The following is a 288358-nucleotide window of genomic DNA, read 5'->3' as shown; positions in this document are numbered from 1 at the left end:
GGAAGGGACAGAGCCAGGAAATTAACTGTACAACCATGAATGTGAAAGCCTATACCGTTTACGGCTATCAGATGCCAGATAAGTGAGTGGGAACCCCTTCACTACTGTTTGCATGGAGTAGATGTTTAGGAAATATAAAGAGAAAAAGAAAATTCTTGATTTGTGTCTTAAAAATCAGTATTATTACTAATTGGGTACGTGGGACCTCTGATGTTGCTGGAACTAAAAAAAAAAAAAAAAATCAGGAGATCATTTATTTTAGGGAAAACACTAACTATATGGATAAAATTCTTCTGGGTAAAAAAATGCAAAGAACGCCAGTGATGCCGGCAGCCAAAACAGACTACCTCTATTGTGGCTGTGATTGAGATATTAGAATTTGCTCTTTCTTCAGCTATATAGAAGGTACTTGAAACAATCCTGAAATGGAATTTAATTCTCTCACAAAACGCATGCAGTAAGCCCACTTTTTTTTTTTTTAAGATTTTATTTATTTATTGGACAGAGAGAGAGATCACGAGTAGGCAGAGAGGCAGGCAGAGAGAGGAGGAAGCAGGCTCCCCGCTGAGCAGAGAGACCGATGCACGGCTCCATCCCAGCACCCTGGGATCATGACCTGAGCCAAAGGCAGAGGCTTAACCCACTGAGCTACCCAGGTGCCCCAGTAAGCCCACTTTTTAAAATTTAGGTGATGACCAGTAATCTCATGAATGTGAAAATGCCAGTGGGGGTGGGGCAACCATTCTGGTCTCAAACAAGTTTTTTTTTTTTTTTTTTTAAAGATTTTATTTATTTATTTGACAGAGAGGGAGATCCCAAGTAGGAAGAGAGACAGGCAGAGAGAGAGAGAGAGGGAAGCAGGCTCCCTGCAGAGCAGAGAGCCCAATGCAGAACTGGATCCCAGGACCCTGAGATCATGAGCTGAGTCAAAGGCAGAGGCTTAACCCGCTGAGCCACCCAGACGCCCCTCAAACGAGCTTTAAATATTAAGCAGAAGCTCTTCAGCAGTAAAAAGAAATGAGCTATCCACTCACAAGAAGACTTGGGGGAGCCTTTAATGCATATTGCTAAGGAAAGACACCAATCTGAAAAGGAAACTACGTACTGTATGAGTCCTACTGTAGGATATTCTGGAAATGGTAAACCTATGGAAATAGTAAAAGGATTAATGGTTGCCCCGGTTGCCGGGAGAGAGGGATACATCGGCTGAGCACAGAGGATTTTTAGGGCAAGGAAGCCATTGTGTGTGACACTATAAAGGTGGATACATGTCACATGTATCCACATGATACACATGTCACATGTATACATGACATTTGTGACGACTCCTAGATGGTGCCATACAAAGAGTAACATAATATAAACTCTGGATTTCAGTTAATAACAATGTATTTATACAGGCTCATCAGTGACAACCAATGGACCACACTAATGCAAGATGTTAATAATGGGGAAACTGCAGAAGAGGGCAAGAAGTCGAGGGGAACTCCATACTTTCTGCTCAACATCTCTATAAACCTAAAACTGTTCCAAAAAAAAAAAAAAAAGAAGAAGTAACAGACTTTTTTTTTTTTTTTTCTTAAGCAAGAAGAGAATCACACTGTTTTTCAGCATCCTAGCATCTCCGTAGATGATAGTGCCCTTGTCGGAAAAAAAAAAATTTGATAATCCTCTCAGTGCGTAATACTAACTCAGTGCTCAGGTTGTGACAACCAAGGAATATACGAAAGGTCAATTTAAACGTCTCAGTGGGTTGGAAAGACAAAGCAGACTTTGTGCCACAATAGAACTCATCCCATGGAACCATGGAGATGGCAGGAGATAAAACAATACCCTTTATCGCCAGCAGATTAACTAGCAAGGACATGTTCCTTCTATTTATCCTATAGGCTCCTAAGGACAATGGGCCTTTTGTCCTTACACCTGTTGAAAGGGGAAGGAGCCCCTAACAGAGACCTAGTGGGGTTTATGTGAGGCCATGCAGTTCGGATTTCTTACCTTCGTCTCTGATGGTACATCTCATTTCATAATATGCCTTCCAGCAGGGGAACTTGGAGACAGAGCCTTCAGCGTTCGAAGGGAAAAAGCAGGTCCGAGTTTTATTTGAGAAGAATGATGGAATATAGAAATCCATGGAGGAGGGCAGGATAACAAAGTAGTGGCATGTTCTGGCTCTCAGCCAGACACCAGACACGAGCTCCGGGAGGGTCCCGCTTCTTCCCTCTCCTCAGCTTTTAGCACCAGGCACAGCGTCAAGGCTCAACAGAGGTGAAGACTGCTGGATCAACAAACCTCCAGGACTTTGCTAGGGAAAAGGAAACAGCAAAATAATTCATCAAGATTGACAGCTGATTTTTCCAGCTGTTTCACGAAGTTTCCAGATAAACATGTCTGGGAACACATGTGTGCTGATGAATTTTTTCATTCTAAATTCTGGCTTGTAATGGGATCTGTTGATTTTACTGCCTTCTTGGGGGTAGGGGGGAACATTCCAATTTTCTTTAGGGCAACCAAACTTCCTCTTAATTTTTGGTGTGTGAAGTTTGATTTTAATACTTCCTTTTGGCTCAAAGGGATGGTCTGAGGCCCGAGCCCAGCCAGTTAGTGTTATTTCCCCTTGGCCTCAGTGAAATTCAGAGAAAGATGTATAACTCAAGCTGAACCCATGAGAATCCCACCTGGGATTTTGCTGCTTGATTTGGAAAGAAGTGCTGTTTTGGTTTTCTTTTCTTTTGGTTTGGTTTTTTGCTATACTTGAGAAATGGATAAAATGCAAGTCTAGGGATGCTAGTCAACTTCTTAGCCACCACTTGGGAAAAATACTCTTGGAAAGAAAAGCCAAAATAGAAGAGAACTTAACTGAAAGATAGAGAAAGAAGAAGTCCTGGTAAAAATATTTGAGCAACTTGAACCAGCCAAGCCTAAACTCAACCCATTTCCTAGACCCATCAATGAGATGGGCCACTAAATTCCCAGGATTTCAACCACCCTATAACCAATTCTATAGATAGATAGATAGAGAGATGATAGATAGATAGATAGATAATCTCCAAATATATGACCACTGAATTCATTTTTCATACTTAATGAAAAGTTCTGAGCCACTTCCATTCATACATCCATATCCTTCATATTAAAATCTATTAGGAAAATTCTAACTGGGATGTGTTCTGTCCAGAGCCATGCCACATCTTTGAGGCTCTTCACCCCTCCAGATGGACAAGGATAATATCTGAAATGAAGAGACCTTGAATTTCTATGTCCAAATTCCAACAAAAGGCAGAATTCTCCTTTGTCAAACATCTCACTTCACCACAAACTTTAAACCTTTTTGTGGCTTAGGAAAAGTTGGCACATGGCAGAGCCCTGCTGAACAGATTGAGACATCAGAGAATGGGCCCTTGGCCATGCCTGGCACATGTTCTGAAGACATGGCCCCATGCCACCTTCCCCCTCACATTCAATGTGCCATTAACACTAGGAGTGGGCTCAAGAGCTAGGGCAACTTGGACTCGAAACATAACCTTGAAATTCATGGATGGATTTGAAGGATGAAAAAAAAGGCTCTGTAGCTCTTCAGCCGACTCTAGCCATTAGAATAAGAACTCTCATCAATTGAGTAAGCTGTAGCACACATAGTGCTAAGGACTCTTCTTGCATTATCCCTTTGAACCCTCATCACAACCCTATGTTGTAGATCCTATTGTAATCCTCATTTTAACAGTCGAAGAAATTTGACCTAGGAAACTTAGTGAACCTTCCCTGGATCACTGAGCAGCATTCAGACCTAAGCAGTAGGCAGGCTCTCCATCATAGCACAACGTTGCTTGCTAAGAATGAAAACAGCACCAGGATCATGGCTATAGAATGGTGGCAATGACTGTTATGATGGAAGGAGGCTTAAGCATCATGTAGCCTGACAGAAAACCTGAGGCTGAGGGAGATCAGTGACTTCCCCAAAGCCACATAGCAAAGATAAAGAACCAGACACTGAAATCTAGCCTTGAAGCCCCGGTTCCTTTTCACTGCATGCCTTGTTATTTTCAGATACGTATACAATGCCACACACATCAAGTTATTCAACACGCACTGCTATTATAGATACACAAGTTATTCTAAAATACGTGCATACCACTCGGCAAATGACAACCATCCTGAGACTATCTGTATCTTTCCTTAGGACTCCTGGATCTCTCCACAACTCCCCACAACAAGAAGTTAAAGGGCTGTCCCCTGTGGCCAATTCCCAATCTGATTAGTCGATCCCGTCCCTCAGTTAAATATTTTTAGTATGAACTCTCCTCAACACAAAAGCCCGCACACATACTCTTCTCCCTCTGGATAATGGGAAATTAATGAATGGATCGCTGGCTGCATCTCCGTCATTTGGGATAACAATGTCGTCTCAAGTATAAGAGGCAGATGAAAGCTAATCAGGCCAACTGTATACAGGACAGCCAAGGAGAAAGTTCTGCCCCAGCATTCAGAGACTCTGAGTCCTTCCAGGTGTGGGTTAAAATGTTCTCTCCCTACAGAGAGGAAGTTCAGAGTGTATGAATTGTCAGAGGCAAGAAGGGTCTTGCCCCCACCTCTCTCACCTTTCTTCTTTCTTTCTAGAATGGCAGAGCCATTCCTCAAGTCATGAGAACCCTACGGACAACAAGTGGAAATACAAGGAAAGCTTGCCTGCTGCAGAGACAGCTAACCCAGTGCCTTTGGAAGACAATGGGAGGTAAGCCATTCTTTTCCGACTTTTCTCAGCTGCAGAAATGGAGGAACGAATTGCTAGTGGAAGGGAAGCCCTGATGCATAGAATACCCAGCGTGAGTCAACCCACCCTGTGCTACCATCTGAAAACCATCTAGACAATGACCTGTCTTCATGAGATGAGGGTTTGCAGAGAATTGACTCAAGCTCTTTGAATATCTGTTCTCCTGTTAAGCCTCACCAGGATTTACATATCACCAAAGAATCCTTAATTATGAATTATTAGGTATATTCATCAAGAACATCCTTTTATGGACCAGAGGTCTGTTTCATGGCATGAGGTCTGAAGTAAGAGATGAACCCTGCTCAAAAGCAAATATAGGAAAGGCCTGAAAATGCCTTAGCCCCCTTTCCTTCACCTTATTCTCTGGATGTTGGCGTACTTATTCCAGGCCTCTCCTCTGGACTATATTAGCATTCCACAGCACCTTATGATTTCCTTTTTTGTAGCAGTTATTGCATTTATAATTATTTTCTTAAAGCTTGTGTTCCTCTCTAAGCCCTAATACGCATGAGAAATGAGTGTGCATTACTCTAACATTTCCCCAGTACGTAGAAGGCTGTGTTGTTTGACAGTGGATATTCACTGATGGAAGAACATTGCACAATGTTGACATGAAATCCTAGCTATTTACGGAGTGGGCCCTTTAACCCTCATTTGAATATATGGGAAAGGCACTTAAAAAGACCTAAAGTCATCCATGAATACGTCAAGTTCTTTAGCTTCACCAACTCACAAAACACTTTCCAGTTCATCTTCTCTTCCTGTTTATTTAAGTGCATTCTCTCTTACACTGTGATTTAAGGAAACTTCCATTCCATGTTATTTTAATTAGTGCATAACTGAGTTTTTCTCAGACTACAGTTCACAGACCAATAAGAGTTGGCTTCCTGTTCCTTGGGGTTCTGTGAATTTCCTATGAGATTTGTAAGGAGATGTAAGCATATGCTGATTCATGCAGATGAACATTTAAAAACTGAATGGAGGGGGGCATCTGGCTGGCTCAGTGGGTTAAAGCCTCTGCCTTCGGCTCAGGTCATGATCTCAGGGTCCTGAGATCGAGCCCCACATCGGGCTCTTTGCTTAATGGGGAGCCTGCTTCGCCCCCCTTCTCTGCCTGCCTCTCTGCCTACTTGTGATTTCTGTCAAATAAAAAAAATCTTAAAAAAAAAAAACTGATTGGGGCCATATGATTTCAATATCTGCAGGCTTTAAAATATATCTTATGTTCTCTGCCCATTTCTTGATTGGATTATTTGTTCTTTGGGTGTTGAGTTTGCTAAGTTCTTGAGGAAGTAGAGATGCAACATGGGGGGTTAAGGGGGTAGGAGAAGAATAAATGAAACAAGATGGGATTGGGAGGGAGACAAACCATAAGTGACTCTTAATCTCACAAAACAAACTGAGGGTTGCTGGGGGGGGGGGTTAGGAGAAGGGGGGTGGGGTTATGGACATTGGGGAGGGTATGTGCTATGGTGAGTGCTGTGAAGTGTGTAAACCTGGCGATTCACAGACCTGTACCCCTGGGGATAAAAATATATGTTTATTAAAAAAAATAAATTAAAAAATATATATATTTTAAATTCCCTAACACCCCTTCCTTCAGCAAATGGAGTCCAATTTCCCTTCCCTTAAAATGCAGGCAGGACTTAGTGACTTGCTTCTAGTGAATGATGTGAGACAAAGTTCCCTTGCATGACTTCAGGGGTTAAATGAGAAAAGGTGATACGGCGTCCACCTGGCTCTCTGTCTTGGGACAAGCGTATGGGAGGCTCCTATAAGAAATCTGGCTTTTGTGATACTGCCACCCTATTGTGACCAAATGGAGAGACTTTCTAGAGACAGCTAGTGGAGCCCCAACTATTCAAGTCCCCCTAGTCCCGCTAGCAGCCAGGTGAGTGACAAAGACTTGGAGAGGACCCCAGCCTCAGCCACCAGCTGACTATGACCTCATGACAGGCCCAGAGCCAGAACTACCCAGCTGAGCCTCCTGGGTTCCTGGCCCAAAGAAAGCAGCAGAGACAGGTGATTATTGCTGTCTTAAGTCACCCAGTTTGGGGCGTCCGTCACAAAGTAGTAGACAAGGACTCTGCTGTCCTGACTTGCAGCTGAGTTTGTGACCGCATTGCAACCACATATTCATTAAAGGCCAATGAGAAGAGAATACAGGCAGACTTAATAAATGCATGTCAAGTGAGGGATAAAGTTTTGCAGGAGTTCGAATAGAGAACAGTGACAAGTAAATAGCTCATCACCACCAGCTTGGTGTTTCTAGCAAGCTGAACTCAAAGGAATCTTTGTTCCGTCCATACCCTCCTCAAATTGCAAGCAGTTAGCGGGTTTCAGCAAACAACTTCAAGGACATTTAACAAATGCAGTCCGTTTTCATTGTTTTGGTTTTGTTTGGCTTTTTTTTTTTTTTTTTCTGATTCTCTCGGACATTATAATTCCTTATATCGAGTTTTATGTAATCATTTTAGTAACATTATAATAAAATACTTAAGTCAGCACGAGCGAAACACAATTATTGTTTCTTTAATAGGAATCTTAAGTTTGAGAATCAGGGAGGAACTTGAGATAGGCCTCTGTAACTATAACACACGACGACCTCGTTTACTGTTTAATGAAGGACTACCTACGACTCTTTCCCCTAGAGTATTTTTCTTAATTCTCCATATACATAAAAATTCAATTCCAAGCCTCCGTGTATCTGCCTGTAGGTCTCCCGCTTGTTGAAGTCTTGCATTCAAAACCCCTCTTGATGACAATGATGGTTTCGGTCTATGTATTCTTAGTACACATGGCCTGACTTCTCGATTAGCAATCATGTATTCCTCCTGCTCGTTCGTTTCAGCGAGAGGACGGCTATCTGTCTTTGCATTGCCCTTGACCACCCCTACTTAACCTTAACCTTAAATTACATTTTCAGTCAGACCATTATAAACGTAACTTTCAGATCTGGTGAACATTCATTTGTTTTTAGATTATGCTTAAACCAAACTACAGGAGCTTTACTTAGAGCTTATGTTAATACACGTAAATGTGTATTTCTGTTTTATGTGGGTGAGTAGTAGCTATAAGGCATGGCTTTCTGTTACATGCTGTGAAAAATGTCCAGAAGTAGTTTGACTTCTTAAATAGAAACGTAGATCATTAATGATCATAATAACAATATATCAATCATTTATTCCACTCTTGCAGTACTTACATGGTATGGTATTAAACACTTCGTATATATTATTTTGTTTAATCCACAGAACTGGCTTAATGGTTTAGTAAAACTGTCGTTTTACAGATGCTCAGAAGGATGATCATGTGTTCTTAGATAACATCACTGGAAATAGAGGAGCTAAGATTTGAATCCACTAGACTGGCCTTTCTCAACTCAGAGTTCTCTTGAGTTCTAAATTCTCTTGACTCGTCATACTTTCTTGTTTGCGCTATTTCAGTAAAGCTAAGTCGTCATCAGTTGTAAGGGGTTCCACTATCTGTATGCCAGGACAAGAAAGACAGTTAACGCTATAGCATGAAGCTTTAATACCAGAAATTTTACTTCATATTCACTTGAAAATGCTCTATGTAATAAACAGATCTAGTTAGACATCCATTGTTCCCTAACATTATTGTTTTACATAGAGACATTATTGTTTTACAGAGAGACCAGAAAGCAAAAACAAATAAATGCAAGGAGGTGTTTTTCTAAAGTTGAGCTCTTCTGAACAGTTTTGGAGATGAAGGTCATTGGTGTTTGTATTTTTCTGCGTTGTCATAGTCCATGTCGATGAGAAGACTGAAGATGTAGCATTTCTTAAAAGAATGCTCCATCACTGGATCTGGATTTTCCTTCCAAACTGCTCTCGTCTTTTTTCCTGAACTTCGATATGTATGTGCAGGCAAAGCTAATGCCCCTCATTTAAATATTTAAAAATGCACATCTTAGAGTCAATGGAATATGACATTATGTTTCCTGCAGACCATGTTAAAAAATCAACCATCCACAAATTCAAGTGTTTTATGATATTTTAGTTATCCTAGGCATCTAGGTCTAATCCCAGATGTTAGCTTGCTATGGGTCATTAGTATACATTTATGTTGCCTTACTTAGATTTCTCCATTTATTGAATGCTTATGACACATCAAGTACTGATTTAGGTCCTTTGCATGTGTTAATTCACCAAGGAAGCAGCATATTGTCCCATTGTATCAATAAGAAAACTGAGATTTAGAGTTTAAATAATTTTTTCAGTCCCATTGCTTCCTAATTGGCAAAGCCAAGATTTGACTTCAATCTCTTGGACACCAACATCCATTCTGCTAAGTACTTTGCTATATTACCATCCACATAAACACACACATTGGCAGTGTTAGAATTGGTAACTGTTATTAATGATCCTTATTATGTGCTATGTACACTATTTTTACTTCCCTTAGCCTTCCCTTTGCCTGCACTGTGTATATAAAGTACCATGAATATGGGTTTTTATTGACTCCTCTCCCCAAAGCCAAATATTAACAGTAACCCTTCAGGGACTGATCTGGATGTAATGGGCCAATATTTCTTGCAGCCCGACAATGCATCACTCCTATGGCTGTCTTGCTTTAAAGGTTTCTAGGGGAATTGTCTATAAAAATGACCACAGAATTGGCCATATCACAGGACTCTTACAAGCCATAGGTCCAGGCATGCCTATTTTACCACTGATCAGAAAATTTCATCCTGGCAACCATTCTATAGGAAATTAATGCTGCTGCCTTCCCATGTTTATGGCCCACCATATGAAAGGAAAGAATATGTATCATTGTTGTATGTAGTGCCTAAAGCTAAAGGTTTTCTCATTTAGCTGCTGCCCAGTAGAGCCATGCTTAGGTAATTACATTGCTTTTAAAAAGAAGGAAAATAATCTCAGAGGCACTCTGATCTCATTTTATAAGCTGGAGGTCAGTGGCACAAATATTGAGCAACACTCCTAAACTTTATGCCCTGCAAGTAACTAATCTAAGAATTACTTAGAAAATAAAGTGAAGCAGCTTTTATTAAATGTCAGGTCATGGATTTAGGGAACATTCATTTAAAGATTCCTCCCGTGGTACCCTGAGACAGTGCCTTTTAACAAATCAGTCCAGGTGTTTGGAAACAAGAGGATCCCTGTAATTTCTAGAACTCAAGAGCCATGCTTTGTTGGAGAAAAGTCATTTTCATCTGAAAAAGTTTGCAAGACACCATGAACTACTGCACTGGGCGAGATGTTCATGTCCTTCTTCCCACCTTCTCCTGTCTCAGAATCTGGTGCCACCATCTTCCCAGCTCCCCATCATCTTCTCAGCAATCAGCTCTTGACTTGCCTAAACAACTCTTACTTGGTGCCTACCTGCCCCAGACAACTCTTACTGGGCCCCTATCTGAAGTCCAACCTTGAGTTCTATTTCTTCCTGCTCAGTAAATCCTTAATCTGCCCACTTCCTTCTAACCCAGCTGTCATTCCTTCCAGCCCCCACCACGCCCCACCTGGACAGCTGCCTCGGCCTCAGCTTAATCTCTCTCAATAAGCCTGTCTGCCTCTAGTCCTGCTGTTGACGGGGAAACACAAAGTCTAACCTCTTCACTCCCTGGGTTAAACTCTTTGATGGCTTCCTGTGGCTCTTGAGATGAAGCTCCTAGTTTGTCATATCGCTTACAAGGCCCCTCATGATGAGGTCCCCGAGGACTTCTCTCTCCTCCCCTCCCCCACCCCCATTTCTCTACTTTGGACAAATGGAACAACTTTCAACAACCCGCTTGTCCCACCTGCCGCCCCTCACACATGTGATTTCTCTGCCTTGAAATAGCCTGTGCTTTCAAGTCCAAAGTTAGAGTTTACACCCTCTTAGGGTGACTTTGTCTATGGGCAGGCTAGTGCCATGCCCTCCGCCCTCTGCTCTCGTACCTCATGATTATCCTCTCCTTGAGTTAATTCTATAATTACCCCCTTACTTTCCTTTTTCACCAACTGTGACTTCCTTGAGAGCAGAAACAGTTTCTTGTTCACCGTCCTACATCAGGGCAGTGGTGGAAACCACTGCTGTACTGTGTATAGCCGTCATGGTACAAAGGACAATGGGAAGCAGGGTACAGATGCTCTTTTTAAAAACTTAAATATTGTTCCACATTTTTAATGTTTATCCTCTCTTTATAACAAGTGGTGTTTGTTTTCTCTGTTACGGACCTTGGATGCACAGAAGTGGATTAACTGTGATCTTTGTTCCATGACACAGTCATCACGAGCCCATGCGTGATGGGGCTTATATTTATTTGGCTTATATATTTATTTGGCTCCTTTATATCATAACACGCATCTCCAAATTCACTCTGCAAAGCAAAATCACAGTAGCTGACATTTACCCAGATGTAAACTCATTCTGTTCCGTACCCTTCCACCTGACCGGCCATGCTATCATTACCATTCTCTCGCTTTCTATTTGAATAGTTTAATTGGCTCTGTGTTTCTAAACTTTACTAATGCTGGTTGTTTTTAACTTTACAAAAAGGATACCATGCAGACACTCTATTTGGGGACTTTTTCCACTTAATGTCATGTCACTGAGAGTCACGTTTATTGTACTGCTATATCGTGCCACAGTTGATTTGGTTGGACTGCTCTGTTATGTTCCTTCAATGAATCTGCTACAATGTCAGCATCCGTTCGCCCAATGACAGGCACCTGGGTTATCACCCCATTTTTGCCATTCTGCACAGCCGTGCTCTGAGTACCTGAGGGCCTGTCACCTATTGGACACTGAAAGCATTTCACTGGAGTAAAACTTCTGGGCCGTAGAGTATGGGAATCTTTAGGAGATAAGGCTGAACTAGAATACAATGAGCTAGCACCAATTTATAGTCCTATCAGTGTGTATGAAACCCAGTGCACCCGAATCCTCTCCAGTACTTGGTATTATCAACCTTTTTCATCTTGGTCTCTTGAATACCAGTAATATGCTATCTCACATAATCTTGATTAGCATTTGCAATTATTAATAATATTAAGCATTTCTTCATGCACCTATTATACATATGTATTTTCTCTGAAAATGCTTATTCTTCTTTTTTGCCCATTTTTCTGTTGGATTGTTAGTGTTATTTGTATTGATTTCTGGGCATCTTAACATATCTGATACCAATTCTTTGTAGATTTTGTGTGCCTACTGTAGAATATCTTATTGAAGTTGGTAACTTATCTTTATAATATCTTTAAGGTTTCCTGATGAATAAAGGTTGATAATGTAGCATACACATGACATTCAAAGGCACCAAAGTAGATTTCTGCATAACATGAAAATTACCTACTCTCTTACCTGATAAAATAGGCTGTGGTGGAGGAGCTCTCTGGGAACTAGAGCTCTCTGGGAACCAGAACCTACTATTATCTACATTTCCATAAGGGCCTAGGCACTCAGCCAGCACTTGCTGGAATGAACTGAAATACTTTGTGGCAACAGGTACATTAATAAGAACATTTACCCTCTGAGTTGTTTAAACAGATGGCTTGTTTTAGAAGACAAAAAAAAAAAAAAGTAAAAGAAAATGAGAATGGGATTGATCTCCAGTTGATCCTCATGGTTGTGGGGAATCGGCATTTTGGGCAGGCTGTCTCAGGTGGTCCCATTCCTCCTTTTCTAAGACTGTATTTTTGGATGCCTTGGTATTTTGGGTATAGGTAATTTTTACTGACTCATCTGAAGGAGAGTTTTGCGTATACTGCAAAAATTCTCTTTGAAGCTAAAGGAAGGAAAGAAATAAAAATTAAATGCTCCTCCTTCTTAAAATGCCCTTTATGACTTAAAAATCTCCCCACCCCCATAAACAGATCTACCTATCTCTTTTTCTTTTTCATTCCTTAGCTCTCACACAGGACAAAGCAAGGCATATCAATGTGGCCACTTTGATATGAAAGCATAATGTAAAATGTTAATTTTTTTTAAGATTTTATTCATTTATTTGACAGAGATCACAAGTAGGCAGAGAGGCAGGCAGAAAGGGGGCGTGGGGAAGCAGGCTCCCTGCTGAGCAGAGAGCCCAATGCAGGGCTTGATCCCAGGACCCTGAGATCATGACCTGAGCCGAAGGCAGAGGCTTAACCCACTGAGCCACTTAGGCGCCCCTAAAATGTTAATTTTTAAACTGCTTCTTTTCACCTAAAATGTGGAGTCAACCAACCTGTCTAAGGCTCTTCCTGTGCCTCCTACCCACCCTATACCTATCACTCCCCTCCACCTCCCATGAGGGCTAAGGCAGTGGTAGAAATAATTAGGACCTGCATGACTCAGTGAACAAATCTGTTTTATACGTTACCTGGCAATGTTTCTCAATATGAAAATTCAGTAGTATATTTTTTAAATTTTAAAATATTTTATAGTATATTTCATAAGGCAGAAGAGTACATATTCACATATACATAGGATGGGGAGTCCCATGACACACACCTCTATGTACCCATCATCCAGGCTGAGTAACAGAACTTCGCCCGTCCTACTGCAACTCCCCACATCTTTCCTCTCTCTCCTCACGGATTTATGTATGGAAAATACTTTTTGCATAACTATTATGTGTCAAGCACTGTTCTAGTCATTGAAAAACACTAAAATAAAATTTAAAAAAAGGAAACTGACAAAAAGCGCTGACTTACAGAGCTTACATTTTATAAAAGGAAAGTACTATTTTGAATTTTGCATTCCTCATTCCCTTTCCCGCCTTGTAGTTTTACTATATGTATGTGAATCTCTAAACAATATATTAGTTACTTTATTATCTTCTAAACTTTGCTTTTTTTTATTTAACAATTTTGTTCATGAAATGCTAGTTCATTCATTTTCACTATTTGTGGGTTTTTATTATGTGATTATACTTCCCATTTTCCTGTTTGTGGATATTTGGGTTGCCTTTAGATTTTTGCTTTTGCAAACAAAGCTCCTTAGAAATGTTATCCTACAACATGTTTTTGTGTCTGGATTCTTTTGCTTAAAATTATGTTTATGAGATTAATTTTCATCTTGTGTAGCAAAATTCATTACTGTTCATTGCTGTGTAGTTTTCTACTGTATGTACCTACCCAATTTATTTATAATTCTATATTTTAACATTTAAGCTATTTCTAGTATTTGTTTAGTGGCATGTTTGCATGTTTTTAAAAGCATGTATTTGTGTTGAGTATAGCTGAACCCTAAGATATGCATATGCCCAATTTTAGTAGATTCTGCCAATTGATTATATCCAAAATTAGCCAACTCGCATTCCCACCAGTAACCATTGTGGTGACTGTGTATCACACTCTATTTTTAATTTCCATTTACCTGATGATGAGTGAAGATGAACGCTTTTACAGAAGATTGTGGGTTGGCTCATATATTTTATCAAGTAGCAGTTTAACACTTTTGCTCAATTTATCTATTTCTCATTGATTTGAAAAAAGTATATACACAAATATTCCCAAATATGTAAAAGATAGGACTACTTATATATCATTAAACAGAAGTGGCAGTAATAGCCAAAATTGTTTCACTCCCAATCTTAGAGATAAAAATTTAACATTTTGCTTAAATATGACACTATAGGTTTCAAAAAGTGATTTATCATATTTTAAAAAATCTATTCTCATGGGAAAAATTGACTTGTAAGTTTACTTTTCTAACATACCCTTGTCAGTTTTTGGTATTAAGATTATGCTGGCCTCAAAAATACCTTAGAAAATGATACCTCTCTATTCTGGATATTTTCTTCTGCCCCATCTGCCCCTTTACTAATTCTCTCTTCTAGCCTTAAGTATCTAATATTCTATTAAATCCATTGACTTGGGTTCTTAAATTCAGCTACTGTATTTTAAAATTCTTTAATTTACAATTAATCCTTTTGTATAATATCGAGTTTTCCACCAAAATTCTCCGCCTCATTATTTAATACTTTAACATGTTAATCTTGGTTACTTTAGTATCCATGTCTGATAGCAAAAATACCTGGATATCTTATGGGTCTGTTTCTACTATTTCTTATTTTCTATTAATTATTAGTCCGTTCTTGTCTTTGTGTCTCATTATTTTTGTTTGAGTGCTAAACACTGATACTGAAAACTGGAAATTACTTGAGGCTCTCATCTGTCCCTTTAATAGCAGCAAATTCCTTAAGGAGACAACCAGTTCAGGTTATAGGCCCACCTTTTGTGGATTCCACCCTCCCTCCAATCCTAGAATTTCAAGTTCTTACTGTATCGGTATTGTCTTGTTAATGCTTTCAAAGACATTTTGTCAAGGAGTGCCTCAGTGGCTCAGTCTGTTAAGCATCTGCCTTTGGTTCAGGTCATGGTCCTGGGACCCTGGGATTGAGCTCTGCAGTGGCCTCCCTGCTCAGTGGGGAGCTTTTTCTCCCTCTCCCTCTGTCTTTCACCTCCACTCATGCTCATTCTCACTTTCTCTCTCTCATAGATGGATAAAGTATTTTAAAAAAAAAAGAAGAAATTTTGTCAAGCTTGTCTAATTATTATCAGAGGAGGGATTGTTTAAAATAAGGTAATATGGAGGCGTCTGGGTGGCTCAGTGGGTTAAAGCCTCTGCCTTCAGCTCACGTCATGATCCCAGGGTCTTGGGATCGAGCCCCACATCAGGCTCTCTGCTCAACAGGGAGCCTGCTTCCCTTTCTCTCTCTGCCTGCCTCTCTGCCTACTTGTGATCTCTCTCTCTGTGTCAAATAAGTAAATAAAATCTTTAAAATAAAATAAAATAAGATAATATGCTGTTGCTAAAAGTAACAATATCTTATTTCATTTAATTTGCATTTCCATATTTCACCTTAGTTGTTGAACACTTCCAGAAGCTGTGTTACTAGTGTTTTAACTTATGCAAATTTTTCTATTTAGTGATTAGTTTCTTCTTAATCTATAGAAATTCTTTATGTCACCTAGATTTTTATTTTTGTTTTACATGTATTTTAAATTATTTCTAATTATAATTTGTCTACTTATTTTGATGAACTCATGTATTTTTTAATGTGGACATATTCATCAATCTTTTCTCTTTGTGTCTTTTATATTATTTAAGAAATCCTTCTCCATCTGAATGTCATAAAAATATTCTCTTGTATTTTTTCCTAATCATATTAAGGTTTGTTCTTTTAACTTCTATCTTTAATCTATCTGCTATTCATGTTAGTATTTGGAGTGAAGTAGGGATTCAATTTTACTTTTTTCATATGGGTAGGAGTTCACCCCAGGACCATTTACTGGGACAAAACACTTTAATTCCAGAACAACTTGTTTCAGTGAACTATGCTGCAAGTATGGGAGGTCCCTGTTATCTTAGTATTCATTATCTGTGTCCCTGAAAGAACCAATCTCTTTAAAAGCTAGCCTTCCCTCAAACCCTCTGACTTAATTTTAGTTTCTCTCCTCTTGTTGTGTCAACAGTATCTGTTAGTCAGTTATCTCATAGGTTGTTAGCTGTTTTTAAAATCCCCAAAATGTAGTACAAAAATGAAAATGGATGGTAAGGTAAAATTACAAATCTTGCAAAAGATGTGGGATTTTATAAACTGAGCATGATTGCTTTAATCATCCCCAGAGGCATGACAGATAGGGATACGGCACAATCAGTAACAAAAGAACAGAACATAAGTGAGGTAATACTGTGGATGCTTTGAAAGAAAATGACTTTAACATCAAAACTTAGGGAGCAATCCTTTAGAAAAATGTATAAAGATCATGTATGTTACTGCAAACTGATCTTTATGAGTTTGATGCAAAAGTAAAATTAACATTGTCTTCTAGATCAATTTTTTTGAAGTAGAGTTGACATATACTATTAGTTTCAGGTGTACAATGTAGTGATTAGACAATTCCATACATGATAAAATGCTCACCACAATAAGTGTAGTTGCCATCTTTCACCATAGAAAGTTACTACAATATTATTAACTATATTTCTGATGCTGTATTTTCCATTTATAATTGGAAGTTTTTACCTCTGAATCCCCTTTAGCTTTTTTGCTTATGCCCTCATCCCCTTTATCCTCTTGGGAATCACCAGGTTTTTCTCTGTATTTATGAGTCTGCTTCTGTTTTCCTTGTTCGATTTTTTTAAGACTCCAAATAAAATCATATGGTATATTTCTTTCTGTAATTGTAATATTCCACTTTATATAGATAATATATATAATCTTCTTTATCCATCTATCTATTGATAGACACTGGATTGCTTCCATCTCTTGGGTATTATAATGTTGTGATGAACATAAGGTTTCATATATCTTTTTGAATTAATGTTTTCATTTCTCTCTCTCTCTCTCTCTTTTTTTTTTTTTTTTTTTTTTTTTGTCAATACCCAGAAATAAAATTATTGGATCATATGGTATTTCTATTTTTTACTTTCTGAGGAATCTCCATACTGTTTTCCATAGCAGCTACACCAATTTATCTTCCAAGCAGCAGCACACAAGTGTTCTCTTTTTTCCACATCTTCATCAACACTTCTTATTTCTTGCCTTTTGATACTAGCCATTCCGACTTCTGTGAGGTGATAGCTCATTGTGGTTTTGATTTGCAGTGCCCTGAAGATTAATGAGGTTAAACATCTTTTCATGTGTCTGGTTGCCATCTGTATGTCTTCTTTGGAAAAATGTGTATTCAGATCTGCCCATTTTTAAATAAGATTATTACTATTATTTTTGATGTGGGATTATATGAATTTTTTATGTATCTTGGTTATTAACCTCTTATTAAATATATCATTTACAAATATCTTCTCAGTAACTTGCCTTTTTGTTTTGGTGATGATTTCCTTTGCTCTGCACAAGCTTTTTAATGTGATATAGTTCCAACTGTTTATTTTTGCTATTATTTCCCTTGCCTGAGGAGATGAGTCCAGAAAAATATTGTTAAGGCTGATGTCCACAAGTTTACTATGTTCTCTTTTATGATTTTTATGGTTTCAGGTCTTTGATCCATTTTGAGTTTATTTTTGTGTATGGCATAAGAAAGTGGTCCATTTTTATTCTTTTGCACATAATTGTCTAATATAGCTCAATTTTTAAAGAATCACACACACAAATGCACACATAAATAACAGAACTTGATGCTTGCTTGTGGTTCTAAGACTATGTCATAATTGGAATTATGACCTAAATTATCTTAAACATAAAATAAGATTGTTTCATAAGTTATATTGTACTTTTGTTTGTTTATAAGAGATACACCTTATCTGTGATTTGGGCAAACAGTAGTTTCAGGTGTATGACATAGTAATTTGATAATTCTATACACTACACTATGCTCGCCATAATAAGTGTAGTTACCATCTGACATAATTTCAGTAATATTGACTATATTCTCTATGATGTACTTTCAATCCTTGAGTTATATTTTTCAAGATGAAATTCCAATCGAAACTTTTTCACTATTACTTATTATAAAACTTTGGTAACTCAGGATTATGAACAATAAACTAGATGGGGAGAGTAGGAGGTCTTCAAACACGTCACTGACACAAACCCAATTCTGATGGACTTATTTCATAGAGCAAGTGTAAATGATTATCAGAGCCAGTACTAGGGTCAGATGACTGAGGTGCCTAAGGCAAAGTATTCAAATATTTACACTTTGGACCAACCACTGCAAACGCTGATCTGAAATCTATTGCTATACTTTAGTTTCGCCTATTCTAGGACTTGAAAAAAAAAATCACACAGTATGTTCTCTTTTGTGTTTGCTTTCTTTCACTCAGTTGCTTTTGAGATTAATCCATGTTGTGTGTATGCATAGTTTATTTCTTTTTATAGCTAAATATTCCATTTTATACATTTTCATTTTATATATACATCTTTTTATATTTTATACGAAATGTTTTATATAACATTTTATAAATACACCCAGTATGCTTAGCCATTCATGTTTCGATGGGCATTTGAGTTGTTTCCAGTTATTGCCTACTAAGAATAAAGCTGTTGTGACATTCATGTCCAATTCTTTTTGTGGGCATATATTTCCATTTCTCTTGGATAAATGCCTGACAGTGAATTACTGGATTATATGGTATTTGTTTAACTTCATAAAAAACTGTCAAAATGTTTTCCCAAAAAGTTGTACCATTTTACACAACTTTCTGCAACATATAAGAGCTTCTGGGACTCCATATGCTCACCAATACTGGATATTATTAGTAATTTTAATTTTAGCTATCCTATTATGAAGTAGCGTCACACTGCACTTTAATGTACAGTCCCCTAAAGACTCATATGATATTAAGTATCTTCTCATGCGTGTATTAACCATTTATCTCCTTTTCTAAAGTGCCTTTTGGGGACGCCTGGGTGGCTCAGTTGGTTAAGCAGCTGCCTTCGGCTCAGGTCATGATCCCGGCGTCCTGGGATCGAGTCCCACATCGGGCTCCTTGCTCCGCGGGGAGCCTGCTTCTCCCTCTGACTCTGCCTTCCACTCTGTCTGCCTGTGCTCGCTCTCGCTCGCTCTCTCTCTGACAAATAAATAAATAAAATCTTTAAAATAATTAAATAAATAAATAAATAAATAAAGTGCCTTTTGGAGTCTTTAGTCAATTTTTAATTGAATCGCTTGTCATTTAATTATTGAATTTAAGAGGACTTTATATACTCTGAATTAAATATTTTACATACAAAAGCTCTGTCAGATTCAGGTATTGATAATATTATCCCCCAGTCTGTGGCTTGCCTTTTGGTTTTCCTTTGATAAACAAGTTTTAATTTTGATAAAGTCCAAATTATCTTTTTCTTCATATATGTCTAGTCTAAGAGATCTTTGCCCATCCTAAAGTTGCAAAATTTTTCTCCTGTATTTTATTTTAGAAGTATTATAGTTTGGCTTTTACATTTAAACCTAAAGTCTATTTTTAATTAATTTTGATTTATGGCATGAGTAGATATCAGTATTCATTTTTTAATATGAACATTGAGTTGTTCTCACATCATTTATTAAAAACAACTTCTCTTTTCCATTTAATTACTTCAGAACTTTCCAAAATTCAATTGGCTATAGGTGAGAGTGTCAGTTTCTAGGATCTCTTCTGTTCCACTGCCCAATACGTCAATACTTTTGTCAATGCCACATTGTTGTGATTGCTAGAGTTTTATAATAAGCTTTAAAATCAGATAGTGTAACTCTTCCAACTTTGTTCCTTTTCAAAATTGTTTTGGCTACTATAGATCATCTGTGTTTCTGTATAAATTCTAGAATCAGCTTGTCAATTTCTATAAAAGCATTTGCTGGGATTTTGACTAGGATGCCATTGAATCCATAAACAAATTTGATGTAACTGACACCTTAGCAATACTGAGCCTACCAATCAATGAACATGATCTAGCTCTCTCAGTAGTGTTTGTATTTTTCAGTATGGTTTTGTTGAACATCTTTAATTAGGTTTATTCCTAGGTTTCACAACTGTTTTTGATGTTTTTAATTTACTTTATTAAAATAACTTTTTTTTATTTTGAAAGAGTTTTAGATGCACAGGAAACATGTAAATCTAGAACAGTGAATGTCTATAAACACCACATCCAGTTTCCTCTATTATTAGCCTCTTATTTTATGATTAGCCTCTTATTTTAGTATAGGACATTTGTCACAATTATGAAGCAGGAGTGATGTTATTATTAACTACAACTAATACTTTATTCAGACTTGCTTCATTTTTATCTAGGGTCCATTTTCTCTTCCAGGATCTCATCCAGGATACCATATTACATTTAGTTGTCATGTCTCTTTAGACACCTCTTGGCTGATAGTGTCTGTTTACTTTTTCTTTTTTTCATGATATTATGTTTTCTTTCTCCGAAGTGATAAGTAATTTGGATATTCACATGCAAACAAGAGAGGCTGGACCCCTACTTCACACCATGTACATAATTAACAGAAACTGCATTATTGACCTAAATACCAGCTAAAACCATCAAATTCTTAAGAGGAAAACGTTGAGATAAATATTCACAACCTAGGATTTGGACATGGATTCTTAGATATGATACAGCAACAAAAGAAAAAAGTAGATAAACTGGACTTCCTTAAAATTAAAAATCTTTGTGCATCAAAGGGCATTAGGAAAAAAAAGACAACTTAAAGAAGAGGGTAAAATACTTGCAAATCATGTATCTCATAAGGGTGTAGTATCCAAAATATATAAAGAGATTTTATAAGTCAACAACAAAAAGACCAAGAAACCAATTTTAAAACAGACAAAGTATTTGAACATTTTCCCAAAGAAGATATAACCAAAGAAGAAATGGCCAAGAAGTACATAAAAAGATGTTCCACACCATTAGTCATGAGGGAAATGCAAACAAAATTCACAGTGAGGCACCACTTCACAATCACTATAATGGCTATAATAAAAACATAGAAAATGACAACAGTTGGGAAGGATGTGGAGGAATTGACACCTTCATCCATTATGGGTGGGAATTTAAAGTGGTTCAGCTAATTTGGAAAACAGGATGGCAGTTTCTCAAAAAGTTAAATGTAGAATTTATTATATGATCAACAATTCCGCTCCAAGGTATATACTCTGAAGAATTGAAATCAAGTACTCAAACAATGTCAAGTAGCCGCATATCCATAGCGGCACTACCCACAATTGTCAAAATGTGGAAATAGCTCAAATGTCCATCAGCAGACTGATGGATAAACAAAATGTGGTATGTACATTCAATGGAATGTTATTCAGCCTTAGAAGAAGGAAATCAACATGCTACAACATAGACCACCTGGAAAACTTCCTGCTGAGTGAAAAAGGCCAGACACAAAAGGTCACATGTTGCATGATTCCACTTATATGGAAAAATCCATAGAGACAGATTCGTGGTTATCAGAGGGCAGGGTTTAGGAAGGTGGGGAGCAACTGTTTGACAGGTATGTTTTCCTTTCAGGTGATAAAAATGTTTTGGAACTTGACAGAAGTTGAACAACACTGTAAATGTACTAAATGGCTATGAATTTTTCACTTTTTATGCTATGTAAATTACACCTCAGTAAAAAAAAAAAAAAAGAGAGAGAGAGAGAGAGACTTGAAAAAAATGTTAGGAATAGGTCTCTATTTCATCACGGCTAGGTCTCTAGCTACTTTGAGAGTATCTGGCATGCAGTAGGTGCTCCATAAATATTGCTGACTAAATGAAAAACAACACCTATTTTTTTTTGCCCAGAAATCGCCTCTCATAGCTGTAGCTGGAAAAAAAATATGTCGGAATGTGCCACCAAAAAGACCTTCTGAACTCATATATATAGCTATAGTAGAAATTCACCAGCAACATCGTCTTAAAAATATAGAAGATAAGCCCAGACTCTGGTAAACAACATTTCCTACCCTCTGTCATCCTTACTTTATCTATAAAGCTGAAATGGCTGACTATGGCTAAGTGTGACCTCTGATATCCCCTGCCTCCTTCTCCAGTACCCCAACAAAAGTAAACTTTATTCACTGTGTTTACCCAGCTACATACTATAAAAAACCAGTATGTGCAGCCGGCCTAAGATTTTATGTAAGCCACTGTGAGTGTGGCAGATTAGCTTTGCCAAGAATGACACGAACAAAATAAGGCAGAAGACAGCAAGATAGGTATTCAAAATATGTAAAGATAAATACAGCAGGAGCCTTAATTTGCCTCTATTGTTTTTATTGTTGTTATTCAGCATTTATGGTGTATCAGGCACTCTAAATCATATTTTTAACATGTTATATAACTGAATTTTCACCCCAGTCTTATTTTCAGATGTGGAAACTCGGGCTCATAGAAGTGATGTAAGTGCCCTAGGGTCACGCAAGAAGGAGCAGAGCAAGCATTTGAACTTGGACACCCGGGACTGAGGATTGGCTGCTTTCTGGTTTTTGCCACTGTGCTTCTCCACAAAGTGGAGTTCATGTTAACTCACAGTCCCACTGCTTGTGTACGACTAGTTCTCTTTTTTGTTATCACTTAAGATTTTATTTATTTATTTTAGAGATAGAGTGAGGGGAGGAGCAGAGGAAGAGAGACAAGCAGACTCTGCACTGAGCCTATAGCCCAATGTGGGGCTGGATCCTATGACCCTCAGATCAGGACCTGAGCCGAAATCAGGAGTCGGGCGATTAACCGACTGAGACACGCTACTGGTTTTTTTTTGATCAGAGCAGGAAAAGATTTCAAGTTTAAACTCTGATTACATTAGCAGAGGTCACGTGACACACTCCAGGCCAAGGGTCAGCGTACTATGATTAGATACTATCACTTCCCAAAAGAAAGGATGGACTGTCTAGGGCATCCAAAACAGGCAAAGCATTCCCGCATTTCATACAAACTTCAGGTCATAGTTTAAAAGACATCTGCCAAATAACATCATCCATTAAAAAAATAATATGAAAAGCATATACGAAAGAACTCAATCTCTTGGTCAGTACGAGTGTAAGGAAGGGGCTCAGATCGGTAAGTAGGCAGTGTGATGTGATGGGCTGAGAGTCAGGATTTGTTGGTTCTAAGCCCTGCCCTGCCTCTCTCTTACTCTCTCCATCCTCAGATAAACCCCATCTGAGCCTTCATTTTCTACTTATAAAAGCAGCATTTGTCGCAAATAGTTCTCAAAGACCCAACTCTAGTTAGTTATGATTTTCTTGTTCTAATCTCGAATTTTGGAAAAACATTCCTAGGTAGCCATGTACAGGACAAGAGAAGCATTCCATTGCTGTTTTCAATCCAAATACCTCTTTTCTAATCTTTGTTTGGCCTTGCAGTACTGGTTTTTCTTCTGGGACTATAAATCCTCTAGTTTCAAGGTCTGATTTTCCCAGGGAATCTCAGGGAATGTGTACATTCTGTGCAATGCCCAGCTTAACCCAGCCAGAACTTTACAGAGGGGAAAATGAAAGAGTGAGTCATTACTCAGAGAATGGAACCTATAAAATGGAAACCAGAATAAAAATATATTTTCTAGCTTTTCCTGGGTCAATTTAAAAATAATAGAAATTTGGTGAGCATCCGTTTCATTTTATTGGTGTAGATGGGAGTTTCCTAACCTTTTACAATCCATGTCCCCTTATGATAATCCTAAATATCCCACAGCATACCCCGGAATTTCTGAAGTGCACCCTTGACTGGGGCACAGTGCTTACCTCTCCCTCCCTCTCCCCATGAAGAGTCACTCAAACCCAGAATACAGACTCCATCTTCTATGCGTGACCACGGGGCAACATTGAACAAGGTTGACTAGATTGACTAGGTTGACTTTCCCATGGTCATATTGTAAAAATTGTAAGTTGTCTTTTCAATCTCCAACTATTAAGCTACAATATAAACTATGCTTTGATAACCTTCCCTTCCTCTTCATCATCCTGCCCACAGAGAGGAGCTTCTGATATGCACCCCCTAGGAGGAAATATCCCCTCATGGAGGACCACAGCTAGTACACACTTACTCATAATTCTCACTTACAGCCGACTCTACTTTCTCCTTGATATGTTATCTTAGTCTAACTTTCTCAAGGGCATTTCTGAACCTCAGTTCCCTTACGTGTAAAAGACACACAGGGAAACTGAATAAGGTTGTTGTGAAAATTCCTGGGATCATTTATGGAAAATGCTTGGGACAGTGCCTAGAAGGAAGGAAGTGCTCGGTGAATGCTGGATGATATCGACCAGGCTGCTGGGTATAATCATAGGGCATGTGTGTTCCACTGTCCCACAGGTTGAAAATCACCCTAAAATCTGAAAGGTGGCCCCTGCACTTGCAATATATAGGAGATGACCGATGGATAATAGAGAGGTAGAGATATACATGTAGCTGGATTGTATAATATGTAACACGTTATCGATCTATGGCTATTGCCAGTGAACCCTGTACATTGCCCAAGCATAGGGTCTCTGATTTCTCAAGCCTCTCCTGCTCCCGCTGTACAACATCAGCAGCAGAGCCAGGACGTCCCGGCCGGCCAAGTATGTAGTATCAGGCCAGCAGGAGCAAATCCAAGTGATCTTCCAAGCCAACTCTCAGAAAGGAACAGTATTTGTGACCCAGAACAGAGGAAAGGCTAGAACTGAAGCTTCGAATAGGGCCATGTGAGGTCTCTCGCAGGCTTTCCAGGCTCCCACAGAAAAGGTTTATGTCTTTTTAAATATTGGTTGTTTAGACTGAGATTACACTGAGGGCAACATGCTGCTACTATTGTACAGACTGATGCCCAGAGAAAAGTTCTAGGTCTGTCTGTTTGGACGTGAAGCAAACGCCTCCCCTGCAGCCTGTGGGCTGTAAGTGTTTCGTAACTGGGGGACGCTCCAGTTCATGCCAGAGACGTGTGACCAAGAAAACAATATGAAAAGATGGAACAAATTGAAGAGGCAGAGTCTGGAGCACTTTCAATTCGTCACAGGCTCCCTAACCATGTGTTTTGTGGCATGAAACACTCAAAGCAGAATGTGACATTAAAGAAAATAAAGGGGGGGGGCTGTCTGTGACCAAATCATATTAGCATGGAGGATTCTAATTGGGCTTCCTAGCTAGAGAAAATCAAATACCTAGTGGGAAGATCATTTCCCAGATGCATTATCCTATGTCCCAATTAACCCCATGTGAAATGACACCACTCACTTCTCCTTCCCATTCTAATTTATTGCTACCCAATAATTGGCAAGATCGGCCTTTCTCAGCAGGAAACACCAAAGCCATTCAGTCCCATTTCAAAGGGCATTTATGGCTTGCCTACTGTGCGCTAGGTAAAGGGATAGGACAAAAATAAAGAGAAGTAGATCCCTTCCCAAGGAGCACACTGTCTCAACAGAAAATGAGCAGAAAAGGAACGGACTGCAAAATGAAATCTGGATACTCTATCGATGATACTGTTACCACAGTCCTGCCGGAGTGATGGGCAAAAAGAAAAAGAAAAAAAAATGCCAATCACTGATTTATACTTTTATCACATTTAGACTGAAGAACCTGATGACACTGAGAAATTTTGGGTAAAAGGAAACTCTTTTGTTCAGAGGAAAGCTATCTGAAACATTTCCAAGGGAAGTGTTAATCAGTTCTTTTTAAAGAAATTGTGTTTTTCGCTTGCCAAGTCACAATTTACATCTATGGAGGAAAATCATTTTGCCTCAGTCGTTGTACCCATGATTAATTAGTTGATGAGTTGGAAAATCGTGCTTTAGTGGGTTTTAATTTATTTAGTGAGCTCAGTTTATTTGGGAGGAAATGTGTCCAGACAAAACTTTTTTTTTTTTTTTTCAAAATGTTTCCCTCAGTCTTATTCTCTGACCACCCAATCCTTTCATCCTTCAAAGGCAATCACCATTTTCAAGTGAGAATAGCAAAAATGGTTGAATTTGGACCTGAGTAAATGAAATGTTATCCTCTTGGTTTAATATGCCTACTACATTTTAAATAATGACCTAGTTGAAAGGGAAAGATTGGAAATTTAAAAATAAAGCTACCAATTCCAGATTTGGATTAGGAACTGAAAAACATAGTTATTTCATGCCCCTCAGGACATTCACTGATTTGGTCTGTTCTATAGACTATCTGTTGTTCTCAATTATTACTCCCAAATGGTTCTAAGAAGACTCTAAACAGTTCATTCCCATGTTCTCGGAGCTCACCTCCTTTTGCCAGAATGGAAAAGGAAAACCTAGTTCCTTCCCTGTGAACTAACCATACTTTATGATCTGGAGATCAGAATAAACTTCAGGAAACCAAACCATCAGCTAGCCACTTTAAATAAAAAACGATTACCAGAGGGGCCTGGGTGGGGCTCAGTGGGTTAAGCCTCTGCCTTCAGCTCAGGTCATGATCTCAGGGTCCTGGCGTCGAGTCCCACATCGGGCTCTCAGCTCAGCAGAGAGCCTGCTCCCCCCACTTTCCACCACCCCGCCACCTGCCTACTTGTGATCTCTCTCTCTCTCTGTCAAATAAATAAATAAAATATTTTTAAAAAATGATTACCATTTATGAAGTACCTCCTCTACACCAGGGAGTCTTACTCATTTAGTCCTCATGAGAGTGACCTTATCCCCATTTTACAGATAAAAAAATACATGAACTTGCACAAAGGCAGATGGCCAATAAATGGCAGAAAAGTATGGAAAACCACATTTGCTAGCTTTGTGGGAAAACAATTGAGTAGGTAAAAGCAACAGGATTTAGTTCTGGGTCTTTTTCATCCCAAAGCCTGTCCTCTGAAGGAAATCAACACCGCAAGTGCGGTGAGCCCCTTCGAGATGCCACTTACTATAAAATACTTGCTTAGAAGCACACTCTTTTGTTCTAAGGCATTGAAGACTCCCCACTAACACCAATAGGGTGTCCGTGCCAGGGATTATGCTTCTAATACTGGAAACAGAGATGGCCCTGTGGCTTGTAATCTATCAAAAAATGAAATAATCATAGACCAATGCCTGGCTCTGCACACACACCTACCCACATCAGGGCTGGGCTACATTCATTCCTTTATACATTTAACACATATTCATCAAGTCTTACAATTTGAGCATCTGAGGCTGTGTTTACTCACCTGAAAAATAAGGGCAGTAACTTCCTTGCCTATTTCTCCATGCTGCTGCAAAGACTGCCTTAAGGAATGTGTGGAGTCCTCTGGATGACTGTAACCTGCCCCACTACCATACATTTATTACCGGGAAGCAATTCCACATAGAGATTGAGTACTTCCAAAGTTTAAACCCCTCTGCTGGGTGACCTCGGGCAAAGTGTGCCCTTGCTGTAAACCCCATGCCTTAAGTGAACCTGAACGAACGCTTGTTCCTTAATCACTACAGGGCCTGAAGAACAGTGGCAGCATGAAGTGCCTGGGCTCTGGACACAAATCTAGTACCCAAAAATGTCATTCCTGAGATAAAAACCCGCCAAGATACGATGAAAACAGCATATATTTGGGCACACAGTACACTAAATCCTGGCTCCGCCGCTCACAGTGACATCACACCCGTCAGAACGGCTAGTGTGAAAAAGAAGAGAAATAACAAGCGTTGGTGAGGATGTAGAGAAAAGAGGCCCCTTGGACACTGTTGGTGGGAATATACATTAGCGCAGCCAACTAGAGACAACAGCATACAGGTTCCTCAAAAAATTAAAAATACATCTACCATATGATCCCTTTAGTCCACTTCTGGATATTCAGCTGAAGAAACGGAAACACTAATTTGAAAAAAAGTCACGCACCCCTATGCTCACTGCAGTATTATTTACAATAGCCAAGATGTGGAAAGAACCTAATTGTCCAAGGGATGAATGGGTAAGGAAGATAAAGGGATGAATGGATAAAGAGAATGGATAAAGAAGACATACACACACACACACACACAGGAATACTATTCAGCCATAAAAAGGAAGGAAATCTTGCTATTTCTGACGACACGGATGGAACCTGAGGCTATTATGCTTAGTGAAATAAGTCAGACAAAGAAAGACAAATACCATATGATGCCACTTACGTAATCTAAAAAAAAAGAAATTCATAGATATCTAACTAACAGATTGGTCATTATATGAGGGGAAGGGAATTGGTGGGGTTGGAAAAAGGACAAAGGAGTCTGTCTGATGACCGATAGTAACTAGATTTACTGTGGCGATCACTTTGCAGAATATGCAAATAACAAATTACTATGTTATACACCTGAAACTCATTGTATAACTAATATATTTTTTTAAAGGCACAAGAGTGCTGGATGAGTTGATAGGACATTTTCATTAGAAATCTGTGTATGCGGATTTGTCTTGCTCACTTTGTTACTTTGAATCTGTTGTATGGATACCTCAGCTGAAATTGAGACAGAAGGAGTTCTGTTCTAGAATCTTGTAGTAACAGTTATTACTGTTATTCGCATCATCACTGCCCGGGAACAAAGTCAAACGGAGCTCCTGGTAGCAAACTCTGTTTGCTTCTATTTCCATGCTAAGGTCACTGATTCAGGTGATCAGAAAGAAGCAAATTTATTCTATGTACCTATCTTAGCTTATCTTCTCTGTCCTACAAGTATATCCAAGGCAAGAGGTGGAGCACTATTTTCCCCATTGTTGATTCAGCCATTTTTTGCAATGTTGGCTCTGGGGGGGATCATGTGACATTTTCAAGTTCTGACTTTGTCCATGGGAACAGAATTTAGCACTAGGATCCACTGTCATAACTACTTATTTCAACTTGTTGTGAACTCGCTTTTGCATATATCCAACAGCAAACTTGTTTTAAGGATGTTTTAGGTAGGGGATATACACATACTCCCATGAAGGCCATTTTTGCCAACTGAACTACCTTAGCCCCTAGCTTCTTTCAGGTTTGCTCATGTTTTTAACCTTAAAGACTATAAGATTTCCACTAAGGAAAAGGAAGGCTCCACTTAAAAGGAAAATTATAATGTCTGTTTTTTGTTTTTTGTTTTTTGTTTTTTTAACTCATCTCTTTTTCCTTCTGGAAGCATTCCTCTGCTGTAATAAAGCTGTAGTACATTAAATAGATATTGATGTGCATCATACCAAGGGGGCAGTTTCTGAGCCACATTTTTATATGTACTCTTACTTTAGAGTCACATAAGATCTGCCTTCTGACAAGTTCAAAGCACTAAGAAAATGTGACCTCATTAATGCGCTTCACATCTCAGAGTCAAGGAGGGACAGAAATCATTTTTCTCCCATTCTGCAGGTGATGAACCTGAGGCTCAGAGAGGTTTTGATGGAAACAGGCGCAACTGCTAGTAAGAAGAAACCTCACACATTGCTTCTTTTGCTGACCTACTCACGCTTTCACTTGGGTGATGGTAGATACTCTTCAAAACAAGACGACAGAAAAATACCTTGTAAGTAAATGCACTGAACATTTTTTAAAAAATTGTTAACATTTCAAACCTGTGACTTGGTAATGATATTTCCCAGGTTAGAAGCAGAATTTCCGTACTGGAACCTTAGGGATCATAAAATGCATTCATTTTATATTGGGGAAAATGAAACCCAGAGGGAATAAAAGATAATACAAGCTATCCAGCTAATTGGAGACAGAAAGACCAGGTCTCCTGACATTTTGTGACCTTTTCCCCAGACTCGGAATGGCATGTATACTCCTGCCTTTGGTGTCAAGCGTGAACCTCAGTGCTTGATCACACTGCCCTTGTGTGCCGTGTTTGCTCACAGCCTTGGTGCAGTGTTGACTCATAGTACCTCATTCTAAACACATGGCTCGAGACGGTCATCAGCCACCACTCAGACTTGACACCAGAAATTAAACCTGTTTACCAGCCATGATATCAAATGCCAAATAAAATTTTTAAAGCTACTTACTGATAGGCATATGATATATATACCAGGTGGAGTCTATGTAGCATATAATTACCATCTCACAACCCTCTGGGGTGGGCACCACTGAAGATCCAGAAACTTTAGTCCAGAGAGGCTAAATAAGCTACTCCGGGTCCCACAGCGATCCGGTGGCAGATAAAAGATTGACATCTAGACCTGAATAAAATCCCTAAGTGTATTTAGACAGATACACATATACACATGGATTTCACTTAAAGCTTCTTTAAAGATTTTTTATTTAGTTATTTATTTGACAGAGATCACAAGTAGGCAGGCAGGCAGAGAGAGAGGGGAAGCAGGCTCCCCGCTGAGCAGAGACCCCGATGCAGGGCTCAATCCCAGGACGCCGGGAACATGACCCAAGCTGAAGGTAGAGGCTTTAACCCACTGAGCAACCCAGGCACCCGTTAAAGTTTCTTTATATCCCCCCTCACTCCCTTTTAATTTTTTTAATAAAAACTGTATATATTTAAGGTATACAGCATACAGCATGATGAGTTGATGTACATAATGATATTATTACTACAACAAGAAAATATGTACAGTTTTTTTGTGTTACAAATGCACGTGCGTCTACTCTCTCGGCAGATCTCTGTTGTTCAGTACAGTATTAAGTAGAGCGTCATGACCATATATTAGATCTCCAGATTTACTCGTCCTGCTTCACTGAAGATTTATACCCTTTGGCCAACATCTCCCCATTTCTTCTGCACCTTCCAGCCCCTAATAACCACTCTTCTACTCTCTGCTTCTGTGTTTTACCATTTTTTTTTTTTAAGATTCCACATATAAGAGAGAGCACGTAATATTTGTCTTTCTCTATCTTGCTTATTTCACTTAGCATAAAGCCTCCACCATCCACCCATAGTGCTAGAAATGGCAGCATTTCCTTCTCTCCCATCACTGAATAATATCCCATTGTACATATATATAATACACCCCACCTTCCTCATCCACTCATTCACCCATGGACACCTGGGTTCTTTCCAGATCTTGGCTAGTGTGAATAATGCTATACAGCACCTAAGAGTCTACAGATCTCTTTGAAATCCCAATTTTATATATATACATAATATGTATTTAATATATATACCCAGAAGTGATATTTCTAGATAATATGGTAGACTTATCTTTAATTTTTTGAGGTATTTGCATAGTATTCTGGAGCAGCTATGCCAGTCTCTCACCAATAGTGCACAAGGGTTTCCTTTTCCCCACATCCTTGCCAACACTTGTTATTTTTGTCTTTTTGGTGACAGCCATTCTAACAGGTATGAGGCGATATCTCATTGTGGTTCTGATTTGCATTTCCCAGATGGTTAGTGATGTCGAGCCCCTTCTTATATATCTGTGGACCATTTGTATGCCTTCTTTTAAGGGACATCTATTTAGGTCCTCCACCCATTTTTTTGATTGAGTGATTTGTTTTCTCATTGTTTGCGTTGTTATATATTTGGGATATCGACTCCTTATCCTACATATGCTTCACAGCTATGTCCTCCATTCCGTAGGCTCTCTCCTCACTCTGTTAACTGGATCCTTTGCTGTACGGAAGCTTTTAACTTTGATGCAGTCCCTTTGTCTGTTACTTCTTCAGTTGCCTGTACTTTTGGGGTCATATCCAAAAAGTCATTGCCCAGAGCATTGTCAAGGATTTTACTGCCTGTGTTTCCTTCTAGCAGTTTTGTGGTTTCAAGTCTAACATTTAAGTTTCTAGTCCAGTTTGAGTTGATCCTCATGTACCAACTGAGATAATGGTCCAGTTTCATTCTTCTGTATCATCTCTCTCTCCTTTGAATACAGTTTTTGATATCATCATCATCCTATTTTTTTCCCCTTCAATTATCTTTACTTTGGTTAGGTGGGTTTCTTTACCCTTGCTGAAATGAACAGTAAGATCAGATGCTCCAAATTCAGGGAATTAGAAATGCAAAGAAATTCCCTACCTACAATTGTCTACCAGTTATTAACTAGTTGCAGGTTAGAAATGGCCTTTTCCTGAAAAGCATATTTGGTAGAACACATCAACTCCCTTTCTCTGGAGATTTGTTGTATTCCTCCTTCACGTCCCACACTCTCACCGCATCCATTTCCAAACCCCTTACACAACTTCCTCTGCTTTCCTGTCCGCAAATGAACATGAACAAATTCAGCCCTGCTGTGTCTGGCATTTTAAATGGAGCTGGGGCCGGGCCAAAATAAAGTACTCCAGCATTTTCTAGCAATTCACCAGCAAGAAGATTAAGAAAGATTTATAGCAATTTTCAGTTATATCTAAATGCCACCAGGGTAGCTTAAGAGTCCAAGCATAAATTCTAGAACCTTTGCCTTTATCTTGGTAAATCAAAAGGAGAAGCAAAAACAAAAGCAAAATAAAGGCCCGGGAGAAGTGAAAGTTACACTGCCCTTATGGTTCTTCAGCTGTCTCTACATGAGTGAATGGTTCACCCATGTCTGTAAGGGTAAAGTTCAAAGAAGATCACAACAAAACGGCCTTTTCTGGACATAGAAGTCAAATCAGCTGAGGTAATCTTTCCTTATCACACATGATGCGGCTCGCCTCCAGTGACCCAGCTTGGCTTCTCGATTAGAACCTGGGAATCCCCATTAATGCTTTGCAGCATTAGCACATGGCCTTAAGCCAACCAACTCACAAAATGGATCCAGTTTTTAAACACCCTTGGACCCTCTCTGTAGCTTCTATTTGAAGAAGGAGATAAATGGCCTCCAATGATCCTCTTGAAAAACCAAACTACATTTATCTTCCTGGTAAAGAAGATGAAAACAAACACCCTTAGTGTCCGTATCCTGAGAGTGGAAGGATTCTAGTCCCTCCCGCAGAAGCCAAACTCTTGGCCTGCATCTGGACTGTATTTCGCCAGTTTCAGATGCCTGGTTGTACCTGGTTTCTAAGAAAGATAAACGGATTCCAGGCCCCCAAGAGGGTTGGCCATGACTGCTTTTGCTTTGCCAGTGTAAAATGTCAGCTACCGAGAAGGGTCCGTCCTATCTGAGGGCATACGTTTCATCAGTAAACACTTTCTTCTGCACCTCGTTAATACGGAGAGGGATTTAATGTAAATGGAATCATGCAACCCTCTGCGGCACTAGGAGACACAGCTGCACCTCCTGGTGTCGTGCTGAAGTCCCCTTGTTTGGTCTCCATCAAAACCATGCAGCAGCAATGTGTTGGGAAGAAAAGGTAAACAGTTGTGGGTTTCATCATTTACATACAGCTGTGGTGGGTGAGCGCGGGTAGGAGGATGTGGGTAGGCGGATGCCATCTGAGATTCTTGGGTTCCGCTACGCCGGCTGCCATCACTCTAGATGCACTGGGTCCATGCAGACAAGCTGCGAGGGAAGTCGGATCCATAGGGACAGCTGACCCAAGTAACCAAAGCAGTTTATAGTACGGGCCCTAGGAATCCTTCACAGACGTGCTATTATCACTTTGGAGAGAAAGAGACAGATCCCTTTGGTCCCCCTTCCGTGACGCCAGAACATTTGTCATAGGATGTGGCTTTGCAGGTGGCTGTTGGATGGTATTTCACCGGGCACCGATGACAGACAGAACATACCAGACCAGGACATTTTAAAAGCAAGGCCTGATGTCTAACTGTATGCAGTTTATATGCCTGCATTTCCATCTGCTCTATCTTCGTTTTTTCTGCCTTTTCTTTCTATACCGGAATATCCCTCCTACCTGCTCATACCCTTGCTGATTATAAGGGTTCTGTTCTTGGGGTTGTATCCTACATGACTTGTTCTTGTGGTTGTATGCTCCATGACTTAGGCACACTACCCTTGTACCTGGAGTAAGGTATGAGCTTAATATATGCCTACTGAACTCACGTTTAGTTCATGGTCTACCTCTTCTCCCTTCCTTTCCTTTCCATTCTCACCCTATGACCTGTCCATGATCTGCTGTCACCCACCATGGCGTTTACATAAGAAGTGGTTCACATGCATTTGATGGAGGGGTGGAGGGGCCACTTGGTGATGCTGGTAGCAGAAACAGTGCCCAATGCTCTACAGACAGGCCCCCTTCGGTATACCAAGTGTTCTTGTATGTAGGTATTTATTTGACTTTTGGAACACAATTATAGCACACAGGCAGCGGGCTGACCCGCACTTCCGTGTTATCCGATTGAATCTTCTCAACAACACGACGAAGTGAAGACCTCCACTCTTACCATGCCAAAAGTGATGAAAACGAGGCTCAGGGAGGGGAATCACTTGCCCTCCATTCCCGGAGATCATGCAGAGGGGGACTGGGAGTTGCACTGCTGCAAATACCACTCCAGATACTGGATACTTAACTCTGTTCAACAAGGAAGCCATCGTTTCATTCCATAACAAACAACAAAGTACTGGCTAGACCTCTTCTTTGAGACACCCCTCCCCCCCACACACACACACATACAAATCTCATGTGACTGAAGACAGAGGCACAGAAGGAAGAAGGCAGAGGGAAAGGGGAACAGATAGCAAGTCTCAGTGCAGGGCTGACATTGGCTCATGGAGGCATATACTCTTCTCTGGGCCATTTCATTCCCACTTGAGTTGCTTCCCCACACTTCCAGCTGCTTCTTGAAGAAAACAGCACAGGAAATGCAAGCGTATGACGTGAAGCCTAAGTGCGGAGGCCAAAGCTGCTAGGGGCTGTAGGAAAGAGTCCTCTCTGAAGGACTTCTGCTCATCTGCAGGCTGTGCTTATTTCTGCCCGTGCTGGCCAACTGGTGAGCAGATAATCGAGAGCTGCCTCCCCTCAGCTTCTGCGAGGGCAGTGGAACTCTCTCTGTGCGGTGGAGACAGGCTGAATGAATAACAAGGGTTGGCCTCCGAGGTCAGCCCGGTATGCAGCCGGCTAGGATGCCGTCTCCTCGGAGAGCCCATTTCTTGGAACCTGGACCATTTTCTGCCTTCAGGAGAGGGCTCCAGTTCATTCCGGCTAATAGCTCATTTATCACTGACTGCTTGACAGGGATTATATCAGAACAGATAGTGGGATGGAAGAGCTGGCTTGGAACTAAGAGGGAAAGAAGGAGAGACGGGAAGGTGGGAAGGGGCCACATACCTGTCCGTACCTGGCTTGGCCTCAAAGGCCTGCCTGGAATTCAAAGTTCAGGTTTCTCAGGCCTCTGTCTGGGAGAAATCTCAAAAAATACATGTTCCTGAACTTAGGTGAGGAAAACTTCTGGCCACAGTGAAATTTTATAACTTTATCAGCGAGGGGACTGAGACTAGTTCTCTGGTACGAATGCTTTGTTCTTCTTTTTAATGAAGAAGAAGAAATAAAGCACAAAATCCATTAAAGATGGATTCCATTTCAGTGTGAAAATAGGAGATAGCTGTTAATTATTTTGTATTTGTTATTTTTGTTCAGAAATAAACAGAGAACACAACTTTCTTCCCTTATGCCTCCCTCTGCCTGCTCCCACCCCCCCCTCAGGTCTGTGGCCTTTCCCATGTTCCCTTCAGAGCATGACTATTAGAACTGCCTCGTACAGTCTGACCTTATTGCCGGATAAAAATCAATCTTTTGTATTTCCCTGCATCCCCGATGGCCTTGCTACATAATGCATAGGAAGGAAAGTCACTTTGAAAAAAGGGCAGTGAGCCTCCTTGTGCTGGGCCGGGTTCTTCTGTTACTATTAAATTAAACCATTGATCCAATTACTGCCACTCAAATTTCTATGTGGAGGCCGAGGGGGCTGCACGTGCCAAGGGGAGAAATGGCCCCTGAAGCCTCCCACTTCCCCTGTTCCTTCCTACAGTCTAGTGCAAGAGAAGGCAGGCCGCAGTGGGAAAGGACTAGGTCATCACCGAGCAGGGGGCCTTGAGGTCAGAGGGGTATCCCTAGGCTGCAAGACGACAGATGGTTCTGGACATTTATACTGGCTTGCTTCCAGAAAGCTAAATAGTTTGAGAGGTAGAAGGGGAGAGAGTGGAAGGGAAAGGAACCAGTTCTACTTCAACCCATTCATGACACTACTGCAGAGTGCTTTTTTTCCAAAAAGCACACCTGATCAGCCCCTCCCCTGCTGGGAACATTCAAGGCTCCCCCTGACTTCTGAATGTTCAGAATGTGGTCCCAGCCAGGCATTTCTGATCTGGCCATTCTTGCAATTCTGCATACCCTCGTGGTGCGGGACTGACTGTGCTTTTTCTTATCTCTTTCTCTTGGCAAAAGGAGTCTCTTCACCTTGAACTCCCCTGACTTCTCTGCCTCTTTTGGTTAACTCCTGTTTATCCCTTGTGTCTGAGCTCTGGTATGGCCTCCGCTGGGCTGCTTGCCCAGATCCCGCCAGCACCCTTGTATCAACAACTGGAAAACTTTCTCTAAAGGTCCAGAGAGTGTATGTTTGAGGCCACTCTTTTCTACCATAGGAGCATGAAAGTCTATACAAATCGGCAAGTCTCCGTTCCAGTAGAACTTGACTGGCCGAAACAGAGGGTGAGCTAGGTTTGGCCCATGGGTTAGAGTCATCTGCCACCCCTAAACCACATTCCCATAGTTTCTGGAGCATCAGTCAATCAAGAGCCTAGTCAGAGACCATGAGCACCTTGGGAATAAGGATAAAGTCTTTTGTCTCTGTGTGTCCAGGCCCTGACACAGGGCCTGAGGTATGTGTGCTGGGGGCGGGGTGGGGGGGACATCTGTACATAAAGGGGCAGAGAAGGCTCAGTCAACCAACCTTCTAGGACCACTTCACTCTTCTACTGTAAGTCCTTTCTCTACAGTGTTCTCTGAAGCACTTTAGTTGTCTTTGGATCACGCTGGGGGTGGGCCACAGGGAGAAGAGATGAGTTAGTATGAAGCTTGTCTTGTTGTGTCCTCTGAAGGGGAAACAAGGACACAGGAAATGTCTTTCTTTCCAATCTGTAGGCCCTGAATAACTGGCTCTTCGGAAGATTCCAGATTGTAACTGGCCAGCCTTCCAGCTCCCAGAACGCGGGCGGGATCTGCTGAGCGTCATCCTCTGGGCGTGCCCACGGGGGCCATCAGCAGGGCGACCCCTCGAATCGCTTGCTGTGACACATTTCTGTCCATCGCATCCTGCTACATTTCCAGCAAGCTGGGGCAGCTCCTAGGCAAGAATTTCTGGCTGTTTGTCTAAAGCTGTGACAACTTAGCTGTGGCGTTTGGACAGCCCTGGGTATGTCCAGGGACTGTGTGGGGAGGGAGGGAATTCCCTCCCCCCCACCCCAGTAGTTCACAACCAAATGGATTTTTAAATGTTCTAATTCTTCAACAACCACAGCAATCACCACAAGAACAAAATCCGTATCCTGCAGCCGTTGGGAGAGGTAGAGGGACAGAGAAGAGGGCTTGGCAAAAAGACAGTAAACCTTTGTTCTTCCTTCCTGCCGGGTCCGCAGCCCTTCCTTCTAGTGTGAGCACCTCTGTTTTCACGTAGAGGATCTCCCCTCTCTCTCTCAGTCCATACAGTCTGGATGATATAAGCCCGAGCACGAGGATTTAGGGGTGGAGGCAAGACTCAGGCTTTGCCAGGCTGTGTGTTCTATCTCCTTGGCCATAGAGATGATTTCTGAGCCATGGGCCTCTGACTTAGGTCAGGCCAAACAGAACCACCTCTGGTACTTCTGATGGAAATCCCTGGAAATCACTTTAGGTGATCCGAGAGGCTAATCCATAAGTCAGGAGCCGAGGGCATTCCCTTTGTCAACAGAGAGGACTATGGAGCTGAGAGAGAGTTGTAATGACTTTGTTCCAGCTTAACATCTGCCTGAACTTTTTAGGATCCTGAGCCAATAAACTCCCATTTTTACGCAAATCAAAGTCAGGTTTCCAGCTCTTGTGACTAAAAGAATCCTGACTAATGGAAGGAGTGTTTACACACTCAGACAAAGCACCTAGGACAGAATGTTACAATTTACAGAGGACTGGGATTCCCCATCCTAGGAAAGGGATTTTCTGCTGTCAGTTAGGCTGGTACTTCCTCCTGACACCTTCTGATATGATAAGCAAACATGTCGGTGATGACCCACTTTCTTGCACCAGGTTGGGGGAGGGGTGCGGATTTTTAGAGCCAGTTGAGTCCATATATTTCAATGCAGTAGGGTTGGCCTCCGCTGACGGGACAGCATCCATGGCTCAGTGGTGGCCATTTCCCTCTAGTGTGAGTGAATAGAGGAGCTGGGAAATACCTCGGTCCATCTGGTCCGGCTCCCTCACATGATAAAGGAGGACCCCGAGAATGCTGACTGAAGCTGACCCCACATTAGAATTCAAGTGTTCCCATTCTCACGCCTTCAATCCATGGGTTCCCTGGCCCAACTGCTATAACCTGCTTCTCCACTGATATAGGGACAGGATGATTTCCTTGAAGAGTGAGCCTGTAAGGCTCTGCTTAAAGTAAAAGTGCCTTATATACTATAAAGTATGATTCGTTCATTCCACAAATTGTTGGAGGCCTACCCTGTGCTCGGTACACATGGAACAGTTAAAAAAACATGAACCCAGGCTCCTACAAATCTTCTCTATTGGCACGAGAAGGCAATAAACATCACAGAAAACTATCTGGGAAGTCAGAGGGAGTAAGTGTTTGGGAAAAAAAATAAAACCAGGAAGAAGCCCCAGGGATACGGACATAACCTGAGGAGATGGGCATCTGACTGAGGAGGTAACAGCTGAGCAACAGCCACCTCAGGGAGAAGAAAGGTTCAATCCTGCAAATGGCAGACGTGACCTCCATGCAGGGGAGACAGCTGCCTGAGCCCGGGAGGTGGAAGGTGTAGAGCAAATCTTCCTTCTATGAAGTCATGGTCTCTTCACATGCATTCTACCTCCTACAACTGCTTGGCCAGCAAGTAAGCCGTGCTCAGATACGTAACTGTTTGCACTTGGCCAGGTCACGAAGACGACCTCTCTGTGGAGAGAAATGTAGCAATACCTCATTTATATCTTTCCACCCAGGATTTCTCTGCTGGGTACTTCTCCTAAGAAAATCCTATCATTCGGGATCTGTGCAGTGACTTGGCTACAAAAATGGTCATTTATCTTCTGCATTATTTATAACGGTTCAACATTTGAAACATCCTAAACATCCATCTGTGTGGAATTGGCAATTAATTATGGTATTTCCACCAGAAATTCCAGGAATGGCTCAGTTTGGGCTGACTTGGTTCATGGACCTATCCTTGAACCAGCTGCTATGAGCAGGAAGACAGAAATCACTGTTTAGTAAGGAGCAGTTCTATGCAGCCATAAAAAATTGCATTGTACACACCCAGCCATATTTGTGGAAATAGTATGCACTTTAAATGGGTGCATTTAAAGATACGTATCTTTAACAAAAACAAAAAGGTGTATTTATTAACACAACAGATTTTTATTTGCAGAAGAAAGGAATCACAAAATGGCTGTATGCGACATTAGCTAACAAAGGCCATATATGAGCAAAAGTAAAGTCTAGCAGAATATGCATCAAAAGAGTAAAGCATATTCTGAGTAAATCATCATCATATAGATGATTCTTACTATCTTTTTCTTAAGTAATTTTTTACTAGGAAAATTAAAACATGTTTCTGATTTCAAAAAATCATAGATTTTGGAATGGAATACAAAGTAAAACAAGTCTATCTCCTCCAAATAACCACTGTTTTATAGGCTCTTGGGTCCTCTTCCAAAAATGTTTTTTTGCGTAAGCAAGCACATGTGTGGGTGTGTGTGTAAATAAGGCCTTTGAGAACACAAAGAGAAGCAAACTAAATCCACTGTTTTACACCTTGCTTTCCCTACCCCCTTGATATATCTTAAAGATCTTTCACTCTCAGCATTTAGAAATAAATTTGTGCAGCTTTTCAAATGTTATTCCATTATTGGGATGTCCCAGGATTCATTTAATCAATCCCCTTAAAAGTGAACATGTAGATGCTCTTAACTCTTGCAAATCTCAAATGCTGGCATTGTCTTTCTTTAACGAGACTCATTTGGGCACACATATAAATATTTTTCTGATACCTGAAAATGGAATTGCTAGGTCAAAGGATATATACATTATTATCTGCGAGGCACATTCCTGGATTTAATATTTTATAAAATTGCATGTTACATAAGCATTTTCTTTTTTTTAATGGCATTGGGGAGTCAACAGTTCTTTCAAAAACCTTCATTAAGGTCTACTATTGTTTGTTTGACCCTAAGGAGGAAGGGGCCCTGTGCTGAACTTACTATGGTATGATGCCCAAAGGACATGTTCTGATTCAGTTGCCAAAGCTGAGAGGCCAATGGCTGGAATCCCAAACAACAGCCCCAATGTATAGTCCATTTTATCATGCCAGAAAATCTCAGGGCTCCTTCCCAGCGTCGTACACCCTTCTACAAAGCAGCCGGCAAAGACACGCCGTTGGCCAAAGGAAGTGGGAATATATCTCTGATATCTTTGGCATCAGAATACCCTGAGAGAGGCAAAATGGTCAAAACCCCATAAAACTTTCATAGCCTATTAAGAGTGGCACGGCAGGCTTGGCAGAGGCTAAGAACAGAAGAGGTAAACTTGCCCTAAAAAGAAAATAATGGTCGCACTAAAATTCCATAGAGTTTATTGTTCGGATGGAACAGCTTAAAGTGATTATAGAATCTGATTGCCAAGCAGGGTACGTAAGTCAGGGCCAAAGCAACGTAAAGTGACAGTTCTCACCGCAGCTGGCGTCTGGGCAGAAATCTGTTAATTGCGTGTTCGGGGATAACATCAGAAAAGGGCATGAAAACGACTGTCTAAACAGGGTGATATGAAAGCATACATGGCACGTCTCCTCAAAGGACAGAAGGGCAGATGTTGGCAACTTTGTTCAAATAGCAGGAGATGAGTTTGCTTAGAACACCCAGACATGGGATGAAAATAACGTGATCCAACTCATTGTTCTTGACTCGCTGGTGCACTTCTTAGACTGATAGCCTTTCCTGGCTTGTTTTAAAACATATTGTTTGGCTTCACGATTCCACCTCTAAAAATTGTTTGACTGGTGGCATGTGTGCCTCGACATCAAAAACTAATCTCTGAAGATTCATTTACATGGAAATAACTCAGATATTGGATAAACTACATTTAGGACCTAAGGAGTAGGAGAGCAGGAAAGGTTTTAGTACAACTTACAGAATGAAGAGCTTCAGGTCAGTGTATGTTTTCTGCACTGCCCTACACAAGAGTCCCTGGGTATGGGTAAGTGTAAAGTAATTAAAATTAAATAAAATTTTAAAAATAATAAAAATTTAAAAATAAAAATAAATAAAAACTCAGTTCTTCAGTCACATTAGTCACATGGCAAGTGCTCAATACTCCTGTGTGGCTATTGGCTTCCATACTGGGCCGTACACGTCCAGAGTATTTCTTCCTTTAATTAATTAATTAATTATATTAACATATAATGTATTATTAGCCCCAGGGGTACAGGTCTGTGAGTCGCCAGGTTTACACACTTCACAGCACTCACCATAGCACACACCCTCCCCAAAGTCAATAACCCCACCACCCTTTCCCTAACCCCCTTCCCCTGGCAACCCTCAGTTTGTTTTGTGAGATTAAGAGTCTCTTATGGTTTGTCTCCCTCCCAATCCCATCTTGTTTCATTTATTCTTTTCCTACCCCAAGCCCCTCACGTTGCATCTCCACTTCCTTCCTTCATTTTTAACTCATCACATTTTTATTAGGTTCAGTTAGCCACCACATAGTACATCATTAGTTTTTGATACAGTGTTCAGTGATTCATTTATTGTCTATAACACCCAGTGCTCATCACAATACGTGAATATCTCTTTCATCATAGAAAGTTCTGTGGGACAGCACTGGATAAGACCTTAGAAATAATTCTCAGACCATGTTTGGCCTACCCAAGTTCCATTGTTTCCACCCATCTTTCTGAATGCTGCACAGGTCAATTCCTTCTTATATTCTCGCTTTGCATGTCACCTGGTGAAACGCTATGAACAGCAGAATAGCAGAAGTGATATGAACACAGTATGTGGCATTTTTTAATGACAGCCGCAGGAAACAAATAACCAAATACCTGTTATAGCTTGTAAAGAGTAGAAGTCCAAGATGAAGGTATCGATAGGGTTGGTTCCTTCTGAGGGCTGAGAAGGAAGGATTTGTTCTGGGTTTCTTTCCTTGACTCATGAGTGGCCATATTCTTCCTACATCCATTCACATTATTTTCTCTCTATGCATGTCTCTGTATCCATATTTCCCCCACTTTTAAGGACTCAAGTCATAGGGTATGACTGAAATCATGTGAAGATTGTGTTTCTCTGATTGACTTAGTGATCTCGTTTTAGCTTTGGTATCTCTGTAAAGACCTCCATCTCCACATATGGTCATATTCTAAGGTACTGGGGTTAGAGTTCCAACATATGGATCTTGGGTAACATGACCTTTAAGGTAATACATTATCTTTAACAATATTTGTAGCTATAAATGAAGTTTGTGGTGGGCAGAGCCTCATATTGGGATGGTGTGACCTGAAGTCAGTCCTCATATTTCTGACTCTGTGACCTTGAACAAGTCTCGTCACCTCCCTATACTGGTTTCCTCATTTTTAAAATGGTGTCCCTCCTTATGCGCTTTATTTGAATTACATTTTATCTCATTCTATCATCCTGTGTTTACTAACGTACTGAGAGCTATGCAGAAATAAAACAACTTAATTTGACAATCATTTAACACACACCTAAGAGCCAAGCACTTTGTTAGGTGATGAGGACAGACCTGGGTTTGGAACAGCACTTGGATTTCAAGAAGCTCTCAACCTATTGGACTCTAGATGTGAGATTTCAAACTGGCAAATAAGAGAACGTAGGAACTGGATGTATATTGGCTTTCCTTTTTTAAAAAATTAACTAATTTTTAAATTTAGATTCAATTAATTGACATATAGTGTATTATTAGTCTCAGAGGTAGAGTTGAGTGATTCATCAGTTGCATGGAACACCCAGTGCTCACTACATCATGTGCCCTCCTTAATGTCCATCACCCAGTTACTCAATCCCCCCACATCCTTCCTCACCAGCAATTCTCAGTTTGTTTCCTATGATTAAGAGTCTCTCATGATTTGTATCCCTCTCTGATTTCATCTTGTTTTTCCCTCCCTTTCCCTATGACCCTTTGTTTCTTAAATTCCACATATGAGTGAAATCATGTAGTTGTATTTCTCTGATTGACCTATTTCACTTAAGCTCCCCTTCTTACTATAAACTCAGTGCATGAATTTGGAAGGATTCGAAGCCTTCTGAGATCAGAAACATGAAAATGTCACTGAACTGGACACGTGAGAAGGGGACTAGAATGTGTTGAAGACAGGTAATGGGTCACATATTCTACTTCCATCTTTCTCTAAGAGTCACAATTATTCCAGGCAGAATTTGTCTGAGAAAAACCAAATCCAAGGGCAAAAGGCAAGAAAGAAAAATCCAACTCCTCAGCAGTGGCATTATGAGGAACTTTGTTGAGAATGTGTATCTTCACATCTCAGCACAGGGAACCTCCTATGTCCAAGTAGCTCTGAAAAATATTTTTCTGAAACCTCCATTCATGAACATGAATGTGATGTGTACCCTGAATACATCAGAATACCTGATGCTTTACTGCGGCTTTATACTCTATGAGTCAAGGTTTTTGTTTTTTTTTTTTTTTTAAAGATTTTATTTATTTATTTGACAGACAGAGATCACAAGTAGGCAGAGAGGCGGACAGAGAGAGAGAGGAGGAAGCAGGCTCCCTGCTGAGCAGAGAGCCCGATGCGGGACTCGATCCCAGGACCCTGAGATCATGACCTGAGCCGAAGGCAGCGGCTTAACCCACTGAGCCACCCAGGTGCCCTATGAGTCAAGGTTTTAAGGCAAATTCTAAGTATATAAAGGCACATAAAAGTAGACCTACCATTGGAGGAGCTGAAGATTAGATCTGGAGTTGGAAGGGCTGAAATCTACCTTGGACACTTCTAATGACTGCTGAACAGAAGATAAGTGATCTATGTCTCAGTTACAGACCTGAGGGTACACTGGACCCATTAAAGGATCGTTGAGGAAATAATCATGGCAACAATAATGCTAATGCAGTAGGCTAGCACTCCACTCTGACTTAGGTGGCGTCATGGTTCCAGCCAGCTTCCTTCAAGACCAACCATTTAGCTTGCACTAGCTTGTAAGTACTGATCATCTTAGCATCTGCATTCCTTCTTGGAGTTGCTGGGCCACCTCCTCCCCTTGAACTGAGTAAATAAACATGACAGTGAACCCTTCAATGAATGCCCACCCATGATTATTGTGAAGGCTTTGGATCAGTCTCTGCTAAAAGTGAAGACAGATTTAAGGGGCCTTTGCCATTTACTGGAAACTCATATTGAATGGGAAGATGTATGGGGGCCAGTGATTCTAGAATAATAAATAAAAAAGACATGAGAGGCTAGTCCAAACCCACATGAAACCGCCTGACAGGTTACAGCGCAAATCTAAACACACAACCTTCTATAATAGCAAACGTAGAGAAAAACCACCAAGCTCTTGCCATCCCAGCCCATCCATTTATAAACACTCTTCCAGCCAAGGTTCAGTTTTAGCTCACTCTCGTGCTAAGGTCTACGGTTTTCTGGAAGCAAAAACAAAACAAAACAAAATTTGTCTTTTATTGATGCATAGACATGGATAAACATGAGTGTACGGACAGACAAAGAAAGCTAGCGTCATTTCTTCACTGCCTAGGAACAACCTGGACTCAGAAGCTTTGAGTAGCATCATCGAATGGACTAGAAATAGGGCCCAGTATGGCTCTGGATAGGAGAGAAATACAATACTCATCCTCCTCTTCTTTGTTTCTATCTTAATTTTTCCACTTTTTATTTTGGGGTTGCATATTCAAACAGATAACTGCTTACAGTCATATGCTATCTATCCTCAATGAAAGGTTGAAAAACATACAAAGCACATCCTTCACAGTTGCATTTGCCAATAATTTCTGGATCTGTTTGGGGCTGATCTCACCCTCAGCCTCCCTCTAGCACCCATCAAAATAATGGATGGGTTAACTTCTCTCTAGTGACACTGACAGAAGTAGTAATGTGCTGTGGTAGGGATTTTTGGCTTCTCTCTGATTAATAGGTGTTCTGGATGCACAGCCCTTGCACTGTTTTCTTTAGATTAAGGGGGAAATGTGATACATAGGGCTAGAGTCTGAGAAGGAGGAAGAGAGCTTTTCAGATCATGGTGGGAAGAGTCACCCCAGTTCACTTTCCTCTTACGTGTTCACCTAACAGTACGATGGGGCTGTCGAGAGCTTGGGCTTTGGGTCACACTAGGCTGGACCCAATTATCATGTGGCAAAGAAGGAACACTATTCAGCCTCTTCCCGGGCTCTGTTCCCTCACTAAAGGATAAGAGCAATTTTAATTAATTAATTAATTAATTCCACAGGGGTGGAATGAGGTTCGAAAGCTGCTGCCAGGGTGATTATTAGGATCTTCGGTGTGCTTGATCAGTTCCCACTATGAGCTCCTCAATCCAGCTGTGGTTGACTGGACAGGAAAAGGAAGGCAGAGAAGACTTTCCAACTATTCCAGGATGGAGTGGGCATGTTTAGGCTGTAACTCTGGCGTGACTGAGAAAACACCTGGGTGCCTAGACACAAAAATAATCATGGACTCACTCTCCTGGATTGAACTGATAATGGTGTTTACAAATTTAGGGCCAGACTTTCTAAAGGGAACATGATAAGCTCTGGCGAAACCCTATTCTCCATTCCCAAATGGTCAGATAGGATCATGACAGTTAGGTGGTTCTCAAAGCCTGGTACCTGCAGCCACAGCACCCAGGAACATTTCAGAAATGCAAATTCCTAGGCCTTGTGCCTAGCCTAATAAATCAGAAATTATGGGGAATTTGTGTTTTTAACAAGTGTAGGTAACTGTGATGTCAGTTAGAGAACATCATCTTCTCTCCATGTGTGGATCTTTTTCACCAATAGCCTCAACTTAAAAAAAAAAAAAAAAAAGGCAAACACACACACACACACACACACACACACACACACACCCTCACTTTGGTAACCCTGTACTTGGTGGGATGAGATTGAGCCATCCTTGGAAGGAAGCTTGAGCATAGGTCTAAGTAAGCAGGGTTTTATACATCTGCATCCTGGAAGAGATCGGATCTTAAAACAAGCTAGCAAATCTAATCCATCATCCTATTGAGAAAGACCTTCTAGATTTGGCAGCTAAATGCAGGTCAACCAACTTAATCATGTGGTTACTCACCTGATGGTATGCCTACCCTATGAGAGATTAGAACTCAGAATTAGTAGCAGATAGGCGTTAAGTCCCTGCAAGCACTGTAGCCAAGAATACAAGATCCTACTATAAAGGTTGCAGATCTGCTTCCTCTCAAGGTCTGAGATAAGCAGCCTGTTCAATCTGCGCAGCATCATGAACAAACCTGCCCCAAAGGTTTGATTGACAGGATACCGAAGAAGAAGCTTGGCTGCAATGGACGTGGTTTTCACATCCTTGACCTCAGTCCCCCCATTTCCCTTTGAGTAGCAGCCATAGACTCAGAGTTGCCTCACTTCTAGATCCAGGGTTAGGGCCTCATTTGAAGGAAATGCAGGGTAATCCTCTCCCCCTTACCATAGTGATTGACTAGGTTTCCCAGCCTGGCCAGTTAGAACAGGCATTGCTCTGGCCACAAGGATCAAGAAAGTCTACACAAGGGGATACAGAAGCTCCTTGTTATTGGTGTCTGGGGTGGGGAGCCATTCGCCTCCACGAGGGACAGCGACCTGCAGACAAGGCTGACACACAGGGCCATGAATGTCGGTTGCCATTGACATCGCTATTATCCTTCCTGTTCTCACCTGCTCAGTTCTGGAAGAGAACAAAGGTTTCTGAACGGGGCAGCCCAGAAGGAAGGAATAACTTGCAGCAGAGACCAGAGAACTTGAGCAGAGAAATACTCAAGAATTTCCAAAGAAAAGAATCAAGAAGAAAAATAATGTAGGCAGGAAATGACTATCTATAGGCCTTGGAGTGAAAAATATAAAAATAAAACACCTTGACATGTTAAGTGCAAAGTAAGTTCCTCCAGTCCCCCAAAAGGAAAGGACTGGTGAGGCTTCAGGAGGATATGAAGCTCTTGAGGGGAGTTCTGCCTAATCTAGACAAGGAGCAGAAGGAATGATCCATCTAGGTAGGTGCAGAGATCCCATAACAAATGGAAACATGATGAGTGTTCAGGACTGGAGAAATAAGCCAGAGTGACTAGAATAGAGTGATCGAGAAGAAACATGGCGGTTGCCTGGGTGGCTCAGTCGGTTAACTGTTGCACTCTTGATTGTAGCCCAGGGCATGGTCATGGCGGTCATGAGATAGAGCTTCACCTCACCTCAGGTTCCTTGCTCAGCAAGGAGTCTGTTTGAGAGTCTCTCCCTCTCCTTCTCCCTCTGCCCCTCCCCCCACTCATACTCAAATAAGTAAATAAATAATAAAATCTTTAAAAAAATAAAAGAAGAGGGGCACCTGGGTGGTGGCTCAGTGAGTTAAGCCTCTGCCTTTGGCTCAGGTCATGATCTCAGGGTCCTGGAATCAAGCCCCGTGTGAGGCTCTCTGCTCAGGAGGAAGCCTGCTTCTCCCTCCCCTCTGCCTCGCGCTCTGCCTACTTGTGATCTCTCTCTCCCTGTCTAATAGATAAATAAAATCTTTAAAAAATAAATAAATAAAAGAAGAAACCTGGTCCAAGACATTCAGGTTGATAGACATTAAAATGATCATGGAACTGTTTGCTGTCCTGGATTGAAGGGACCTAGAGGAGGGTCAGATAGAGGCTCCAGGTCTTTTAGGCCATGGGAAGAGTTGTGATCTTTATCTGAGGAGTACTGGGGAGCTGTCAGTGGAAGGGCGCCTGTGGTATCATGACCGTTTTGCAGGGAGAAACATCAAATGCCTCATTCTCAGTTACAGCCTATTAGAAAAGGCGTGAAGACCTCACAGCATGCCCTCCTCTTAGCAGAATGCTAGGGTTCCTGCCACAGTTATAAGGATCCCATCCGCCAGGTGAGGAAAGTAGGAGACAGCTTAGCTTGCATGTGTGAGAAGCCCAGAAGAGAACTGGGCTCTCCAAACTGTGACGCTAGTCGTCCCTCGCTCCCAGATCCTGACAGGGTAAAGAGCAGTTCCCTGTTTGATGGTTAACACTTTCCAACCTGGAGTTTTCTCTGGAGACACTAGTGCCCAAGCCCACGGCTAGCTCACCAACCCACTGGTGTGTCATCTAAAGTAATCTACTACTCCCAATGACAAACTTCCTCAATTGTTAAAAATCTTTCATTTATCTTGACATATTCATGTTTCTGAAGCTAAGGTAGGTCTTAGAATCACTATATACATTTTATATAGGTTTTCTCTCTGTTTCTCTGCCCCTGTAAGAAAGCTGATCTTATGGGATGCTCTATAACATCTTCATGTATCAAGGAAAAGTCATAGATTTGATGGTCTTTTTTTTTTCCTTTTTTTAAAAGATTTTGCTTGTTTGTTTATTTGAGAGAGAGCAAGCAAGAGTCAGGAGGGGTGGAGCAGAGATAGAGGGAGAAGCAGACTCCCAGCTTACCAGGGAGCCCGATACGGGGCTCAATCCCAGGACTGTGGGATCATAACCCGAGGCAAAGGCAGATGCTTAAACAACTGAGCCACCCAGGTGCCCCTGATGTTCCTTCTTGTAACTCTTCTTAGGTTAGTAACACATTATTCTTTGTGTTTTTCTCGCTGGAGAATAATTACTCATTTAGTTTTTTGTTTGTTTGTTTGTTTTGTTTTTTTCTTATACTAAGCAATGAGTTGCTTTAAGGACAGAAACTGTTTAATTTAACTTAGTACATTTCCTGCCCCCTCCCACAAATAGTAGCTACTAGGACCTGGCACATTGTAGGAGTCAATATTTGTTGCATTGGTGGATGAACCAATCATTGAATAAACAAAAAATATCATATCAATGATTCAAGGATATCCCTAAAGGTCCCTTCGGGGTGGGGGAGGATTTTTTTTTTTTTTTAATTTGCAATTGGGGCTGAATTTTTGGCTGTTTAAAATGGACCAGGCTCTGGACTAAGAGCTTTATATACAATGTTTCATTTAATTTCCAAACGAACCCTCAACTGATAGTATGTTCTCTCCACTTAACTAGCATATATACAGAGATCGGCAATTATTGGCCCAAAAGTAACCTGCTTGGACAAAGTCACCATTTTGTAGCTCTGGCCTACTTGATCCCATAGACTGACCTCCTGACCAGTGCACTGACACTTTTTAAACATGCCTTTTCTAGACTTAAATGTTGCAATTAAGGAACAGAGTCCTCTAAAATGCTAGTGCTTGCACCCTTCTCCAGTGCTTTGACAGCAACAACGGCATCCAGAGCTGCTGACTCAGCAATACTCCAGGGTAAGGGATGGATAACCTCCAATTCCTTTGCTGCATGAAAACCCAGTTCAGGGAAAGATACACATGCTAACAGAACTGTCTGCATATATTTTTTTTCTATCTAGGGGATTTTCTTCTATCTTTTTTCAAGTGGGTGAGGTTTATCTTCATAATTCAAGTTTGAATGCAGAAATGCATTCTTGCTAGATCAGACACCTCTCTTTCTTTGGAAAGGAAAGTGGAAAGAATTACAAGATACCATTATGACATGATGGCACAAAATATTCAGCCTAGATTAAATTGGGTGGGGAGGTACCATTGTATATTTAGATATGTCAAATCACATTCCCTAAAACACGCTGTGTTAGGAGCTGCTAGTTATTCTCCTAACACTCCCCCCTTTCTCTGTAGCAAGAGACCTCTGTTTTTCAGCCGGGTATCTGGCTGCCCAGTGTATCAGAGTCGGGGCAATCGGTCTAAATTCTAGCCAGGGCTCTGTAAATGGAAGGATCATGTGACGGCTCTAGCAAGCTCTAGCAAGAAAAGTCTGCGGCTGTGCTTCCTTACCTCTACCTTTTTCTTTCCCTTTTTCACAATGGCTGGAATTTTAATGTGTTTGCCTCTACACTGGAGCATGAGACGACCTTGAAACAGAGGCCCATACACAGTGGGTCATTTAGATTCAGAAAGCCTGGGTCCCTGTGATCTTCATGGAATAAGAACGCCAGCCTCATACAAACCTTGTCAGAGGGCCCAGCTATCTTTCTCTTAAGGGATGGGTATTTTATGTAACAGCCACTAAGAATCCTAATGGAAATGGCAGTCATTTCGGGAGTGGGGGGGGGGGGTGTCGGTAAGGAGTTAGAGGAGCAACAGATAGGTAAAACACCACACACACGCACACGCACACACACACACACACACATACACACACACAGGTTAACTGCTGGATAATGGATAGACAGAATGCCATAAGGACTAGAAAAACCACTGAACAAATAAAACTTGATGATAAATGGCTCAACCAGAAGTGACCTTTGGAGGCAACCTTGTGTTGGCCCTTCAAAATCTGTCTAGAACAACTCACCTCCTCTACCTGAGAAAAAAAGCAAGGATGGGGGCCAGGGAGTCTTGCAAAAGGACTCTTGTTTGCCCTACCCCATTCATTCTCTACATGGACACTTTCAACCTGGGGATCTCATTACAAGTGCAGATGCTGCTTCAGAAGGCCTGGGTGGGGCCCAAGGCTTTGCTTTCTCTCATGTCCCCAGGTGATGTCCATGCTACTGGTCTACCTACAGACAAAGCTTTGAGTAAGAAGGCTCTACACAACTGCCAAAGAGATCTCTTTAAAACCTAAATCAGATTGATCATACCAGTCTCCAGCTTAAAACCATCCAATGGCTTTCCATGGCAATTCCAGTAAAACCAGAGTCCTTCTGGCATCTTCGAGACCTACCATAATCTGGCCCCTGCCCAGATAGCTGGCTGAGTTTCCACACATTTCTTGCCTCGTCTACTCTCCTTCAGCCACCCTGGACTTACTTCTGTCTCTCAAATATGCCATTCTTACCCCAGCACCTTGTTTCATGTTTTTAATGACACTTAACCAGTATCTGGAATGCTAACTTATTCCAAACCTGCAAAATATAAGCTTCCAGAATTTAACCTGTAGCATGTACCACCGTATTCTCAGCACCTAGCATGGTGCCTACTAAAACACTGGTGCTTAATACAAATGAACACTAGAAGCTAAAGGTTGGTCATTAAAGTAGTGAACGTGATTGATCCCGGAGCACAAAATTCTGATAGGCAAGAGAAATGGGGCAACTGAGTGATACCGTTCTCGACAGCACACACACACACACACACACACACACACACACACACACACAGAGAGCCAAGCATCCTAGGAGAATTGGCTCCTATTTAAGCCACATTCCTATAGCAAATAGCACCAGAACCAAATGCCTAGCGTCCCAGCAGATGGTAGATCACAGCAATGGCGGACAACAAAAGCCCATAATGACAAGCGCCAATTGGGTCTGCGTTGGTGTCGGTGTAAGAGCCAGCCTTTAGGCTCCAGGGAAAAATGCTTTTGTGATAGTGATGACTTCCATGGCAGAGGACACTGAGCCCGGTGTCCTCAACTAAGACAAATCTCTGAACGTGACACTATTTCCCAGCAAAGGCCACCAGAAGAATGAATGTGCCCATCTCTGTCTCCCGTCATCTGCTTGCAATGCTGAAAAGTCCAAACAAACATGTACACTCCAGAAAGGCTAAGCAACTCCTGCCACAGAAAATGGCCATCATGTGTTTCCTTTCAACTCACCCCTGATTCCCTCCCCAAGGGTGGAAATAAAACATCTTGAAGGTCTGAGAACATTCAAAATAAGCCATCACTTAGAAGTAATGGCCGCTCATGCTATGCACATAAATAAAATCCATACTAAACTTAAACACATTTATAAGGTCTTTGTAAAGACTGCCCTTTCCCTATAAATGTCCAAAAAGATTAATTAAGAACAGGATGACTCATCCATCTAGATTGATTAAACGTATATTTAAGGGTCAGCCTGGAAACAATGCCTAGATGTATTAACACACAATTTGCCCACAGTGATTAGTCTATTTGTTTTACTTGCTGACAATATTTCTAGAATTAAGTCATTGTTAATCTATGACTGAAAGGAAAGACAGGACTGCCTTCTCCCTGTCCTAGAAGCCATCTTCTTTCACCTCCCATCACTAGCATTCCCCTCCCAAATTTGCAGGCTCCTTTATATCTTGGAAAGGGATTCAAATGCCAGAGTGTAGAGGGAATGCTCCCAAAAGTCCCGTCTCAGGCTCAGCCCACTACTTCCCCTCTGAACATTGCTAGCCCTCTGAACAATGTCTCGGCCCTCTTGGAATGTCTTCTTTCTTACCCATTTCTTTTGCATCAGGTCACAGTCTCCAAAAACCTTTTGGGAGGTAACATACTTTTTGCAAAAATAAAACACTAATTCTCTGCTGCTACAATAGGTGCCAACCACATGCAGGGGAGTACACTACTCATGTTGTACTTCTTATCTCCATTAATGTTTGCGAAAGCCTGCAAGGAGTTGGAGATCTAAGTAGTCATAGCCCCCCAGGTAAATAAAACCGGGAACTGCAATTTTTAGCTATGTTCACCAACCTAGAAGTGAGGAGAGGAGGCTTCGCAGCCTGGTACACAGGAATAACAAGCCGGTGCTCTTGGCTCTTGGACCGTGTTATTTCACAAATGTGTTGAATCTGTCCGTTATGCTTTTCTGGAATAGGACTCCCAGCCCCCCGTGTGAGTAGCTGAGGGCTGAGAATAAACTTTTTTGCTGAATTCCGTCATCATCTATGTCCCTGGTAGCGAGTCAAGTCCCTCATGTGCCCCAGACACATTTGTTGATAGAACGCAAATTATGTTGATAATGTTCCTTTGGCTGTTCTCTGGCACTTATCTAAGCCATGTTTATTAATATAATGGCTGGGGGGTTTTGTAAGAGCCAGTCATACTTTTAGACTGACCACACAATTCTAAAGAGTCTACCAGATGAGCTGTAAAGAAAACAAGGCACTACTCTCAGTGAAAGGGTAAGATGGCAGGTTCTAATTGTCCTCATCAAAGTGGTCCAAGATTGGGTTTGGTGGAATCACCATACTGCCACTGTTCCAGACAGGTTAATTACCTTCCCCAACCCTCAGATCCTTTGTCTGCCAACGGGGTTGATTACCCTATAAGGTGGTTGTGAATATCAAGTGAGATAATGAAAGCAGAGCAAGAAGCACAGTGACTGTTAAAAACTCAATGAGAACCACTGTGGTTACCAATCCTTACCTTAGGCTCTATGATGATCACCGCTAGCCATTTGGTTCAGATTGTCTATGCAGTGGACACTGTTCTGAGCACCTTATATACCTTAACTCATTTAATGCTCACAGTAGTTCTCTAAGAAATGACCACTGTATTCCCATTTTACAGATGGGTATGCTGAGGTTCAGAGATGTACACTGATTTGTCCAAGGTCACATTGCCAGTCATTCTCCACTGGAAGCAGGCACTTTAGCTCCAGGGTACAGTCTCTATCTCTCTCTCTTTTTATAATTTAAATTCAATGAGCCAACACATAGGATATCGTTAGTTTTTGATATAATATTCAATGATTCATTAGTTGGATATAACACCCAGTACACAGAGCCTAGTCTCTTAACTATGACACTGCATGGCAAGGAATGACACAGCCCCAAATTCAGTGCTGTCCTACATGGACTCCTGAAACAGAAGAGGTGGGTTAATATGGCCTCCAGGATCCCACTGTCCACTCTCCCTCCCTCTCCCTACAACACTGGTTTTTTTTTGTTTGTTTGTTTGTTTGTTTTTTTGGTTTTTTGGTTTTGGGTTTTTTTTTTTTTTTTAAGCCAATGTGTAGCCAAGTAGGAAAGGGAGGGAAGGTTTTTCCACCACAGCTCATTCTCAAGTGGGGCCTCTCAACGATTTTTAAGATAAAATGATAATGCCATGGTTGTTAAGACAACAAGGAAAAATAATAGAGAAGCACTATAAAAGTAAATGTGTTACACACAACAGACAACAAAAGTGGTTCAGACCCTGCCTTTCTCCAATTCAGCCCATCCCCTGGACTCGCTGCCCCCATATGAAAGCCTACTGTCCTATCCCTAGCTCCTGGACACCTGTAATCACCAGCTCCAACTGGCCTCTCTCATTCCAGCCCGCTCATCCCTACTCCACTACCAGACTTTAGCTCACACCTCACCTCCTCCAGAAGTCTTCCTGGACCCCCTTGCCAGCCCACTCCATCAGAACTAACTGGCCCCCTGGGATTTCTTTTCTTTTCTTTTTTTAGCATGAGAGAGAAAGAGCAGCACATGAGTAGGAGGAGGGGCAGAGGGAGAACCAGGCCCTCCACTGAGCAGGGAGCCCAACTCAGGTCTCAATCCCAGGACTCTAGGGACTCCGGGATCATGACCCAAACCAAAGGCAGACACCTATCAAACTGAGTCACCCAGGCACACCCCTCTAGGATTTCTGTAGCCTGTGCCACAGTTTCCTAAGTACAGTGGCCTACAAGCTCCATGAGGGCAGACAGGATCCAGCAGGTTTTCTGCTATATCCTCAGATGCTAGATCCTGCCTGATATATAATTAGACACCTAGTACACATACGTTGAATGTACAGTACCTTTGAGAACTACATAGCATGCCAGTTCTTTAAAGCTTCAGAATTATGTAATAAAATGCTTAAAGATCAGGCTTCTTATGACCTGGGAGGGATATAAACTATTGCAGAAAAGTATGAGCCAGTCTATTTTCTTAGGCTACTCAATAATTTGGAAACCTGGAGAAGGCTTCACAGTATCTATTACTGCAATATTCTTCCTAAAGGGACCCTCTCATCATTTCAACTCATTCCACTTCATTTGGTTCCCTGCAAAGGTAATGCTCAGGAGCTTAATGATAATTATGACATTTCCCCTTAGGTTTCTCTTTTTTCGAATTTAATAATCTCCGCTTCTTAAACTTTTCCCTGTAAAAATTTCCATTGCTTTCCCACTTCCCCAGGTATTTATATCTTCTTACCAACAAATCTCATAAAGGAAGCTTGAGGTTCATATTCTTGCTTTTGTTCTCTGAGGACTTGAAGACTTAAATAAATAAATAAATAAATAAAAGGACACTCAAGAAATCTATCCACAAGACGCAGAGTAAGATATGAGTTAGTTCATGGTGATTTGAGCTCAGTCTACCTTTTCTGTTGAGGCCGTGTGTTGAAACATGCTTCACTTTGTATGAAGTTTCAGAGTCCGATGATGTGAGGTCCATGTTTTAGTATAAGTATAGTGCATAAAGACATTAGAAACCACTCCACATTTTTCAGAATGGCCCCAGTTCAAATACGCAAACCTGTTTTTCCATGAGTAGAACTCGCAAGGGCTGTATCGATTCCTCATCTGGAGTTCAAAAATATGGTCAGCCTATCTATGGCATCTATTCTCTAAAATATTGATAGCAGCCTGCCTCTGTAGTTGCTGCTACGTTAGTCATTCATTGATGCTTTCTCTTTTGATCATTAAAACCTCTTTGTGAGGCAGATGATACTTTTGTCCCCATTTTATAGATGAGGGAATTGAGGCTCAGGGAATCACCCACCAGTAGGGGGCAGGGCAGGAGTCCAACAGGCCTATTGGACAGTGTACATTAAGCTCTAGGCACACTGCTTAAAGCTCTAACTTGGGAGTTTTGTTTGTTTTTTGGTAAATGACCTGAACCAGCATTATGCACACAGCAGCTTCATAACAATTCTTCGATTTTGACATGAGGAAGCAGGAACTTTCATACTTAGCTAACAAAACTGTAAATTGGTTCAACCACTTTGGAGATCGCTCTGGCAACACCCAGGAGTGTTGAAGATGTGCATTTCTAGGGTTGTGAGTCCCTGGGCAATATGCCAGATACAACTGGTCAGCTGACCCTTTTCCACAGCCCGCCCCTCCCCCATCCAGAAATCCTCCTCTAATTGGCTGACAGATGAAGCACATGGTCCTGTTCTGGTAATGGGGTAAATGTGAAAACCACTGAGGGGGCTTCTAGGAAATCTTCTTCCAGGAGTCAGACTGATGAGTCTGCTTTATTTGACCTCTGCTCCTTTGTCTCACTCTGACTGGAACTTGACACAATGCCTGGTGTTGCTACAACTATTCTGCAGCCATGAAAGAGCAAATCTGAGGCAAAAAGTGCATCCTCTAAGGATGTCAGGGCAGAGAAATGGAACAATGCTGGATCCCTTGGCAGGCAACCCTGGATCTCAATGGCCACGGCAGCCTGGAAGGCCTATGTCCGGGCCCGCTCTTTGGTTAGAAAGAGCAGTCTCCTGTGGCCTTAACTCACTGTCAGTTGGGTTTCCTTTGACAGCTGTCTCAAGATACTCCCACATATGTGCACAAGGTGACCTACACAGAAGTCTGCAATAGAACTTACAAACAAAATTACAAACAAAGCTCAATGTCCATCAAATGGGAAAAGGATAAATAACTTGCAGCACATTCATGCAGTGAAACACCACATTCCAATGAAAAAAAAGCAAACTAGATCTACACATATCAACACAGACAATTCCTAAAACCGAAGCATAAGGTGAAAAAGAAAAATTGCTGGATGACATGCATCCAGTACAATATCCCTTCCGTAGTTTGAAAGTACAGAATAATTCTATGTATTTTATGGATCTGTGTGCATCTACACACAGTAGAAAGTATAAAAACATGAATATGAAGGAAACACACCGACTTCAGGGACAGAGGAGGGGATGAAACTAGAAGGCACTTCAACTGAACCTTTGGTGTTTTAGTCCATAAAATTCACCTGAATCAAATAGAGCCCAAACTCTGAACATCTGTTAAATTTGGGGGGTAGATCCATGGATATTTGCTAAATAGTTCTTTGAATTTTCTACGGATTTTAAGTGCTTTGCACTTTTTTAAGAAGTTGGCTAAAAAAAGGAAAGAGACTGTTTCAAAAAATGGTTGGGCATTTACATAGAAGGACTCTGCCAAACATGAGGTGGCACATGAAGCAACGTGCATCATTATCGTCATCACCATGGGCCAGAAAGGCTGTATTGAGAACTTCCCATGAACCGTGAAAAAAGAGTAGAAGGAGAAGATTAAATTAGGTGGTGGAGATGAAGTTGTGTTATGGAACTATACTGTGTCTCTTCAAAATTCCTAGGTTGAAATCCTCACCCCCAATGTTACTGTATTTGGAGACAGGAAGACTGTGATTGAGGTTAAGTGATTAAGAAGTGATTGAGATTAAATGAGGTCCTAAGAGTGGGACCCCAATCCAATAAGACTAATGTCCCTATGAGAAGAGAAAGAGACACCAGGAGCAGACCGACACTGAAAAAAAAAAAAAGCCATGTGGATGGCACAGAGCAAAGGTAGCCATCTGCAAGCCAAGGAGAGAGGCCTCTGGAGAAACCAGACCTGCCGACACCTTGATCATGACTTCTAGCCTCCGGAACTGGGAGAAAGTAAGTTGTTGTTGTTTAAGTCACCTGGTCTGTGGTTTTCTGACAGCCTGAGCAGACTAATATGGCCAGTAGGTCTAGAACTATGGTTCTCAATAGTGAATGGCACTGCATAATGTGGGACATTTGAGAAATAGCAGGTGGGGTGGGTAATTCTGGTGGTCACCAAGCCTGAGGAACACAAGAGCCATTTCATGTGCAGGGACAGTTGAAAAGCAAAAACTTCTTTCAGGGCCCAACTCAGTTCTCACAATACACAAGATAATTCTGCATCCCCTAGGCCTTTAAAATATCCCACAGAACATTTATGTCGAGGAGATCCCTGAATAGAATTATCTAAATTATCTAAAACTACATAACAATGTCAAAAATTTTATTTTGCCAGGTAGTATTACATGCTGAGTTTTCCAGGAAAGTGACTAACTTCTTGATAGATTATGGGAGGATTGCTTTCTTCAGAACTTTGCCAAAAGGTACTCGCCACCATTTTGGAAAATCACTGGCAGTCATGCTAATGATGTTTGAATTGCCCACACAACAGCTCCTCATCAGTGTCCATTCACAGCTGTTGTGTTATGCCAAGAGTCAGCAAACTACTGTTAACTGGTCAAATCCAGGCCACTGCCTATTTCTGTAAATAAGGTTTTGTTAGAAGAGAATCACGCTCATTTGTTTATGAATTGTCTGTCACTGCTTTTGTAGTACAATAGCAGAGTTGAAAATGGCCCACAAAGTCTAAAATATTTACTATCCCACCCTTTCTAGAAATGTTTGCCAATGGCACAGACAAACCTGGTTCTGTGTCCAGAATAACATTTAATACTTCAGTATCTAATATGAATTCTAGAATATCTAGAATATCTAGTTGAATTCTAGAATATTTAACAATTGAAAGATGCATGACTTCATTATGTTACTTTCCCTGTAAGTTCTATTAATTATAGTTCATGCATTAGGTAGGCTCTTTTGCAATAGTGTAGATATCTATGTGTCTGTGAAATACATTTCAGAAAATAAATGGAATTCACTTCACTAAAGAGGGGCTAATATTTCTAAATATTTTTGGCAAGTTAAGAACACCTACTCTAAACCTTAGAACAAAGACCATAAAGAACAAAGAGCTATGTGACCGTGAAGAAAATTGAAAACAGGTGTCAGGCAGAACAGGCACTGACTATAAGCTCCATGAAAGAAGCGACTGGGTTTATTTACACATCATTTACCTCAGGAACTGATACACAGGAGGTGCCCAACACTAGAGTGAGTGATTCGATGAATGGAAGGAGGAAAGACACATATGAATGGCTCGAGAGAGAAGAACTGGAGTAGTGATCTTCCTGTCTCAAGGGTTCATCAAGTAGAAGCTCAGTCATTTGCTGGGCAATTTATACAAGGGATTCCTTCATACAAAGGGTAACTGAGTGGACTAGAGAACTCTTTGGTTCTCTAAACCTCCATTTCTAAAGTTGAGCACTAACACATGGAAATCTCATTACCCGGAAAAGCAAAGGCCTTGTTCCAATTTTGGACTTAACTGATCTAAGGCTGCCAACAGCTGCCTACTTAAATGACATCATCTCTGAACCAGTACCATGAGGAGAGATAGACAGGGAGTACAGTGTGGCAGTTAAATGTAGAAGGCTCTGAAATCAAACAGATTTGGAGCGGAAGGCAAACTGTTGGCTAAGATGGACCACAACATTCCTCCCATCCTTGAATGCATATCCTTTTGCACTATGATGTTGCAGAGCTGTCCTTCAGGACGTGAAGTCTATAGCCCCACCCTTGGTGTATATAGGGTCTCACCTGATGACTTGGTCTGAGTAGCAGAATGCCGCAAAAAAGACACAGTGTGATTTCTGAGCCTAGATCTCAAGAGGCCTTGTAGTTTCTGCCTTAACCCTTTGGAAAGGTGTGGTCCCATGTGATAAAATCTGGGTGAGAACAAGGATTGGCAGGGTAATGCCAATGGGCCAATCCCACTCCACCACCTGTTTTTGTAAATAAAGTTTTATTGAAACACAGCCATGTCCATTTGTTTATGTATGGTCTCTCACTGGTTTACACTACAACAGTAGAGTTGAGCAGTTACATTAGCAACTGGAAGCCCTTTGAAGCGAAAAATACTATCTGACTCTTCACAGAAAATATTTGCTGAACCTTTGGCTGTGAAGGATCTGCTACAGGATGAAGACTATGTAGAACAGAATAGTACTGTCCCGACTGAGGTCTCCTTAGAACAAGTAGCTCCCAGTTAAGCTACCCAAGGAGTACAACCAGGTGAATGACTGCAGGGGAGATCAGCAGAAGAACAGTCCTGCTGAACGCAGCCCAAATCGCACAGCCATAGACTTGTGAACCAATATAGTGGGGGTTGTTTTAAGCCACTGCTAAGTTTTGGGCTGGTTTGTGGTACAGCAAGAAATCAGTGAGAGTGGCAGCTATGGCTATGCTACTGAATGTAGGTGGCAGATTGTTTGTTTCCAGGTCATAGTTTGGGGGTCTTGATGGAATGCTGGGGGTGGGGCTTCTAACTACCAGTATCTAGATCTGTCTGGGGGCTTTCTGCAAAGTCCTGGCAAGAACTCTGGCCAAGCTGGGAAGTTAACACTCCATCGGCACCCCACCACCCCTAACGAGCGATGGACAGAAACTAGTGTGAGAATATGCTCTCGTTCCCTTGCCTTCTGGAAGAGAAAACTCTGAGATTATGTTCTACATTGTTTTCCTGGAATTTCCCTGAAGGGTAACACTCTCATCTCCCCCGGCATAAGATCACACTTGTTATTTGCAGCTGTCCTTTTTGTGACTCTTTCTCCCATGACGTAACTGGTATCTCCTGAACATCCCCAAGACGCTATTTTCCCTCAAATCCTTGCCACAGATTCTGCTTCCATTCGGAATACAAACCACAAGACACAGTGTAACCTTAGACACTTCTTTATCTCCCTGAACCTTAAGTTGCCTTATCTGTAAAATGAGAAGGACAGGATCATTTATGTCGTGGGAGGTGGTCATGAGGACTATTTTGAAATCACGTAGGTTAAAGCTCCCAGTAGTGCTCTTAGTAGGGGAGAGGCACCTCAGTGAGCCCCACCTCCTCTCTTCATGGGCCCTGGTGATTGGCCAAGCCCATGCACAGAGCTCCAGTGATTGGCCAAAACCCTCTAATAATCCAGGCTGCTACGGAAGGTCTGTGAAAAACTACGAGAGGCAGAGCACGCCTCAATTCAACCACAGTGTGTGGGCACTGATTCTGGCTTAGAGTCACGTCCCAGTTCAGAAGCCTGAGCCCCCTGCCTCCATATCTGGAGGACATCGTGGCTCCTGAATATTGAGTTGGCTCACTGGGCTGGAGCCTGCTGCGTGCCTGACCCCAGGAACCTATCCCCGACAGGAAGGAGAAGTGTAGTCAAGGAAGTGTAGCAGACCTGACTCCAGACAATTAGAAAAACATCACCATGCCTCACAGTGGAAGGTGAGCATGACTTCAACTGTAGCCTTAAAAAGAAATGGGGTGGGGAAGGATGTTTTTCCTTTCTGCCTTAAAGAGAGATGCTGGTCTACCTAACACCCTCCACTCCTCCTAACAGCCTATAAATACACACCCAATCCTGGAGAAAAAATTAAAAGCACACTTCCCGCCTCATGGACTAGGAAACACGTTCCATTTGCTCTGTCTATTCTCTTTGAAAGGTTGACTCCTTAATTCTCCTCCCTCAAGATCTGCCAAAGTCAAGACATTCGGGGATTGTTTAGGAGAGAACTGGGGTGTGGAACAAGCTCAGGATACTTGGCTGGTCCTCACGTCCATCATGGAAGGGGTCCATCACGCCCTGCGCAAGACAGCACTGGTAGTGACAGCCAAGTTCTGGATCACAGCCAGGCCAGGAATAATGGCAAAGCTATAATTACCCTGCAGGACTTTGGATGGAAGTGACTATTTTAGAACCTGAAAACATCTCAGCAGCAACTCAGAGTCACATTTGGGAAAGCCCCTTTTGACCACTGTTGTCTTCTTGTCATGCAATAGGATGTCAGTGTCGGAGACATTTCCTACCAGAAAACCATCAAGGGATCTGTGTAGCACTTGGGGAAGCCGAAACAGGCACCATGGCTTCTAAGCCTCGACTCTAAGTGAAAATGCTACCATTTTGTCTTTTGGATGTCTGTTTTTTCTTCCTAGTATTTGTTGGGTCAACATGGTTAGCACAGGTTGTGGCCATGCACTCTCAAGTCAGGGGGGCAGAAAGTCCGTGCAATGTATCTTTGCACAACCTACACATCTAATTCAAGGCCTTGTAATAATTAGATGCTTGGGGATAAATGTGTTAAAAAAATGGGATGTGCTTGGGTGTGGAGCCAGAGATCTCCCTGTGGCTACACAGCTTATGTTATATAGCCTTTCAGAGCCTCTGTTTCCTTTTCTGTTATTTCCAGGGTGGGCTTTCTGCCTCCCTCCCAGGACTTTGAGAAATGTGAAAGGAGAGAAAGCACAACAACAGCACCTATCCTGAAAGCATCTTTTGAGGGTCTTCAACCTATAAAAGAAAGAAAAGAGACAATGGGAAAAAAGAATGGGAAGTCAAACATAGGCTATTAGTTGAGCATAGGTTCTAGAATTAGACCACTTGGGTTCAAATATTAGCTTTGCTATGTCCTTGAAGTATGACCATGGACAGTTCATTGTTCCCTGCCTCCTTTTTCCTAACTGTACTACAGTGCAAGGACCCACCTCCATAGACTTCCACAGCTTATGCAAATGCAGCAAAAAATCTGGAATGCAGTAGCCCCCGGTAGAACACTGTTGCTCCCATCAGTATCATAATCATTTGTAAACTCTTATTATTGGAAGCCAGTGTTTTTTCCTACCTAGGAATGTGGGTTGTCAATCATGAAGCAGGTGCTTGGTACCCTTGGTAGATCCTTGGTAAGATGACTGTAGGATGTTACAATGTCTCTGATCAGTACACCTGTATGAGCTTCATGTCATGACTCTGATGGGTCCCATTCAGCTGCACAAAGCTTCCTGACAGAAATCTGTTATACAGTTTGGTTACAGTATCAATGTATATGAAGGCTCTACTAAAAATAATAAATTGATCTGGAAATGAACTTCTCCAGACCATCCATGTTTTCATCCACTTCTGTCTTAAATCATTTTTCAGTAGGATACAAAGAGGTGGCTTTAAAGCTAGCTATACCTCAGACTGCCCACAACCTTGTGTTAATGATAGCAATAAATAATGATAATATGATAGCGGATAATGTTTACTGCTTACTCATGCAATGGGCATTACCGACAGTTAAATACCTGCCCTTTTATTTGACTCTCATCAGCTTTCCCTCTATTACCTCATTTGGAACAAGGAGGACGGGCACACTTAACTATCCCCATTTTACAGATCAGATGACCCGAAGCTCATTGAGGTTAACTCACACGCTCAGGATCACCCATTGGTAATGAGCCACCTGGGGATTTGAACCCCACCCTGTGAGAAACAGGAGTCTCAAGTTTTATATCTGTTGAAGCCCACATGTTTGGTGTGCCTTGACTGGCAGGGCATGGAGTAAGGAGATGGGATTTGTGGAGAGCAGACTTCATGCGAGGTTTTCTTCCTGTCCCAGGAAAGTTGTAAAGATGGTGGGAAGTGCTGAGAAGGCTTTAGATTGATAATAACTCACTTCCTTGTTCTGTCACAGTTAGGACACATTGTGACAGGCAGAAAGGCAAAGTACACCCAGTGACAAGGCGGCAACTAGAACCCCACCTCTCCCGGTGGGTAGGGATTTTCCCTTCACAAAGGGTTTTCCCCATGTCCTGTCATTGGTGACTTTAAACTACCCAGTAGAGGCAGAATGAACATAAACATTATGGGAGTCACAAGCTATGGAAGGACCAGCTAGAAAGAAAAGGATTTGGGAACCCTAAAATATGTAAAAATTATATATGGACGATTATTCAACTGTGGCAGTGGCAATGAGCCTCAGTTCCCCATCAGCCATATGATCCCAAGGAGCAACAACTATATACTTACCACCATTCTGGACCCATACAACCATGCTATTTTTCACTTTCAGTATAGTAGTCACTGAATTACATGAGATATTCAACATACTAGGCTTTGTGTTAGATGACTTTGCCCAACCATCCATTCATGTAGGTGTTCCGGACATGTTTAAGGCAGGCTGGGCTACGCTAGGATGTTGGGTAGGTTAGGTGTATTTGGGTACATTTTTGACTGCGGATGTTTTTAACTTAGGATGGGTCAATCAGGATGTAATCCCATTATAAATCTACGAAGGTCTGTATATTCCAGACTCACTTGCCAAAACAGGCATTTGCTCAACACTAGTTACTCTCTCCACTAGCATAGATACTTGGGAGTTGGCAAGGTCAGTAGGGAGGTGATTTACACTGGACGCAGAATGCATCTAGGAAAGAGAGCCTATATGTTGGGGTAGTCCTTTTCAGAGTACTGACCAAGGGTCCAAGAGCTGTCCCAACAAAGAACTGAGTTGGGCAAGGGTTCCTGCCTTTATTCATTAGGCATGGCTAGGGTGTGCATGGTCGGGAGGGGCGAGAGATAGCCAAGAACACTTTGGGCCACATTAGGGAGAGCTTGGGTTTTGTCCTCTAGGTGCGAGAGAGCCAATGAAGAAATTCCAAAATGGAAGTGGCAGAATCAAGGTTTGTTTTCAAAAGACTGGTCTGGCAGCGGCGTGGCAAAGAGAGAGAAGGCTCTTCTGCTACGCTGTTTGAAGCCCACAGTCCTAGCCCTTCGGGCAGCAACAAAGACCTTTTTGAAAGTGGGGACTTCTACTGAATGTCGATCAGGAATAACCATGCCTGCCATTTGTATAGACCCTTTTGCTTCTAACAACAATCTGAGGAGGGGCGCCAGTAGAATTATCCCATCCACAGATGGGGAAGCATCTCCAAGTAACAACAGAAGCACTGAAATATTCCCAGCTAGAGCAAATGCCTTCTAGCTCTGCCCTATTTAAGACTGAGATTCGATTTGTTTGGTTAAGAAAAGGAAGCATGTTTAAAACTCTAAAAGAAAAAAAAAAAAACGCAACTGATGAATTATTGAACTCTACATCTGAAACTAATGATATATTACATGCTGGTTAATCGAATTTAAATAAATTTTTTAAAAACACACACACAAAACACAAAAACTCTTGATGCCCATAAGTAGAAATCAGTGTTAAATAATAATCTAAGAACTATTGGTTTCAAAAACAAAAAGAATGAGTAACTAGCACAAAGACGCACCCTGCATACCTGAGAAGCAGAAGCGGCTGGCTAGGGATCCACTTTGCAAAATTAAGAAGCACTTGATGGGAACAATGATAGTTTCATGCATCTCATATGCATAGCTTCTACATCCGTACAGATACAGAATTTCAGCTGGCCTCATTATGCACATTACAACCTTTATCGGGCCGTGCTGGATTTAGCTTAAAAACGATTCTGAAATGACTGTCATTACATATGTTCTTTGAATTACATGAGAACATCCTTCATTCTCAGCACACACACCTCTTTTTCACTTCCTTTAAAGTACACATATCCCCACAGTTTAGGGAGAGAGAGAATCAAATATCATTAACATGCAGCATAACTAACACCTTGAACTTCAGGTGTCATCAGGAAAAGCCAAAAAAACAACTGAGTCAGGTCTGGAAGATGATTCTGAATAATCAAGAGAAATTCCCAGTGGAAAAAAATAAAAACAACCAGACAGGCTCTTAACCGTCTTGGGCAACTTCCAGAATGAAGGAGCAGTGTCTTTGGATTCAGTCACTTATTTTCCCTAAGCCTCAATTACTTCATTGTAAAATGGCCCACAAGACCCCAATTCTGGCCTGTGGCTCTTGTCTCCGACCATACCTCCTGCCATTCTTTCCCTTTGTCACTCATCCTCCGCCACGAGGGCAGCCTATGGGTCTCCTGGACATGCCAAACACATTCCTGCCTCAGGACCTTTGCACTTGCACTTCTCTGCCTAGAAATAGTACTTCCTTTAGAACTTTGTGGGCTCACTCTCTCCTCTCTTCCGTGTCTCTACTCAAACGGCCCTTCTGTAGGAAGTCTTCCTTTGGTCCCTCAGTAGCACCTGCCCACCCCTTTACCCTATGATCTTCCCTGACTACTTTTTCTTCATAGCGTTTATCTCTACCTGACATTATTTATTTTCTTGTTTATTGTCCCCAACCCTAACGAGAATGTAAGATCCATGAGTGCTGGAATTATGTTATCTTCCTCTTTCCCAATTTTGCAAAGAGTATCAGCAAATAAGTAGAAGCCCAATATGTATTTATAGAGAGTAAGGAGGGAGAGAGGAAGGAAAGGAAATCTCAGTGTTCCTTTTTTTTCATCTGAAATTCCAAATAAGCACCATGGTGTTAAGTTATTTCCATTAGCTGGTTTACACTGGACAATTAATTGACTAAAATGAGAAATAAGAGGGGCACCTGGATGGCTTGGTGGGTTAAGCGTCTGCTTTCAGCTCAGGTCATGATCTCGGGGTCCTGGGATCGAGCCCCACATCAGGCACTCTGCTCAGCAGGGAGCCTGCTTCCCTTCCTCTCTCTTTGCCTGCCTCTCTGCCTCCTTGTGATCTCTGTCAAATAAATAAGTAAAATCTTTTAAAAAATGAGAAATCAGGGTTAGCCCCTTTTTTAAAAATTGAGAAATTTTTAATTGTGATAACTACACATAACATCTACCCTCTTACGGACCGAGCAGCTTCAAACAGAGTGCCCCAGCTCAGCCTTCCTGATGATCTGCTTCTAAATCAGTGTAAGACTCCCCTCCCCCATCCAAAAAAATTGTACTAGATTCTTAAATATTTACATTAAATAGATTAACGTTTTTAAAACAGAAGGAAAAATCAATGCTGTATACTTGTGCTACCGCAAGATAACTGTAGAACTTACCCCCACAAAATGAATATATAGCTCATCCCAAGGAGTGTGATCTGGTAATGGAACATCATTTAAAGCAATATAATTAACATCTTCCCAACTTGTCCGTGTATCTAAGGGACATTAAAACCTTGTCTAGTGATTATGTCAAGCATCTACATTTAAAACTCTTCATGTACATGAGACTTAGTCAAGTGACCCCACTGTGCTAGGCTAAGAGATTCATCCCTAATTAAGAGATGGGGAAACTGAGCCTCAGAAAAGTTATCCCTTGCTCAAGGTCAACACAGCGAGTAGCAAAACTGGTACTCACATCAGGTCTTCTAACAGCAAGTTCTGAGTCTTTCCACCATCCCAGGCTGCCAAATGATATTCCTAAATCTAACAGCTCTCTTTTCCCATCTCCTTTTATTATCTACTTTGCTATTCAAAGTCATTCTATACTGAAATTTCTTCCTTCAGCGCTCATATAAAAGGGTGGATTTTTTTTTTTTTTTTTTGAGCTCAGCCCATGAATTTTCCAGTCTAGCTTCTTAACAATAAAAAACACCTTCCCTCACAAAGTGGCCCTACATGCCACCTGGCAGCTCAGACCTCACTTTAGGAAACACAACTTAATTTAATGGGGTGCTAGGAAGCAAGCTTGGGATGCATCCAGAATTTTAATATAGTGTTTCGGACCAGATGGCATTCACTTGCTCCGAAACTTATCCTTCTGTTATCGTGAGACTGCTTTTTTCAATTACTACAGCAATAACTAAAGAGGTGAAGGTCACGGTTTTGATCCGTGGAGGGGTCAGTTCCTTTTATTCAGGCTCTAAGATGTTATTGCTGTGACTGGCCCCATTCCATGGGCAGCCCCATTTCAAGTTACAGAGTGGAACTGGGTGGATGAATCCGTGCAAATCCATTATGAGGGAGCCCAGCGGCAAGTAGTCAGCCCTGCACGTTTTCCACCAATAGCCACTGTGAAGTTTCTGGAATATATCTGAGTACATGCTAGATGTCCAACATGGTGTAGGACACAAGGAATGGTTACAAAGTAAGCTTTAGTCCTAATTCAGTGTCAATCAACTACATATTGAGTCCCTACTCTTTTCCTGGTACTATGATATGTGCTATGCATTTGGCAAAAATCAGGGCAGACATTGTGGAGTTTACAAATTAGAAACTACAGCATATTCCTATGGTAATTCCTATTGTAATACGCTAATGTCATCTGGTGAAATTACTACATACAAAGGACTCCAGTAGCTACAAAGCTAAAACACCATTCTTGTCCTTAGGATTCCACATATAATATAAAAAATAACAGGCAAACTCTTAAAAGGTTTATGTATATATACACATACACAGATGTGTGTGTATGTATAAAATATTTAAAAGAATTGATTGACTTTCTCTGACATGAAGGTAGAAATGCACCATAATGTTAGCTACCGTTAATATTAAGCACATCTCTTCACACTGTCTTTTTGTTAGAAAGGCAGAATTTATCCCCGCAGCCTTGCTTGGTGTCCGGTGTCTAAGAGGCAGCTTCCATTTTACCTGGGTTTATACTGCATGGGATGTACTGTTTAGGGGAGTTGGACAGAAATATGTTTCAGAATGGAATTTTTTAAAAAGGTATCAATTATAAGCTAATGGGGAGAATCTAGGTCACAAGAAATTGGGTTGCTGTAAGATTTTTCTTCAAGAGTTTTAAACTTCCCCACAACATAATTTTTGTGGGAAAACGATAACCCAACATTGGGACATAAGGCGACCACAGATCCGAAATGGGTGGCCCTATTGCTTGGAGGTTAGCATATGTGTATAGATGTTAAAATCATGAACTTGGGAATTAGAGGCCTGGATTTGAATCTGCACTCTGAAGTAGACTAACTGGGTATTCCTGAATGGGTTGGGTCATCTCTTAGATCCATAGAAATGTTCACTATAAAAGGGGGATAACCAAGATTACCTCCAGAAATGGTTGCAAAGACAAAGTAATGTAGATAAATAAAGTACTTAGCCCAGGGCCTGGCTTATATTAAGAGCATGACAGCCATGATGACATTTGTATCAATGACGATGATGATGATGACAACGACAATATTGATGATGAAGCAGAAGACAACCAAGATGGAGAGGATGATAACCATGACACTGATGAGCTCAGTGATTCTTTCTGTTTCCCACCTAACCTGTACTTTTACCCACGGTGCTATCCTGAAGGCCAATTTTAGATACATACCAGATTGAAAAATAATAGAACTCTGTATCGTTGTAGGCCAAAACTCTTTGAATTTTGTTTCTCCTTCTACAGACAAACTTGAAATTACTCCTCCAGAGTCCGTAGGCCAGGTCATTCTGTGAGAAGGAGCCTGTACTCCTAAGATGGTTGTTTGCTTTCACAAAGCCGACAGGCCCAGACGCGGCTCCAAACTTGGGTTAATATCTTGGCCTCACCAGTACCATACTTGTAACCAATGGAGCTAACTAGGCTGACATGAAGAAAGAATAAATCCCAAACTAGTCCCTGAGTTATTTTCTTTGGCTCTACAATAGAACTGACTGCAAACAAATATTTTTATTACTGAGCTCCTTTTCTGTCCTCAGTGACTCTTCCTTTGGAATAATTTTCTTCAGATTTCAGTGACTCCTCGGGAGAAGGCCTGGGAAGAAGCTACCTAACATGCGTTTCCTGAGACTTAAGAATAACCACTCCATTTCATTGTGAACATCTAATCAGCACAAAATTCATGTCCTAGAAAACCAAATTAATCAGGACAACATGGAAATCTAAAAGGAGAAAGGAAAACAGTGAAGTTACAACTTTACTTTGCAACTACACCTTTTTTGCAGTGTGAAAAAAAATACATGACCCTGTATATGACAAACAGACATCTCCAAGAGACTCCTTATTTTTTCCACATTCTCTCTCTACCTAAGACGTTTTAATGCCCTTAGGTGGTAGAATTTTGGCACACTGGATGAAAAGAAGGCTGTGAATCGCATGCAACTCAAAATATGCTGGGAAGAGTCAGAACGACATATGAACATTTGACGCTACAAAGACTCGGCTTCTGTCTTGGCAAGGAGATATACTTAACCTGCAGCCAGTCCGATCTGGTATACACGTCTTAATATCCTCACTCAGCCATGGGGCTTTCGACACCCTAATAAATTTTAAATGGAGTCAAGACTGAATCTTCTGATAAGTATCTCATCATATGACATTTTTATTTAGGAATTAGAACACTAAGGATTAACTTAAAATTACGTCAATCGAATATCCTTATTGAGAACTTTATTCCTCAGGTCTAAGCCATTTTTAATTTTATTTTTAAATATTTTATTTATTTATTTGACAGTCAGAGATCACAAGTAGGCAGAGAGGCAGGCATCAAGAGAGGAGGAAGCAGGCTCCCCACTGATAGAGAGCCCTATGTGGGGCTCTATCCCAGGACCCTGAGATCATGACCTGATATGAAGGCAGAGGCTTAATCCACTGAGCCACCCAGGCACCCCACCATTTTGTATTTTAAACATGGTTTCATTTTTTTAAGAGCTGGAAATTATAGGTTTCAGTGCAAATAATGAAAATTCTGAGACATAGAAAGTGAGTCCTTTGAGGGAAATTTAGTAAATGACCTCCCCTTAGCCACTCTGATGGGAAAAGTGATAAAAGTTTAATTTTAAAATAATTTAATTTGTTAAAATAACAATTATCACTTGTTGCGTACTTTTGATGCCTGGCACTGTTGTGCTAAGCACTCCACAGGCATATCTCATTTAATTAACATACCTCTTTGAACTTGATAAAAGCTATGAAGTGAAAAGAAAAAATTGTTGAGCTACTAACTTGAAATGGCATCATGGGAAAATAACATCCAAACCTTCCAAATACTATTAAAAAAAAAAAAAAAAAAAATTTATTTAGCACCCCCTAGTGTGAAGAATGGGAAAAGCACTTCCCAGTCAAAACTGCTTTTCTATTTCATTCATTCATCATCCATCCATTCTGTGAATATAAGAATATGTGAATATTCTCAATATGTGAATATTCTCATATTCTCAACATACTCTCAACATATTCTCAATATGTGAATATGGTTTCCTTGTTGTATGCCAAGACACTGTGATGGTGCTGGTGTTGAGTAAGAGATAAAACAGACCTGTAGATGAAGGCATGGATGCAAACAACCAGGGTCTTGTTACACAAAGGAATAGGGGGTCCCTCTCGGATGAGTATAAAGTTGGCCGCAGAGCTCCCTGGGCAGGGATAGCATGTGTGAAGGTGCCGAGGGCCACAGATGTTTGGTGTTTTGGGGAACTCTACTGTGGCTGGACTATAGTGAGGGAGATGCACAAGATTAGGCGGGAGAGAGGAATAAGAAGGACTCAATGAAGATGGACGCGGCTGGGATTTTTTGTTCTAAGTGTGGAGGAAACAGGTCAGAAGCTGAGGCTTGGATGGGAGCTGGTGAGATCCCCGTGCAGTAAAGACCTGTGGGACCTCTCTGTGAACGAGGCTCCAGAGGAGTGAGAGAGGGTCTTACCCTTACTGGGGATAAGGAGGCTTTGTAGGAACTGCCACAGGAGATGCTAGTAAGTTGGGTTGAGTCAGTGGTTCTCAAATGGAGGAGACACTGCCCCCAAGGGATATCTGGCAATGTCTGGGCACATTTTGGATTATGACCAAGCAGGGGCTCCCACTGGCATGCAGCATGTCGAGAACAGGGATACTGCTAACAATCCTATGGTGCGCAGGACAGCTTGCCACAGCAAAGAATTTTCCGGCTCCAAATGCCACTAGCAACCCTGGGGTAGAGGTTTAGCAAAAGTGAGAGAGATAAGCAGGTAAATTTTAAAAACCTTTAAACTGTGGAATATCTGGAACTTAGTGATGGATGAATACAGAGTGGTGAGGGAGAGGGACATGTCAGGTGTGACTCCCCAGAACCCCTGCTTGAACAAATACGGGTTGTCATTTACTAAGATGGAAAGGCCCATGGGAAGAGCCAGACTGAAACAGGGAAGAAATAAATAACTCACTTTTGACTATGTCAAGTTTAAGGTGCCTGGGAGATAGCCAAGAGAAGCTGTGAAGCAAGTTGACTTTCTGAATTTTTTATTCTAATCATAATCATTATAGTAATTAAATTATGGAGCAGTTATAATGTGCCAGGCTTCATTCTAAGGACTTTTTGTACATTATTGTATTAATCCTACTGACGGTAAGGGTCAACATTCATTCTCTGAACCTTCTTGAAATATATTTAAGTTTCCAAATTACGAGCAACAGATATTATTCTAGTCTTCAGAAATTTTCCCTCAGCATAGGAAACACATTGCTGAAAGCTAACAGTAAATATTATGCCTTCCCTAATAAAACAGAATGTGTCAGTAAGATAAAACATCCTAACCACTGTGGCATCCAAGATATTCAAAATTATATTTGTCCTTACTCCGAAAGCTTTTATCATCCTTATTTTAGAAAACCCTGAAAGCATTTATCCTCTTTATTGTCTTTGGTTTGGATAAAACAACAAAATTTTACCCCCCAAAGGGCGCCATCATTAGGAAATAGAACCATGATCTCTAGAAGGAGTTTAACATTCCAGGAGAGCCTTCTGCCATTTAATACTCTTTCAAAGCCATCTGGCCCTCCATTTTCCTGGCCAAACGATACAACGTCTTCAAAACACATTTCCAACATTAGCAGATGCAGCTAACTCCAGTCAGGAAGCCCGAAGGAATGGAACCTCCTCCATTCTGAGTTACGTGATATGTAAGTCACTCTGTGACTTACCCATGTGATACCCAGGATGGATGTGTGGGAGCAGTTTTGCTTATTTAGTCTGAGAGAAAGAATCTTAAATAGCAAAGCTATGAAAGCTCATATTGTTCAGCGAGCCCCACTGCAGTCGTGAGGTGCAGCCAGACCTCGCTAAAAATGGGACTCCAGTTAGGAATTTGTTAGCAAGGCCAACTTCTGGTAGGGAGTATTTGTAATTGGCCCCAGGGCTAAAGTTTCAACTCACATTAAAGTAGAAAACAAAGTACTTTGTTCAGGTGAGAAGGAACTGCTCCGCTCAGAATCACGGAATACAAAGGATTCACGACTCTCCTATGTCTGGTGTCATTCTTTCTCTCCTATGTCTTGTGTCATTCTTTGAGACATTTTTCTCCAGTTCCCTCCTTGCTTCTATCTCTCTTCCACCCAGAACCTGCCAGTTGTGTGTCAGGTGGAAACAGCGCTGGGGAGCCTGCATCCTTCCTGTCATGACCGAAGGTGCTCCTCCATCTATGGGGACACATAAGACCTCAGATTTCATACCCCCATCTGTTTTCTGGTTTGTTGGGTTCTGGGTTTCTCCATACCTTCAGAAAGAAATCTAGAATTTCTAAGTTCGGTAGTTGGCTCGGGCATATTGAAAATCTCTGTCTTAAAGTCAACACCGTTTCCTGTGCCTCATTACACAACTTCCTCAGCTGTTCTAAAAGTGGCTTCGAGATTTTTTTTTCCCCCCCTAGGGAAAGAGGAGGGTCAGGAAGCTGAGTAGCAAGATAAAAAAGCACAGTTCTGGGAGTTCTGGTCCTAGCTGCAGTCCCACCACCAAAACTGGCCCATGGGCCGAACAATTTCATACCACCTAGTGAGTCCCCCTCACTGTCTTACGTCAACACACAAGAGCAGCCTGATCAGAGAAATGATTCCTCCTTATCTCCGTAGTTCCCGAAACAGTATTTTACATTAAAGACTGTATAACCAATAGAATGTTTTTCTATCAAAACTTCAACATAGGGGCGCCTGGGTGGCTCAGTGGGTTAAGCCTCTGCCTTTGGCTCAGGTCCTGATCTCAGGGTCTTGGGATCAAGCCCCACATCAGGCTCTCTGCTCAGAACAGAACCTGCTTCCCCGACTCTCTCTCTCTGCCTGCCTCTCTGCCTACCTGTCTGTCAAATAAATAAATAAAATCTTAAAAAAAAAAAAATCCTTCAAGGTAGGGTGCTTTACTCCCTTGCAACATGTTCTTTACTTTCCCACGCATCTTTCTGGAAGAGACTCTCCCTTTTTCGGTGGGGGTGAGGGGGAAAGGAGGAGGCATCCTATGGTATTTGCAATTCCCCCAGAATACATAATTGATTAAATTCTTAATATGCAAGTCTACCATTGAGGAATATAAAACACTAATTCACTAAAAAGATGAAATTCTACTGGTATTACAACGAAGCATCACAAGCTGCCTCCGGGACACCCGTATCCCACTGTATGGCTGGAAACTAGCTTGAACTGCGTAGAGAATGAACACTAACCTTGACTTGAGCTCCTGCTCTGAACCAGAAACTGTGCCAGATATTTACACCTGGTAGTTAGCTCATTCAGTTACTAATGTATAATGAACTCTTAAGCATGGTTACACCAGTGGTGGCTAATTATCTTTAATCATTCAGTAATAAACGCTTATTTAAGAAATGTAGGCAAAGTGAAAATAAGCTGGAGGGTTGGAGGGGAGCAGTCCTAATCCCAGCCCCAACAGTGATCACTGTTCAGTAACTTCCTCATAATAATTTTTATAAGGTTTGGCTTCAAAAAAAAAAAGTTTGTAATGATATAATATGCATAATTACAATACACATGCTCTCTACAGAACCATGCATTATTGCAATAATAAAATACATACAATGATTTAAAAAAAATTTTTTTTTCAGTTAACACTAAAACTTCTTTTTGACATGCTATGGTCTCATTCTTTTTAAACAGCTGTATTTTATTACATCTACGGCTCTATCGTATCAGTCTTAATAACTGTGAGGTTGAGCATGACATTTGAAGCAACTTAGAAAGGTCAGGGGGTAAAAAAAAAAACCTCACAATGTCCTATTAACTTAAAAAGAAGAAATCCACATTAAGCTATGCAAAGGAATCAAAACCTTTAAAAATACATTAGTATTCTTTCATTCTTTCATTTAAAAATTATTTCAGAGGGCATGCATGATTCAGAATTTCACTAAGCATTTTATAAGGCATTTAAATTAATAAATATGACCGAAATATGTTCTCATGTCCTCCCTCCCCCCCGCAAAATAACTCTACTAAAACCTAAATTTCCTGAGTTCTGTATGTACTTTTTTTTAATAAAAGATTTTATTTATTTATTTGACAGACAGAGATCACAAGTAGGCAGAGAGGCAGACAGAGATAGGAGGAAGCAGGCTCCCAGCTGAGCAGAGAGCCCGATGGGGGGCTCGATCCCAGAACCCTGGGATCATGACCCAGGCAGAAGCTTTAACCCACTAAGCTACCCAGGCACCCCTGTATGTACTTTTAAAAGATCATTAAAAATGTATGGCAGAGAGAGGAAGAGAGTAAAACTACTATATCTAATAAGGAGTTATCCTGTCCCACTGGCAACATCCTCTGGTGGAAACAGTCATTTGACTTAATGAATTCATTTCCTAGGGCTGCCATAATGAAATACTACAGACTAGGGGGCTTAAACAACAGAACTTGATTTTGTTACAGTTCTGGAGGCTAGGAGTCTAAGATCGAGGTTTGGTGGGGTTCAGCTCTCCCCTTGTCTAGCTGATGGCTCCCTTCTCGCTGTGTCCTCACATGGTCTTTCCTCCTGGGGCACTTATCTGAGTCCAAATTCCCTCTTCTTATAAGGAAATCAGTTCCATTGGACGAGGGCCCACCCATATGACTTCATTTTACCTTAATTACCTCTTTAAAAGCCCTGCCTCCAAATACAGTCATATTCTGAGTTCCTGAGGGGGAGGACTTCGACATGAGAATTTGGGGGGCAGGAGGGGGTAACACTGAGCAAGAGTAGCAACAAGATCTCTCTTTTTCATTCCTATGAGGATATCTGATTAATAAAGAATCATCCTTCTTAGTATGAGAGAGAGAGAGAGAGAAAGAAGAAAAGAAAAACAGATGCAACTCCTCTCCAACACCCCCCACTCTACACCACCACCAAGAAAAACATTTTGTGAGCTTATTTTCTTTATTCAAAGTCTCATATCACATCTGCATTGGGCATGTTTTCAAATCTTGGGCAAGATCTCAGAACAGCAACGGGCACAACTTTTGCACTAAATTCCTTTAAGAAATAGCCACAGACTTGCTGCAATTTCAAAAAAAAAAAAAAAAAAGAAGGAGAAGAAGAAGATGATGATGATGAAGAAGAGGAAGAGGAGGAAGAAGAAAAAGGAGAAAGAAAAAGAATAAAAATGTTAATGCTTTTGCCATTGTTAACATACCCTGGAGACTAGTTTCCTGGTACCTGATGCCACAGAATCACTGTTCTCTGTTCTTCCACGGTCCCCTAACTGCTTGGCCCAACTGGGACCCATATCAAAAATAAACCCTATCTTCTTCTTGGAACCCGATCATAGAATTTCCTACCAAATCCAAACCCCTAAAAGCATCCCCCTTTCGAAAGGATCCTAAATTTAAAAAAATAAATAAAACACTTAACTTTGGAAAGATTTTGTTAAATACCAACCACCTACACCGAAACGTAAGAAAGAAGCAGATTTTAAGTGGAAACAGTCCAAGGAAGGCTCTTCTTTGAAGACATAGCCACTGGCTCTTTTGTTCTTTTATTTTTGCAGGAGACACGGTGAGGGATTTTGTATCCCCTTCCATATCTTTTTGTGAAATCTAATCCTGTTTTGCTAGAGGTTTCCTTCCCTGTTCAGTTTGCCATGCCAAGGGGGGGGGGGGGTGGTGAAAGTTGCATTTTAACCCGGCATAGGGCTTTCTCAAGTTTATTAACACGGTGCTGCTGAGGCGAGTCAGTCCCCCAGTGCCTGCCCTGGCTCCCAGACGAAGTATCCACTTTCCCTATGATATGTTACTGTAAATAGAATACCAAAAGATTATTATATTTTGGACTAGGTGACTGATTCTGAATTTCCTGACTCTACTAAAATGAAAATAAAAGACCACACAATACTGTAACAGGAACACATCTGGACAGACCACTTTTCCTTTCTTACGAATGCTGAGAGTACGGGTAATGTAAGATTCTTGGGTATTTTCTTGCACAGTGAACTTCAACAGGCAAATGCAGACCCAGATCACCTGCACAGATAAGGGAGGGCTTCCCCTTCAGTTAGGAACCTACCATCTGTGGATTATTCCGTGGGACAGACAGGATGACGCTGGACTCCTTGAATCTTCTTTCCTATTAAGATGTAAGAAGAGGACCACCACTGACCAGACCAAATGTGTCAATTCAAGCTAATTAACTTCTGCTTCTCCATGACCAAATTGCAATCCTAAGATGTTCCCTTTGCAGGAATATACGGGCACAAGAGGAAACACTGGAGAGTAGATGGATTCAGGAAAATACCTAGAAAAATCACTAATGAGCAATTACCTGCCCATACACTTAGCACAAGAGCAGTGGGAATCATTTGTTAGCTTTCTGCTTTTTACATGTCTGTGTCTTCTACTCTAAGTTCCAGGAAGGCAGGGATTGATTGAAGGAGTAAAGAACTGAATGAAAGGATGAAAAAAAGCACCCCAGGTCCAGGATTTGAATTTAGAAGGCTTATGAATGAACCCTAGGCGGTTGAATTCTATAATCCTAATTTTTTTTTTAACAAAATGCCTGCGATCCTTATATCATGCTGAGAATTTTAATCTTTGCTTTTCTTCCCTGAAATCAAAATAACTAAGATTTCCTAGAAGTTGTTTGAGTTCCTGATTCTTGATGACCCACTCTCCTAGTTTTGCCTGGGATGGACAATGTCCCCAGGATATGGAAATTTGGGTACTAAAATTAGGACATTCTGGGAACACCATGATGAGGGGGTCATGGTGCCACTACGAATTAGCTTTACTCTTCATTTTGGTCTCATTTAATCCTCATCAAAGCATTATTATTCCATTTTACAGACGAAGCTATGAAGGCTCGGGCATGTTGAGCCACAGAAACTCAGGACTGTCTTATTCAGGAGCCTGAGGTCAGCATGAAGAGACAGTGCCTCACCTCAGAATCAGACAAGGGGGACTTTTAGTAACCCCATGTCCTGGATCTTACCCAGTTATTGAAATGATGATGATGAATTCATGTGTATCATGTTCCTCTCTGCAAAGCCCTTGCTGGTTTCACCCTACGGTGAAGGGATGCCATTAAAACTAAGTCATAGTCAACCCAGGATGACCATCTACTGGGAACTTTGTGGCCCGTGACTCTGGGCTCCAGTGAACCATTTTCAACTTCTGTTTCTAGAGAAGACACAGAGAAAGTAGGAGAGGAAGGGAAAAAGAAATTAATCTTCATCCACAAGTTATTTCCTCCAAAGGGACTTTCTAATCATTATTGTAACAAAATATTTCTTTTTCCAAAGTCTGTGCTAAGGTTGAGAGCACAACTTGAACTGAAGAATAAATGAGTGCCTTAAAGTGGTGAGGTTGTAAATCGCATATCAGGTCTGAGGATTCATGCTTGGCTGCCTTCTTTCTATTTATCTCCAAGAGTTCCTGGCCCTTCACCTGGGATTGCTCATACTAATATGTGTATTTCAGTGTAGCCAAATCTCAAAGCGACAGGCAAGAAGAACTGTAATGAGCTAGGGGAGACAGATGCATTCAACAAACATACTAAAACTTTTTTCCTGGGGTAGGTCAAGAGAGCTTATACCGTTTAACTGCAAACAAATTCCTTAGAAATGAAGCATTTGACGACATACCAGAATCTTGAAGAAAACACAGAAAATTCACTTGTTTCTAATTACACCTGATGATGTGTTATATTTCTAATATGTGATGGGGTTTTTTGGACACCTCTTTGCCTCCCCCCTCCAACTTTAAAATTTAAAATTGGGCACAAAACTTAATCTTGACAGTCAAGGCATTCTACAACACATTTCCATTCTCCTTTTTTTCCTCTGTTCTCCAATCTTCTCAAGTTGGTCCTTCCTATCTTGTCTCCATGCCTTTATTCAGGCTGATGTTTCCACCTAGAACTCCCTCCCCACTCTTCATCTCCACCTATGAAATCTCTCTCTCTCAGGTTAAACTGCCTTTTTTTTTTTTTTTTTTTTTTTTTGGAGACCTATTCCTGCCCAGGCTCAGTCCATGGGTTCCTGGGACCAAACCTATCTTTGCCTCTGGAAGTGGCCATGTGATCTAGACCTGGTCCAACAGAGCTGTTGGTATATTTTGTTGGATTTATCAGGAGAGAGGTGTTCCCTTTTTGCTGATGTCACAGAGCTACTAACAAAGGGAGCTTTGGAGAGCTGGTGTCCATCCTTCCACAAGGAAGAAGGTGTCTGAACACAAAGCAGGTAAAAAGCGAAACAGCCATGAGATGGAAGGCTGCTTTCTTATGGCATCACTTAGCTATCCTGGATCCAAATGCTCCTGAAGCAGGATACCCCCAGATTTTTTTACGTTACCTAAGCCAATTCATGTTTCCATTTTTTCTTAAAGTACTTTGAGCTGGGTTTCTGTCATTAAAAACCAAAATCCCAAACATCTCCATTACACAAAACCCTACTCATAATTATGGGTTCTTTCAAAGATCACCAAATTCTAAAAGCTTTCTTAGCTTTAAAAGAGGGTGAGCCTTTTTTAGTTTAAAATCTCCTGGTATTCTAGTAAAATCTCCTAGTATTTCTCCAATTCTCCACATTGAGCAAAGGCTCAATGTTACAGCTTTTTAAAAACAAATTATTATTAGGGATGAATAGGAAAATATTAGGGAACACCACAGGATTCACTTAAGCAGCCTGATAGATCTTCTGGCATACCTGATACTATCTTTTTCTGTCCCCCTTTTGCTTAGAGGTATATTAAAAATTGAGTAGTTTTGCTCAATGCTTTGTTAAATTAACAGACTCCTCTGGAAAGCCGCACAGAAATGTATCAGTCACAATAATCCAGCTCTTGGGGATTTAGTCAAATGAAATAAAACAAGAGTAGAAGCTGTTCATTCCAGTACTACTGGAAGAACATAATGGCAAGTATTCCATGGTAACAGACCATAGCCACCACTTCCATTTCTGAGACTAGCTCTGAAATCCTCAGGTCATGGTCCTAGACACCATGATGTTATTCCAATGCCTGGGCCAGTGCTCCCTGGATCAATGATTGTAACAGGCTGCATTCCTGGGAAACGGGTCTTGGTCAGATGTTAGTGTGTAGGAACAATACCTGTGATCGGTACCTGTGGGGAAATGAGGTCAGTAATACTGGGCAGAGGGAAAGGAAACAGTGATGGAGTCTTAACCCAGCTTTAGCCAAACCCGGGAGCCCTGGAGCTGGAACAACCCTTCTGAGTTGTCCTATACTGCCTGTCTTTAAATGTGGGCTGCCCTGGGAAATGAGACATGTCATTGGATGAAAAGGCAATCTTCAGGCAAGCCAAGTACCAGGGAGGAATTCAACTGAGAGCTTGAAGCAGCCAACACAGCCAGGATCTGGGAGAAGGAGTACCTTAGTCCCAGAGGAGCGATCTGGGTTGTACAGATCTGTGTCCCCTACAGGAGTCAACACTGAGGCACGCTGAGCCGGTAAGATGCTATCCTAGAAGAGTCTGAAATGGGAGACAAGGAAACCGGAAGTGGGGAGGCAAGTTTACTGCAGTGCTGGAGGCAAAGGCCACAAACTCACGAGATCGTCAAAGCCACGTGGTCCCTGCCTTTCTCCATGCCTGCTTCTTCAATGGCTCATTGGATTTCATTGGTTCCTGTTACCAAGAAAAACTTAAATACTTGCCCAACAATCCTCAAGTTATTATGACTATGATGGATTATGCAGCCATCAAAATTATAATAGTATCATTTTTAAAATGATGTCAAACAGAAAAAATGTGTCCAAATAGAATTTTAGATGGAACTAACAGAAAAGAAAATAGTATTTCTCTGTGTAAACGTTAGTAAGTAAATGTAACACATGCATCCAAGGACGTTATCAAAGAAGTGAACAGACAACCTATAGAATGAGAGAAAGTACCTATAAATCATATTTTTTATAAAGATCTATGGTCTAGAGTCTATTAAGAACTTTCAACTCTTACAACTTAACAACAACAACAGTAATTAAAAAATGGGTAAAGAACTTGAAATAAGCCTTTCTTTCAAAGAAGATACACAAATAGCCTATAAACAGGAAGAGATGCTCACTGACCTTGAGGTAAATGTATATTGAAACCACAATAAGATACACTTCACGTTTATTAGGACTGCTATTTAAAAAAAAAGAAAAGAAAAAGAGAAAAGAAAAAGGGTGGAGCAAATAACAAGAGTTGGCAAATATGTTCAGAAAATAAAACACTAAGATATTTTGAGTGGGAATTTAAAATGGTTCAGCCACTGCAGAAAATAGTTGGGCGGTTCCTTAAAAAGTCAAACTTACCATAAAAAATGATCATACATCGCAATTCCAGCCCCGGGTAGAGACACAAAGGAATTGAAATCAGAGACTCAAACAGATGTACACAAATGTTAATAGGAGCTCTATTCCCAGTAGCCAGAAGGTGGAAACAGTCCACATGCCCGTCACAGAGGCATGGAGAGACCAATGGTGATCTAACCATACAGCTGAATATTATTCAGCCATTGAAAGGAATGAGGTACCCATCAATAGTGCAGACTTGGAAAACATCACGGTCTGTGAAAGAAGACAGGCACACGAAACGGGCCATATATTGTATGATTCTGTATCTCTGCAATGTCCAGAATCAGTAAGCCCATTGAGAGAGGATGCAGATGTCTGGTTGCAGGGGGACAAGGGGAAAAAAGAAAGCCTGCTTACTGGGGGTAGGGTTTCCTTTTGGGGCAATGAGTATGTTTCACAGCGAGACAAGAGTTGCTGGTTGCATGACACTGTATATGCATTGACTGCCACCAAACTGTCCACTTTACAATGGTTAAAATGTGAATCTCAGGTTGATTTAAAAAGGTAGTAAAAATAAAAGATAATACTGTGGGAGTCATTTGATAAGAAGTCGTTTTCAAGGGACACCTAGATGGCTCAGTTGTTGAGCAGCTGCCTTGGGCTCAGGTCATGATCCTAGGGTCCTGGGATGGAGCCCCGATTTGGGTTCCCTGCTTAGCGGGGAGTCTGCCTCTCTTTCTCCCTCTCCCTCTGCCCCTCCTCCCTACTTGTTCTCTCTCTCTCTCTCTCCCTCTATCTCAAATAAATAAATCTTTTTTTAAAAAAAAAGTGGTTTTCAAAAATGTATCACCATGGCACATGTAGATAGGCGATTCTTTTTGCTTTGGGGTAAACAATTACTTGCTTCCTGAAAGAATTGAGAGTAGTTTATTATGAGAGAGTAATTCTCAGAGTATATGTGATCAACAGTCTCCATATGGAGCGAGTGCCCCATGGTATCACATCCCTCAACAGTATAATTTTGGATATAAAGTGTTTGACAGCTGGCTCTTGTCCTTCCCCAAAGTCTCAATCCTGTCATTTCATTGACAGGATTTTAATACAGTGTTTAATACAGTGTTTCACTGTACACAGTTGAATTTTTTGGACCATGCTACATTGTATTGGCAGGATTTATTTGTAGCACCTTTAAAAAATATTCTCATTAAGTCTTTAATTATAAATTTTCTAGTAAAATACATAAGTATAATATACTTCCTTCTGAACATTCATATAGAAATGGAAATAGGAAGTGAAAATACTCATCATTCTATCACCTAGAATTTTGATTTTAGACCTTTGTGCACACACCTACACATTTATATATGATTATATAGGTGTATTTTGGGCAACAAATAGTAGTATGCTGGACATGCTGTATATTTTTCACTTTCTATCATAATGAGCAATTTTCTCTGTCCTTCTAAAATAGCATTTTTTAATGTATAGCTGGGCCATAATTTATGAAACTGATTACCTATTTCATACATGTAGGTATTTTTCCCAGTATTTCTACAATCTTGACTTTCGTTGTGTTCCATTATAACCATTCCCTCATTCATAGCTACATTCTTCTGGTGGGATAGCTTCCAATTTTCACTAAAATATTTCCAATTTCACCATAAAGGACATGGGATAGAGCCTGGTAGCTCAGTTGATTGAACGACTGCCTTCGGCTCAGATCATGGTCCTGGAGTCCTGAGATTGAGTCCCACATCCGGCTTCTCCCTCTGACCTTTTCCCCTCTCATGCTCTCACTCTCTACAAAATAAATAAAAACTTAAAAAAAAAAAAAAAAAAAAAAAAAAAAACATGGGATGGAATTCTTTATATTTAAGCCTTTCTGTATCTCATGGATTATTTTCTTCAGAAAATCTTTTTTTGGTTGAGATAATTAACATACAACATTAGTCTCAGGAGTACAACATAGTGATCCCATATTTGTGTATATTGTAAAATGCTCACCATATTAAGTTAAAATCCATCAACCTAGTTAGACATTTTTATTTTTGTGTTGAGAACTTTTAAGATCTACTCTCAGCAACTTTCAAAAACAGAATACAGTATTATGAGCTGTAGTCACCATGCTATACTTTATATCCCCCAGACTTATTTCTTTTAGAACTGGAAGTTTGTACATTTGCCCATTTTGCCCAACTCCTTTCCCCGTCCTTTGGCAACCACCAGTCTATTCTCTGTATCTGAGTTCAGTATTTTTGTTTGTTTGCTTGTTTGTTGTTAGATTCCACATGTAAGTGAGATCATGTGGTATTTATCTTTCTTTACTGTCTTTTTAAAAAATTAACATATAATGTATTATTTGCCCCAGAGGTACAGGTCTGTGAATCATCAGGCTTACATGTTTCACAGCACTCACCACAGCACATACCCTCCCCAGTGTCCATAACCCAAACACCTTCTCCCTACTCCCTCCCCCCAGCAACCCTCAGTTTGTTTCCTGAGATGAAACAAATGGTTCCATCTCAGGATGAAAGATGGAGACAAGATGGTTTGTCTCCCTCCCAACCCCATCTTGTTTCATTTTTTCCCTCCCTACCCTGCCAACAACCCCTCACCCTGCCTCTCAAATTCCTCATATCAGAGAGATCATATGATAATTGTCTTTCTCTGATTGACTTATTTTGCTCAGCATAATACCCTCTGATTCCATCCATGTCACGCAAACGGCAAGATTTGGGGGTTTTGATGGCTGCATAGTATTCCACTATTTACATACCACATCTTCTTTATCCATTCATCTCTCGATGGACATCTAGGTTCTTTCCATAGTTTGGCTATTGTGGACATTGCTGCTATAAACATTAGGATGCACGTGCCCCTTCTGATCCCTGCATTTGTATCTCTAGGGTAAATGCCCAGTAGTGTGATTGCTGGGTTGTAGGGTAGCTCTATTTTCAACTTATTGAGGAACCTCCACACTGTTTTCCAGAGTGGCTGCCCCAGCTTGCTTTCCCACCAACAGTGTAGGAAAGTTCCCCTTTCTCTGCATCCTTGCCAACATCTATCATTTCCTGACTTGTTAATTTTAGCCATTCTGACTGCTGCGAGGTGGTATCTCACTGTGGTTTTGATTTGTATTTCCCTGAGGTCAAGTGATGCTGAGCACTTTTTCATGTGTCTGTTGGCCATCTGGATGTCTTCTTTGCAGAAATGTCTATTCCTGTCTTTTGCCCATTTCTTGATTGGATTATTTTTTCTTCAGGTGTTGAGTTTGATACACCTTTAAAGTTCTATTCAGGGGCGCCTGGGTGGCTCAGTGGGTTAAGCGGCTGCCTTCGGCTCAGGTCATGATCCCAGGGTCCTGGGATCAAGCCCCGCATCGGGTTCTCTGCTCAGCCGGGAGCCTGCTTCCTTCTCTCTCTCTCTGCCTGCCTCTCTGCCTGCTTGTGATCTCTCTCTGTCAAACAAATAAATAAAATCTTTAAAAAAAAATAATAAAGTTCGATTCAACTTTAAAGATAAGTTCTTTATAGATTTTGGATACTAGCCCTTTATCTGATATGTCATTTGTGAATATCTTCTCCCATTCTGTCAATTGTCTTTTGGTTTTGTTGACTGCTACCTTTACTGTGCAAAAGCTTTTGATCTTGATGAATTCCCAATAATTCATTTTTGCCCTTGCTTCCCTTGCCTTTGCCGATGTTTCTAGGAAGAAGTTGCTGCAGCTGAGGTCAAAGATCTTGTTGCCTGTGTTCTCCCCCAAGGATTCTGATGGATTCCTGTCTCACACTGAGATTTTTCACCCATTTTTGAATCTATTTTTGTGTGTGGTGTAAAGAAATGGTCCAGTTTCGTTCTTCTGCATGTGGCTGTCCAATTTTCCCAACACCATATGTTAAAGAGACTGTCTTTTTTCCATTGGACATTCTTTCCTGCAGTCGAAGGAAAGTTGACCATAGAGGTGAAGATCCATTTTGGGGCCCTCCATTGATCTGTTTTTGTGCCAGTACCATACTGCCTTGATGATTACAGCTTTGTAATAGAGCTTGAAGTCTGGAATTGTGATGCTGCCAACTTTGGTTTTCTTTTTCAACATGCCTCTGGTCATTTGGGATCTTTTCTAGTTCCATATAAATTTTAGGATTATTTGTTCCATTTCTTTGAAAAAAATTGATGGCATTTTGATAGGGATTGCATTAAATGTGTAGTTTGCTTTAAGTAGCACAGACATTTTCACAATATGTATTGTCCTCTTTTTTGGTCTTATTTCATTTAGCCTAATGCTCTCAAGTCCATCCATGTTGTCACAAAGGGCAAGATTTCCTTATTTTTTAATGGCTGAGTAATATTTCATTGTGTGTATGTCTACACACACATACACATACACTATATATTAATATGTCTCAAATTCTTTATTCATTGATTCATTCATCAGTGGACAGTTACTTAAGTTGCTTCCATGTCTTAGCTATTATACGAAATGCTACAGTGAACACGGGGGTACATGTATCTTTCTGAGTTAGTGTTTTCATTTCCTTTGGATAAATACCCAGAAGTGGAATTGCTGGCTGATACAATAGTTCTTTTCAATTTTCTGAGGAACCTCTATAGTGTTTTCCACAGTAGCTGCAACCATTTGTACTCCCACCAATGGTGCACAATGGTTGTCTTTTCTCTACTTTCTGTCCAATACGTCCTATTTGTTGTCTTTTTGATTAAAAAAAAAAATAGCCATTCAAACAGGTATGAGATGTTATCTCATTGTGATTTTAATTTGTATTTCCCTGATGATTAGTGATGTTGAGTAATTTTCAAGTACCTGATGGCCATCTGTATATCATCTTTGGAAAAAAATATGTATCTAGATGTTCTGACCATTTTAATCAGATTATCTTTTGCTATTGAGTTGCATGAATTCTTTAAACATTTTGAATATTAACCCCTTCTCCTCAGCTATATGACTGGCAAATATTTTCTCCCATTCTGTCAGTTGCCTTTTTCATGTTGATGGTGTCCTCTCCTTTACAGAAGCTTTTGTTTGTTGTAGTCTACTTGTTTATGTTTGCTTTTGTTGTCAAATCCAAAAAAATCATTGCTAAGACCTATGTCAGGGAGCTTACTGCCTATGTTTTCTTGTAGGAGTTTTATGCTTTCAAGTCTTACTCAACTCTCTTATCCATTTTGAGTTTGTGTGTGTGTATGATGCAGAATAGTGTCCAGATTCATTACTTTGTATATGGCTGTTCAGTTTTCCCAGCACCATTTATTCAAAGGATTATCCTTTCCCCATGGTATAATCTTATTACTTTATCAAAAATTAATGGATAATACATTGATGGGTTTATTTCAGGGCTTTCCATTCTGTTCCATTGATCTCTGTGTCTGTTTTTATGCCAGTAACATAGTGTTTGGACTGCTATAGTTTGGACTATAGCTTTGTAATGTAGTTTGAAATCAGGAAATGTGATGCCTCCAGCTTTGTTCTTCTACTTCTTTTCCCCAATTGCTTTGGCTATTCGGGGTTGTTTGTAATTCCACACAAATTTTAGGACCATTTGCTTTATTTTTGTGAACAGAATATTTGTGCTGGATTTGTGCTGAATTTGTAGACTGCTGTGGTATGTGGACATTTTAACAATGTTAATTCTTCCGATCCATGAGCAAAGTATATCTTTCCATTTATTTATGTCTTCTTCTATTTATTTCATCAGTCTTAGAGTTATATACTTACAAATAAATTCTTACAACTAGGAATAGCGAGGCAAAGGGAAAATTGAGGAGTTTTTGATATGTTTTGACAAATTGCTCATTAGGTGACCCAATTTCTGCTAATAACTCCAGTATACAAGATTGTGCCACAGTTCTACATTCTAACAAGATCAGGGTTCTCTCTAGTAACTATTGCCAAATGTAGTATTTTATATGGTTTTTTTTTTTAATTTACTTTTGAATAGACAACATGTAACACAGTTTAAATATCAAATGAGCCAAAGAACCTACAGGAAAATTCTCTGTTCCGCCTATGTACATCATCTCCCTCTGGGGGCAACCCATATTAACACTTTCTGGTGCATCCTTTCAGAAATAACTTATATATTCATAAATGGGAGTCATCTAAATAGATAGTCTGTACTTTGCACTTATCTATGTATCTTGGACATACACAGCTTCTTCATTTTCTTTTTTATGGTCCCATACTTTTTTATTGTTGAATGTCACATACTTAAAAGTGTGTCTTTTGCTGGACATCCCCTTTTAGGGGATGTCCCCTTTTGCTGGACATCCAGGTTGCCTTTTGGCTTTTGCTGCTACAGACAATGTATCTGTGAGTTACCTTGTAAATTTATCACTTCCTGCATGCACAAGTGTGTATGTAAGTTCAATTTCTGGGTTACTGGGTTCAAGGATTTTTTTTTTAATGTTTTGTTATTATCAAGAAGAAGAAAAAAAAGAAAAAGGAATGTGGGACAAAAAGCAAAGAAAAAATGTAAAATGTAGTGAGTCTGGTGGTTATTAAATGGTGGGAAATGTCACATATTTTTCCCAGATTGCACATCTCTGAAGTTTCTGGTTTTCTTTCAATAGTCTCCCTCATCTGTAAAGGGGTTAGAAATTTCAAAAGAGCGGGGCCAGGAAAAAGAATGGGTGCTAAAAACCCAATAGCGGAGCTGCTTCTAATCGTACAACAGCTGTTTTGCCACCAGCTGGATTCCGATAAGGAAGAACAAATGCCTTAGAACAGGGAGGGCTGAGCCTTTAAGCCCTGGAGGTGATGTTACACATTTTCTCTCCAGAAATCCCAAATGGAAATATGTTTAGTATTGGAAAATAATTTTCCCGTAGATGAAATCATCTCAACATCAAGGGTTAAAACTTCAAAACCTCAGTTAATGTGCCTTTATTTACCAGTGATTTTTTTTTAAGTTTCATTCATTTTAGTTCAACTTTTAAAAATAACATGTGAACAGCAAAGTGTGCAAATTGTAATCATATAGCTTAATGAATATTCCCAAAGTGAACAGATCCGTATAACCACCACCACCATCAAGCAAAGAACATGATCGCATCCCAGAAACTCCTGTTGTGCCCTTCCTTCAAAATGACCATTCGCCCGCAATCACCATTTTCTGTCACCATCAATTAATTTTGCCTGGTTTTTTTTTTAAAGATTCTATAAATGGGAAATGTAGAATTCACTTTTCTGTGTCTGATTTCTTCTGCCTGACACTATACAGAATTCATGGATGATTTTATTATTATTTTTTTAAAGATTTTATTTATTTATTTGACAGAGAAATCACAAGTAGGCAGAGAGACAGACAGAGAGAGAAGGGGAAGCAGGCTCGCCGCCGAGCAAAGAGCCGGATGCGGGGCTCGATCCCAGGACCCTGGGATCATGACCTGAGCCGAAGGCAGAGGCCTTAACCCACTGAACCAACCAGGCGCCCCTGGATGATTTTATTTTTAATCGTGTGTGTGTGTGTGTGTGTGTGTGTGTGTGTGTGTGTGGCTTCATTCATTCAACAAATATTTACTAAGCACCCAGTGCAGTTAAGCACCATGCAAGGTACTGGGGAAACTGTGATGATGATACAGACAATGTGTCTGCTCTCCTAGACCTTACATAAGTCCTGGCTATGAAAATGAAACATCTGAGAAGCCAAAAGTCATTGCTTTCCAAGGAGACAACACAATAGTTCAAAAGTATCCAGTTGTCTTAAAGGTCATAGGTGTGGTCAGGCTCAAGTGTGCTCCCAGAGATTTCTGCATGTTCATCTGCAGGATCTCCTAGCATCATTTACTTGCTGTATAAGAGGCAGAGGCTTGCAAAGCAAAAATCGCAGTTGCCTTTTCAGAGCTGCATTCCAGCACAGCTCCTGCACTGAATAATTGTAACATGTCTGCCAGGCAAGACTCTGGGGAAGGAAGCAGTCTGTATCTTTGAAATACTATTTCAAACACACTTGTTTTGCAGGAAAATTCATAGAGAGTAATGGCCATAGAATGTTTGGTTTCATTTTCTTTTCTTTTAAGCGATAGTGTCTGCCCTTTTCTCAGTTTAAGAAATGGGTTGGGAGAAATACTTCGTGTGGTCAGGGGAGATTTTTAATTAACCCCAACATCAGGAGGGGATACAGAGGCTATCATCTCAAGACCTCACAGAAAGGCAAATATTCTAGTGTAGGCATATATTAACTTCAGACTTGACAGTAATTATGGACATTTGTAAATGACTTTTTTAAAATTAAATTAAAAATTAATTAATCTAGTCCAATATTGCAGTAATTAAATACATGCATTTAAAAATATTAAGAGCATTACATATAAATCTCAAGTCCCTTTACCCACCACCCTCAAACATGTGCCTTCTCCCTTTCTACAGGTATGAATTTAGAGGTTTTTTTTTGCTTTATGCACAAACACATATATGAGTTCTTCATAGAACTGATACACACATCAATGCTGCAACTTGCATTAGTCCTTTAACAACAGTTTTTTAGATCTTGCCCGCTGATGTCTACCGGTTCACTCCTCTGAATTGCAGTGCCACATTCTGCCATATGAACGTATCATTCTCTATCATGTATCCACTCTTCTGCTGAGGATATGTGGTCTCATTACAAGCAATACTTGTAATGTATACATGATCATCCCTGGCATGCATTTTTATGTACGTGAGCAAGTATTTCTCCAGGGAACACATCAGGAAGGGACTAGATCATGCCATTGCTTCTCTAAAAGAATGTCTTGGTCCTTAGCCCCAAGAAAGCTCCCTGAAGTCTGTGTAGGTCTTAATTGTTATCTGTATGGGAGCACCCAGCACAGAGCCTCCCAGCCAGTAACTAACTGCCTTCTGCAACACTCGTGGAGGTCCAGGTTTTCCTTTTATCTCTCTACCTCTCTAAGTCTTGGTTGGTTCTTCCTTGATTATGAATCACTCAAAAGGTAGTGTTCTGGGGTGCCGGGGTGGCTCAGTTGGTTAAGTGGTTAAGCATCTGCCTTCCACTCAGGCCACGATCTCAGGGTCCTGGGATGGAGCTCTGGATGGAGCCCCGCATCAGGCCCTGCAGGGAGCCCTGTATCAAGCCCACAGCAGGCTCCCTGCTCAGCAGGGAGTCTGCTTGTCCCTCTTCCTCCGCCCCTCCCCTGACTTGTGCTCACACCCTCTCTCTAAAACAAATAAATAAAAATCTTTAAAAAATAAAATAAGAGGTAGCATCCTAGGCGTCTCTGTTCTTGGCTTTCTCTTGTTTCTCCATGGTCTTTTTCCTGGGTCAGAAGCTCTCTTCCTTGGCTGCACATCAGAATCAATAGGAGAGCTTTTAAAATTTACCAGCGCCCCCCACCCCCAAATAAAATAAAATAAAATAATAAAATAAATATAAATAAAATAATAAAATAAAATGAATATGATAAAATAAAATAAAATTTATCAGTGCCCAGACCCATTACCCAGAGGGTCTCACTTATTGGCTTGCAGTGGGGTGTTTTTTCCCATGGCTTTCCACCTGATACCAGTAAGAGGTTAGAATGGAGAATCATTTGCCCTGGGCTACTGGTTCTCCAAGTGGGGACCCCAGCCAGTGTATCAGCAGCCCCTTGTATTTGTCAAAAGTGTAAAAGTTCTTGGGTCTGACCTAGGGTTACTGAGTTAGAAACTGGGGTAGAGCCCTCTCATATCCTTCCAGATGATTCTAAAGCATATTAAATAGATTTTGAGAACCACTGTCCTGGGTGATCCAATGCATTTCCCTGACTTGATAAACAGGCAGAAGAAAACACTGCCGTTTCTCATCTTCAACCTAAATTCCTGAACCCACCCACCTAAGTGACATTCCGTGAGAATGCCCTCTGGCACGCACCAGGCTCCCAGCTCCACTCCCATCCAACCACACTGTTTTCCGATCGGCCTTCTTCCTCTTAGCAAATGACACCAATATCCTTCAAATTGCTGGAGGCAGAAATATGAAATTCATTTTTTAGCATTTTAAAAATAGGTCCTCTATGCAGGTAGCTTAAGACCCAGAAGATATTTTTTAAAAAAACAAACAATGGGAGTCTCTCTCCCATCCTCATCTCCCGTTATGGACTGAATGTGCCCCCCCCACAAGTCATATGATGAAGGCCTAACCCACAATGGGACTGTATTTAGAGATAGAGCCTATAAGGAGGGAATTAAGGTTAAATGAAATAATAGGATTAAAAATCCTTGAAATAGGATTAGGGGCCCTAATCCAACTAAGAAAGGTATCCTTCTTCCTTGTAGCAAGTGCATAAGTGTACAGGAAAGTCCAGGTGAAGGCGCAGCAGGAAGGTGGCCAATCGCAAACAAGGAGCGAGGTCTCACCAGCAAACAACCCTGCCAGCTTCTTGATCTGTACTCCCAGCCTCCAAAACTGTCAGCAAATACATTTCTGGTGCTCAAGCCATTCCAGTCTGTGGTATTTTGTTCTAGTAGCCTGTGATGGTTAATTTTATGGGTCACTTTGACTGGGCCGGGGGGTGTCCAGATACCTGATCAGACATTATTATCCTGGGTGTTTTCTGTGAGAGTGTTTTAGGGTGAGATTATTGCCTAATTCGTACACTGAGTAAAGTAACTTGCCCACTGTAATGTGAGGGGGCCTCATACAATCAGCTGAAGGCCTGAATAGAACAAAAAACCTGACCCTTCGTCATGTGAGAGAGAATTGCTCCTGAGTGGCTGCCTTCGAAGTGGGACATCTGTTTCTTCCTGCCTTTAGACTCAAGCGGAAACATAGGCTCTTCCTGGGCCTTGTGGCTGCTGGCCTTCAGGTGGAACTAAACCAATGGCTGTCTTTGATCTCAGGCTTTTAGACTGAGACTGGAACTAACCCATCAGCTCTCTTGGGTCTCCAACTTGCTGACTCACTGTGGGTGTTGGGACCTGGCAGCTGCCATAAGCCCATGAGCAAATTCCTTATAATAAATCTATAATAAATCTCTTTCCATAGTTCATATATAAATAAACCTATATATAAATATCTCTTTATACATAAGTCTTTTTATATTATATATTATATATAAATAATAAATCTATATATAAATATATTATATTATACATTATCTCTCTATATAAATTATATAAATCTCTCTAATAAATATATTTATATATAAATAAATCTCTTTATATATATTCTATATAATATTAACATATATGTATATAATACACACACGCACGCACGCACATCTTGGATCGGCTTCTCTGGAGAACCGTAGCCGACTAGTGCATCCCTCATCAATCCAATTCCCAGTCTTCTTCCCAGGGCAACCACTGTGCTTAGCTTCTTATGTAACCATTCAGGTTTCTTTAGAATACATATGCAAATAAAAGTATGTTATTTTGCCACTTTTTTTTAGACACAGTCATAGGCACGCACAAAAAGTACTACAATGGATTCTATCTAGGAGCATTTTACCCAACAACTAAAAAACTAGTATTGCCATAGTTTTAATTGGACTTTACCTTACTATGAATAAAACGGAGTGCCTTTTCACAGCCCACGCCATTTGTATTTCCTTTCTCGTGAGCTACTGATGGATACTTTTTGCAGATTTTTTTCTTTGAGATTGAAGGGAAGATCTCTCTTTGCGTGATGAGCTGAAAATACAATTTCTCAGCTTGTCATTTCTTTTAGATTTCTGGGTTTTGATTAGGATGTTTCTTCTCATGCAGAATTTGTCTTTGCTTGCTTTATAATGAAGTTAAACATTTCGATTTTTTTTTCTTATATGGCTTGTGAATTTTTGAGTCCTAACTAGGAAGCCTTCCTTATGCCATGGAGGTTAAGTATATTCACCTCTTTCCTTCTAAATGTGTCTTTAGTTTTTATATTCAACTCTTGATTCATTTGATGTGGGTCAAGCCTGTATTTAAAGTGTGAGGTACAGATTATTACATTTAGTTAGTTAGTTTCAAAACCACATGGCTACCATGTCATTCTATCACTGGGTTGTGAATGGTCCATGGTTTCCCAGAAAGTTTCCAAAGTCAGCTCTCCCAGAAACTAAATTCTCACTGCTCATGCTGTTTCTGGCTTTTTCTAAAATCTAGTGTCTAGATTTTTCTAGTTCACCTACTTATTCTTCCACTGAATTTTCTCTTAATTCACAATCCTGTAATCACCCTCTTAATATCTGGTATTAATACTATAATGTATAGATACATTGTTTTTCATTTTCAAAGTCTTCTGAGCCGCTCTTCCCAAATATACTTTGGCTTAATCTGTCTCAAACAAAGCAAAAAAAAAAAACAGCAGAAACAAATTGTGGGTATTTGTGTTGGGGTTCTAATCATTCTGTAAATTATCTCAGGGAGAATTGGCACTTCTGTGATCGTCAGGCATCTTCCCATTTTCTCACATCTCCTCTGGAGACTTCATTAGTGTTTTAAAAATATCACTCACTAGGCAGTACAGCATTCTTGTTCTCTCTCTCCCTGGTCATTTTGTTGCTATTGTACGTGTGGCTTCTATTCTTTTATATTCTCTACCTGATTATTATTTGTGTATATAAAAGATATCAATTTCTGCATAAGAATTGAAAGGCTCATTTTTTTTAAGATTTTTTATTTTTTTATTTGAGAGAGAGAAAGAACACAAGCAGGGGTGAGGTGTAGAGGTAGAAGCAGCCTGCTCCCTGAGCAGGGAGCCTGATGCCATGTGGGGTTCAATCCCAGGATTCTGGGATCATGACCTGAGCCAAAGGCAGACACTTAACTGACTGAGACACTTCTCTGACTGAGGGGCTCATTCTTGATGCCCCCTTTCTCTCTCATCCCCAGTATATCGTCCCTCACCATGTCCCGTGGAATCCACCTTCAAAATATAGTCTACACGTGTCTGAATCCTGCCAGCTCCACTAACACCAGCCTAATTCAAGCCATGGGAACAACACGATACCCCTTGTCAACTCCGTCCTCCACACAGCAGCTAGAGGGCTCTTTTCAAAACAAGAGCATCTTGAAATCTCCCTGACGAAAACCATTTCCCTGGCTTCCTTTGTGCCCAAAATGAAATGCAGACTCCAGACTCCTCACCTGAAGGCGCTCTCTATCACTTGGGTTCTGGCTTCCTTGAAATCATGTCTTTGTTCACAGAACTCTAGCCACAAAGGCTTCTCTAGGTTCCAAAACATTCCCACTTCTTTCCTACCCCAGACCTTGCCCTGCTGTTCTCTCTGCCTGGACTACCTTTCTTCCCATTCTGAAGGGGGCTGGCTCCTTCTTAGTCCCTAGGTTTCAGCTTACCTATCAAGCAAGACCTCAAAGAGGTCTTCTCTTTTCTCTTCATATACACAGTCACCCTTTTAATCTGCTCTGAAAAATTTAGGACAGTGTTTAATTATATACGTGTTCGCCTATTTACTTACTCTGTTTTTTCCTCCCCCCTTGACTGTGAACTCTAGTGCTGTCTGCAAAGTGTGTGGCATATAGGAGATGTTCAAAAACTTTGTAATGAGCGAATGAGCAGGTGTCCTCTCAGTCTATATAGTCAGGGCTTGAAAACCCTCTTCCTTTTTCCTGCTCCTCAATTGCTATTCTGCATTCACATTTTAAATCCATAGCTACTGTATATCAAATGCTTATATTTCTAAGTCGCAGGCTCCCCTCAAACTCTTCTCGCAGACTGCCTATCCTAAATCTCTTCCCAATGTTTGTTCACAGATGCACAAAATGTAGAGTTATTTTCGAATAATGAAACGCGTATTGAATGGTACAGAAACAGCTGAATTTATGCATAATTTATGAGAAAAATTCCCCTTTAGATGGTGATACCCTATTATTTTCTTTATATATTGTCTTTTTACTTAAAAAAATTTTTCTCATTAAAGAAAGTTGTATTTTCTTCTTGTGAAAATTATTAACAATATGGAAATGGGTATCATAGAAATGCAGAAAGAAAAAAAGATTTCTATAATCCCCAGTCCCAGAGCTCACAGTCCTATGGTCACGGTTTGATGTATGCCCATCTTCCTAGATTTTTTTTTTCTATGCCTATCCTGTTCCAGCACAGGCTGAGATCTTGTTATTGCTATTTTATTTTGTTTTTACTACTCTAGGACCCAATTAGACAAATAACTCTGCAACAAATTTGCTTAATAATACAGCTTGGATATGTTTTTGTGTTACAACACATAGCTCTTTTTACTCTTCAATAATTGTCTCATATTTCATTGACTATCCCTTGATGCTTGCCTTCCCTTTTCACCTGACCAATAAAGTGGAGGAGATGGTCTTGAGTTGTGTCATTGGGTTTTTTTGTTTGGTTGTTTTTTGTTTGTTTGTTTGTTTTAATTTTTAAGGCTTCTGTCACTCCTTGATCAAAATAGCCACTCATGGAGTCATTTCTCTACTGTGACCTCCATTTTGTCAGAAAAGTCCCTTAAGGGGCACCTGGGTGGCTCAGTGTGTTAAAGTCTCTGTCTTCAGCTCAGGTCATGATCCCAGGGTCCTGCAGCCCCCTATCGGGCTCTCTGCTCAGCAGGGGGCATGCTTCCTCTCCTCTCTCTCTGCCTGCCTCTCTGCCTGCTTGTGATCTCTGTCTGTCAAATATATAAATAAAGTCAAGAAAGAAAGAAAGAAAGAAAGGTCCTTTACACCAAATATAAATTCTGTGAGGTACAGATTTGCATTTGGAATTAATGAACTGAGGGATCTACTGTAAGTGGTGCTGATTTAAAAAATTTAACACAGGTGCATTTGTGTGGCCTACTGTACGTAGAATGCAGATCAGCACCATCATGGTATGATTGCCCAAAAGAAAATTCGGTGTCCAAGCCCTCACTTCTTTTAACTGAACCTCTTGCACAGAGCCCAACAGGAGCTGAAGTTTATACCAGTTCCGCTTGCCGAGTATGCCACCCATATGTACTATCAGACCTGTTTTTTGGGAGTTGGGGGAGATAATAAAAAAATTATTTTTTATTTTGCCAACATCTGATAGGGACTTGACATGGCATTAACTGCTAGGCTTACATTTCCGGAAGCAACCTATTTTGTGTTATTGGTGCCAAGTAACACAAAGGTAGTGCGTGCTGAATATGCCACTTACCACTGGCACTCGTTTGCTGTCACAGAACCTCCTTGCCAGGTCAAGCCGGGACACGTGACACACTTATGGTTTTGCACATTAATTTGGAAAGTAAGTTATCGCTCCCTATCCCCAGGCTCTCTCCGTTGTCCTTGGTGGTCACAGTAGCTGAGATATTTTGAAAAGTTTTTGGAAAACCTTCTTTGTACTGGGCCCCCACATAAGCTCCTCATGGGTAATTCAAATCCTGAACTACTTGTACAAGTTTAAGGCAAGCCCCTTGGTCATGGACTGTTTCTGTAGCAAGGACCACAGGGCAGCCTGAACCACTCTAAGATGCTACTCTGAACTGAGGGCCACAGGAGTTTATAAAAACGGTCACAGCCATGAGATCCCTGAAGAAAACTAGTGTTGTCAAGGGCCAGTCTTACATTTAGGTGAATGAGGGGTTTAAGGTGCTGGAAAGACATTTTCCTCCTCAATGTCCACTTGGCTTGCTGTTCAGAATTCTACCATTTCTGATTCCTTAAACCAAACCCCCACTGGCCTCCTTCCCCCGTTGGCCTGATATCTGAATTTCTACTAATGTCAAGATTTCCACTCTTTGAGATTGTATTCCTGACCATAAAAATGTATCATGCATTAAGGTAAATATGTGACAGTCAGTATAATGTCATGGTTTAAGAGTATCAGCCTTGAAATCAGAAAGCCTGGCTTTGAGGGGCATCTGGCTGGCTCAGTCAGTGGAGCATGTGATTTTTGATCTCAGGGTCATGAGTTCAAGCCCCACATTGGTTGTGGAGCCTACTTAAAATAAAAATTTATATATTAATTTATATATATAATTATATATCAATTAAACATATTTAATATATAAATTAATATATTAAATATAAAATAAATTTAATAAATTAAATATATATACATATACGTGTGTGTGTGTGTGTGTGTGTGTGTGTGTGTAAATTTTTTAAAGGAAAGTCTGGCTTTGATTCCCCACTCACTAGCTACTAGCTGGGCAACCTTGGGTAATTTATATATCCTCTCTGTGCCTTCATTTCCTCCTTGAAAAATGGGGCTGAAGGCATTCCTGTTTCATTGGGTTGTCAGGAGGGTTGAACTCAGTAGTCTCCATTGTGCCTAGAAATAGAAAGCCATTGTTAAGGTTTACCATTATTATAATAAATACCATTAGGACAGACAAGCCATTAAGCATCATGGGCTGAGGAAATTAGTTTTTTGCATGTGTAAAAATTGCTTGCCATATAAAAACAGGTTTTTTTAATCTTTAGAGGGAAAATTATGTTTTGATTATTTAAAAGTTCTGCCAGGAAAACAATAGGTCCAGGGCTGGAAAAAAATGCTAGATCGGACTTACATGCTAGAATTGCTAATTTAAGCAGAGTAAGAGGGAAAAATCAAGCTGTTTCTAAAAATGAAAATAATTTGGGATGCCTGGGTGGCTCAGTAGGTTGAGCCTCTGCCTTCAGCTCAGGTCATGATCCCAGGGTCCTGGGATCGAGCCCCACTTTGGTCTTTGCTCAGGGGGGAGCATGCTTCCCTCTCTCCCTCTCTGCCTACTTGTGATCTCTCTGTCAAATAAATAAATAAATAATGAAAATAATTTTAAAAGGACAAGGGGACTTACAGCAAGTATAAATGTAGAAAAAATACATAGGAAGGAAATATTACCATGCACAGGATTTATTTCCTTTCCCTGTAGGAGAAAGTCTCATAACTTGGTGAAAGAGATTAACAGGCAAAGGGGCACTAGGTTGACAGCACCCCTTTCTGTCAAACTGAATCAGAAACCACTCTTCCTAACTAGCAAGTGAGGTAGATTGAGGACCCTGATCTGAACAGAGATTACTTACTTATGCCAGCCTCTAAGCCAAGACTTTCATTGGTCAATTCATTGTCACACCATCCTTTGAGGTAGGTAATTACGATTCCCATGTTCAGAATATAAAAAGGATATGGAAACTGCCATAGCTTTGGTCTCTTACTTGTCACACTCATGATCCTGAAGTAGCCATCAGGGAGAGCCTAGCTCTGAAAATTTCTACTCCTGAAAAAAGGAATCATGATAAGATTCTAATTAAAGCAAGTCTCGCCTCTCATGAATGATGATACCATTAAATACAGAGATTATGTCAATTATCCCTGGGGTTTCCTTTGTGTGTGCGCGCGCGTGCGCACGCGCCCTCGCACGCACTGTGTTGTGTATGAAAGAATGACTTTCATTAATTAAAAGAAACACTGGCTCTGAAAGCTAGAAATAATTTGGGGCAATCGTTAACTCGTTCATTTAAGAAACATTTATTAAGTGCCTGTTACATACCACTGAGGGGATACAGTGGGAGACCGATTTGTTCCTTGCCCTCTCAACAACAAAAAGTGTGAAACAAAGTTTGACAGGAGAATTTACAGGCTCAGGGGGCATATAACAACCCAGTGCCTCTCAAAATACTCCTAAGAGTTATCAGATTCCATGCTAGCATATATAAATCTAACACATGTCTATGTTGAATGTGCTCTTTCACAAAATGGTGACATTGTATCTGCACACATTGTATTACTTTCTGATTTGGCTTCAGTTTCAAAGGGGTGGATATGAGCTAGAAGTCCAGGACTTCTAAATCATTTGTACTTATGAGCTGAACCCCAGGTCTGCAAGTCTCATTCCACAAGGTATCAGATAGAATGGAACAAGGGGTCGAAGCCCAGAGAGTCTCAAGCGTATATGAATGGGAATCATCTTGGACAAGAGCAAAAAGGGAATCAACAGGAAAAAGGGAATAGGAAAAGGGAATCAGCTTGGACAATAGCCAAAGCCTGGAATGACAAGCGAGAAACAGCTGGTGAGTTAACTTCATAGAACGCCCATGCGCTACTCACTGAGTATCTAAAGCTACCTTACAAACTGGGACTATGACTTTCAAAGTGGGCTTAAGAGAAGTTATTTAGAACTTTAGATTTGGCATTAAAAGAAAAAAAAGTTCTTTTCTTTTTTGCGGAAAATGAGAGAGAGAGAGTACACACATGAGGGGAAAGCCGAAGGAGAAGGAGAGAGAGAATCTTTAGTAGCCTCCACACCAGCATAGAGCCCAACACCAGGCTCGATCTCATGACCCTGAGATCATGACCTGAAATGAAATCAAAAGTCTGATGCTCACCCGACTGAACCACCCAGGCACCCCCAGAAAAAAGTTCTTAAGGTGGTATTCATCAGCCCAAGTGTAAAGGCTGAATGATCAAAAACAATGGGGTGAACAGTTTTATATGCCTAGGGGTTCTAGTTCATGGAGATCACGAGCTTTGGAGGTAAAATGACTACAGTTCAAATTCGAACTCAGCACGTTCTAGCTCTGTAATACTGGGCAAATCACTTCACCTCCTGAGTCTTACTTTCATCAGTAAAGCAGGGACAATAAAACTCAGACGGCAGGGGGCGCCTGGGTGGCTCAGTGGGTTAAGCCGCTGCCCTCGGCTCAGGTCATGATCTCAGGGTCCTGGGATCGAGCCCAGGACCATCGGGCTCTCTGCTCAGCAGGGAGCCTGCTTCCCTCTCTCTCTCTCTCTACCTGCCTCTCCATCTACTTGTGATCTCTCTCTGTCAAATAAATAAATAAATAATCTTTAAAAAAAAAAAAAAAAACTCAGACGGCAGGACTGCCAATGGGGATTAATTAGCACAAAGTTCCAACTCAAGAGAATTTTGTGCTATCATCACTAACAGTAAAACTCCTATCACTTTTGGTATACAAATAGTATACAATTATAACTTTCTCTACTGAAGTCAGTATTTGAAAGATTTTTAAAAATACGGTAGGGTCCTCGCCCATGTGGCACGAAAAGGTGACAGTGTTCCCCTCCTTCCACTGCGCACACATGAGACTGAATCAGAGAGCATCATGCTTGAGGGCAGAGTCGGGCCATCACCCCCGCCCTGCCTAGTGCTTCACCAGAAACCTGTCTAACCCAGTCCCTTGGCTTATCTACCCAGAAACCACCCACCGCTGACCGCTCAGGAAACTATTCACGTTAATTCTGGCTCCAGGTCTCTCCCTATCATTCGGGTGTGGGTTTTCCCTTTCTGTGGAAATAGATGGCTTCGCTTCAATTCTCCTTCCTGCTGTTCCCAGCGATATTCTGCAAACAAAGTCACTTGTGATGTCATGTCTTGCATTTCCATTGGCTAGCTTCCCTCTCTCTAGTGACTAATGTCAATCATCACTCCCCTGGGATAGAGTTTTCGTGAAAAACGAGCCAACGAAGTCTTCCACTTAACCTACAACAATGTTCAATTCCAGTAAAGCCTGGGAGAAGAAAATACACGAAGAATGGTCTCTCTGTTAACTCTAGCTGACCTCCAAAAGCTTTGCTTCTTTTCAAGCAAACTTTCATGATGCACCAGTTTATTAAAGAATCCACTTTTCTCCCTGAATGCCAGTAATTCCATACTCCTGTTCATAAAACTATTCTCTAAACTGCACACGTGTTTGGACGTATACTGACCCATTCATTCAGTAAATATTTGAGCCCCTACTACGTACCAGATTTGCTCTAAGTGCCAAGGAAAGAAGTTGTGAAATGTCTGTAAAATAACTAAGATGATTATCATGAAATACTCAGCATTAGAAAAGGAAGTTACAGAGCCAAAGAAAACTTGTACACAGAAGAGAAAGTTGAGGCAATTCTCTACATGGTATTAGCTAACCTCTTCCAAACCAAACCTCTTAAACCCAGCCATGCTTTTGAGGACTCCTTTATTCATTATATATGATAGTGATTATCAATTTGGACTAAATTGCTGAAACAGAATTCGAATCCTATCTTTCACTAATGAAGGGACCTTTGTCAAATAATTTCACTGCTTTAGACCTTGCTATCCTTATGTGTAAAATGAAACTACTAATATTGCCCGCCTCGTAAAGCTGCTGCAAGAATTAAATTACACGTGTATTTTTACATGGTCTGGCACATGGTAAATACTCAGAAGATGTTGATGATGATGATGGTTCAGACAAAAGATCTGAACCTGAATTTTTCAGATAGTTCACTCCATTGTTCTATGCTATGATTTCAACCGTCTTCCTAACACTTTCTAGCCTTGTTTACAGACGTAAATTCAGAGGCAAGATAATACACTGGAGAAACGATGAATGGACTCTCACAGAGGATAAGAAATTCAGAAACCCAGGTTCTTGGTCACGGCTCAAGGTCACCAAGAGATCCTTGGTATCTTCCTTTCTGATCAGCTCTTTGGAGATGTATCAGGAACAATTTTAAAGAAGAGTAAACAGAGTTTATCTCTGAAATTCAAATCCTAGAAAGGAAGCTAAGCAGACAGAATACACAGAAGAGGCTTCTGTCCCTACATAGAACAATTTCTATACTTATCTTTATCTTTATTTATATATAAAGTATAGTATTTATCTATACTTTACCTTTATTTCAGTTTACCTTTATCAAGGGGGTTTAAATTGAAAGAGAGAAAATTTGTTTCATAGAAAATATTGATAAGTGCTATTACTTATCCTTTATAAACTTTCTTTAATTGACATAAAATTCACATATAATATTAGTTCCAAGTACACAATGTAAAGCTCTGATATATGTAGATATTGTGAAATGATTGCCCCAGCAAGTTTAATTAATATCCATCCCTGTCCATTGTTACAATTCTTTTTCTTGTGATGACTTTTAAAGATCTACTCTAGCAACTTTCAAACATACAAAACAATGTTTTTAACTATAGTTACTGTGCTATATTACATCCCAAGACTTAATTATCTTATAACTGGAGCTTTTTACCTTTTGACTACCTTCCCCATTTTGTCCACCTCCTGCCCACACCTCAGGCAACCACCAATCCATTCTCTGTATCTATGAATTTAGGGTTTTTTTGAGTATTTTTTTTTTTTAGACTCCATATGTGAAATTAAACGACATTTGTCTTTCTCTGCCTGACTTACCTCACTTCACAAAATGCCCTCAAGGTCCATTCACATTGCCACAAGCATCCCTTCTTTTTTAACGGCTGAATAATATTCCATTATATGAACCACCATTCCTTTGTCCATTCCTCCATTAATGGACACTTAGGTTGCTTCCACATCTTGGCTATTGGTAGTAATACTGCAGTGAGCATGGGGATAGAGCTAACTTTTCAGATTAGTGTTTTTGTGACCTTCAGATAAATACCCAGAAATGGAATTGCTCAATCCCATGGTAACTCCATTTTTAATTTCTAAAGGAATCCTGCTGTGTTTCTGGCTGCACCAACTTACACTCCTACCAACAGCGCATAAAGGTTCCATTTTTTCCATATCCTCACCAAACTTTTTATTTCTTGTCTTTTTAGTAATGGCTACTTTAACAGGTGTGAGCTGATAGCTCATTGCGGTTTTGATTTGCATTTCCCTGATGCTTAGTGGTGTTGAGCATCTTTTCATGTACCTGCTGGTCATCTGTATATCTTCTTTGGAAAAAGTCTTTTCAGATCCTCTGACAATTTTTTAATTGATTTTTTTTTTCTATTGAGTTGTGTGAGCTCTTTATATATTTTGGATATTAAGCCCTTATCCAGCATATATGATTTGTAAATATTTTCTCCCATTACATAGGTTGCCTCTTCACATTATTGATGGTATCCTTTGCTTGCAGAAGCTTTTTAGTTTAATGTAGTCCCACTTGCTTATTTTTGCTTTTGTTGTCTTTGCTTTTGGTATCAAATTCCAAAACATTATCACCAAGACCAACATCAAGGAGCTTACCCCTATTTCTTCTAGGAGTTTTATGATTGTAGGTCTTAACACTCACACAAAAATAGACTCAAAATGGATGAAGGACCTCAATGTGCGAAAGGAATCCATCAAAATCCTTGAGGAGAACACAGGCAGCAACCTCTTTGACCCCTGCCGCAGCAACATCTTCCTAGGAAAGTCTTGAATCCGTTTTGAGCTGATTTTTGTGGATGGTGTAAAATAAGAATCTGGTTTCATTCTTTTGGATGTGATTGTTCAGTTTCCCAATATTTTTTGAACAGGTTGTCCTTTCTCCACTGTACATTCCTGGCTCTGTGCCATAAGTCACCTATATACATGGGTTTATTCGTGGCCTCTCTACTCTGTTCTTTTCAGTTTATCCATAAAAGTACTTTATTTTTGAGAAATTTTACAGTAAAAGTTCTAGAATATTTTCCATCGGAATCGACTAATAGTTTGATTTTGTGATATTTTTTCCATTCCTTGCTAAGTTTGCAATGCTCAGATACTGTGATTATGAGGAATTTTATTTACATAATGAAAAAGATTGTGTTTTAGAAGACATCTGTTTTAGAAAATTATTTTGAAAGTTTAAGAAAAAGATCTAAACGTCACCCTTTAAACATCTTTGCACTTTACAGTTTGTTTCTGTTTTCCCATCTTTATACTGTTTATACTCATTAAAAATTCCAGTAATACAGTTAGACAGTGGCACCAGTGGTCCACTTGGGTTAACAACTTTCTTAGGAATTACCAAGTCATTGGTATTAATATTTCAAGCATTAATATTTCAAGAGTAGAGACCACTTCTTGCATATTGCTATATGGTCCTTGGTGTTGGGAGTGCTTGATATTTCCAGTACAGAGGTCCAGCCCACTTAGTAACAGAAAACTCCAGTTCTGGGACACTTTCCTTTCTCTTGAAATTAGTGAAATTAGCACACCCTAGGTTCTTCTTGAGGGCTGGTAAAGGGGAAAGTACTTTTGAACCACCCGGGATTAAACAACTCACACTCTCTCTCTCTGTCTCCGCCTCCCCTCTCCTCTCTCACTCCCTGCTCTCCTTTCGCTCACACACTGGCTCACACACTCCCTCTCTGCTCCGGCTTGTCTAGGTTCCAAACTTGCATCCTAAGGCGGAGGTAGGAGTAGCCTGAAGTGTCGGCTTTGAACTACTCCAAGCATCTCTCCGGCAGAAAGGAAGACGTGATTGAGAAATCCCTCCCCAGACTGGTGCTTCCCCGCCCCCAGCACCTCCCCCTTCTCCCCGCCGACGCTCGAGTCCGCGACTGTCCCCTAGCACTCCGCCCTCACTCCCCTCTCCCCCATATCTCTAAACCCAGTCTGAGCACCAAAGTCCCCGCCCCCTCTCACTGCCAAGAGCCGTTCTTAACCTTTTTTGGGCCGGGGACCTACAAAATGCTCTGGACTCTCTCCGGATGGGGACAGAGAGGTTGGGGGAAGAAAACAGCTTGACAGCTTTGTGAAACTTTCAAAAAACTGATCTGAAATGCACCCCGAAGTTCCAAATTAAGAACCCCATCTCGAAAAACTCTTGACTTAGGACAATCAGATCGAAAGTGGAGCTCAGATGCCACATCTGGTTCCCACTGGGAAACTGTAGGAAGGAGAAGACGGTCCGGCACTGGGTCACTTTCACTTGTTAGAAACCAAATGAAGGGGAGAGACAGGGACAGAAATTCATAAAGGGGGAAAGAGAAGAGGGAGCGGGCTGTTATAAAGACAAGACGACAGAAGGGAGGAAGGAGAAAAGGGACAAGAGAAATAGGGGAAACAAGGACACAATGGGAGGGGAGGCGACAGCACAGTGGACGAACCGGCACAGAGCGCGGCGCACAGAGGCGAGGGCGAGGAAGCGCGAAAGAGCAGAGGGAGGAGAGAGGAGAGGGGTCAAGAGGCAGAAACTGGAAGCTCCGGGAAAGGGAGAGAACTTTCTGTACTCTCCCTCCCCAGCGCAGGGAGTCTCAGAAAAGCCCATCTGCACGAGGTGGCGGGGAGCGCGAGCGGCTGGCCCCCGAGCACCGGGCGCCTCTGACCTCCGCCTCCTGCAGCCCGCGGCCGGCTGCGAGACTCGCACGGGCAGCCGAGGAGGGGACTCCGTCTCGAAGGAGGCGGTCCCCACTCGCTTCGCTTTCTCCTCCCCTCTCCTCCCAGAGGCGGGCACCCGGGGTATTTGAGCGGCGGAGGACCCGCGGCGCCCCCGCCTCCGCCCCCCAGCCCCCCATTCAAGAAGCCGCTCCGCTATCCCGGGCAGCACAGGGCGCCCGGCGCGCCTCGGAGCGCACGTTCCGCGCCTTCTCCTGCCGGCTCCCTGGACATTATGCGGCCGAGCAGCCGAGCCCCAGCCCTCCTCCTCCTCCTCCTCCGGTTCCTCCTGCGGCCCGAGCGGCTCAGCTCTCGGCAGGCGGCGGCGTTGCTCAGCCGAGCGCAGACGGGACCCTCGCGGCGAGACCTCAGCGACTCCTAAAGTCAAAAGTTGGCGGCGGGCGCCAGGCTCCGCGCGCTCACCGCGGCCGCTGCCTCGCGTCGCCGCCGCAGCCAAGCCGGGCAGGAGGGAGGGGGGTGGGAGCCACGGGGGAGGGGGGGGGAGCACCATGCAGTTTGTATCCTGGGCCACACTGCTAACGTTCCTGGTGCGGGACCTGGCCGAGATGGGGAGCCCAGACGCCGCGGCCGCCGTGCGCAAGGACAGGCTGCATCCGAGGCAAGGTAATGAAGCTCCGGCCACCGCGACCCCTCCGCCCCAGTCGCCACCTCCCCAGCCTCTGCGTCCGACAGCAGGCACCCCGCAGTGGAGGCCTCTCCTTTTCCTAGAAAGAATTATCTGTGGCTCTACAACCTCTCCCTTTTTTAGGTCATTTCCAGCCAATTTCTAGAGAGAGCCTCTGTAGAACAAACTTAGTCTCCCCCAGCCCTCTTCGCTTGTAGTTTGATCTTTCCCCTTTCCCACCTCCGTGCCGCAAACTATAGTTACTTAGTAACTGGGGGTAGCAGATAGTGGCATGTTTTATTTGATTCAGGGTATTTGTCAGAATCTGAAACTATCTTACGTATTTTTGACTTTGTTCATTGCTTCCGAATGGTGTTTCCTCAGAGTCCAGCCTAGTTCTTGGCCGTTCCTGGCACATAGTAGGTGCTCTGTGCATTGGCTGAGGGTGAAGGCATTGGCTCAAATGGGCAAAATAACTGTTGGAAAATAACCCAGAACAAAGCCCTCTTCATTTTAAATTAAAACTTGGGGGGAACTGGTTTGCAGAAAATGGAATTATTGGTTCATGTGTCTCTGCTCTTCCCTGCAGTGAAATTATTAGAGACCCTGAGAGAATACGAAATCGCGTCTCCCATCCGAGTGAACGCTCTCGGAGAACCCTTTTCCACGAACGTGCACTTCAAAAGAAGGCGACGGAGCATTAAGGCTGCCTCCGACCCCTGGCCTGCCTTCGCTTCCTCCTCTACCTCTTCCCAGGAGCATTACCGCCTCTCTGCCTTCGGCCAGCAATTTCTATTTAATCTCACTGCCCATGCTGGATTTATCGCTCCAACGTTCACTGTCACCCTCTTTGGGACGCCCGGGGAGAATGAGACAAAGTTTTATTCCGAGGAGGAAACGGAGCTCAAGCATTGCTTTTACAAAGGCCATGTCAATACCAAGTCCGAGCACACGGCGGTCATCAACCTCTGCTCAGGAATGGTGAGTTGGTGCGCGCCACCCCCCTCCTTTCCCTCCTCTTCACCCCTTTCTGGAAGGCGTAATTAATTGCTCTCTAGCCTAAGACCCTCACTGTGCCGAGTTTCTACTTTGGCTTTAAATATCCGCTAGCAGCTCGTATGCATCCTGAGGTTTGGGTGACAAGCCCAGTTCGTGTGCTTACACTGGGGAGAGGCACACGCAGCCGCCCCCAGGGGGTTCGGAATGTTTTGGAGCTTTCTAGAGTCCGAATTCAGGCTCCCCAGCGCTTTGCCCAACGCTAGTAGGCGGCTTGGAAGTCGGTTTCCAAATTCCGAGAGTTGTCCTTTCTTGCAGCAAACCCTGCTGCCCAGGAGCGGAGCAGCTGAGCGTAGGGAGGACCCAACTCCTTATTGGAGCGTCTTGAGTCAGGGGTGTGGGCTGAGGATCCCCAGCCTCGGGTATGGGGAGTTCCTTCTCCGTGTCGTGGAGGGCGGTGCGTAATCTAGAGTCCGGGAGATTTCTCTGGGCCTTTTTTCACGCGCCAGAAACCCTGAGGCCGAACAGGATTGACAGGGAACAGGTCCGTCCCAGGAACGGAAGGGTGGGCCGAGGGCTCCGGGGGCGGGGAAGAGGGTGGAGCCTGCCTCCGACGCTTTGAATTTGGATAGAAACTGGGAGTGGGGGTGTGGCGCAGTCCGACTCTGCACCCTGCTGGCGGGGTGGCCCCAAGAAACAGAAATAGTGGGGGAGAGCCTGGAGAATCTGCCCGTATGAGACTTCGGTACTTCCGGGTTTTCTGCCAGCATATGGGGTTCCAGAGAATCGAAAAGACAGAGCTTACAACGCATGTTTCCCTGGAGAGGGAGGGCTAGTAGGCGCAGGCTGGCCACCTCCCTGCACTGCAAAATACGCACGTAGCAGGTTTTCCGAGCGGATACCTCGACCCTCTCCTGACCTACCCCTCCCCATTTGCTCTCCAGTTGGCCCCACAGGGCAACAGCTTTTTATCCGCCCCCCCCCCCAAACATTTGAAGACCTGCTGTAAAGTTCTGGCCAGAGGGAAAGCGGTCCTTGACTTTCCCAAACGATGTGCGTTGCTACCACGCGCGTGTGACGCAGAAACTTTCCCGGGTCAGGTTCTCCCAGCGCAACGCGCCGTGCGCACTGCGCCCGGGTGATGCGTTTACTCTTCCCCTGAGGACCCACATTCCCTGTCACCTTCTCTAAGAGGGAGCATGGATACTTACCTGGGGCACTCGGTTGCCCCTTCTGTGCGCTGTTGGTAGATTCAGCGTCCCGGTCTAGATGTCGCATCCATCTCCACCGTCCTATGGTAGGGTGGGAAGAGTCTGGTGGGGAGCCAGGCAACCTTGAAGACTGGGATGGGGAAGGTTTTAGCCTGCTGGGATACAGGCATGGGGATGAGCCCCTCCAGCCCCCAGCAAAACGCCGGGAGCTGCGGCTCGAGGTTGCGCTTGTTTGGGGTGGGCGGAGACGGCAGTTTGACGCACGGGGGGGTAAGGGGGTGCTGTAGTGAGTCATCGCTGCCCCAAGACCTAGGGCCAAAGCGCAGGAATCTTTCCATTCTTCAAAAGGTTATGGCCAGAGTGGGCTTAGGTCAGGCATTGGAACCCAGGTCACCAGAGCACCCCTAGAAACTAAGATTGTAAACCCCAATTCCAGAACTTTACGGATGGGGCAGGGATTGTACGTAAAGTTTGTAAACAACCTTTACTCCTCCTCCCTCCCCGCCTCCACAGCCCGCTGAATGGCCCTGGCAGTTGTATAAATACTTTGCTGGCAGGACCTTGATTTCATTTGGCAATTTTAGGTGGTAACTCGCCCGTGGGTATGCAAGTGGTAACTCTCTTGGGGGGCTTAGGGCCCGGGACTTAAGAATGATTGTATAGACCGTGAAAACCCCCTTCATATTGCATTAAATTTCTAATCTGCCTTTTCTGGTAGAGAAAGGTCCAGAATACATCTTAAAGATAAGTGCACTGTGTGCTTCTGTCTTCAGCGCTTAATCGAGCTCCAATCTCATCAAGCTCATCCCTTAGTCTTCCTCCTGGAATTTGTCTTTCTTCCCAGGACTTCCCACCACCATTTCTATAGCAGTAATATCATGAAGCTTCTGGTAGCCCACCCAGGAAATCTCTCACTCTTTAGAGTGAATCTAAAAGTGCCAGTCTGCACAACACACACACACACACACACACACTCACACACACACACACACACTCACACACCCCACCAGTTATCATTTTCCCCGAATTCGATCTTAGATGTGTATCTCACTGGGTCTGAACAAGCCCTGCCCAAATTCTAGACCTCTTTACTTCTCTGCTCCTCTCTCATTTAGCATTGTTTTCTAAGAAGTATTTCCATCTGGCTTCTCCTCCTTCAAGCGTTCCTCTCTGGTCCCTGCCACACACCGCTAACAAATTAAAAGCTGCTAACAGATTAAGAGCCTGGTGCAAGATTTTATGACTCCCCCGTTCACTCACCTTACCTAGTGGCTCCCCATTGCTCAAAGAACAACTACTAATTCCCTCCTCAGATGATTCAGACCATTTGTGATGTGCCCTCTCACGCCTTACACACCCGCACGCTACTCTCTTCTCTTGGGCTTCCCCTCCACCAATTCTGTGTATCAGTCAACCTGCTTTTGCTCCTTTCTCTGAATTTCCCTCCCACCCCAGTCCTACCTTATTGCCTTTGGGCTTTTGGGTTTACTTGGTCATCTCCCCCAGTATCACAGGCTCCAGTCCTACCCCTCTTTTAACGTGTAGCTTACACAGCTTCTTCCCCAGGACATCTTGTCCTTCACAGACACTTGTACCTTTCCTATGATGCTTCGTATGCTCTCCCTTGTATTATAGTTCTTGGTACTCAACGATCTAACCCTTTCCTTGGCAGCAGGGTCAGCATCGGAGCATTTATCTCCCATGTTGGAGCCTTGTGTATTATATTTAGTAACTACATTGGGATAAATGGACACTGTAACCAGGAAAAGATGACTCTTAGAGCGGACATTCATCAAACATCAAAGGTGTCTTCTGTGACTCGACAACAAAATTAATTTGGCATCATACAGATAACACTTATTGGACTCTTATGCAAAGCACTTTTTGTGTGCATTATCTCACCCCATCCCAATCCTCAAAACAACCCATTTTACAGATGAGGAAGGACTCTGAGGTGTAGAGAGTCAGAGGCTTGCTCCAGGTGTCCTGACTAGTAACTGGCAGAGTTGGAGTTCCCACCCTGTCTTTCTGACCCACGTTCCTAACCGGGGACCAGAGACTGGATCTGTGTTCCTAAAGAGACTTTGGAAGTTCTTTATAGAAAAGGTACTGGACTAACGTCAGGATACCTGGGTTCTAGATTCAGTACTGGCACCATTCAGCAGCTGCTTCTGTATCACGGAAGAGGGACTTTGGACAAGTCACTTCCTCCCTCTGGGCCTTAGTTTCCCCTTTCAGTAATGAAAGGTGCCAGATCACCATCAAAAGAGCTCCCAGGTTCTTTCCCAATGGTTGTGTCTCTCTGGTAGATTGCACATGTGTAAGCTACTGCTCTGTGCCCTGAGAACACCCGAGTTGTATATTTAAAACAGAGAGAGGTGCCCAGAGCAGTCCTCCCTTTAAGCCGACAGCTCATGAATCACGCGGAAGGCTTTTGTAAGAATACAGATTCTAGACCTCACCCCTGGAAATTCCAGATCTGCAGGTATGGGGTAATGCCACAAATCCCTTTTTTTTTTTTTTTCCAAGTCCCCAGGCAGTTTTGAAATTTAGATAGGTTTGGAAACCCCAGTGTCTTGGCCTCTTGCTTCCCAAACTTTATTGAGCCTCAGAATACCTTGGAGTGCTCATTGCTTGTCTCCCGGGCCCTACCCCCAGAGATGGGGATTCAGTAGACCAGATTTAGGGTGGAGCATGATTATGTGAATTTCTAACAAACTCCTAAGTGTTGCCAATACTACCCCTGCCATTCAAGGACTGTCACTTTCATTGTGTCTAGAGGAAGGTAAAAGGGCCCTGGGTTTTTTTTTTTTCTTTCTGTTGTTGTTTTTGTTTTTTTGTTTTTGTTTTTGTTTTTTAACAACACCATTGAAGAGCTTGATTTCTTCCTTTCAAGACTTACCACTGCAAGGCATGGACAACTTTTTAATGCTCTTGGAGATGTGGTTTGGGTGGCTCAACCTTGAGGCATAGTTTACCATCTTGTGGGTGTGTAGGAAGGGGAAAAGGAGCTACCCATTTCAGGGTGCTTAAACACATTCTGTCCTGGTGGTTAGAGGCTAACACAGCAACCAGAAAGCTACTAAGATGTTCTAATCCCTTACAAAGTGTCAATTTGCTAAGCACTTTCTGTGCATTATCTCATTTAGTCTGCACCATAAGCCTTTACAATAAGTCCTTTTGTCCCCGGTTGACAAATAAGGAAGCCAAAGCTCAGAGCAGTTAAGGACCTTGCCCAAAGTGGGCAGGTCAGTGTCCAGATTGGGATTGGAACCTAGGGCAGTCGGATTCCAAGCCTTGTACCATTTCATTCCCTACTGAAAGGGAAAGGGTGTGCAGAGACTCACCTGTCAGTGTCACTGGTGGGACCTCCTGGAGTGCCTGCGGTGGGTCTCTGTTTTCTGGATTTGAATAATGATAAGGCTTCCATGAATCAGCTTTTCCCTCTGGAGCTCACACTTGTCCCTGCATTTCCAGGCTATCTTCACACACAGAAACACTCTCTTGGAACAGCCTGTATAAGTGAGTATGACTAGAATTGGGTCACTGACAAGGATTTCTTAGAGACAGATTTGCATAGCAGGTGCCGTAACCTAGAGTCAGCTCAAGGAGAAGGTACCGTCCTGGGGGAGTGCAAATAAACTCCTTTCCCGAACAGGTGGGCAGAGAGTTCAGTGTTCAGCAGCCCTCACGGGGAAGGGCTTGGGGGAAATACCACCCCCACTCCTTGGCAATGTTCCATTTTGTCCCCCTCCCTGTGGTTGAGTTCTGTTAAACCAACCTCTCATCCCTCTTCATCGGCAGCTGGGCACTTTCCGGTCCCATGATGGGGATTATTTTATTGAACCACTACTGTCCATGGACGAGCAAGAAGATGAAGATGAACAGAACAAACCGCACATCGTCTATCGGCACAGCACCCTGCACAGAGAGCCCTCAACGGGAAGGCGTGCATGTGACACCCCAGGTATTTCCTTCCTGCTCTGACAGAGCCCCCCAGCTCGGTGAGATGGGTCAGTGACAATACTACAAACACGTACCTCTTCCACAGGCTACAAAGTGCTACCGTTCACATTGTCATTTACTCAGTCTTCGAGCGAGGTAGGTATTTCCTGTGGCACAGATGTGGAAGCTACAGAGAGGTTTAGTAACTTGTCCCAGGTTGCACAGCTACAAACCAACAAAGCCTCGATATGAGCTCATCTCACTCCAGGCTCCCAGTGGGCAAAGCTGCGTCTTGTTGAATTTGCTAATGGTTAGGATTCGGCTTCAATAGTCTCTTCAGGCTCTCACAACCATATCTTCAGTCAGCAATGGCTTATGTTCCCTGTGTGTCTTGGTGTTTTCTGTTCCTTTGGGATTTTTTTTTTTTTTAACCAGGTAGGATTAACAAAAAGGTGAAATAGTCTCATAAACAGAACTCAGCAGAATCTCTTTGTGTTCATTGGGGTTTTTCCTAACCACATTGGTTATCAGTTTTAGTTGTTGTTCTAGACTTCAGGAAATAGCAGAATAGAAGTGAGGATTGCGCTGTCAGGTTCTGTCACATGTGCCTGTGCCCACCCCTGGCTTTCCTTCCCTGCTGGCCACATTCCTTGAGGCTTTGTGCTAACACGTCTGGCCATTGTCAGGGCTGTGTCATTCTGGGCCCCTCAGAAAGCTTATGTTTGTGTATGTTTCTCAGTCTACGGCCTTGAGGCAACTTTCCACTGTCTTTGAAGCCTGGTTACTTTCTCTTTGATGACGGCTTGTCCCTAAAAAATTGTCCCTCAGTTTGGTCCTGTTTTAAGATGTTTGCTAAAATGCTCTTTTTTAATTCTAAAATAAGGATTTCTAAAACTTTGTCCCTTTCCTTATTCTTCATTTTTAGAAGTTGCTTCTCCAAATTAAATAACTTCTCAAGGTCTTTCTGGCATCTCCAAACAAGACCCGAATTCCAAACCAGCAGAGGGTTTCCTAAAATGTTTCCCAAATGATCGCTTGTTTCGTCTTACATCTGTATTAGGTCCTTCCTCTGACGGACTGTGGTGTCCTATCCCCTCCTGGAATTCTTTCTAAATAAAAGAAGATAACATGAGCTGCTTATAACCCAGAATAGCCAGGCCATAGGGTGTAGCATTGTAGCCCATCTAGTGCCATGTTCCTCCTCCCAGGGCTGAATGGAATATAACTGAAATACGATGTCGGTTAGATTCATGAACGAGCCAAGGGGTGAGCTGGGCAGGGGGAGGGCTGAGGGAGCGGTGTACTCAGAAACCACAGTCCCAGCAGCTGGCCTGGCACCAAGACTGCCAGCTACCAGGCAGTGTAATGGCGAGATGTATATCCCATTTTTTTTGGCCCGTGCTAGTGAGAACATTGTCCTTTCCTTCTTAACTTCCCAAAGCTGAATTAGAAAATGCTTCTTTTATGTATGTAGATTAACCTATATATAGCATATGATAGAAAGGAAACGTGATTGCTCCCTTTCTATCTTATTAATGTATATTCAGAAGATACTCAAGTAAATAGTATGTTCGTTGATCAGTTTATCGAACAACAGCACTTTGTGATAGTCTTCTGCCCTAAAGTGGCAGCAAACCAACATTTAAAAAACAAACAAACAAACAAACAAACAAACAGGTCCTTCTCTATACTGGCAATGTGCAAAGCACTTTACCTACACGACTTTAGCGAATCCTCACCACAACCCTGGAGGGCTGGTACCGCTCTTACTCCATCATACCCAGCAGGGGAGCAGAGAGGAAGCACCTTGCCCGAGACCTTCCAGCTACTCTATGATGACAGCCCATGTTTGTCTTATCCCATGGTCCATTTTCTCTGTGCAGGTGTGATGTGTATGTGTGCGTGCGTTGGGTGTGACAGGGAGAGAGAGAGAGGGAAGTCTCACTTCGTGCTCTCATTCAAAAAGTCCTTAAAGTTCATTTGTTAGAAATTAGTTACCTAAGTCAATCGACATTTGATTTTCTGGGCCAGAGGACAAGTCACTGTCAAGTCCTGTTAAAAACACAAAGAAGAGGGACTATGAAAAGGAGAAGTTGGAGGACAACAGAAGATGCTTTAATTTTTAAAAAAAAAAGTTATTTGGGTTCATCCTTCTTGGCATTGGGGCCTTTCTGTGTCACCGTCAAAAATCACTCGTGCCAGCTCTCAGGTTTTTTTTCGGGTGTGTCCTTGCCCGTGACCAGTCTGGCTGCCCTTCACCCCATGAGTTGGGTCAGGAGCCCAGTGGTCTTGATCGGCTCGTGCAAGGGTCGCTGCTGGACTCTGCCACTCTGGTTTCTCTCTTCCAGCTGCTTCTGTACCCCTTCTTTGAATACAGATGCAGGAGGCTCAGAACAGTAGGAAAGAACTTTGGGATATGGCAAAATTCACCAATAGCCATTACAGGGACGGACCAGCAGGTCACGGAAGCATCCAAAACCAGGTAGCCTGTGCACAGGGAAAGAAAGTAGGTGGTTGGGGGGGGGGGGTGCTGCAGGGAGAAGTCCCTCTAGCCAGAGCAGAAAATATCCTCTACGAATATTAATCCAGTCAGCTTTAGGGATTCCCCCTAGAGCAGTGGTTGGTAGCCAAGGGTAAACTTTAGAAGCATCCTGGGAGCCTCATAAAAACACTGGTTCTTTAAACACACACACACACACACACACACACACACCACACACACACACACATACACCCTCTATCTCAGGCTAGTGAGAGAAAGCAAGAATTGGTGTGTTTACTGAGTGCCCCATGTAATCCAGAAGTTCAACTAAATGTGAGCCTCTCTGCTAATAATCACTACCCATGACCCGCCACTTGCCTTGCCGTGGACTTGGCATTCTTCGTCACCGTTTTCTATGGCTTATGGGCTGACAGAAGATTTTCTGGAGGAAACTGTAGTCGTTAGCTCTAGGCCAACAGGCTTATTCTGTACAGATGAGCAAACTATAGTTCTGGGACATTAGGTTGCTTATTTCCAGGAGTGACCAGCTGTATATTCAACACCAGCCGTTCAGAGTTTAAGATCACCCTATCCTAGGAGCACAGCCCCACAAGTCCACTTCTGAGCTGGGTATAATCCTTAGTTGCTAGATAATAAGATCTGCCCCACACCAGGCACTGTGGCTGTTAGTACTCTTGCCTTTTGATGGAGTCCTGCTCATTTCTGACTCTTGATGTATGTCTCATTTTCAAAAGCAGATTCTGAGATAACTTATATTCAAATGACAGGTACAGAAGGAGTCATGTAATAAAAATTGTGTGGGTTTAGAAAGGAGGCAATGATTTAATTTATTCGTTCATATATGCATTCAGCCATGGTGTATTTCCGAACTCCTCTGTGCTGTGAGGATAAAACCAGGAACCTTCTATATTCCTGTCAGCTATGTGACCTCAAGCGCATTTAGAGCATAAAGTAAGAATAACACATGCCTTTCAAGGGTGTCGTTACGACTAAATGAGTATGAAATAATGAAAGCTCCCAGGACAGTGTTTAGCAGATGGTAGACAATCACTGAATGGGAGATTAAAAAGAAGAGTCGTGAAAATAGAAATTGAAACAACACCGCAAGTGAAAGGAAAACTCAGTGCCAAAACCCAAAGCGCATCGGGTCTCCTCTGCTTAACTTAGAGCTTCTTGGTAACCAGATCATAAAGGGCTTATGGGACTTGGACAGGGTCACCCTGCCAGCAAGTTATGGGGCCAAGAGCCCCCTCCTCTGTGTTTATTTTTTCTGTACCTAATGTAGCATTTTTTAAAAATTTCACTTCTTGGAAGTTTCTCTTGGCCCAGTGGCTGCGTCTCTCTTTTGCCATCGTTTGTTGTGTCTGCGTGTGTGCATTTGGGCCAGCTAGGTGGATCTGCATTTATTCGTGATTTTCATCCTGTTTGTAAGTTCTTCAGGATTCGGGATGGGGGGTGGGGCATCTCCTCCCCGCTCCCCCTTCACCCCCCACATGCACGTCTTACTCCTCTGTAAGGATTAGGTCCTCAGCAGAGCTCATTGAGCTGCCTGGGGGGGACCAGGTGCCAGGCGTAGGGGAGTCATTCAGGAAAGTTTATTGCTTTTATAAGCCACTTCCTGCTGGTCCTTCACAGTGCATTTCCAGATGAAACCCCAAGTTCTGTCTCACAGACACTCTCTGTTTGACCCTGAATTTTGCACAAGAGGATTTAGTTGTTCTTATCAGCGAGATAGACGAGCTTCCTGTTAGGTGAGGGAGAGAAAGGCCAACAGAAGGCTGTTTTGTTTGTCTGGGCTGAAAAGGCAGTGTTTTTACATTACTAGAATGCTTCTCTCGCCTTCCCATCTCAACACGAGCTGCTGGTTTTTTGTTTTATTTAAGGCGTTTAAGAGTCGATGCCACTACTAAGGAAAGAGTTGGACAATTGTGTGAAGACATTTGTGTGAGAATACTCAGTAAGGTGGTATTTATCATAGCAAAAGGCTGGAAGTGACCCAAGTGACCCTCAGTAGGAGGAGAGACCAGTAATTTATGTTGAGTGGATTCCTATGCAGCCATCAAAAATGATCGTACATACAAATTTACGTCAACACTGACATATATGTGTCCCTCAAGCAGACAAGCCGGTCATGAACAAGTATATATGGTATGATCTCATTTTTTAAAAATGATAGCTGTGTGGTGGTACACGTGTGTTGAAAGAAAAAATTTGAAGCATTATGTATGGAAATATTAAAAAGGGATGATTTCTGGTCAACAGGAACATAGGCAACATCTATCTTTTTATTTTATGTTCTTAGAGTTTTGCCACAATTCTATAATTTTTCGATCATCAGAAAATACAGTTAAAAAGAAGTAGGGCTACTGGAATACAGTGACTTTGTAGCCCCATGGCAGTTGTGACCAGCGACCAGAGCCAAGCCATGAGACCATGAATTTTTTTTTTTTTAATTTTTTTGGAATGAGACAGTCACTGTAACCAGACAGATAAGAATCCTGCTTTGTATCTGCTTCTTTGGGACAGTGGGGCTGGGCACAGCCGAGGCTCCATCTCAACCCTGCTCAGTTGCCTTGTGTATGATGCACTGACCCTGGGATTACCATGGTTAGTCTCCATTAGGCATGAGGCCCTGGAGACTCTGTCTGTGAGAGTATATTATCCCTTGGTTGGACTCCCAAGGATATGACTGTCGTGAAGTCTGGAAAATACAAGATGATAGTTAAAGACATGCTTTGCTGGGTCTTCTGTGTATCATGAGTCACTGGGCTGCACATTTTCCATACATTATCATTTATAATCTGCTCACCAATGCTCTAGGGTACGTATTATTACCCTGATTTTACATTTGAGAAAATTACAGCTCAAAGAGGCTGAACAACTTATCCAAAGTCACACAGCTAGTAGGAAGTGTGGCTGACACTTCAGCTGGGATCTGATTCCTATGTGCTGCCCTGTGGCCTGACTCCACGGAGAACACAAATATGAGCCGCCATCTAGAAAATCCTTCTCCCTTGAATTTTCATTGATTTAATGGAGGCCCTCGATGCTATCAACAATAGGTCTCATTTGTCCAGCACGCATTGGGAGGCAGGCACTCTTCCAAGGGCTTTATGTGGACTGTATATTTTAATGTTTACCTCTACCTACATTTTGCCATCGGCAGAGAAGTCCATCAAGTTGGCTTGCCCAAGGACACAAACCTCGGTGACATCCCGATTTCCGCAACCTTTTTGTCCTGGTCTACTCAGAGGGTTTGTTTGCTCTGGACTTTGTTGATTCGTTTGCTCTCAGATGTGGTTTGTTCTCACGGGGAGGATTTCTCGTAGGCTTGCGGACAGTTTGATTGGATTGGAGGAGGGCTGCCTGGTGCCTAGAATTCCCACCAAGACTCTAATGACTCGCTGAGGCCTGGCGTCTCTCCCCAGGCCTCTGTTGAAGAGTATACTTGTTACACATTAACCTCTGGGATCCCGTTAATAATTTAGCATAGATTAGCTGATTAGATTAGCGGCCAATAGTTGGGCCCAAATGGAGTGAGAGACGGAGCCGCGAAGGTCTGTCCTTCGGAAGACCTGTGGGGGGCGGGGGGCGGTGGGTGGGGGGTGGGTAACAAACTATTCTGGGGCGGCTGGAGGGTTCCAGGCTGTGCCAGAAGCTTTAGCTGACCTCATGGTCCTGCCTGGGCCCAAGAAGGTCAGTGGTTGTTGGCTAATTAGTTACTTCTGTGAGAAGCCAGCCTGCCTACACCTTCCCACACACACTTTCTGGGTCTTCACATCCTTTTCCCATAGCTGTTCAGCCTGTGAGCAGAAGAACAGGCAGCATTGAAAGAGTCATGTGCTGGGCCGTGTGGAAGCCCATGGTGGGTTCTTCTGTTTACTCCGGCAAGAGCTCTTTGGGAGGACGGCGCTCCAGTGTTTCCCATTTACAAATAAGAAAGCTCAACTGGGAAAGGTGAATGAACGTGTCCATGGTGGGTTGGGGAAACAGCCAGCCCTCAAACCCAGTATTGACTGGAATCTTTAAAGATAGTTTCCACCATTTGGGATTTCTTATTTTGGCTTCACGTACTGTCACGCACCCCTGTTTGTTCCCCATCAGTCTTTATACCTTTTTTTCTCTTTTTTTTTAAGTTCTTCAGTGACTGTATTTAATAAATAGTCAACATAGGCAACTCCAAGGAGATTACTGTTTTGAATACCTGAATTCTTGAGCCTGTTTCCTCAGCTTTATCTTCTTTGTGGCATTTATGTAAAAACATGCCTTTTTTTTTAAAACCTCAGCATTAATAGTGCAATACTACAGCAAAAAAAAAGGAGAGTAGAAAAGAAATTTCTAATACAGGAACTGTTGTTTTTTCTTTTTTCATCTGTGCTCATTTATGTGCTTAACTTTTTTTCATCATGTCTTTAAAAATGCATGTTATTGAAGACCGTTTTTCAGCACCTGTACATACGTAGAGGCAACAGTAAGATGAACCCCCATAAAGAGACCATCTACACTAATGGTAGCAGAGACTTTTCCATATTTGCTTTTTTATTTTTTCTTTTTGCCAGAGTATTTGAAAGTAAATGCAGGTATTGTGACATTTCCTGTCTAAATGTTCCCATTTACATCTCTGAAAAATGAGGGTATTTTCTTATGTAACCGTAATGCAAATATTCCATGCTGATATATATCAGCGGTAATTGCTCCATCTAACCCACACAGTATGTATGTTAAAATTTTCCTGATTGTCCCTGCAACAGTAAAGTCCATTTGGTTAGATTGTGATCAAAACATGATCTACATGTGGCAATTGGCTGTTCTCTCTCTAATTTTTTTTTAAGATTTTATTTATTTATTTGACAGACAGAGATCACAAGTAGGCAGAGGCAGGCAGAGAGAGAGGAGGAAGCAGGGTCCCCGCTGAGCAGGGAGGCCGATGCGGGGCTCGATCCCAAGACCTGAGCTGAAGACAGAGGCTTAACCCACTGAGCCACCTAGAGAGCCACTCTCTAATTTTTTTTTAAAGATTTTATTTATTTAACAGAGAGAGAGTGTGTGCATGGGCAGAGGGAGAGGGAGAAGCAGACTCCCTGGTGATCAGGGAGCCCGATGTGGGGCTCAATCCCAGGACCCCAGGATCATGACCTAAGCCAAAGGCAGACGCTTAACTGACTGAGCCATCCAGGTGCCCCAGCTGTTCTGTCTCTTAAATAACTTCTCACTTGGTGGCCAGTGTCGTGCTTGTTAAATTATTGTTTTCCTTCCAGTTTAGGTTTGCTCCCCACGGTCTTTTTTTCCCCTTTCCACTTCTTTTTTACTGGTTGATTCATCTTTATTGTTGTAAGGTCAGGCCACCTTTGCCGCCATCTGGAAGAGCGGGGTCAGGCCTAAATCCAGAGCAGGTACCAAGAACAAAGCTACCGGGAATGAGCCACATATCAGAGTTATTTCATTGAGCCCAAAAAAGAGTGGTTAGGTTGTTTTTTGACCTTTTATCTGGAGTACCTTGATAAACCTCTTTCTTCCTTTGTTTTCTTGTTTTTTGTTTTTAATCTACCCATAGAAAGAGTGTCAGTATACAGTATTTACTAAGACTGCTTTATCTACTATTCAAGGATTTCACTCACCTGTGTTTTGAAGCCCCTGAGAGTCAGTTTGCAATTGGGAATTGTAAAGTGACAAGTTAGGTTTGGGCCTGGAATTAGGACTCCCTGACATATGACGAGCTTTCCTTCCTCCTCCCTGGAGCACTTTCTGTAAAGCTTCTGGATTCAGAGGTACCATGAGGGCTCCCTGCTTTACTTTGAGCCCCAAATCAGGGGCCTTTCCAGGGTCACCTGTCATCAGTCCTGGTTGTTCATATCACTTTGCTTCAGACTTTGAGAAGGAGCAACATCAAGCCAGGGGAAAATGTTGGTAAAATGCTTCCTTATGTGTTGATTCCCATTCCTCACGGGACATTAGTTATCAGAGCAGCGTCTTGAAAATGCAGTTGGCTTGTGGTATATGGAGAAAAGTTCAAACAGATGGCTTTGGCCTTAGAAATTCTCTGTGATGATTATTTTTTTTCCACAAATCTTTTCACTTTCTATTACTATTTACTATTTATCTATTTCTATTACTATTACTATTACACTACTTGTAGTGTTTTCTTTCCATTTCTCTATTGGGTATAAGTTATCTGCAGCAGCAGTCATTCTTCCTGATACACAGCTCTGCAAGTTTGAGTAAATACTTATGGTCATGTGACTATCACCACAGTTCAGAGAGTCATTCCTGGTGTCCGTGGTAGTCTACCACCTGCTTTCTGTCTCTGCGGTTTGGGCTTTTCCAGAAGGATCATCCAGAATCATCCAGAATCATCCAGTCTAGTGCATTGAAGGACCATCCACTGTGTGGCCTTTGTCGGCAGTCTATCTTTTATTTATTGCTGAGTAGTGCCCCACTGTATAGGTAGACAAGACTTTGTTTCTTCATTACCCGGTTGAGGAACAAATTTTTTGGCAGCTACACTATAGCTCGCCACTATAACCATTTGCTATGGGTTTTTGGGTGAACAGAAGTGTGTTTGTTTTCACTGGGTAAATACCCAGAAGCGAGATTGCTAGTTTATAAAGTAAGCGTATGTTTAATTTTGTAAGAAATTGTCCATCTCCTTTTCAGAGTGACCGTACCACTTTGCAGTGCTCCTAGCAGGGTATGAATCCAAGTTTCACTTGGTATTGCCAGTATTTGGTGTGCTTTTGTTTTTTTAACTTTTTGCCACTCTAATAGGTGTGTGGTGCTATCTCATTTGGATTTCCTAATGACCAATGATGGGAGCATCTCTTCATATGCTTGTTTGCCATCCATGTATCTTCGTGAAGTGTTTCAGCAATTCTTTTACCCATTAAAAAACATGGGAATGCTTATTTTCTCATTACTGAAGTTGGAGAGCACTTTATATATTCAGGATACGAGCCCTTTATCAGATATTTGGTTTGCCAATATTTTGCCAGTATTTTCTCCGAGTCTGTGGTTTGTCTTTTCATTCTGTTAATTTGCACACAATTCTTTCATACATGGCTTCTATACTCTATTGCATGTATTTAGTGTACTGTGGATGTCCTGCTGTCCTGGGATGGCATTGCAGGAGATAGGAAGAATTACAGTGTAGAGTTTGTCTGAGACACAGGTGCAGAGAGATGGGCCAGGAGAGGCTTATTTAGAACTCTTTATTCAGAGCCATTTTCTGTGCCAAAAGAAAGGGATGCTGCTGCTGTGTTTATTGCTGGTTGGTATCTAGAAACACAACTTGCAATTTCAAGCCAGCGTACTCTATGGTAGGAATGTGTTTTCTTGGCTCACGGGTGAAAAGAGTTACAGAGGGAGCCTTGGATACTCAGAGCAACTGTTCTTTGGCACATGTGTATGTGCAGGGAGAGAAAGCCAAAGGGCAGCGAGAGAGACGTAGATATAGAAGAAGTTAGTAGTGTGAGATTCAGCCCCCTATGACCACACGCTTCTAGGGGACATGAAAATGGGACATGTGACTCCTTTAGTCCAAAGTTCCTGTTCTGTGCTTTGGGGGCAATATAAGGCTTTTCCAGAGATAACTGATTGTATGCTCTGTTTTTTTTCTCTTTGAAGCCACTGTCCTTATTCTCACATCTGTGCTATTCCACGGTAACAAGTTAGATTAAAGAGAATGGGAATGGGAATGGGTCTCAGTAACTATGATCTGTATCAGCAGGTCCAAAAGAGAAAATTTGCAGTGGATAATGAAGGCACCCCACCCCCCACAGCTCCCTTCCCATTACTGAAAATCAGCTGCCACCCACCTCTTTTCTGTGGGTGTCTCTCTGCTGTGGGGTTATGCTGTCTCCTTCTACACTCCCACCCAGCCCCCTGTTTTGGTTATTTCTTTTGACACCTTCTTTTAGAATGGTAATGGCCAAGAGAGGTAGGCTTGACCCGTTTTGAATCTTAGGACCTCCTTTTTCGGCGCTGTTCAGTTTCATCTTGTGAAAGACAAGAACTCACAAAATTTTAATACTGGAAGGAACTTTAGAGAGAACTTCTTTTCCAGTCCCTCTTTTTATGGATCAGAGGATCAAGGCTGAGCATTTTTTAAGGGATTCATCATCTCGGTGCCAGGGTAAAGGAAGACGTGGACCCTGAATGCAGGCCCCTTATTTCCCCATCCTGTGCGCTTCCCAAGCTGCGAATCCAGGAGAGGCTGTCCGCAGAAGCAGTGACGGTGTTTCCCAAGTGCAATCACATGAGTTGTGGCAGTGCTGCTGGACTGATTTTAGGTGTAAGGATAAAGAATAAATTAGTGAGCTCCTTTAAGAAGCTGGTTGCATGCCACCGAGAAAAGCATCAGGCTTTTAATTCATTTAGGGGATTGAAGTCATCACAGCAACAGCTGAACTTAAAGGAACAAAATGTCTGAGCTAGGCCCGCTTCCTGGTGCCGCAGGAAGGTGGCCTGTGGCTGGAAAGCATTCCCAGGGGTTCCCCCCCTTGTGATCAGATTGGAATATGTCCCTGTGACCCTTCATTTCCGTGGTGGCTGAAACACGGATGTGAGGACAGGAACGGATTTGTACTACAGGCTGCGGCAGGTAAACTAGCCCTTAGTCGTGTGTAAACTGGGAGACGTGTATCAAAGGAATGTGGGAGATAGGCTCCCGCCTAGTTGCTTAGAAGCCTTCTTAAAGAGCTCCAGCAACAACTGCTCTTTAATCTCTGATATGGGAGTGATACCTCGGACCCCCCACAGGCACTGCACAGAGCCTGGGGCTGCCTACAGCTGCCCTGAAGTGTCAGATAGCCTCCGACCCCAAGCCACTTCATTTCAGCTCAGCCTCTGCGACGAGGCACCCCAGCCACTGCCCTATTAGAGAGAAACTATTATTATCCCCATTGCACAGATGAGGAAATTGAGGCACAAAAAACTTAATTGACTTGCCTGAAGTCACACAGGTGGCATGTTGGGAAACTGGGATTTCAGCACAGGTCCCTCTGAGTCCCAAACCTAAACTCATCTGGTATAAGCCTGTTGGATCTGGTATTCACTCTGCAAACACCTAGACGGTACCGTCCTAGATGGTGGCCTGCATGGCTTTTAAGCCTTTGAAATGTAGCTACTGCCGCATGTTGAAATGATGATATTCTAGATGTATTGGGTTACATAGAAAATATTATTCAAATTAATTTCATCTGGTCCTCTTGGTGTTTTGAAAATGTGCTACTAGAAATGCATAACTTCTGTGTGTGGCTCCCATTTCATTTCTCCTGGAGAGTGCTGGCCAAGAAGATCCCACGCTGCGTCACCACGGAGCCCAGGAGGCGGCCATTGAAAGCAGGCCGTGGGCAGTGTGGGGTGGGGCTTTGGGCAGCTGGCGTGGCCCCCTCACCCCCTGCCAGAAAGGCCAACCTCCCTTTACTGCAAAGAGATCGAATGAGTCACAGCCAACATTTCTGCAGGAGTATTTTGTAGGGTCGTAATGGGAAAACCAAACGGTCTCTTAGTAAAATGCAGGCCTGGGTATGTTCAGCTTATTACATTACCTCAAATAGATACTCCCTAAATATTTTCTCAAGTTGGTTCGGGTGTGCCTCAGTTTCCTCTCTTGGAAATGGCCATCAAAGGCCCTACCATGTTGGGTTGCTGTAAGGAGTAATCTGGTTAGTCCATGGAAAGTGCTTAGAAGAGTCCTGACACAGGGGAACCGTCTCCACACACGTCCTCCAGCATTATTGTTAACGGCAGCCCCTCTTTATGGCTTTAGTTGAGTGGGATGCGAGCAGTTGGATGAGAAAGCAGTAGCAGGGCCTTTGAGTATAGTACCTGAGTCAGCAAATTTGACCCCCTTCTTGGCTGAAAGATGGTGGGATGACCTCCAGATATGCCTCCCACCCCACTGACCCACAGCCAACCACAGCCCCTTGAACTCTAACAGTAGCTTCTCAAGTGTTTTGTGCCAGTGGCATCTCCTTCTCCCCACCACCACCCACCACCCACCACCCAGAAAGGAAAGCCCCTTAGCACGCTTCTCTCCATCTCATTATCTTCCCAGGACTGCGTCAGTCCCCACCACCCACCTGCCCTGAAAAGCAGCCAAGAGCCCATCAGTTTCCCAGTGACGTGGTTAAACACATGTAAACTAGTTGCTCTCCTGCAAGATTTCTCAGAGGTCTTAAAATGCTAATGAGCATGGAGAAAGTCCCAGATGTAAATGCTGTGTGGAATATTTTGCACACTTAATGTTATTTGTTTTCAGGAATGTGTTCTGGGACTCATGTTCCATAAACCACTCTCAGGGAGACATCGTTCATAAACATTCCAGCCAGCCAAAAGGAGTCTCAGCAAAATCTCTTCCGCCACTGCCCGTTGCACATACACAGTCCCTGCTGGTACGGAGCTTGGAGCATCCCTAAAGCCTCGGCACACCATTTGTTTTTTCCCCCAAGCTCCCCAATGTGTGCAGAGAAGTGGGTTTGGGGGCGTGGTCCTTGCGAGAATCTAGGGGCTCACTGTTGTTTTTAAAGCTAGCCAGTTGAGGACCCTGAAAAAAATTAAACGTTGGTGAGTTTTCATTCTTACAGGACGGTTTCCCTCCACAGCTCCTTCCCCACCCACTTGCTGGAAACTCATTGTTCTTTATTATTAGAACATTCATTGGTTTTATGGCTGTTTGTGTTTTTATGTCTTACTTTTTTTTTTTTTTTTTCTCTTTTTCACACACTGTGCTTGTTTATCCATCTTCCTCTGGTCCCAGTAGACTGTGTTTTCTCTCCTGCAGAATCCCCATCTGAAGGCATCATTAACTCTCTGAACAGACCTGATTCGTGCAGATCTTAGATATGAGTAGAGCAAAGACAGCCCGGGGAACTGCCCCCGGCCTCTGCTTTGTGTTCCCTGTATGTTAGCGGCTGTTGGAGCCACAGACAGGTAGAAGTGTTAGTGGCACTAGTTTGCGTCCAATTTCATCTCCAGCCCATGTCTTGCCCCCATCCGCCCGCATGCCGCGCTTTCCTGGATGGGAGTTCTAAGGGGGCAGGGACTGGGTCTGCATCCTTGAGCCCCTCCTCCACATCCCTCCTTTCTTGTAGAAGATTCTTTCTGAAATAGCATTGTTTTACATGAGCAACCTTAATATCAACATCCTCATTCCTACGGAGGGGATAGACCTCAAATGCCTGAGAGAGAAATTAACAGTCATTATGATCACCATAAATACTTCATGAATCCTTCCCGTGTGCCATGCTTTGTCCCAAGGGCATTTAACTTGCTGTCTCTTTTATCCTCATGGTCAACCCTACAAAGAACTGTTATTATCCTCATTTTACAGATGGGATAACTGAGCCTCTGAGGCTAGAGTAGTGCTAGGGCAGGGCTACCAACAAGAGCTGGTCCACCTCCAGAAGCCAAGTGCAAAACCACTCGGGATTCCTGTCCAGCTTCCTTCTGGCTGTCAAGCCAGGGTAGAGCAGAAAGGGGGGCAGTCCTCCCTTTGCTTCTGTGCTGTGACTTCTCTGCCCACTTGGACCGTGAGGTCACAAGGTGGCTCAGTGCCTTAAGGAAGTTCAGTTAAATTTTGATAAACCTTATAAAAATAGAGAGCAATAATTAACTTCCCAACTGTTCAAGTTAACATTTGAATCTCCTTAGCCCAGCCCCGGTGGATGTGAAACTCTCAATGAGTAACTGCTGAATAACCAGGCCTGGTTGTTATTTTCTAAAATGATTCCAGTTACTTAAGAATATGATAGGCATTTTATTGCATGGCAATGTGACATGAAGCTCCTTGAAAATGTTTTTTACCAAAAAATAACTGAATATTACAGTTGTTTTTCTTTCTTTCTTTCTTTCTTTTTTTTTTTACTATGAGGTTTTAAGTGATGAGGCCATCTTAAACTTTTATTTATTTTATTTATCTTTATTCTTATTTTTTAAATTTATTTTTATTCTTTCTTTTTAAGGATTGGCCCCAAGTTTTATTTTTGTTTCATTGTTTCCATTGTTTATATCCACTTATCTAGCTCGGTACCTGGCATAAAATGGGTGTTCAAGAAGTAATTTCTAAAATTCAACTTATAATATAGAAGGAGTTTTCTTTCTTTCTTTCTTTTTTTAAGATTGCTTGATTGCTTGCTTGATTGATTTGAGAGAATGAGCACAAGAGCCGGGGGAGGGGCACATAAGGAGAGAGAGAGAGATCATGACCTGAGCCGAAATCAAGAGCCAGTGCCTCCCTGACTGAGCCACCCAGGTGGCATTTTCTGTACACTTTGTTATTTAATTCTCAAGACCACCTTAATGTAGCAGCAGGGATTTATGACCTCTTTAAGAGGTCAGAGAAACTGACATCCAGAGAAGTGACTTAGAAAAGATCACTTAGGATGTAAACAGTTTATATCTTTGGAATTGTTACTGTAATCCAGAAAAATATTTTTATAATGTCACTCTCCCTGAAATGCTTCCTTTTTTAGTTCTGACTTTATAACTTGGGAAAGGTAGAAAACATAACAGTATTTATGGGTCGCTTCCTATGCGCTGGGCATTTTGTGTGCATGATCTCCAACCATTCCTCAGAGCAAGCCTATGACATAGGTAGTGTTCTTATTCAGGTTTCTAAGTGGGAGGCCAGAGGGAGAATGGGAGTCAGTTATTTGCCCAAGGTCAAAAAGAGCTTGAGGGTTGCTCCCTTTGGAGCAGCTGTGCTGGCCTAAGCATCTCTGCTTCTCCTTACTGGTCAGCAAGGCCAGAACAGTTGGAAAAGCCAATATTAACTCATCTTCCTGATATACAGTGTTACAACTGGAGTGACTATGACATGGCCTTCGTGCCAGTTTCCACTGTTCAACCTGCCTGAATGTGTTTATCCGTACATGCAACGGTTCAGGGTGCAAAGTATTGCATTTTTCTCTGAATGCAAATGTGCTTTTGATTTTTGGAGGTATCATAGGCTTTTCTGGTTTTTTTTTTTTTTGTATTAAGTTTATTGCCCATCTATTCCCCTGCCCCTACCTGTGCATTGCCTCCCCTATTATCAACATCCATCTCCAGAGGGTACCTTTGTTTCAGCTGGTGAATCTACATTGACATGATAATGATTACCTCATCTGGTTGTATCATCATCACCTAAAGTCCATATTTATATTATGATTTCCTCTTAAGTGTTTTATAGTGTATGGATTTGGACAAAAGTTTAAAAATAACATGTATCCATCATTACGATTTCATACAAAGTATTTTCACTGTTCTGAAAATCCTCTGTGTTCTGTCTGTCCATCTCTCTGTACCCCAACCTCCGGCAACCACTGATCTTTTACTGTCCTTGCTGTTTTCCTTTTCCAGAATGTCAGATAGTTGGAATCATACAGCAGAGAGCATTTTTCAGATTGGCTTCTTTCACTTAGCAGTATACGTTTCAGGTTCCTTCATGTCTTTTCCTTCATGTCTTTACATGGCTTGCTAGCTCAGTTCTTTTTAGCCCTGAATAGCATTCCATTGCCCGGTGCTACCACAGTTTGTGTACTGAAGGACATCTTGGTAGCTCCCAAGTGTTAATGATTATGAATACTAGCCATAGACATCCATGTGCAGCTTCTTCTGCGAACATCTCCTCCGGGTAGATACCAACGAGCATGACTGCTAGATCACATGGTAGGTTTAGTTTTGTAAGAATCTGATAAACTATCTTCCAAAGTGGCTGTACCATTTTGCATTCCCACCATCAGTGAATGAGAGTTTCTGTTGTTCAACATCCTTGCCAGCATTTGGTGTTGTCAGTGTTCCAGATTTGGGCCATTGTAGTTGATGTGTGGTGGTATTTTAATGTTGTTTTAATTTACATTTTCTTGATAGTATATGATGTTGAGCATATTTTCATGTGTTTGTTTGCCATCTGTGTATCTTCTGTCATTCAACATGCTGTTTTAAGATTGGAACTAGGACAGGTTGCTCATAAGTTATTTAGTTAACTAAATGTAATTAATTTTTGAAGACTCCTCAAAGGAGAACAACCTTGAAAGAATGATTTCCTATTTTTTTAAAGATTTTATTTATTTATTTGACAGACAGAGATCACAAGTAGGCAGAGAGGCAGGCAGGCAGAGAGAGAGAGAAAGGAAGCAGGCTCCCCATTGAGCAGAGAGCCCGATGTGGGGCTCGATCCCAGGACCCTGGAATCATGACCCGAGCCGAAGGCAGAGGCTTAACCCACTGAGCCACCCAGGCGCCCCTGATTTCCTATTTTCAAGCATCATGTCTGAACTCCAAGAAGAGACAAGAGAAGGGTGCAGCCACTTTGGAAAACAATCTAGCAGTTCCCTAAAATGGTAAACATGGAGTTACTACATGACCCAGAAATTACTTCTAGGTATATACCTAAAAGAAATGGAAACATGGGCACACAAAAACTTGCACATGCATGTTCATAGCAGTATTATTCAACTGAGTTGTTAGACCCAAATGTCCAGCAATTAAAGAGTGAATAAATAAAATGTGAAAGAAGCGAGTCACAAGCCACATATTGTAGAACTCCATTCATATGAAGTGACAGAACAGGCAAATCCATAGATATAAAACCTAGATAAGTGCTTTCCAGGGGCTAGAGGAAAAGAGGTAATGGGGAAATGACCCCTAATGGGTACAGGGCTTCCTTAAAGGGCAATGAAAATATCCTAAAATCAGATAATGGTGATGGTTGCACAACTTTATGAATATGTTAAAAACCACTGAATTATACCCTTTAAAAGGGTGAATTTTATGCTTGTATAAATTTTCTCTCCCTCTCCGTTTTTTTAAAGAGAGAGAAAGGACCGGGAGGGTCTGAGGGGAAGGGAAAGAGAGAATCTCAAGCAGACTCACCAGTGAGCATGGACCCCGATGCAGGGCTCAGTCTCAGGACTCTGAGATCATGACCTGAGCCAAAATCAAGAGTCGGACATTTGGCCAACTGAGCCACCTAGCAACCCCTATAAATTATCTCTCAATAAAAAGTACTAATAGACAAACCATAAGAGACTCTTAATCTCACAAAACAAACTGAGGGTTGCTGGGGGGCGGGGGCAGGTAGGGAGAGGGTGGTTGGGCTATGGACATTGGGGAAGATACATGCTCTGGTGAGTGCAGTGAAGTGTGTAAACCTGGCGATTCACAGACCTGTACCCATGGGGCTAATAATATATGTTAATAAAAAATAAAAAATTTTAAAAAGTACTAATATATGTAAAGCTGTGTGTGAGGAAATGAAAAAATAAAGGAAGAGCGAAATTACACAATTTGTACTGTGCTTTCCACCAGAGTGACATTTCATTACATAGCCCGTTCTGATAAAATTAGTAGCAAAGTGACATTACCCATTTGAAACACTGGCCTCAATTCTGTTATGCTCCAAGGTCGTTAAAGAGAAATGTGGATGACTTTCTTTTTACCTTAACACCATATGTCTCTTGGTGGAAATTATTCTCTGTTGTTATAGATTCTATTCAGAGGCAAGAGAGTGGAGTAGGTCTACAAGTTACAATTTCCATATTTTCAGTTCTTGGAAACAACGTTCATGCATTTGTAGCCATTGTGAATATCTGAGTCTTTAAAGCTCATACTATTTTTAATGCTAAATTTAAAGTTGCCTGTTAAAATGGATAATGTGTTTGAAATTGGTTGAGCTAATTGGGTCATTAAATAGGATAGTAACTTGTTAGGATAAAAGATCAGATGGATAAAACACCAGGAAGTATTATATATCAAAACACGTTGTTTTTGATTCTGAAGAAGTAATTTTATTCCTGGTTTTTCATGCCACCTAAAGTAGACGGAATTGTTTCTTTGATACACAGATAGATTACTTGTGAGTGAAAAAATGGTCTTCCAGGTATGTTAGAACTTACATGCATTGTTCTGTTATAAATTGTAGTCTTGTTGTGATCAGTGCCTGAATTTTTTCAGCTTTGTTATTTAAGTAAGTAACCCTGTTTCTAGTCAATCTAGTTAGCCTGGATTCCCGTCTAGATATTCCCATGTTACACGTCCCCTCTGGTGAGTCTCTGAGAGTGTATTTTACCCCCTGAGTGGTCAAAAAGAGTGAATACAGCATTTGCTGAGTGTTTTTCTCACTGTAGGTATACTTTTCTTCCAAATAAACCTGGTAAATCAAAATATTTATAGAAGACTCTAAGTAAAGAGTATTTCTTTTTCACAAACTAAGTGACGTATTTTCTTTTTTAAACAGCTTTATTGAGATAAAATTCACATACCATACTATTCATCCGCTGCAAGTGTCCGCTGTAATGGCTTTTGGTGTATTTACAGACATGTGTGACCCTCATCACCATCCCTTTTAGAACATCCTTATCACTTGAAAAAGAAACACTGTACGCTTCAGCTGCCAACCCCTCATCTCGCCACCCCACCTCCAACAACTAATCTACTTTCTGTCTCTTTTGATTTCCTAATTGTGAACTTTTGTTTGACTAGAATCATATACTGACCGGCTTCTTTCACATTACTTTATTGATAAAGTTTATCAACATGTTTTATAATAAAAAAGGGCCAATTCACTAGGAAGATTTCGCCATTATGAATATAGGGGCACATTCTAACAGAGCACCACATACATGAAGCAAAAACTGACAGAAATAAAGGGACAAACTGACAATTCACCAGTAATTGTTGAAACTTTAATACCCCATATTCAGTAATAGTTAGACCAGGGAGGCAGAAAATCAGTAGGAAATAGAAAACTTGGAAGATACCGTACATCAACTACACGCAGCAGATATCTGTACAACACTCTGTGCAGTGACAGCAGAATACAAATTCTTCTGATGTGCACATGGAACGTTCTCCAGAATAGATCATACATGAGACCATAAAAAATAATAAGAAGAATAACTCAGTACATTTAAAAGGATAGAGGTAATACATAGTACCTTTCCTGACTACAGTGGAAAAAAGTAGAGATCAAAAACATTAAAAAAGGGCGCCTGGGTGGCTCAGTGGGTTGAGCCGCTGCCTTCAGCTCAGGTCGTGATCTCGGGGTTCTGGGATCGAGGCCCGCGTCGGGCTCTCTGCTCAGCAGGGAGCCTGCTTCCCTCTCTCTCTCTGCCTGCCTCTCCATCTACTTGTGATCTTTCTCTGTCAAATAAATAAATAAATAAAATCTTAAAAAAAAAAACATTAAAAAATAAGAAGCTCATAAATATGTGAAAAGTAAACAGCATGCTAAAATAACCAGTAGGTCAAAAGGGAGGTTGGAAAATACTTTGAGATGAGTAAGCGTGAAGATAGAACATACCAGAATTTATAGGATGCAGGTCAAGCAATGCCTAGAGGGGAATTTAGAGCAATCAAAGGCTCTATTAAGAAAGAAGAAATATGGGACACCTGGGTGGCTCAGTTGGTTGGGCAGCTGCCTTAGTTCAGGTCATGATCCCAGCATCCTGGGATCGAGTCCCACATTGGGCTCCTTGCTCAGCGGGAAGCCTGCTTCTCCCTCTGCCTCTGCCTGCCATTCTATCTGCCTGTGCTCGCTCTTTCTTGCTCTTGCTCTCTCTTTCTCTGACAAATAAATAAAATCTATTTAAAAAAAGGAAGAAATATCTCAAATCAATCATCTAATCTTCTCCTTTAAGACAGTCAAAATGGGGGGGGTGCTCCTGGGTGGTTTAATTGGCTAAGCATCCAACTCTTGGTTTCCACTCAGAACATGGTCTCAGGGTCCTGAGATTGAACCCCACCCAGCTCAGGCTCCGTGCCCAGCACAGAGTCTGCTTGAGTTTCTCTCCCTGTCTCCTCCTGCCTTTCCCCCTGCTTGTGCTCTCTCTCTCTCTCAAGTAATAAATAAATATTTTTTTAAAAGACACTAGAAAAGAAAGAGAAAACAAAACTACAGCCTGCAGAGAGAAGAAAACAATAAAGATTAGAGCACAAAATAGTGAAATAGAAAGTAGGAGAAGAAGAGAGACTTTAAAGCCTTCGAAACTTTACTGCATATAACAATTAGATTAAGCCTTTATGGAAGACGTTAAACAGGAGTATTTGTTTTTCATAAAATGAATGACACTGTTTCTTAATATATTAAAAACTATGTACTTTTCAACATGGCCACCAAACACCTATTGTAAAAAGCTGGTCTTTGTGAAAATATCCACATGCTCTCTTTTGTTCACTTGAGATTTAACCAAACCATGAGCCCATTTCAATCCTTAGTTTTTGAGAAATCTTGCTCCAATAGAGCACGTTTTAGGCCATTGATCAAACCCATGTCTGATGCCTCATACCACCACTTTCTGCTGTGTGACTTTGGACAAGTTGCTCAACCTCTCTGAGATTTAGTTTCCTCATGTGTAAAGTAGAGGTTAATTTTCTCATTTTGAGAGTAATTGTGAGATAACATACACAAAAGAGCCTAGTCCAGTGCCTGGCCCATAGTAAGTACTTGATCAGTATGTATTCCATAGTCATTTTGATAACTTAAAAATGGACGGCCTAAATACCCATGTAGCATGGGTATAACATATGTGGATATACTCAGGAGAGACTGGCAGAAAAGAATATGATATTGAATCCTACTGTGTACCAGACTTTGGGCTAGCTCTGTGGGCTATGGCTGGACCACAAAACAAGTTATGAGAGTATGGACTGATTTCAGTATTTAACGCCTGCTAAAATGGGCAAAATATACCTCCTGGCCTAAATGGGTTGTTTAGCAATGGTTTTTATGGTCAAATATTTGAACCCTGCAAATAGGAAACAACTCTGGCTTACCCTTTGTTGTTGTTGTTGTTGTTGTTGTTATTCATGTAATAAATTTTATTCTTTGTATCTTAGATAAACATACTTGTCAGTTGTACAACTCTGTGGTCTGTCTTAGACTACAGGCTGCTGGCATTAAAACTTTAAAACACATTTAGGAGATGGTAGGCAAGATAACGGATGAAATTCTGTTTTTACTCCGAGCCTATTTGGGCAGGCACTCTTCATGCTTATTCGGTGTATAGTGTGGTTGATGACTTTGAGTTTGAACATTTTCACCAGCAACACAAGCTTCAAGCCACATTCTGGACCAGCGCTTCTCAAAGCATTACCATGAATATGAATCCCCTGGAGGTCTTGTTAAACTGGAGGGTCTGATTTTTCGGGTCTGGAGTGGGGCGGAAGAGTCTGCAGTCCTTACAGGCTTGTAGGGGCTGCTGTGCTGCTGGTCCGCGGACCCCACTTTGAGCAGCAAGATTGTATCGACCTGAGGACGTAGCTAGGCAAGAGTCAGAATGAGTAGAGCTAATCTGGCATTACACACCATGGCCTCCATGGCCTGTTTATCCTCTCTGAGTTTAATCAACTTCCTTAATGGAGCCCTAAACTAAATTAATTAAAAATTCAGAGGCAGGGCACCTCGGTGGCTCAGTGGGTTAAGCCTCTGCCTTTGGCTCAGGTCATGATATCAGAGTCCTGGGATCAAGCTCCACATCGGGCTCTCTGCTTGGCGGGGAGCCTGCTTCTCCCTCTCTCTCTGCCTTCCTCTCTGCCTACTTGTGATCTCTGTCTGTCTGTCAAATAAACAGATAAAATCTTAAAAAAAAAAAATTCAGAGGCAATGAATAGCAGTGATTCTATTCTTACATTTCATGTAAGACAATGATTTCATGAGGTCCTAGAAAAATACCTTGTCATGTGTTTTCTAGAGTTCCTTTGTATGGTCCATTAGCCTGGCCACCTCCCAGGCCTCTTTCTCCTGCATCTCATTAAATATCAAACGTGGTGTGTAGGAAACATCTCCATTTCCATTCTGTAAACCTCAGTACCCTTGCTGGTCCTTACTGTATCTATGGCAAAGAACAGTGAATGGAAACTGCTTACAACCCAGCAAGACTTTGGGTACCAAATGAGAAGAATCATAGGCAATTGTCTCCCTTAAACTCGTGCCTGATTTCCTAAGACCTTAAGTGAGCATTTATGGAAGCTTCCAGGGAAGCTAATTTCAAGTCACTTAAACCATTTCCTTAGTCACTCAGATGAGAGTGCAGATTGAATTTCTCCCGTAGAGTCCACAGTGTGTAGAACTTGATTTTGTCTATAATTTGACAGCAGAGGCATCATCTTCTAAGATATGGCAAATTAAATTCTTAATATGAAAGAGAAGTGGTCTGAAATGTAATGTGTGCCCTCTGATTTGTTACAGAACACAAAAATAGTCACAACAAAGACAAGAGGAAAATAACAAGAAGACTGGGAGACAGACCTAGCCTGGCTGAAGATGTGGCTGTATTAAAAGCCAGCCTAGCAACAAAGGCCCTTTCTGCCTATAGTAACAAGACGGACAGCATCAGGGAAAAGAGGACACACAGAAGAACAAAACGTTTTTTATCCTATCCACGGTTTGTAGAAGTGATGGTGGTGGCGGACTACAAAATGGTTTTATACCACGGACCAAACCTTCAACACTATATTTTAACTCTAATGTCAATTGTAAGTACATTCAAAAGAAGGTGATTTATGAGGTCCCTAAATGTGCCATTGGGAAATGGGTTTCCACCCCGTGCTTTGGAGGATCATTCTCAGGGCTGGCATTTCAACGATTCAGGCAAGTGACTGAAGAGAACATCAGATGATCGATTGGTTGCCTTTTTATAACAACAATAACGGTAACAGGGCGGAGTGTGTATTTTTTTAGACAATGTGCTTCCTAGTTAAAAGACATCGTTGCTAATTCTCCTGGCAGTTCTGCTAGGTAGGATTCTCATTCCCATTTTATAGATAAGAAAACAGAGCCTCAGAGGAGTTAGGTCACTTGCCCATGGTCTTGTGAAGCTAGTAAGTGGCTTAGACACTCATGTGACGTCTAAATGGTCCACTTCCCAATCCCAGTGCTCTTTGTCTAACATACACACCTGCATGGCTAACTATGGGTCTAATTAAGTAGACTTGGGATGAGGCCCACAGATCTATCCCTCTGTATTTTCCTACTTTCACTTCGAATAGAAAAATCAATAGATTTACATTATTAATAATAATTAGTAATTAATAATAATAATAAAATTAAAAACAGAACCAAAGACTAATCATGAAAAAGAAGTGTCATTTCCTACCCTGGCCCTTTTTCAGAGGCAACTACCATTAAAAGTTTTTTTGCTTATGTGTCTACCAGCACTGCCCAATAGAAACATAATGCAAGCCACATATGTAATTAAAAAAAAAAAAGTAACATTAGTTTTAATAATGTATATCAATTCCTGCCAAAATGCTGTCATTTCAAAAATTGCTGATAAGCTATTTTAGTTTTTTTTTCATCCACAGTCTTCAAATTCAGTATGTGTTGTACATTCAACAGCACATCTCATTTTAGACAAGGCACATGTCCAGTGCTCAGTGGCCACATGTGGCAAATGGCTACCATATTGGACAACATGACCAAATACATGTGCATATACAATATTTCTCAAACCAAAATAGAACATTCTAATACACCATTTTATATACTGTTCTTTTCTTTTAAAAATGTTGGAGATTGTTCTATAATAGTGCATACAATCTACCCTCATTCATTTTAGGACTCAACACAACATTTATTCCAATAGATTGACCTTAATTTTTGTAAAGCAGAACCTACTTTTAACAAATTCCACCAAAAGATTGTGAAAGGCAGCTGTGTTTGGGAGCTTTGCTTTAAGAGTTCTTTTCCCCTCTCCCTGGCCTATGCTTCTCCTTGCCTTTCCCCCTCACTCCTACCAACCAGTCCCTTGTGCTCCCCACCCCACACCTCACCCCACTTGACCTGCACTCTCCCCTCGCTTCCCTTCCCCATGCTAAGTCCCCCAGGCCCTAGCCCTCTCCTGTCCTGGAGGAGGGAGAGGAAAACCTAATCACACCTTGCCCAGACTCAAGTCTATTTCCAGCCCATGAATTCAGACCCCTCAGAAAAATTTCAGTTATGAGCCTGGGTTTTGGGTCAGATTGATGTAGGTTGAGCATTTTGGCTCTGCCACTCAGCATGGTCTATAGTCTTGGGAAAGTTACTTAAATCCTCTGAGCCTTAGTTTTCTCACCTGTTGTGCAAAGATTGTGATAGCCTAGAGTTTTGCTCTCGGGACCAAATGCCGAAGTGTGTGCAATTTTCAGCAAGGATCTAGTAACACAATAAGCATTCAATGAACGTTAACTCTCACAGTTAATGATAATAATGAAAACCAGTTAATGATAATAATGAAAACCAACCCAACCCAACCCAACCCAAACCAAACCAAACCAAACCAAATGGGTTACTAGGTTGTGAAGCACACAAAGGAGAGTTAAACATGAAGAACAGCTGTATTAGCAACGTGGTCAATGTGAGATTCCATACTTGGGCGATCTGGGACTTCTACTGGGATGAAAGAGCTTGATCAAAAATAAATACCCAGAGTTATATGAATATCCAAAGAACTGTTAAGTTGTGCGGCAATGCAGTTTCCGAGGAAAATGCTTTGAAATTTAAACTTGTTGGGATTCATTCTTATCTGAAACTGCCATCTATGAATTTTTCAAAGAGAGTGTTAAGAAATGTTTGTTGAGTGAATGCAAATTCGAACCTACCAAATGCATATGTTTGCGTGAAAACATGGAAAGAGTTGGAGCCCGGGTGTAAGAAGTGAATTGCTTATTGCTTACACAGAGTTCACAATTAACCTTGAAAAATTTATCTCGGTTGCAGGTAGCCTCTATCTATAAAGACCCAAGTATTGGAAATTTAATTAATATTGTTATTGTGAACTTAGTTGTGATTCATAATGAACAGGTAATCAAGTTTTTTTTTTTCTTCTTTCTTGTACATGTATCCGAAATGGCATGTCTCATTGGTGTTGGTACAATGGGCCAATCATAATTCTTTTCTGCATTTAGGAAGGACCTTCCATTTCTTTTAATGCCCAGGCAACTTTAAAAAATTTTTGCCAATGGCAACACTCGAAGAATTCTCAAGGTGGAATCCATCATGATACTGCTGTTCTTGTAACCAGGTATATGGATTTCTCATTCCTCAAATCTTCCGGTTTTCCAGTCACGTTGGTGGGACGAGGTCATATATTCTTGGTAACCAGCCCCTCGCATAAGGCTCCCAAACCCTTAGTCCTGTGCATTGCAGGATGTTCAACAGCATCTACAGTCTCTTCCTACTACTTATCAGTAGCCTCTCCTCTCGATTGTGACAACCAACAATGTTTCTGGGGTTGGGGGAGCAAAGTCACCTCGATTGCAAAACAGGAGCCAACAGGGGCCAAGAAGGCAATCGATATGTCAGGTGGGCCCAACAGTAAACACCCTTAGATGAAAGGCAGCTGCTCTTCAGATGGAGCTGGTTGTTATCACGCCACAAAGGCGTCTAGTGTCGCCAACTTCTGTAATTTTGCAAAAAGTCAGAAATTCGGGTTTTTCTTTGAAGTGAAATCTTCCAATTTTTACATAGTAGTGACAAACTCAAAGCTATTTAAAATGCCGTGTAGGGCAACAAAGAAGAGTGCTGTCCTGGTTGTAATTCCCCCTGGCCACCTTGGAGATAGTCACAGTCACTGACTAGTAGGTGAGCTGATGCCAGAGTATTTAGAGCCTTTTCAGGAACACACAGTAGGAGGGAAAGCCCAGGTTGGAGAGGTTTTTCACTGACTCTGTAGCTCCCCCTGTGGCAGAAGAAACCCTCGATGTAGCTTTTAATCCCTATGTCACTGGTTCCCAAGCTTTTTTGAGTTAGAAACCCTCGGCCTCGGCCTCGTCAGTTTCCTCTTTGTAACCTCCTCCCCCGCAAGGTGGGCGCTGTAGTGAATGTCTAGAAGACGGTCAACTGTTTACTTGTGTTGACATTGACTCTTTGATGTTATCATGGCCCTAAGTCTGTTTTGCTTTCAGACAGGATATCTGCAGAGCTCATGACAAGTGTGATACTTTAGGTGAGTCTCCTATGCCCCTCCTCTAGGGCTACAACACTTTCCTGCATTTTTATTCCAAGCCACAATTGCTTTTTCAAGTAAATCCTTCTTCGCTTTCCTTTGAACAGGTCTTGCTGAGCTGGGCACCATCTGTGATCCCTACAGAAGCTGTTCTATTAGTGAAGACAGTGGATTGAGTACGGCTTTCACAATAGCCCATGAGCTGGGCCATGTGTATGTTTCCTTTTTGCATTTTCATTTGATTCCGAGTGACCTAAAACTTTTCTTCCTTTGCATCAGGGAGTATCCCCTTGATCTGAGAGAGTGAAAGTCACTTCTTGAATCATAACAGAAAATTCAGGGTTGAAGAGCCTCAAAACTAGTTGACTCTAGAAAGCTAAGTGGCACAGTGCCCCCTCTTTACCCATAGCTGACGTGCATCTTGGGTTTAACCACACACATTTTCTGGGCAACATCCAACATCTAGTCTTCTCCTTTCCTGCTGGGAATTGGAGGAATGAGCCCTTTCCAGCCCACCCACTGAAGCAGAGCATTCATTAGCTTAAGAAACTTTGCTGAGTAACATCTTTATCTGGAAGGGTCTCCCTCCATTGCCTTCATTCACAAGATTTTCCGAAATCCAGATGGTTCCTGACTGTAAATAGACAAGGCTTTCATTCAGATATCCAGCCTCTGGACGCAGTGAGGTCCCTCTTTCAGAGAAGAGATTGAGCAAAAGATACAGAGAAGAAAACATTTCCTAACTATAGTCACTTAGTTTCATTATGAAATTGGCTTTTCCTTTTTATTCTTTAGAAACAGAGCATAGCTAGAACATGAGGTGAAACAGTGTAAATTCACCAAGGAATTATTCTGATTTTGGATCTGTATTGTTTTCTTTTTAGAATGATTTAATTACCCTTACTTTTAAAAATAATTTTCTCAAAAGACGTCACCGATATAGCTGTATGTTGATTTATATGTCTGTGTTAACCTTGTTTAGAGGCAAATAATCTATTAAGCAAGATTTTTATTCAACAAATGCTTTTTGAAGGCACCTATGTGCAGTGTGCTATTCTAGAAGTGAAGCAAGATGCATATATAGAGACATTTCCAATTTAGTTCAACATATAATAGGTATATTTTGAAACTAGGAACCTTCAAGCATATTTTAAGAAAACACCTGTTTTCTTTTCTGCAAAAAGAAAACCCGGTATTTATAGCACAAAAGAAGCATGGCTTTCATTAAGCAGTTGTGGTGGGCCAGAGTCCTGCTTAGTCAGCTTCCTCTCTCTCTCTCCTTTTGATTTCTGAAATATTTTTGTGAAACTCAAGGATTTCTTGGAGCTCAGTTTGAAAACTGATCTACCAGCATTTCCCAATACACAAGGGCTCCAGCACAATTCCAAGAGAATGGTCTGGAGGGGCAGAAAAAGGAGGTTTATAGTCAATTCATTAAAAAAACAATTTTTTTTTCTTCCTGGTCTAGCCCTGCTTAGAGTCACAAGGCTCAGCGACATAAAGTAAAGGCTCTGACAAGTCCTGAATTAAAATAAACTGCTTAGTTTTCTTTAACTCGGTTTTCCCAAACTTATTTTAATAGGCTCTTTTGGGGATTTTGGTTTGTTTTGCATAAAATCTAGTAAATTCCTTTAGACCTTTAAATAGGAGGTATAGATTTGACCATGAAGAATAGGGTGGCATTTCAACAAGGCAGCCATTCCTGCCTCAGGAGACCAGAGTGAGGAAAGTTAGAGTTGGAATGTATCCAAAGGGCTAGAGTTTCTGTGATTAACAGATTAACCATCACGTATAATCTACAGTTAAGAAAGGTATACTATAAAGTATACTACTGTATAGGTATACTATAAAGAAATATAGTTAATTTCTTCCTCACAGGAGCTTAGAAATTCCTTTTAGGATAGCTGGTTTATAAAGTTGACATTTTAAGGACAGTGAGAATTTTAATTAGCAAAAACTAAATATTTTCAGCCACAGAGAGCCTCAGTTGTGTGACTATACAGTTAACAAACATCTCCCAACACAAAAACCATGTCTCTGGCATTGGTCTAAGAGTTTTTACTTACATTAGGTCCCTAATGGTAGATATCCCCACATGGTAGATATCATGTCCCTGTCAAACGACCTCAGCAATATTAAATTGCTTCAAGTCTGTTTGTTCATGCTGGGGTACCATGTAGTATTGGAGTACCAGCTCTAACAGGGAGACTGGGAGCCAGATACTCAAATTCTGGACTGAATTGTGCTAATTCTGCATTGTCTTTGGTTTGAGAAAAATGTATGCTCTTTCCCTCACTATTAGGTGGGACTAATATATATGCACGTCATCTGAGAGAGGTGTCAGGAAGTTTTTTAAAAAATGAAATAATTGGGGAATGGTGAGAGTTATTAGCTAAATGAAAAGTAAATTTCTAGCCCAATAGGGAATTCTTTTCGTTTTGGTGCTTTGTCTCATAGAGTTAGGTTTGCTTATATTTAATGGAGTATGAATATCTTTTTTTAAAATTTGCTACAGTACTTTGTAGCAGATTTTCTAATGAACTTCTTAAAGATGTAAACATTAAGTTGTTACAGTCATGACTCTCTGATAACATAAAACCCTGCTGGGGGAAAAAAGCTATCGATCTTGTATTTGTTGAGTATCATTGGACGCTTCAAAAAACAAAACAAAACAAAACAAAAAAACAGCTCCTACCTTCTCATACCTGCTTCCAGAGGCACAAAATCTGAGTGGGGGGAGGAATTTGGAAAGTAACTGAATCTTTCCTGGATACAGGGATTCTTACACGACCTTCCTGAAAATCTTCCACAATTTGTCTAATAGGAGGGAATATGCTTTATATGTATTCCAAAACACAGGGGTTTTTAAATCAGGCTGGAGTGGTTTCCAATGCCAGCTCCTTTACCCCATCACCCTTGTGACCTTAAACAAGTAATTCAGTCTCTCTACGACTCATCTATAAAATGCAGATCATAATAGCACTTTTCACATAAGGTAGTTAAATGAAATAAAGCATCTAACCCAATTAACACATTGCCTGGTATGTTGTGAATGCAAAAAAAAAAGTCTCAGTTCTTATTTTTTAGTAAGTGCTCCGTGAATATTACAGTCTAGCCCCTGCTGTGAGCAAACGTGCCTGACATTTGAATGAAAAGAAGTTCTCTGTTGGTTTGATGAAGTAAACTTGATTTTATCTGGGCATGTTTGGGGTGATGAGTAAACGCCTTCTTCACACCACAGAAAAACAGCCAACCATGATTTGAGGCTCTTGCGTGGGTTGGGTTTCCCACTGTAGGTGTGACACTGACTTTGCAGTTGGGAACAGGAAACAGGGGCATTCTTTTAAGAAAATAGGTTCTTAAGCCTGAAAACCCACTATTCTTTTTAACCTAGACCGATGAAGGTTTTCTGTCTCGTAATTTCCATCTGGCAATTATTCCTGTGGGCCATTATTGAAGAGCCCAAGTTGTTTGAGAAGAAAAAGAAAACCAGACCCAGGAGAAATGAATGGAATGGACTTGACAGGCTGTGATTCCAGCTTTCAGATTCACATGGAATACATGTCCATCTTCTGTCTAGCTCGCTGATCTCCCTGATGCAAGATGAACTAGTGGAGGGGATTCCCCCCTAAATGCAAAATTAGCCCCATGCACCAATTTTGTGACGGGGGAGGCATCCAGAGAGGACATCCCCTCTGAGTTCATGAGTTCATTACCAGAGCTGAGAATGGCATGTGGGTCATAGAACTGATGTTTCTAGATTGAGAAATGCTTCCTATCATTCCCCCCACCCCATTTCCTCCAGCGAAGCCAAGAATGGCAAGTATGTGTTAATGCCGCTGCGGAGTTCCCTCCCAGGCCCGAGAGGACATTGGTACTCCATCATAGCCTTTTCTCAGGGCAGAACCTGGATTCGTTTCAGAATCCTTTTGTGCCCAACTTTTGAGGAAGCAGTACCAATCCATGGGCGTTGGCAGGAAGCATGAAACTATTTGCCCCGTCTGCGTTAAGCCGGTGGAATTGGCATGCTTCTAGTTTCTACGCTTTCAGCTTTCCTTAATGGGTTTTATTGTGCACGAACTTTCCATACCTTCATAATATACCTGCGTGGCTGTGTCATTTGTCAACCTGACCCCAAAGGAGGAGATGCCAAGACCCATAGTGAGCCTCTTATTAGAAAGTTTTTGGCTTCTAGGTTTGACACTTGAAGGACTCTTTATATTTGCAGTGTTATCATAACTTGCCAAATTCTTGACTCTATAAGTTGGCCTTGAACGGCTTATTAGGAATTCCCACTACTGTATTCTAGCATGAACTATAGCACGCTCGGAGCGTCTGCAATTCCAAAACGGACTCTTAACCCAGATAATGCACCCCGTGATGTCATTTTTTTTTATATATACATTAAAGGCACTTTGTATTAACTTGGGTGAGAATCACGTTCTCTGCTCCCCTCCGTCTTCCACCATCTAGGAAGTTTTCTCCTGCTCCCCAGGAGGTGGGTTCCTATTCAAAATGCAGAAGGCCGTTAACATTTTTCTCTTGAACAGGTGCCCCCTTGAACCAGTGATAAGAACTCGGTGCTTTGGTATTCATTGTCGTCCCTGTCTTTGTGTCTTTGACCTTAGGTTTAACATGCCTCATGATGACAACAACAAGTGCAAGGAGGAAGGCGTCAAGAGCCCCCAGCATGTCATGGCTCCGACGCTGAACTTCTACACCAACCCCTGGTTGTGGTCAAAATGTAGTCGAAAATATATCACTGAGTTTTTAGAGTAAGACTTCAACTTTCTTTGAGCCCGGGCTTCTAGTGTCTGGTCTCTGGGTAGCGAGCTCATTGTGGGAAAGAAAATGTAGAGTCAAGCATTCCTTTGGCGTTGTTATTTTTGTTGACATTCCTGGGAGGAGGTAAAAAAAAAAAAAAAAAAAAAAACAACCTCTCTGACATCTGTGCCGTTCCTCTCCTGGCCCGAGTTTTGAAGATTACAGAGGGAGCTCAAGAGAAGGCCGGGATCTTAAAGCAAATATGTAAATGTGGCTTCATTCTTGGTGAAGCGCTGAATTCTGTTCGGGCCTTGCGGGGAGGACCCATGAATGTGATGAGGCGATGAGGGAAGGCCACAGAATTCTTGTGGTTCTGACTTAGTAATTTTGGCTCCGAAAAGGAGAGGGTGGCGAGATGACCCACAAGAGGGTTATGGGGGTGGGTGAAGATCACACAGACCGCCATGTGGTTGAATTAAGAACATTCCTCCTCTGTCTCTCTCTTTCCCTCCCTCCCTCTCTCTCTCTCCTTCTTTCTTTTCTTCCTCTTGGTTTTTGTTTTTTAAGCTTCCTGCCAGGCAGCGCAAAGATCCAATTACATTATACAATATCCCCGTGTCACAGATTCATGGCTCTTCTCTCCCAGATGTACGAAAGGTTAAGTGATGGTCCAAGGTCACTGGGTGTCTATTTCTCCAGCCACGGGGAAGTGGGGCCTTATTAATCAGAACTCGCCAGGTGTGAATTTTCCAGAAGAGGTGTTTGCAGAAAAGTGAAAGAACCCAAGGGTTGCTGTTTTTCTTGCCAACCAGATGGCCTGAAGTCTTTCTTCTTAGAGTTGTTGATTCACCCACTCTTCTACTCAGCAAACATTTACCAAAGACCTGTTGCTATGGTGTTTAGAACCCCAGGCTTGGGTGAAAAAGACGCTATCTGTGCCCCTAAGAAGCTTACAGTCTATTGGAGAGGAGAGTAAAAAATAAGCAGATAATTGCCCCAAACTGTGACAAACGCTGTAAAAGCTGCATGTTTCCTACTGACTGTTTTGTGTGGAGAGCCAGTGGTTCCACAAACGAGTGTACACCAAAAATAGAGCTTCCGCTTTTGGATGTTAGCCTGGGACGTAAAGAATAAAGCGCATTCGATAAAGGAACTGTCCTCTCTACATTTAATATGGCGGGATGGCCTTCACTTTCATCTGGACCCCTTAACAGCCCCTTCTCGTCATGGCTCTCACCATCTGTGTTTTTCTGCTTTCCATAGCACCGGTTACGGCGAGTGTTTGCTTAATGAACCTGAATCCAGATCCTACCCTTTGCCTCCCCAACTCCCAGGCCTCCTGTACGACGTGAATAAACAATGTGAATTGATTTTTGGACCAGGTTCTCAGGTGTGCCCATACATGGTAAGTGTTTGGGGGCCACTTCTGCCCCTGTCCATTGATTCTGGATGTTTTTAAATCCACGGTTTCCCAAGGGCTTCTCACTCTCACGTAAACCACGGGTGGCCAAGTGGAGAATGGTCCATTGACCATTAATGACCACAGACATAAGGACGATGACGATCAGCTGTGACAGCGCTCGCTGTTAACTGGTGCTTTGCCTGTGCATTCTCACTTCTCTGTCGTGATGGCCCAGAAGGGAGATGTCATTACCGTTTTCATTTTGCACGTGGGAAACTGAGACTCAGAGAGGACAGGGGACCGGGCCAGGAGTGGCGTAGCTCAGCCCTTTCCTCTCCTCGGCTCCTTTCATCCCCACTGACTTGTCTGGATGACCTTTATAACAGGGACTCTTCTAGATTCGGTAAAGGTCATTCATGAGACAAACCTGTGTCCCTGTTGTAGCTTGTCAGGGCTGTGCTCTCTGACCCCCTGGGGCTTGAAATCATTTCTGGCAATAGGTAGCTTAACTGATGAGTGTGGGATGTTTTAATGTGTATGTTGTGGACACTTGGACCAATGATACCCCGTGGTTATCAGGAGGCCAATGGACAAAAATGCGCTTTTCTGAGGTACCCCACTCTCTTCCTTTGGGTGTCTGGTTGGTGGTTTTGGTGGGAGAGACATTGGAAATACCAGGGGAATTGTGAAGTACACTGATTCCATGGAAAGAATAAAAATTTTTAAGTGAAACTCACCCCAGATGATATTCCTTTCTGTGTTTCCCATGATAGCAAACATCACCCTTTTACCCCACCTGAGGTCCTGCTAGACGTAGCCCTTGGAATATTTTATCAATCATCATATGGAGAAAAAAAATGTGTTTGTAACCTATGCTATCTTGTTGGCAAAACATTAGTTGAAAGCAACCCTTGCCTGGTTCCATATCATCTAATCACATTGTCACTGGCTTGTTGTTTAACCAAACCGAACAGATGCAGTGTAGACGACTCTGGTGCAATAATGTGGATGGAGTATGCCGGACTCAGCACACACCCTGGGCAGACGGGACCGAGTGTGAGCCCGGAAAGGCAAGTAGCACCCCTGTCCATTCTTTGGTCTTGGGGGAGCAGAAGTGGGCACGATTTTAGCTGTCGTTTTAGTCACCATTGTTTAGAGTATACAACACAGTGTGTTTTCAGCATGTGTCATACTTTCTGGGGGTAAGAGGTTCAATTTTGCTTTCGAAAATTATGAGAACTTACATTCTAGCATAATACTGATACAAGACACAGAGCGAGCATTATTGCCTCAATTTGGAAAACATCCTTTCTCTCATTTTAACGTTCCTGCAATCCCAACACGCTGTTTGGTTTAACGCGAGACAGTGTTTCTTTTCTGCTTTGTCTTTTTTGTCTTTGTCTTCTCTTTGTTTTGGGGGCGGCAATGGAAGGCTGGCTTTTAAGTTGATGGAGCATCTTAAAATCAAGGAGACACAGGGGCACCTGGGTGGCTCCGTCATCTGAGCCTCTGACTCTTGATTTTGGCTCAGGTCACGATCTCAGGGCTGTGGGACGGAGCCCGCGTCGGGCCCCACGCTCAGCACAGGCTCTGTTTGAGATTCTCTCCCTCTCCGTCTGTCCCTCCCCCAGCTCATGCTCACTTTCTCTCTCTCTCTCTCTCTCTCAAATAAAATAAATGAAATTTCAAAAATCAAAGAAACACAGAAATACAGCAAACTTCCTTTGTTCACTACTGGGATACCAGGCTTTTTCCAGCCTGCGTTGGTCCCTTTAAAGAGCTGTGATGTCACCTGGGAAATATGCAAATGTATGTTGTGAGTTGGTTATAATGATTCCCACTTACTTGTTAATAACCAAAAATAAATAAAAATCTGTTCCTTATACAGCCTGGAAATAACAATGCCCCCCACACCTAGGAGTATGACTCGTACAAACTTCGGTACCTGGTATCCATCTAGAAACTAAAAAGTTGCTATATTATCATCATCACCATCCAAAATATTGGCTACTTAAAGTTTTAGATCTAAACCTGATTTTTTTTAATCCCTATGGCAAAGGGCATTCTTTCTCTCACCACTCATGCTATCCCTGGGCTATATTCTGAGTGTGTTGACACCCTTACATGTATTTTTCCTTTCTTCTCTCCTCCTCCCATTGTCCACTTCACTCACTTCTAATATCCTGTTCTCTTCTTGTTTGCCTCCACTTTGGAGGAATGAGTAGCACTCAGCATGTTTCTATGGAAGTGGTCCTCAGAAGTGACCAACTTGAATGCTCCCTTCCCCTCCCCATTTTATATTTTATTTATTTATTTATTTATTTTAGGGCAGTGTCCCCACACTCCAGCCCCTCCCCACCCCATATTCCTCCTTTGCTTTGTCTGAAGGGGCCACAGAGTCGCCTATAATTGCAGTACCTCAGGCTCACTGAGCTCCTCTGTCTCCAGTGCTCAAGCAGGAGGACCAGTGGCTTCCTTCCCATCTGCCTTGGTAATTGTAAAGTGATGTGAGCTGGAGGGTATGAATGTTATTTGAAAAATTATAGAGTTCTGTCCACAAAAAATTAAAAACGACAATGAAGCTGATTTTATACTTGACTTACTTGGAGACTAAATCAGCTCATGTTCTCACTTCTTGATGGCTAAGACCTCAGCAGCAGAGAATATAGCTTTGTCCAATGAACAGCGCAACCGAAGCTATGTATGACCATGGGCACTACAGCTTTTGCACCTTTCATAAGCATAAGAAGAGATAGATGTCCTTAGCCAGGAAGAATTTTTCGCTTTTTGTGGAACATTTAACTTAAGCGCTTTGATGGCCAGAAGATCATAGATTTGAGTGGGATTGTGGTTCTCAGGTTTCCTTGACAACCATTAAGCATTCATTCATTCTTACAAAATGACAATGTGGCCTCTGAGTCCTGCTTAAAGCACAGTGACCCAGACAGGTGCTAGCAGCTGATGTAAGATGACAACAGACTATATACCTCATTGATAACTGGATTAGTTGGCTTGAGTCCAAGCCTGCCCACTCTATTACTTAAATTAATTCTCTTTGAGCTCAGAAAAATCACTGGACTTGTGTTAAGGTTCTTCGCCAGTCTGAGGCACCCACCTACTAAGTCTGTTTCTGATATATGTTATTGCTGGAAAAACCATAACAAAGAGTTTCGGTACTAGGATGAAGTGAATTATGTTCCGTGACATTGTGGCAGACAGGCTACCAACCTCACCATAGCCAGTGCCGTATCTCAGTCATCCTCCAACAGAAAAGAATTCGGGAGAAAGTCTGTTGTATCTTTTTCCAATCTTCTGTTTTTGTAACAGAAGCAGAAGATAAGGGATTGCAGGGTAATCTTATACCTGAGGGATGGGGAAATTTGGAGGTCTTTCAGAAGTCATTTTCCATGTACGCTTGTGTTTGGCAAGAGCAAGAGACTTCAAGGCATTCCAAAGGGCAGGACACTCAGAGAAGCAACTATGCGGAGAACATGATAGGTACGTGGGTAGTTCTGTTTTAGAAAAAGTGGCCAAGCCTAGCAGCTTTTATTAAAAATGCGGCCATATGTGTGTTTGTTTCCCTGAAGAGCATTTATGCATGTTGCAAACACCGAAGATGGTGTATCTGTTGGCATAGGAATTCTTTGTGTGGTTTTTTGTTTTTGTTTTGTTTTATTTTTTATTTTGTTCTGGTTTGTTTTTTGTTTTACTTTTGTTTTTGTTTTATTTTTTGAATTGGCAGTAAAACCATATGCCTTTTCTCCAACCAATTTGGATTCCCTTTGTGGTGGGCTTAATTTTTCCTCTTTTTTTTTTTTTTTTTTTTGTTTCTTTCTCTTCTTTCTGCCCTGCTCCCTCAGCAGTGATCTGTCTTGGGCTGCTGACACAATGTTATTTTGATGAATGACTCTAATTCTCTTTATTTTCTCCATTCTCTTGTTAAGCCCATTAACATTTCATTTTAACCCCGTTCGTGAGTCTGAGGTTTGAAACTCTTATTTTAAGCTTCCTTGGGACAAAATGGACCTCCAAGTCCCTCTTCCAAACTCCTAAAAAAAGATGTGTTTAGGTAAAATACCATTTAAATGGTTCTAGATGCTTTTAGAAAAGGTTGACTATGGTTTGGCTAGGACTGTACCAGCTCCTTAGTGCTTTGTTACGATGTGGTGGCTATTCCAGCACGCAAGTATTGTTTATCGAATTTGCCTGCTAAAATAAGGTCATTGTGGTAAATATCTCCCAAAGAGCCCTGATTTCCAGCCTCTGTCACTTCAGGCACTTCTCCTGTTCTTCTCAGCTCTTCTTGTCATTCCCTTTCTACCTATCAGTGGTCATATCAGTAAGGAACATTTGATTTGCAGACCAGTTTTTAATTAGAAGTATAGGAATATCTCATTACTTTGTAGGATTTATAAAATGTGTTTCTAGCAGGAAGATTTGAGGGCTGAATCTGAGGGTCATGTTCTATGACTCCAACTGAATATTAATTAGGAATTTTGTTTAGGTGAGATCCAGTTATAGTCATGTAATCAAATTGGCTCTTTTTTTCTGACACACACAAAAAAACTAGTCCCAAACTAGACAGGTTATGGGACTGTTGTGGCAGCTCCATAAATCTAATTTCTTCCTGTTCCATTATCATATGCAAATGGACTTCATCCTCAAGGTCACAGAATGGCTGTAGCAACTCCAGCCATCAAGTGGGAGTTCCAGGCAGAATGAAGCCAAGGGGCAGGGGACAAAGAGGCAAAAGGACCTTTCTAGGAATATCAGCCAGTGAAGTCTGCTGACATCTCTTTGACTACTCTTATCTGTACAAGGCTCTGGGAAAATAATGTAGTCTATTTCCAAGGAGAAGGGAGAGACTGGATATCGGGTGGACAACTTGGGAGTCTCAGCCTCACCTAACCATGTCATTAATCTTGCTTTTATTTTAATTTTTTCTTTGTTTACATGCCAAAATCAGTGTCCCCATTTGCTCACAATTGAGAGGCAGCATGTGTCACAGTGAAGAGTGCACACTTGAGTCAGACTGTGTTTCGATCTCAGCTCTGCCCCTTACTGATATTTGGTATCAACCTGTCTGTGCCTCCGTTTTCTTTTCAGTAGAAATGGGGGTGATAAGAGTACCTATTTTATAGTGTGCTAGGAGGACTATGTTAATATCTATCTATGCTTAGAACACTGCCTGACCAATACTAAGAGCCCTGAGAATGTTTGTCAGTGTCCTGCTGACTTTATTTAAGTCAGGTCCCCTATGTGTTTTACTGTATACTAGGTACTTCAGATGTGCTATGTCTCCTGTTCTACTCAAGACAACTTTGGCATGTTGGTCTCCATTTTTTAGGAACACTGTAGGAACAGTCAGGGACTCACCTAGGGTCACAGGGTTAGTCTGTGGGAGAAACCTGGCTCCCCACTAGACCCCTGGCCTGCCAAGCTTTGGCCTTCCAAGACCTCTGCTGTCCAGTATAGCCTCCAGCAGCTTCAAGTGCCTAGTGAACCCTTCAAATGTCACTCTGAACCAAGATGTGCTTAAGTGAAAATACACACCAGGTGTTAAAGACCTAGTATGAAAAAAAAAAAGTAAAAAAAACAAAAAACAAAAAACAACCATAATTTTATATTGATTCCATACAGAAATAATAATGTTCAGCTATTTTGAGCTAAATAAAAGGTATTAAAATTCATTTCAGTTTTCCTTTTACTTGTTTTAATGTGGTTTCTAAACATTTAAAATAAATTTTAAAACATGTGGCTTCTGGCACGTTCTCGCTGGATGGCAGAGCAGCAGACCAGGCTACCTCTCTCATTTGTTTTTATGTGCGTATGTTCCAATAAATGTTCACGACCCCCATAAAGACCATTGTGAAGAGGATGTCCGAGAGTGACGTCACCCCCTCTCCCTCTGCCCACATTTCTTGGGCATAGAAGTGCCCAGGATCTTTGAATGTAGAACCTTTTAAGCCTTAGCCACGCAGCCCAGGGACAGGGGACATCCTCAGACACCCCAGCAGAGTTGTTGCAAGAGAGGACGCTGCAAAACAGAGAAAGCTTAATTGTGCTCTCGGAATAATCGTTCACCGAGCCTTCTGTGCGGCTGCCCCTTGCATTGGGGACCTTCACCTGCGCCTTACTTGTCCGCTTTCCCAGCACGCTCCCCCACCCCCGGCCGCTGTGGGTCTGCCTCTGCCTGTGGCCTCCCTGCAGATAAATCACGGCAGCCGGCCATCACCAGCTCCACTTGAGAGATCTGAGCGAGCCGCGGGGCGTCACCTCCTGCCGCCCCTGCCTCCACTCCGCCTTTGTCCGCTGCTCAGTGACCTCGGCTTTGTGTCAGGGCCTCACACCCCAACAATGGCAGAGGGTTGAAATGGGCTTCTCCGAATCCCTTGTCCTGCTGAGGAGTTTTATTCTGTTTTGTTTCGTCTTAAGCATCATGGCCTTCTTCCTGCTGTAGGCTGGAGACTCTGAAGCCGTGAGTCACAAAAAAGCCATAAAGTTTAGGGCTGTCGGTAATCTGTCCATTTTGCTCTGGTCTCATCCTGTGTGCTTTGGTGAAGTGAGTTTATGGGAATCATGTAACTTGCTTTTTTTTTTTTTTTTTTCCTCTCCCACCTAATTAAAATTGGCTTTTCAAATCCGCGGGGAGCAATAAAATATATTTTACCGGGCTCCCAGCGTCTCTGAGCCTTCTTAATGGAGAGACGCTCTACAAATCCAGGAACTCGTGTTGGCCCCGTCTACAACCAGTCTGCCCACTTCCTCTCCTCATTTTTTCCAAGTAGACTAATTGGGCACTTCGAATCCGGCTACAGGGGTTAGCCTGACTGCCTGGAGCCAGTCACTCCTGGGCTCATTTCAGTCAAGCAAGCGGTAAATGAAGACAGGACCTAAAATCCTTAAGTACAAGATGAAAACCCCTACTGTTTCCATTATTCATATAGAATGTGGCCATATAATGATGAAAATCCCTACTGTTTCCATTATTCATATAGAAAATGGCAGCATTTCAAACCAGCACATGGTGGGGTTGGGAGGCGGAATGAAGTATGGTACGTACTCAAAAGGGTAGCGGGTCCTACGATGTCTCCAGCACCGATCTCTCCCTCACTGTTCCCCTTATTAAATACAGCACTGCAAGTTTGGATTTTGTGTCCCCAAAGAAATGGAGGCCCCGGTGACGGATGGATCCTGGGGAAGTTGGAGTCCCTTTGGAACCTGCTCAAGAACGTGTGGAGGGGGCATCAAAACAGCTATTCGGGAGTGCAACAGACCAGAGTAAGTCCTAGAAATTCTTGCTGTTGCTTTATCGGCATAGCATGAGTGGCACATTCCAGAAGGGAATGATGTAGCTGGGGGCAGATGGAGAGCTCCTTCCCCCTTCAAGAGGGAGTGGATTTCTAGGGTTGCTTAGACTAGTAATAGCCGATCTCTTTCTTCCCAGGCACTGTCCTCTGTAGTACACTTTCTTCCATGATCCTGTCTATCTACCTTGGGACACCTGGGTGGCTCAGTGGGTTAAGCATCTGCCTTCGGCTCAGGTCATGATATCCGGGTCCTGGGATCGAGTCCCGCGTCAGGCTCCCTGTTTCTCCATCTGCCTCTGCCTACCGCTCCCCCTGCTTGTGCACTCATTCTCTCTTTGACAAATAAATAAATAAAATCTTAAAAACAAAAACAAAAAAAAGTTCTGTCTGCCAAGCAGTAGGTGCTGTTGTATTCATTGGCCTGTTTAATGGTTTGACATCAGGCATATCTCACTGCCCGCTGAGCTCAGTATAGCTGGCTAACAAAGGGAACAGATGGATTGTCCCAAGGAAAGGAAGAAATTGGACATTTCTGTCCAGACTGTAGGTAGCTCGTTGCCTCTGCAGTTTAGCTACTAAAATGCCTCAAATGGCACACAGACCCCCGGGTAGTGGTAGCAGAGGCTAAGGGACTGGATCCCCCAAGGCAAGAATTCATTTTGGGTCAAGGTAGCTGTCTTACAGGTGCAACCTTAAGGTCCATCCCACAACCAGACAGTGTACAGACTGGGAGTGCCTGGCTTTTGGGGTAATTCTCATTAAATTAAAGACCGTGGCTGTCTTTACCAGCCTAGCCTTTAGTACGTGTTCAAATGAAGTTGATGGGGTTTTTTCCCAGCCTCTGTCACAGTAAGAGTGTGTGTTTATAAGGAGATTTAAGAAAGCATATTTTTATCATAAGGAATGACATCAAATTTTATTTGGATCTAAGGTGTATCAAAATCTAAAGGAACAGAAGGTCATAGGGTGGAATTATAGAGGTCATTGAACCTCTATAGGCCAGAGGACCAAGGAGTCCTCATAGAATCGGGATAGTTTTTAGATGTCTAAGCCAATAACCATATTGAAGACCCATTTGTTTTGGTGTTATATAAAGTGATTTCATGCACAGGACTCATTTATGAGTCCACATTAGGGGTAGCAGACTGAATTGGGGACAGAAACAAGCAGGTAAGACCAGGGAGTGGGTTGGTACAGTGTAATAGGGTTGTCCTGCAGGGTAGTAGAGACTTAAGTACAGGGCACAGCTCAGATCCAGCTGGTTGTTCACAGGCAGGAAGAGGGCCTAGTGTTGCCAGAGCTTCCAGTTTTTTTATAAGAAAAAATATGAATCATGTTAAACAAAAAAGAACATAGCTTTAGGCCACTGCTGCAAGCCCCAACATGATAAATACTCATTAGTACAAATCACAGATAATGATCTATTTATTTTCATGTACTTTTGCTCACAGTCCAACATTTGTCTCATGTTTACATGATATTAGCCTCTGCAAAGACAGTTCAAGAGCTAGAAAACATAGACTCTAGTCTCTCACTATGGGTATAAACACAAAACATTAGATTATTAATAGAGTCTGTATTTTGTATTGGTTTAACAGTGGTTAACCAATTTTGTATTGGTTTAAACATTACTATAAATATAGCACGTGTTTTCCAAAAATCCAGGCACAAAGCTACACGATAAAAAAATTTCTGTTATCATTGTCCTATTTCCCACCTATACCCCACAAGGAAATAACCAGGGGAAAATGATTGGATAGTATCACTTTGGGCTTTGAAAAAAGATTTGTCATGTAATATGTAGTATATGAAATAAGTATTCTGTAATATGAAATAAGGATCATACTATATATAGTTTTCCACAACTTGTTTTTTAAAGTCCGTTATAAATCCTAACTGTATTATTGAAGCATTAAAATAAAGCATTTCAGCGGCGCCTGGGTGGCTCAGTGGGTTAAAGCCTCTGCCTTCGGCTCAGGTCATGATCTCAGGGTCCTGGGATTGAGCTCTGCATCGGGCTCTCTGCTCAGTGGGGAGCCTGCTTCCTCCTCTCTCTCTGCCTGCCTCTCTGCCTACTTGTGATCTCTGTCTGTCAAATAAATAAGTAAAATCTTTTAGAAAAAATAAAATAAAATAAAATAAAATAAAGCATTTTAAGCTAATAGCAAATACGACACACTTTTTAAAAATTAAAAACTGTTCGGTGTTACAGAGAGCCAAATTATTATTATTATTCCAGTGTGCTGTTATTGCCATGAGGATAAGAATATTGCCAACAAGTGGACATTTTTGAAATTGTGACCCAAGAATACTTCATTCAGAAGAACTGTTTGTTTTTGTTTTTGTTTTTTTAAGTCTCAGAGTAGTTCTGGAGGTAATGTGGAAAGTGGAGAGAGATAAATCACTCCATAATTGGAAGGAGCCAGACAAAGAAAATCACCCAGTGTAAAGATCTCAGCAGGAAAGGATCTTGAGCTTCAAAGTGAAGCAAAGATCCTCACATTCAGAAGTTAGGAACTGATCATTAAAGACTTCAATTAGAGGTCCTTGTCCTTGCTGTTTGCTATGGAAGGTTTTAAAAGATCACCATTCACCTAGCTGAGTGTCAGGGCTGACATCATTCCATTAAAGCTCTTCCAAGCTATTTGCTCTTTGGGATGTCCCTGTGAATTGAGGAAGGAGTCTGCCTCACAAAACCTTGAGTTTACAATGGCAGTGGCGGGGAAGTCCGTTGGACAAGAGAAAGGGACACAGGAAAGGGAAAATCAGATCCAAATCTCGGTTTAAAAGCCTGTGCAGAGAAATTCACAGAGCACATGGTTCGTTATGCAGAAGGCAGAAGGGATAGCTTCTGATTCTCAAGGAACTGGAGGGGAATGGTGTTCCCATCACTGGCAACCTGCCTTTTCCCAGTTTGAGGAGCCCTTCTGAATATACTGTAGAGCCCCATTTTTAGTATCCAAGGTATATTTATTAAGAATGCTGGACTTTTTTTTTTTTTTTTACAGTATTCTTGCGATTCGAGGATGTGTTTAGTATCCAAATACTTTATGCTGTATTTTTAGGTCCCCCCCCCGTCCCCGCAAAAGCATGAAAGCTACAAAGGAGAAGGAGCCTCGGACTACGGTGTCCTAATGAGCAAGCTGTAGAAACCAGATGCTTTCTGATTTAGGTCAAATGGTTTTTGGTTTTTTCAGTATGCAGTGCTGCTGATTTACCATCATGAGAATGGGGCCCGACCATTTTGTCTTTAAATGTTTTATTTGTTTTTTCTTTTAATCCCATTTATGATCCATGCCCTACAGATAAGATGAGCATGTGTTCCAATCTGTAAAAACTGTCCCTGTTCACATCTGTTGTCAGGAGAAGTTATCAATAGCTACCCTTTACTTTCTCTAGTGTCCTGGATTGGACAATTAATTACATGATCATCTGATCTGTGAGAAACACGTAATACAGTAAGATCTAAAATCAGAGCCACCAAAAACATAACTTAGAGTACTAAAGCAAGACCAGTATTGGAACTAGAAGATGCATTATCAGGAAGTTGGGCCCTGTCCTTTTTATTTTGTGCTCTAAATTGACTCTGAGCTTGTTGGTGGCTAGAACAAAAGTCTGTAGAATTTTTACAGGTCCATCAAAAATTTAAAAAACCATGCCAGTTCTTTGAGAGAGGCAAAGCTTTCCCTCTTCTGGTGCTTCTATTTTTCTTTTAAATTAGGAGGTAAGTTAAATTAAAAACTAATAAACTCCTATATTTGAGAAGAAGATTGTGAACTAGATATTTTCACACTTAAGCTTTCGCCATAGTAACTGCTAATTAAATCTGATGACAAGGTAATAGACTTGTGTCTATTTCATCTAAGAAAACGAATCTCTCATTTGGCTGTAAAGAATTGCAGCAAAGTTTTCTTTTTCTTTTTTTAAAGGATTTTGTTTATTTATTTGACAGAGAGATCACAAGCAGGCAGAGAGGCAGGCAGAGAGAGAGGAGGAAGCAGGCTCCCTGCTCAGCAGAGAGCCCAATGCAGGGCTAGATCTCAGGACCCAAGATCATGACCTAAGCCAAAGGCAGAGGCTTAACCCACTGAGCCACCCAGGCGCCCCAGCAAAGTTTTCTTTTTGAGGCACTGAGTTGGGGGAGCTTATTTCAAAATTCAAGAATTGGTTGCTTTGGGAGAGCCATTAACTAAGGAATGAATAAAGATATCCAGGCCCATAGATCACTCCATTAGGAAGGATCACGAATGATCACAAGGACAGCCCTCTGGCTCATCCCATCTAATCCTTGAAGAGCTTTTCAGCAACCTCTGCAGCTGGCCATTCGACCTCTTCTCAAACCGTCCATGCACAGGAAACACGCTACCTTCTGAAGCTGCCTGTCCTATCACTAGAAATGCCTTCTTTGTGCTAACCCTAATCTGCCTGCTCCAATTCATTGTAAGTACAGATAGACATTGAGATTTCTGTGCAAACCCATTTGCAGACCAAAGTTTAGCTTTCCCTGGGGGTGGAATGCACCTGTGATGATCTTTGCAAAAATGCCTTTGTAGCTTTGGCCATGTAGTGTCATGAGTTTTCTTTGTATAGTCATAGGCATGGTTGTGTAATGTGCACTTGAAGAAAAAAATTCAGCTTGGCTGTGCTGAATGTAGTTACTTTCATAGTAATTCATCTAGCAATTTCCATCAGCCCTTTCCACCCCTATTTGAAATGCAGTTTTTTAATAGTTGGACAATATGATTAATATTTTTAAAGTTGCGTTTCCTATCATTTGTATTATTTGTCTGCATGGAAAAAATATTCCTACCCAGCCAAATTGTTAAATTGCAACATGATCTGAATTAAAAAAAAAAAAAAAACTATAACGTGAATTTTTTCCACACTAAAAGGTAAATTCAGTTGGCTACAGCCTTCCCCATAATACGGTCCTTGCAAATCAGGCAGAGATGATTTGGGATAAACGAAAAGCCATGTATTTTGAAAGGGCAAATTTGTGTTTATTAATAAAGTATAATCTATCTTTATATAAAAAGCAAATAAAGTCACAGAAGGAGTCCTGAAATGGAAAGAAGCCTATCTCAAGAGAGGTAGCATAGGAAAGACCCCAGATCCCAAGCTTTGGGTCAGGGAGACCTACGCTGTCTCCCAGCCCTCAGTTCTTACTTAATGGCCTGTCACCTGACCAGGTTACTTAATATTTCTGAATCCCATTAACGAACTTCAGGAACAAGGATGCCACTACCTACCTCACAGCATGGCTGGGCACAGTCACACTAAGTGGCGTGGAGCCTTGCACACAAGAGTGGCTCAGGGGTGGGCACACCTTTACTGTAAAGGAATATTTTTCCATAAAATAGCTCAGTAAATATTTCTGACTTGCAGATCACAGGATCTCCAACCCAACTCTTCAACCTTGCAGATATAGTGGGAAATGTACACGGGGCCAGTGGAATGAGCAGGTGTGGCTATTTGCCAATTAGACCTCGTTTATGGACATGGAACTTTGAATTTCGTGTAATCCTATGTGTCTCAAAATACATGTTTTATTTTTTCTTAATTTTTTAAAATGTAAAAACCATTGTTACCTCATTGTTACCTTATTCCCGTACTTGGAATGGATTAACCCAGCTGACCCTCACCCACCCCAAGGAAGTATATCTTAGTGTTGTCTCCCTTTTGCAACTGTGGGGAAACAGTCTCAGAGAGATTCAGCTACTTACCTAAGATGACACCATTATCAAGAGGCAGGCCTGGGATTCAAACCTTCCGTTTCCAGAGTCCCTGCTGGTGACCGTCCACAATACAGCCTCGCCCATGGAGTGTTTATGAAAAATGCCACTTATAAAAGGAAGTCACTAAATGCCATTTGCCACTGGATAGTGTGCAAAAGCGAGCCAAGGTGGGGACTGTTGCCTTCCTAAGGGAAGCCACCTCTAAGGGTTTCTGATTTGAAGTCCCAGGAGCTGCTGCATTGGGGCGATTTCAGGAGTGAGTTAAGACTTCTTGTGTAAGAGAGCCAAAAGAAAAAAAATCAACTGTGGAGAATTTCATTTCAAAAAGGAAGAATTTCATTTCAAAAAGGCAAATAAATAAGTGATCCATCCTCCATCGTTAGTTGGGCCCTTTTGAAAGGTTCCACAAAGAGCATTTCAACCTGTGGAAAAACAGAAGAGTTCTTCCTTGTACCACCATTAAGGCAAGTTTCACCTGAACAGGTGTGGGCCTGATCTTTTTTTTTTTTTAGGTTTTTTTTTTATCTGATAGACAGAGAGAGATCACAAGTAGGCAGAGAGGCAGGCAGAGAGAGAGGGGGAAGCAGGCTCCCCGCTGAGCAGAGAGCCCGATGCGGGGCTCGATCCCAGGACCCTGAGATCATGACCTGAGCTGAAGGCAGAGGCTTAAACCACTGAGCCACCCAGGCGCCCCAGGCCTGATCTCTTATTTACATGTAATCTGTGATATTTTATACATGAGACTAGAGTGTCTTGATACTTAGAGAAGAGCTTGGAATCCAGGAAACCAAGGATGTATCTCTAAATGGCACCAACGAAGAAAACAAAACAAAACAAAACAAAACAAAAAACTCTGGACTATTGTTCCTGGATAATGGAGCAAGAGAGTACAGACAAAGAAAGAACCTGGGAAACTTGGAATTCTAGTCCTGTCCCAGCTCGCTTATGAGCTGTGTGGACCGTGGCAAAGGCCTTGACTTCTCTGAACCTCCTGTCCATGTCTGCCTTACTCCGGGGCAAGATACGAGTATGGGTTGAGTGCAGCAGGCAGCTATAAGACACACTGACTTAGTTGTGTTTCATGGAGAAACAATCAGACATAGACAGTGGGAGGTTACATGTCGTTTTGTATCCCTAGTTACGGTTTTCTTTGTGATATATAACAGTACTTATCAGACTGCTTACTAAGCTTCTCAGATTCCTACTGCACTTTTCAGGTGCACAGTACCCTCTGTTTCACATGTGCAGGATGGAGCTCAGAGAGGCCCAATGGCAGATGCGGAGGCGTTTATTGTGTAGCTACAAGGCCCATGTTCTTGCCTTAGTTTGCACATTGTTGATCTAGGGAGCACACTGCAGCAGTGTCACGACCAGTGCCCCCTGGGCACTCTGCAGAAGCACTGAGACCTGCCCCATATCTTAGCACAAGCTCAGTACTCAAAACAAGCTGCTCCGTTGGACCAGATTAGACTGAGAGTGCTCACATATTAACCTAGTAGCTAACCTCTTCGGCATCTACCATGTGTAGATGGTAGGGAAGGGGCAACTAATATTCAGAGAGGCTGAGAACTTCATCTAAGGTCACACAAGGAGGAGAGAGTCAAGACTGGAGCCCAGCTCCAGCTCCAAAGCCTTATCTGTCCTGCTGGACTAGCTCTCATTCCATACTTTTATGGGCATGGATATATGTCCCATTCCCCCCAAGTCCTGATTTAACAAAACAAAATGAAAAAACACTTTGTATGGTCCCAGGGACTCTGAAAGCTTCATTTTAAAGAACGAAAGTGGAAAACTTTCCTTCAGAGATGTCCTAGGGTAACGGTGAAATCCAAGCTGCCCGAGCCTTGGGTGGGTGAGCCCAGCTTCCTGTGATTCTGTGATCTTCCCATTTCCATGATGGATTTGGCAAGCCACGGACCACTAGGAGAGGTGTCATCTCATTGACTCACTGGGTCCCATCTGGAAAATACATGTACATTTGAATTTCTTATAATTGGGGGTTGCACGCAAAGATGGAATTTGCAGTGTGAGGCTGCGCAAGCAGACCACGTACCTCCCATCACACAAAAGTTAATGAAACCGGTAGGCTTCTCCTGCTTCTCCTGTTAGGTTAGTCCAAACGTGGGGATGTTCTCTATATTCTGTCTCATTTGTAAAACAAAGAAAAGCCATGGTTGTTGGGGTTGGTGGGAGAAAGAGAGAGAGAGAGGAGGGGCAGAATGAATGGAAATAGAATAGCACAGATGTGAGTCTGGTCTCCTGTGAGAATATCATGTTACATAAAGCAGACGGGGAGCGTTCTAGCTACTCCTCTGTCCCTTTTCCTTTCCACATTTTGAAAAACAGAGGACTGGATTTTCAGGAGAAAGAGGACAGATCCTTGCCTGATAGAGCCCAGGCTTTGTATTTCCAGCTCTTACATTCCATCCCCAAGACAGCCTTACCCGATGGCTCTTTCCCAGTTTGCCAGATAGAGGGCAGAGGTTTACAGAGGTGGGGTGACTTGCCCAAGGTCATATACTTACTGGCATGAAGGCAGAAAGCAAACCCAGATTGCAGAGGCTTTGTCCTGGACTGTCCTGGCCTCTGTCGTCAGCCACTTCCCTAGAAGACAGGAAGCCACGGAGGAGAGAGTGATGTGGTAGGAAATGCCTTGTGACCTAGCACGTGTGTGCTTTCCCTTTCTTTCCGCAGGCCGAAAAACGGTGGCAAGTACTGTGTAGGGCGTAGAATGAAGTTCAAGTCGTGTAACACAGAGCCGTGTCTCAAGCAGAAGCGGGACTTCCGAGAGGAGCAGTGTGCTCAGTTTGACGGCAAACATTTTAACATCAACGGTCTGCTTCCCAGCGTGCGCTGGGTCCCCAAGTACAGTGGAAGTAAGTGTGTCCGGGGTGGGGGGTGTCTGCGGACGGCGGGCTGGTTGGCGCGGGGTCTGGGCCCAGAAGTCACGCTGCGTCGTGTGTTTCCTCTCCAGTTCTGATGAAGGACCGTTGCAAGCTGTTCTGCCGGGTGGCCGGGAGCACAGCCTATTATCAGCTGCGGGACAGGGTGGTGGACGGGACCCCGTGTGGCCAGGACACCAGCGATATCTGTGTCCAGGGCCTCTGCCGGGTAAGTCCCGGGTGGTGTTTTCTTGACTGTGTTGTCCTGCTGCCACGCTGTGGTCTGTGGCTTCCTTGATAGAGCCAGCAGCAGCTAATATCTGTGCACTGTCTCCAGGGAAGTGGTTTTCAAAGTGTGTTCCCCGGGGCAGCATCAACAATGGCAGCTTGATACTGTCGCCCAACTGTGAGAACCAGAGTCCTGCATTTTTCAGACATTCTCAAGCTCCGTGAGGGTCTGCACCAAACCTCCCTGTGAAAGTATATTTTAATAATCCGTGGATACACACCCTTGGCTCTTAAGGTTAAACCCAAATGCTTTCATACAGCAGGTTTCCTAGAAGAGCTCTGCTCCAGAGAGATGTCGAGAGGGATCACACTCTAGTCGGGCTGGAGTCGGGTTTCTCATTCTGATTTCAAGCGTGAAAGCTTCTACCTGAGACACGCCTGTTAATCACTCTCAGAAGGGAAATCGAGAAATTTCTGGCAGAGTAAAGCATCCGTGCTATGATTTCTAGAGGGCTTGATACCATTTCATTGCTCTCACCCATCAGAAAACATTCTTAAATGTAGCCAGGCTTTGAGATAGTTTAATTGATCCTTGCATGGGGTCCAGGAAAATGGGAATCCCAGTCAGTGGGATTTGATGGGAAGAGCCCCCAGCAGCTTCCCCTGCTCTCCGACTCACAACGACAGCGCTCATTTCCTCATCAGTCCGTTCATAGCAAAACATCGAGCTTCTCCTCAAAGGCTAGTTCCTACAAGTGGACAGCGTGGACAAGAATGTGAACTCTGTCCTGGTGTCCTAGTCGTTGCTGGTGTCCTTTGCAGACCTCTGTCAACATGGCTGCGTTACATTAAGATGTGGAGAAATTCCAGAAGGTGCTTGGAGCCTCTGGCCTCACATTGTGGCAGCCTGGAATCTTGCTTTGTCCTCCATTCATAGCGTATTTAAACACAGGGGATTTCACATGAAATCCCATTTTCCAGATTCTCTTGAAAGATGCGTCAACGTAGGGTTCCTGTTTCTTCACAGCTGCGGAGTCTAGAGTGGAGAGAGGTTGCTCCCTTCACATGGGATGTCGGCTCTTTATTTATAGGATACACATTCCTTTTCCCCACCACACTCCTTTTTTTTTTTCATTCCTGAACAGTTCTTTTCATTTACCCCACTTATTTGTAGACTTATACTTCTCAAGCTTGATTTCTTTTCAAGATTTTATTTTCAAGTAATCTCTACATCCAACACAGGACTCGAACTTACAGCCTTGAGATCAAGGGTCACACATTCTACCTGAGCCAGCCAGCCAGATGCCCCATACTTCTCAAACTTTAATCTGTAGATGAAGCAGATAAGCATCTTGCTAACATGCCAGAACCCACCCCCACCCCACCCCACAATGGATCTGGGTAGAGCCCGAGATTGTACATTCCTAACAGCCTCAGGGATGCTTAAGGCTGCCAGTCAAGGACCACGTTTTCTGTACCAGGGCTATATATAATTTGAGTTCTCAACCCTTGCAACTTTAAAAAGACTTCCTTGTCATTTGTGAATGCCTAATTCATTGTGAATGCCTAAAGAACCATGCTAACTACCATGTCATAATGTTTTATAATTTTTGTATTTTTATAATACTTACCGTTTATTTCAAACGTTTCTTTTTAAAAGCAAGCTGGATGTGATCACATTTTAAATTCCAAAGCCCGGAGAGATAAATGTGGAGTTTGTGGTGGCGATAATTCTTCATGCAAAACAGTGGCAGGAACATTTAATACAGTACATTATGGTAAGAATCTGTTCCTAAAGAACCAGGAGACGGAAAATGGTCAAAGTTTAAAAATTGTTAACCACAGGTAATAGGTCAAAGTATTCATGTCAGGCATAAAATCAGTCTTGTTAAGGTACATTACCCGTCTGGCTAGAAGACACCTAATAGTAAGAATTGTTATTGCATTCCTTGGTTGCCCGCCTTTAACTCCATACTCAAGAGAAACTGAACTGTGTTGTGGAATACTGAATTGTGACTCAATTCTTTTCAGGTTACAATACTGTGGTCCGAATCCCAGCAGGTGCTACCAATATTGATGTGAGGCAGCATAGCTTCTCAGGGAAATCTGAGGACGATAACTACTTAGGTAAGATGACACATCTCCTGCCATTGGTGGGGATTCTGCTTCTCTGGGGCTGTTGGCAAATGTTCCTTCCTTCCCCCTCATGCACACGGAGAGCCGTTGGGTGTCCTGTATTTTCATACTAGTAGTTGATCTTGAAATTCATTCTTTTATATCCCCCTCCCCATGTGTATAACCTCAGAGTAGTATTGGAAGAGTCGTGTAGTTACCCGAGTCCATGTCAGGGGTTCATTCTGGATCATAATAAATAGGAAGGCCCTACATCAAATTCTGAAAGCACTTACCATGTAGGTTTAGCATAAAAATCATTGTTGTCTTTGAGTCTTCAAAAATAACAATAACAACAGCAATCTGTCCTGTGGGTAACTGGCTAGCAATTTTTTTTTTAAGATTTTATTTATTTGGGGGGCGCCTGGGTGGCTCAGTGGTTTAAGCCTCTACCTTCGGCTCGGGTCATGATCTCAGGGTCCTGGGATCGAGCCCCACATCGGGCTCTCTGCTCAGCGGGGAGCCCGCTTCCCCCTCTCTCTCTGCCTGCCTTCTGCCTACTTGTGATCTCTGTCTATCAAATAAATAAATAAAAATCTTTAAAAAAAAAGATTTTATTTATTTGTTTGACGCAGAGAGAGATCACATGCAGGCAGAGAGGCAGGCACAGAGAAAGAGGGAAGCAGGCTCCCTGCTGAGCAGAGAGCCCGATGTGGGGCTCTATCCCAGGACCTGAGACCAGGACCCGAGCCAAAGGCAGAGGCTTAACCCACTGAGCCACCCAGATGCCCCTAGCAAATGTTTTATTAAAGATATTACTTGCCCTAATTTCTGTGATGCCAGTTCTAACCAATAACTGACTGGTGGACTTATTCAACATTTCATTATGCCTGCTTGTTCCAAAATGTTCTAGGGTGCAAGTTATTCTCATGTCATGGCTAGACTGGCCTACCTTGTTACTTTGTGGATTCTTCACCCTTGTCTCATGTCCAGAACATGATTAATTCCTATCTGTCCTTCTGTTGAAACCACAACGCACCGTCAACCATGTGTTCATTTCAATAGTTGGCCCAGCTGAGTTCCACGTCAACTTATCCTTCTGTAAACCACTGTGATTATGAAATTTCCCAAGCATTTTTAATTAAAAGAAAGACAAAGGAAGTGGGGTCATGACTGAAGGGATTCAGCTGGTCACCTTGCACAACCAGCCTCCTCCTAGCCATAGAGAGCAGCACGGCTTGCCCTCTGATCTAGAAGATCTCATAGCAGTCTGACTGGGCGGTGACTTTTTAAAAGAAATGAATATACTTGTCCTCGTACAGTGTCTAGACAAGAAAGCTATTTGTGCATCTGAATTCAGCCTCTGTAGAGGGTCTCTGTGCACATTTGTACACAATGAACTAGTCCATGAGTCTTCACTGAATCAGATTAGAATCAGAATCTGTATTTTGGAGTGTCTACCTGAAATCCTTGATAGCTAGGCAATGATCCTTTAGCCCGGCATGCTGATCAAGTGTAATACATACACATGACTTCATTATAGCATTTTCTGCAGTATGCCATTATTCACTCATTCACTTCTTGCATATGGGCCAGACACTCTTCTAGGTACAATAAGCAGAACAAAAATAAGTAAGTTAAAAATCACTGTCTTCTTGGAACATACTTTTTGGTGCTAGGAGAGAGACAGTAAGCAGTAAGTTAATAGGTCAGCCAACTGTATACTATTAGAAGACGGTAAGTGGCTATCAGAAAATAGAACATCATAAGGGAAACTGGGATACTGAGGGTGAGTTGGGAACAGTGGAGCTGAAGTGTTTAAATTGTGGCAAGAGGAAACAGGTTGATTGGGGGAAGAGCATTCCAGGCAGAGGGAAAGGCCAGTGCAAAATCCTTGAAGTAGGAGCATGTCTGGATTATTCCAAGAATAGGGGGAGGCCCGTGTGGCTGCAGCTCCATCAGCACAGAGGAGAGTTCTAGACGAGGCTGGTCATGCATTAGGAATAGATCACATAGGGCCATAGAAGCATTGAAAAGACTTGCTTGTTTCTGGGAGACAAGGAGAGCTATTGAAGATTTTGAGCCGAGGAATGATAAGATATCATCCCATTTGTATTTTCAAAGGAGCACTTTGGCTTTTAGATGGAAGAAGGGCGCAGAGTAGATACAGGAGGACTGGTTAGAAATTATTGCAATAATCCATGGGAAAGAGGCTGGTGGCTTAGTCCCAAGTAGGAGCAGTGGAGGTGACAGTACATGGTCAAAATCTGGATATTTCTTGAGGATTGGGTCATCATGATTTTTCGATAGATTGAATATGGTATGTGAAAGAAAGAAAGAAGTCAGGGGTGACTCCAAGATTTCTACCTGAGACCCTGAGAAGATGGGGCTGCCATGAACTGAGATGAGACAGTTTGTTCCTTATTTATCCATATGGCCACTAGTGTCTTCTTCTTTTTTTTTTTTTTTAAGATTTTATTTATTTGAGAGAGAGTGAGTGCACAAGTGGGGAGGAGGGGCAGAAGGAGAGGCAGAGGCGGGCTCTCCACTGAGCAAGGAACCCAATGAGGGGCTCCATCCCAGCACCCTAAGATCATGACCTGAGCCAAAGGCAGATGCTTAACCGACTGAGCCACCCAGGCGCCCCATTGCCTTTAGGTCAGAGGCTCTGTCTTTATACCGTAAGCTCTTGATATAAAGCCTACACATATATGCGCTAAGTAAATAATTGCTCACCTGTTGAATAATCACTGCTCATGTTCTCTTTACTGAGGATTTACTATGTGCTTAATGGGGGATTGGATTACCACAGAAATATACAGAATAGTCCTTTCTTTGAAAGGCCACAGAGTCCTACTTAGAATCATTTACTCAGTGGTTGGATCAGATTTTCCCTAACCTAAATATCCAAATGGGTGGTGACTTTATAAAAGAATGAATGGTGTTCTGGAGGACCCTTTTCAAAATTATTTTTTTGGGACTCCCACATTTCCCATGCCACCACTGAGCAAAATAGGTCAGGCATTTTTCTGCGCGCACTGGGTTATAAATTTTAAACATGTGGCTGCTGCTGTGGCATTACTACTTCCTAATTAAATCCAGCGGCATTGCATGCAACCTCCTTTATTAATTAATTTCCTGGAAGCCAAAAGCCATGTTGACCTGCTTCTTTCTTCTTGAAAGGGAGAGGGATGATTCTCTCTTCTGCCCCTTCTTGGAAAAATCTCTTTTCAAGTAGTGGCCTCAGTTCAATTAACTTCATCAACCAGGCGAGGTACCTGAATTGGGCAGGGCCTCCTGATAACCTTTTATGCCTCATAGGAGGTTTCTTAATCTCTTTGTCAAGATTGAAAGAAAAATTAAAGATTTGTCATCTGGGAGAGGGAGTCTGGAGCAGTCATGGCTCTTTAGTGGAATATTATGGTAAAGTCACCTGTTGGCAAAAGAACAAGTCTCTGGAAGCAAATGCAGAGTGGGCAAGCATAGATGGCCAGTCACAGTTCACGGAGTGTGAAGGTCAAGACCTCAGGGCCTTTGAACCTTACACTGGCTTCTTAACGAGTGAGGAAGAACATGGCATCATCAAATCCGAGGTGCGTAAACACTTATTCTTGGCTTGAAGGAGCTGCCGCAAATGCTCTAAGAAGGTTTTCACACCCACAGCCGTTCCGTTGCTAAGGCATCTTCATCCGTATCCCTTTCGTTTTTTTTAAAAGCCAGTCAAGCCACACTCTTTCCACAGGTGCTGGTCGAGGAGGAATTTCCAGGAGGGAGGGCCTTTGTAGCAACCCAGCTCTGATGGGTGAAATGGGGGGGAAACCAACCCAGGAAATTAGCTCCCCTAATCGCATTAGTGGAAGGTTGGGCAGTAGACGGTCGTTTGTAGGAAACTATTTGTTTCACAAGGTACCGAAGCAGAAAGTCTCCCTGTCAAAGGCCGTCGTTTCACACAGGCCGCTCCCTCCTGTCGGGTTAAAGCCAAGTCGCACCCAGAGCCACCATGTTCGCGGTTGAGGAGAAAAAATAGATCCATTTCTGTGATACTTCTTTGTCTCCAGTGCACTTAGCTCTTGATTAATTGTGGCAGTGGGAGGACAGGAGTCAATTCAGTTTGGGATAAATCACGAAATTCATTTCCCCTGACGATTCCTTTTTCCTTCCCTCCCCACCAACTACCGGGAGAGGGAGCATGCAAGAGAAGGGTAAAATGCCAGAGGGCATAAGTCCGAGAGGAAGCCAGGGGAGGTTGGGAAGGAGCCCCAGAATTAACCTACAACAGACGACTGCTCTTTGAATGAGCACAAAACTGGATTATCCTGTGATTTACGGAGCCGATCTTGTGACATCTCATTTCCCCCATTTTGGTGAGACGTCAGCTGGGCAGCTAGCATGCGACCTCACTTGAGAGAACTGGGTGATTGTGTCGGCAGCATGTCCGGCGGTCACCATGTGAGTGACCCACATTAGGAGGCAGCCTCAGGATGTCTGAAGGGCCTCGGAAACAACCTCACCTCCAATCAGTGACCCATTGAAAGTCCGGCCTCTTGCATGGCTGGTGGGTCTCTCGCTACGGCGACCATAGGGGAGACAAGGTTGTCAGAGCTTTACACTGACAGGGAGACAGTTATTCGGCTGGAAGCACTCTGGTCTCCCTGTGATAAATGTCAGGCCCAATCAGTCACTCCCTCTTTCGGTGTCATTGATTGAGCACCTACTATGGGCCAGGATCTTTCTTGCGGTTACAAAAATGCATTTTTAAATGGCCGCCTTCTGAAAGAGGCTCACGTAGTTGAGGAAGACAAACGACTTAAACTGTTAAACATCATGAGCTCAATGAATCTGACTTCACTTTGTGCATAAGAGAAAGCATGCGTGAATTCATTCATAGAACAGGTACTGGTTGATCGCGTTCTTAGAAAACTTCAGTCGTTAACAGGCTCTGGAGACAGACTTGCCGTGACTGGAAGTCACCTGGCCTTGAGAGAGTATTTTAATAACATTTAAGTCGTACTTTTCTCATCCCTCACTGAGGCAACTGTGAAGGTGTGGTAAGGAGACAGTGCATAGGAAGAATTCCGAGCTGCCAGCAACGTCTCGTTTAATATCCGTAATGACCCAGGGAGAAACTCGTTATCCAGAGGAAGGAACAGAGGCTGAGAGGTTCCATAACTTACCCCAGGTCACATAAACTTGTCAGAAAGTGGGAAGAGTTTGAATCATTCTTGGTCTGACTTCAGACCCTACACCCTTAACCACTTCACTTTTCTGCCTCAGTGTGGAAACAGGTATGGTGGATATGGGGATGTAATGACTAGGAAGTGAGGTTTCTTGGTGGGAGTGAATGGTGAGGCTGGGAAGATTATGCTAAGGAGTTTGAAGCCAGTTGTTAGGTATAGTTGTATTGAGGAAGGCGGCTATCAAAGGATTTTGAGTTACGAAGAAGCAGCCAAGCTTTTGGAGGGTTTGTGTTTTTAAAACCTTTTTCCCGGGGCGCCTGGTGGCTCAGTGGGTTAAAGCCTCTGCCTTCGGCTCGGGTCATGATCTCAGGGTCTGGGATCGAGTCCCACATTGGGTTCTCTGCTCTGCGGGGAGCCTGCTTCCTCCTCTGTGTCTGCCTGCCTCTCTGCCTACTTGTGATCTCTATCTGTCAAATAAATAAATAAAATCTTTAATAAATAAATAAATAAAACCTTTTTCCCTCTTACCACATTCTTCCCAACCATTTCCACTGAAGGCATCTCATTCTTCCCTTAGGCCCAAGACGGGGCTTATCTGAGTGGGTGCAAATGCAGTCCTGGGTTAGGGACAGAATTCATGCGCTACTGATCCTAGAAAGAGTAGTACTTCCATCAGCATGTGACCAAACGAGTGAGCTCTGTGGGGTTGCCACGTCCAAGAAAACGAGGCCCCTGCTGCTGCTGAGCCACCAAGAGCACTCAGACCTTCATCTCAGCCCTCAGTCATCTCTGCATAACGGTGCAATAGTGACTTTCCCTAAATCCTCTAAACCTCCTCCGGCCTGCCCGGTGAGAGACAAGATCTCACCTGCATCAGTGAAAGAGAGGTTAGGGTCCGGCACACACCTCAGGCATCTTCGCTCCCCGTCCCGCAACCAGAGACCAATGTCACGGACCTGTTGCTAAGACGTGACGCTGCCAGTGATTCGCACTCTGCGTACTTCTCGAGCAGACCGGGTTGGTTGACGTTGGCACCCGGGATGACATCTGTTTGCCACCCGAGTTAAGTTTCCGCATTCCTTTAGTTCACTTAAATCCACGGCCTGTGCATTTCAGGGTTCCCTCCCCACTGAGATTTGCTAATTGTGCACAACTTATAAAAGGTAAGAGGGCCTTTCTCTGATACTTCATTCAGGACCCAAATGTTTATAGCTCTGATTTATTGAGTTCTTGTTCATGTCAAGCCCAGTACTCAGGAGGATTCATTATCCAAGGAGCGGTAGTACTGAAAAAAAAAAAAAAAAAAACTAAACTAAACGAAATGGTACTCACAAAAAGCTCAAATTTTATAATAAATACTAGGGGGAAACGATAGGACGGGGATTTTATCTGGAGAAATTGATCAAAAAGCATGAAAATAGATTTTTTTTTCTTATAGTAAACAAAATTGTGTTTTCATGCCAACCATGCATATATTTTTAGATTATAGGATAAATCAGTTGATAAATATTCTTTTTTTTTTAAATATTTTATTTATTTGACAGAGAGAGGTCACAAGTAGGCAGAGAGGCAGGCAGAGAGAGGAAGGGAAGCAGGCTCTCAGCTGAGCAGAGAGCCGAACACGGGGCTCGATCTCAGGGTCCTGGGATCATGACCTGAGCTGAAGGCAGAGGCTCAGCCCACTGAGCCACCCAGGTTCCCCCAGTTGATAAATATTCTTATCTAAGTTTTCTGGTTAAATTATGTGATAGCAGAGTAGTGCATTCTTTGCTTAGAGTTTGGATTTAACAGTAAAACCTAAAAGGAGTCATTTTTGTAAAAGCTTTCTGGGGCTGTATTTACTTTCTTAATAGTCTCCCTTGACACTTAGATAAATAAATCATTTCTTCTGACTATAGCTTCTCTGTCCATTTTATTTACTTTCTGTAAGTTTGTAACTGGTCTAATTTCATCAAGTTCTCAGTTGGCCAGTATTTTGGTGCTTGACTCCAGGACTTTTCTAACATGACTTTTTCAGCTTTTCTGATTGTTTCATCTTTTTCAAGATCTGCGGTAGATTCATTCATTTTTCTAAAATTAAAAAAAAAAAGTTTATTGATCATGTACGATGGGCTCTTTTTGAAGCTGAGATATAGCAGTGAATAAAAGAGTCCAAGAATCCTTGCCCTCATGGGGCTTACATTCTTGGTTGGGGAGAGAGAGCGTAGACAAGGTGTTATGAAAGAAAATTAAGGTGGGAAATGGGATGGCAAGTATGGAATCTGTGCTGGTAGTCGGAGGGGGTTTCAGTTTTAAAGGAATGGCCTGGGAAGATGTATTAATTATCTTTTACTGTATAACCAATTGTCTCAAGGCATAGTGGCTTAGAATAACAAATATGTACTATATTCCAGTTTCTGTATGTCAGATTGAAAACAGTATAACTGGGTGTTTCTTTTTTTTTTTTTTTTAAAGATTTTATTTATTCATTTGAGAGAGAGACAGTGAGAGAGAACATGAGAGGCAAGAAGGTCAGAGGGAGAAGCAGACTCCCCATGGAGCTGAGAGCCCAATGCGGGACTCGATCCCGGGACTTCAGGACCGTGACCTGAGCCGAAGGCAGTTGCTCAACCAACTGAGCCACCCAGGCGCCCTAACTGGGTGTTTCTGGTTTGAGGTATCTCATGAGGTGGCAGTTAAGACTTCTTTTAGAGGGCTGCCTGGGTGGCTCAGTTGGTTAAGCCACTGCCTTGGGCTTAGGTCATGATCCCGGATTCCCAAGATCAAGTCCTGTATTGGGCTCCCATCTCCATGGGGAGTCTGCTTCTCCCTCTGACCTTTCCCCCTCTCATGCTCTCCTTCTCCCTCAAATAATAAATAAAATATTAAGAAAAAAATTCATTTAGGGCTATGATCACATCTAAAAGCTTGATTGGGGTGGGCAGATCCACTTCCCAAATGCCTCATTCAGATGCTCTTGGCAGAAGGCTTTATTTCTTCACAGGAAGTCTCTCAGCGGGGGCTGCTTGAGCTGCCTCCCAACATGGCAGCTCAGTTGGCTTCTCCCAAAGCCAGAGAAAGAGCAAGGCAGAGCCACAGTGCCAGAGACCTGACCTTGGAAGTCACACTCTGTCATTTCCTCAAAATCCTACGGATTACACAGTCAGTGTGCTTCCTTGTGAGAGAGGACAACACAGGATGTGAATTTCAAGAGGCAAGGACCATTGGGGCCATCTTGGAGGCTGGCTGCTACTCTAGGCCTCACTGAAAGAGTGACATTTAAGCATCATGTCGGCCACGGATTTTCAGATTCCCATATCTGTCGAGGAAGACTAACAAAGATCCTATTGGCTCAACTAATGCTAACAAAAAATAGGGATATTTGCATGGGAATTAATTTTGTAAATGTTTAGTTCATTAGTACATATTTTCAGATTATAAGGCCTCTATTTCTATCTGTAAGGCTGTAATGTGGGGCTTGTGTATCAAACCCCACACTAATTAAAACGCTTATATTTCAGTAATAGAATTACAAGGGTGGGTTTCTTTATCTCCATTTCAAAGATGAGGAAATGGAGACGGGGAGAGGGAAAGTGAGTTCCCAAGTCCTCATAGCTGGCAAGTGGCAAAACTAGCATTTGAGTCCATCCCGTCTGACAGAAAAGTACATATTCTTTGCCCTCCCCATTTTGCCTTTCAGAATGCTCTTTTGTATTTCAGACAGCAAGTCACTGGGAGCCAATCAGTGAATTATCTTTTCTCATCTACAGCTTTATCAAGCAGTAAAGGTGAATTCTTGCTCAATGGAGACTTTGTTGTCACAATGTCCAAAAGGGAAATCCGCATCGGGAACGCCGTGATAGAGTACAGCGGGTCTGACAATGTAGTGGAAAGGATTAACTCCACAGACCGCATTGAACAAGAACTTTTACTTCAGGTAAAAACTTGACCATGAGCCCATGACCATTTCCTTCCATGTAGTGTCACCGGACCTGCAAACGTCTCCATTTTGTCTGCTCCTTCCAGGTATTATCGGTGGGAAAGTTATACAACCCAGACGTGCGCTATTCTTTCAATATTCCTATTGAAGACAAACCCCAGCAGTTTTACTGGAACAGTCATGGGCCCTGGCAAGCGTGCAGCAAACCCTGCCAAGGTATCAACTTGTCAGTGGAGTTTTGGGGATTTGAGGTTTTGATGTTTTTGTTTTGTTTTGTTTTGTTAATTCTTTTTATTGATTTTTCTTTGGCGGCAGCCCAATGCATGTAATCTATAAAACTTTTTATCTGCATGATTCTCCTTTCTCTGCATCTTTCTGGTTATTTTTGGAGGGCAACTTGAACTTTTTAAGGGATTCAGGATATGTTGGGTTTCCTCTCCCTACAAGATTCATATACATGTGTGAACCCAAGCAAAATCAGCTCTGCCACTTTCATTTTCCAGAGACACAGACTTAGTAGTCATATTATATGTGATTTGTCTCATTTCCCTTTGCCTAAATTAGGGGTCAGCAAACTATAGCCAGTGGGCCAAATCCAGCTTGCTATTTGGCTTTTATGAATAAAGTTTTATTGAAACACGGTTACACCATTTTTACATATTATTTATGAGCATCTGCTTTTGCCCAATAATGGCAGAGTTGAATAGTTGTGACAGAGATCATACGGTGCACAAAACCAAAAATGTTTACTATTTAACCCACTAAAGAAAATGTTTGCCAGTCGCCCTGGTCTAAATAGTTTCTGGAATAGGTTACTTTCTCTGACTATGTTATTTTTTTTTCCTCCTTGCCTAGGGGAGAGGAAGCGAAAACCTGTTTGCACCCGGGAATCTGATCAGCTTACGGTTTCTGATCAAAGATGTGACCGGCTGCCCCAGCCAGCGCCCATTACCGAACCTTGCGGCACCGACTGCGACCTGAGGTGAGGCCAGTGTTTGTTCGTGGTCTTTACTATGAGCTGTGAGGGTCTTGGAGGAGGGAGTAACAGAAGGAGGAGGTAGTGGTCTTTAGTTCCCCTTCCTTTTGTTTCTGTGAAATAAGCTTCAGCCAAGTTTCCATCCCTCTGAAACCAATTATCCAAGACATATGCCTGCAGATTTCTTGTTCTTCCCCTAAGAATTAAAAATAGCTAATAGAGTATGGCATTTGCCAAGAGAAGTTCTCATTTCACCCTCACAACTCAGTGCTAGGCATTGTTATGATTGAGTCATATCTTATGTAAATGTTTGGTACGAATGTCAACAGAAAATGGGGAAATGTCATCTCTCAGGGTACCCGTATGTTGTTCCCTATACACCCAGACTGTATATCACCCAGTAGAAGAAATCTCATGCATATGAAAGTTGCAATGCCCTAGTGTAAAGTTATGGAAGGAACTAGAAGAAAATCTTCATGCAGATGTCTAGATACAGAAAATACTCTGTGTTTAAGATTAAATCTGAGATAAGAAATAGCGCGTACAGAATAGAATTCTAAAGCTTTCCCATCTACCTTCAAGGTTGACGGTGTCATGTTTGAATATTAAATAGCTTGGGCATTGCTTTGTATACTCTGAATGATAGTTAAATGCAGGTAACATGAGCTGAGGCTTTAATTCTCCTTTTACAGAAGAGAAATTAGCAGTGTAGAATGGTGTGGGAAATTGTGAAGATCTTACCATTTGTAAGTGTAAAGTGAATACTTAAGCTTTTTGCAGCTTTTTCTTCACAATGCCAAATCTTAGCCAATGATATTGACAGCCTGTAGTGCTAGAGTAAAGGTTATAAGGCCCTCTCTAGATTCCAAGAGAAAAGAGGAATACTGGGATCAATTAGTAATGTCTGTCATGCAAGTAGGTGGGGGAGACATGGCACGAATGCCACATCTTTGCCAGACCTGACATGATGGCTTTGACTTCAAAGCCCAGGCTCTCTCCACCCTCACTGTACTTCATGCCTACACAGTGTCGCTGACCTGTTTGTTCATGGGTTTGTCACAAAACATGGATAAGTCATTGTAGAAAGAAAAAACCCAAGACATTAAAAGGCAGGCATTTACACTATGCAGTTTTAATTTTTGTTATAGGTAAGTAATATACATAAGAGCCCATTGCTTCAGCCAATTGAGTTAATTTAGTTAAATTAGAGTTAAAGCCTTTTCAGAAAAATAATTAGTTATCTAATTGCCAAACTATGTTACTCACAAAAAACCTGACAGTCACTGTCATTGTGGTTCGTACTAATTGCTGTTGAGTAGCCATTGTCACCCTGAAAGCCTGGAGTGAGGACTGTTACTGATGTGTAGAACTCTAAATAATTTTCCCAAAGCGTGTCTGTGGAACACTAGTTCCACGAGACGATTCGTGGTAAGCCAGTATGTTCAAGAAGCCTTAGCAACTCTCTCCTCTCCTATGTAGACATGCATCATGTTGATTAACATTTGGAAGACCCAGAGAAGTTCTGAAACACAGAAACCTGCTTAAACCAGTAGTTCCCAAATTTATCCCTAGTATTATTTATTCCCACAATGCCCCCCCCACCCACACAGGCATGTACATTTTTTGTTTCCACTTATAACAAATACTTTGCTTCTCTGAAATATACTAATAAAATGCATTGTCACATGAAATGCACTGAACGAGTTCAGAACACTGAAGTTAAACCACCTTCCAAGGAGAGACTAAGAAGCAGACGATAATGGCATTTTGAGGAGAACTTTCCTAAGGCAACGCTGTGACTTTTCCAGACTCTTCCAGGTTCTCTGCTCAAATTCTGAAGATAGTGTGACTATCAGGGAGACCCTTTTCCACTTGATCTGCTGGTGTGTTTTCTTGTGGGGGCAGGACTCCTTCCTCCCTCACCCAGGATGGATAAGCTTTCCATGAGAAAATGGTGATGAAGGCAAAGAGAAGGTAGCCAAAAATCAAAGAGCAGATGAAAGTTCCAGATGCTTCTGTTGAATTGGACCACATTTTTACCTCACTTCCTCAGGGATGTGAGAGTTTGCCCGGATTAAATTTGACAGGATGAGATAAAGCATTGTTTTACAGTCCTTCGTTTAACATGTTCCGGTTAGAACAAAATCCCAAAATACTGTGTCACTCTAACGGAAAATCACAGTAGCCCACTTTGCATGCCCAGCGTAAAAGTTGGTCAACTCTGACCTACTTTTAAGCATCTGTGAGGAACTCCAAGATAAGCCTGTGGCCAGTACTCCTCAATGTTTCCCAGTCCTGCCCCTGGACAGGTGTGGATGGAAGAATTCTTAGGGCATTTGTATTTGGCAAACTACCCAATTTCTGAGAAGTAGATAGTTAACAGGAGTTAATTCAAATGGAGATTATGAAGAAATTGTCTTTGGATTGTTAAATTGAATGAACAACCTACATATTAAGCTCATTTATTTATAGTCTTCTATCAGTTTTAAATTTTTGTGTTTTAATTTGAGCACTGACCATATTTGGGGGGCATTAAAAGAATATGTCAGTTCTTTGTTGTTGTTGTTGTTGTTTTAAGATTATTTATTTGACAGAGAGAGAGATCACAAGTAGGCTGAGAGGCAGGCAGAGAGAGAGGAGGAAGCAGACTCCCCGCCGAGCAGAGAGCCCGATGCGGGGCTTGATCCCAGGACCCCGGGGCCATGACCCGAGCCGAAGCCAGAGGCCCCAACTCACTGAGCCACCCAGGTGCCCCAAGAATATGTCAGTTTTTAAGCACATGCCCCACTTTGTGGGGAGATGCTGATAATGGGATGGCTGTACAGGTGTGGGGACCAGGGCGTATGGAAAGTCTCTGTACCTTCCTCTCAGTTTTGGCATGAACCTAAAACTGCTCTAAAAAGAAAATTGAATCTTTAAAAAAAAAAAATGGTCTAATCAAACTATATAGACTGTGGTCCATGTTTAAAAGGAACTCAGTCTTTATTCACAGAGTTTGGCACACTTGAAATTCACAGTTACAGTCCAATTATCCATTCCTTTATGAAGTCACAGGATGGCCACTGAACACGTTTTAGCAGAGCCCATATAAAGGAAGTTGTCTAAGGAGCGTTGCCAGCAGTGGGTCTCTATCAGATGCAGCCTTCTTGAGAAATAAAATGCTGAGTTCCATGAACCTTTTAAATAGAAAATTGCTTTTCTTTTTTGCTCTGTTGAATTCCAATGTTTTCTTCTTTGGGGTTGCTTGAATTTCAGATGGAACGTATCAAGGGAGAATCTTCACAAAGATAGAACCTCTGACTAGCCCTCTGTGACGTCCATGTGCATTGGCAGCCATGAAAAATACATGAATATGTTGGTTTTAAATTGGATTCCAGTAACTGACTGTAGCTTTGGGTTTTGTGGTGTTTGAGTTAAAGAAGAAAAAGGAACTCCATTCTTCTACTAGTTGAATATAGATAGGACATACATATTTAATAGGAATGTTGGTTTCTCCCCACTGTGCGTAGGTGGCACATTGCCAGCCGGAGTGAATGTAGTGCCCAGTGTGGCTTGGGGTACCGCACATTAGACATCTACTGTGCCAAATACAGCAGGCTGGATGGGAAGACCGAGAAGGTTGATGACAGTTTTTGCAGTGGTCACCCGAAACCAAGCAACCAGGAAAAATGCTCAGGAGAATGTAACATGGGTGGCTGGCGTTATTCTGCATGGACTGAAGTAAGTTGGTTCTCACTCAGTGAGTCTTCTTCTTCGATGCTGAGTCTGATTGGTTGATGGTGGCTAATCGACGAACTGATTCGTTCTGTGATTGATTTACAATGCCTGACCTCATTCTGCAGAAGAGTACCGTGATCTATTTGTAATGTCTCACCATATGACACTGAACATGGTGTGTGGAAAATTGAGAGTGGTGGGACAACTCCTCTAATCCCTTTCTCCATACCCCACAGGCCACTCCGAGTTTTATTTTCTTATGGGGCTTCACTAACGTTGACTGTAATATAAACCTGGTAGATAAATGGATAACATGAACCGATACTTCCCAAATCACAGCTAGAATTGGATCTGTTGGATGGTTGTTTCTTTTTTTTTTTTTTTTAAAGATTTTATTTATTTATTTGACAGAGAGATCACAAGTAGGCAGAGAGGCAGGCAGAGAGAGAGGTGAGGAAGCAGGCTTCCCGCTGAGCAGAGAGCCCAATGTGGGGCTTGATCCCAGGACCCTGAGATCGTGACCTGAGCTGAAGGCGGAGACTTAACCCACTGAGCCACCCAGACGCCCCCGGGTGGTTGTTTCTTAAGGGCTGAAAGAGACAGGTGGCCTAGCCAGGACCCCAACTGTGCTGGGGGAGAAACTTACAACAGTTTCATGTAACGTATTTTCCTTCCAGTGTTCGAAAAGCTGCGATGGTGGAAGCCAGAGGAGAAGGGCTATTTGTGTCAACACCCGCAATGATGTCCTGGATGACAGCAAATGCTCACATCAAGAGAAAGTCACTGTTCAGAGATGCAGTGAGTTCCCTTGTCCACAGTGGGAAACGGCAGACTGGTCAGAGGTGAGAGAAGAGGGCTCTTATTTCCCCCAGGTCATCTCTGTTACCCTAATTCTGAGTCTCTCCAGCTCGCCTCAAGTCTACACCTGCTGTTTGCTTATCCCCTTCTCCCCTGGATGAAGCAACCGAGGTCCCCAATCAGCCCCAGGAGCGCTGTGCGGGGTGTGACTGGCCCACCGGTGACCGCAGGGGCACGGTGGGTTTGGCTGCGTCATCCACTCTGGTGGCTTCTGTTGGTGATTTTTGAAGTACCTATCTCTCCCTTTCCTCCTCTTTGAGCCCCCCACTAAATCACTGTAAAGGAAAATAAGGGCTTTATTAATTACAAAGCGATGCTGGCTTAGAACTGAAGCTAAAGGGGAAAAAAAGGAGGCTTCCTATTTTCTCGTCTGTGAAATAAGAGAATTAGACCCCAGTAAGTGGTTTGTCTGACGTACCCATCCCGTTGCTAATGGAAACCTGAGAAAAGAAAGGACTACTGGAGTGTTCCAGACTTCAGCCTCTCTCCTGCCTGACCTGGTGAAGCCTAAGGCAAGCCCTCATTGCTTAGCATAGGGGACAGCAAGAGAAAAAAGCTGAAGCCTCTTTAGTCACTATTAACCCAGCCGGGTGAAATTCACACCACACAGGCGACTCCCTCAGCCTTCCCTCACGGGGGCAAGTGGAAGAGGAAACAGAAGGTCCCTGACTTATGGACCAAGTCAGGAATGCTGGGAAAGAGGTGTTGGTTTCTCTCCTACAGCTTCCGTGCCCATTTGCTTATCTCGACCGTGTAAGCACAGTGTTAACTGTTTACTTTCAACAGGAAATACAATACAGATCTTAAAAGGGGATTATTAATGGCCCTGAAATGGTAGGCAAGCAAGTACCTGTGAGTAACAGTGTCTGATTCCCGCACAAGTGAACAACAAACCTACGGGTTTTGTTCTGTTAACAAGCTGCCTTAGCATCAAAGCTAGTGTTTGGTTTTAAAAAAAAGATGAAAGAAGGGATTGGGCTAGAGTTTTACCTAGATGGCTAAGAATAGCTAAGGTATCATTTCAGATCAATTAACCTTTTTTGCAAGAAGACTTGCTAAAATGGAGGTGGGGGAGACATCAAACTAAAATGCAGGGTAATCCAGCATTCCTTAGCCTGAAAAACTGGGAAGAAAACAGCAAAATAATTATGAGGATCCCCAGGTAGTCAGAATTTGGGGGGTTTATTACAGCTTTCTCTTTCACATGTTTCTGTATTTTTCCAATTTTCCACAATGCACCTGGGTAGGAATGATGATGGTATTTAACATTTAATGAACATGTGCAAAGTATGTTACTTAGATTTTTTTTCATTCAGTCTTCACAATCCTTTGCAATAGGAAGGCTCAACCCACTGAGCCACCCAGGCGCCCCACGGAATGTTGTTTTATGATACAGACTTGCCCCGACTTACAATGGTTCAGCTTAACGATGTTTGTACTTTACGGTGATGTGAAAGCAATACACATTTAGCGGACGCTGTACTTGGCGTTTCGAATCTGGATCCTTTCCCGGACTGGCGATGGGTGGTACACACTCTCTTACGGTGCTGGGCGGCAGCGGCTCCCAGTCACCTGTGCAGTCGAAATCATGTGAGGGTCAATCATCCTCTGTCCGCACGACAGCTTTGCTTCTCACTTTCAGTACAGAATCCAGTAAATTGCATGAGATATTCGACACTTTATTATAAACTAGGCTTCGTGTTGGACGACTTGGCCCCACCGTAGGCTAACGTGAGTGTTCTGGCCACGTTTCAGGAGGCCTGGCCTCTACTGAGAAGTGGGGTTGGTGAGAGGTAATAAGTGCATTTTTTGACTTAGGATATTTTGAGTTTGCAGCAGGTTTACCTGGATATAACCCCATCATAAGTCAGGGGACACGTGTGTCTCATGGCGTAGTGCCAGGCTGCGTTCATTCTGGGCTTGACACCGTCCCAGAGCCTTTATAAATAAACACAGAATGAGCGAGGGAAAGAAAGAGAGGAAGGAAGGAAGAAAAATGAGCCTTGATGCATTTACAGATTGCTAGCGGAGAGAGGAATGGCTGCGGGAAGGGAGCACATGTGTTCCTGATAATCCGTGAGTGATCCCCGGGAGCCACAACACGTGGTTCAGGAACACCCCTGATTGGCTGTGCTCTTTACCACAGTGCCTGGTCACCTGCGGAAAAGGGCATAAGCATCGCCAGGTGTGGTGTCAGTTTGGTGAAGATCGATTGAGTGATCGACTCTGCGACCCCGAGACCAAGCCGGCCTCCATGCAGACGTGTCAGCAGCCAGAATGTGCGTCCTGGCAGGCGGGTCCCTGGGGACAGGTATTTTGAACGATAAAGTTCTTAACTACATTCTTTCCTTCTTATCTGAAGAGGGCTTGCAGAGGGGCATTCCAGGGGTGCGGATTTAACTGCTGGGCCTTGGGACTTGCACCATACTGCCGCCACACCGGAAGGAACACGAGAAACTGCAGCCGGTTTGCCCAGGGTCTGAGGGATTGCTGCTCCCTCCTGGAGCCGATTGTTCCCTTTGCAGACCCGCGGGCAGGTCCTCATCCTGGGGTGAAAACTGTGGATCGAGCACAAGAGTGCTGGAACAAACTGACAACAGATCTTCTGTCTGGCTGGTATTACCTTCTAATGTGCTGCTGTGGGTCGTCACAGAATGGGGTCCAGAGCCTTTAGTCTGGACCAGGATTTGGAAGGGACTTTTGGGCTCACCTCTCATATATAAGTCAGACCCTTCCTACGGAAGGGATTTGCTCAAAAGTGGCAGGATCATCTCACTTTGCCAGGATCTTTTCTGAGTCCCCTTGTCTGCAAGTCCCACAGTCTTGACCTGAGCTATTCTTAAAGGAGAGAGTGAAAGACTCCCTTAGGCTCCCATTTGAGAAGCCACTGCTTTGGGAATTAAGTCCTTCCTAATATAGAAGCGAAAGTATCCTGGGTACTATTTAAGCAGCACTCTGAGTTCCCAAGAGAAGCAAAGCAGCTGTCTGCTGTCACTTTCACAGGCTCTTGAAGAATAACTCTCCCCCTACCTGGCCCAGCCACAGCAACTCTCCTGGTGTATGTCTTTTTCCAGGATGCATGCAATAAATGGGAGCGGCTTTATCACTACCCCCTTAAAATTTCTATCAAACAGACCCTCTTGGGAACCCTCCCACGCACAGGCAGCTGATCATGTCTGATCCTACTAAACAGGGAGAATCTCTTACACTCCTAAGTCCAGCCTCCTTTTTGTTCGCATCTGTATAACTCTTAGGGAATAAGAGGAAAACAGAGAAGAACCCAGCTCAGAATCACTATGAAGATTTGAGTATAATATCTTTTGGAACTAATGGGCCTAATTTTTTTTTTTTTTAATCTGGGTCTACACCAGACCAATCCTAGCCAGAGACTTGTTCTTCCTTTTATTGAACATGCAATTCAGGATAACAGACTGTTTTGTTTTGTTTTAAATATGTTATTTAAGAGTAATACATGGCCAGAAGAGAAATTTTTTGCAAAATGTAATTTAGCAAAAAGAACAAAACAAAGCCCATTCCTTAACTCTGCACAGATTACTGGTATTGATACATCAGATTTTCTTCTCATATTTTTAGGCTAATATTAAGAGCGTATTTCTTTTTTTTTTTTTTTTTGTTAAAGATTTTATTTATTAATTTGACAGAGAGAAATCACAAGTAGACGGAGAGGCAGCCAGAGAGAGAGAGAGGGAAGCAGGCTCTCTGCTGAGCAGAGAGCCCGATGCGGGACTCGATCCCAGGACTCTGAGATCATGACCTGAGCCGAAGGCAGCGGCTTAACCCACTGAGCCACCCAGGCGCCCTTAAGAGCGTATTTCATCTGTTTCTTACTTGAAATAAGACAACATGTCACACAACTAAGCAGTTCCATGTGAACGGCTCAGTGGCTTTTAGTACGTTCATAATGTAATGCACCTGCCCACCCCACTAGTTCCAGAAATTTCTCATCACCCCAAAGTACCCAGAAAGCCATTTCTCTCCATTTTCCCCTAACCCTATAGTCCCTGGCAACCAATTGTCTGTTCTCTACTTCTATGGATTTACTTCTCAGTATTCTGTGTAAATGGAATCATACAGTATGTGACCTTTGGCTTCAGATATATTTCACGTAGCATACATGTTCCAGGGTCTGAATTGGAGCACATATCTGTACCTCAGTCCTTTCTGTGGCTGTGTAATGTTGCATTATACTGATGTACCTCATGTGTTTATCCATCTGTACCTGGCTGGATGTTTGGATGTTTGTACCTTTTGGATGTTGTGAATGGGGCTGAGAGGAATGTTCAGGTATGAATGCTTGTTTTAGTACCTGATTTCAATTCTTTGGGGGTGTATCCCCAGGAGTGGTATTGCTGGATCCTATGGTAAGTCTGTGTTTAACTTTTTAACAGTTTTCCACAGAAGCGGCACCAGTTTACATTCCTACCAACAACACACAAGGGTTCCGATTTCCTTGTCTGTGCCAACGCTTTTATTTGCCCACTTCTCAATTATGGCTCTCCTAGTGCGAGTAAAGTAGTATATCATTATGATTTCGATTTTGTATCTTCTCTAATAACAAATGGGACTGAGAATCTTTTCATTTGCCCATTTAAAAAAAATTGTAATTATGGTCAAAAAACATACCACATCAAATTTACTATCTTAACCATTCTTTTAAGATTTTATTTATTGAGAGAGAATGAGAAAGAGAGAGCATGAGCTGGGGGAGGGGCAGAAGGGAGGGAGATAGAGAATCTCACGCAGACTCGGAACTGAGCACAGAGCCTGACGTGGGGCTCGATCTCACCACTTGGAGATCATGACCTGAGCCAAAGTCAAGAGTCGGACACTTAAACTGACTGAACCACCCAGGCGCCCCCCCATCTTAACCATTTTAGAAGTATACGGTTTTTTGTTGGTTTTTATTTTTGCTTTTTTTTCTCCCAAAAGATTTTACCTATCCACTTTAGAGAGAGAGCGGGGAGAGGGTCAGAGGGAGAGTAAGAGAGGGAGAGGGACAATCCGATTCCACACTGAATGCAGAGCCCCCCACTGGGCTTGATCCCATGACCCAGGGTCACGACCTGAGATCATGACCCCAGCAAAAATCAAGAGCCAACTCAACCTCCTGAGCCACCCATGTGCTCCTTAAACATACAGTCTAACGGTGCGTCTTTTCCTATTCTTTAATGAAGTTTGCTTTTTGCTGTTGAATTATAGCCGTTCTGTATATTTTCAACCCTTTATCAGATATTTGATTTGCAAATATTTTCTCCAGTCCTGTGGTAGGTTGCCTTTCTAGTCTGCACATGGTGTCCATTATCACAAATTGTGATAAAATACAACTTGTCCATTTTTTCTTTTGCCTGTGCTTGGATATGCTAGTATCCAAGAAATCATTACTAAATTCCATATCACAAAGCTTTTAGATCATCTTTTCCTCTCAGCGTTTTATAGTTTTAGCTCTTGTGTTAAGGTCTTTGATCTATTTGGGGTTAATTTTTATGTACAGTGTGAGTTAGGAGTTCACCTTCATGCTTTTGCATATAGATAGCCACTTGTGCCATGACCATTCATTAAAAAGATTATTCTTTTCCCCATTGTGTGGCTGCGAATTTATTGGAAACCATTCAGCCATAGATGTATGGGTTTATTGCTGGACTCAATTCTATTCTATTTTGTTTCGATCACTGTAGCTTTGTAGTAAGTTTTGAAATTAGGGATGTATCGAGTCACAGTCAAGGAGTTGAACTCCTGCAAATAAAATTCCAGTGGGAGGTAGAAATAATTCCAAGTATCTAAGTGGTAATTGATGAATATGATTTGTGCAGAGCTGGTTGCTCTCTTTTACTTAATTTCTCTGGGTGCCAGCCCTCTGTTCCACTATGATGGAAAATTTTTTTCTTATAAAATTTGCTGAAATGTGCATACCTTCTGTTGTGTTTCTTTCCCTCAGTGCAGTGTCACTTGTGGACAGGGATACCAGCTAAGAGCAGTGAAATGCATCATTGGGACTTACATGTCTGTGGTAGATGACAATGACTGCAATGCAGCAACTAGACCTACTGATACCCAGGTAAGTCTCCTTTGTCCAGCTCAGGGCTTGGCTTTGGGCACCAAGATGCTGGCCCTTCCCCATGGTTCAGCCACAGTTGAAGTCCTTCCATATATAAGTGTGTAGGTAGAGCCACCGGCTAATTAACTACGTGGTCCAGATGTACCTATCTGCTGCATTTTGAATCGAATACTTTATGTACCAGGATCATTCTTCTCTGGCTCTTTGAAGTATATGTACGTTGGATTCTGATTATTTTATTGGCTAGCAACTGTTGATCGTTTGGTTCTGTTTTCTTGAACTCAGACTTTTTTTTCAGTAAGTGACTTCAATGCCGGGTGTAGCAGATAGTGTTATGTGTTGGAGCAACTCTGCACCAGCTCACAAGAGCTCATTGCTAAATTCTCAGGAATTGGGCAAGCTGGTTGCTAAACAGAAGCATTATTAAAATGGAAAATATAAACCTATGATTAAATAGATGGTATTCAAAACAAAGCTCATTAAGCACGCCAGCCTTACCTGTCACTCTCTTTGCTTTCCTCCATTTTGCTATTCTCTGTGCTCCTGCGGTGATTTACACGTACATTTGTATCTGTAAGGTGGAAATACTGAATAATGGTGAGCTAGTGCACCTCTCTTCCCGAGTCTGACTTGGTGGTCCTCATGTTGATCAGCTATTATGGTAGTGTGTACACCACAGAAATCAGCAAATGCTGTAATTCTAGATTTAAGTTATTTTTTTTTAGACTTCAGAAAGTGATGGAGAAAATAATAATAATAAAGATTTCGCAGAATCTACGTTATGCCTCAAAGAGTCTCACGTCCAGGGCTGTCACATTGTAAATAACACATCAAATGAAGGAAATATCCTTCTGGCATTTGGAAATCATTGTCTGCTTCGGCACAGGAGTCACTCAGGTCACTGGTAAATGAATGGAGTTCTGACATCGATCTTGATCGTTTCCCTGTCACCTTACTCTTCAACATAAAATATCAACTCCCATTCATGTCAGAACTGTACTTATTCAGCGATTACAACCCATTTTTTGGCCATAGATCCAAGAATCCAACAAAAATCACCCAAAGTATTCTGCGAGACTCAATTGACCGTGTGGAATTTTAAAGGAAGAATTGTAGATATTATTGTTATATGTAAACTGTGTAGCATATATAGCAGTAAAATTTTATATCAGTAAAATTTATAAGCAAACAAATATCTAAATACCAGGATAGACATAACATGTGCCTGTAATGTGAGTGTGTGTGTGTGTGTGTGTGTGTGTGTATATAAATATAGTTTTTTCAAATACACACACGTACACCTTTTTTCTCAAGAGAGCCAGTTGGCAATCACTACCAGCACCTTCCTCTTCGTGGGTATGGATTTTAGCATCATTTATGCAAAGAGACTGTGTAAGGAGAAGACTTGGGTTTGTAAATCAGTTTTGCTGACTTCCAAAGACAGGATTTGAACCTTGACCATGCCCAGAGCCCATGTCCTGGGGCCCCATCTGGCCAGTGTCCTGCTTCTGTTCTGAGCACATTTCCGTGTGTGTTGTTAACAATGGACAAAGAGTGTCAAAAAGTAAATGAATACAGCATTGTTGTTCATGTTGTAATTGATGAATGACAAACACCACTTGTGACTTGTGCATCTTTTTTCTTTTTTTTTACATCACTGACATATTCTAAACCACACGCTAAATGCCTGTGAAATGTTAGCTATTACATCTACACGGTCACAAGGTGAAGACTTAGCAACTCCCTTAGAGCTTCAAAATACACATTTCTCTCTGAATTGTTCCGTAAGATCTGAAGGAGTATAGGGCAGCTCCCGCAGTTGAAGCATATGGACAATTTCTTCACCATGGGAAAAGTAGCCTGTGGTTTTCTTTGGACCGTAGGCAGAAGAATAGGCAAGGTCTCGAGCCAAGAAATAGAATTTCCCCCTTCGGTTTGGAAGCTCCCTGATACTGGGCTGAGCACTGAGGTCACCACACATTGCGCCATGCCTGGACATCTCAGGGATTTAACGGATACATACTTACTCAAAGAATATTTTCTGAATTGTGAGCAAGTACTCGTTTCTGTTTTCCCATTTATAAATCTGAAAATGTTATTTATAGCAGATAACCTCAGCTCACTGTAGTGATTTCCTCCGAGTGATCAAGGAGGGTCCTATCCGTTTCAGGCATTGGCATCATGACTACACCCCTTGGATCTAGATTTGATCTAGATTTCATCAGCACCATGGGAGTTCTCTTTAGGGAAACTTGGAACACCAGTTCCTGATGAGCACATTCTGATTAGGAAATTAATTGAAATGTGAGAACAGGATTTGGTCTTCAGAGCTGTTAAAAATTGACAGTTGATCATTTTAAAACAATATCCTGTTCTTTTCCTACCTAGGTGCCATTTTACCACATTTTTGTCTCTTTCTACTTGAACAGGCAAATAACTGTTGTATTAAACATCATTCAGGAAATATCGGGGCACGCTCAGAGTGACTCAGATTATGCCGCATTTTATAGATGAAAACATGGGGGCTGACAGAGGACCTGTGATTTGCCCAGAATCATACAGAAATCAGAGGTCTTAGAATTCTTAGCCCTTAAATTTGTATTCACCTTGCCAAGTAAAGTGTGCATGGACTTCACAGTAACTTTGGCTTTTGTCCCCTCCCCCATCTAGGACTGCGAATTACCATCTTGTCACCCTCCCCCTGCTGTCCCGGAAACAAGGAGGAGTACACACAGTGCACCAAGAACCCAGTGGCGATTTGGGTCTTGGACACCAGTAAGAAATAGATGGAAGACATAGAGCGGGTGAAAGGGGAGGCGGGGGTTCTCTGACATGACTGTAGGAAGTAGGTTACTGTCCAGTGAATCAGCGTTTCCAAATAACATACCTACATTATTTTATTTTAAAACCCAGTGCTCAGCCACTTGTGGAAAAGGTACTCGGATGAGATACGTCAGCTGCCGGGATGAGGACGGCTCTGTGGCTGACGAGAGCGCCTGTGTGACCCTGCCCAGACCGGTGGCAAAGGAAGAATGTTCTGTGACCCCCTGTGGACGGTGGAAAGCTTTGGACTGGAGCCCTGTAAGCGAGTGGATTCTTTTAGAATTGGGAAATGACTGGGGGAACCATAAGAGGATGACTAGGGACAGGTCCCACATGTCAATGGGTATTATTTTACAATTGGACTTAGTCTGTGATTTAAATTATTTTGACTCATGTATGTACAGATGGTATGAATCTTAAACAGATGTGCAAGGAATGGATGCTGTGAAAGTGTGTAAATCAGTGGGCAGTTTCCTTTGCCCCATCCTGTTGGGTTAACTGGAAAACCTTGTGTTAATTGAGTCACATTGAGAATGTAAGAGGCTGGTGGTGGACTACAAATGCCAGAGAGAAGAAGGGAGTAAGGAGAGGTCCTCTTGCCTGGAGTCTGGATGCCTCCAGTAACCTCAGTTTCTTGAAATCCAGTGGCTCTTGGCTTCCCTGTCCAGAGTGGAAAGTGGGAATCCTCACTTAGTACCATGGGCTCAGCCTCCTCTGCACACCAGGCACCATCAGCGGGTTTCTATAAAAGTAGAAGAACCTTAGGGGAAAAAAAAAAAAAAAAGTAGAAGAACCTTTCTCAGAACACCTGAGTGACTTAGTCAGTTAAGCATCTAACTTGATTTCCACTCAAGTCATGATCTCAGGGTTGTGGAGTGGAGCCCTGTGTGGGGCTCCGCACTCAGCGTGGCATCTGCTGGCCCCTCTCCTTCTGCTCCCCTTCAAGCTCCATCGCTCTCTTTCTCTTTCAAGTAAATAAATAAAATCTTAAAAAAAAAAAAAAAGAAAGAAAGAAAAGGAAAACCTTTGTCTTCAGGCAGTTCCTGCTTTCTGCCTTGCAAAAATCCCAGAGCCCAGAAAATACAAAGCTTAGGATAGGTGAAAAGAAGCCCTAAGGAAAACAGAGAATTAATAGCTCAATAAATATCATGACGTATGTATGAAATTTGAGTAGAGTCAAAGAGAGCCAAGTAAAAATCTGGATCCTGACATTTACTGGCCGTATGTCCTTGAGCAGTCTGCTTAAAGTTTTTGAGCCCAATTTCTTCTCTTAAAAGACCAAAGAAGAATACCTACCTTACAAGATTGTTGTAAGTATTATTTGAGATTACCTATGTTAAAGGCTTAGTACTAAGTAGGTGCTCAATAAATGGTAGATAATCTCACTCTCCTGCCTTGAGCTTTCAGTCTGTCCATCCATCCATCCATCCATCCATCCATTAAATACATCTGTCTGTGCACCAAATATTTATAAAAGCTTAGTATAGGAAAAGCAATGAGCAGCAAATAATAAAGCTCTGGCCTTCATAGAGATCATTCCGATGGAGGTTCCAATCAATGAACAAATAAAGAAATATCTATACAGCAACAAACACTGACAAGTACTAGAAAAATGTCAAGGAGAATCAGGGCATAGGGAAAGCTGGGATGTGCTTCCAGACAGGGTAGACAAAGAAGGCCAAATAGTATATTGAGCAAGACTTGAATAAAGTGAGGGAGTGCGTCTAATGGACGTCTGTGTTGTGGAGGAAAAGGTACAGCCGGTGCAAAGATCCTGAGTCAGGAGTTCTGGGCATATTCAAGGAACATCTGTAAGCCCAGTTTAGCTACAGTGCTGTGTGTGGAGAGTGACAGGAGATGGGTCAAGGAGGTGGCCTTCCTTCCAGGCCAAGATGAAGACTTCGGACATGATTCAGAGTGAATTAGGAAGTCACTGGAGAGAATGGCCTGATCTTTCATTTGTAAGGGCCATGGTTTGTGATACAACAGACTTGGGCTGGGGTAGAGGGTGTCCAGATTGTGAGCAGGATCCCAGATCAAAAAGCCACTGCAGTAGCCCGGGCCGGGGCAGGTAACCATGAAGATGACGAGAAGTGGCTGGATTGGGGGTGTAGAGTGACTACCGAGCAGACAGTTTCTCAGTGTAATGGCTGGAGGGTAGAAAGACAAGGGAGCAGGTAAGGATGGCGCCAAGGTTGGGGGCCTGAGCAGCAGGGTGAGCAGCGGGCCGTTCACAGAAAATGTACATGGGTGGGTTTGTGACTGCCAGTGACCAATCCTTTCTCTTTCTGGATGTTCAACGTAGTGCTCTGTGACATGTGGGCAAGGCAGGGCCACCCGGCAAGTGGTATGTGTCAACTACAGTGACCACGTGATTGATCAGAGTGAGTGTGACCCAGATTACATCCCAGAAACCGACCAGGACTGTTCCACATCGCCGTGCCCTCAGCGGACCCCAGACGGTGGTCTTGCTCAACACCCCTTCCACCATGAGGATTCCCGCCCCCGGAGCGCCGGGCCCAGCCGCACCCATGTGCTCGGGGGAAACCAGTGGAGGACTGGCCCCTGGGGAGCAGTGAGTATTCCCTGACATCTCTCTCTCTACTTGGCTTTCTTCTCTTCCACACTTTCAGCTTTGGGAGCAAACAGATTAGAAGCACCTTTTCTTCTCGCAAGGGATTGGTATTGTATGTTTTCATCTGTTTCGGGCCAACCATCATGGGTTCATTGCAGTCCCTGAAAAGGTGTCCCCTGATAGTGTCTGTTATAAGCTATCTGACCTGGATGGAAGGGGTATGTCCCAGCTGGCCCAGAAGATTCCATGGCTCCGAGGCGGTGCTGGGAAGACCATGATGACATAAAGAGGAATTCCAGAGGCTAGAGCCACAGGCAGCTCCTACCCGTAAGGAAATTAAAAGGACCGAGGAAGTTTTCTGAAAGGGAGCTCTTAGGAAGGTCATTTTCCTTCTTGCTATTTTCCAGGTGAGCAGAGTCTCAAAGTGGCACGGTTGCTGTGTAATTTGTAGTCGTGGTTCATTGTCCTGGAGTAGGGGCCACACTAGTCTAGATAATTCTGTGCTTGGGGTAGAAGTACCATGCCTGATGGCCAATGGCACAGCCTCCAAGTGAAGATGACTTGGAGCCAAAGACTTGCCCTTTCAAATTTTGAAGTCTTCAGTGGGTCCCCTATTCTCCATGGGCCTCAGGTTCCTCATCTGTAAAACAAAGTAAACAATAATTCCAGCATTTCTGGGTTGTGGTAAGAAATAAATGTGATGACAGCAGTCAAGTCTTTTGCACACTGCCCATCCCCCACTCATCCCTCCCTAGAGTGAGAACTTCCTCATTATTCTTATCATTGTCCTTCACATTAGGAAGATCTTGAAAGATATTTAATAGTCACAGGGAGAATAGGATCTTAGAATAGGATCTTAGAATCTTTTTGGTTTTTTTACTGAATAATTTACCCCCAAATCTTTCTTATGTGGAATACTGGACCGTGTCTAATGGAATGGCAGGAGGGGTAAGGTAGCAAGGGACCCTCTCGAGGTGTGGGGAATTAGAAGGTGTCCAGTAATCACACTGGGGTCTTCATTTTAATTGTTTACTCATAGTTTCCTTCTCATACCACTAATGGTGCTTAATTATTTCTGAACCAAAAAGCATTAGAAGGAAACTGCCTCCTACCATGGTTATGTTTCAGTAAATGAGATTTCCTTTCTCCTGAATACTGATTAGCCACTGAGCATTTTGACTCACAAAAAGCACTGGTTGTAGGCAGGACATCTGCTCCATTGCCCAGGACCTTCGCTCCCACTCTTCTTTCTTGCTCTCCAACTTTAAGGCTTCCTTTGCCTGAGGTAAAAGAAATTTGGGTTCAGAGAAGTTAAAGGGTGATCAGTGGAGGTAATCACTGAGTGTCCCACAATATCTCTGGTTGAAAATTTTCAAAACTCACATATGTATTCTAATGATAGCCCTAGAACTCCTTAAAAAGAAAAAAATCAAAGCTATTCTTACTTAGGAGTACATTTGGAGACGATGCATTCTTTTAGAATTGAATGATTCTGCCCTTGGGCAGTGTTCCCAATTAGGGAGGATTAAGTAACCTTTTTGCAGCAATGGGCAATACTATTCTTTGCCTTGTTGTGCCTGTTTTTTGTTTGCGGATTTTTTTTTTTTTTTCTAAGTTAAGTGAGGCTGAAGATGGACAATGTGATTTTTTTTCAGCTCTAGCTTGCTGTGCCTGACCTGCTCCCAGGAGTGTGTGGAATGTACATGCATCTTTGCTTGGTGTACACAAACTATGTGATTCTCCCTGCTTCCCATGGCCAGAAAGGCAGCAAAGAATCATAAACACTGGGGGATGGGAATCTAATGTTTTCAGTGGATCCCGGCATAAAAACCTCATTTGATAGTACATTTCTGCATAAACCTGAACCCTGTGTGAGGTTGTCCCCCTTGTTACCAATTAGGAGTCTCTGGTTGTGAACAAAAGAAAAACAGCTGCCTCAAGTGAAAATAAAACAAACAGCACTTTTCATGTGGCCCCAGTAGAGACAGAGGGCAAAGCATCCCCAGAGATCTCGCTCAGCGGTTGGCAAATCTTTTTTGCAAAGGACCAGATAGTCTTTTCTGTTATGTGGATCTTATAGTCTCTGTCACAACTAACCAGCTCTGCTGTTGGAGCACAAAAGCAGGAATAAGCAATACATAAACGAGGGGGCATGACTATGTTCCAATAAAACTTTATTTATAAAACAGGTAGTAGGTCATATTTGGCCTTCATGCTGTATCTTGCCAACCCCTCTCTAGACGGAGCAGAAATTAGAGGATAATTGCTGTAGGGAATTTCTGTCTTAATAAATCCCTTTTAACTCTCATCTACCCTGCTCAGGATTCAAATTCTCAGGAAAAGTCTCATAGACCCAGCTTGTTCTACCTGCCCACTCCCTGACCGGGAAGGACAGTGTATTTTAATAGGTAGTCCCACCAAGATGACATCCATTGGAGAAGAAATGGTCCCTTTAAGGAGAATTGGGGTTCCAGATATGAGGGGAAGTATGCTAGGCAAGTAAGAAAAACAGATGTTCCTCACCTCTTGTTCCTGCCAAGACTGTTCCTTCTTACTCTGGCCCATGTGAATGATGGGTGCAGGTTTTATTCGGGGAAATATGTCCTCTTAAAAGGACAGTTAGATTGCAGCAGGGTGCCTGGGTGACGCATTTGGTTAAGCATCTGACTCTTGGTTTTGGCTCAGGTCATGATCTCGCAGTGGTGGGATGGAGCCAGCGTCGGGCTCTGTGCTCAGTGCAGAGATTCAGATTCTCTCTCTCTCCCCCTGTCACTGAAATAAAAAAAATAAAGTCTTAAAAAAAAAAAAAAGACAAGCAGATTATTAACGAAGTCAAAAGTGAAATTCTGTAACATGGAATAGAACTAAGAATCCCTGCTAATTTAAAAAAAAAAAATGGCCAAATTAAACCTGGAGAAAAATTATGTACAACATTTAACTTCTCCACGGGATCATAAAGACCCAAACAGGCCCTGAGTTCAGATAGTTCAAGATTGTACAGTGTAGTTCCTTGGCCCCAGCTAAGCACTCTCTCCACCTCTTTGGTCAGATTTTCAGTAGGAAACATCTGATTGGTCACTGGGTAGCCGGTGGATTGGTTGTCCTTCCATCAGGTGACCAGCTTTGCTCCAGTCAGCCATATTGGAGGGAGGGTAGCTTGTGGCTTATGGAGCTGTTGTTTCCACTGACTTTAATTGGACAGGCCGTGGTGTACATAACCTGGGACTGGTGCTATGGGAGCTGACAGAAACACAGGTAATGACATTGACCCCTCCTTCAAGGAGCTTACCGTTTCATTGAGGCAGTAATGCTCACAGGTGAGGTAGTAAAAGAATGATCCAAGATTGTGTTATCAAGGGAAAAATTCAAGGGCCAAAATATATATTACAGATGTACTTACAATATGGAAGTTCCTTCCTAACATTATACATTCTGGTCCCCAAAGTCAATTAAAATAATAATGCTGTGCTTTCTGTGATGTCCCAAGTTGTTTAAAAAGAGAAAACAAGTGTGTTCAAGTTCAGAGTCATTATATCAGAATCCTCAGGGAATGGAGATGAAATTTTTATAAATCAGAAATTGCCTAAGTGTTTTCTCAGAGAGAAGTCGTAAATATAATTTCCTGTTCAACATTTTAAAATTAAACCCAACGTATTTCAAAGTAACACATAATCTGTCCAGTATAGGCAGAGAAATTGAGCTTAGGTCCAATGCAGTAAGCCCAAAAATAAATTCACAGCTTTATTTGGAAAAAGCTGACCCAGCAGGAAGCATTGTTTGCAGGTATTTTGAAGTAACCCTGGTTTGAGCTGGGGTTCCTAAAAAGCACAAATCTGCCATCAGAACCCAGAACTAAAAAAAAAAAAAAAAAAAAAAAAGTTGCCAGTGCAGTTGGAGGCTTGATAAATAACTCATGGAAATTGCACTGCTTTGAGGACTAGTTGGTTTTTTTTAATAGGCAAACTGATTTTACAAGTTAAGGGTCAGAGTGGAGGATACTAGCAAACACATTGGTTTTGAAAAGATAAGAGCATTGTGGAAAGAAAAAAAAAACACTCAAGATGTAGATAAATAAGAGAACTATGACAAGCTCGTGTGGGAAATTAGCTGAAATGCAAACATAATTCAGTGACAACCATGAGAGAGAACAGTAGACAGAAAGTACCCCTGAAGAGAGGCTTGTCAATATGGAATCCAATTAAGGTCCTTGTGGAAGTGGAAAAATAAATTAAAAAACACATCTTGCTGCCATCAGCCACTGAAGTCAGGGCTGTTGTGAAGGGAGAGACTGGAACATTCCCTGTGAGGAAATGATGTCTAAGTGACATTCCATGATGCTTTGGGTAATTGAATGAGTTGATATGGAGGCTCAAATTCAATAACTGGTGTGTCGTTAAGCAGGTGATTTGACCTCTGTGTTGAAAGGGCAGTCAATTGTTGGATCTAAATAAGCGCTTGGATTTTGAAAAGAAAAGTGTTTCTCATAGACTATGGTGTCCATCATTCTCAGGGATGCAAAGGGGTTAAAGGAAGACAATAAATGGGACTGCTTTGGAAGTCACAAGACATTATCATTCATGGGGGAATCTTTTGAACACCTACCGAGGTCCTAATTTGCGGAAGGGAGAAGCCCTATTTCTACCGTCCAGGGGTTTAGAAGGCATATGCAGGAGAAAGCCCCACACAGAAGGGAAGTTCTTGTGCTTGCTTTCTGTCCATTGTCTGGATGACCGGAGAGTGCATTCTGTCACATTTGCCTCTGACCTTCCAACCAGCCACTTTTTGTGTCCCTAAGCTGCAGGTGGAGGTGGGGATAACCTGCTGACTAATGTCTGATGTGTTCAGTGTTCCAGTACCTGTGCTGGTGGATCCCAGCGGCGTGTGGTTGTGTGTCAGGATGAAAACGGATACACTGCAAATGACTGCGTGGAGAGGATAAAACCTGATGAGCAGAGAGCCTGTGAATCTGGCCCTTGTCCTCAGTGGGCTTATGGCAACTGGGGAGAGGTGAGAGAGAGCCATTCGTTTGTATGTCCTTTGGAAAGAAACACAGAGCGATTTTGCTGACCAGACTGCTGCCGTTCATAGTTTAAGGCTGGAGAACGAGTTCTAGTGAAAGCTTCTTGACTTGGCATGATCTAGGAGAACTGTCTTAATTCTGGACTGTTTTAAGAGTGCCTTTATTACCAATTAGAGACAGTTTTTAAATACTTAGGAGAGGAACATTAGGAAAGCATGCAGATAAATGCTAGGTTAACTTGTGTGTTCATCTCTGCTGATTAAAATATGGGCCCTTTTAAGGTAATTGGAAATATGTGTTACATTGGTCCATGAAAGTGTTACCATCTTCTTCATAGTTTTGGGGTGTTTATGATGCTCTCTTGTTCCCATGGCATCCTTAAAATCCTTGATGAAATAAAACCCTAGGATTTCAAATGCTTGATGAAACCCGAATGAACAGGTGCTATTATTCCCATTAGAGATGATGCATTTTAATGATGGAAGAGGAATCTTCACCTCTTACCTTGTAAGAGTGGCAGGGCGCCTGGGTGGCTCAGTGGGTTAAGACTCTGCCTTCGGCTCAGATCATGATCCCAGGGTCCTGGGATCGAGCCCCACATCGGGCTCTCTGCTCAGCGGAGAGCCTGCTTCCTCCTCTCTCTCTGCCTGTTTCTCTGCCTACTTGTGATCTCTGTCTGTCAAATAAATAGATAACATCTTAAAAAAAAAAAAAAAAAGAGTGGCATTCTGTGACCAATGAGGGGCAGTAGAGTGTTTGGAGCAGACATAACTGGATTCCATTCCCATCCCTGACTCTCATAAACGTTGTAGCCTTGGCAAATTACGTAACTTTGCCAAACATCTGTAGCGTCATATATAAATGGGAATAACAATGGCACCAATTCATAACTACTGTATGAGATAGTGCATGTCAAATACCTAGCACATTGTCTTCAATCAGAGTTAACTGCTATTATAGTGATGATAATCACCATCATTACTACTACTAATGTTTATCGTTAGTAGTAGCAGTAGTAGTATCAAATAGGGTTTTCAGCCACTCTTCTGTGTAGGGTTTAGATGCTTATTGTTTTGTGTGTAATTAACCAACAATCTATCTCTCTAGTCTTGAGTCCACAGGGAGAGCACATAGGTAGAGCTTGTTGCATTGGTCTGTCTTGACTGTAAAATTTATAAAATAAAACATGAGGATTGACATCTTGGAGACCCCAGTGCCAAGAGGGGGATAAATGAAATGGATGGGCACACTCTAAGATAAATGAAATGGATGGGCACACTCCTGGCTAACCGAAATCCCATGTCCACACTTTCCATAACCTACTAATCATAGGAAGTCATAACACAGTGTTCTGTTGACTTTTGTTGACAGTACGTCATTCTGGAAGGCTTTGATGAAAGGCAGGAAGGAGGAGTCAGGCTTCAAGACTCATGTATTATGGGTTTCCCAAATCTCATAGAGTTCTGTCCTGTGGGGCCCGTGATTAAGCTTCTGTAATTGGACTGAAGCCAGGAGAGTACACGCATTCACTGGGATGCTTGCTGTCAGCACAGACCAGATCATTCCAAATTCTGTGGGAGATCTGGCCTTGACACAGCAGGAGAGCCAAATGTCAGTGTTCCTGGATGTGAGCACAGCAGCACTGTCCAAGAAATACAGCTTGTTCCTGCCTCAGAAGTTTGGGTCTAGCCAGAGTCAGAACTTCATCCAACATTCCCGCCACGTTGTTAATTCTTCCCGGGGAAAGTCATCGTCATCCTGAGATTCGGAGAGCGCGTAAAATATCATAACATCATAAAGGTCTCTGGAGACTGGAGTCACAGGAGAGCCAAAAGTTGGTGACAGCTTTTTAGAAGTTGCCGGAAAGTAAACCCCATTAAGTTATTACATCCTTTGTTTGGTACTGGGTGGTGTAGGGAATTTTATTTTTTGGATTTTTGGTTTCGTATCCATCAAAGGAACGGCTGCAATCTTACCTAGTCACTTGATATTGCATTGACCCTGATCGAGTGAATTAACTTCTTTTAGGCTCACTTGTCCCAAGTGTAAAAGGGGGCCCATATGAGAGTCTCCTCTTGATGAGAGAATGCCTGGGAAACACTTAGTACAGGTGATGAGAACATACTCAGTAACCCAGGTCTACCATTAAGGTAGACAGTTCCATTGTATATAAATATGTTGGTAATTCAGCTTGGGTCTGCCTCGAGGCTTCCCTTGCCCAGTGCTGTGATAGAGTTTGGCGAGGAGATTGTTGTCATAGGAGAGAAGATAGGATTTGTCATGGGCTGTTCAGAGTGAATGCAGCGTCTCTTTCTCCTCCTGCAGTGCACTAAGCTATGTGGCGGAGGCTTACGGACAAGACTGGTGGTCTGTCAGCGGCCCAGCGGTGAACGGTTTCCAGATCTGAGCTGTGAAATCCATGATAAGCCTCCAGATCGTGAGCAGTGTAACACACACGTGTGTCCTCAAGACGCTGCGTGGAATACCGGCCCTTGGAGTTCGGTACGGTCCTAACTCTTAATGTTTATTAACCAAACTGTCTTAACTAACAGACCCAGTTCCAAGGTATTCTGGGGCACTCCTTGGCCACAGACAGTTGTCCGACTCACTAGAGCATCCCTGAACCGGGGCTCTGGAGTGATTTTCTTCATACCGACACATAACAGCATTAATGTTTTGTGATTTTGCCAAAGTGACTTTACAGACATAAGTGTACCTCATGTAGGCCTGGGGCCAATGTTAAAAAGTAGCTTCCGTTTTGTTGTTGTTGTTGTTTTAGAAAAGCAAGAGTGTCTACAGAGATATTTTAAAGAAATAAGTTCATATAGTTATTAAGTTCCAAAGTGATTTCGCAGACAACTCAATAGCAGACATTCTTTCCTTTCCCAAATTATGGGAGTTTTGACTTTTGGGGGAAGACACCTGCATATTGAGGCCAAAGCAATCTTTTTTTTCCCATGACTGTAATTTGCCTCTATGTGACTCGGGTACAAACTCAACACAGTGACCACAGAGGCTGTGCCCACAAAATAGACTGAAATCATTGTGAAAATGCAAAAGACCAGCTACACTGGACTCAGTGACTTGGAACCTTTCGAGGTATCCGAAACGTTCTCTCTCTTTCCCCAAGACACAAAGCCCATCTCTTGAGACAATTTTTTGCTTCAGTGCTAGGCTTCCCTTGCTGTCTGCTTAGCTGACATCGTGAGACAGGTTTGCCATTGTAGATACTATGCAAACTTCTGGGGCAGCTCTTGGCAAACAGAAGGTCGGCTGTGTCCAAACAGTCCTTTGGCTGAGTTGTGTTATCATCTGTGGAGCCGTTAGGGCTGGTTCGTGTAAATAGAGTAAATGTTTCTGTAAATACATGAATTGCACTGAATCTGAATTTAGTAGTATATGAAGTCATATCCACAAACCTTTTTTATTCCAGAGGGTCCAGAGGAAAAGTCTTAACCATTCTTGAAACTAGATAAAGAGCAGATGACCTGAAGTGGAATGGCTAACACCTATCGATGCTTCTAAGAGCCAAGGGTTTTAGGTTTGAGAATGTGTCTGCAGGTAGAACCTAGCTCTGTAACTACTGTACTCTGTATTAAGTAGAAAGCTAGAGAGTGTGGAGTGTCATCTCTTCTGATTCTAGTCAGCTGGGCTGTCAGGCTTTCATTCAAAAGCTTAGGTAATGCCATGTGAAGTCAGACGTATATTCACCCGAAGAATTTTGTCTGCAGTACTGATGATACTGCCTCCAAAATGAACATTTTGAAAACGATCAGAAGTGACTGTGGGATGTCAGGAACATCCTCTGGCTTCCCCACTTCCCTCAGTCACCTGTGACAGATTATTTTTCATGAAATTGTCCCTCTTGAGCCCATGATATTTTTACCTTGTTCACTCGGCCAACAGCAACACCACTTCAGAGACGTGTCTCAAAAATTACTAGCCCTCTAAAAAGTTATTTTTCTTTCATTTTGACCAAAAAGTGACCCTGAACCTTCAGAGAGTGTGTGTGTGTGTGTGTGTGTGTGTGTGTATGTGTGTGTATAATCATAAAATATTATATACTGTATACATATGTGTGTATGCCTACACATTATATACAATGTATAACATATACGTTACTGGTTTCCATAGCATTCTCCTCCTTGAATGCTTTCTAAATACCACTCAAATTTTTTTACACAGGATCATCCTCCTCTCCCACAGATGTTTTAAGAGCTTAAATCTTGAAATATGACCTACTAATTTAGCTGAAAACGTTAAGATTTTTATTTTAGTTGTTCTTAGGCCTGCACACAGTTTTCTGAAACATATACACACAGAAAGAGAGGGAGAGATGCTAATGCTCTGTTAGACACAGACAAGAATACATGGATTTTGAAACTGTTTTTGCTGCCGATATGATTTTCATGCCTCCTTTGTAGAGTGATCATTATTCTTATGTATATTTCAGTGCCTCTGCAGTCTAGGAGCAAGGCCACCTGGGCAAGGCTTCTCACTGTGATTTTTTAAAAAATGACATCAAAAGCATTTTATTTAAATAGATACATTTGTAGTATATTACTTAAATGTGTGTGTGTGTGTGTGTGTGTGTGTGGGCAGTCTTTCAGATTCTTACTGTAGAACTTTGATTTTACTTTTATGTTGATTTTTGTAGGTGCTTTGTTACAATTTCTGAGCAATTCTAAATTGAAGCATACCTCAGTGAATCGTGTTCATAGCCATAAAGCCACTTGTATGGTGCTTCATTGTTGTAACTGACAATGAAATTAACAACAACAAAAAGTATATTTGAGGTGCTAACCCGTTGCTTTCTCTTAAAAGCCCGCTGGATCTGTTAGAGACCAAGGGCAGCAATTAGTCCTTCCATAGGGTTGCTTTCTCTCCAGATGTTCACCCACTAGAGATAGTGTTCAGAAGCAACTACTGCTGTGGGAGGAGGCCTTTCCCAAGGTCAAAATGGAGATAGCCTCATTCAACAATTGTTACTAAGAAGCGGTATTTAGGAAAGAAACTGCCACATCGCCGTTTGCGTGGCTGCTAGAGTCTCTGAAAGGAACCGTTGGTGAACGTCAGGTTCAAATACCCGTTTTGGACCTTTAGTTCTGGCTCGTGTCATTGCGGATTCAGAATCGTGATGGTGAAAAACAACCTCCAAAAATCCAGCCTTTTCTGTCCTCTTTTGAATTTGTCCTTGCACTCCTACTTGATAACTTGCCGATTTCCAAATAAGGTTCTCACACTGATCCACCTTTCAGTCGGCTCCTGAGAGCAGAGTCCTGGGAGCTGACTGATGAGGGAGTGTGCATATCCCATCACTAGAGAGGACATTGGAAAGAGCGCTGTGTGCCGTCAAACCAACAGCAGAAAGTAGGTTAAAAATCCACAGCATTTGACAGTAAGCAGGTCCATCGAGATAATGAAAGTAGCAGAGGTTGCAGGTGATGTCACCCGTCCAAGCTGGTCCCGTAGCATTCCTTTCTGCCCTGCCCTGTGTATCTGCTTGCTGATCATCTTGGAGACCGTGGTTCTCCTTAGGAGAAACTGCTTGTTGGGGTTTTACATGACAAACCTGAAAGTGTTCTCTGAGCCTTGCTTTAGGTGCTTTGGAATTCTGCTTGTCGACCCAAATAATGAGAATTTATGAGCTCACGAAGGAACTGTGCTTTTGTCTCTGCCTGGCCAACTTATGAATTTGTTTCTACCTCATTTTCATATTAAAGTTTGCAGCTTCCATAGGTAGAAAGAGAAAATGTTGACAACAGTATTCTGTCACCTCATTGCATCCATCTCTAGCAAAAATAAAGACTGTAAATATAAATATCACCACCATACTTTCTGAATAGTTATGAGCAGCCAAGCCTAGTATTATCTGAATATTTTGAGCAGTACAGATTTCTATGTGTTTATATAATAAAGCATATTTATTTTTTCCATGTTATTTAATTTTATATACAATGTTTAAAAATCAGTGTTTATCAGCAGACTGTAAAGGCAAACAGGCTATGTGAATTAGAAATACATGTGTATGTTTCTTTTGGTTTTAAAAAAGATACATTTTAATTTTGTAAATCCCCTCCAACCTGTATTGTCCCTCTCCCGAATCGGAGTAGCGTTATGTAATTGGCTAGTTTAAAATGTGTATTTTCAAAAGATACTTAAAAAAAAAAAGAAAAAAACTCTGAATTGGAAATGATATAAACGAAAATATACAAGGCTTAACATTTTGTTGTTTTTTTCCTTTTCTGATACTGTTATCTGATTCACTGAGTCTCAACTATGAAATATGAATGTTCCACTTACTGAATTTGTAGATAATGATAAAACATAGCCAGAAGACTAAACAAGTGATTAGAGGAAATGGTTCTAAACATGTAAGAAGAGCTAGGGACAGGAAAACACTAACCTAACGTGCACAGATTCGATCACACCTTATTCTTTGTGTTCAGATAACCGTAAGACTTCCGTGTTTGTCAGTTTTGTTATTTGTTCATCTGCAATACATTTCAGAAAGAATTTCTCATTAAAGAAAAATAAAATATGATCGCAGTAAACGTGTAAGTTTTAAGAGAGCCTACAGTTTTGAAAAAATTTGTAAAAATTTGTAAAGATGACCCCTGTCGCCTCTTGGTTCCATGCATGCCCCTACTGAGACTCCCATTTGTATGTGGTTTAGAATGGTAACTGAGGGTTAAAAGGACCAAAATCAGGGAGTCCCCATGTGAGTTTGAGGTTTATATGAGGTGTGAAATCAGATAACTTCTCCAAAGCAGATAATGATAGCTAACTTTTAAAGAATATTTACTACATACAAAGCCAAGTTAAGCAAACACACACTATATTTAGCCGCCATGTTACCCCACGAAGGGGGTGCTTTTATGAATCCTTTTGACTGAGTGATCATTTACTATAATAAAATGTCAGTGTCAGTATACTGACTACATTAATCCTGCTTCATGGGATAGAAATAACCCATATTCAGAATGAGTTCTCTAAATTCCTGTTGATATTCAATAAAAGGTATACCTACAACTCGGACTTCATCAGCCTCAACATTATTTAGCTAATATTGGCATTAGCCATTTGACTCCAGCCACAGAAAATCCAAATTTATTTCTTTATTGGTAAATTCCCATAACCAGTGATTATAAACACTTCAAACAACTGGTTAAATTTTGGGAATGGCAAAACATCTCTTGTTTCATTTTAATGTTATCACTTTAGCCAGATTAGGAGGATGATGTAAAGATTTTTGACCATAAGGAATATCACACAAAATGCCTATGCATTTTTAATAAACATAAGATTTTTTCTAATAATGAAGACACATCTTAGATATCCTGCTAGTGCCTTTTAAAAAAAAAGAAATAAATATACTATTTGACTCTATCATAATAGAGTATTAAAAATAAGTTGTTGGGTTTTTTTTTTAAATCAGAACAAGCAAAACACTGGCCTGCACCTATCTCATTGGAGATAAAACTTAGTTGGTTTTGTTTGTTTGTTTGTTTTTCATTGTTTCTGGTGACTGTATGCCTAAGGGAGACTCTGTTCCTGCCTCCTGACAGCTGATATCATGGTAGTGTGGCAGATTTCTATTTTTGCAGTTTTTACAAGTCCAAAGGTGGGGGAAGCAGGGAAAGGAAGGTTATTAGACCCTGAGGAGGAGTGTAGGTCCTCTCATGAACTCACGTCAGCGAGTTGTCCTCCTGGAACAGAAAGGAATGGGAATTTTGGAATGTGGAGTGGGAGGTAGAGATTGAGTCCACGTCTAATTGGTTGGGAGGGAATCCTGATTAGTAGAGGCAGTCGCAGAAGATTTATTTTATGGAGAAGGCGTCAACATTTCTTTAGAAGGGGGGGAGGTGGTCATCATTTATTTTTCAGCAAATACTTTTTACACGTCTACCGTGAGCCAGGCATTATTCTAGGTGCTAAGGATACAACAGTGAACAAGTCAACTATACATTCAGGTAGAGAAGGAGAAAATATGGTATTAAACAAATAAAAGCAATTACATGTGTAAATAAAGAACTGACACTGTTTTCCCAGAAGCCTCATTACAATCATAAAGATAAAAATAAGAGATTGTTCTTAGAGGAACACTCATGGTTACTAATGATCTTTGTTCACTAAATAAAAATTATCATTCCTACCTTTCCTTTTAAATATACGATTGCATAATCATTTTCAGGGATAAGTGCTCTGTGGCTGGTGGCCTGGAACTTTTAAATTTTTATTTTTATTTTTTTTTTTTTTTTTTAAGATTTTTATTTATTTGACAGACAGACCACAAGTAGGCAGAGAGGCAGGCAGAAAGAGAGAGGAGGAGGAGGCAGGCTCCCTGCTGAGCAGAGAGCCCGATGTGAGGCTCGATCCCAGGACCCTGGGATCATGACCTGAGCCGAAGCAGAGGCTTTAACCACTGAGCCACCCAGGCGCCCCAGTGACAAAACCTCCTATCAGAGAATGTGCTTCTATTCACCCTTACATCATAACCCAGACATGAGTTCAATGATCTGAGAGCCAGGATAAGCAGAGGGCCTGGCTTTCCATCTCTCCCTGCGAGGGTTCTCAGCCTCCATACCTGTGTGGGAAGTCCTGGCTGAGGCTCATTTCCCCCTGTGTTATTTAAGGATTACCAATAAAAAGACCTGGAATGTGTGGATTGCCATGCCACCACCTTTGCTTCTTGTTGTTTTATTTCCTCCAAAGTGGGATCATTTTCATGGGTGGTTTTAAAGACCACAACTACCCTTTCCAAGAATTTATAAAATGGAACATTGGCAGCCAAAAAAAAAAAAAAAAAAAGTGTACAGGAAGTAGTATGGAAAGTAATCAATACAGGCCGAGCCTACAAAACCATTATTTGTAGGCAGATCTGCATCCCCTTTCTCCTATTAGAAAGGGGATATGCCTTGGCCAATGCAATCCAGTAAGTTTCTACAATGATGGAAATGTTTTCTATTTTTGCTTTCCACTATGGAAGCTACTAGACCCATGTGGCTAATACAAAGCCCTTGAAATATGGCTAAGGGCAACAGGGAGACCGCACTTTACATTGTATTTAATTTTAATTACTCTAAATTTAAATAGCCACCTGTAGCTGGTGGCTACCATATTGGACAGGGCAACCTCAGACAACAGTGCATCTTAAGCAATTAATATTCAACTAGCCAAGAAATTTCTAAACTTATTAAAGTAAACTGGAGAGAAAAACCCTATGCCAGCTTGTAAAAAGGGTCCCTAAGTAGGATATCCCTTATATCCAAGTGAGTACCATTCTCCTGCCTTTCTTCTGCTTTGTGCCTTTGTTTTGGAGCACTGCAGGGGGTGTTCTCTGACAGCTGGGCATTAGAAAAAACAGGACAGTGCAAAGAGAGGCTTATCAGAACCAGCTGTCTTGAGAGTAGTAACTCCAGGGCCTCCGTGTAAAAGCAGCTGTTAAAACAACTCTCCTCTTGTGCGTCTTAGAGTTCAAGTTCATCGTGGCAGTAAGTTCAGTTAAGGAGAAAGAGTGTTTATGTGTTCAGTGGGCTGAAAGGGCAAGGCTTGATTGATGCTTTTTAGGAGAAGACAAAAATGGGAAACACCAGGTAGTCACCTTGTAGAAGCTTGAATTCCAGGAGATCATTCCCTCTTTGAAGGAAGTTTCAGGAAGGCAGCTTTTCATATTCTTCACTGAGCCCTGTAGGTAAAGGTTGGGGAGATTAACTTTAAGGGGCTGTGTTTGAAAGACACTTTGGAAGAATCGGGGTTGAGGCAATGTCTCCTCCATCACTGTGATTCTCATCATTTAGCTTGGCAGTACTTAGCCTTCCCAGTGTTAAGAAAGCCCTTATGGACTTATTCACATTCATGGCCCACAGGGACACCCCCTTGAACTTAAAATGTATGCAACAAAACGGGTGCAGATCGAGTGATGATGTCATCGATACTCTTTTCCAGTGGCCGGATAGCTGTTATTGTTATTTTTTCCTTGAGGGTGACATCTGAATTAAACTTGAAACCATTCTGGTGGTCTCTTTTTTAAAAGTGCTGATTAATTTGTTATGTTCACTCTCAGGTTGACTGCGCAATGAACTGGGAGAAAAGTAAAACAATTCTCAGTATCACAGAAAGTGGATGAACAGGTAGCTTCAGTTATCCACAAAAGAGCTGTTTTTTTTCCTTCACTTAATTTTGGAAAGAAATGGTACTTCTTCCCATGATTATTGGGAAGGCTTTGATTTTTTTTTATTATTATTATAACAATCACTTACATTTTGGAGCATTTACTTTTTGCTAGGAATTACACAAAGCAATTCACCCGTGTTTTCTAATTTAATCCTCTCTACTTGAAGAAATTAGCACCATCAGAGAAGTTAACTGGTTGGGTCTAGGTCACACTGTTGAGAAGGGACTTGAACCTGGGATTTTCTGACTTTCAAGCCCTAGGTTTGACCCAAGATAGAATCCTCTCATTTACTCTTTAGTTGGTGAAGTGGTAAAATGCAACCTCTGTGGAAAGAGGAAATTTAAGATTTTCTGCTCTCCCAAATTGTAGCTACTTGAAACATTCTGGAATTCCTGAGCCATTTTCAAGTTTTGCTTCAGAGCTCTAAAGGGAGGGATATGAGAAAATTGTTTCTCTTTAAATTAAAACCAAGTAAAGAACAAAATTTGTGTTTTTAGAAGATTTTGAGAAAAAAAAGTATCCCCTTATTAATAAACACTTACTGGTGATATGTCTGACATTTTAATATACAAAGAGAAATGAAATATCTTGGAGTAATAAATCTAAGTGTTTTCTTTGTTCAGTGGATCGGTAGATAATCGGGACAATAGATCAGATTTTGCTAAAGCCAATTAGGAGATTTGCCGATGTTTGTGGTGATAAGGTTTGCTGTAGAACATAATCTGCTACCCTACAAGTGAATAATGCAATTAAAATTTATTAAAAAGTGAGCTCACACTGAAAGCTCTTTGTTTGAAATAAAAGTCATCAAATGCAATGAGATGTCTTCCAAACTGTTTCTTGAGCTAAAACTAAGCTCTTCTTTGGGCAACACTGAGTCTCCTCTGCTCCCATTGGTAGGACAGTCTACAGCTTTGGGTTCTGTTCCTGTTTTCAGCCGTCATTGTCCCCTGTATTCCTCCGTCCACATGGCAGGTGTAGGACAAGACTTGGCTATGGTTTGGGAACTGTGTGAAATAAAGAGAAGGAAAATATAATGGAAAAAAAACAGCAGGTTTGCTTTCTTCTTCTTAGGTAAAGCAAAGGAAGAAATAGTCACCACATTTCAAGTGAAAAATCTATTAACCAAATCACTTATTTAATCACCCTAAACCTTCATTTCCTTTGGGCTGAACAGGCCCACTATTTAAGCTTGTTGCCTTACTCAAAGTGGGTGTAAAATAAGCAATACTAAAATGAATGAATTAATGGATGGTTGAGTGAATGAATGGGCCTAGCGACTTAGGAGCTGAAATCCTAATTGCATTGGCCTAGAAATATGGAAAATAAAGTGCTAATCTGTATGAGGGAATAATTAAAAAGAAAGAGAGGATTGGATGTCGGTGGTGTATCAATAGTGACTTCCTGACTTGGGGAGTTATATGGTATTTATGTAGGAGAGTGTCCTTGATTTGGGGAAACTAGAGTTTTAGAGATGGTGAGACATTATGTCTACAAGTCACTCATATATACATATACACCATTATTATATAGGGAGGGAGGAATGAGCAAGTGTGGCAAAATGTTGCCAGTTGGAAGACCAGGATAAGGAAATTCTTTGTGATGATCTTGCAATTTTTCTGTAGGTTTGTTATATTTTAAAATAAGTTATTGTTAAAATTTCTTAAAGAAACATAAATAGGTTCAGAGGATGTATTTTACTTCCAAGGAAGTGAAGTTAGGTCTGGATTTATTTCAGGACTTTAAAAATTCTGACATATTTTAGGAAGCTGTTTTTAATCTCAGATTTACACTATCACATCATAATAAAAGTGAGGGCTACAGCCCGGGCTCAGCAGAAACAGAATCTTTGCTAGTTTTTCACTGGCTCATTTCCCATGACTTTCTCTTCTCCTTGTCCCCATTTCCCTTCCTCCCTCAGCCCCCTCCCACCCATGCAGCTAAAATGAAAGACCCTGGGGAATGATGTAGGGTTTTTTTGCTCCCCTTTTCCCAGGGAAATCCAGACTTCCATTGCAAGCCTTGCCAGTAGATTCCAGTAAATACTTGGCTGTATGCAGACTCACCTTTTTTTTTTTTTTTTTTTAATCTACTGCTCCCCAGTAAAGCCCAGATTCCTTTGAAAACTAAGAGCTTTTTTTTTTTTTTTGCTTATTTTTCCCCCCCAAAAATATGTGTTGTTTATTTTCCTTGCACTTAATAAAAAGCCTTCAACCAACCAACTCACGTATTTCATTGCAGTTTGAACTCTGTTGGTGAGATCATGATTTCCCTCTCGTCATCAGCTGTGAAATATCCGGGAACCCCTTAGTGGTGGTGGGTCAGGGACATGATGTCAGGGAGGAGGTGCTGTGAGGAAAGGATGTTTGTTCATTGTCTTTGAGATCTTCATTGCTGTGTATGGGGTTCAGGGGCACGTTGTACATGTCCCGTTCTCTAGAGACCAGGACTTCCCAACCCTTTTAGTCTGAGACCTTGATCTTCTTGGACTGATGTTCAGAAGGCCCTTTACCGCTTCCAGCCACCAAACAAAGCTCTCCTGCCCTCCCCCCTCAAGTTAGTTAAAATCAATTCAGTTTTGAGAGCTTGTTGAACTTTCTGAAAACCTTAGGATAATTCAGTGGTTTTCAATTGGGAGCGATTTTTACCCTCCCCCCCCCCCCGCCCCAGTGGACATTAGGCAGTGTCTTGGGACAAGTGTCATAGATAGGTTAGCACTGCTACTGAATTCTAATGGATGGAAGCCAGGGATGTCAATTAGCATCTTACAATGCACGGCATAGCCTCTAACAGCAAAGAAGTATCTCACCCAAAATGTTGAAATAGTGCCAAGGTTGAGAAAGCCTTAAGAGACATCTGGTGAGGAGGAGGATTCCTAATCAAAAGTCAAAGTTGAGGTCACAGTTACAAGCCCCATGGAACGATGCTGTTTAGCTATCAGAAAACAGTTCTCTCCGCAGAATTGAATTTCCCATTAAATATTATGTGGGATTCCAGGAAGCCATCAAGGTCAGTCTAAGATTTTCAAGGCTGAGCTGAAAGTATGAGATCTCAAAGTTGCCTCACCAGACTGAATTTGCAAATCCACAATCAGTATCCCTCATCCTTTTTCTGGAGGGGGAATGGGGAGGTTGTTACAGATGTATACAAATGTGTCCAGTATAATCCACAGACATTCTGCACGGCAAGTTCAGCAAGAGTGACCAACTTTAGAAAGAAGGGCATCAATTGAGGATGGGCGCTTCTAGAAAACAAGGGCTACTCCAACGTGTTCATGCTTTAAAATTGTAACAGCCTGATAGGTCGTATGTATTTGTTGCTTTTTTGGCTTGTGTTTCAAGCAGTCCATGTTTCCCTCATCCATGATAGAATGCGTGTATGTAATGGTCCAGCTAGATCGAGGAATTGGTGTCAGAGTTGAATATTTAAGTTTTCCTTCAGATATTTTTTTAAAAAATAGGATGAATCCCTAGTGTGCATTTTATCAGGGAAGTAGCAGATTGGATTTTTGACTAGAGACTAAGGCAGTGATACAGCAAGTATTTCTTGGGTTATAAAAAGGTATGAATCAGGATATCCCAGTCTCAACACTGTTGACATATGAGATCAGGTAATTCTTAACTGGGGGAGGTGGTCTGTGCCTTGGAAGATGTTTAGCAGCAGCCTTAACCTCTACCCACTGGATTGCCAATAGTATATCCCCTGGGTCGTAATAACCAAAAATGTCTTCAAACATAGCCACATCCCCTACAGGGGAACATCACCTCCTCCCTCTAGTTCTATGGATTTCCTGCCCCAGAACTTTTCTTTCCATAGTCTAATGAGTATTAGGTAGGTATAGTCTGCAGTATTTCCCAAATGTGTTTGATATCAAATTCCCATTTTTTTTAAGTCAGAGAAGTCTTTAAGGTTATCAAATTGTTCCTTTCTGGGAAGATAAACTGTTATGGTGTAGAGATCATCAGTTTTCACCATCAATTCTGTCAATTATTTCCCACTGGTTTTTTTAGTCCTTATGAGAAAGTCACACACAGGTGATCAGTTTCTCCAGACGTGTGGCATTAAATTGACTTTTCAGTACATGGATTTCTGAGGAAGAAAGTTTCTGAAGCTCTGCCTCTCCCTACCTTTCCTTTTCTGCTTTCCAAATGTTTTCTTGCTTCAGCAGGAGGCAAATGCTATATATTTACCAACTGCAGCCTCCACAGGGCACATCCAGATCTGACCCCAGAACAGCAGGCTCAACTCTGAGAAGGGGGATCAGAGAACATTTGAGATGATGTATCTCAGTCTCAATACTTCTCTTCCCAGAAGGTCACTAATGATGGCCCCATGAACACTAGTGGTGACTCCAAAACTTTTGGTCCAGAGAAGCTCATCAGTAGAGGAAAAGCAAGCAAAAGCCCCCAAGAGACTGTAATCAACCTCAGAAGTTTTGTGGTCGGACCTAAGTACTAATGAAATTTGGATTTGTCCCCCAGTGTCTAAAGTTTTTTTTTTTGATGGAGGACCAGAAAAAATGTTTTTAGAATAAGTATGCTGGCGCCCAATTTAGAAGAGATGGTTCTCCAAAAAGCAAGTTGAGTGGCACCTTCCAGATTTAACTGGAAACTTGAATTTGCAATGGACTAACTAGGTAAAAAGCATTAAAAATTAGAAATTGCTTTTTGCCTTTTACCTAATTATAATCTGAATTATAAACCTAATTATAATTATGTAATTTGGAATTGGAGAAATAACAGCGAAGACCCCCATTTACTGAACATTTCAACGAGCCAAGCCCTGGGCCTAATGCTTTATATGCATTATTACTAGTCCTCATAAAGTCTTTGCAAAATCAACCATACTATGTCCATTATGCAGGTAGGAAAACTGAGCTGTCAGAAGGCAAGTAAGTTACCCAGCATCATATGGTCAGTAATTCTTGAAGCCAGACCTGACTCCCAAGCTCCTTGCTTTCCCACTCCCTCTCTTGTAGGGCTTTCCAATATTCTAAAAATACTGATTTTGATTTGGGACACATGAAAGAAACAAGCTCTTGCCCAAGTGGAAATCAGTTTACTCTCCTCTGCTTTTTAAACCACTGAAGTTGAGTCCTTAGTATCTGAGTGTTTTCTAAGGGTTTTCAGCCAGGTTTCCGGTTTTGTTTATTTTACTTATCAAAGTCTGAGGTAGCTGAATGTTTGTATTTTTAAACAGAACAATTTTAACAATTCACTTGGTTTTAAATCGTTTTCAAAGGAACTCAGAAATTAGGCTTGGTCACCCAGAATTCCCCAACCAGTGCTCCTGAAAGGACCTGGCTTCCCCCGTCCCGTGATACAATGATACAACATCCTGGTATGATGAGAATTGGTAGATTTTTAAGGAGAAGTCTGCTGGACTAAGAAAAATAGGTCTTTCTCAACACAACCTGATCCTAACACTTGGGTAACCCAATTACCCCACTTAATGGAGAGATTTGTGGTGGCTAGTTTGTATAGAGTGTATAGGGTGGTGGCAATGATTTATTTCTGTCAGATTCACTCTATAATTACAAAATCTCAGGCTTGATACTGGTTTTGCAGCTTAGAATCACAAGAGAAGAGATAGTACTGGTCAAACCCAGTCTGAATGATTCCAAAACTAAATTCATAACAACCACCTCCTTCTGTCCCAAACCTTGGGTTTCCTTGAGTAGATCTCCAAATAGTGTAGGAATAATTTAAATTCAGCCATAACCATCAACTTAATTTTAGCCCCTTTGAATGCCAAGTGTTTCATGTTCTCGCCATTTACATTTTAGCTGATTTGACTTTTTGTCTCATCCTTTCACAGTGGCATTTTGAGCTGTTTCTTTAACGAATTGGTGAGCAGGAGGGGAAGACAAGAAAAGCCACAAGGATGAATAGTGCCTGTGGCCAGTGAATTGGTCCTATCTGAATTCCCAATAGAGCAATGTAAAGTTGGAGGATAAGCATGTAATTTAATAATGGTTAAGATAAGCTTTTTCCCTCCTGCTGAGATCTATTTCTCTGGATACAGACTCAGATATGTATGCACATCTCAGCTTTTCAGTAGTATTCACATCTACCCAAAAGCAAACTAACTACATAAACTACTTCCTCCCAAAAAAAGTTGTAGACTTTTTCAGTGTAAGAATGTCTGACATGTTGGCATGTAAAGATGTTCCTTTCACACCAAGCCAATGGAGGATGGTCCAGCTAATTAGAGAAAGCCAGACTGGAAGAGGCAATTACATGAACTTTGCCCTGGTGTCTTTTCAATGACTGAAAGGTAGACCAGTTCTTTGGGAAGAGTAAGGGGTTTAAGGGCTAGACACAGGTTGGGTAGATGAAAGTCCAGAGAGAACCTGCATGGCTTGCTTTTCAATGAAAGCATTCCCAAAGGTGACTTCAGCTTCCCAGGTCTGTTCCTGACCATCGGTGACATTAGCATAAGTCATGAGGGGGTGTCCCTGAACATTGCCATCTTCTAGCACAATGACCTCTCCAGGCAGCCTCAGTCATGGTCTTCCTTCAGAGTGCCATGAAGTTCTGGTCACCCATCCCTCAGCCATAACTTTCCCACCAATTACTCGGGCACTTGGTCACTCACCTTTGCAACAGCTGAGAGTAAGGATCCTGGCACAAATATCTCACCCACTATCCCCCTGTCTTCCAGACCACCTTCATGAAAAATCCCGTGGCAAGCAAGCACAGAGTAGGCTTGTACCATTTTCACCTCTCTCCTGAAAGATGCCCATCTCATTATTCTGCTGAAGACAGTTTACAAAGAATCAGAATAGGCAGTGTGCTTGGAAATGGGGAATCAGAGGGCCTGTTAGGGACCCCAGGGCCAGGGAATGTACTAGGCCTCAGGTTCCTGGGGGCACCACTGGTGGTGGCCATGATAAAATTCACCAGGTGTTGCTCTAGCAGATTGTCTCGGTCTTCGGTTTTTGTCTTAATGGGGAGAAACATCATAGTATTTAACATTCTCACAGAACAAAAGAACAAAAAGAACCTCCATTTGGGTTTCCCAGTTCATGTAGCTCATTTCATAGGCTGTTCTATTTAATGTGAATATCACGTCCCCTCCTCTCATATGAAGTTGTTTCATTATGAGATGGGGAGGGGGCAGCTGGAGAGCCCTGTGCCTCATCGTTCTTGGGGGGGATGGGAGGTGGAGGGCACGAGCCCTTCCTACTGCGTCCCCGTGTTGGCCTGGCCCCAGCATCCCCTGTGCAAGGCGTATTACAGGACCACCTACTTGGCTGTCGTATTGACAGCAGCCTCCAGGCATGCTCCAAGTTCTGACATGTGAGTCTGAGTGCCTTTTCTCCCACAGTCTTAGACCTTTGTCATACTGCAAAGGCTGTCGGTCTTGGGGGCGACAGGGATGGAAGCGTGGACTCATGCCCCATCCGGCTAGGATGACCGTGACTCCCGCATCTGCTTTCTTCCCTGGTGTTCCCTGCCAATCTCCTGCTTTCTCAGCTCCTTTTCATGGTAATAAGTGCCATGGTGGTCCTGGACATAAACAGCCATCAGGCAGACCTGTCAACATTGGCTTTACGCCCTGAAGTCACAGCCCTTGTTTCCTGGCAGAACTCTCTCTCCCGCCCCAGTCATTCTGGTTCCCCAATACCCCCATCCGGAGCCATTCTTGTGTTGTGAGAAGCCCTCACTGTGCTCACACCCAGCAGGTCACAAAGGACTGTGACCACTGCCAAGGCAGAGCTGAGCAGAGCAGGGAAGGGAGGGCATGGCCGTTCAGTGATAGTGGTCACCGGTATGGAGGTTGTGTTTCGGGCCATTAAAGGGATAACCTCACAAGAAGCGAATGAGAAACATAAGTAGCTCTTGAGATAATATGTATGAGCAGGAAATGGTGGAATAAAAAAAAAAGCCATGGCATTCAGATGTGGGGTCTTTCTTTTTCTTACTGTCTTCCTGTCTTCTGTGGCCAGGGAGACCATATTAATAAGTAATAGTTGGAAAAAGTGGAAAGGACATTACAGAAGAGGAGGAGGCTTCCACATTTATGTCTGCTCTGTGGATTGCTCTGTGGCCTTTGGAAAGAAAAACTCTTCACCTGCTCACAAGTGGGATTTGACCCAAGTTCCCTTCTTCACTCAGCAAACGCCCATGGGAGAATGCTAATCTCAGGGACTCCATTAGTTAACATAGATTTTAAAAAAAAAAAAAAATTACTCACCTTTCTACCTACGTGTTGGGAGATATCCTAAAAGACTCTGCTGAATAGAAAATGGTAGTAGTGGTGTTTGTGAATGGGTATTGGTTTTTACACTATTCGCCCAGAACACCAAGAGCTCTGGCTCTATGCAGTGTCCCACTTCCCCGTGACGTGACTCTGTTGGGTGTAGGCAGTGCTGGGGTCCCCATTTTACAGACTACAAATCTGAGTTGAGAGAGGTTAATTTGCCCCAGGTGGCCCCAGAATAAAATGGCAGACGGCATGTCAGCCTGGGTGTGCCAGACTGTGACTTGGCAATGCTGCGTTTTAGAGCAAGATGGAGACAGGCAGGGAGCTTGGCCACCACTTATGCATGTCCACCACAGCCATGGTTCCTGAGCCACGGGAAGAACACCAGTACTTGGCCACAAGTCCCCAGGGGGATCCTATTCTCTGCATCCTAAGCCAGCCTTTACTCCTTCCTTGCTCTGTGACTGTGAGGTGCCGTGTCTCCTTTTCTCTAGTGTTGAATTTAGAAGATAAATAGAAGGACTAAACCATCTTTGAGATGTCTTACAGCTCAGACATTTGAGAGATGAGTCCTCAGTGAATTGGCAGGCCCACATCGACAGCCCGTGGCCTTCCATTCATGTCCATGCAAAGAGCCATTCACCAGGGAACAGAAGCCGTCACTCGCCGTGTGGCACCAGGCAGGCCCCATAGGGTAAAGAAACGCTGAAAAATGGCCAGGAAAAATGAGGGTGTGGCCACAGCCAAGGGAAGATCTGGCCCTTTATTTATGTGATTGTATATTTACACTCTAATCATCTTTCTTCCCTGGGTGTTAAAGATGCCGTGAAGAAAGTAGTTAAGGTCAGAAACACTGACGTTGTACAGGTACTGTCTTCCTGAGGGACTGAGGAAGCAGAGGCTTCTAGAATAGTCTTGAGAGACATGTCTTTGAGGTCCTTGCTTTTTGTTGTTGTCTTGGGTCTGCTGAGGTGGACAGCTTGTTTTCTTAACCAAGCCCTTTCTTCTGGGTCGTTTAAGGAAGAAGGCAGTGGTCCTGGAGCCCGGGACTAACTCTGCTGCCTCCTGGCTTTGTGACCCTGAGCAAGTAATGTCACCTCTTTGGCTTTCCTGATCTGGAAAAAGGAGCCCTATAGTTTCTAAGTCACAAGGTTGCTGTTGGGATGAAATGACAGAAGCCAGTGTCCTTCAGCTTAGTTTGTCATTCTTAGTAAGGGTTCAATAGAAGGTAGCTGGTGTGATTTCCAGTAGTTCCGTCCCAGCCGAAAGAGTGGTCCGAGGGTGGCCTTTTTGAATCTAAATAACTTGTGCCAAATCAGTTCAGCATTCACACTGTGGGTCAGATCCTGGGTGCTTCTTTCTTGGCGACTTTTAGGAAAAGGGGACGTTTGGTTTCTAGCACACTTCTAAGACTGCTACAGATTTCACGCGTACTTTCACTTCCATAATTTTCTCCTGGCTGCCTCTAGCGTGGAGGGCAGTACATAAACACGGGTGAGTGGCAGCCCCTGTCTTTTTCCTCCGTGGCAAGTCCACATGGTTTACCAGCCGCCACAGGGAGCCACGTTTGGCGCTCTGATCCCCCAGGCTACGTCCTGGCTTGGGAGGGAGAGTGTGTGCCGGCTGGTTTCGCCTCCCCTGATCCTAGGATTCTCCTGCATACTGACTTCATTCATCCCTGGCATTGGCAAAGGCTGTCCTGGACCTTGGCTGCCAGCCTCGCATCCTTGCTGCAGCCTGCTTTCCAGGTAGGACTTGACATCTGAGGACTTACACATTGCCCCGACCAAGAACCCTCAGAGAGGGAGCCAATAAATCGCCCCCGCGAGGTAATGCGCCGAATTTAACTGTCGTATCTTAGGGACTCACATCGATGCAGAAGTCAGTGCCTGGAAAAGGCTGGAAATGATCAGATGAAAATTTCCCTCAGCATATAAGAGCTGCAACCTGTGTTTATTTGATTATCAAAATGACAACTTCTTTAGGAAATCCTAAAAGACTCACTAATGAACCTGTTAGATATGAAAATTTCTACAAGCAGCTGCTTCTCTTCATTGGTGAGTTAGAAAGCATGAAATGAAAAGTGGTTTTCATGATTAGTTACCTTGAGAATTTCCTTATCACTTTTAGATCTTAATTTCAGGCAAATTATATGGGTGGTGAGTCATGCTGAAGTATTGCATTCTTTTTTTCCAAGTTGGTTCCATTCAAATCCCCAAATAAGAAAAAGGCACATAGGAATAGGTAGAAGGCAGTGAATCTAGATGTTAACCAGATTTTAAGGCATCAGAATTTTTTTTTAAGATTTTATTGAGAGAGAGAGGAGGGGCAGAGAGAGCATCTTTAAGCAGACTGTGCACTGAGTGCACAGCCCTACATGGGATTTGATCCCAGGACCCTGAGATCATGACCTAAGTTGAAACCAAGAGTCAGATTCTCAACAGACTGAGCCGCCCAAGCGCCCTAAGATAATGGATTTGGTTGCACCAGTAGTGCTCTTCAGATGAATTATTATCAGTGATGATGGTGATCATTCCACTGTTTTCCTTGTGCTGTTATTGTTCTCAACAGACGTCTGTCTGCTTGGGCTGGAATCACGGGAGGAGAGGCATGTAGAAAGCACTGTGGTTACGCCAGTTCGGAAACAGCAGTTGTCTCTGATCCTCATACCTCTCTCTATGGTGACTGGGATGATTAAATGAGACAGTGCAGGTCTTAGAGCAGTTCCTGGCCCATGGATGAATGTAAGAATGCTAGAATGTGCCTTTTCTAGTTCTGCCTCTCCTTTTAGACTGTCCCTCTGATGCTATGATTACTGAATGGCTGTTTCCATCAACTCTCTTTTTCCCCCTTCCTATTAATGGATAGCTTGTTTGTACTGCTTATATATTGAACTGACTATCCCTATGGGCGGATTTGCTGTAAGTTCACCCATGTTCCTGTGTTTACAGGTAGGCCTGTTTCTTCACCCTCCTGAAGCCCCTGTTTGAACCCACGCACCCAGGTCTTTTGAGTTCTGTCTGTTTCCCACAAATAAAGACATCCTTGACTCCCAGGGCTGTTTCCCTGTACCTGTCATCACTATCCAGTTAGCCACACTGCAAACCTGGTAGTTCTTCCTGAGTCTTCCTCCTCCTCCGTACCCCGCAGCTGATGCACCATTTCTCCCTCGAAAGAAGTATGTCTTAAATCCACCAACTTCCCCCACCCCAACCCTCTGCACCCTCTTCAGAATCACCATTGCCAGGGTGCCTGGGTGGCTCAGCCGATTGTCTGTCTGACTCTTGTATTGGCTCAGATCATGGTCTCAGGGTTGTGAGATCAAGCCCAGGGTCCCACTGAGCCTGGACCCTGCTTAAAATTCTCTCTCTCCCTCTCTGTCTGTCCCTCCCTCTTCTCTTTTCCTCTAGGAAAAAAAAAAAAAGAATCACCATCTCCTCTTGCCTGGACCTGTACAGTAGCTTCCTACTGTCATATTGTCTCCATTCTTGCTGTATTCCCATCCAATGTCGACTCAGCAGTCAGGGTAGAATTTTTGCAGCAAATATCAGACCATATTTGCCCAGATTTAAAACTCAGTAGTGATATTCCAAATCCAAGTATGCGATTATGACCTGTGAGTTCTGTGTGGTCTGGCCCTGGGGGAAGCCTCGGGAGCCCTCCTGCAACCACTGCAGCTGGCTTCCCCCAGAGCACTCCTCTCTGTTGCCAAGCGGGCGTTTATTTTTGTCAACACGCAGTCAGTGTTGGTCCCCGTCACTGGCCTGGAAGCTCCATGAGGGTGGGGCACGGTCAGCTTTGCTTATCACTGTGTTGCCAGCCCTTCACATAGATCTTTAAACTTAGTAGGCACTCATGTGTTTATTGAGTGAACAAAGGAATTCATCCCAAGTTCAAATTTAATTTGAAATTATTCAAATTAAATTTGTTATCTGTCAAGGTTACGTTTCTAAATATTAAAATTAGTCCATTAACAGTAGAGATTTTTCTGTATGCAAGTCATTAGACCACTGGTTTGTAGGAGTATTTCAAGGAGCTTCATTCTATTTTTTTAAAAAGATTTTATCTATAGATTTGAGAGAGAGAGAGCACAAAGCAGGGGGGAGGGGCAGATAGAGAAGGAGAAGCTGACTCCCTGCTGAGCAGGGAGCCCGATGGGGGGCTCGATCCCAAGACTCTGTGATCATGACTGAAATGGAAGATGGACGTTTAACCAAGGTGCCCCTAGGAGCTTCATTCTAAAAACCTTCCAGGGACGCCTGAGTGGCTCAGTTGGTTAAGCAGCTGCCTTCGGCTCAGGTCATGATCCCAGCGTCCTGGGATCGAGTCCCGCATCGGGCTCCTTGCTCCGCAGGGAGCCTGCTTCTCCCTCTGACTCTGCCTTCCACTCTGTCTGCCTGTGCTCGCTCTCACTCGCTCTCTCTCTGACAAATAAATAAATAAAAATCTTAAAAAAAAAAATAAAAAATAAAAATAAATAAAAATAAAAACCTTCCAGAATTAGGTCCCAAGGCTTTATATACATGAAAGTGCTGTAGGTTGAAAGATGGTTATTTTTGTTCTGGTATGAATATTTAAATTGATCTCCTTCCTTCTACACTGTGTAGTCTATTAAGATTTCCAGGGGCCCCTGGGTGGCACAGTCGGTTGAGCGTCCAACTCTCGGTTTCATCTCAGGTCTTGATCTCTGGATCGTGAGATCGAGTCTCACATCAGCCTCCACGCTCAGCGTAGAGTCTGCTTAAGACTTTCTCTCCCTTTCCCTCTGCTGCCCTTCCCCCCACTTCCCTCTCACAAATAAATAAATAAATAACTCTTTAAAAAAAAAAAAAAAAAAAAAAGATTTTCAGAATGACAACTCCAAATCGTAATACTCTCATAAGACAGAGCTCAAAGGCAGCCAGCAATGTTTCCATTTCCTGAAGTAAAACAGTCACAGCCAAACCTATTAATATACATATTGCAAAATCATCTACTAGCTGCTATTGAAATGTTTGTAATGATTTGTGCTTATTAGAGTAAGATGTCTGGCACATTTATGAATGATAGAACTTTGAACGTGCTTGGTAATAGCAGTTGGATTAATATTCGGCTCCGTGTTTTACAGGGCGCTATTTATCTATGAGGTACAAAAGGGCACTTCGGTAATTTCCGTTAACAAAATCACAGAGTTAGTGAGGGACATGAGAAATATTGAATAGAAGGAAATGACACTTGAAATCTGTTTTCATTGCATTTTCACATTTTGTTCTTCATTCTTAAACTCATTTCCCTCTAAAAGTCAAGAACGTTATATTGGGAAATAATGTGTCTTGAAAACCTGAGCCAGCAGGCTTATGATCCAAGTGGTAATGACTTCTGTAATCGCTAATGAGGCAAATGGACGTAGAATGTCCCAGTGCACTCACTGGGGCCAGCCTCTTGCCTGTTCTGCAAGAAGCTGTCATATCAAATTTTTGTCCTGACTCCATGGGCACTTTGATTCCTAAACCTTTTTGAGAAACCTAATCTGAAATCAAAGTCAAGTTTCTTAGATGTGGTCAGACAAGGTCACATTTAAAACAGTTCAGTGAACTTGCAGATCAAAGTTGAAAGGGAATGCCTCCCTCCCCAAATTGGCACAGACTTACCTGATCGCTTACCTTTCGGTTTCTAACGTGGCTTTTTCACCTCCTTCCCCAACCGACTGGGAAAATGAGAGTTTATCCTCTGAAAAATGGTCAAAGAGTTCCTTTAAATCATTTAATTAGGAAATTGGACACAGTTGTATTTTGGAAATGTACCTTTATCCAAATCAGTGTATCACAAGGCATTTTGTTGAAGAAATATCTTGATCAGAGATTGCGTAAAGTGAGATGTGCAACAGGAATCCTTACGAATTCATAGTGGGACTTAAAATCAGAATTTCGTGGTAATTTCTGGTTCATTGGCTTTATTTTTTGCCCGAAGGGTCAGGATTTGCCCACACTCTTGAGTGACCCAAAATGCTATGCAGGATTGCTGCTGTAAGGCTACAGACATTTTTCCCCCTAAGGCCACCTTCTTGCCATGCGGAAGCTTGAGATATTACCTAAAATGGCTCTAGAAAAGGGGGGATGATGACTCGTGTTAGATATGATCTTAACATCTCACAACTCGGGTTTTTATCAAACTCCATGTGATTTACAAAACAAAAACAAAAAAACCACAACAACAACCTTGCCATTGCTTTATATTTCAGTGTTCTGTCTCTTGTGGTCGAGGGCATAAGCAACGAAATGTTTACTGCATGGCAAAGGATGGAAGCCATTTAGAAAGTGATTACTGTAAACACCTTGCTAAGCCAAATGGGCTCAGAAAGTGCAGAGGAGGACGATGCCCCAAATGGAAGGCTGGCGTCTGGAGTCAGGTGAGCGATGCTTCTCTGCTACGACTGCTTCCCTCTTCCCTCCGCCACGTGGCCGACACCAGCGTGTTGGCTGTGTTTCTCTGCACAGCTCCGGTTTTGCAGAGGGGAGCTTGGGGCCGACGGGGAAGGGGACACTCCTTATGTGAGCGCACTTGCTAGCTGGGAGACCTGGGGCCTGTGGATTCAGCCCTTGGTGCCTTACGGAATGCCTCCAGCAGGATGGTTGTTGAGGATGAATTCTAAGTAGTAGAGCTTGTAGGTGTCAGCCCTCTGGCCCAGAGTGGCCCTTCAGGATGCCTTCGCTGATGGCGTGTTTTAGTCCCCTCTACCACTTCAATAACCACGAACTCAGACTGCTGTAAACTTGACTCTGCTCACCTGGCAGGAACTGGGTCAGGATCGAGATGCTTACAGCACAGACTGCCACTATGAAGGATTAGTGACTAGGTCTCTGCCCCCTTTGCTTCTGCACAACAGAGGTGGGGGACAGAAGGAGGAGCGCGCTCGCATTTTCTAGCTACGCGACCTTGGGTGATCTGTTTAACCTTCCCGAGCCTACTTCATAGAGCTCTTGTGAGGATTTAATGCCATAATGAATGCCGAGTGCTTAGTTCAGAGGTCTTAAATCTAAGAGGCCCTCAAGAGAAATATTTTCTTTGGATGAATGTGATGTGTCTCTCGGACGGGGAAAGGAGGGGGTGGTAAGTTCCCAAGAAAGCAATTACAGTCACACTCCACTAATTCTAAACATTTGGTAATCTAGACAGGAGCTGGGTGAGAGAATTTCCCTATTGTATTTAGCCAGGAACTTTTCAGAAGCTTCTGTTTACCTATAAACAACTGATGTGTGAACCGAAGTCTTGCACAGCAGCCTGGAGGCTGATCTCTTCCTGCCTCACTGCCCATCCTCTCAGCCTGGTTGAAGGTGCTTGCTTAACAATAATAAGGTGCGGTTTTGTATATTCTGTCTTTCATACTGCTCTTCCTCTCCGTTGCTTGGCCTCTTTGTGCTTTCACTGAAATTGTGGTTCTCCAGTGCAGCTGAGAATTACCAGGGCTTTTAAGAATCAATAGAAAAGTAGGTTCCAAGTTGGAAGGTTCCAGATTTGGTTCTTTCAGAGCCTGCATCCTGAGTCCCCGGAGCCTCAGAGAAGCTCCGGACGGCTGTGTTAACGTGGGGAAGAGTCGGGGATTCTCCATGTTGCCATGACTAATGGAAAATTCCTCTAGAAATGTGAATTTTTCTTAAATGCTCTGAGCTGGCATCATTGTCCCACATGGCGTTTCCCCCCCACCCCTGCCATACTCCCCTTCACAGAAATGCAAGACACGTCTTGCATCATTCCCTAGAAGAGTAGCCTCATCCTTCTTAAGGCCTCTCTCATAACGATCGTGTGTTCTTGTTTCTGTTTTAATTCAACAGTCAAAGCTTCAGGGTCCAACCAAAGCGAGTTCTTCCTCTGACTTCCCTAAGCGATCAGATTTCAAGGCAGTGTTTCGTATTGGTCATCCTTAATGGCTTGTCTAAGTGACTGCTGTCATCTGTAACTCCCAGCCCTCTTATTTGGAGAGCTATTCAATTCATGTATAAGCCCGCAGCTAACATTATTGAAGATACGGCACTAATTAGCTTGTCCTCTTGTAGACTTTCATGCTCTGTTGCTCTTCTTTATGTTCCTTGGCCTCTACTTATCTATTTGCATCATGCCCTGAATATTAAGTTTGCAGCATGAAAATGATGCTCATTTTATAGGCCAATTTATTCAATATAGAGACGATGAAAAGAATCTTTCACTCTTCATTGGTAAACACAGTGAGTTTTAATCCAATATTCTGGGATCTTGTTGGGAAGTCTAAAATTGCTTACAAAGCTGGGATGATTAGGTTTGAACACTGGCAGGGTGGTTTTTTTTTTTTTTTTTTGAACATAAGGTAATAGGATTATCAGAATGCCTCCCTAGAAAAGACTGCACCTGTTCAAAATGATTGCCTAAAACAGTCTAGTCACCTTTGTAGAAAATGCAAGTAAACACAGTTATGTAATGGTCTGTGGCCAGCTTTGTAATGCCCTGATTTGATTTGTAGAAATGAATTATAAAAGCAGGCAAAACAAGGTGCTACATGGGAAAAATCTGATTTATGCGATTTAGAAGTATGCCTGAAAATAATCAGATGCAGTGGTTAATGGAGATAGACAGTCTGCATGGTTAAAGATTATTGGCTTACTAATGATCCATTGGTAAACACAAATAACCCTGAGGCAGTGATATTGAAGCAAGAGCAATGATTATCCATTTGCAACAATGTTGAGAAGATTTTATCTCTATCTGGTCCTTCTGTTTTCTGCTGATACAACATTCTAGTCATCTCCTACTCCAAGTAGGAAGAAGAATTAGGGCCATTTCTCATCACGTCGAAATGTCTGAGGATAATAGGACGTATAGAATATTAGGCTGTGTTGATTTTCATAGTCTCACCCTCGAAATTGGTGCTTTGAGATTTAATGTGGAATGTTTCATTTCTACATCTTTTGAAAATCTTGAATTTGCCAAGGAAATCTTTCCAATAAAAGGAAAGCTTATTTTGGAAAACATCCTCACTAAAATTTTAAAGCATTTTTTTTTTTAGAAGCTCCACATTCAATTTGTTGAGATGCTTTGGATCAAGAGATAAGGGATGCCCGTGAAATTTTAAGTCAAAAATCGGCATCACGTTCTTGATTCAGTTTTGATAAATGCAAAGGCTTTGGAGTCCCATGATTATAGAACCATTACAGATAAAAATTGTTTAATCCATTCGTATAGAAAGGTTTAAAAAAAAAATGAAGGTCAGAAATCAAAAGAATGAAGGATCAGATTAGAATAAAAGTAACGCTTTGTCATTGCTTGTCGATCATGAATTCACTCGGTCGATTCATTTCTCGGTCTTAAGGTACATGTCTTTTTCACACTTGAAACCCTGTATGCTCAGAACAGGTCTAACAACCAATGGAATGCCATGATTTAATTAAAATAGCCCTTCTTTCCCTTAGTGATACAAAACACAATGCTTTGTCTTGCCATCAGTCATGTCTTCAATGGAGGGAAATAATTAAATTTTAAAAACCCTTCAGTGCTAATACCAAAATGGGAGCTGGCGAATTGCGTGATGAATCCACCAGCCGTTTTCGGTTAGAACTTTTCTTGTAAATTACAGCTTGGTTGTAAGCGTCTGATTCTGAACTATTCTGCTAATGTTTCATGCAGAAACATGGCGAATGTGTAGCTGGTGTCCTTTGAGAAATCAAGGAAACCATATGCACATTATGCACATAGTCAGTGATGAGAAAGAGAGTCGCTTGTGTACTCTCCATTATTTCGTTTGTATTTGAACTGTAAGCATTGATGTTGAATTGTTTGAATACAGGCCTCTCACCCACACTCTTGCTGACGTAGTATAGAAGACTGCATCCTATTAGCACCATATTTTAAAACTGGAAGCCAAATTCTAATCCAGAGTAGCCATGGCCCATTGCCTAGGGCAGAATTCACTTTGACTGCTTTGTGTTTTTGTCTTTGCTGGAGTTGATTATCTCTGTTGTTTGCCATCTTTGTGCAGGGTCTCTCTAAAAGACTTATTAGGAAGTATAAAAGATACATTCTGTCAAATGCTTAGCATGCAGTTCAGCTCTCAGGGGTGATTTTATACTCTCTGGACACTTGGCAATGTCTAGAGACAGAACTGGTTGTCACAAGTGGGTGGAGGAGGGGAGACATGACTGCCATTAAATGGATAGAGCCCAGGGAAGCTGCTAAACTTCCTACAGTGGCTATAGGACAGCTCCAAACAATAAAGAATTATTAGGTGGAGAAACCCTAGTATGGAGTCTGGCACATAGTAAGTGCTAAGTTAAAAGGTCACTGTTATTGTTGGGACTCTTATTATTTATTAGAGTTGGTTCATATAGTTGTTTCTCAAGCTAGTCCCTCCTCTAAATAACATCACCACCATAATTTCAACAGTAATACTGGGGAAAAGTATGTAAAATACTTTCCAGTTTTCAAGTATATATATGATTCCCCACACATCAGAAGTTACAAAGAGATTCTTTTTATCTGTGGAGATAAACATTGAAGTCCCCCCATAAGTTGGGGATTCTGCACGGCAGGGAGGACAGAGAGATGAAGCATAGTTCCCAGTTCAGTAGTTCAGAACTAAAAACATCTCCTTTCAAACCTGCACATTCCACGGTGGAATGATGGCAGGGGGAAACCCATTAAAAGAGACTGCTCAACCTTTTTCCAGTAGGCACTAAATAGAAGATGTACTAGCACAGGAAGCATTGAGCACACACACATGCACACATCACCACATCCTCACCATGTCCAGGGTCATGCAGAGGTCTCTCTAATGCTCCCTGATTTATTCATGGGCTTTCCATACAAACCTCAGAGAATTCACCAAGCAAGCATGGCCAGCTCTGTGTGCAAATTGTTGCTTCCCTTGAGACAGCACAGGAAGAAAGTCCAACACAGAGAACTAACTAACTCTGACTCAGTGTACTTGCTTTTGAACAAAGATGACAGTAGATAGGGTATTCAGAAAGGCAAACTTTAGACTTTATGTGCACTTAAGTCATGGCAAAACTTTCCTTCTTTCCAAGCTGGCTTTGACATTATAAAAATAACAATTTTTAGCCTATCACTAAACCTTTCTGTGTCTTTATTTGCCTTTTGAGAAATTGTTGAACACTGGAGGAAGTGATTTTTGGTTAATGTTAGGTACTTACGGCTCTTAATACATTGCCTTCATTGAACCATAAGTAAATTACTCAGTAACACTAGCATCAAAAAGAGGTCTCATTTATTTAGAGCTTGAAGAGTACAGACTCTGAAAGTCTTTAATGTTTGTTCCTTTTTCTTTAGGTTATTAAAACATTGTGAGATTTTGAATATATATCAGCCCTATGCTGAGCTCAAACTTGTCTACCTAATTAGTCTTTCTTTATATTTCCATTTCAATACACTCTTCTGGGAGTGTCTAGAGATATTTGTGTGTGTGTGTGTGTGTGTGTGTGTGTGTGTGTGTGTATACATATATATACATATATATACATATATATACCCAAAAGGGTTTTTTAGTTGTTGGTGTTTGTTGTCGATGATGATGATGTTGGAACCTCTCTGTCATTCACATAGTGACTCCCCCAAGTTACAGTTCATTCATTTCTAGGGTAATCAATGCGAAATATGAAACATGTAGCTCCCATGAGCATTAAATGGTCAATCTCTGTAGACAAGGCCATCACTTGTCTTTAGGAACCCTCCCATTCCACCCAGGACATAATGACTTTAAAAGTCTGGTTTCTTCTGGGTCACAGACTCATTCAATCCAATTAATACAATTAAACCCAAACAATAGTAGCTGTGTTGCCTCAAAATATTTCCTTCTCTTCAGCTAGCTTTGATGTGAACGTTCAAGCTCTTGCCCAGCATAGACCCATCGGAAATGATATGATTTCCCGAGCTGCTCTCTAAAGAGTATCAGCTCTTTTCTTAAAACCTGAAATGAAAATAAAATTACTATTCAGCAGAATCTATTGGGTGTGCTTCTCGCTAGTAAATTCCCATTAACCTCAGAGCGAGACAAATCCTGCTGCAGGTTAATTGGACAAGGATGCTTTTCTAATTAAAAAGATCGTGATTCTATTCTTTAAGACTTCGTCTCAGAAATGCAGCTGTAATGTACGTTAAGTTTGTTTTCTCAATGCCAGACAAATTAATGGAGGCCAAGCTATCGCAAAAACTTGGTAACAATTTTAAATGGCTCGGTATAATAATATACTGTTCTTTCCAAGCAAATGTTGCCTGTAGTTTCTGTCAAAACCTTAATAAAGACAATAATTCTTGGCCTGCCCATAAGTGAGATTATGAAACCCAGCAATGAGGAAACCATTAAAAAATTAATTTAAAGGAAAGTTAATTGCAGACTTAATATGGTGTTTTGCAACTTGGTCAACAAAATGTTTAGCCTGATTAACAGTATTTTTCAAGGGTTGGAAACATGATGCCCGCCCAAGGAAATGGTTTTTCCTTGTCAGCTTTTATTCTCCATATACGTATGCATCTAAGGTTGTAAATAGGCTCTAATACTTCTGTGAATTCAGTAGTTTAAAAAAAAAAAAAAAATTCCTTTGTCTCCGGAAATAGGAGCAAGGAAAGGAAGCGATGGAGAAAATAATTCTACTTATAAGGCCCTAAAAGCTTTCGTGATTTACTCTCCCTGGGTTATACTTTTAATCTGCCAAGAAATTCTTCTTGTACAACGGCACTGTGTCTCCAATTTTCAAGAACTTCCAGTCCTCTGGGATAGAAATCATTTGGGGTTTTTATTTCACATGGCAGCACTATTTATTTCGAGATTGGTATTAAATGTTTTATAATCATCTTTCCCAGCCTCATTCAGTCTCCAAGAGTTTGGGTAACTTTAGAGATTCCCCAAGACTCGAATACATATCTAACTCACCAGCTCTGAACCACAGTTAAGTTTGCAGATTTAAGATATTATCTTGGGTCCCTTTCATTGGAAATTAGAAAGCTTTGTAATAGTGGTGAAAGTCATTAGATTAGGAGTGCATTCCCCATGCCTGTGACCCTTCTCCACCTCGTCACACACACACACACACACACACACACACGCACACACTCACACTCACACATACTCCCCACCCCACCCCCACCAAATGACCCAAAGCTCCCACTTACACGGTCTTTCTTCTTAGTGCTCCGTATCCTGCGGCCAAGGCACACGGCGGAGAAGTGTAGGCTGTCAGATGGGAGCACACAAAATAGCCAGAGAGTCCGACTGCAACCCGTACACCAGACCGGAGTCGGAGCGCGTCTGCCAAGCCCCGCCGTGTCCTCGCTATGCTTGGAGGGCAGAGGAATGGCAAGAAGTAAGTAGAGCCATGAAGTGGGCACCTGCCAGGCGTTTCGCTCAGCCCCTTGCAATCACCACATCCTTTACCCTGAAATGACTTCAAGCACGGTGACAAGGCTGGCTCTTTCCCAGAAGGTTTGCTGTCAGACGGCAAGCAGTTCGCTCCGACCAGGGTGGGAGAGCTCCTCCTTTTTATGCAGTTCCTACGTCTGTGTTCTTGAATGTTCCAAGTCGGGCTGCCTCCAGAAACACTGTATCAGGCCTTGGGCCAAATGCATACAGCTATCTTGCACAAAAGGAGGGGGAGATAGAAGACATATTTTCGATACATATATCCCAACTTGGGCATCCCGTATTAGTTCCACCAGCAACAAGGCAGACTCCAGGTAGGACCTGCTCTGCGTGTGTCTCCTTTTGGGACTTTGATACTCAAGTCCAAGACAGACACTCTTGTGAATCCCTGATTAATTAGTGAAGCATTTCCAACATTAAAAAAAAAAAAAAATGATGGAATCTGAAAAACAGCTCAGTGGATGCAGGGATAGACCTGTTTTTCTCCCTCTCCAAGTTAATGTTTAGTTAAAGAAATCACTGTGTATCCCTGGAGAAAAGTCTAGCTAGAGAAGGTAAGACTCTGGAGGAAGAGGGAAGGTCTGGTTCCAGAAGAGAACACGTTGTAGAAAGAGGGGAAAGAGTATAAGAAAGCAAAACAGAGTCCTCTGACTTTGGAATGAAACAAAAAGTACACGCTGTCAGCGCTTTAGTGATATGAATAATAAGGAATTTCCCACCAAGAATGGATTTTAGAAGAGGGAGAAACCGTGGCGGGCTCAGTGCTCTGAACTTTATGCTCATCCCCTTGCTAGGCAAAATGGGTGTCACTATTATCAGCCCACTTTGCGGCCAAGGAAACTGAGTTCTGAGAACCAGTGTCATCTGTCCCAGCGTCACATGCCCAGCAAGTAGGAGTAAGACTTGATTCTAAATGTAAACCATTCTGAGATACTACCATTGCAGTTTTTTTAAAAAATTGGCACAAGTGTTCCTAGCAATACCACCTTATTTTTTTTTCCAGGTGTATAGAGATATAATTGGCATATAATATTGTATTTATTTTAGGCGAAAACATGATGATTTGATATATGTATCTATTATAGAATAATTACCATGGTATGTTTTTAATAAGTGTTATAGTTAAATTTTCTCACCTCACATAGTTACAGGTTTTGTTTTTTGTTTTTTGTTTTTTCCTGGTGATGAGAAATGTTAAGATCTACTCTCTTGGCAACTTTCAAATGTATGATACAGTATTGTTAACTATAGCCACCCTGTGTATATTAGATTCCCAGGACTTATTTCTGTTATAGCTGGAAATTTGTATCTTTTGACCCCCTTCACCTAGTCACCTAGCCCCTGCCCATCCCCTCCGGCCACTCTGATCTGTTCTCTCTATCTACAGGTTTGATTGTTTTAAGATTCCATATATAATTGAGACCATACAGTATTTGTCGTTCTCTGTCTGACTGATGTCCCTCAGCACAGTGACCTCAAGTTCCATCTGTAGGGTCACAGGTGGCAGGATTTCCTTCTTTTTATGGCTATTGTATCCCATTGTAGATGTCGATGTAGATATAGATATATACATTTTTTAATTCATATGCCCATTGATGGACGCTTGAGTTGCTTCCACGTCTTGGCTGTTGTAAATAATGCTGCAGTGAACGTGGGCGGGGGGAGCAGATATCTTTTCAAGTTAGTGATTTTATTTCCTGCAAAGAAATATGCAGAAGTGGAATTTCAGAATCATATGGTAGTTCTGTTTTCAATTTTTTTTTTTTAAGATTTTATTTACTAGCGCGAGAGAGAGCACAGAGGGAGTGGTGGAGAAGCAGATTCTCCACTGAGCAGAGATCCCAATGCAGGGCTTGATCCCAGGACCCCAGGATCATGACCTGAGCCAAAGGCAGACGCTTAACTGACTGAGCCACCCGGGTGCCCCCTGTTTTTAATTTTTTGAAGACTCTCCATACTATTTCCCATAGAGGATGCTCTAATTTACATTCGCATGCACGGTGCGCAGGGGTTCCCCTTTCTCCAGACTCTCAGCAGCACTTGCTGCTATTTTGCTAATAGCTGTTCTAACAGGTATGAGGCTGTATCTCCTTGTGAATTTGATGTGCGTTTCCCTGATGACTAGCAATGGTGAACATCTTTTCATATATCTGTTAGCTATTTGTATGTCTTCTTTTGAGAAATGTCTGGCCAGGTCCTTTGCCCCTTTTTAGTTTGATGTAGTCGCACCTGTTTATTTTTACTTTTGATGCCTTTGCTCTTGGTGTCACATTCAGAATGGTTATAGCCAAGACTAATGTCAAGGATCATACCCCTTATGTTTTCTTCCAGTGGTTTTATGTTTTCAAATCTTTCTGATTCAAGTCTTTAATCCACTGTGAGTTCCTTCTGTGTATGGTATAAGGTAGGAGTCCAGTTTCATTATTTTGCATGTGATTGTCCGTTTATGGAATTCCCCACCATTTATGGAAGAGACTGGCTTTTCCCCATTGTATATTCTTGACTTCTTTGTTGTAAATGAATTAACCATATCTGTGTGACTTTATTTCTGGACTCTCTATTCTGTTTCATTGATCTAGATGTTCTTTTTTAATGCCAATACCATTCTGTTTTAATCACTATAATTTTATAATATGGTTTGAAATAGGGAGCGTGATGCCTGGGCTTTTTTCTTCCTTCTCAAGATTGCTTTAGCTCTTCCAGGTCTTTTGTGGTCCCATACAAATTTTAGGATGGTTCCCTTTATTTCTATGAAAAATGCCTTTGGAATTCTGATAAGGATTACATTAAATCTGTAGATTGCTTTGGGTAATGGGGGCATTTTCACAATATTAATTCTTCCATGAGCACAGAATTTCTTCTCATTTATTTGTGTCATTTTCAGTTTCTTTTATCAGTGTTCCAGAGCTCTCAATGTATAGGTCTTACACCTCCTGGGTTCAATTTATCCATGAGTGTTTTATGCTTTTTGATGCAATTTTGAATGGAATTGTGTTCTTACAACTGCATTGCTAACCCATGTGGGGATCAGCCTTCCGCCCCGTCCTTCCCTCTCCCTCACCCCTCCTAATGGATTGGATCCATTTGCAGGCATCTCATGTCCTTAGAACTTTCACTCCTTCTGTCTCTTCAACTTTTTGCTTGTTTTCTTTCTATATGTTTTTTACCTCCACCAGACGGTGTTGTGGAGGAATGGCTAAAGTAGTTCAATTTCAAATTAATTTCACTTGAGCCACACAAGTTATTGGGAGCCCCAGGGTCTGTGGAATTCTGCAGACCTGGTTCATATCCCAGGACTGGGACTTGTTAGCCATGTGACTTAGAACAAGGATTCTTGATTTTTTTGGATCCTAGGGTTTGCCATGTGTAGAATGGGGCTAATAATAATGATGATGCAGAGTTGCTCTGAGGAATTTAGCGATGCAGAATGATTTGGGGATTGGTAATATCAGATACGGAAGGAAGACAAGGCTCCCTGATCTCTGTCTCCCTCAATGTTACCTCTATATTCTTTTTGTAGTCTTGTTTCAGACCCACCACTGCTGGCTTTCTCCCTCTCCCTCTTCATCTGGTGCCACACTCCACCCTGTGTAACACTTCCAAGGAACAAAAAGTAAGAGAGTGTTCCGAAATGAATCTAAGCTGACTGCTCAAGCTTTAGCCAACTTTTGAAAATGCTAGAGCCAATCGAGGAAATACAAGCTCCATTTACAATTCCTTCTGAATTCCAAAGAGTGGAAACCTTGCCAAGTATGCACTGAGGAAGTCCCTTCTCTGATCTTACAAAACAGGCCTAGAAGTGTACATCTTTGCATGTTCTATGCAGATGGATCCTTTAAAAACATTCCTCAAATATTGCTAGCAAGCAGAACCTATGCAGATGGCCTGACCTGTGGCCATACTTAAAAGTGAAAGGTTAACCATTCTCATAAAGACAAAAGAATCTTTAGGCACTGAGTAAAGCAGATTCTAATAGTTCTTCTGCAACCACGCTTTCTCCCCTGCCTGAACCAGAAGTGCAAAGTTTGAGAAAGGTGGACCTGGGTGGTAAGAGAGGGTAGAACACTAGGGGGCGCCCTCACTTGATATTGAATTGGCAAAGTGTGGCCCAGGGCAGCTGGAGAAGGGACAAGACCCATCAAAAAGCCTATGTAGAACATGCTGGGTTCCCTTTTAGAATGTCCTCACAGCAACTAAGCCTAGAGTGAGTGTTGGTAGCGACTGGATCCTAAGTCTTGATTACCTGTGGGCAGTTCCTGTTTATGTCTGGCAAAGTCCTGGTATAATTATTCACTGTGCCTAATTTCATGATCAAAGGTATCCTTGTTAAAAAGCACACTTGAGTAGAACAGCACCCTTCAGACCTTCCTCAGTCACAGCACTCACCCTCCTCTCTTCCTCCTACCTCTGCGCCTACCCATTCCCTCTGCTACCATCTTTCCTGACACCTACCTTGCGCAGACGTGTGTCTTGACTTTCTTACCCTCCATGAGTGACACCTTGAGCTGGTGTCAGTGAGGATGCCAAGGCCCAGCCTCAGAGCTGAGGCCCACTGAATGCGATGTGCTGGAGACCTCCTACGCCAATACAGGAAGTACTCTTCTTAGCAGTCCTTGGCAAGCATTTCAGAGCTCTTGTTTGCTTTTTGAGTGTGCATTTTTCTCTTTTGCTTCCCTCCTGTGAATTATTAAAACCCACTTATTTGTTAGCAAGATGTATTTCATGCTGGGCACATCAGTGGCCTCCTCATTTTGAGAAATAATCCAGGTGTCCACTGTGGTGAGCACAAGGTCTGCACACCCATGATAGCATAATCATCAGGATGTCTTATGCAGTCACACAGTTGCACAGGTTGTGCACTGCACAATTCAAGAGCTACCATTCCCATAGGTTACAATATGAGTTCCATCCTCCAGACTTATATAGGGTGGTGGCCAGTCCTGATAATAAAAATATCTTATTGTTTATTAAGCTACGGGCCAAGTACTGTGTTGAATATTTTTATGTGGAGGACTTCATTTAACATTGCCATAACTCTCTAATGAAGTAATTAAAATTTCATCCTCACTTAAAGATGAGGAAATTTGAGGTTTAGATAGGTTAATTCATCCAAGTTCATGCATTTAGTAAGTAATAAGACTGGAATTTGAAGCCTGGAAGCCTGATTCTGGAACACACGCTCTGAATCTTTATATTCTGTTGCCTCCAATGTCAACTTTCATCTACATTGAATTATCTTATTTCCTTTTTAATGGCTTGTCTAGGCTCTTACTGAAAAGTTGGCATAAAGTACAATTCCCTTGACTGAGCCTCTCACATCCTTCAAACAATTAAATTCCTGGTCCCCTTGGTTGACAATAAGTCCTGTTGTTGGGGCAGTCTTGATGGGATGCAGCAGCTCAGGGGACCTCCTTCATTCATTGTGAGGCCTGGTGCCTGAGCAGCAGGGAAGGGGCATCAGTGTGCCTTAGTGATACTGTAAAAGTAGAGCTTGGGCTTGTAGATAGATGGCAAACAATTGGAGAAGAGAAAAATGCTGTATCCAGACATAAATGTTGGGCTTTTAATATCACCTGCCAACTTTGGGCAATTTATTTGACTTCCCCATGCTCAGTTTTGCTCACTTTAGAAATATAATGCTCATGAGGCAATAGTCATTTGAAAATTACTGTCATAAATGATTTACTTATTCATTGCATTATAATCTGACATATAAGTTTATTTATAGCAGCAGAGGTCTTTAATCAAATTTGTATTGTGAGCATGTGGATTACATGTCTCCCAGCATTAAGGAGTAAATCTCCCAGGACTGGCAAGTATTCTTTCTTTCACCTTTACCCCAAGTATTCTCTTGCCCCTAGTGCCTCTGCATCACAACGAGGCTGCCCTACTCCTTCCCTTACTTTGGTCACCTTTGCCTATTCTTCAGACCTCACCTAAGATGTCACTTCTCAGAAGCCCTTGCAGATCACATCTCCTCACCAATAACTGAGTCAGATGGCTCTCCTCTGAGTGCTCACAGCACCTGGAAAGACTGTGCTTGAGCAGTCAGCATCCTGAACGGTGGTGGCCTGGTGTCGTTGTCTACTTTATCACCCATTTGAGGTCAGAGAGTTTGTTCACGAGAGTTCTCCCCAGCATTTAGCACAGTACCTAGAGCACTAAAAACACTTCTTGAATAAATGAACCTATGAATGAACCAGAAGGACCAAAAAAGGTAGGAGGAAGGAAGGAGGGAGGGAAAAAGAAAGACATTATAGAGCAATACATTTCCTAACCCCTTGGAATCATGATCTTCTCAAAGGTCTTTTAAAACAGCCAAGCAAACTGTTTTTCCTGTAAGAACAGACCCTTTATTTTCTTGCCACATTGCCACAGACAAGCTGTGCTCAGATATGTCTGGCCTTCGCAGAACTGCCCACCCCGTGGCTGTTTGGCCCAGTGCAGAGACTTGGACCACTCTCATACATATTTGGATTCCAAAGGTTTTTATTGAGATCAGCTGTAGAATGAGTCCCAAGTTTACCTCCTCAGCTCAGAAAAGTTAGAAAAGAGCAGCGGGCCTTTGGTCAGTTAGTGACAAACATTTTAAAAAGTTTCCAATAGGGAGTGATGAGGTTTGGGTGTGTGTACAAGCACCAGACATTGACCCTCTGATGCTCCTTCCCTCATTAATTTACTCAAGAAATCATTATCCAACACCTGCAAAGAGCTGGGCTCTAGGCCTCAGGAATGCAACAGAGACTCTGACACTGCTGGGCTGGAATCGATGGGCTCACGGGGGAGAGACAGAAAACAAGTGCACAGACACGTTCTGTGAAATTGCCAAATGTCAACAACAGTGCAGGCACAGAAAGAGGCAGGGTGCCGAGATAGAGACGGAGAATGACAGGCCAGTCCTACCTTCCCTCGGGTGGATGGTTGGAGGGGAAGGGCAGGAGGAGGCGATTCCTGATAGAAGGAAGAGGACAGAGCCCAGCGCGGCAGGAGCAGAGAGAAGGCCGAAATGAGATTGGACCTACAGCAGCGCCCAAGCTAGGATGTGACCTGGCGGCCAGGGCAAGGGTTCAGGTTTTCTCTCAAACCATGGGGGAGATTAACAAGCCCCTCCTTGACCCGGTCTCTGCCCATCTTCCGAAATCCCCATCACAGTTGGAACTTGTCACCTCCCCCAGCTGCTGTGGCCGTTCCCATGCCCTGCCGCCCCGTGACATTCACCTCTGGCCTCCAGGCGCACTGAGACCCTCCTGCCAATGTCCCCTTCTCCTCCTTGCCTTCTTAACCCAGCTCCTCAGTCACTCGTCCTCCTCATCCTCTGGCTTGGGTACCCCGTTTAGCACTGGGTGTATTCTGGATGCTGGTCCTTTTTCTTTCTTGCTGTCAGAGTTGTGGAAGACCCTGGCGGCTTCTTTAGCCATCATGCTTCGTTATGAAACCCATGTCTGCTCCTACAGCCATACGAGGCAGCCCTAATTGTTGAACACCAGTGCTCACAATGTAGCCGGCTGTCCTGATTTGTGGACCACTGGGTGGGAGTAGCAGCCATCTGAGTGTCATAACAGAGAGAGCACGTGGATAGGAAGATGTCAGACTGTAGCCCAGGGCCCAACATAGAACTTGGCCCCAGGCAACTATTGGTTGGATGGGCGAGTAACTTTCAAGGTATCAGATGTCTCCACGCTTATTATTTCTGCTTTTTTCCCCTGCAAATATACTGATGAGGACAAGGATGTCCATATTCCATGTACCTAACTTGAAAATGAGCTATGAGAAAGAACCTATTGGTCATTTGAAGAACTGCTTTTTCTTTTTTTAATTCAAAGCATTGTTAGATAAACTGACTTATAACTGCTGTTCCTTAGGACATAAAAACTCTACGTAGCACACACCGAACCCTGTGCTGTCAGGGCCCTGATTTGTTCTGTGACTCTTCTATCCACACACTAGCTCATGGTGGTTGTCTCGCACTAGAAATGGCACTACAGATTATATTATCCGTGAAGAAAATCAGCAGTCTGAAAAGGTAGAGCTTGTGACAACGGGAAATGATTTTTTTTCTACCCATGATTAGGACATCTCACAGAAAAAGTGTAAAGCAACTTCATGACCATCTCTTAGGAAGGACAGTTTCTACCCATTGCGTTAAATGACCCTTTTTAGACCATCACCCTCTGGTCGACCTATCCGGCTAAATAAAATAGTACCTTAAAAGTTTATTTTAGGTCTTCTCTGCTCTCAGATTTGGACAGGCCTTTTCCTCCTGTTAATTTCAGCACATTTTAAAGGCATATGTAGCGTTCAGGACAATGAGCAAGCTACCCGACTTAGCCTGGCCTCCATGACCACTGACTTGCTGAATTCCAGTGTGTCCTCAAATTCAAGGAGGCCGGTGGTGTTACTTATACACTTGGTATATAGCTTTTTGTTTTGTTTCATTTTTTGTTTTTCTCAATGCTGCACGGAGAATGGAGGAAAGCTTTTGGAAGTTAAAATGAGGCTAGCTGAACTTTCTGGCTGTTTTCAGAACATTCTAAGTCATATTCTAGGACAGAGGAGAGAGTTCTTAATCCTGAGTTGGGGGTTGGGCAGTGATATTCCCAAAAGCTGATGAAATGCAGCAGCTTGGGTGGGTTGGCTTTCTACTCACCAGGCCCCGTACTCAAGTCAGGACCCCGGGAGAAGAACCTTGCCAGGTAGGTGACCTTCACAGCTGCTGTTGACTAATTCCAAAGCACTGGACAAGTCACTCATTCACTTAGCTTAATTTTTCTTAAAGTTATGTTCACGATGAGGTTCCCCAACTCCCTTTTCCGAGTTTTTATGCTAGTTAACCTTTCTTAAAGACCAAGGCAGAAGCACTTAAAAAGCAAACAGGGGTCTAGGAAACTTTGCATTTCTGCTTTAAAGTGTTACTTATTGACACAGACTGTGGCCCTGGGGATGGTGGAAAGGAGAGCATGCCGAAAGGTTTAGTCCCGTTTAGGCTGCTCAGTCATCGGGATCCGAGTCTCCTAGGTCCTGCTTTTCTAAGAAATTACTTTTTCTATGGGCAGTTAAGTATTTCTTTTGCATTTATCTACACATCACAGATTAACCATACTTTTGTTTTGTTTTTTAGCATCCAGTGGGTCTGAAACTCCTTCGGGTTTTTTTTTTTATAAATAAACGGAAGTGTCCTCACTTCACAATAGTGCCCAGCATACTCCAGAGGCCCAGGAAACCCCAGGCAAGGGTTGAATTAGGTGTCTTGGGAGTGATTTGCTTCTCCTTGCTAATGCCACAGAGCTTTCAATTTATATTTGTACCCCCAGAAAAATACAAATGACTCCACACCCTAGACCCTGCAGTTTGTATCCAAGTAACAGAAACAGCGAGTTAAATCTGCAGATGAGAAAGGCTACCAGGACATATCACATAGTCCTTTTACTTCCTAAAACTACAAAGTGGCTTATGAAAGACACGGGGTACATCACATGACCCAGCACTTGTACACCTGGGTAGACTCAAGAGAACTGAAATCCAGTGTTTGAACTTGGACACGAATGTGCATGGTGGCACCATTCACAAGAGCTGAAAGATGGGAACAACCCAGTGTCCAGTATCATTTGAAGGGACAAGATGTGGTATCGCCACACACAGATGATTATTTGGTCAGAGAAAGGAATGAAGCCCTGATACCCACTACAACATGGGTGAACCTTGCAAACATCAGGCTAAATGAAGAAGCCAGTCATAAAAGGCTGCGTGTTGTAGGGTTCCCTTTATGCCCTTTGGCATCCCTTTATGGCCTTCCAAAAAGGCAAACCCATAGAGACAGAGAGCAGGTGGTGGTTGCTACAAGCTGGTGGTTGAGGAAGTCAGTACTGACTTTTAAATGGGTATGAGGTCTCTTTTTGGAGTGATGAAAATGTTCTGCAACGACATAGTGATGGTGATTGTACAACATTACAGATGATTAAATGCCACTGAATTATCCACTTTAAAATGGTTGCGATGGTAAATGTTACATGTATTCTAATACCCCAAAAAAAAAAGAAGAAGAAGAAGAAGAAAAGAAAAAGAAAGAAAGGCATGGGGTATCTGGAAAGACATTTCTGAGTCAGACTGGATCCCAAACTGAAATGCCTTCAGGATGAGATGGATAATAAAGAGAAGGATGTGTGACAGAAGACAAAGACAGGTTGGGCGGTGGGGGGGGGGGGGCGGTTGGATCTCCCAAATACTAAAAAGAGAAAGTTTCAAAGATACCATGCTAAAGATAGCTCTCAGTTGTTGATGCATTAGGTAAGGCTGAGGGAAAACAGAGTGTGTGGTGCTTGTGTGAAGGAAACAGGAGGCCCCTCCCTGGCTTAGCTCGCTGTGGTTTCCAAGGTAGTTTAGAGTCTTCAACTGCTGGGTGACACAGATGCTTTAGATTGGATAGGCTTTGAGAAACCTTTAGCAACACAGATAACTAGGCTAAACTTCAAAGGGAGTTTGCCGTTGGTTAAAGAGAAAAGATAAAGAACTTGCGGGCAACACAGAGATAGTCCTAGAACAGAACTTGCCGCTTGCTCTATATTCCTGACTTGGTTTATGGGCATAAAAACGTGTGTCCCATCTACCTCACAAATAGATGTTTGATCTGGGACAGGGCATGTAGGCTAAGTCCCAGTTTCTCCACTTGAAAAATAGAGATCACAGGACTTGCTAAATCTCATTACTTACCCGTCTACATCCTCTTTGTCTTTCTTTGCTCCTAAAATATAAGCTGCTCTCTGAGAGCAGGGACTGTGCTGTGCATGTCCACTCTTTTTGTCCCAGGACCCATCCCGGGCCTGACACTGGGAACTTGGTGAATATTTCCTGAGTGAACAAGGATGAGAGCAGTCCATCCTGGAGAAGAAAAGGCAATCGGGGGTCCCAACAAAGCAAAGCATGACTTGGGAGAACTGAAACTTGTCCTTCATGCTCCCCTGGAGTGTACAACTAGGACAAAAGGCTGCAGTCTGCAAAGTGATATGTTTAATAGTAAGATGAAATGGGCCATCGGACAGGTGACAGCTTCCCTGGCTCTAGAGATGTTTAGCAACAGTGTGATAACCACTTTGCTGAAAGTTTTAAAGAGATTCCATATTTGAGTGAGTAATTAAGCGTCAAGGTCCTTTCCACACCTAAAATCCATTCATTCATGCTTTCATTCTTTCAGTCCAGTAGCCACTTACCAAACACCTATCACTGTGCCTAGAACAGTGTTGGGGGTAAGGGGATAAAGCAGTGAGTTCTCTGATCATTCCTGCCCTCAGAGGCCTCACAGTCCTAGTGGGTGTACAGACGGGAAAATAAATCTCTCCAATAACAGCATACAGTAAACCATTTATTACTTTTCCATATCAACACCGTCTTGTCTGTCATGAACAGTGCACCAAGACATGCGGCGAAGGCTCCAGGTACCGCAAGGTGCTGTGCGTGGATGCGGACAAAGGCAGTGAGGTTCACGGCATGCACTGTGACATGAGCAAGCGGCCGGCGGACCGCGAGAGCTGTACTTTGCAGCCCTGCGAGTATGTCTGGATCACAGGAGAATGGTCAGAGGTACGTCCCTGAGATTTTGTAACCACCTTTAGGTCAGCGACGCCTGAGGGCAGCAGAGGGACCAGGGCAGGAATGGGGAAGACTGGGACCCACCTGCCAGTTCTTCCTTCTGGGGCCAGAGCCCCCCATATGCAAAGTGGGACAGCACCTGAGATTGTCTCTCAGTTCCCCTCAATTCTGTGACTCGCCATGACTTCCTCTTGGTAAGATAAAGGAGGAGAACTAGGACAGGGCCTGAAAGTTCATTTGATACCTGTGGGTGTCTGAAGACAGATAAGGTAAGAAAATGCGCTTAGTGTTGGGGAGCCAACAGGGAATGGTGGAGACTGTGACCAACCAGGACAGACCACGTGAAGGGGGCAGGCTTCTCTCCCTCTCCAGGGGAGGCCCTGAGGAAATATGCATCCTGTGTTACCAGACCTGATTTTTCAAGAAAGGACAAAAATCTGAACTTGTATGTGAAATCTAACTTTAAAATATGGTCTCAAATCTTTTATTTGAAACATTGTATGGGGCAAACCAAACACTTTCATGGGCTGGATATGGGTTGCTCGTTTAACAACCTCCCATTCAGAGGAAGAAAATAATTTTCCACAATATTCAAGGAATCAATTTCTTCTTCTCCTTGTGGGTACACAATGCCTAACGCAGAAACTTTTTAGTATTAACGTACCAATGGTAATAATAGCATGATCGTATTATTTGCAAGCCTCATGACATTCTCAAAGACGGAAAGACCTGTAATACTCAAACCAGTTGTCATTTGCCCAAAAGAAATGAGAGATACAATTACATGGGCTCGTAGCAGAAGTGCTGGAAATTTTTAGGTAATATGCTCGTTGTCCCTGGACCCTCTTCCAGGTTTGACGGGGCAGCCATCTCACATTTTAATAGAAGAAATATTTGCATGTAGGTGATATGTGTGTTGGGTGTTGAATTGTTCTTGTCCTGAAGCTGGCCGAAAGTCCTTTCTAACCATGTCTCCCCACCCTTCTCTTTATTTTTGCTTCCCCAACCAGGGGACATCTAGCAACGTCTGGAGACATTTCTGAATGTCGTAGCTGGGGGAGTGGGATGCTGCTGGTATCTAGTAGGTCGAGGTCACGGATGCTTCTACACATCCTCCAGTCCATGGGACAGCCCCTCCCCTGCCACACACACCCAGCAGAAAGCCATCTGGCCCAATGGGCAGTGGTGCTGAGGCTGAGAGACCTCAGCTTTACCCCAGCTCTGCATGTTCTGAGTGTGCTCTTAAAAGAGGGGCGGGAGACATGGTCCAAATCATTGGAAATAGATTTACCATTGGCCAGACAGGAACCTGGGGAGGACAGATGCTTCTTCAAAACAGTCTTTGCCTTTGGGTTGAGGCATAAGTTCCAACCCATTCAAATTCCAGGGAGGGCAGGGAGAAGGTATCCTCTGGGGAGGGTGCCTGTCTTCCTTTCAATTCACCTGTCCTAGTTCCTCTTCAGGCTTGGTCCGGAACTTCTGGTTCTCAATGCTGCCCCACCAGGCCACAGCCTGGCTTGCAGCAGGGGAAAAGCCTGCCCTTCTGCCTCTCTCCCTCCTCGGGCCTCTGTCCCTCCCTGCCTCGCCTCCTCCTAGTTGGTTTCCTGCTTAGTTCTTGGTCATTCATCTTTCTGGAGTTTCTACACCTTTCACCCTGTGAACACTGGCATCTTTATCTTAGCCAGTCTTCTCTGTGTCGTTATTATTATGCTAAAAGAATTTTGATCTCTTTCTAAGACTGAGTCATGTCACTCCTAGAGCTTTATTTTAACCTTAATCTTAACCTCCAACAGATGAGATTTGAAGAAGATTAAAAAAAAAAAAAAAAGCCTTCAGTAATTCTGCAGATTCTCAATTGTATCATGCATCCCAAACTGCATGTTTACAGGCAAAGTTACGAGGGTTAGAGATAGGTCCTTTCGTGGTACAAGGACCACGGTGCCAAAGGCGCTGGACCAGAAATCCCTCTAGAAAAGCTTCTGGTAAAACACAAGAGCCACAGCAAGCCATGCCTTCTCCCTGGGACCTCTGGGACCCGGCAAGCTGTGCGCTTTCCTCTGAGCTCTCCTTGAATGGGGGAGGCCTGGGCCAGATGAGGAAAGAGGATCCACCCCACACACACACACACACACACACACGCCCTACCCCCGCCGATGCATGTGTTTTCTCTGCTCAGGCCTGAAGTGTCTCACCAAGGCAGGGAGAGCACATTCTTATGATTTTATCCTGTTCCACTCTTCTTCCCAAATTAGAGAAGCAATAGATGCTCACGACGAAACAAGCACATGACCCCCAGACATGGAGAATCCAGAGTAAGGACTTCCCCACGCCCTCCTACCTCCCAGCCTGGACAGACAGAGCATCTATGGGCTGTCTGCCCTGACATGAGACACCACAGACGAACTCAGCCCTCCCCGGCCCTCCCCGGGCCTGCCGTCTGCTGGCTCTCCAGGCATTTAAATGGCAGCAGCCAAAGAAGGAAGAGTTGTATGCAGGGCGCTTCCAGGTCTCGAGCCAGCAGAAAAGGAAGGCGTAGGGATGCTCTGTGGGCCTCTGGCTGGGCCTATTCTCTCCTCACCTCTGGGACTTCTTCAAGGGGTGGCTTCTCCCCAGAGCAGTTACAGGAGAGGAAAACCACGTGGCTTCAAGCAACTGCTCAGGAGACGTTCGGAAAGAACAACACGGTAGCTTTTGAGACCTGCTGGATGCCGTGGTTCCTCACCCCAGAAAAAGCATCACACTCCCCTTGCTGTGGTCTATTTTGGGGTTCACTAAGGTCACCTTAAACAGCCTTCGGTTTCAAGACTCCTGACCCTCTCACTTAATTTCACAGAACACCTTCACAGGAGATGGCCGGTTATTTGATGACAGTGTCTAAAAACACCATCAAGGGCGCCTGGGTGGCTCAGTGGGTTAAGCTGCTGCCTTCGGCTCAGGTCATGATCCCAGGGTTGTGGGATCGAGTCCCGCATCGGGCTCTCTGCTCAGCAGGGAGCCTGCTTCTTCCTCTCTCTCTCTCTCTCTGCCTGTCTCTCTGCCTACTTGTGATCTCTCTCTGTCAAATGAATAATAAAAAATCTTTAAAAAAAAAATAAAAATAAATAAATAAATAAATAAATAAATAAAAAGACCATCAAAACTAAATTCACTGTACTTCAGCTTTTAAATATATTGTATAAAATACTTAGCTTGGGAAGTGGAACATATTTGAAAATTGCATCAATAACCATTTAGATATCCCATCAGGGGAAGGATCTTGGACACTGTAAGATATTCGTGTCTTTCTCCTTTTCTGTATTGTTTATGTATTTTTAAGTGCTGTGTAATTATGGTAAAAAGGTTAAGTGGTTGCCTGATCTGGTTAGATAGAGAGAGAGGGTAGAGCAGAAAGATAACATTTCAGTCAAGATATACAGGCAGGGAGAGAGAAGAGAGGACAGACAGAAAAGCAAAGCACAGGAAGCCAGAAAGGAAAAGTGTCCTGGAGTCCCCTGTTGGCTAAGTGCTTGGGTTTCACACATAACTCAGGTGGGCTGTGATGCTGCCCCCCATCCCCCATGGTCACAGCTCTGGTGCAGTCACTGTAGGTTTGGAAAAGCATGCGGTCTGGGCTGGAGATCCTATAAATAGGGCCGGGGACAGCTGGAGCCCTGCCCCCTTTCTCCCCTTGAAATCCAAAGAAGGGGCCCAAGGGCCCCCCCCCACACACCTGCCCTGGGGGCCTAGAAGATGGAGTGGAAGCCCTAGAGCCGGGGATGCGCGGTTTGTGGTTTCGGGTTGCATGGCTCCTGTGTGCCTGGGGCCTGCCACTTGAAATGCATAAACAAGCTAATAAAGTGAGAGCTTTCTGCAGTGTCGTCAGGGGTCAGCATCCGAGGTAGAGGTCAGGGGCGTATTGTGAGCTGCCCCCAGGCGCCACTGCAGCCTCTCCTCCCAAACCCTGTCTTCCCAGTGCTCAGTGACCTGTGGAAAGGGCTACAAACAAAGGCTCGTCTCCTGTAGCGAGATTTACACCGGGAAGGAGAATTACGAGTACAGCTACCAGAGCACCATCAACTGCCCGGGCACTCAGCCTCCCAGCGTCCACCCCTGCTACCTGAGGGAGTGCCCCGTCTCTGCCACCTGGAGAGTCGGCAACTGGGGGAGCGTAAGTAGACCAGCTGCTCACCAAATCCAAAAACACCGGGATCCCAAAGTCCGTCTTAAACATGTTCCGCCTGACCCATCCAAAGGGATGCTGCTCCCAGCAGAGATGATGGGAAGCCACGGGAGTTAGGGTCTTGAAATGGGCTCATGGGAAGAGAAGTTCTGTTCTTGGGTGGCAGGGTGGCCCCGGTGCATAGAGCATGGGCTCTGAAGCTGGACAGCCTCACTGAGAGTCCTGGTGATACTACTTCCCAGTTAATGCAAGGTACAACACTTTGGCACCTCACTTTCCACATCTGCAAAATGGGTGGCTATGAAGAAGAGATGAGTTGATGTGACAGCAAATGACGAGTTACCTGTATTTTACCACAGGGCTTTTAAAAACAGGCCCCTAGAACTCTGTTAGAACTCTGTAAGTGTGACAGAAGAGCTAGTCATTGTCTCTGTGGTCAGGAAGTCAACATAGCCTAGTCCCTCTTTAATGGGGGTATTTCATTGTATTAGGGGTACCGTAAGTGAGACTAATTGGGACTGCCCTGGGATCTTGCCACCATCCCCAGCTCCAACTCCTAGGTGCTCAGTGTTGGAGAGTGATGTGGTGAAACACGGAATCACTGAATGTGGTTAGGGTTTGATTCCCGGCTCCACCATGACCTTGAATGAAGTTCTTGACATGAGGGCCCCAATTCCCTCTCTATAAAAACAGAATAATGGTAGTACTGTCTCAGAGAATTTTTGTGAGGCTTAAATGAGGAAAAAAAAATATATATATATATAATATTATGTACCCTTACCTATGTCTTTATAAATACATATATGTAAGACACACGCATGTATAAGCATGTGGGTATCATAGCACAGAGACAGGCCAGCCATACGCATCCCGTACATGTACGGATGTTTAGCAGCCTAGGGTCTGAAATGACACTCAGGACATGATGCCCAAGGCTGTGAGCTGCACACCACAGAGCCCGCACCCCACCCGCCACATTCTGCAGTGGCACCCCAATTCTGCTCTGCCTTGCAGTGCTCGGTGTCGTGTGGCGTGGGAGTGACTCACCGGTCTGTGCAGTGTTTAACCAACGAGGACCAGCCCAGCCACTTGTGCCCTGCAGATCTGAAGCCAGAAGAGAGGAAAACGTGTCACAATATCTATCACTGTAAGTTGGCCCATGGAAGCCATCTCTCTGTGGCATGGAGAACAGGGTTTCTTTGTTTCTTTGTCTGTCAGCCTACCCTTTTAGGAAATGGAGAATTTATAAGAGAAATAAGGATGGGGGATGTAATACACAGCATGAAGCCTGTAGTGAATAGGGCTGTGCAGTACACTTGAAAGTTGCCACGAGAGTAGATCCTACAAGTTTTCATCAAAGGGAAAAAAACATTTTTGTCTTTTTTTGGTATCTCTCTGAAATGATGGGTGTTAACTAAACTGATTGTCATTATTCACAGGGTATGGATGTCAAGTCATTATGCAAAACACCTTCAACCTATACAGTGCTACACGTCAATTACCTGTCCATAAAACTGAAGGAAAAAGATAAAAGAAACCTTTATCCCCCCAAAGGGAAAGAATTAATTTTAAAGAAATCGCCCCCCCCCACCGCCTTTTAAAAACCAAATAGCGTTAGTGTGAACAGGATATTCACTCCACAGACCGTCGGTGGACATCTTGGAGCACCACTCTCCATTTTTGCATTTCATGTTTTCTAGGTGAGTTACCCCAAAACTGCAAGGAGGTAAAGAGACTGGAAGGAACCAATAAAGATGGTGAATATTTCCTGCTCATCAAGGGAAAGCTCCTGAAGGTAAACGTTGGACACCAGTCATTATTTCTAGAATGATCTGGGAGCGCGTGGCACCGGGCCTCATCATCTGGCTGCTGAGCGGCTGTTCATTCTAAATCCGTTATTTCTGGTCTTTCAGATCTTCTGTGCAGGGATGCAGTCGGACCACCCCAAAGAGTACGTCACGCTGGTGCACACCGACTCAGAGAATTTCTCCGAGGTGTACGGGCATAGGTAGGAATGCTCGGGCTCAGAAGAGCACAGACGCCTGCAGACCCCCGGAAAGACCGCCCCATCCTCACCAGAACATTCTCCCTGTAATGCAGGTTGCACAACCCCACCGAGTGTCCGTACAACGGGAGCCGACGGGACGACTGCCAGTGTCGGAAGGACTACACAGCGGCTGGGTTTTCCAGCTTCCAGAAAATCAGGATAGACTTGACGACGATGCAGATCATCAGTAAGGGCCATGGAGCGTCACGGGGGAGGGAATGTGTTCGTGAGTCTGTCCCTTCAGACAGCAAGCTGCACACTGCTCACTGGCTAGGGACCAGGCGCTGAGATGCCAAGGGGAGCAGGATGAGCTGCTGGGGCCTGGCGATGGCAGCCCCGTCCCAGCTGCGTGGGGGCGGGGCTTGCCCCTTTCCGTTCCCTGCCCTGCTGCCAGTCCCTGGAAAGAGACTGCTTTCTCTCAAGGGGCGGAGCTACGCCACACTGGGAGGCCGGGGAGGGAGGGTGGGGGGGTGATGAATGAATGGAGGAGGTGTAGGTCTCTGAAGGGAGCTAGTGCACTGCGGGGAGACAGGGAAGCACCCCCCAAAACGGGACTCTGAACCCAGAACTGAAGGTCCCCTAATAGCAGGGCGCAGGGTATCAGTGTCGGGAAGGGAAGGGTGGAAAAGGTTTTTAAAGGAGAAGAAAGAACAGATACAAACCTCAAAGCTAAGAGACTTGTGTGCAGTCATCTGTCTCCTACGCGGCTCCCCCTTGCAGAGCATACGCAGGAGCAGGGCTTATGCCAAATTTTATCTGATTGTCGGCTTATGGAAGAAAAATAGCGCACAGATTTACCTTTTTTCAGCATATCTTTTTTAAAGATTTTATTTATTTGTCAGGGAGAGAGAGAGCACAACCAGGGGGAGCAGCAGGCAGAGGGAGAAGCAGGCTCCCCGCTGAGCAAGGAACTTGATGCAGGACTCCATCCTAAGGCCCTGAGCCCAAGGCAGACATTTAACTGACTGAGCCACCCAGGCGTCCCCAGACTTATTTATTTATTTATATTTTAAGATTTTATTTATTTATTTGACAGAGAGAGATCACAAGTAGGCAGGGAAGCAGGCAAAGGGCAGGTGGAAGCTGAGCAGAGAGCCTGATGTGGTGTTCGATCCCAGGACCCTGAGATCAGGATTGGAGCCAAGGGCAGAGGCCCAACCCACTGAGCCACCCGGGCGCCCCAAGACTTACCTTTTTAAACTAGCCTCCATATGAGCTGAATCGTTACCCTAGCGCGCACTGCATTTTTTTAGGGACATTAATCCTAGGTATGATTAAAGACAGCTAAGCTATCCAAGCATGTTCCCTTGAATAGAGGAAAAACAGAAATCATGAATAATTAATTTTTCCTCATTAACATGACTCCCATAATATTGCACTGCCCTCCTCTTGAGAGAGATTAAATTTGATTTGTACCCAGATACTTCTATTGCCTTCAGCCAGCCTGATGCGGGCTAAAGGCAGAGCGTCTGCAGTTTTCAAGCTCAGGAAAAACACTCCAGTTAAGACAGTTAAGACCCAGGGCTTCTCTGCCCTGAAGCCGCAAGGGCCCCTTTCCCTGCAGGATGGAGAACTCAGATTTCCCTCGCACTGGAGCGACTGCAGGAAGATTAAGGCCTTTTGCTGTTCCCGAAAGGCTAGGCAGGAAGGTAAAAAGCTGCCTTGTGCCTCCCGTTTCACAAGCGACAACTTTTGGGCGATTCCCACTTAACTCCGCCTGATCTGTGGTCCCCATTTGTAGAGCTGCTCTTGGGAGCTCTAAAGAGGGTTAAAAACACAAGACTTGTTTTTATTGGCTTTCTTTTTTTTTTAAACTACAAGTGAGCCCCAAACTTGAGAAACTGCCATTAATACTTTCAAGATGTGGGTTCTAATGGCTGCACATTTTGGCAATAATAGCGCACAGGCCATGAGAGGACAGAAGAAGCCTCGGGGAAGAACTCCTAAGTAGTTGGAAATGTTCTTGTGGCTTATTTCCTCCTGTCCTTTAAGCCTGAGAGGCGGTGTTCAGGACAACCGAGGACACTACATTTAATGGAGGTAATTCACATATGTAGGTATAGGAGAACCGATTCCAAAGTCACCTTAAACCCCCCTTTTTGGCCTCCATACTGTGAAGAGATTGTGCAGATAAAGCCCAGGGAATGAGGCTCTTGGAACCACAGATATAAAGGGAAAAAGCAAGTGCCCATCTGGATTCATTTGGTCACTAATGATACTTTGGATTTTTTTCCCCCTCTCCTCCTCGCTCTTACTCTTCCTCTTGCTACACGCCTTCCCTTCTGCCTCCCTGCGACCGTCCTGTCCCTTCTGTACCTTTTTGTCCTTCTCCCCTCCCTTTCTCCGAAACGCCACAGCCACTGACTTACAGTTTGCCAGGACGAGCGAAGGGCACCCTGTCCCTTTTGCCACAGCTGGGGACTGCTACAGTGCTGCCAAGTGCCCGCAGGTACGTGCTGGGGCTCCCCTGACCAGGGACCCACATCCCCACCCTGCCCCCAGGGACCCTTGGCTGCGATGGCTGCTGGGAGTACAGAGAGATACCCTGGGAAGGGTCCTGCCTCCAGAGAGAGTCTCAGCAGTGCTCGGAGCTAGAATCCTGTAATTCCTAGTGTTTCCCAAGGAACCGATCAGAGCTACACCCCCAAACTTCTGCATTCAGCAAAATCATAGTAGTAATCAGCACCTACCAGTACCTATCACAGTAGTAAAAAATAAATAAATAAATAAATAACAGTAGTAGTAGTAGTAGTAGTAGTAAAAAAAAGAAGTAAGCGAGAGGCCGGATGGCAGGGGTCTTGCTTAAGCAAATGATGACAGTTAATGACATGAATATTACGCAGTCAGTGGCGTGCTGCTTTGTTCCCTAACTGGCTCTTGAAACTGAAAAGCCTGCTTCATAGCCTTTGCCCAGTTCCAAGGTGTAAATAGTCTCCTTCCCCACCCCCACCCGACCCCACTCCAGTAACTGATTTCAAGCCGGTGGTGATGTCACTAAATGGAGCTCACACGCCAGGGTCAGCCATTAAGAATTCTCAACATTGCATGATACAGAAAAATTCTTATCACTACCTCAGATGTATAAAATGTATCGTAATTCAGGCAAAGAAGTGCAAACGTATCATCGCCTACTGGATTCCCTCCTCAGTAGAGCCACTGAACCGCCCGGGCATTGCCCAACTATACTTCCACGCTTTCTTGCCTCTTTTTAGAGGCCTGGCGAGTTTTAACTTGCCTTTTGAAACCTGCTGGCATTATAATCAGCCCACTGCCAAATTGGCAAAGCAGGCACCAATCGTTGCAAGAAGCTTCTGCCCTGAGAAGGGATAAGGAGTTGGGTGATCGTGGGCAGGAGAACTTGGCCCCTGTTCTTGCTCTGGTTCTTGCTCTGGGGTCTTCACAAGGCTGTTGCTAAACTGTGGGTCAGGAATTTCCCACTTTGCCGACAGGCCTTCAAAAGTCTGGCGACTGGGACTGGGAGATGCATTTGGAATCCCAGGCACTGCCTCCCCAGGATGGATTTACGCCCAACCACGGAGACCATCCAAAGACAAACACATCTGAATTTTCTTTTAACGAAGTGTTTTCTCAGCCCCCAGCTTCAGAAAGCAATGCTAAACATTTTAGAGAAGTGAAAAGGAAGCTCTCAGGGAGAAAAAAAATAAACAAAGGGCATAATGGTAAAAGGGGGCCTCTCCTCTATTACCCAGGAATTGAAAACTTTTGAAGTGCTGTTTCTTTAGAGCAGCTGATGACTTCAAACACCCCATTGGTATGGGTTAGCATTTTAACAGCTAATACAGGAGCCCTGTCCTGCCTCTTTCAAAAGTCGGAGGATTTTCTTGCTTCTCTGCGTGCATCTTTGGGGGAAGTTTAAGTAAATGAAAGGTAATTTGCATTCATTTCTTTTCATAATTCAGAGACAAATGAACTTATTGATTTGCTAAATCCAGCCCCCAAGCAGTTGCTAAATGAGAAAACCCAAAGGCTACTGAGAAGCTAATTTGTATTTTTCTTAGCCCAATCTTCAAACCACATCGGGCATTTTGAGAATTCAAGCCGTGAGTGTTGCAGAACGGTTTTCTGGGGAAAGGTCTGTGCGAGGAGGTGCTTTGGGGCAGACGGCTTTTCCCGGGACCTAATGTTTGCACACAAGTCGGAGTAGAGGGACGTTTTGCTTGCCACTCTGCTTCTTCCTCCCGTGCACAATGTTGCTTTGGGGATCTGTGTAGCAGTAAGAGCTGGTTTGCCGTGAGCCCCCAACTCAAAATGCAGCCAGAATGTGGTTTTCTATTCTGATCACTGGGGATGTGGTATTATCGTGGTTGATGCCGGTATTGGTCTCATTTATTGAGGGTTTCCTAGATTGTAGGCTTGGTCCAGCATTTCTAAGTCACGGTAGCATATAATCCCCACAGCAACTTGTGAGAAGCACCCCCCTCCCTTACAGATGAGAAAATTGAGCCACCAAAAGGTTGGGTAGCTTGCCCCAACACAGCTGGTGCTCACTAGAGGCCGGACTCGATCTCAAGTGTGTCTGAGGGCAAACCCATACTGGCTGACGTGTCCGCCTGACATGGCTTGCATGAAAGACTTTGCAGCCTTCCCTTCTGTCCCAACAAAGAGCAAAACCTCTGTTTGTCTCAGGCACATCTTCTGCAAATCTCTCTGGACCCTCTGGTGTGTGCATAACTCCGAATTACTTTTATTCTCTTAAATGAGCAACAGGAGGTAGTAGCTATCCCTCTAGGGCCTTCTACCCCCTGCAGATGAGGGGCAAAGATGTTTGGCCTGGAGCTAAGAGGACAGTAAGTCTTTACTTCTTGGTGGCTCCCAACTTAAGGTGGTCCTTATCAGCAGAAGATGGAGGTCCTGGGGAGGGTGGCAAGAAAGTGAGGAGGAAGACCTTCTGTTCCGTGAGGTGTATGGCCTGCACTGAGACAGCATGTCTACCTAGCTATGCATATGGTGTGAGCTCAGATCCCTGACCCGAGGGCAACTGGGGGGGGTTCTTGGGCTAGAAGCCAGGTCAGCAGCCTGGACCTTCCAAGAACCCTGAGGTGGAAGTCGATGCAGTCTACCTTCTCCTGCAGGGTGGGAGTAGGGGGGCTGTCAGCATGGGAGGCAGGCTGGGGATGGGGAGAGAGAGGGATCCTGGGCAGTGATGTGGGCTGGACGTTATGAACAAGTGTGAATACCCACCTCAAGGCAGGTAGCAGAGTGAGATGAAGAGGTGGCCGGGTGGGACAGGGAGGGGCTGGTGCCACTCGGAGAGGCCCATATCTGGGGAGGCCCGGCAAGGAGGGCTTTGTGCTTCCACGTGGCCACAATTGTGGACCCCCTGTTGAGGCTCTTTGACAGAGCCGCTGCTGGCATATGTAGAGTACGATCATAAAGTAATTTCCAGAGTGTTTCTGAGATATCACCTACTCTCTGCCAGGTTATGAGTTAGGTTTTAGGTGCATTATACCTTATAATTCCCTCCTATTTGCAGGTTAGATGTTACTAACCCATTTTACAGATGGATTCAGGAAAAGGAAACTGTTCACCCCAGGTCACGTTAAAAGTAGAGGAGTCTGGGTCCTAGGAAAAATTCATCCTCAACACCAGAGTTTCTCAACCTCAGCACTATTGATGTTTGGGGCTGGGTCATTCTCAGTTGTGGGGACTGTGCTGTGCGCTGCAGGACATTTAGCAAGACACACACCCAACCTGCCCGTTAGGACAACCAAAAATATCGCTAGATATTGCGGATATCTGGGGGCAAGATCGTCCCCTGTTGAGAGCCACCAGACTAATCCCCCACACCACTTCTGTGAGTTGGAGTCTTATCTGTCCCCATGTTATAGACGTGGAATCTAAGCTGTCAAAGGGGTTTCTAAACTCTGCTAAACTCTGTAAATATGAATGGTACTAATAATGGAAAAGAAACCCGCGGAGTATGCCTAGTCCGGGTCGTCAGAGAGGACAAGCCAGGGTGGGATATTTATTAAGAATCTACCAAGTGCCTGGTCATGTGTTAGAAACCATTACTGATCGAAATAAAGCAATACCAAGGCCCTCCCCTCGCTAAGCTCACTGTTCTACTGGAGGCAGACAACCAACACAAAAAACAGAGGCTACCGGCATTTCTGAGTATCTCCTGGGTACCAGCCAGGTGCTGCTTGGTTAATTTCACTTAATCCTCCCTGCAGTACTCTGAGGCAGGTACTGTTATTACCTTCCATGTTACAGATGGACAAACTGAGTTCTGAGATACTGAAGAAAAAACAAAAACAAAAACAACAACAACAACAAAAAAACCTCTGTACCAGATTTCCTCCCGGGGAGGAAAGAGCCGAGTTTTTACTCTTAGCTCTGGCAGGCTGGGAGTCTCCACCTCACGGCCCTCCTCCCCCTGTCTTTAGTAAAGACTGCTTTGACAGAGTACGGGATTGGGCAAGGTTCAGAGAGGGAGTGAGGAAGCGTTCACCGTGAGCCTGTTGGTGCAGAACATTTTAAATTCTGAAAATACTCCTTGTGGGGCAGGAAGCCTGGACAAATGATATCAAGCTTTTGTGGAGTCATTTTTTTAAAAGCGAGAAACAGAAAGCAAGAAAGAAGCTCTGCTGCAGCGGCTCCTAAGAAATGAGTCTGGAAACCCTGAGGTGCCCCCCCCCCCCCCCCCCCCCCCCCCCCCCCGTTTTGAAAGGAATCCTGGAGCTGGTTGGAATCCGGGATCCGGGCATGGAAGAGGAGGCTCGGCGGTAAGCCGTGTAGAATGGGTCGCACGCGCCCTCTGCTGGCGATTCCGAAGAACGCGCCTCTCCTTTGAAGTCCCGCCCCGCTGCGCTTAGTACGCAGAGAGCTCCACCACGGCGGGGAACTGCAGCCCAGGAAGCTTTGGCAGCTAGATCTTGTTAGAAAAATTACACTGTGGCATTTTGTTCCTGAAGGAATCTGATAATTGTAAGCAACATCAGGATTGCTGTGTTAGGGAGGCAGAATGATGCTGGTTGAGAGCAAGGACTTTGAAGTCAGGAAAATGTGAGTTGGACTCTCACTGTATCCTGCAGAAGTTAATCACCTCCGCCGGGCCTCAGTTTCCCCTTCTGTGAAGAGAACCGCTTCATAGTGCTCTTAGGAGGATGCACGAGATGATGCATGTAAAGTGCCTGGCCCAGACCTCCTCCCCTCCTTCCAAAAAAAACCCTCATTAATTAGTGGCTATCGTAATTGATTAATGTCCTCCTTCCCAAGTTCCCTTTTATTGTGTAGCCTTTGCTCAGGACATCACGTGGACTAAAAATCTCTTTCATTGGCCATTTCTTCCAGGGTCGTTTTAGCATCAACCTTTACGGAACCGGCCTGTCTTTAACCGAATCAGCCAGATGGATATCACAAGGGAATTACGCTGTCTCCGACATTAAGAAGTCTCCGGTAAGGTTACCTAGTGGCTTCGGATGGGTTTTGTTTTCTCTTTCCTTCTTCCGTGTTCGTCTGTTGTGGTGGTGCTAAAGGAACGAATGTGCTTTCGCATTTCCTCAAACCGTTATGCGAAGTGTCAGGATGAGAACGTAGGAAATAAATTGAAGGTGAAGCATGGATAAGTGAGTGTATCAGAAAGAGCCTTGCTTCCCTTCTGGTGAATTCTTCCCTGAGTCGCAAACCTGTGAACCATCCAGATAATTAGAGGATGCTTAACCAGGAAGCTGAAAGCAGGAAGAAACCTTTTAAGAGTGTGTGGCCCAGACCCTTTGAGTTAGCCAGCATGAGATTCCTTCTGTGAACTTAAAGAAAAAGATGTTTCTTGTTGTTTTGAGAAAACTCGAAATACAAAAGAGACTCGAAGAAAGGGATAGCTTACCAGGTGATTTTTCTGGAGAGTTAGGGAAACACTCAGGGGTTCCACACTAACCAGCTTTTCATGCTCTGAAATCTTGCTGCTTGTGGTCCAAACAGAGCACCAGCATCACCGGAGGCTCATTGCAAAGGCAGTTTCTGGGGCCCCAGAGCTTCTCAGGCAGGATCTGCCGCTGAACAAGGTCGCCAGGTAGATCATTAGCACAGCACAGCTTGAGAAGCACTGGTCTCCTCAACTGTGTCTCAGCGCTGTTTCTTAGAATCACCTGAGAAAGCTTAAAATGCATGTTCCCCAACCCCCCCCCCAGCCCCCCCCCCCCCCCAGCCTGACTCACCAAATGGGAACCTCAGAGGCAGTAACGTTAGAATTTTAAACTCCCTGGACGATTCTCTTGTAGGGCCAGGGCAGAAATTGCTGCCTGTTCATCAACCTTCCCTCAGAACTTCTGAGGACCTGGGATAGGAACCTGACCTGTGGACAAATGGGAAATTTACCAGAGTATGACCCATGGTCCCAAGTCCTTCTTCAACCACGACCCCCGGGGTCTCCTTAGAAGTGTGGGAGGGGAGGAAGAAAAGAGGACGAGGACTGGAAAAGCAGGTACCGTTCCAAAGTAGGGCTGCCAGCTCAAATGCAGGATACCCAGGTAAATTGGAATTTGAAATAAACAAGCAACATTTTTTTTAAAACTGTAAGCTTGTCTTAAACATTGCATGGGATGTATTTCTTCTAAAAAAATATTTCTTTGAAATTTACGTCTGACTTGGTGTCCTGTATTTTTATTAGCTAAACCTTATCAAAATCGGAATATAAAAATGAAATTCAAGCTGCTTCCCCCAGGAAGAAACAGCCACTTGCGACTTCCCGTGGAAATCCCAGAGTTTCCCATGCCCATTTTTTTAGCTGCCAGGGATAAATTTGTCTATGAAAAAAACTATCTTACTCCCTTTTTTTCCTCTAAGCCAATCAGCCCCTCATATCTAATTCACTAACTGGCCAATTTGATTGCTCATAAATCATTAAATGTTTTCCTTTGCACTGAAAGGAGCAAAGATAGCTGACCACACATGTGCTTTAGTGGGTGCTCCCAAATTATAATGTTCTTCCCCTGCCACTACCCCTCAGGGTCCATATATTATGGAGCATTCGCTCAGAGGAACAGAAAACTTAACTGTCCAAAATGGTCAGACATGAGGCATGATTCCGTAGGAAACCATCCTTGTAAACTATGTAACATAAGTTTCAGTCCTGTTAGCCCATGATCAACATGGCTCTTTTCATCCAGAAACTAAAAATTATTACGGCAGGGAGCGCCACCTGCTGGAGAGAGTGGTCTCCATCCTGCAAAGATCTGTTGGCCCGTTCCCAAGCTTGGGAGGGAAGTTAGCCTTTGCTACAGGGAGTTGGTTTGACAGTTGTCTGGCAGCCTTTTCCTTTTTTTTTTTTTTTTTTTTTTTTTTAAATCTTGGTGTTATATGGCAGCTCAGAGAGCCTGAGCTTAAAACTAATCTCCAGGGTCTGTCCAGCACTCTTTATGAATCCCGGGAGCCAGGTCAGAGTCATCCATAGCCTTTGGCAGCCCTGAGAAATGTCAAACCAGTGTTCCCCTAAATCAGTGGTTCTGGAACCCGAGTGTGTATCCGCATCACCTGTGACATTCATCAGCTGCAGGGCACAGCCAGCCTCAGGTGCCTGAGGGGCTCAGGTCATGACCTCCAGGGTGGTGAGTTCGAACCCCACATCCGGCTCTGCACTGGGCATGCAGCCTGCTTGGGATTCTCTCTCTCCCTTTCTTTCTGCCCCTCCCTCCCAAAACAAATGAAAGAAAACCACAGCCAGCCTCAGGAGGGTCTCAAAATGTACATTTCCAACAATTTCCTGGTTAGTGCTGATGTCCCTGGTCTGGGATCACATTTTGAGGACCACTGACCGGTTAAATCAACCCCAAATCCTTCCCTTCAAAGTTGGACTTTTTAATTTCCCTGAATAACCAGTATTGCATGTAATGGAACACAGTTTGCCAAACTGGATAAGGTCCTGCTCTCACCATTACCTGCCACTGTGTCCCCGAGGCACTGAGGCCTTGGTCCTCTGTGGCTAGCCAGTCCTCTCCTATCCAAACAGCCCTGCTCTGATTCGGTCTCAAATCATCACTCCTTACTTTTTTTCCCTTTTCTACTGGAAGCTACAGGGGAAAGGACATAGTGAAAATCTCAATTCTCCAAACCTGGTTGGCAATAAAATGTTTTCCCCAAGCAGAACTGTGGGGAAACTCTAATCACAACCAGGAGAAAATTGAATTGCCAGAACCACTAGCTCATCATCAGGAGGAAGAACCAGTAAAAATAAGTCTCATTGTCAGGTTCACTGGGGGCTCCCCAGGTGTCCTGGAAAGATACTTCTCCTATTTTAAACTAATATGAATGATTACTTTTATGATTAAAATAGCAACACTTACTGGGCAAATGGCATGCATTAAACCCCATTTTCCCCAGCTTTCTCATCCTATCAGGAAGAGAAATTTTAGAAGGTGGGTGAGGGTAAGTCCATGATGTCGCTTTGGCCCAGGGATCCCAGGCCCGAGTGCCAGCGGGCAGCCCCTGGTGCTGAAATGAGAGCTCCCAGTGGCTGCAGAGAACGGAGGTTCAGCTCGCAGACCCCCCCAAGTAGGGTTGCCTGTTCCCTCACTTACTAGCTCTTGAGCAAGGGGGGTGGGGTGGGGAGTGGTTTCATCATCTATAAAATGAGGATCATCGTTGGGTTCTTCTAAGGCCTACAGGAAATAGGGTCCAAAAGTTGTCCTGATGTCCTGGGGCAAACAGCATGCCCACAATAGGTGTTCGCTCTCAGTGTTATCCCGCTTCCCTGCCCTGAGGCTTGCAGTCAGGTTTAAGAAGCTGGCCAAGGTGACAGAGGAAGTAGGCTTGCTTGAGGTGGAAAAGGGGAAGGACAGGGAACAGTGGCCTGAGTGGGGGCTGAGTCTGGACCTGGCTGGCACCCAGAGCACCATGGACTTTCTGTCCCTGTGGCCCCCCACCCCAGCTGAGAATGAGGCTGGTGGGACACACCCTCGGCCTAGGGCTGCTTTACCTTCCCCTGCTGTGCTCAGGAACTCGTGAGTTTCTACTCTGCTTGTGGGTGAGGGACAGACAGACAGACGGAAAGGGGAGCATGCCCTGGATGTGAGACGGGAGAGACCATGCTGAAACACCAAGCGAGCTCTTCTGCCAGTGACATTCCACGCACCCTCAACTCAAGAACGCGCCCAGGATATGAAAGGGCCCTTAGCCCCATCCACAGGTCCTGTTTCCGAGCTGTTCTCCAACCCTCTGTCTTGGAGGAAGTTCTGGAACAGTCTTGAGAACCGAGGGAGTGAGGGGGAGGTTCACTTCAGGCCACATGGAAGAGGTACCCGCCGAGTCTCTGTGCTACTTTGCATGGCTGGGGAAGTTGTGGGGTCCACAAGGAACGAGGGGCCCATGTTTCTGAGGCCTGGCTGCCTGGCCCAAGGCCCAAACCACATTCCTTGTTCTGGGAGAAGTGTTGAAGATTGAGGAATTGCTTTGAAATTAAAAATGAACTCTGTATTGTCATAGAGGAGATGGACTCAATTTATATCTTTTAGCTCATTCACAACCAGTAGAGTTAAGGTAACATGAGATAAAAGTGGGGTGGGGGCGGGGTGCATGTGTATACATGGGACCGAATCGGTTCTCAGTCAGCTACCGTGGGCTGCCTCCTAACCCACAACTCGCTTATGAAAATCCAGCTATCCACAAGTATAAAAATCATACTATAGGCCAGTAGAGAAAAACGACATTTTACAGATGTGTGTTTTCCTTCTTCCCATAAAAGTTCGATGTTTAAATATATTCTTTTTTTTTTTTTTAAGACTTTATTTATTTGAGAGGGAGAGAGTAAGAGAGAGAGAGAGAGCACAAGAGCAGGGTGAGGGCAGAGAGAGAAGCAGACCTGAGCAGGGAGCCCAGTGTCAGACTCCATCCTGGGACTCCAGGATCATGATATGAGCCGAAGGCAAATGCTTAACCAACTGAGCCGTCCAAGCACCCAATGTTTAAATATATTCTAAATGTTAGGCAGTGGGGGCACCTGGGTGGCTCAGTCATTTGTTGTCTGCCTTCAGCTCGGGTCATGATCCCAGGGTCCTGGGATGGAGCCCCGCATCGGCTCTCTGCTCAGCCGGAAGCTGGCTTCTCCTCCCTCTCCCACTCCCCCTGCTCGTGTTCCCTCTCTCGCTGTGTCTCTGTCAAATGAATAAATGAAATCTTTAAAAAATAATAACAATAAAAATAAATAAATGTTAGGCAATGTATATATTCACATCTGTGTGACTCTATGTATACATATGTGTATATATCGATCAATCAATCGATAATCTCCTGTGTTTTTTGGGCAGCTCACCACCAGCACACTCCAAAGAAATATACATAAACACACCTCAAACAAAGATGTGCTGACTTTTCTAAATCACATGAGCCTACTTCCCCTATTTATATTGACTGAGAAAACCAGAAAATACAGTGAAAAGTATGAAATATAAACTATTCATAATGGAACAGATAGTTACTCATTTTAATTATATGTAATAGCTCAAACCAAGCTAGGAAAATATTCATTTGAAAGAGCTTTTTAGAGGGCTTGCTCTAATGAAGAAATAAAAATGATTTATAATTAGTGTTTCATTGTATGTGAGTGGGTACTACTAAGATGCTGGGAAATATACCTTTTTCTCTAAAATAGCCACCGTTTCCATGACAATTGTGTCTATGCTAATCATTTTCTTAGTGGGTTTTTTTTTTTTCCTTTGTACTCTGTAGTAAAAATGATGAGTTTTCGCTCAGACTTTATCTAAATCACATTAACAGAGTCCCAATTAGTGAAATAGCAGGAACGTTGCAGAGCCGTTATCAGCAACTTTATACTTACCCAGACTTTTCCTCATCTCCATGAGAGCAGACTATGATGGAGATTCACACATAAAAACTTTTATGATAATAATAGCTAATATTTTTTGAGCACGTACATTTGGCCAAGTAGTCTGCTAAGTACTTTATGTACATTCTTGCATTTACACCAAACCTTTGAAGTGAGACAAATATTATCCCCATTTTACAGATGCGCCAGGAAATCAAGGCATAGAGAGTTTGTTTTAAAATGCAGTACAGGGGCACCTGGGTGGCTCAGTGGGTTAATGCCTCTGGCTTCGGCTCAGGTCATGATCTCAGGGTCCCGGGATCAAGCCCCGCATCAGGCTCTCTGCTCAGTGGGGAGCCTGTTTCCCTCTCTCTCTCTCTGCCTGCCTCTCTGCCTACTTGTGATCTCTGTCTGTCAAATAAATAAATAAAATCTTTAAAAAATAAATAAAATAAAATAAAATAAAATGCCATACAGGCCAGTCAGTCTGACCCTGGTTCTGTGCACTGCTGGGGCACGAGAGAGTGTGGATAAAGCATGAGCTTGGATGAGACAGAAGACATTCCAGCACATCAGGATTCTCCAGGCCCGCAGACCAGGGCTTCAGCCTGTGGAGAAGGTTCCTAGCTAGAACCTTCTAGAAGGTAGAAGGCTGGAGCTAGCTAGAAGGATGATCTGGCATCAGATCTGGTTGGTGGTGTCAGACCGGCTCCAGAACTAATATGAACCCCTAAACGCAGGACCAGTTAGGGTCTTAGAAATCAGTCTTCCATCTCAATAACACTCATAATCAAGGGGAAGTGAATTTTTCAAAGAGAAACTATTTTGTTCTCTTTATTTGTTAAATTGGCAAAGCTTACTTGCTTGCTTACTTGCTTTTTAAATGAAATGATTTGCAAGAGACTTTCGGAGCTTGACCATAGGAAGCAAATCTTCACAACCTTGTCCCAGTTCTGGGAATGTAGCCCAAAGATATCCTGGAATGCAGGCACAAATAGGGTTCATCACAATGCTGCTCCCAACAGTGGAAAATGTGAAACATCTAAGATGCCAAACATTGTGCAGGAATGGAGGGGTGGAGAGTGGCTAATATGACATGGTAAATTTACACAGTGAGCTACCCTGTTACAATTAAGGAGTTCTCCGATGCATGGTCAAGTGTTAGGGAATGAATTAGCCAAGCAGTCTGAATTGCAGGTCAAAACAAAGTGTGTACATCAGCTCCAGCCTCCTATTCACTCATTTATTCATTCATTTAACAAATGTGCATTTAGTGTCACTCTGAGCCATACACTGTTGGGTCCTGGAGACCTTGGAATTGAAAAAGACATTGGCCTTACCCTCACAGGGCTTACACTGTAGCAGGAAGACAGATGTAAAGAAAGAATTACCCCGTTTTGCCTGATGCTGTGTGGCAGGAAACTGGGGAAGGAAGGTGTCTGAGAGGCAGTGGTCCTTGGGCTGAGTTCTGAAAAATTTAACAGTCAAAAGGTGGGGTGACCCAGTGTCCACCGAGGGGGAGAGGGACCCAGAAGAGGGTTCCAATTACAGGGAACGGCATCGTACGTGCAAAGGCCCTGTGTGATAAAAGGCATGTCCGAAGAGCAGCCCAGAGAAATGCAGAAGTCTGGGGTGGGGTAAAGGGAAGGGATGGTATCTGGAGAGTCGGAAGATGAATCTGGAGGGGCAGGAAGGAGTAGACTGGAGGGCCAGCAAACTTTGTCTGCGAAAAACCACATAATTTATGCTTATTCATAAACATTTTAGGAGGCAAAATCAATAATATTATGTATTGATATGACAAGAGTGGAAAGAAATTTGTATAAAATTTTTATGGATGGAGTTTTAAAAATAATAATGGAGTTCAATTTTTTTTTTGCCATACATTTTTACCAATGAGAAGAATGGAGTATTCGGAATGGATAATACTTTGCTGAATTAGCTGAATATTTTGCTTCCTTCTCTATTATCAAAATTGTTTATAAGTGTTTCTTAATGCTGGTCAGAGATGGGATTTTCTGTATTTCATCTTTATAAATGTTTTTTAAATGATAAAAAAAAATATAGTCCACAACTGATACAGTCCACAACCATATAATTTTCATGGAGCATATTCATGGCTTGGCAAGCATTTCTAGAATTCTGTTAGATTTTTCTCTTCGTATTTGCCCTCCAGAATGTCATTACATCACAGATTAGGTACTTGCTATGGAGGTAAGATGGAAGCTTTGTTACATGGATTTTGAAGTATGATATTTTATTTGCACTTACATCAAAGTCCAAAAGGTGCTGCTGGAATGGCAGCTCAGGCTCAGAAAATACGTCCACAGAAATTTATGTGGCATGACTTGTAGCTTCTTGTTATAACTTTCAGTAGAATGGAAAGTACAGAAAGCAGCCTAACATTACTTCTGATTGGAACAATATTAATTGCCATTACAATGACGTTACCACAGTGTAAGTTGGGCCTGTAAGTAGACGTCTTGCCTTGAAATTTAAGTTCAGTTCACTAGGAAATATTGTTAAATCGACAGCAAAAGCTAGTGTCCAAAGCCAGTGAGTGTCCAAGGGCAGAGACGGAGAGCAGTTCTCATTCAGAAACCTTTAAATCCCAGCCCTGTGAGCTCAAACGTTCACAGTAAAACTTTATCATTACTCAGTTATCAAACTGTTGGATGGTGGCAGGAGTCAGGGTGTTCAACGTCTAGTTCTGACCAAAAGTTTATAAAACTGATGATGGATAAGTTCCCAAGAGCAAAAGATGTTCATCCTTGATACTGCCACTTCCATGACGCCTGATAGATTCTTATATTTTGCATAGAGTGCCTACTGAGGGTTAATACAATGAGTAATTACAGGCTTCAAACATCTTACATTTTTTTGAAGATTTTGTTAATTAATTAATTTCTTTATTTATTTGAGAGAGAGAGAGAGAGAGAGCGCACATAGAGGTAGGGGGAGAGGGAGAAGCAGACTCCCCGCTGAGCAGGGAGCCTGATGTGGGGCTCCCTCCCAGGACTCTGAGATCATGGCCTGAGCTGAACGCGGACACTTAGCTGACTGAGCCACCCAGCTGCCCCAATATCTTATATTTTTATGAGCTTTGTAAATTTGGCCAACTAACTCTTTCTCTGCTTCTACATATTTTTTAAAATTATGTTATGTTAGTTGCCATACAGTACATCATTCTTTTTTTTTTTTCTCAAAGATTTTATTTATTTATTTGACAGAGAGACACAGCAAGAGAGAACACAAGCAGGGGAAGTGGGAGAGGGAGAAGCAGGCTTCCTGCTGAGCAGGGAGCCTGATGTGGGGCTCAATCCCAGGTCATGACCCAATCATGACCTGTCTATGATCCCGATCATGACCCGAGTGAAAGGCAGACGCCTAATGACTGAGCCAACCAGGCACCCCAACTTAATTTGGTTTTGATGTAGTGTTCCATGATTCGTTGTTTGCATATAACACCCAGTGCTCCAAGCAATACATGCCCGCCTTAATACCCCCCACCAGGCTCACCACCCTCCATGGTCCTCCCTTCTAAAACTCTCAGTGTTTCTTGGAGCCTGTAGTCTCTCATAGTTTTTCTCCCACTCTGGTTTCACTTCCTTCATTTCCCCCTTCCTTCTCCTAGTGTCCTCCATGCTATTCCTTATGCTCCACAAGTAAGTGAAACCATATGATAATTGACTTTCTCTGCTTGACTTATTTCACTCGGCAAAATCTCCTCCAATCCTGTCTATGTTGATACAAAAGTTGGGTGTTCATCCTTTCTGATGGAAGCATAATACCCCATTGTATATATGGACCATGTCTTCTTTATCCATTCATCTGTTGAAGGGCATCTTGGTTCTTTCCACAGTTTGGTGACTGTGGCCATGGCTCTAATGAGCATTGGGGTACAGGTGGTCCTTCTTTTCACTACATCTGTTTCTTTGGGGTAAATACCCAGTAGTGCAATTGCAGGGTCATAGGGTAGCTCTATTTTTAATTTCTTCAGGAATCTCCACACTGGGGGCACCTGGGTGGCTCAGTGGGTTAAAGCCTTTGCCTTCGGCTCAGGTCATGATCCCAGGGTCCTGGGATCAAGCCCAAAGTAAGGCTCTCTGCTCAGCAGGGAGCCTGCTTCCTCCTCTCTCTCTGCCTGCCTCTCTGCCTACTTGTGATCTATGTCTGCCAAATAAATAAAAATAAAATCTTAAAAAAAAAAAAAAAGGGAATCTCCACACTGTTTTCCAAAGTGGCTGCACCAACTTGCATTCCCACCAACAGTGTAAGAGGGTTCCCCTTTCTCCACATCCTCTCCAATACTTGTTATTTATTGTCTTGTTGATTTTGGCCATTCTAATTGGTATAAGGTGGTATCTCAGTGTGGTTTTGATTTGAATTTCCCTGATGACTAATGATGATGGAACATTTTTTCATGTGTCTGTTAGCCGTTTATATCTTCTTTGGAGAAGTGTCTGTTCATGTTTTCTGCCCATTTTTTGACTTGATTATTTGTTTTTTGGGTGTTGAGTTTGAGGAGTTCTTTATGGATCTTGAATATCAGCCCTTTGTCTGTAGTGTCATTTGCAAATATCTTCTCTCATTCTGTGGGTTGCCTCTGTTTTATTGACTGTTTCCTTTGCCGTGCAGAAGCTTTTTATTTTGGCGAAGTCCCAAAAGTTCATCTTCACTTTTGTTTCCCTTGCCTTTGGAGACGTGTCTTGAAAGAAGTTGCTGTGGCTGATGTCAAAGATGTTACTGCCTATGTTCTCCTCTAGGATTTTGATGGATTCCTGCCTCATGTTGAGGTCTTTCATCCATTTAGAGTTTCTCTTTGTGTATGGTGTAAGAGAATGGTCAAGTTTCATTCTTCTGCATGTTGCTGTCCAATTTTCCCAGCACCATTTATTGCAGAGACTGTCCTTTTTCTATTGGATATTTTTTCCTGCTTTGTCAAAGATTATTTGACCATAGAGTTGAGGGTCCATATTGGGTTCTCCATTCTGTTCCATTGATCTATGTGTCTGTTTTTGTGCCAGCACCAAACTGTCTTGGTGATCACAGGTTTGTAATATAGTTTGAAATCAGGCAACGTGATGCCCCCAGCTTTGTTTTTCTTTTTCAACATTTCCTTGTCAATTTGGGGTCTTTTCTGATTCCACACAAATTTTGAGAATTGTTTGTTCCAACATTTTGCAAAATGCCTTTCATATTTTGATCAGGTGACATTGGAAGTATGGATTGTTCTGGGCAGCACAGACATTTTTTAAAAATATATTATTTATTCTTTTGACAGAGAGAGAGAGAGAGAGATCACAAGTAGGCAGAGCAGCAGGCAGAGAGAGAGGAGGAAGCAGGCTCCCCGCTGAGCAGAGAGCCCAATGCAGGGCTTGATCCCAGGACCCCAAGACCACGACCTGAGCTGAAAGCAAAGGCTTAACCCACTGAGCCACCCAGGCACCCCCAGCATAAACATTTTAACAATGTTTATTCTTCTGATCCATGAGCATGGAATGTTTTTCCATTTTTTGTTTCTTCTTCTATTATTTTCATGAGTGTTCTGTAGTTCCTAGAGTATAGATCCTTTACCTTTTTGGTTAGGTTTATTCTTATGGTTTTTGGTGCTATTGTAAATGGAATCAATTCTCTAATTTCTCTTTCTACGGGTACATTGTTAGTGTTTAAGAAAGCAACTGATTTCTGTGCATTGATTTTGTATCCTGCCACATTACTGAATTGCTCTATGAGTTCTAGTAATTTGGGAGTGGAGTCTTTTGGGTTTTCTGCGTAAAATACGTCATCTTTGAAGAGAAAGTTTGACTTCTTCTTTGCCAATATGAATACCTTTTATATCTTTTTGTTGTCTGATTGCTGTTCCTAGGACTTCTAGTACTATGTTAAACAATAGTGGTGAGAGCGGGCATCCTTGTTGTGTTCCTAATTGTAAGGAAAAGACTCTCAGCTTTTCTCCATTGAGAATGATATTTGCTGTAGGTTTTTCATAGATGGATTTTAGGAAATTGGGCAATGTTCCCTCCATTCCAACACACTGAAGAGTTTTAATCAGGAAAGAATGCTATATTTTGTCAAATGCTTTTTCTGCATCCATTGAGAAGACCATGTAGTTCTCTCTCCTCTTATTAATGTGTTCTGTCATATTAACTGATTTGTGAATGTGGAACCACCCTTGCCTCCCAGGGATAAATCCCACCTGGTTGTGGAGGATAATCCTTTTAATGTACTGTTGGATCCTATTAACTAGGACTGAGAATTTCAGGGACATCCATAGTCATCAGGGATATTGGTCTGAAATTCTCCTTTTCGATAGGGGGTCTTTGCCTGGTTTGGGGATCAAGGTAATGCCAGCCTCATAGAGAGAGTCTGGATGTTTTCCTTCTGTTTCTATTTTTTGAAGCAGCTTAAGGAGAATGGGTATTAATTTGTCTTTGAATGTTTGGTAGCATTCCCTAGGGAATCCATCAGGTACTGGACTCTTGTTTTGGGGAGGTTTTTGATCACTGTTTCAATCCCCCTACAGGTTATTGGCCTGTAATCTGCTCAGGTTGTCAACTTCTTCCTGTTTCAATCTTGGTAGTTTATAGGTTTCTAGAAATGTATCCATTTCTTCTAGGTTGCTTAACTTATTGGCCTATAGCTATGGATAATAATATCTTTTAATTGTTTCTATATCCTTGATGTTAGTCATGATCTTTACCCTTTCATTCATAATTTTATTAATTTGGGTCCTTTCTCTTTTCTTTTAAAGAAGTCTGCCCAGTAGTTTATCAATCTTATTAATTCTTTCAAAGAACCAGCTTCTAGTTTTGTTGATGTGTTCTACTGTGTCTCTGGTTTATAATTCATTGATCTCTGCTCTAATCTTAATTATTTTCCTTTTCATGTGTGGATTAGGCTTAATCTGTTGTTAATTCTCCAGTTCTTAAAGTGTAAAGATAATTTGTGTATTGGGGATTTTTCTATTTTTTGGAGTGAGGCTTGGATGGCTATGTATTTCCTGCTTAGGACCACCATTGCCGTATCCTATTGGCTTTGGACTGATGTGTTTTCGTTCTCATTGGTTTCCATGAATTGTCTAAATTCTTCTTTGATTTTCTGGTTAACCCAAACATTCTTGAGCAGGAGGGTCTTTAGCTTCCAACTGTTTGAATTTCTTTCAGACTTTTCCTTGTGATTGAGCTCCAGTTTCAAAGCATTGTGGTCTGAGAAGATGCAGGGAATAATCTCAGTCTTTTGGTATCAGTTGAGACCTGATCTGTGACCCAGTATGGGGTCTGTTCTGGAGAAAGTTCCATGTGTGCTCAAGAAAGAATGAGTATTTTATTGTTTTAGGGTGGAATGTTCTGTATATATATATGAGATCCATCTGATCCGGTGTGTCATTCAAAGCTCTTGTTTCTTTGTTGATTTTCTGCTCAGATGAGCTGTCTATTGCTGAGAGTGAAGTGTTGAGGTCTCCTACTATTAACATATTATTATCAATATGTTTATTTTCATTAACGGTTTTGCTTATGTAGTTGGCTGCTTCCATGTTGGGGACAGAGATACTTACAATTGTTAGATCTTCTTGTTGGATAGCCCCTTTAAGAATGATATAGAGTCCTTCTGTATTTCTAACTACAGTCTTTAGCTTAAAATCTAATTTGTCTGATATGAGAATTGCTACCCTAGCTTTCTTTTGAGGTCTGTTGGCATTAAAGATGGTTCTCTATCCCTTTGCTTTCAGGCTGTATCATTAGATTCAAAATAAGTCTCTTGTAGACAAAGCATATGCATGGGTCCTGTCTCTTTATCCAATCTGCAACCCTATGCCATTTTATGGAAGCATTTAGACCATTCACATTGAGAATGATGATTGAAAGATACAATTTTATTGTCATCATGTTGCCTGTGAAGTCCTTGTTTCTATAGATTGTCTCTGTAAATTTCTTTTCTGTGTCACTCCTGGGGTCTTTCTCCTTTTATAGACACCCTCCCCTTAATATTTCTTGCAGGGCCAGCTTAGTGGTCACATATTCTTTCAGTTTTTGCTGGTCTTGGAAGCTCTTTCTCTCTCCATCCATTCTAAATGACAGCCTTGCTGGATAAAGAATTCTTAGCTGCATGTTCTTCTCATTTAGTACCCTGAATATGTCTTGCCAGCTCTTTCTGGCCTGTCAAGTCTCTGTGGACAGGTCTGACATTATTCTGATGTTCCTCTCTCTGTATGTAAGGAATCTCTTCCCCCACACTGCCCCTAAGATGGTTTCCTTGGTTCTAAGATTTGTGAGTTTTACTATTATATGCCGGGGCGTTGGTTTGTTCTCCTTGATCTTGGGAGGGGTCCTCTCTGCCTCTAGGACACAAATGATTGTTTCATTCTGCAGATTAGGGAAGTTCTCAGCTATGATTTGCTCAAAAAATCTTCTGGTCCTATATCTCTCTCTACCCTCTTAGGGATCCCAGTACTTCTGAAATGGAACTGTTTCATGGTGTCATTTATTTCTCTAATTCTGTTTTCATGGTTTTTAAGCTCTTTGTTCCAGGCTGATTCCTGTTCCTTCTTTTCTATCAGTTTGTCTTCTAGATCACTAATTCATTCTTCTGCCTTGTGTTTACCCTAGCTGTCAGAGTATCTAGATTAGATTGGATCTCATTGATGGTATTTTTAAGTTCTGCCAGATCCGCTCTCATTTCTGCCTTGAGAGAATCTGTTAGCATTAATAGTTTTAGCCATCCTAGCTATTATCTGCATAACTGTTACCTTGAAGTCTATTTCTAACATTTTGCTTATATCCATATCCATTAGTTCTGTGGCAGAAGTCACTGTCTCTGAATTTTTCCTGTGTTGGAGGTTCCTACTCTTAGCCATTCTATTGAGGGGTGGTTGAGGGAATGTACAGAGTACAGATTATTGACTGCAACCCAGGCAAGATGCACCTCTTTTATAGGGACCTTAGGGTTGTTGGCCTCTTGTTCTTCCAGCCTGTCTTCTGAGGGAGGGGCCTGACACACTGTTACTCAGGCAGCCCCGTTTGGACAGAGTTGCCCTGTCCCCTGTGTGGGGGATGGGCTCAGTAAAAACCAGTTTTGGAGCCTTTTGTTCTCTGGTAGCTTCCCCTGGCAGCTTTCTGCATCTCTTCCAAGAGTCAGAGGAGAAGTCATCATATCAAACTTCTGTCTCAGAGCAGAGAGATAGCAGTCTGTTCTCCAGTGAGCTCTCCAAGCCATACTGTCTCCTTTTTTTGTCTGTGCTGCTAAAAACTGCAGTGTCCTGGGTTTTGCACCCCACAGCAGCACTCCCAGCCCTCGCTTCCAGGTCCTTCTAAAATCACCAGCTGCCCCCAGTTCACACATGTGCCCCCCCACAGCTCCAGATTTCAGTCTGGGGGCCTGCCCTAAAGCCCTTTTCCCGCTGGTACTGGTCTTCGAGTCTGTGCCCAGTCCCCAGCACCGGAGGCTTTGGTGCCCTGACAGCACAGGATCCAGGAGGCTTCCTCCCCTTTCTATTTATCTTCTAATATCTGCCCGCAGAATCACGGGCAGATCATGCTCCCCACTTCACACCTCAAAACCAACCACCAGAGATATTCTGTTTCTAGAGAGCCAGAGATACCTTCTTACATCTCAGGCTGATTTCAGGAGTGTTCAGATACATATTCAGCTCAATTCAGGGGACCAGTTGAAATAGGGTCTCCTACTCCTCTGCCATCTTTGCCTCTAGGCCATCTACGTATTTTTTACTATTGTCAGTTGCCAACATGTCTTGGTAGATTCCACTTCAGTTATTCGGCACTAGTGTTTCCTCAGTGTCTTTGAAGCTTTCTTGCCTGAATTCATTCCACACAGACTCTTCACAGAAGCTAATTCTTTAGTCACTTCAGACTCGGCATCACCTCCTCAAATAAACAACAGAATGATATGAATATTATCCACCCATAAACTCATCAAGTGTCAAAAAATACCACCCAAAATTATGTGCCTTGCATTTTAATTGATTATTGATGTTGCTTTCCGTGTCATTAACTTCTCAAGCAACTGTTCCTATGGAAAGGATAATAGTTTTAAACAATGTGTTTTCTCTGGACACATTTGTTCAGCTGTTCAATGAAACAAAATGTCCTTAACTCACCTGGGGGTATAGACCCTGTTTTCCCTGCTTGGCTAACACATCAGCCACTTGGAAACATAGTCAGTTTCACTGTTTATTTTTACTTGGTTTCATTTTTTATTGTGAGGAAGAGATTATGCTGTGAAGAGATCGTCAGTTGTAAATTTTCTAAATGTATGACCGTTGCTTTCCTAGTGAGTTGGGAATGTGTGATGAGGCTGAGGTCGGTAGCATTGGTGTATTCCATATTTTTCTCGCATGGCTGTGGTGTCATTGCATGAGAAACATTTCATTTTGATAAGAGAATACGTTCCTATGCCAAGGTGCCTTAAAAGAGCAACATTCAAAGTCACTTTTGTATTCAGGTTCTGACATGATGGTATATGCTGATAATAAAATAAAACAAAATGTTTCGATACGGCAATACGCACAGCATCCACAACACTGCCAAGTTCCAAGGGTGTCTCCATGATTTGCAGGGTGCTGAGTAGCAGTGTAAAGCAATGAGAAGTGTCACCACTACTCACCCTGCTGTGGGAGCCTGAGCACAGGCACAGACGTTAAATGAATGAATGAGTGGGGCTGTGTTCCAATAAAACTTTATTACAGATACTGAAATTTGAATTCCCCATCATTTTCACATGTCAGGAAATATTATTCTTGGTTTGCTCCCTCTCAACCATTTAAAAATGTAAACACTGCTCCTGATTTATGGGCCATACAGAAACAGGTGGCAGGCTGCACGGGCCCACAAACCCTCGTTTGTCAGCCCCTGTTGTAGACCACGTGAGGATGTTAGGCTCTGCTTCTGGTACCTCCTGTGCATGCACGAGAGATTTCCCCAAAGCCAGTGGCAGCCCTGGGAACATTAGCTCAGCAGGTGGTCTGAGCACATGCATTTTCTTGCAGGATGGAACCCGAGTCATAGGAAAATGTGGTGGTTACTGTGGAAAATGTACCCCATCCTCTGGCACCGGCCTGGAGGTCCAAATATTATAGTTAAGGTAAGTAAGTCCCACGTTTCCCTCTCTTTCTCTCTCTCTCCTATTCTTTCTGTAAACTAATAACTAGCAAATGGGGGCTGGTCAGTTGCCCCCCAGACAGGTCCTAACCTGTCCTTGAAGGACCTCGAAAGTGACTCAGAACTGTTCTACCTTTTTCTCTCCTGCTCACCTGCCCTCACGTGATTGAGGTCGTCTCTGCTGCACCCTTGGAGGTGAGGTCCTTAGGCTTTTTGCATCAGCTCCCTCTGCAGTATTTACCCAAGGTGTTTACTGGACTCCATCTCTAGAAGTCCTTTGGTCTCTGGCGCATCTAACAATCTGTATTTTGAATACAGGGAGTTTTGATTCAGGTGACTTATGGATTCATGTTGGAGATGCTGCCCGAGAGTATTGCAAGAGTGATATTAATGGCATCGGTGAGCCCTGACTATGTGTCAGGCACTGAGCTGAGCACCCTGCAGGCATTATTTCCCTGAATCCTCACAATAAAGCCACAGGATGGGGCTTTATCCTCATTTTACAGATAGAGGCTGAGACCCACAGAGGCAAGTGCTTGCCTAGTCGATTCCTTTGGCAGAACCCACTTGGGGTAGTGCTCTACCCCAAAGCCAGGGCTCTTGCTTAATGTGCTATTCAACACACATGTGACTCACAGTGTCCTCTGAGGACTAGCATGATCAGCATCACGCTAGATTTGCATTTTTGGAATACAAACTCTCATGCCTTACCCTAGACCTGCAAAATCAGAATCTGTATTTTAACAAATGTACAGGAGAGTCATGCATGATAAGGTCTGACAGTGCCTGGTCTAACCTCTTTATGCTGACACGTGCTCCCTCTGCTGGGCAGAGGCCTGGATTGGTCCCTCATTGTCTCAACGCCGTGCCTTCAGCTACAGTGGATGAGTTAAGTCAATCCCAGGAGACTTCTGCAACTTATTTCAAGCTTTGGGCAGCTCATTGTCCTGTAGGACTCTTTAAGATCCTGATGTAGGAGTACCTAGTTGACATTTATGTATCAGTATTTCACTGTTTCATTAAACATTCATATTCAAAATGATGATCTTCCATTAGGATTGTTTCTGTTGAGGCAACAGGGGAAAAAAAGGAGATGTACTGCCTTAAATAACTGAGAAATCCAAGCAGTGGGCTAGCTTCAGGCATAGCTGGATCCAGAGGCTCAAACAGGATCAAGACCCTTTCATTCTCCCATCAGTCAGCAAGGCTTGTTTCATTCTCAGACAGAACATCTCCCCCACTCCCTGGTCTCTGGCAGCTCTAGGCTTACATCATCTTTGCTGTTCAGGGCCCCAGATAAATGCCCACCAGCGTCCATTCTGCACAAGAACTCAGGCTCTCCTTGGTTGCATGGGCACTTCTGAACCAATTACAAGGTCCAGGAGACTGAGATCATATACCCAGCTGGAGTTGGGTGATCTATAGCTTCATTTAGAAGAGGAAGAAGAGGGACGCCTGGGTGGCTCAGTTGGTTGGGCAGCTGCCTTCGGCTCAGGTCATGATCAGGTCATGATCCCAGCATTCTGGGATCGAGTCCCACATCAGGCTCCTTGCTCGGCAGGGAGCCTGCTTCTCCCTCTGCCTCTGCCTGCCATTCTGTCTGCCTGTGCTCGCTCTCTCTCCCTCCCTCTCTCTCTGATAAATAAATAAAATCTTTAAAAAAAAATTGAAAGTCATTTAAAAAAAAAAAAGAAAAGAAGAGGAAGAAGAAGGAATTTGTTATCAGAAAAAAGGAGATGGGATGGAGGCAGGCCAAGTCAGCGGGAATCCACTAGAGATCCTCATTTTATATGTATTTTACATATTTTATATCTAGTAAAATAGTTTTGTATGTGTTTATAGGCAGTAAAATTTGAGTGAATTGTATATACATGATATTTACATGTTGTGTCTAGAAAAAAACTGGAAGGAAATGGACCAATATTTGAAGAGCAGTATCTCACGGGAGAGATCTCAGGCTATTAGTTTATTATTTTATTCTTTTTATGCTCCCCAGAAATGTTCATGTTTCTTATAGCAAACATACGTCACTTTTAAAATCTAGACAAAGTAGCGTCGTTTTTAAGATATTGTATGTAAAAAGTGATCTTGCCTGCTGTATGACATTTGAGACAGATGGTTTACATTTCTTGTGTGACTTGTTCATTTTCAGGTGCTCTGAAGAGGAAGTCATTATGGGATGGATGAAGGATAGTAATGCAATACCTCCACCTGAAATTGGTGTGCGTGCGTGTGTGTGTGTGAGGACTTGTATGAGTGGGTGTGTGTGTACATATGCATATATATACATAGACACACACACACATATACACGTATATGTGTGTGTGTGTGTATGTGGAATATCCTAATGATGTAAAGTTTAATATTTATGTTTGAAATTATTTATTGTGATGTAATATTTTTGTACGTAAAATGATTCTATTACGACTGCCTTTTGCATAATTTGTCCCTTGCAGTCAGATCACTGCATTTTACGTACTCTACATTATATGTAGTACTATGACAGAAGTGATCCTTCATTATCACGGTACATTATTGTTTACTTTCTATCTGTAAATATTCTGCTGTTACTTTTAAAATTGTACTTCGTTTTTGTTTTTTAAAACAACCTAGCTGCCATCAAGGTGCTACAAGGGTCATATGAGTGTATTTTGGCATTCCTAGGAAAGTATCCGCCAATTAGTAATGTAGTAATGTCACAGATCATTGCAGCTATTAGTGATGTTAATTGTCTATTCAGTTTCATGTGATCTCTGGGAAAAAAAAAATTGCTGCCTTGGTGCTATATATTGTATATACTTAAGTGATATCAGACTCAGAAATGTAAACATTTTTAATAAAAGGGAGGAATGGAAGGACAGTTTACAATGGACAGAATCACTTGGAAAAGTAAGACCAGCTTGTTTATCCTTATGTTTGGCCATGCCTGTTTTGGAAGAGAGGTAGACTCTGTTCTTTATTTTGTTATCGTTATTAATACTTTGCTTCAGTTCTTGGCGCCTTGATCTCTCCGAAGTTAAATGGAGGCTACTCCAAAGCAGCTTCATTATAGAATGATACTAAGAAAGTGGGACTCTCTCAATATTTTGCCAAGATGTTCTAAAGTGATGTCCATGTTTACTGGTTGCAAGACAGAGGGTGCTCAGGATGGGATGACCTTCAGGACCCCCAGCACACCTGGAGAAGTTCAGGACCAGTTTTTAGTCATCACAATTGTCTTGTCACCAGCATGTCACAGGATAAACACATTGGCTGGTGACATGACTTCTCTTCAGAACGTGAGCCTAGGACCCCGCCAGTGTCCATGGCTGCTACCGCAATCAGCATTTGTGAGAAGACATAAACTGTGGAGTACGAGACACCTGAATCTTTCTGATTGTCCATTAACCAACTGCTTGTAACTTATTTCCAAAATGGAAGTTGAAGTCATCTTTCTGACCTTCTGACCTGATTGAAGGGAAGCCATTGCCAGTGGCCCACGCCAGGTGCTCGGTTTGAGAAATCCAGCCCACCTCCACAATTCAAAGAGATTGGGAAAAAAAACCTGGCAGTAACCTCCAACCCCAAACAAACTCCAGAGTGCTCCAGAAGAGGCTATACTCAGTGTATGAATGTGTTATTCTCGTTTATTAATACATTGTGAAAATATACTATGAATAAATACCATGAGCACATCCAAACATTTGTGTTTTACATGGTTTCTGGACTCTTGATTCAAGTTGGATTGAAAATATGTCCAACTTTTTAAGATTGTTGGATTGAGAAGCAAGACATATTTTTGTAATCCCATCGATTACAGTTGTCACTCCAGAGATCTATAAGGGACGGGGACTGTCCCCAAGGTCTGCTTTTTCACTATTCAAATCAGCTGAAGTGGTTCTGAGAGAGATATTACTCTCTTGTCTGTATGATGGGGAACAAATGAACAAATAAAACAGGAGATTTAAGTGGGCTTGGGGCTTCATTGTTAATTTTATATGGCAGGAGTTTCTACTCTACGGACTTAATGGTATCCAGGGAAATAAGAGCTTTCCAAAGATGTCAGATAAACAGCAAATAGTAAGTGGGCATCCACCATATGCCAGCCCCTCCTCTAAATTTTTAGCTCTTCCTCATAACACCAAGCAGAAGTTCATGTACAGTGAGTAAGTGGCAGTCCCCAAACACCCGTGTTTGGCTCTAATTGGGTTACGGGTCCACCTTTGGGCCAGTCATGTTGTTGAGGGGGCCGATGTCATGTACCACCTAGAGTCAGGTGATTGACAGCTTCGGCTGGAGGAAAGTTCCCAGAGGAAGGGGTTTTGTTAACAAAGAAGGATAGATAGTATAAAGACAGGCAAAAGCAGAGTGTATCTACTCTAGATTCCAACTGTGTGTGTGTGTGTGTGTTTTTACATGTGTGGGCAAACTCAAATCCTATAGCTAACACCATGATGCCACCCCTTATCGACCCTCAGCATTGTCTGAGACTTGGGTTCTAGTCTTTCTTCTGATATCTACTAACTGATTCTAAGCTTTAGTTTCTTTACTTCATAAAATGAGGCTATTGATAGTCCTCCTACTTACCTTGTGAGATTGCTTTCTGAAGATCTTTTCAGCCCTGCATCCTGCATCAATGGTGTTAAAATAGCTGCCTTCAAACTGTGCATCGGCAAATTTAAACTGATGGCCAACAGTAAAGACATGAATGGTTTCAGTTAGGAATTAACGTTCAACTGCTAATTTCGGAGACCTGACTGCAATGTCTTATACATTAAAAAGTGTGGTCACTTTTCAACACAACAGTGTTTTACTATTATGTAAAATAACCCTGGAGATAGGCAATCCAGGCCTGGTATGGCAGCTCCACAGAATCCTCAGGTGCAGTTTCTTTCTCTATCTTGTCTCCTCAATCCTCCATAGTTCAATATGGCTGCTAAGGCTCCAGCAATCACTCCCAAATTCCAGACGGGAAGAAAAGAGTGGAGGAAAAGTGGCCTGGCCCCAGCTGTTTTGCTTTTAAAAAGGTTTTCCAGAAGCCTCATTTAACAAATTCCACTTACAGCTTCTAGCTGGCAGGAGCAGTAGAGAAACCAGGTTGTTTCACAGAGTACATTGCCAATCTGAATAAAACGAGGGATCTGTTCCTATGAAAGCAGGCAAAATGAATTTAAGAGAGACAGCTAGAAGTCTCTGTGACAGGTTCAAGTACAGAGAGGAGAGGGAGTGGTTTGGAAGCAATTAGCACAAAGTAAATGAGAGATAATAGGATCTGGGCAAGGGTTGTGACTATTGTCATGGTGGAAAATTATAGAGTGAAGGAGGTGGGAAAATGAACAGATGCTGACAGTGGATAGACGGAGGGTGGACTGCAAGAAGGAAGGTCATTTGCCTATAAAAACAGCCAGGGTGACACAAAGATGAATGCATAGGTGGCAGAATGGACAGATACTGTGTTTTAGAGTCTGTGGATTTTTAACATTTTTAGAGCAGTGTACAGATTAAATACTGTCTTTCTATTCTTTTCATTCATTCATTTACCCAAATAATACTTATTGAGCATCCACTTATTTCCAGGCCTAAGCTAGGCACCAGGGGTGCAGCAGTGTATTCGTTAAGGGTACAGGCTAGGGGCTGTATTCATCCACTAGGGCTCCCGTAGCAAAATACACGGAGCGGGTGGCTTACAATGGGAATCTATTCTCACAATTCCAGAGGCTAGAAGTCCAAGATCAAGGTGCCACCTGGGTTGGTTTGTGATGAGGGTCCCTTCCTGGCTCCTAAACATGCCTAGACGTGCCTCTTCTCACCGAGCCCTCACAGGGCCTAACCTCAGTGTGAGCACGGAGAGAGAAAGAGGTCTTTGGTGTCTCTGTTTCTCCTTATGAGGACACCAGTCCTGTTGGATAGGGCCCCACTCTTATGACTTCATTTAATTTTGATTACACCCCATATCTCCAAACGTGGCCACATTAGGGGTTAAGGCTTTAACATATGACTTTTGGGGAGGCACAATTCAGTTCATAACAGAGGCTTTATAAGGAAGAAATCCCAAAATAACATGGATATTTATTTCTCTCTCCTCACCATGCACAGGTACTATCCGATTGGTGACTTGATTCTGTATGTTATCAGAGAACTCGGGCTCCTTCAGTTTTGTGGCTTAGCCATTCTCAAAGGTGTCGTCCTTACGTGGCTCGCCCCCATCATATTTGTGTTTAACCTGAAGGAAGGGAGCAATCATCTTAAGGTCATCAGGCAAGATCTGGAAGTTAAAGAATGACTTTTATTCCCCACTTCTTGGCATTTGCTTCAATGCATGTCCTCATCGAGCGGAAATGCTCCCCAGCAGGCCACCACGTACCAGCAAAGGCTACGGGCAGGCGAGGTTTCTATTACAATAGGATGAAGGGAAGGATGGCTGATGGGCAAATTAGCAGCTTCTGCCAGCAGCAGTGCACAAAACCTATAAAAATCTGTGCCCTTTGGAGCTTACATTGTAGTGGTGACATATGGACAAGCAGCAAAGACCCAACAAAACCACTCCACAATGGTTTCCCAATAGTAAATCCGACTCCGTTGGCCACCAGGGCTCCCAGGTATGACCGTGGCCCAATGTGTCATTCCATCAGCATCAAGAGCTCTCACAGCCAGAGCTTTCACACACTCTGTCGTTCCCTTTGCCTTCCGGGTTCTACGTTTCTTTCTCTCCTGATATGCTAGTAACAAATAGCAAACAAAACCCACTGTGGAATGGGGAGAAGTACCGGAGGAAGAAATAAAGGGAGAAGAGGAACAGAGCAAGCCCTGTATCCCGGGGTAAGTGTGCTGCTGTTTTAAATAAAATGGTCAGAAATTCTTTATGCAGCTACAAACCAACCTGCGAGGGTCCCCATAAAAGCCTGCCACCAACCACCCTGGGTGCGGGGAAATTCCACCTGTTACCAGCAGGTGGCAGGAGCGGTCCTGTGCTGGCTTTTGGTCTCCAATCTAGGTCGTTGCCCTGTTAGTGCCTGTGCAATGTTTTCGGCTTATTTTAGAGGTGATGCTGCAAGATGGGCCAAAGACCTTCAGAGTCCCTAAGCCCTGCAAAGATTTGACTACTCTCCTCAAATATGTACCTCAAAATTAAAAATAACCCAGATCATAAATTTAGGTTTTTCCCTGGAGACTCCCTTTTAAAAATAGCAAATGTTGATGTTTTTTCCTAAGAAATTTGAAGAACTTTTTGCTATAGCCTTAAGCACATGTTTTGTGTTCAGAAGATGGCACAGCTCAGTTTACAACATCATTAGTCACAATGATATTTTATCAGGACAAAGGAGCAAATATTCAAAGTACGGAGAAGTGGGGCATCTGGTTATAACGGGGGAAGAGGATAAAATGTAACTTTGCGTGGAAATTGTACCAGTTACTGCGTGACTGGTATTGTGACACTTAGGACTTAGGATCCAGTGCCTTACAGGCTGTTGGTATGAACGTCCCAAGATGGCCCAGGATGGTGTTTGTGTGCTGCAAAGACAACCAATATTCAATTTATTACATTTACAAGTCCAAAAACCTATTTCTTAATCTTTGGAGACAGCTGAGAAATTCCATTATTTATCAGTCTAGTTTTTAGCTATTACTTTAAAAAAAAAAAAAAAAAACATAATGTTGGCTTCATCTTCTTCATTGTCAGTTATAAAACATCAAATATTTTATGTAGTATTTATGCATCTCATGCAATGTATTTCTGTCTTAAGTCCTTCAGTTATCTGACTTAAGCAAGTCTTTCTGCATACTTAAATTTTTATAAATGCAAACATGTAATATAAATATTACATAAATCAGTGGCCTTGAAGTTCTTTTAATGATCCCATCATGGAAAATTAATCTAACATGGCTTCAACTTAAAATTACAAATTTAAATCGAGTACTCAATGACACATTGTAAATTGGCATTATAAGCTACCATGCTTACAGTTCAAATGTCTAAAGTCATGGCAATTATATAAGCTATCAAATTTTTACATGTTCCTAACAGTAAAAACTTAATACAATGGTTCTGATTCTCTCTTTTTTTTTTTTAAAGATTTTATTTATTTATTTGAGAGAGAGACAGTGAGAGAGTGCATGAGCGGGGAGAAGGTCAGAGGGAGAAGCAGACTCCCCATGGAGCTGGGCGCCCGATGCGGGACTCGATCCCGGGACTCCGGGATCATGACCTGAGCCGAAGGCAGTCGCCCAACCAACTGAGCCACCCAGGCGTCCCTGGTTCTGATTCTCTTAAGCACTTTTATATCTTACGTTCTACCATTAGGATGCATAAACGTTTTATGTTCTTTTGTGCATTCTACAACCATTAGAGAGACCCGGACCCCCACTGGGCATGAGATCAGGAGCAGGAAAAAACCAGGTGGTTCTTCTCATTGCAACTTGGGAAACCTTTGGTATTTATGTCCTAAAATGTAATGCATTTCCCCAGGTCAGGTTTCAAACTATAAATTTATCATCTCCTAGTTCTAGAGGTCTGAAATATAGAGGTCTGAAACCTTTGGTATTTATGTCCTAAAATGTAATGCATTTCCCCAGGTCAGGTTTCAAACTATAAATTTATCATCTCCTAGTTCTAGAGGTCTGAAATCTAGAGGTCATTAGGGCTGTGTTCCTTCTGGAGGGTCTACTGGAGACTCGGTTTCCTTGCTTTTCCAGCTTCTAGAGGCCACCGACATTCCCTGGTGCGCAGCCCCTCCTCCATCTTTGAAGCCAGCGGCAGTAGCATTGAAAAGCAGCACTTTCTGGGGCGACTGGGTGGCTCAGTCAGTTAAGCATCTGGCTCTTGGTTTTGACTCAGGTCATGGTCTCAGGATCACAGGATGGCCCTGCGCGAGGCTACGTGCTCTGCAGGGGATCTGCTTGAGATTCTCTCCCTCTCTCCCTCTGCCCCTCCTTCCTGCCCGCCCTCTGCTCATGCACTTGCACTCTTTTAGATAAATAAATCTTCTAAAAAAAAAAAAAAGAAAGAAAAGTTGCATTTTCAGATTTTGCTCTCCCTATCCAATCTCTGCTTCCATCAGCATAACACTTTCACTTGCTTCTTTTGATTTCACTGGGCCCATCAGATAAGCAAAGGTATTCTCCTTATCTTGAGATCCTTAATCATACCTACAAAGTCTCTGTGATATGTAAGATAAGCCCCTGTGATATGCTTGGAGATTGGGACACAGTCAGCTTCAGAGGTCATGAATCCGCGTACTATACCTTCTGTGCACATGCATTAAGAGATACAGGCCAGATGCTAACTGGATTGATTGTCCAAATCCCAAATGGGCCACATTGGCCTTTATGTCAATGACCCTTAACTTTAAGACAGGAGTGTCCCCATAGCCCTTGTTCCTTGAATTCTGCCCCGTGCCTCATTTCTCTGACCATACTTCAAGGTTGGCAACATACTGCTTGATTTGATTTTGCATACAGCTCTTGTACATGAATAGCTTCCTGTCTTTGCCCAAAGACTTTTGAACTTGACAAGAGTTCTGTGTTTTCACATGTACTTCCTAGGACATAGAATTCTGAAGATACTGAAGAGATGGTGTGCTGTATTCTGGAGCTTTCTTGTACTCGGACATCTCTGACCTGCCCTGAAGAACGATGCTAGGGCCCCTCTTACGACAGCCTTGTAGGACATGGACCATTATATGTACAGAAAGCTTCTGAGGAATACTTGGCATCCATCCCTTTATCATCCTTCTTGATAAACCAGGATGCTTCCTCAGTGCTTAAAGCTCAGCCTCATGATACCGCAGAATGGGTGTACACGTGGGAGCCTCCTGGGCCCCAACTTCGCCAGGGCCAGGTAAGGAGACCTTAGGGGCTCTCCATGTGGTCCCTGGGCACAGCCCCCAAGCTTAATCAGTATCTCTAGAGGCAGGGCCCAAGAATCTGCCTTTTAAACAGGTTCCCCAAGTGATCCGTCTGCACATGAAGGAGACCGATGGAGTTTCCTTCTTCCCACACAGCATGAGCATCTCCAGACACTGGTGACAGGGCCTGCACCCACCCCCTCCCCCAGCACTTACCTTCGCCTGTTGTGTGTCTATGGCCAGCACCCACGGGCTCTAGAGCAAGCCGTGGACATGATGCCTACACTCCCCGGCCCTCTCCTTCTTCAGCGGGTCAGTAGGGCTGTGTTCCTTCTGGAGGTTCTACGAGAGAATCAATTTCCTTGCTTTTCCAGCTTCTAGAGGCCACCTACATTCCTTGGTGCACAGCCCCTTCTTCCGTGACATGAGGATCCCATGTTATTGGGTTGCTGTGAGGATTCTGTGCTGGTATATTCAAAGTATTTTGAACATTGCCTGGCATGTAGTTAAGTACTCAGTATCTTAGCTATTAGAACATACATGTAGAGCATCCGTACCTGTTACATATAATCTATGCTTTCATGTGGGAAGGGAGAGTATGGCGGGGCTGACCCAGCATTTACCTCCACTCCTTGTCCTTGAGTTGAGAAAACCAGGTTTTCGTGTGTGTCCGTCCTGGGATGCCATTTGCACCCAAAATGCTACAGTTCTTTGTTTCCTCCTCCAACACGTGAATGAAAGCTGTGAACCAGAGGTTGATGTCAAGACTAGAAGGAGCCTGAAAGATTATATAGACTGACAGTAATCACAGTAGCTATCTCAAAAGAATTACAGAACCTGTGTTTATTGCCCATTCACTGTGTGATGGTTAAAGTTTGCATCCACTTGGCTAACGCATGGTACCCTGTTTTTGGTCAAACACCAGTTGAGATGTTGTTCTGCGGGGGTTTTTTTGTTTGGTGTTTTTTTTGGGGGGAGGATGTGATTAACACTTAAATCAGTAGACTCTGAGTAAAGCGGATTATCCCCCATGCTGTGGGAAGCTTCATCCGATCAGTGCAAAGCCTTGAGAGAAAAAGCCTGAGGTTCGCTGAGGATGAAGGTCGTCTGCCTGTGGACGGCTGTCCAACATCAGCTCTTCCCTGGGTCTCCAGCCTGCCAGCCTGCTCTGCAAATTTTGGACTGGTTAGCCTACATAATCGCATAAGCCATAAGAATAAGTCTCTCTCGAGATAGGTAGTATAATAGTATGTATTATGTAACTTTATATACTCTGCATCCATATCTGATAGCTGGCTCCTCTTGGTTGTATTCCTGGAGAACACCCACCAAGAGACCATATGACAGGCCAGAGATACCCCTTTGCACAACTCTAGAGCCCGTCATTCACCCCGAGCCGCTGAAGGCTTTGCACATGTCCTTTCATGGACCCCTCCTGACAGCTTTCTGGGGGAACCGTCTGTTGATTCCCATTTTAAGTCTGAGGAGATTGAAGGTTGAGTCTGACAGCCTTATTCGCAAACCCTGGGTCTTACCCACTCCAGGGGAGGCAGGACCCAGGGCCAACATCTCCTCACGCCTGATGCACTGACTTTCCACAGAAGTGAGCTTCCTCACAGAAAGAAGGGGGCGTCTAGAACCTTGCTGCACGTGAGCAGGCAGGCAAAGAATGAAAGCGGTCCCACCTGGAATGCTTCCTGTGACTGCTGCATGTTCCGGACCAGACCCCACCACGGGTTCGGAACCACAGGCCCCTGCGAGGTCAAGATAAGGCAGTTTCCGGTTAATGAGTTAGACTTTCTTCCTATTCCACGGCTCTGTGGGGCTCACCTTTCACTCTGACTGAGCCACATTTGGAAATGCCTGCCTCAGCGTCCTTCCGGGCTTTCGGCCAGAGCAGCTGGTCACCATGTTCCAATGAGGAAAGCTTGGGCCGGGGGTGCTGCACTCATTTGCATTCCCTCCTCCCTGGGCCTGAAACAACAACAACAACAACAACAACAACAACAACAAAAAACTCTTTGTCGAAGGAAAGGGCCAAGCTCTTCACTCAGCAGCTGTCCGGTGCAGACACCTGTGGCTTTTAAGAGACCCGATGTTGTCTGAAGTGGGATTTATTTTCCATCTCTGCCCAGGTATTAGTCTACTTAGGTAATGAAGTGTTCAAAGCAATTGCTGGGCCCGTTTGGGCTAACCCAGGGGTTGGCAAATCCTTGTTTCTTTGGCCATTTACAAAATATTTTCTTTGTAGTTGTCCTTGAAGCCCAAGTGGGACTAATGGCTTTAACTACCAGCCTACACGTTTCAGAGTGATTTCCACATCAGGAAGCCATTGTCAGCTTCCCCCAACACTTAGGCGGTAGAAGATGTGAGCAATTGTGAAAGGCCACGCTCCTGTTCCGGGCTCCGTCCACTGCTCACAGAGGAGCTGGTTTTCAGCAGCAATTTCCATTTCTGCCTCCTTGTGTGCACTAAATCATTTAAGGCTCCATTTTCCTTCGGAATAAAAGGTTTCCTTGGTAATGAAAAAGCATTCTAATCATCGCCAGCACCTAAGAAATGGAGTTGGCTTTGCAGTCCCCAAAGACCAAAGTGCCCGCGTTGGCATGGTCACGAAGGAAGAGCGTCAGAACAGTCCTGGCGAGCGTGTGGTGGTGAAGAGGGCAGTTTCTAAAATCTGGACAGGTTGCTTACTTCTCTAGAACTCAGTTTGCTCATTTGTAAATCAGAGCAATAACGGCATCTTTCTCCTGCCATTGTGGCATAACACACCACCCAAAGCTCAGCAGCGTGAAACAATACACATTTGTTATCTCATGGTAAGGTCTGCGGATCAGAGACCCAGGTCTGACTTAGCTGGGTCTGAGATCCCTTCAGGGTCTCCTATAGGCTCCACTCAAGACATTGGCAGGGGCTGTAGTCCATTCTAAGCTGACTAGGGGGGCATCTGCTTCCAAGCTCGTGCCCGTGGTTGTTGTCAGGATTCTGTTTTCTGTAGGCTTTTGGCAGCAGACTGCTCTCCGTTCTTGCCCAGTGGATCTCTCTCCAGATCCAGAGTGGATCTCTGATCAGAGTGAGCAAGCAGAAAAAGCCAGAAAGAGAGTGCCAGCAAGGAGGGTGTCAGTCTTTCATAACCTAACCTCGGAGATGGCATCCTATCCTTTTGTTGTTTCCTAGGCACAAGAAGGAAGTCATTAGCTAATTTCAAACACCCTGAGCTTTTTACTCCTAAGTTCTTCAATATCATCTCTAAAAACATTTTCCTCCTCAACCACAATGCCTTATGACATCTAAAATACTGAAAATAATTCCTTATGTCACTGAAATTCCTGCTTCTATCTTAACTATTTCCACTTGTCCCTGCCATGTCTTTTATGGATAGTTTATGGGAACCATGGTCAATTAAGATTCATGCATTGCATAAATTTGATTGTGATATCTTTTAACTCTCTTTCGGTCTCTAACACCCTCCTCCCCTTTTTCATGCCACTGATTTTTTTTTTCTTTCATTTTTCTCCGTTGATTTGTTGAAAAGAAAAGAGGCCAGTGGTTTCATATTCTGGATTTATCTGAGCGCTTCCTCGTGATATCCTTGAACTTCTTCTCCTATCATCTATATGTCTGTGTTCCTATAAACGAGATTTAAGGAAGTATATTCAGCAAACTATTTCATCAGTGACACCGTGTCATCCAATGTCTATTTCACTGGGAGGCACGTAATGTCTGGTTGTGCCACTGCTAGTGATGTTAAGATTAATCCGAGTGGTGCTTTTTAAAATGTTTATGTTACTTCTCGGCTTAGAAACCTTGGAAGGGCAGCCCATTCCACTTCAGATAAATCCCAGCTCCCTACCATTATCTGGCTCTGGGCTCATTCTTTCCCTGTTTGTCGCTCTATCTCAAGATCTTTCTCAGCTTAGGACCTTTGCACCAACTGCTTGGGACACTCTCTCCCTAGAGCTTTGCATGGCTGCTTACTTCTCCTCCCTTCCCAACAGCCCTCCTTCCCAAACCACTCTCTGATTCATAACCCTGTTTTATTTGCTTTCGCCATTTATCACATACAGAAACAATTTCATCCTTTTTTGCTTGTGTCTTTCCTTACATGTTTCTGAGTTTCTCATTTGACTTCCCGTACTAGAATATCAACAGCTCATGGTCAGGGACCTTGTCATGGCTACTTACCACTTCACCCCAAAACCTGGAACAGTGCCGAGCACCTCTTCCATGCTCAATCAATATTTGTTGAGCAAATAAATGAATCTTACCAGGGAGGTTTCTATTAAGATACAGCCCCTAAGACACCTATCTGCGGAGAATAAAAATAGCACTCATCCCTGTTTGTGCTTCTGGGGTTTGGGTTTTTGTTTTGTTTTGGTGGACTAATTAATGCCCTTGGAGGGGTGTATAATGCTATCCTACCAGACCATTGCTATTCAAAGTGTGTCACATAGACCGGAAGTGTTGGCGATATCTACAACCCTGTTAAAAATGCACAATCTTATCAGGTGCCTGGGTGGTTCAGTAGGTTACAGGTCCGCCTTCCACTCAGGTCATGATCCCAGCGTCCCACGGGGGACTCCCTGCCGGGGTCCTGCTTCTCCCTTTCCCTCTACCTCTCCCCCCACTGTCCCTCCCCGCCATGCTCCATGGTCCTGCTCTCTCTCCCTCTGCTCTCTCTGTCTCAAATAAAATCTTTTTTTTTTTTTTAAATGCAGAATCTTGGGCCCCAGCGCAGATCTGCTGAACCCGATGCCCAGGTGGTGGCCGTGTTTTCAAATCTGAGAAACCCCCAGCTGTTCGTCCTCCCCACAATAGTCTCCAGTTTCACCCAATCACTGCCAGTGTGAAGCCTGAATGGCCCATGCCCAGGAAGCAGCTTGGGTGCCTCCTGAACTATTTACCTAACGGCTTATCTCCCAGGGCTCCTTTCCTTGGGTCTCCTTCTGTTTATAAATATTGAAGCTGAAATGTAAACCACGTTGAAACTCTTCCCCTCCAGGCCTGCGTGTCCTGGTAAGACTTTACATTTGCCGCTATCTCTTGACCTATCTTAGGCAAACAGTTTTAAATGTTTTCACTCGTGGCTTGGGTTGAGCTTTTCCTTTCATGTTGCCCAGTAAGCAGAAGGAGGCCGGCGTTTATTTGGAAAGCATGAAGGTTTCGCAATATTTCTTAACCGTGGGTTGAAGTCATCGAGCACCACGCTATGGAATTGGGATTTGATCCCGTGCAGCGCCAGTGCCAAGCCTGCACTGGGAACCTTTGCAATGGGGTGCGCGCGGGGTGCGCACGGGGTGCTTTACAAAGGCGCTCTTTGCGCTTTTATCATTGCTTCCTTCACTGGAAGGGCGTGTGAGCATGGCTTTGAGTACAGTGGGAGACTTGGTGGGGGGGGACATCTAGAACTTTAGATGTCCTGCAAGAGCAGAAGGCCCAGAAAATCAGGGGTCAGGACTGTCCCTGGACTCTTCCATCAGACTTTGTTCAGCGTGTTGGTCGTGTTCCACAGTCTCTCAGGATGTCCTAATAAGAGCTCAGGAATCATACAGGACCTCAGGGAAAAAGTATTCACCTCCACTCAGCATTTCCTGAGCTTTTGCTGTGTGCTATACGTGGCCCAGAGACCGGAGAACACAGTGGCGGCTGAGGGGGGTGGGTGAGGGGTGTGTGTGACATCACAATACCCTTTTTCTGGAACGTGTATCTTAATGGGGTATAAATGAGATCAATAACGTTGAAGGGCTTGATGGTTGGAGGGTCCAGAGAAGACTATTCTGAAGTGAATCTCAGCTTTAGAAATAGACAATTCATTGAAGTCACATGTTAAAAAAGCAAGGGTTTAAGCTCAGCTCATCCATCTACTTTTAAGTTGGAAGTCCGTGAACCATCATGTTTAAGGGCCATTTGGAAAAAGTTTGATTGCATTTGCAAACTTAATTAAGCTACGTTTATAAATTCTGTGTATTCAGTTTCATTTTTTAGTAGCTCATTTGTGTTATTGACAAATCTTCCTAGTTGCTTAAATAATTTTTATAAAGCTATTAAATTGAGCTAATAAGTATGGTGATCCTTAAGACAGCTTAATGTTCTAACTTTATATATAAACTTGCTAAGATTTCAAATTAAAATCCTAAGTCAAGATCAATTATTACCCAATTACATATTTTAAGTGGGTGTTACTAGGCTGATCGGTTCACTGTAACAGATCAAATTCCTATAAACAAAAGAAGCATACAAAATACACATTTTACTACTGAAATATTTAAAATGTAAATATTAATACTATGGATTTTGTTATCTCAAATATTTTTATCATTAATTCTACGTTTCCTAAGGGTAGTAATATGCTTACTTTAAGGGACAATGACAGCAACCCCTTCCAGGTTCACGGAGTATGATGACCAGATTTAGCTAGGCAATGAAGGTGTCCTGTGGCACCTGAACCCCTTTTTCAGAGTTGCCTACAGAAGAAGGTGGTGGCTTCACCCCTGTTCTTTACACTCACATCTTCACCCAGACGGCCACACTGTTGGTTTCGAATTCCCCTCCCTTTACAGATAAGTACGTCTACTCCTAGGTCTACAAGACATGTGAACTTGACCAAAATAACGGCTTTGTTTTCTTTTTCTTTATTCTTTTCCTTCCATAATCTTAAAGCCACACAACACTTACAGATTTCTAATGACACTGTGGCTATCCCTCAGAGTGGTGTGGAATTGTTAAGCACAAAGTCCAAGATCATTCTGTTGACAAGAAGTGGCATTTGAAGAGAAAAGGCAGGAAGAGTAGAGGGGTTAGAAAGTGAGGGGTGGGTGCTGGTTTATAGGGTGGTCTGAGATGGCCTGGGGAAGGGACACTGGATTGGAAACAGAATGATGGAAGGGACAAGGCCCTGCAGATACCTGGCAAAGCCGTGTTTCATATAGAGGGAAGGGTAGATGCAAAGGCCCTGAGGTAGGAGCGTACTTGGCATTTTGAAAGAATAGCAGGGAATCCAGGGCTCCAGCTGGTTGTGTACATGGGGTGGGGGGAGTGAGAAGAGATGAAATAAGAGGAGAAGTGACCAGGATGAGATGGGGTCCCTTATACATTATTATCCACCATAGGGATCCTAAATTCTTTTTTTTTTTTTAAAGGATTTTATTTATTTATTTGACAGAGAAAGAAATCACAAGTAGGCAGAGAGGCAGGCAGAGAAAGAGGGAAGCAGGCTCCTCACTGAGCAGAGAGCCTGGTGCGGGACTCAATCCCAGGATGCTGAGATCATGACCTGAGCCGAAGGCAGAGGCTTAACCCACTGAGCCACCCTGGCATCTGGGATCCTACTAAATTCTATTCTGAATCAGCTAGGAAGCCACTGGACCTGGTTTAGCGTTTCTTTTCATTTTTTTAAAAGATTTTATTTATTTGACAGAGATCACAAGTGGGCAGAGAGGCAGGCAGAGAGAGAGGAAGGGAAGCAGGCTCCCTGCTAAGCAGAGAGCCTGATGCAGAGCTCTATCCCAGGACCCCGGGATCATGACCTGAGCAGAAGGCAGAGGCTTTAACCCACTAAGCCACCCAGGCGCCCCATGGTCTAGCTTTTCAAAAGCTTTCTCTGGCTACTAGTTGGAAAATAGAATGTAGTGTGACAGGGGTTAAAGCAGATAACCAGCGAAGAAGCAGCTCTTAAAATAGTTCCATCTGGCGCTCACTTTGGCAGCATATATACTAAACTTGGCACTATACAGAGGAGGTTTGCATGGCCCTGCATAAGGATAGCCCACAAAACATCTAGAAAGCATGGTGGCCTCTGGTACCAGGGAAATTGTGCTAAGTGACTGGATTACCAGCACATTTTCGAGGTGGTGCCAACACGGTCAGATGAGGGGTGGGAGACCAGGAGAGGGCTGGAGGAGAGCAGAGTAATGGTAAGAACAAGGAGCGAGATTCACAGATGGGTGAAGTAGCAGGTGCAGTGGCGGCCATCAGGAGTTCAGTGGAGGGCACATCAAGGAGCAGCTGGACACATGACCTGGGAGTGCAAGGTGGAGGCTGGAGCCATCCTGGGGCCAACGCTGATCCCCCCTTAAACTCCAGACTGAATGTCCACCTGCTCTTTGATACGTCCCCTGGATGTCTACAGGGCATCTCTGCCTCTCTGCAAAAAAATCATTACGGATAAGCACTAGCTGTTGGGTATCTGGCAGGGTCGGGGGAGGGGGGGAAGGAGGGGCAGGGAAAAGGAAGCACGTATTCTTCTAGGGAAAGTAAGTAACGCCATCCGGGTAGTTTTTCAGGACTTCTGCTGCTTTTACGATGCAACTTCAAAGGTTAATGTACCCCCAGTGCTCCACGCCATACGTGCCCTCCCTAACAACCCCTGGTTGTGGTGCAAAAGCAATGAATACTATTATGCTGAAAAGAAATTAAAAATAAAAATAAAAATAATAAAAATAAAAAAATAAAAAAGATTTTAAAAAGGTTGATGTACCTCCACCAGAGTTCCAGCTCATGGTTGATGCAACCTGAGTAAAACAATGTGGATGCATCCAAGGAGCTGAGATCGCACCGCGGGTGAGAACCCCTTGACTCGACTTCTTCCGGGGTTTCCTGAGTGCTGCCCCCGCGGCTCCATGTTCTTTCCTTAGAGTGGCCATAGCAGATTCCCGCAAGCTGGGTGGTTTAAGACAGCAGAAATGTGTTCTCTCGTGGGGCTGCAGGCCAGGAGTCAGAAATCTAGCTGTCAGCAGGGCCTTGCTCCCTCTGGAGGCTCTAGGAGCAAACCTTTCCTTGTGTCTTCTTCCCGCTTCCGGTAGCTGCTGGTAGCTGCTGGCCTTCCTGGTGGCTCGGATCACTCCTGTCTCTGTGCCCGTCTTCACATGACCTTCTGTGTTTCTGTGACTTCTCTTCTGTCCCTCAGAGTGACACTTGTTGCTGGATTCGAGTATAGTAGAGACTAAAAGTTTTTGTCCCCCCACCTCCCCAAAGGTCATATGTTGACATCTAAAACCTAGTGTGATAGTGTTAGGAGATGGGGCCTTTGGGAGGGGAAGAGGTCATGAAAGTGGGGACTTCATACGGGGGATGAGGGCCCTGATAAGAGACCCCAGAGAGATCCATCATCCCTTCCACCACGTGAAGATGCTGTGAGGAGGTGGCTGTCTGTGAACCAGGAAGCGGGCTCTCACCAGATGCCAAATCTGCCGGCACCTTGGTCTTGGACTTCCCAGCCTCCAGAGCTTTGAGAAACAAATGCTTGTTGTGTATAAGCCACTCAGTCTATGGTGTGTGAGTGTGTGTGTGTGCTTTAAGATTTTATTTTTGGGTAGTTTCTGTATTCAACGCGGGGCTCGATCCCACAATGCTGAGATCAAGCATTGCACACTCCAGTGACGGAGCCAGCCAGGTGCCTCTGAGGTATCTTTGCCGTAGCAACCTGAATAGATTAAAACAAGGTTCCATCCAGATAATCCAGGACAATCTCATCTGGACATCATTAAATTAATTACATCAGCCAAGACCCTTTATCCAAATAAGGTCCCATTCCCAGGTTCTGGGGATTAGGATGTGGACGCGTCTTGAGGCACAGTACCATCAGTCCACTGGATTTGCCTAGTTTTGCAGAGGAAAAGATGTAACCTCTTCACATGTTCATGCACCAATTAATTAATTCAGCAGATATTTACTGAGCTGATTATAAGACAAGGCCACGCATGTGGCATTGCACACCAAGGTCAAGATAATAAGCAAAAGGACTTACAGAGACCTCCCAGCCAAATCAGCTCACCTAGCATCATTTATGGTGTCCTCATGTATATTGATACATAAATATTTTTATGTACATAATGCATATACATTATGTATATAATTCTACCAATTAGTTAATAATTAACACCAATTAATTAATATACCTGCCAATTACTTCCATCTGGGAAATAACTCTTAAGTGTTTCCATTTACAGCCGTAAATGGCTCAGAGAAGTGAAACCACTTTCACAGGGTGATGATCCCTAGCGGGTATAGTCAGAATTGAAACGCAGGTATGCACAAATTGGTGGAGGAGAGCAATGTTCTTCGAACCTTCTGGTCAACTGCTGTTGGGAAGCACTCACTCTTATTTTATCATGTGCAAATCGCAAACTGGAGGACCGGGTTTTCCCTAAGGCTCAGTGGTCTCAGAGCCCCTCAGTCCTGTTAAACAGCCTAAGAATGACAACGGGTCTGAGCCTCTGCGACCCAGACTCTGTGTTTCCTAAGAGCGTGCAAGCCTCCACCATGGTCTCTGTAACTGATGAGAATTTGACGCAGCCCAGAGTTGCCAGCCAGGATTCTGGAACCCAGTAAGAAATGCGGATTTCAGTTATACTTACTATTGGATAAGACACTAGGAATTCTCTCTTTTTCTTTTTCTCCCATGGTTGATGGAAGTAGTCAGGTGGCAAGCAGGAGATGTGGGTACCCTCTTGCAAAGCCACCTCTGAGCCGAGGGCTCCAAGGCAACATCGCTTCTAACTACTGAGCCCCAGGCGCCTCAGCACTAAGGTGACTGTACTAGGTGATCTCAGAGGTTCCCTCCGCCTCTGAAGTATTGTAACAGCAAGGCTAAATATTTAGTGCTTAATTATATTTGTTAGGATATGTGTCCTGTATGACTAGGCTTAGTCTATGTTTTTTTATGAGACAGATGAATGAGGTTAATAAGAATAGATAATTAAAAAAAAATACTGGATTCCCAGAAGGCATTTTACTGTGAATTTAATTATGGAAAGTGCTAATTGTATCACTCTAAGACTTGAAAGTTGTCCAACTGCTTCATGCACGAGTAAGGGACAGCTTTTCCTAAGTTAGCCTCAGTTCTAAACTAGTTCCAGAAATGCAGAATTGTCGCTTGTAGCCACGGAAAGAAAGAGAATGCCAGTCCGTTGGCATACTTGATCTCTTTCTTGGTCTTTGGCAAATTAATGTCTCTACGATAGAAAGGAAATATACATTTTTAAATGTAGCTCCACAATTACCCACCTACTGTATGCTCTCACTATAGGGTTGTCACTAGCCCTTATGGCCTCTTCATTACAGATTAGCCAAAAGCACCCTCTTTAGGTGAGCAGGTGGTTCTGCATCTGCATGGATGTGATTTGGCAGCTGGAGCTTGGAATGAATTGTAGTTTCTATTCATGGCCGTGGCTCTTTGTGCAGTGCACAAACTGCCCCACTGAACAAAGGCAGCCTGTCCTAGCTCAATCACTTAAACTCTTTCTACTCCCCCCAGGAAGTGGCCTATCTTTATTTCTAAAAAGCACACGATCACTGCTTTGAAGATCGTTTCATCTGAGACTGCAGGCAGAGGGCCTAGAATATCTGAGGGTCTTGGATTAGGAGAGAGAAGGACACTTTGGAGAAACTGAGAGAAGAACCATTGTGGCTAAGATTAGGCAACAAGGGAGATGATGTTAGGGGACAAGATCTAGAGATAGAGGTCATTCTTTAATCTGTACAGGTCATTGGTGAGGGGCTTCTTCCTGAAAACAACAGGGCTCTGTGACTGTTGTCAGCACTGGAGGGTTTAAACAGATC

At 42.8% G+C, this 288358-nt stretch overlaps 1 protein-coding gene, 2 long non-coding RNA genes and 1 other non-coding gene across 8 annotated transcripts; 2 read left to right on the top strand and 2 right to left on the bottom strand.

The window, feature by feature from the left end:
* The first annotated feature begins 104902 nt into the window (after positions 1 to 104902).
* ADAMTS9 (ADAM metallopeptidase with thrombospondin type 1 motif 9) lies at positions 104903 to 270655 on the top strand. Of its 3 annotated transcripts, XM_032324450.1 has the most exons (40): positions 104904 to 105395; positions 105986 to 106377; positions 111408 to 111570; positions 134219 to 134505; positions 136727 to 136810; positions 136915 to 137030; positions 137914 to 137954; positions 138062 to 138167; positions 142583 to 142729; positions 143982 to 144123; positions 145095 to 145190; positions 151256 to 151401; positions 159860 to 160041; positions 160140 to 160276; positions 161936 to 162053; positions 162307 to 162402; positions 171314 to 171480; positions 171570 to 171699; positions 172339 to 172465; positions 175969 to 176179; positions 176854 to 177018; positions 179181 to 179345; positions 182991 to 183110; positions 185781 to 185885; positions 186024 to 186191; positions 188239 to 188508; positions 193354 to 193515; positions 195854 to 196030; positions 218134 to 218301; positions 225062 to 225235; positions 236692 to 236865; positions 240827 to 241021; positions 242048 to 242180; positions 242734 to 242828; positions 242947 to 243041; positions 243134 to 243267; positions 245438 to 245529; positions 250395 to 250499; positions 266864 to 266958; positions 269128 to 270655. In XM_032324450.1, the coding sequence occupies exons 1-39, from the start codon at positions 105281 to 105283 to the stop codon at positions 266951 to 266953; spliced, it is 5790 nt and encodes a 1929-aa protein (XP_032180341.1). In that variant the 5' UTR covers positions 104904 to 105280; the 3' UTR covers positions 266954 to 266958; positions 269128 to 270655. The 3 variants fall into 3 exon arrangements, with proteins under 3 accessions (XP_032180351.1, XP_032180361.1, XP_032180341.1); XM_032324460.1 differs by lacking the exon at positions 218134 to 218301 and having other exon boundaries at positions 104903 to 105395; XM_032324470.1 differs by lacking the exon at positions 225062 to 225235 and having other exon boundaries at positions 104903 to 105395.
* Positions 188508 to 191200, bottom strand: LOC116579304. The gene is made up of 3 exons (XR_004281217.1): positions 191032 to 191200; positions 189693 to 189788; positions 188508 to 189148 (listed from the first exon to the last, which is right to left on the bottom strand). It is a non-coding gene; the product is annotated as an uncharacterized LOC116579304 (long non-coding RNA).
* LOC116579297 lies at positions 201904 to 212454 on the bottom strand. Of its 3 annotated transcripts, none has more exons than XR_004281213.1 (4): positions 206515 to 211898; positions 205933 to 206054; positions 204482 to 204712; positions 201904 to 203216 (listed from the first exon to the last, which is right to left on the bottom strand). It is a non-coding gene; the product is annotated as an uncharacterized LOC116579297 (long non-coding RNA). The 3 variants fall into 3 exon arrangements; XR_004281212.1 differs by lacking the exon at positions 201904 to 203216 and adding an exon at positions 211905 to 212454 and having other exon boundaries at positions 203223 to 204712; positions 206515 to 211216; XR_004281208.1 differs by lacking the exon at positions 201904 to 203216 and having other exon boundaries at positions 203223 to 204712.
* A 13833-nt stretch (positions 270656 to 284488) lies between the features above and the next one.
* LOC116581683 lies at positions 284489 to 284596 on the top strand. Its single transcript, XR_004282170.1, has one exon. It is a non-coding gene; the product is annotated as a U6 spliceosomal RNA (small nuclear RNA).
* The last annotated feature ends 3762 nt before the right edge of the window (positions 284597 to 288358 follow it).

The sequence above is a fragment of the Mustela erminea genome, chromosome 1 (assembly GCF_009829155.1).
Source record: "Mustela erminea isolate mMusErm1 chromosome 1, mMusErm1.Pri, whole genome shotgun sequence".
NCBI lineage: Eukaryota > Metazoa > Chordata > Mammalia > Carnivora > Mustelidae > Mustela > Mustela erminea.
This window is presented reverse-complemented; position numbering and strand designations above follow the sequence as displayed.

Excerpts from the sequence above, each read along its gene's own strand:
- ADAMTS9 (XM_032324450.1), top strand. The coding sequence starts at position 105,281 with ATGCAGTTTGTATCCTGGGCCACACTGCTAACGTTCCTGGTGCGGGAC. Across the intron at positions 179,346-182,990 it reads AGGCGGGTCCCTGGGGACAG|TGCAGTGTCACTTGTGGACA; the intron begins GTATTTTGAACG and ends TCTTTCCCTCAG. Across the intron at positions 236,866-240,826 it reads TCACAGGAGAATGGTCAGAG|TGCTCAGTGACCTGTGGAAA; the intron begins GTACGTCCCTGA and ends CTGTCTTCCCAG.